This window comes from Oppia nitens, unplaced genomic scaffold (assembly GCF_028296485.1).
Source record: "Oppia nitens isolate AA-2021 unplaced genomic scaffold, nextdenovo-longstitch-racon4-pilon3 scaffold5_pilon_pilon_pilon, whole genome shotgun sequence".
NCBI lineage: Eukaryota > Metazoa > Arthropoda > Arachnida > Sarcoptiformes > Oppiidae > Oppia > Oppia nitens.
The window spans coordinates 6166588-6453809 of record NW_026533243.1 but is presented as its reverse complement, the minus strand read 5'-3'; the positions used below and the strand labels follow the sequence as shown (position 1 = coordinate 6453809).

Sequence of the window (287222 nt, the reverse complement as noted above, 5' to 3'; positions counted from 1 at the left end):
ATAGTGTTTTTCGGCGTTTTTCGGGATTTTCTCAAAAAATACAAAAAATCGGGAAAAATAATAGGCGTTAATTTCATTCAAAATGTTGCCATATTTCTATAAATATTAAATTCCCGACGATTTAATGAATAATAAAGTTTCGGGAATTCCCGAAGAAACATAGCTCTAGTTATTACTAATAACTAAACTCTCTATATTTCAATACTATATATAAAATGACAAAATAAACAAAATCGAGAACTAATCACGAATTCCTGAAAGGAATACGTATATGCATTCTATAAGTCGGTCTGTCGGTCTGTCCCACGAGGACATAGGTTCGAATCCACGTTCAGCTACACATTTTTTTGTGATTTTTTTTWATTTTTTCTTTATTTTTTTATTTTTTAAGTTTATTTTTCAGAAAAATAAACAAAATGGTGTCCAATAATTAATAAAAAAAATTTTTTTTTAATTTTTTTTTAATTTTTTTAAAAATTTTTTTCAGTTTATTTTATTAGGAACATAGAGAAAATAGTGTCAAAAACTTTTTTTTTTATTTTTTCTTTTTTAAGTTAAGGAATTCGTATGGAAATGCTTTTGAAGCATTCTCAACTGGTTTTTTAAATGAAAATTAAATTAAAAATTTATATTTTTCTTAAAACACAAAATATATTTATAATTATAATAAGTTTAGTATTTAACTATTTTTTAGTTTTTGACATTTAGTTTTTATATTAATGTTATAGTTATTTATTTATTTTTAAATAAAACTTTTTTATTTAGGTTAAACTTTTAAAAAATTAATTTTTAAAAAATAAACTAACTTTTATATTATTCATATTAAATAATGAATTTCTATAGAAATTTATTAAATTTTAGAATTATGCAGAATATGCTAAATATAGTAAAAATTTATTTAAAAAATATAATCATATCTCATATCACATGATATGGTATTTTTACTAATAGATATTTATTGTTTTCACGAACTCCTGAAAGAATTCTAATTTAATTTTTAATTCGGATTAGGAGTTCGTATGGAAATGCTTTCTAGCATTCTCAACTGGTTTTTATATATACAGGTATTAATATATTTTGAAAATTTCTGATATATTGATTGTCTAATAATTACTATTTATGTTATGTTTGATTAGTATTACAAGTAATGGTGGATATGGTGTATGAATTTGGGAGAGTATTCGGTTAGACAGGTATTCCAATCATTAGTTTATAATCATTGACATAATATAGTTGACTATTATCTACTATTATATATTTTTACAATTAATCAAAAAATGACCAAGTACAATAATGTTGATTATAATATGATCTATAATTATGCCCTTGATCATTTTAAAATCATTTTTAAATCATTTTTAAATCATTTTTAAATCATTTTTAAATCATTTTTAAATTCAATGTATGGTTTATCACATATTTTAATATAAACTAATGATTGGAATACCTGTTTAACCGAATACTATCCCAAATGCAAACCCATATAATATATATACCATTACTTATAAAACTGTGTTTTCATTCGATTGAAAACAAATCGCAAATCCAATCAAAAGATGACATTTAACTGATGTGTCATTCAATCAATGGTTGACTTAGTGTTCAATAAGTCATACATTGATTTGATTTGAAATTAATTGGTTTTGTTATCATTTAATGAGACAATCATTGTTTCCATACATTTTGTCACTCAATATATTCATATAAATATATTTTAATTGATTTATCGATTATTATTTAATTGTGTTTTACAGTGAAGTCGACATTTGGGAGTAAATTAATGACACGATTAGTGATATATTAAATACAAATCAGAAATAACTGTAAATAAGTTTTTGAGTTGTATTTAGAATTAAGTGAATTGTTTGACAAAAATGGGACCAAAAGTGAGACACAAATTAAGGAATAAATATATCAATCATTTAATCAAACATAAAGTCAAACAACAAATCAACAAAAGAGTTGTCACCAAAAGCTGGTCCACAAACAAACTGTTGACTCGAAACACATATTATGATAAAATCAGTTATCCGTTGGCTTCCACTGGTCAGCGACCAGTCAATTGTGATCATCGGATCAATTATTACAAGACAATGACAATTGAAGAGAAGATAATTCGGATGTTTGGACATCAAAAGCGATGTCCAAACAGATATGAGAGGTCACAGTCTGGCCATTGCGGTCATGATTTCGGTAATAAACAAACAAATGATTACTGTTTTAAACAAAACAACACATCGACGACCACTCAAAACAATAATATATTTGATTTTTCGCTTAACAATGACCTCAACAACAATAACAAAGAAAAATGTCAAGACTTGCCATTTGATTCATTTCTGGAAAACATTAGTTATAAATCCAAACTCTTTGATAACTCGTTTACAGAATCATCTGTTCCAATGACTAGCCATCCGAAGAGTTACAGTAAATTGAATGATAATAACTCAATGAGTATGGAGTATGTGATGACCACAAGTGATGACCAATTTTACAATAATTATAATCGAGTTATAGTTAATGCAATGGATTTGTATGCTTTGGAGCGCAAAAAGTTGGCTAAAAAGTGTCAGTTTTTCGGTGAAGATATACTTCAAATGCTTTGTCATTATTTCAGTCGTTTGGTTGTCACCAATGGATCACCTCTTAATAAGAACTGGATTTTGAATGGCATTACTTTGAGACAAGAAAATTATAGCCAATTTGATAATCATTTAAAACTACTTTAAAATTATTATTATTATTATTATTATTATTATTATTATTATTATTATTACTGTAAAGTTTTGTAATTACAATATTATAATAATTTTATGTAAACATATTTATTATGTATTATAATTAAATTTTTTATAATATAATAATTTATTTTAATTTAATAATTTTAATGAATTTAATAATAAAATATTTGTAAAAAGTTGTCTATAATTGGCGGCAAAACAGTTAAACTGAGTTATTGTGAGCTGTGATTGGCTATTGATGTCAGTGTCGGACACGAGATATACACATACAGTGACGTCAACACTATTGTCATTCACTGTCTGATCCAGTGATCAATTGATTGAATCCTTTTAAATATATATTTAACTTATTGTATACTAATTCAACTTCTGTGCCAATTATTCACACAATTGATTCATTGATCTAAATATCATAACTTTATTGCACAACAATTACAACAATATGTCACTAAATCTCCGTAAACACGACCACACTATGGATGGCAGTGATTGGGATCTATCAATGCTATCACTGAAAGAAGCGCCGGTCGATGATCTTCAACGAAACCCGAAGGCCAGACGCGTTGATTTGTCCAACAATTCACTCGTAAGACTACCGGTAAGTGATTTGTGATGACATCATCATTTGAACACCACTTTTGCAAATTACTAAAAGATATTTCATTTGTTTGTTTCGTTGCCAACACTTAGGATTCGTTTACATCTTTGACACATTTGGTTGTCTTAGACTTAAGCAAAAACCAATTGCGAGAATTACCGCAACGTTTCGGTGATCTCAACAAATTGGTTCGTTTGGATCTATACTCTAACCAATTGCGGACATTGCCATTGAGTTTCATCCAACTGTCCAAACTTAAGTGGTTAGACTTAAAGGGCAATCCATTGGATCAAAATCTGGCCAAATTTGCCGGAGATTGTGCTAATCAAAGACAATGTGAGTTATGTGCTGTCAATTGTCTTAAATTCGTGAAGAATGAAAATATCAGGACTGAGAAGGAAAATAATGAAAGACAGAAACTATTACAAGAAAAACAAGAATTGGAGAGACGTTTGGAAGAGAAGAATAGAAAAGAAAAAGAGAAGAGAAAGGCTAAAAATGCGAGAAGAAGTGCTCGAAAAGTACAACAGTTGACCGATAATAACAGTGAAGATAATGATGAGGCTTATGATGATCACAACAACAGTGATCTTCATAGTAAAAGAACTGATTCAAAGAGATCCATGTCTTTTATTAACAATTTATTTGGATTTATATTATTTTTGCTTAAATTTTTCATAAGTCTTTCAGTTGTTGTTTTTATGCTATTTATTATGATATCTTTAGGTTTATATCTACAAAATGGACACAAATTGCATACTTTCGATGATATCCTAACAGCTACTGTTGATGGCATCAAATTAGCTCAAAATTATGAACAATTCATGAAAGAGACGACAACTCTTGTTATAAATATAGTCAATAATTTGAAACAATTATATAGACAAATGTTTACACAAGTAATTAATGGAAACCAAAGTTGAGAAACAAAAATATTAATATAAATAAATTGTATTTTAAAATACATTGTTTGTATCTTTAAATGATTTATTTAATTTTGTACTATTGATTATTTTGCAAATTTTGGTAAACAATAATGTATTTTATAAGTCAATTATTATTAAATGAAAGAAAATTTGAATTTAATTTTAAATTATGAGAATAACAAAAATTTCGGTACAATTGATAAACTGAGTAATTTATATTTATTTTTATAGTATTGAAGTATATTTTTATAGCAAAGTTATAAGATATATGATATACCGTAATACAAAATATTTACCGTATTTTGTTATTTAAGATAATAGAAAAATCAATTTCAGTAAATTATATTTATTAATAGTAAATTGTTGTAATACAGTATTTAATTACTGGTTTTACTAAAAACAACCTATTAATAAAATAAAATAAATAAATTTTAATATATAATTTAAAATTACAAATGATATACTGTACTACCAATTTAATTATATATATAATATTGTTATTTATATTTATTGCTTATTTTAGTATATTGTGTTAATCTATAATATAATATAATAGAGTTTATATTTATACTGAAATACAAGTAATTTTTACAACAAACTACAGAATTTTTGAATTTTTATGATAATATTAGACAAAAACATTTTGAAATAGTTTTAAACTTTGAAATTAAACATTTTTAGAAATTATTATTAGATGTTATGTTTAAAGTGTACACTTAGTAATTAAAAACTATTTTTAAGCATATAATAAATATTATTAGAAAATAATTTATTTTTACATTAAATTTTTTAACTTTTTATTTCTTAATGTAATATTATTTATTTAAAAAAAATTATTTTTATTTTATAATAATTATATATAGTGTTGGCAAAAAAGAGAAATTTATAAAATAATAGAGAAATTTCTAGAAAGTTTCTAAAAGAAATTTCTATCTATGGGATCCCCATTTTAATTTTGTTATCTCTATATTTGCTATCATATAACAATACATTACCGTAAATATTATTATTAGTATTTTAATTATTAATTAGAGTAAAAAATTAATTAATTAAACTACAGTATGATATATATAATAAAATAATGATACAATTTTACAAAATTAATTAAATGTTTAAATAATTAAATTAATCACATTTGTATAGTACTGTACTATACTGTATAGTATAATATTATATCTATAATATTACAATAACTATAAATATGGGGATCCCATAGTATAACAGTAAAGTTAAATTTCTATAGAATTTTATTCCTGAGAAATTTTCTAGAAACTTTCTCRGGGAAATTTATTAGAAACTTTCTATTTGCCCATCTCTAATTATATAATGATAATAATAATTAAAAAGTTAAATTTTTAAGATAAACAATTTGTTATATAATTAAAGTTTGTTTTTATATTTTTAAAAGCTATGTATTAAAGAATTAAATGCAATACTTTATTCATTAAAATTAAAACGAGAATTTAGTGAAACGAGAATTGTTAACATTTAAATAAAATATCATAATATTATATACAATGTACTGTATATTATTGTTATTAATAAAAAGTATTTTAAATGAATACAAATTTTACTATTGCATGCAAGCAATCAATTATTCATAAAATATAGACATTTATTATATTTAATATATAATTTTATTCAATTAAACCTTACAAAACACATTTTGCAACATTATATATATTATTTTGTATATTAGTAGTTTATACAATAAATATAAATTATATAATATGACATAATTAGTTACACTATCGTTAAAGAAATTTAATTTAAAAATAAATTTAATGTTTATTAAAATTATTTTTTGGAGAAATTTGATGTTATTTTTTTAATTATAATTTATATTAAATATAATTTATTTCAATTAGTTTTATATTTTAAAGTCCATGTTTCACAGTTAACTTCACATCAAAATTTTGTTTAAAATATTATATTTTATTATATATATACTGTACCGGTATATACTTAATTTTATTACATAGATATTATATTGCGGATTATTGTTAGTTATGAAATAAGATTTAATGGAAAAACATTATTTTGTAATCTTATATTATAAAAGAAAAATTCTTTAATCATTTACATCATTAGTTAAACCGTTGATCTGAGTCTCAAATTTTAATCATTAAATTTGAGAATTTAAAGAATATTCTGTATTCATTAGTTTCTACACAATATATCTAAAAATATTTCCAAACATTTAGGTTATAATCCAAAAGATGGTTTTGACTTCAAGCCTTTCCTAAATATAAGACCTGTTTTTATCGATTAGAAGATGGGATATCAAAAAATCAATGTCTGGACGGAGCGCATGACTGAAAGGATAGTTAGGAAAACACGAGATTTGCCCAAAAAATTTTATTTGTTGTCTGACATCTAAGTCACTGTTTAGACCTCTGAGAACCAATTCTGTGACGACAAGAATATTCTGTTTATTTAAGAGTTGGTGACAACCAAAAAGTGTAATACATGTCAATGTGTGTAACTATATATTTATTTATAATAACTTAAAACATGAGGGAACGCGTGTCCTTAACATTAGTAGTTCGTCTTTAATAAAAAGTTTGATTTTTAAATCAAAAATCTTAATCTATATGTGTTTTTTGATGCATTTTCTCAAGTGTCCACTGTATGTGCGATCCATTGAATAGTAAACTGTAAACTGTAATAAATAAGCATAAAATACATTGATTTACCAAAAGTCAATTCAACAACAAATATATATATATATATATATATATATATATATATACAGTATATATATTGCATCAATGGCTTAATCTATTTGACGGCTACTAAATACACGACTGTCCTTATCTTGTCATCCAATTCTTCTATATATAAACTGTTGAAAAATAAATATATAAATTTTACTGTCTATAAAGTTATTGTAATCCCTCAATAAACCATTTTTGTGAACATATTTGTCACATTTTGTTATAATAGAAAAATAATAAGAAATATTTGTCTTTATAGTAAACATTTAACATATTATTATTGATAATAATTGAAATCCAAAAATAATAAAAATTTAATAATAAATAACAAAAATATATTTAAACTTCTGTCGATTATTCTTCAAATATCTATATTTGTTAACAAAACATAAATAATGGCAAGTTTTCCATCAGTTGTTGATTTAAATGTCGGTGGCGTTACGTACACGACCTCATTGTCCACATTGACAGCCGAACCGAACTCACTTATTGCGGATTTATTTACCAATAAACATACCATTGGAAAGGACTCTCAAGTATGTCATAAAATCACAATTTATATTAAAATCAATATGAAATATGTATCCTATCATCAAATATATATAACAATCAATTGTTAGTACAGTATATCAATGATATATAAACATTTTAAAAACCTAAATTCAAATCTTTATTTTAAAAATACGATAGCATTCAATTAAGTGGTAATTATAAAGTATATTATAATATTATATTTAAAATTTTGCTTATATTCACCTGAATTTTGTTCAACTATTGATTGACATTGAATTTTTCAAACTATAATTTTAAGTGCGATTTTTAATCAATTTGACAAAAATGTTTTTTATTTATTAATATTTACTATATTAATATTAATAAATCTACTATACTATACGTAATATACAATAAACACACAATCATCCACTCATTCATTCATACCAACAATTATATATAAATGTGAAATACTTTCAAATAATATATTGAAACATATCATTAATTTTCATTATAATGTTACTATCCTGTAGTATATTATATAAAATACTATTATTAAAAATACATTAAATTTTCACTTGAGATATTCATTTTGTATCTTATTTAATATTCTATAATAAAAATTTATACTTTAAATCTATTTTTATTAAAATTACTGATAGTATAATAAAAATACATTTATAATAAAAAATAAGAATAAATTAATTGATTTTCTAATTAGATTTTCTTACATTAATTTTTTTAAATTTATATTTAGAACAAACAAATAAAAAATATTTATTTTTATTAAATAATTTGTTGATAAATTAATTTCATACTATAGATATAGTATTGAATTAATAATTTAATAAAATGATTATTTGTTATTTTATTTTAAAAAATGATACATTTAATTTAATTTACAAAATAGAGATATAGCTTGTATTTAATATAATGTAAGCTTTAATTGTGTTTATTATAATAAATTCAATAATGTTATTAGATTTCTATTTTGAAAACTCAATTATTATAAAATTACTGATATTTTTCTTTTATATTATATCTTAATTTTTATTGATTTTATATATCGTGACCTCAGATACAATATAGATATTCATACATTCAGTATATTGTCTATAATATAATATTAGAGACACAGATGTGACTCAAAACCATCTTAAATGCCGACACATGAATGCAATGTATGTCTCAAATAAAAGCAATACTTAAAACACTCGATTAAATTAACGCCTTTTGATTGTTAAGCATTTAATTACATATATATCATAATATCAGACTTTACGGATAACACAGTAAACTGTAATTTATTGATTAAACTTTCAAAATGTATAAATTGTGAGTATTTTCTGTTTTGTTTTGCAAAACATTTTATTCCGAACAAAGAATTGAATGTAATTCAGAGTAATCTTAAAGATTAGACTTTAATTAAAGAAGTCTTCACTAAAAGTAAATTCAAGTATTAATAATAGCTATTTTCAAAAAACATTTCTATATAACAGTTATGTATTGTTTTAGTTAAAGGATTTATAAGTTATTGTCTTATCAAAGCTCATAACAATATGTGTAATGTATTCTTCACTTTTTAAACATTAGATATACATATTGTATATAATTTTTGAAATTTTTTTCTAAATTTAGAATTTACTACATCTATACATAAAATTTATATAATATATTAGACAATATATAATATACTTTACAATATAACCCATCATTTTTAATGCTTATATAAACGTAATATTTTGATTGTATTAAAAAAAATTATGTAAGGATCAATATTTAGCACTGAAAACTATGATATAAATATTAACAATAAGTTAATTAAAAATTACTATCAAACACACCCATTATTATTTATTATTATTATTTAAGTTCAAATAACACTACACAAATAAAATAAATTACTTTAGACACACTAAAATAAAACTCACTCAAATAAATATATAATTTGTATATTAATATATTAAAAAGTAGTTGTTAAGTATAAATTTTTATATTATTTACTGTATTTACTAATTTTAAATATATTTATAGAAAAAACATAATGTACTATTAATWTATTAAAAACATAATACAGTAATATAAAACTATTTAACATACTATAACAAATAAGACTATAACAATGTTACATCAGTTATGTGATCATAAAAATGTTATATCAATACAATATATTTACTGTAATATTATATAGAAGATACAATACTACAGTACATATGGTATAATAAAAACAATTTTGACGATCCATTAATCAAATTTGATCAAAGCTGTTGGCATAGAAATTGCAATAATATTATATCCTATATTAAAGTCATAGATAATGTTCAATTAAATTATACAATACACTACTTTTTCTATACTATATTAAATATTGTTCAAAGTAATAAATTATTTATTAATTATAGAAAAAAATAATTAGTAAAAATTTGTAATAATCATTTATTTGAAATTTAAAAAATATTAATATACAGTTATTTATAAAAAATAAATTATTTCTAAACTGAAAAATTTAAAATGATTTAATCAACTTTACAATATTTGCAATTTTGTATTTACCTATCTCAGCATTATTCAAATTGTTATCAATCAAGTTTTGCATAACTACTACATTGAGTGAAACATTAAAAATGCAACAAATTGTATAGAATTGTAGGTTAAAGAATCGTTGATATAAACAGTAAAACATTATTACCATAAATAAGATTTTATTGTTTAGTATGAACTGTACGTTAAAATGCTTGACAGTTGAAAAAATTCAATAAAAATTGATTACTTAACACATTTCTTGACAATTGCTTAACAATTTAGTAAATTCTGTGATAAATTACATTTATATACAGTATAATTGTAATAAATTGTTTTAGTCTATAATATACTGTATAATGAAATAAGTCGAGTGATTCATAGTATACTATACCTACTATTCCTGTGCCACTATAGGGCCGTTACTTTATCGATAGAGATGGCCAACTGTTTCGCTTTATACTCGATTACTTAAGAACCAAAAAGATTGTATTACCCGATGTTTTTGCTGAACGGGAACGCCTACGAACTGAAGCTGAATATTATAGATTGACTGATTTGGTGTCACAGTTGGCTACAAATAAACGACTGTCTCTAACACCATACCAATCAACAGCTACACCACCGCCAGTGTCTCCCAGTTATGGCACCAATTGTTACATAACAGTAGGATATCGCGGCTCATTTGCCTTCGGGAGAGATGGTATGGCATCTGATGTCAAGTTCCGTAAATTGACACGAATACTGGTTTCGGGAAAAGTATTAATTTGTAGAGAAATTTTTGGTGAGACTCTTAACGAATCCCGAGACCCAGATCACGGCCAAGACGATCGATATACGGCCCGATATTTCCTAAAACACTTATCACTAGAATCGGCTTTCGATAGCTTACAAGAGGCCGGCTTTCGTATGGTTGGATCGTGTGGTTCGGGCACTTCATGCGGTAGTGGAGAACCATTAAAACCAGGAATGGATTCAGAAGAGAACCGTTGGAATCATTACAACGAGTTTGTCTTCTGTCGGCCTTAAGGTTGTTTTGGACAACAATTCAGTCCATCAATACATCAAATATTTAATTAATTCAATTTATTTTAGAAAACGCTATTTAACTTATTATTGTTTAATAAATATAAGTTTAATTATTAAATTTATGAAAAATATTATTAATTAAGTTAAAAAGTTAAGATATTTAAATTGTAAATTTATTTCTTATATAATATTTTTAAGTTATAAAATTACAAAAACGTGTTTATTTGTTAATAAAACTTAGAAAAATTGATTAATTATAACAAAGAAAATATATTAAATTTTTAATACTATAAATATATACTCTTAGGAAAAATAAACTTTAATTTCTATAAAATACTAAATGTTTGGCTAAAAATGTTGACTAGAATTTTGATGAATGGSTCCAAAAATTGGTACAAAACCGGTGAAACGTATATAATAGTAATTAATTAAAAATATTATTTATTAGATTTTATTTAATACGATTATAATCAAGTAATTATGGGCTGTGATGAATAAAATCTATGTAACAAAATTATTTACTTATATTGCATGAGGAAGCTATGAGATAATAAAATTAATTATTTTTAATTATTGTTTACATAATCTTATTGATTACTGCAATTTTTATTTTTACTATAATTTAATAAAATAAATTTAACTGTGTTTTTATTACAACATTTAAAATTTATTTTCTATGTATTTTATAAAATATATTTGAAAATACTGTATTATAATATTATTATAATAGATTTGCTTATCACTGCCCGTAATTATTTAATTTTTGATTGTTTTTCAAAATTTAGTATAACATTTAATTTATATCAAATACATAAAAATAATTTAACTCTTAATTATTAAAATAAAACTTCTCAAATAACATTACATTTGTTTGCCATTTATTTTGCCAAAAAATGCTATTTATTAGTCTAGAAATAAAACTAAAATAAGACATATAATTGAAAACACTATTTGTTTTAATAGTCATTTGCTTATATTATTGCCTTTGAAATGTAATCAAAGATTTTTGTTTTAACTGTAAATAAATATACTGTTGAATATAATTACAATCATTTAATTTCATTTGAATGAAATTCAAATCAAATATTGATTTTATATATCAATTCAAGAAAAAAAATGTTTTCTATTATATAAACTTCAGTTAAACAACAATATATTGATTGATAAATTAAAAATATATATATATTTGGTTAGTCATACACTTTGCGTGACCTAAAGGTTCCCATTGATTGTATGACAACAAGAAGATTATAATTTCTTAACTGATTTCCCTTTCTTTCCGTTTTTTTAAATAACAGATTTAAAAACTTTTTTTATATTTAGACACCAAATCGATATATTGTATATATATTACTTTGAAAACATTCAAAAACATATATAAAAAACTGAAATTAAATAAGTAAAAAATAAAATAACTGGAAATGCAATTAATGTTGAAAAATTTATACTAACTATAGGAATATTTAAAGAAGATTTCCTATTAATTTCCACATATATATATTGCTTGACAACAAATTAATATTAATTAAGTCAAAAGCGTGTTTGAAAACAATTATATTAATTAAAAAAATAGTCGAGAAATTTAATTTTCTAGAATTTAAAAATTTATTGAAATACTTTAATATAATTTGATAGTACAGTACTTGTATTATATTTGTGACATCATTTCATTTGCTATCAAACATTTATTATATATACTCTATATTTATAGATTTACAGTAAAACACAAGCATTCAAATGAATAGATTTATCTATAAATCAAAAAATCTAATTTCGTGAAGATTTTATCAATTAACAACATTAATGACATTAATTATAACACATATATTGATGTTTTACACAAGTTGTTTGATATCAAATAATACAAATTACAAAAAACATTTAGTTTCTATACTATAATATATTTAACAAATATTTTATTATTATTAATAATAATATAATAAATTAAATAATACAGTTTATTATTAGACATATTTGTGTACAATTTTTTATTGTTCACTTTATAATTGAATCTCAACTTTAATGTCTTTCATCTAAAATTTTATTATTATCATAACAATAAAAATAACAAATAACACGTTGTTTATAATGTAATAATATAATATAATTTAATAACTTTTAGAGAGATACACATTTTAAATATACAATGCACATATAATCTATTTAAAATAATAATAATAATTTTCAAGTAACTATAAATTAATTACAAAGTATAAAAATATATAATACAATGATATTTAATGTACACATTTGAAACACATAATTAATTATTGTGACTAATATTAATAATATTAATAGTAAAATTGACAAAATATTAAAAATAATTAACAAACATAAAAAATAATTTTATGATAATTAATCTCTAGTTAATAATAATTATTATATATAACTGAGAAAGGATTGTTCACACAGGGGTTCATATCGTATAAGTTGGGGCTGCGATATGCTGTGTGAAAATGACATTTCTCATTATACACTTATTATATATATTTATTTATTCACATTTATATTATTATTATTATTATTATTCAATTTTTATTTTACATATAGTTTAATAATTAATTGCTTTTAGAAGCTTAATCATACTATTCATCAAAAAAATGTTAAAAACAAATGTAATGTTATTTTTGAAAACTGAATGAATGCGCGAATGTGTTTGTAATGAATAAACTAAAGGCATTTCTAAAGGAAAATAAATTAATTTTGAGAAACATTTATATAAAACAAAAACAAAAAGTTTTATGTTTGTTGAGAGTCTTTTTAGTTTTGCTGTACTTTAATATATTAATGAAGCTATGAATGAGTGAAAACACGTAATTGTAATATACATACAAAATACAATGTTATGAATATTTAAATTCACTTTTATTATTGATTTAATTTCTAGTCATATACTATTTAAAGGTTTAATTGTTATAACAATGTTAATAATAATAATACTAATAAGCAATTGTTTTCATGATCTATAAATGTATATAATATGAATACTTTAATATTATAGCAATTTCTACAATTATGTGAAATTATGGTATTATATATAATGAATGGCGAAAGCCTTGTTCAACATATAAACATAATGAGAGGCTATATTGTGATCATATTTACTGTCAATAATTAGTTGTTGTCACGGATTAGTTCAACTAAATTATTATTATATGTTAACACATTTAAACATTTGTGTAAAGTTACAAAACTTTACTATTATATTTTTTTTGTTTATTTAATTTAACATTGATTATATTTGTTATTACTGATAATTACTTGAAAGTTATAATTTAGACATTAACATATATGATTAAATGAATCAAATTGTAATAATTTTAAACAGTATAATAATATAATTGAAATATTTAATATTGTTATTATAAAATATAAAAATAATATGAGTTTCACATAAGCATATATAAATATATGAGCTTAAATTATTAAATATAATGAGCAAATTTGGTAAATAAAATAACTACATTTATAATTATAATAAAACTATAAACACTATTTAATTAATTAATTATAATTGCTATATAAATTATCATATTATATATTTAATTACAATAATAATATATTAAAAATTAATACTATATTATGTAAATAATAAAATTATAAATTGAATGAATTTTAATGTTTTATTATTTATGGCTTTATTATTTGTAAAAATTGTAGTAAATTTTAAGAAAATAAAAATATTTAAAACTTATTATTAATTTTGTTAATTATTATACAAAATATAGAATAAATTGCTAATGTGTAACTCAATAAGTAGTGTAGTTTACTATTGGACTATATATGCCGGGTTCAAATCCCAACTAAAATCAACTTTAGTGTCTTTAACGAGTATTCTTAAGATCTGACCTAACATAAGGCCTGACCGACCAAATCGACGCCTCATCGACCTATTGGCGGAAAAAATGATATTTTCAATACAAACTGCTTATATGCCATATATTATAATAGATAATAGTAATATTGATATTTTATATACACTTTGCTTTAATTTTATTAAATTAGTTAATTACAGTTTACTATAAAATTTTATACTAAACACGCCATAAAAGTTTATGTTTACATTATATTTGTTAGTACTTTTTAATATATTCAGTTAAATTAAATATTAAATTATAATAAGATAATTTTTTATGATTTTTATTTAGTTTAATATTAAGTTAAAAGTCATTTATACTAATTAAGATTTAATTAAATTATATAAAATTATCTAAATTTATATTTAAAAAATTCAAGATATWTATATATTGTTACTCAGTTATGGTTTATTATTATTAGCTATAAAATTACATTTATTAGATGTACCGCTAATTTTGATCTGTCTATGTTTAGACAACTCATAAAAAATGAATTATTGATTAATTTCATTGTAGTTTATTAAATGATAAGTCATGTGAATAATATGAAACATAAGGCGCTTATATTTTTTTGTCCAAAAAATTAAAGCTATTTTTGTAGAAATCAAAAATAAATTTAATTAAAATCATATTGTAGTGTACAGTACACTACATTAATATAAGTTTATAGCAATATAATAATGTCTGCAATTTTAGTTAAATTAAATATACGTTTTGTAAATTAAACCAATATTACAGTAGTGTATAACTAGTAGCAAATCGCTGACAAAACAAACAAACAAAAAACGAGTTTTATTTGCAGTAAAAATCCAATGGTTTTATCACATATTAAACGACAAATCAATGGTTGATCACTAAAGACATCATTTTCTCGTTGCAAATAAAATCCAATCTTTTTTATAATTAAAAGCTTTAATAAATATAATTTCAATATACAATTCTTGAAACTGTTAATCATTTTAATTAATAACATAAAATTGGTTTAAATGATAATTATTTTTTAATTAAAATAAAAAAATGATACGAAATTTATAAGAAATATAAGATTATTTGTTAGTATAAAAATAACAATATATTGATTTAATCGACTTTGCAAAATGAAAATCTGAATATTATGTCATTTTTTGTAGAAATTTAAAAGAAGTTTATTAGAAATATTTGTTTCAATTTTTTGATTCAATGCAATCTTTATAAAGAAAATTAATTGAAAATCAGTGATGAATAAGCAATCAATTAACAAACAATTTATAGGAAGAAATTAGATTTGAAAACAACTAAAAATATGGTCCGATTAATGCCAATAAAATACAACAACACTACTGGAAACTGTCATTTGAAACCATCACTAAAAATAAATGGCTTTTCATTTAAAGTGTGATTATCGTTGGTTTGGTCGGTCAGCAGTAAATAAAGTAATGTTTTTGCAATATATTAAATGACATTAAATGACATTAAATGACATGTCTCACTTTTTTTGTTACTTACATTGTTTATATAGTATAGTACATATCAAATCTTAAAATTAATTAATTAATTAAAACAAATATTAGCCCAATTATATGAAAAGATCTAATAACAGTGTTTTTAATATCAAAATTACATGTTTAATAATACCGTAAGTTTTTATAATATATATTTGATATTTATTAATATTTTGCTATTTCTAAATTAATTTTGTTTAGATATTTGACATTTGGTAAGTATTTTTTTAAAAATATTGTCAAAATATTTGCAACAAATCAATGAATTTGATAGCATTATTGATTTTTTTTGCCGTTATAGCACTTATTTTGTGGTCAAATAAAAAACTTCAAATATACTCAATTCAATGGTAATATTGTGTTTACTTAAATTTTATGTATAATATAATTTTTGCTATATATTTTAAAATTTAAATTTTTTTTCCTTTTTAGCAAAACTTCAATTTTATTTTTTGCATTTCAATATTTTAAGACTAAATAAAATTTACATTTAAATAAACATTTTATATTCAGACATAAATTGAAAAATATATTTTTATATAAGCAATAAAATATTGTATTTTGTATATTTTAATATTATTTTATATAACATTTATTATATCATAAAACAAATAAAATATATTTTCTTTACTTTTATAAATATTAAATAAAATTATTGACACATTCCTATACATCTAACTTTTCAAAATTAAGATATATTACTATATACAGTACTGTATTAAATAATTATAAGTTTATTGATAAGTTATACGATAACATTGTAGTAATTTTATAATTTAATTAAAGATTATATAAATTAAATGCCATAAATAATAGTATAATATAACATTTTTATAATAATAAACTAAAAATTTACAAGTTTTGTATAAATTTTATCTATTAATATAAACTAATTAATAATTTCAAAATATATTATTGTATCTATATATTATTATACTGTATTATGTTTTTAGTATTAAAAATAATGACAATTTAATATTTAGTTTACAACATTATTTTGCTTCAATTTATTTGGTTTATTTTATATAAATCAAACGAGATATTATGTGTAAATTAATAATTATAAAATTTATAAAATATTAAAATTATTACAATGTTATATCAACTTTCCGCAAGTTTTCCTGGTCTAGAGTGGGGGGAGAACAGAAGGGGGGAGGGGTCAACTGACAAAAATCTCAAAGATATTTAAATTTACCTTAAGTTTTAAAAATTAAAAAAATAGTTTAGCATTAATAATGATAAATTTAGAAATAATTAAAAACTACATTAATTTATATAGTATTTTCATTATTATTATTATTATTATTAAATCATACTCTACTTAAAATAAGATTAATCATTTAAAATAAATAGTTCATTTTTAACTTTTAATGTAAATATTTATCATAAAATATAAATAATAAACTTTATATTAACGAAATTTAACTGTTTAAATTTATTTTTATTGAATAACTCAACTCGATTAAGTTATATTAAGATGAAAAATAAATTAACATTAAATTTATAAATTTTTAGTTTTTTATCTGAAAAACATTAATATTCAGAGTATAATTTACTATTATTATATTAATTATCTTAAAATAATATTTTACCAATAATATAAGTTTTTTTATACATATAGTTTATTTTAAAGATTTTTTACACATTTTTATTAAACTATTCTTTTGATGCAAAACATTAGAAAACGTTAGAAAAACATTAAAAATATTAAGTTAATAAATAAAAATTTGAAAAAACTTTGCACCTTTGGCACCGAAATTTTAGGGAGTGGCAGTTTGTCAACGTTTTTAAGCAACAATTTTTCAAATTTTCGTCTAAAATCTTAGTCTCTGGGGGTAAGCCGGCCTAACCCCCAGATCGCAACCCTGATATTATATTATGTATAAGCAATTAGAAAATATATATTTTTGTTATTTTATTAGTTTTATTATTGAGTGAAATATTATAGCTATGAAATCAAATAATATTTTATTATTATAAATACCTTATTTATGATATACTGAATATTGAATTATTAACTAAAATGTATTTTAAGTATCAATCGATAATCTAAAGCATAGAATCACAAGAAATGGATTATTTTCCAAAATATTATATCAAATAAATCCAAAGAAAAATATATATAAAAAACTAAATCCTATATTAAGTTTTAATTTTATCCGACATTTGATTTAGTAATGTTGTAAATTAATGCTCTTAAATAAAACTAAATTTTCATTAATAATAAATATTAGAGAATTATACGTTTGTTTTTTATTTGTTAAGACAACTAATATAATGGAGTATTAGACAAGATTTGTATTACTTTTGCTATTTTATAACATTTGATTATATCTATTATATTATTTTTAAAATTATTATAATGTAATTTAACAAATTATATGTTTATATACAGTACATAATATTTGCCTCATATAATATTTTATTTATGAGAATAGTTGTATTTCATAAGTTTAATCAAACATTCAATTTTTGTGAAAATTTTTGTCACGAATTTTAGTTATTATTTAAGAGTATGATTTGTTTCACATAATACTGTATTATTTAATTGACAAACATTTTATTGTTTATTGCTATAATAGCTTACACGTAATAAACAAAATAATATATAATAAATTGTTAATAGGATTTACTTAACATAGAGTTGGCATAAAAAGAGAAATTTATAAAATATTTGAGAAATGTGTAGAAAGTTTCCAAAAGAAATTTCTGGTTATGGGATCTCTTATGTTAAGTTTATTTTCTCAATAATTGTTATTTTGTAACATTACATATAATTATTACTAATAACTAAAGATTAAAATTAATGTCCAAATTAATAAAATTAAATTTAAAATTTAGTAAAATTAATTATAAATTATTGAATTATATTAATTTTATATCTAAGGATTCTATTTGTATAGTAATGCAGTTTATATTATATCAATAATACAGTAGTTATAATAAATATTGGAATCCCATAGTATGCTAATATATTAAATAGAAAATTATTACGAGAAAATTAGAAATTTCTAATTTTCCATCTCTAACTACAATATACAGTAATGATAATAAATATCAATTGTATTTATAAATTAAATAAAAGTCACAGATTACAAAATATTAACTAAATTGATGATTATAACGATAATATTAATAACTATAATACTGTATACACATAAACACTAATACCAATAAAACTAACCCAAAGTAACTATTTATATTAAACCAGTTTATTATATATTACTGTATATTAATATTTTGAAGACATAATGTAATACAATGACCATTAGTTACATAACATAGAAGTAAGAAAACTATTTTTTTTAGAAATCTCTAATAAAATAAATTTGAAATATTGGAAATAATCCAAAAATATAATTAAAAATTTATGTAATATTAAAAATATATTTTTTAATAATAAATAAATAAATGTCATTACAAATACATTATTAAATTTATAAAAATAATTTGTTTTAGAAACTAAATTTCTTAGTTTATAATTTGAATTTTTATATTAATATACTGTATTATTAATTTAATTAAAAACTATTATCTATTTTATCTATAAGTTATTTGCTTAAACATTTGCAATATATCATAAAAATTAAACCAATCTATTAATTTAATGAAATCTATTAGTTATATATTTTACATGAAATATACAAATTATAACATTCTCTCTCCTTTTAACTACTGAACTAATTTACGAAATGACAAAAATCAAAAATAATATAAAGTTATTACAACAACAATACATAATATTAATAATACAGTATTACGATACACATTAATAATAAATAATAAAAATAATGTAAGTATTTTAATTTCAAAGTATTGTATTGTATTTTATTATTTAATAATTATTGATAATTTACTTTTATATAATTTATATACAAGTTTTGTGAAAATAATTAATCATCAATTAAGTTAAATAATGAACATTTCAAATAATAATTTCCCAAAGATTTAAGTTTGGTATCAAATCTTTATATATAAACTGAAGTTCATATTTAAAACCAAAACTGTGTTGATATTATTAATAATAATTATTATTATTAAAAAATTATTTAAGTTGAATTTGATTATTATAAAAGTCATAACAGTTTGTTAAAAATAAATATCTATATTTTAGATTCTATAGCTTTAAAAAAACATTATTTTTACTTTAATAGCAAAACTGCGGTATTTTACAGTAACACATATTTTTAATCCATTTGAAAACAGATTTGTCGTTAAGATAATTATATATATATATTATAAAAACTTATTTTACTATATATTTCTTAGTACATAAATCATGATAACATCTCATGTATGCATAAAACTGGTGACAAAAATAATTGTTTTTAATATTTATTACATTTAGCCATTACATTATACCTAAGATTTAGCCAACATTTTATTACCCAAGTATTGCATCAAAATTTTGTATTAAAATAGATGATCGTTTGGTAGTCTATTAACGTCCAATCAATATATAGTACAAAATATACAGTATATACTGATATTAATATATATAATAAAAAACAACAGTTTTGTTTTGTAAAGAATGAAAAATTGATTTTCAAAAATAAAAAATCTACAAAAATACAGTAAGCCATAAAATATTGTCAAAATTTTTTTATACAATATTTATGAAAAATTGAAACATCAAACATAAAAATCTCATTAAAATAAAAAATCTATAAATAAAATTTAAAGTTTTTTTTAGTAAATATTTAACACAAATATTGTAACATTAAATTACTGTAAATAAAATATTCAAAAATGGTCTAAACTTAAATTAATTTTCTAGATTAGTACTTAATGTGTTATATATAATAAATTTAAAAAAGTATTCAGGTATACTTTCAAATTTATTTGTTTTAAAAATTATTTAAGATTTTTTACATAATTATCTCATTATATTTTATTAAATTATATAACTTTACTAATAATAATATTTGAACAAAATAAAGAAAACCTTTTATTTACATTTTTAAAAAGATATAATTTGTTATATATTTAGAAAAGTAAAAAATATATTTTATATTAACAATTATAATAAATAACTATAAAAATATAAATATCACAATTTAAGTACATCTTACATAAATTTGATAAAATTTACAAAATTATCCACTATTAGTAATATTATACATTACTGTATTAAATGTTCAAAAATCGTGACATACATTATATTAATATTTTGTAGTCATCTTTAACAATATATTTTTCTTATAATTCAACGCTATATTTCATCAAAATTAGTTTTGAAAATGTCTTATTTTATATAAATTTATTTAATAATAAAAATAATAATATAATACAGTATAAACTAAGGATTTATAAATACAAGCAAAAATTCAATTTTGTTATTTTGCTGTTTATACAAAATGACATAAATTTTGATATTGTTTAGACTCTAAACTTTAGAGTATTCAAATATATGTAGTATTTATATATTAAAAAATAAGAAATCTTATTTTATGTAAAAATAATATTCATAAATAAGGTATATATTTATATACAAATGTATATAATATTAGAATCGTTGGTATATTTTAACAACAAAAATGAATAAAATATTTGGTTAAGTATTAAATGACCAAAAAGTAATACAATATGTTTTATATATTTTATGGTCATTACTACAAAAAAAACAATTTTTGTGTGTATATCCTATGGTATGATTGTGTTGTACTGTATATGTATTTTTATATACTTTATGGGTTATATACAGTACTACTGTATATGTTTTGTTATAAATGTTGTATTAGTTTTGTTTGCGTTGAATGAGAAGCACTTTCTACTATTGAATTGATATTTTTGGATATTTGTTATATGACATCGTGTTTGCTGACAAATGCACGGTTTATACAATATATATATATATATATATATCAAAATTGTTAAATTGTTTAACAATATTAATTCCGGTCTACAGATGAGTAAACAAATTTTCTGTAAAATTAAATCAAATATATAAAGAATTTAAATCAAATTTTTTTTTATTTAATTTATTTTAAAAATACAAATATTTAATTAGATTATTTGTTTTATATAATTCAATTATATTAAATTTAAATAACTAATTTTATTAAAATAATTATTATTTTTAAATATAATTATTTTATTAGCTTTTGAATAATGTTATCAAATAATAAATTTAAATAATTTATTGTCCAAAGTTATCAATTGTTTACATTATATTAAACAGATTAAAATAATTATACACAATTTATAGTATTGTATTTACAATTTTTAAATATATATATATATATATATACTGTATATTAATATATTGAATTTTTTAATACAATAGCTATATTATACATTAGTTAATATTGTTATAATGCATCTAATAAATGCACATTTAATTATAGTTTAACTTTTTTAGCTTCAATTATTTTTTTTAATGAAATGTAACAATAAAGAGAATAAAATGGTGAAAATTAAAAAATGAATTATTTTTTTATTGCAAAATTTTAAAACTACATTATTAAAAGCGATTGTAATTTACTATAAAATTTATATATTAGCAAATATTGAGCAAAATTTGTCATACTTTTTGGGTATTTATATGGTATTTGCCATATTTGGAGGGATCTTATTAGGGAACTTCCCTCCATTGAAAAGTTTCCCGAACTCTATATATTATATACTGTAAATATATAATTTAAATAAAATTTTAATCAACAATTTGGTTTACTATATTATGCAAAATCAAAGAAATTGTTTCTTATTTGAATATAAAATACATTAAATATTATACTATATATTAAAACAACAAACTTTAAAAATATAATAAATTAAGTTTTCCAAACATTAATTAAAACTACAAATGATGTTTGCAAAATAATAAAAGGATAAATAAAAATATTTTATAACTTGCATTCATTGAATCTATTAATATTTTTCAGTATAATTTTAAAAATACTTAATTTATTAAACATAAATAAAAATTGTGACAAATTAAACCAAAATCAACTTATTAAACATAATTTACTGCATTAAACTACAAAAATATTTTGTTATTGAAAAGTATATTTAATATTATTGTTTAGTTTATGAAAGCATCCATCACTTGATTGTCAAATCAATAAATATTATGTTTTATGATATGTTGTCTTTGCTTCTCTTTTTTCTGTCTCTCTCTTTCCTCTATTTGGATCAATATTTTATATCTATAAAAAAGAGTATATAATCATTGAAGTGATGCCAAACACATTTATATAATAATAATAATAATAATAATAATAATAATAATAATAACATAAAAAAGAATTTATTTTTTTAACTAAAACTTTGTATGTATACATTGTTTATGCTTTATTGTGTTTCATAACTATTGATTTTATCTATAAAAACAGTATATAAATTAAATATATACGATATACTCATATTTCAACTATAGATGAGAAAAAAATAATTCCAAAAATTTCTTGAAATTTTCTGAGAGTAATTTTTGTCCATTGGATGACCAAATCAATTTTTAATTTGATTTATTAATTTTATAATATTTTATACAAAATTAACATAAAGTTTCTATTAATTTTCTTATAATAAATTCCAATAATTATTAATCATTAAATTAAATAACTTAAGTTATTCTATAATGATATAAATGATATAATGTTATCTCAATATTTTTTGTAAAATTTATTTCAATTTTAATTTTGTGTAATCACATTCATTGACTTCAAAATACACTAAATTAAAAAATAAAAATTTTACTAAAACTAACATTTTTTAATTATATCTTTAAATATTATTCATATACAGTATATTGTGATTTTATTTGTAGTGTTATTAATACATTAATCATATTATTAATAATAAAAAATTAAATTCATAATATATGGGAATCCAATAGTAAATATTAATATAAAGTAAAATTTTTATACATATAACTTATTTTTTTTAAATTCTACGAAAATATTTTATTTACTTATCTATAATTTTATCACAACTAAAGATTACTTTATATTATGAAGTTTAGAAAATGTATTCTTAAATTCAATTATAATTTTTACATTAATATCAAAATAGTGGGTTAAATATCTACGCTATTCATAAAATCGTATGTTTTGACAAAACAACTATATATACAATAAATCTCTTTTTATTATAAAATCTATAAATTTAATATAACTTTTTAAATAAAAAAAATAATAAAATTTATTTTTATTATATATTGTAAAACTAAATAAATAAAAAAATAAATATTACAAATGCTTTATTTTAAAACATTAATTAAGTTTATTATTTTAAATAGTTATTTAAAGTATTTTTTATAAACTCAGTTTTTAATTTAATTATTTTATACACATAAGTATTTGTTTGTATGATTTTAATAAATTTTCAATTATTAAATCGTTTAGATTATTAAAATGTTTTGTTTATAATAATTTTTTAATAAAAATAACTTTAATATCATTTAAGTACTGTTTCGATGTTAGTCATTATCATTAATGTAGATTATTTTGAATATATAATTTAAGAAAAAAATGTTATATTATAATGATTTTTGTGTCTCAAAGGTTTTTATGTAATAATGCATAAAAAAGTAATTTTTGCAATTCATTTAAAAAATATACTTTATATGTATATTTTATTTCTATTTTTATATACAATTCATATAATATCTGTTGAAAAATATTCTTTCGGCAAATAAATTGAATTACAAATCAAAATTCAAAGTTATTTTTGTATAACTTGAGTACATATTTTTGGTACATTTATAATAAAAATATATACATTTTTTTACTAAGACAAGTGAGTATCTATATATTAAGCCAAACAAAAATAAAGCATTAAATTACAATAAAAGTAAAATTTTTTGAAAGAATATTTATATATTTTATTTGATAATATAGAGACTGATTGAAATTCAAATGAGATTTTTATACAGTTTTGCAATTTATTAAATTCCATAATAAATTATTATATGGATATACATTAAAATATAGGCACAAAATCACAGTTCACTGATATGTTATGTTTAACTCAACAATAACTCTTAAAATAAATAGTCAACAAAATCAATAATAAAATGAATGCCTAAAATATACTTATATGTGTGCCGTATATGTGAACCACTTCTGTAAGTATATCGAGAGAGAAATCAAAATATAATATCAAATAAAAAAACTTTTAAAAATCTCAAAATATATAAGAAAACTAAAAATGTATAAATATATAGCAAACGATAGCATATAAAAAATTATGAATCGTGTTTTATGTTATTTTATTTGTATTAACTTATACATATATATATATATATATATATATATATATATATATATATATTACTTATATTTCTATTCACTCATTTATTTATCACATTATATAATAGGTAGTCTCATTGATGCTAATAATAAATAACATATTTTTCAATTTATAATATAATTGTAATTATGTTATTTTGTATTTTAAGCATGTAACATTTATATAAATAATTATTTTATATATTTAAGTCACATTCAAATAGTTTGTAGTAATCAATCAAAACATTTTTAATACTAATACTTAATCTCTTATTTAAATCTATAATATTTATACCGTATAAACAATACAATTATGTACAGTCAGTATAAATTGTTGTATAAATTGTTTAAGTAAAACATTGATTATTTAAAAAAAATATAATGTATATAAATAATATACATGCAATATTAAATTTATAAATTTCTATATAAATAACTAAATTATAAAATGTCAGATCTGTTTTTATTTAAGTTATAAAAATATTTATTAATTATAAATAGATTAATAATAGAAAAGATTTTTAATTCTATATTAATATAAAATACAATAAATATTGCAAATGAATTCATTTTAATCATTTTAATATAATTTCTTTAATAAATAATGTAATTAATTAAAATTATCATATAATTTACCAAGTTAATTTCTAGTTCGATATTATAGCAAAAGATCATTAATATTATTTCAAAAATACAAGTGAAGTATTCAATAAAAAAAGTTGTTTTCAAATATAAGTAAAATATGTAATCATCAAACAAAATGTTAGAAATGTCGCCAAAAGGGGTTTTTACTTATCTTAAAGTAGAAAATATTTTTATTGTAATAGTTTTGTAACGTTTGGCGGATTTTATTTGATTTCAAAGTTGACTTTTTTAGCAAATTCTTTATAAAAATCATGACATGAATTGATTATCAAAAATACTTTGTTTACTATTCACAAAATGTGTTGCAAACATATACTGTATTTTAAAAACCAAATTTATTATATACTGTTTTGTAACTTTAAACAAACATTAAATTGAATTAAATTATTTATGCAAACCATATCATTTACATGCAAACACTTGGCTTTTAAAACTTAAATAATATAATTTTCTTAATGTTTTCTCTAAATATATTTTTATCAAATCCATTAAAAACAGCAATTTTTTTATAGACATTACTCTGTAGTACATAGTCTGTACTATTTACTAATACTGTATATTTTCATTAGTCTCTTATATAAAGTATTTATTTTGTAATTTTGAAAACAAAGTTATATTATAAATCTTTATTAATTTAAAACTATTACTTTTAAATACAATTTAAAACAGAGAAATACAAATAAAAACAACATTTTGACTAATTTACATTACTATACGGTATTTAAAGTACTTTATATAATAAGGGTATTATGGCTGCAATCGATTAAACAGATGTATAATAATTTTATGTTATAAAATTTTGTTTAAATTAAATAATCAACAAAAACATTTACAAGTTATTATTATTATTATTTTATGCTAAATAATTAATATTATTTTATCGTTTACAGTATCATGTTTTAACATAACAGATATTTTTACAGTCATTATTTTGATTAATTTACATCATTTACATCAACAAAATAAAATCAATAGTTTGCTTACTATAAAAATCACATTTTTATTTACCATTATATAAATTATTTAAATTAATTCAAATAAAAAAAAGATTTATAATATTTTTATTGATAAATTTATCTGAATAGATTTTAATTTTGTTTATTAATAATTTATAATAAAACTAAAATAAAACTTATCATGTTTATTTAATAAACTCTTTCAAAAAAAACTTCATTATTTATTATTTTAATTTATATAATAGTAATTTTTATGAGTTAAGGCAAGTGTGGTTAAAGATAAAATTTTATATTTTAAACAAAAATATTATTTTTTTGATTTAAAAATGTTTTAATATTATTTCTGATAAAATAATTATTTATTGCAAATTCGGATCAAATTCTTATCAAAGAAAAACTGCCAAAAAAATATCCACAAAATTAATATAATAAATAGAGATTCAATATTTTGGAAAATTATTTTTTAAATATAAATCAAATTATTATACAAAATATACTTTATTTAAACTTATATTGAAATTTTTGGTTTGGTTTTATAAATAAACAATAATAAAAATAATGTAGAAATCAATGATAAAATACATATCTTTTTAATTGATTCCCTTTCACTACAATTTCTAATACATATGGCATTTGAATTACAATAAAGTTTATTTTAAATGAAAAGATTAACAGTTTTATGGGATACACATAAATAAATTAAAAAAGATATAAAACTCATTAAAGCCATAAAATTGTTTCTAATAAATAATTTAAACATTTATTTTGGTTGACCTTTCAATCATATCTATGTATTGACTGACTATCTATGGCTAAGTTTTTCTGTTTTTTAAATTTAATGTCTTATAGTTTAAACATAAACTTAAATTGTATGACAAAAAATACAACATTAGGACAAAGATTTTTTAATTTTTTGGACAATTTAAGAAGTATTTGAGTTTTAATATTAACAGTAAAAATAAAATAATTAGTATTACGTTAATATTTATCTAAATATAACATTATTTTAATGATAATATGTAACTAAAAAATTAAAAATGATTTCTTTGTTCAAAAAAGTAATTATATTAAAATTAGAATATTAATTTAAAATAATTAATATAATAATTGATTATAATGTATATTTATATTATTTTAGTTTTTTCATTTAAAAGAAAGAATTATTTTTTAAAATCTAATTTTAATTTAAGAAAATAATTTGAAAATTTAAGGAATTTATTGGGAATATTTTCATATTATCCTGGGAATTTCCTCCAATTTACATTTTTCGGGAATTTTTTCTTGATTCCCCTGTATTTTGAAATTTAAAAAAATTGTCGATTAAAAATGCAAGAAAAAGTATACCCCACCCTATACTCCCCCGAGATTTTTTTTATATTACCCCACTCTATATCTCTATTTATTTAACCCTTATATATATAACATAACATTTTATTCATCTAAAACTATTGCGTTTTATAAATTACCGGTTATTTTTTATTTTCTTAAAATAGTTTCATATGTAATGTTAACATTTTTAGCAATAAAACTAAAAAAAACAATATATAAATTTTAATTTTAAAATTTAATGTTTTTTATAACTATGTTATTACATTAAATAAAAAGAAAGCAAATTATATTTAAAATTTAAATAACAATTGTATTTAATTCAAGTATAATTTAAATATAAATTATTATAATAATTACATGAATTATAAAACTTATTTGAAAGTAAATTGGATTATTTTTTTTTTTTTTGTTAAATCTCCGATATGTTCACTCAATAAGTATAATACTATACTGTATGTTAACATTAATAAAATGGACAAAAAAGTAGATATTGTTTTAAATGTATTTGACATTTAAATATATTTTTATCAAGACATTAATCTTTACTCTAAAATAACAAACAAATCTTTATTTATTGCAATTATGTATTAAAATTATTTTAAATTAATATTAATAATAATAAATATTTTGTTAGTTAAATAATTGTATTGTGATTTAATTTAAAAACATTTTATTTATTTAATGTTTCTAAAAATAAATTATGACAATATTTTATGACATTATTTTATTTAATGCTATAAAATATATTTTGCTTATTAAAAATTGTTGTAATATTCCTATTGTATTGCACTCATAAATACTGAATACTTATATTTAGAGTTCGATCAACATTCCCATGGAAGGGAAGTTTCCTAAAAAAAATCTCTCCAATTTTCTCGGAAAATATTTTATTTTCCCTCCTTTTATGGTTATAAAGAAAAAATACTTTTTATAATATTTAATACTTTTTATAATATTTAATACTTTTTATAATATTTAATACTTTAAATATTATAGTAAGCAAAATTTAAATATTTTGCAAAAATATTGAAATATTTAAAAATAAATTTCAACTTATAAAATTAGTTAGTTATTAGATTAAAAATATAGTTATTAGACTATTTATCTATACAACTTAAAATATAGTTTAAGATATTTATTTTTTAAACATTATCATAAAATGTGTTGTTTAGATTTTTATAGGTGATAGTACAAGGAATTAGATTCCCTATGAATTCCCAGGAAACAGGGAACATAAGGAACCTTTAAAAATAAAAAGTGTGAAGGAATATAATCTAACCCTACTTATATTAAATACTAAATATTTTACATTTGATTTAGTAAATATTTAAACCAATTATTACTGAAAACATAATTAAATTATATAAAATGGACGAAATATTAGTAAAATTAAATATTTTTTAGAATAAATATTTCAATATTTTTAATAAATAATTAATAAATAATTATAAATTAATTCATAGATGTTGTTTATGCCTTATAGTATGTATAATATATAAGTTATATAATTAGGATGATTTTGATCGATAAATACATAATTAAATGCATATATATTATTATAAAAAATTTTATATATGTTTGTTATGTATATTTACAGTCTCTGATGTCTATTTCATCAAATAATAATAATAATACTAAAATTTATATTAAATTTATTATGTATTCCTAAATTAAAAAGATGAAAAATTAGCATAAATAAATCAATAATAAAACCAGTTGAGAATTCTAAGACTAGCATTGCCAGATAAACTAATAATCAAATTTTTTTTAAATTTTATAATTAATTCTATTGGTTTACTTAATTTATCACAAAATCACATAATAAAAAAATTAAAGTAAATCTTTAAGCTTATGATGTATTAGTTTTTTAATGTATTATATTTAAATAGTCACGAAAACATGTTTTACTTATGTATTATTTATAATATTTCTGTAAGTTATTTGTATTTTAATATTTTTTAATATTTATTTTTAATGAGTTCCGAAATGATGTTTTTGTAAAATGCAATAAATAAAAGAAAATAATTTTTTAGTTTTTTTTATAAAGTAAATAAACTAAAATTGCAATCCGTTTCGCCCACTCTTATGCTATTATATGAATGAATTTCAACATAATTTCACACAAACATTGTTTTCTATGTTTACATTTAGTTTATATTTTAATAAATGAATTCATTTCATACAATCTTTTGAAGTATTTATTATAACATACAAATCATATGATACTATATTATATATGATTCATATAATATATTTGTTACGCATTGCAATATTATAGAAATATCATATAATACTAACAATTGTTTTCAATCTTCTCATATATTTAATCTAAAATATATTTTAAAAAATATTATATAACAACAATACTTTTACATTTTAAATTATAAATATATATATATATATGTAATACAGTATAATATATATATAATTAAGTGAAATTAAAGCATCTATATTTTTTTAACTTCATTTTTATTTAAATTTTATATAATATTTTCAAAATTTAACTATTAAAATAATTGCACTAATATACAATACATATAAAAATTCTAAAAAGTACAAATAAAAAATTATATATAAATATTTTATTGAAATTATATCTTAATGATTGACATTCAATATGATAAACATGCGATGGTTACTTTCCAAAATATAATTTTTTTCAAATAAAAATTAAATATATATTAAATGTCAAATGAGTCTAAATATTTGAATAAATAAGTGTTTTTAATTGTAAAGTTCTAAAATTTTTAATTTAATAATATTGTTATTCAATAATTTCCATAATATTATATTATATTTATGCATTAAGTAGATGTTTATATATTGTTTTATACAATGTATACATATATAATATTATATATAAAGTATATTTATATTCAGTATAAATTGTAAATAAGTATATTTAATATAAAAATTTTTGTTTTTAAAATAAATAATAAAAATAATTATATAATAAATTTTAAAAATTTATGAATATATTCAAAGTTATGATTAAAATAAATATAATTAAAAAAAATAATTAGAATAGTTTTAATTAAATATTTATTAAAATTGACTTTTAATATGAGAATTTTAAATAAAAATAATAAGAAAACCATCTGCAAAATTTTATTGATTTTTAATTTAAAAAACTATTATTAACTTTAAGTGACTTAACGTATCAAAAGGGATATTAAAAATGAAAATTGATTCAAACATTTTATGAAAATAATCCTTTCAATCATTAAACTTAAATATTTTTAATATTTATAACTTATAAGATTAGGCATTATTTAAACATATAGTTATTTAAATTATTCATTAGGCGTGATTCACATATTACGTTCGCAATTTTTAAGAAATCTAGACCCCTCCCTCMCCTATGTTCGCAATTGTTCGCATGTAATCATTTAAAAAAATTACGTTCGCATGTCCCTAACCGCTACCCCCCTCACCACAAGAAATAAAATATCTAAATGCGAACGTTCTTAAARTCTCTACCMCTCCCCTCCCCCTCGTTGGCAAAAGTTCGCTTTGGCTAACCCCCCCTCAAGTGCGAACGTAATATGTGAACAACGCCTTACTTTTTTTTGCTTTCACTTAGTGTCTGCAAGTAGAGCCTTAAAATTTCTGCAAAAAAATTTCTACATTTCTACATATAAAGATTAACAAATAAATTTTGTCGGTTTAAAAAATTTTATTAAAATAAAAAACTATTATAATTTACAAGTAAAAACATTTCTAAATTACTATCAAGAAATGTACGATTATCTCGATGAATATTATGAAATATTGAAAATGACCTTTCACAGTCAACATTAGTTAGTGATACAAACTTATTTTCAATATTCATTGTATTTTCTTTAAAATATTTAATACTAGGATTTTTTTTAAGAGAACTTTGAAGTTTTTTTAAATAATCAGATGTTAATGTAGATTCCAATTCATTAATGACGTCTATTTGCTGTTTAATTGTCAATATGTAATTTTTTTACAAATGTGTTCAAATGATGAAACACTCTGTAATTGACTTTTTAATTTRGGATTAATAAYCAATTCTTGCAATTCATTTATTATTTTATTTGACATTTTWATCAAATCTAATGATTTAATAAAATTACAAATKATTTCAAAATTAGTATTATAATATACACAAGTGTTGATCCAACTATTCCATCGAGTTATTACGCTTTTTGGAGGTAAACTTAAATTGCACTTAGACTTAAATAAGTCGATTCTTTTTGGAGAATTTTTAAAATATTTGTTCATTTTAGATACAAATGTATCAACTAATAAATGATTTTCTCTCACTTTTTCACAGACTCTAAATAAACAATGTGCTAAACAAGTCACATGCATAGCATTTGGAAGCATATGTTTACTATCTTTCATCGCTTTTATCATTGCGCTTCCCTGATCAGTAACACATAAGTAAACATTTTCAAAGACACTTGTATTTGGCCATATGTTGTTAAGTGCCGATTTGAGTGCATTTATTACGCCAACTGATGATTTATCATTAATATATTGCATAGAAATTAAAATTGGTTTATTGTAATTACCATTAATTACACTAACCAACACATTCATAACAGATCTGTTATACCGATCAACAGTTTCATCAAAATATACAGCTACCTTATTGTTGATAATAATCTCTTTTATTGTAGAAAAAAGTTTATTATAAACTTTTTCAACGTAATTGTATCTGAAAGTGTTCGGAGAAGGGATGGTATACTTAGTGTATTCAAACAAAAATTGTTTCAATTCCACACAATTCAACTTTTCCAGTGGTATGTCTGCAGCCATGAATGCAAAAGTGAGCCGAAGAAGAAACAAAGTGTGATCAGTTGATGGTTTGTCGTTGTTTTCCGTCATTATTTTATTCAAATTTTCAGTCGATTTTCTTTTTTTACTGTTTACCTCAGTATGTTTACCACTTTTTATATGTCTGTCAATTGTTTGGCGTGCTGTCCGATGAGTAATATTTTCAAAATAATAACAACATTTATTACATTTTAACTTTTCATTTGTTATCGAAAAGTTGTTGTCTTCACTCACAATTTTATCAATAATTAACTTTAATTTATTTTCATCACTAATTTTAYTRCTTAAAATWGATGCCATTGTTATCCAAATTTGAACTGAAAATGTTACCACAAAAAATAAATTATAACAATATTTAACACAACAAACATCAAAACACACTGAACAGATAATTATTATTTCAAATATTTTTACAAAATTTTTAATATTTATTATCATGTGATATATCATATCACAATAAATTTGTTAAATTATTTACTTTTACACTATCACATGTTATACCTTAACCGCATGTACTTATTTGTTTATCCTTATTTTTGTTTATTTTAGGGATTAAAAAAGATTAATATGTAGAAATTTTAATAGCTTATCTGCAAGACATGCCTTCTCTTTAATAAACTATTGATTGGAATTTAAGAAAATTTAATCTAAAAAAGAGGTATAACTAAAAGCAAAATGTTTTTATCGATTCAATCTATATATATATATATAATTTATTAAATTTAGTTATAAACACTTTCTAAAATAATTCAATATTATCAACATTTTTATTATAATTCATAGGCTTTCAATCTAATAAAGAAAAAACTAAAACATCAAATTTCATGATAAAATCAATTTTTCCAATTTTAATTATACACAATATTTTAAAAATAAAGTGTGAATGAAAAACATAAGTAGTACTAAAATAATACACTATATATTAAACCGCATTTATTAAGTTTGAATAAAACAATTTTTATACAGTTAGACGTTCAACACTAATGTTTAGTTTAGTTGTTTTTATGAGTAATTTCCGGTTATAAAAATTAAGTTAAACTCAAAGCAATAGTCATAACTTAAATAAAGTTAGAGATAATATTTTTTTGAAAAATCCATTTAAGAGCTCATTAACAACGATAAGCAAACATAAAAATAAGTCACTTCTGAAAGATAATGAATTTACTTTTCATTTCATTTTATTGTTAAGCCAACAGACAAACTGAGATAATGAGCACTCAATGAGTATTAAAACAACAAAAATCAAAACATTTTCCAGAGGTTTGCCATTCAATGAATAATTAAAAACAATTGAATTTATTCTTTGCAATGTATAATGTATTTAAATTGTTTATATAAAAATAAAATGTATTTTTGTTTTCAATTTGTTTAACTAAAACATATCACTAAATTTTTTTAGATATACTGTTAAACATTTGTATGCACTTTGAATGGTTGACTCCTACTAGAGATTTGTGAAACAAATACAAGACATGACTTGAATTAGAAATATATTTTATACAAAATACAAATAGACTTAAAAAAGAAAACACTTATAATCAATAAATTTTAAGAAAATTTTTATATCAAAACAAAATTTAATTAATTATTTTATAATTAATTTTTAAAAATAGTTATCAAAAATTCGTAGTAATAAAATTTAAAAGCAATGTTAGCTAATATTATAATTTTATAATAAATTATATATTTTGTTTTTTATTTTTAGTGACTAATGTATACTAAAATTTATTTCAGAAATAAATAAAATTATTTATTAAATTAGTAAAATTTGTGTATAATTTAATCAGTTTTAATTACAAATTTGTAATAATAATTTATAATATTGTTTTTTAATTTGTATTATATTAATATTTATGTGTATGACTCTAACAATTCAATTCAATTTTAGATATTTAATTAAAGGATAGTATTTATTTGTTAAAGTTATTTCCAAATGTATGCTAGAAATTGATAACAATTAGTGTACAGTATTTGTGTTTTGAAACAAACATAACATTTATCTGGATTTCATAGCTATAAATAATTATGATTCAGTAAATTATCTAAATTGTTGATAATGTAATTGAATTACTTTTCAGTGTATTTACTCTTAATTTATTATTTTAAGTTCAGAGATAAGTCCATAGGTTTTCATATTTATTCATTGCAAGGACAGGTATGTAATGTTATGGACAGTCATTTTAATGGGTCCCTATATTGACTGTTCAAATCTATGGAACTGTAAAAGATAATGTTAGAAACATAATGACCATAATATTACATTTGAAGCAATTCATTGATAGCTAACAAAACTTTTTATACATAAAGTAAGTCCAATGGCTAACTCTATACTGTATAGCGATATAACTGTATATAAAGTATATATCATTTCAAATAATGATAAGCAGTGCGGAATCAAAAATGTCATAACCATAGCAACACTTATAAGAAATGTAATACAAGTTTATAAATAATTGCGGCTAATATTGGGTTCAAAAAATAAAGATGAATACCAGTGCCGCACATATACTCTATGTCTATGATATGATACCACACAACAGGAATGTCATACAATAACTATACACTTACTCATTGAAAACAATATTACTACTGTAACTCATTTGATTAACTAATATTATACAGTATGTCAACTCATCAACTATACTCTGAATACTTAAAATTTAATTTAGTGTTATTAAATTTACACTTAAAATCATCTATGTCAATTTGTCAAATAAATTCAAAAAACTAACATTACACAAAATTATAAACAAGTAATTAAATAGCGGTCTTATATTAATGCTATCGTATTTTTCAAAAATAAAACAACAATATTATTAAAATTATATTTCAAAATTAATATAAATTATTTATGCTTGAATATTTACTCAAAATATGATTTAAAAGATTGCTATACTGTATTGTATTTTCTATTTGTCTCTATATTTATAATATATATATATATTAATATATTGTTATTTCTAGTATTAATATTAAATAAGTTATAAAAAAAAGTTTTATACTTTATTACTGATAAATATATTTTAAAAAGTATTTGTTTTATTTGGCATAAAATTTTGTGAATTTAATAATATGAAATTTAAAGTATTGTAGATTTTTAAATGACATTCAAAATGCTAAATATAATTCAATCATTTTAACAAATGTATATTAGTTTTATTGAAAATGTTCAAAAAATAAACTATAATACGTCTATAATATGTTAATAAACACCTTTATAAAATTTCATGTCATAAGTTTAAACATTTTCAAATTGCGCTAATAATTTTAGTTTGACCTAGATAAAAGATTTTTTAACTCATATTTTACTGCTGATAATTATAATATAAAGATATTTTTTAATTATAATACTTTAATAATATTATTGTTTTAAAAGTTTGAAGAATATCAATATTTATATATATATATATATTGTACCGTATAATATACAGTATATTGAAACTATTGATCAAAATAATAAAATTTTGTTGAAAATCCTAAATGTAGTAAAAAATGATTTTTGTAAGTATTTGGCAAAATAGATATGACATTATGTTTGTTGGACTTATGTTTAGATTGGTTCACAAAAAGTCATTTTTTACAAAAGAATGTTAGGATTTAAAGCCCATTCTTGTCGGCAATCAATTCAATCAAATAAATATTTGGTCTCTTATTTGTTAGGAGTGTGTGTGTGTGTGTGTGTGTGTGTGTGTGTGTGTGTGTGTGTGTGTGTGTGTGTGTGTGTGTGTGTATCTATGTCTGTATGTATGTATGTATGTATGTATGTATGTATGTATGTATGTATGTATGTATGTATGTATGTATGTATGTATGTATGTATGTATGTATGTATGTATGTATGTATGTATGTATGTATGTATGTATGTATGTATTTATGTGTGTATGTATGTATGTAATGTGTGTGTGTGTGTATGTATGTATGTATGTGTGTGTGTGTGTGTGTGTGTGTGTGTGTATGTATGTAATGTGTGTGTGTATGTATGTATTTATGTGTGTATGTATGTATGTAATGTGTGTGTGTGTGTGTATTTATGTGTGTATGTAATGTGTGTGTGTGTGTGTGTGTGTGTGTGTGTGTATTTATGTGTGTATGTGTGTATGTATGTATGTATGTAATGTGTGTGTGTGTGTATTTATGTGTGTATGTGTGTATGTAATGTGTGTGTGTGTGTGTATGTATGTATGTATGTATGTATGTATGTATGTATGTATGTATGTATGTATGTATGTATGTATGTATGTATGTAATGTGTGTATGTATGTATTTATGTGTGTATGTATGTATGTAATGTGTGTGTGTGTGTGTGTGTGTGTGTGTGTGTGTGTGTGTGTATGTATGTATGTATGTATTTATGTGTGTGTGTGTGTGTGTGTATGTATGTATGTATGTATTTATGTGTGTGTGTTTATGTGAGAAAGATAGAGAGAAAACACTATTATAATAGACTTTCCTATAATAAATACACAAAGAATTACATAAATAGGAAAGTTTTTCTAAATATATTTTGACTAAAAGCAAAACTTTAATGAATTGAAAGCCGTTGTCTGACTAATAAAGTTTATATTATATTAAAAGGTTTCAATAAATAGTTTTTCTAAACTAACATTTGTTTGTCAGTGTTTTTGTTGAAAGGCATAAGATTTTTAATACACGAGAGAGAGAACCTCATAAAATAAAGTAGTTTTTAACTATTTTAACCATTATTTTATATAAGTGTCTAATATATAGTCTTATATCTGACCGAATCCTTTAATAAATTATTTTATAATCGATTGACGCATTCATTCACTATTTTATTTATAATAATAGGCAATCAATCAATTTATATATTGTATAGTATTTTTTTTTGTATTCCAATCGACATTTTTGTGACTTTTATTTATTCAATTTGTTGTAATAATAATTATTATTATAATGTAATATTTATGTAATCTATCTTCAAGTATATATATATATATATATATATATATATATATATAAGTATATTATGTATAATATTTACAAAAATATATTTTATTTAAAAGAATTTGAAATATTATTTTTGCTTAAATAACGTATTTATAATAATTATTTATATGATCTGAGACTCATGAGTAGCCATTTAAATATTTTGCTTAAATTATAGACATTTGGTTTTAGATTTTTGTGACACCCTATAAATCTATAAATCTATAAATTATAAGAAATATTCCCACAATTGTAATACACTTACCACTAATAATAGATCATTTTAAGGGAGTAATAAATCATAGAAAAAAATAAATTTATTTTCTCATAATAAATTCATATCATTTATAAATTATAATTGAAGTTATTATTATTTTACAGTATTATTATTATAATTATATTAAAATTATTATGTCATTTCCAGATTTGTTTCCCTTTTTATATTAATACATGTCTATAAAGTGCTTTTTTGATTATTTTTTCCTATATTACTATATTATGTAATATAATATCGATTTCAATTTAGCTTACTATTTATAAATTACTAAATAGTTATCAGTTTCCTATATTTTATGATATAAATGATTTATAGATTTTGATTTTTACTAAATGTCAGTGAAAATTATTATAATTAGTTTTGACTCAATTTCAATAACAATAAATCCTATAAATGCGTAACAATTGAGTGAAATGTGTATATATTGGACGTCATAGTCAATGACAGACTTAAATGAAGGAAATGAATCGCAAAATATTTTATGAACATTAAGATAGAGATCAAAGTAAATGATAAGTGACAGCAAATTACTGTTTGAGTGCATATAAAGTTCAGTTCATAAGTATAGATGAGTTAATCGACCGATTATTGCTTATTAACTTTTTTATATTTAATGTACACATACTGTATATACAGTAATATAAACTTATTAATAGATACAGTAGTTACTGATTTATATATTTTTGTCTAATCAATTTTTTATGCTTATAATAAATTTATCACTTATTGTAATATTATTTTTATATAGTAATTTCAATGTGAAAATATCAACCATAAAATATAATAGTGTTGATTCATTTTTATTTTTGAGTCAACAAATTTTATTAAAATTTAATTATCACATAAAATATCTATATAGATATTATTGTGAAACTTTTATTGGTTTACAATTTTATGATCCAATAAACTCCAAAATGCTAAACAAAAATACTATTTATGGATATATTTGTTTGGTATTATATAATACATTATGTGACTACTAGTATCAAAAGTGTTCAATACTACTGTCAAGTAGTAAAAGTAGTAGTAGTTGTAGTAGTAGTAGTAGTAGTAGTAGTAGTAGTAGTAGTAGTAGTAGTAGTAGTAGTAGTAGTATAATATAATATTAAATATAATATGATAATATACAGTATTTTTAAAATATAATACCGCATACTGTATGATAAATATTTGTCTAATAAATTATATACATAAATAACTGTGAAAACTCACTTTATTTTAATGGCTGTTTCTTTTAGGGATTATATATATATATATRTTTTTATCAATAATAGCATTGGATCTAAATTAAGATCATTTATGAAAGTGATAATCATATCCTTTAACATTTGGAAAGTAACTGAAATTTGATGACCAACTAACTATACAGTATATACTGTAATATACTATGAATGATATAAATTTATATTGTATAGCAATGTTGGTTCCAAATATCAATTTAACATATAATATATAATCGATAATATAATAAACCATTTCATAACTCTAAATCAATATTATTTGAACAAACATATAATTAACGCTCTAAAACATTGTAGAATTTATATAGTAATAGATTTATAGATCTAAAGTTATAGATATTGTATTATGTATAGTACAATATATTATTTATATTACTAACAATTGTAAGTTTAATTTTCAATATAATAAAATATATTATATATTATATTTTGTGTATAAGATATTCAATATATAACGTAATACAACAAATAGTTTAACAAAATTTAATTAAGTGTTTCATAAAATAAACAAATAAATAATATTTTTCTCTATTCAATAAAATCAAACATTAATGGTATTACGTTTGAAGTAAAAAATTTATTAATAATGAAAAATTAATTTTATAGTAATTTAATATATTTGATAATATTATACTAACCATGAGTTGTGCACAATAATTATACTAAAAAACAAAATCAAACAACAATTAGTAATAATTAAACAACGATTAGTAATTATTACTAAATTTAATTGCTAATTGGTGTTTGATTTTGTTTTTTAGTATATTTCTTAAAATTTTCTAAATTTTATTTCTTTTTTTACAAAATTAATAAATATTTTAATTTAGTTAATTACACTAAAATAATATAATAAATATTAATTTAAAATTGTTGTACAAATATATATTATATAATAGATATCCATTTGTTTATAATATAATATATACCTTATATTACAAAATGTATTATCAATATATTTGTTATCTTTAAACTAATTATAATAACTTTAATGCTATACATGCTATAATACTTCATTAATATCATTGTCACAAAAAATATAAGCGAAATATTAATTGCTAATAACCATTAGTTTGTTGAAAATATAATCATATACTTCATAAAAATTTTGTTAAAAGACAAGAGCATTGAGAGTAGGAATATTCAAATTATAAGTTTGAATAGAAATTTAAAATGTAAAACATTTATATCATTATAATATCAAATAATATTTCTGTAGCATCGACGGTAAAATATTAAAAATTAAGATTTAAAAATATTTACAGGCTTTTATAATTGAATATTAATTTTAATTTAATTTACACAATATAAATATTTTTAAAAAAAACATTTGTATAAGTATATAAATCTAAAAACAGATCTTTAATATTCTATGTCATTCAAAAGTTATAGTAGTTTTAAAAAATTTACATTTTTTTTCATTTTTATCTCTTCCCGTTACACTATAAACAAAATTTTTATATCATTACTACTCTTTGCTTAAAATAATATGTGAATTTGGCTGAAGTCGGTGATAATATTTTGTAAATTTTCTGATACCCGCTTAAGTCCTTTAAATAACGATTAATTATTTCATATGTCATAGTAATTATTTCACATTTTAAAATAACTAAAATTAATTAATATTTAATATACTTTATAAAAAGTTAATTAAAGCTTAATAGATGTATCAATCTTTCAATTTAAATGCTATTATTTTTTAGTTGTCACTTGCATTTGATTGAGATATAGAAAAAAATAACAAAATTATATAATTTTATTTGTGTTATTATTGATTTTGAAAAAATAATATATTTAATAATATATTTTTAATAAAATAAAATAAAAATTAATCAAATTATTTCAAAATAAGTTTATAATTAAAATTAATAAAATAGATTTATAAATTATAAAATATATAATATAGACTATATATATATATATATATATATAATTCAGTGTATGTTGTTTTATAATTACCATGAAATATAAAAATAAATATTTTATTTTAATATATTTCATTTCTAAAAAGACTTGTTTTTATATTTCAAACAATAATCATAATAAATGTGTTAAATATAAAAATCAATATTTTGGTCAAACTTTATGTTTAAAATTGTAAGATATTTTTTGGAAGATAAAAATTTATTATAACTGTCATAATCTAACATAACTTACTATAAGATATTACTTTTAAGTGTATGATAAGGATAATAATAATAATAATAATAATAGAAAAATATTATTTTAAATTAAATATATTATAAAACTTTATAAAATTTTGCTAAATTTAATTACAATTTTATGTTTTTCAATATTTTATCACTTATACTATATGTTATTATATATTTTTAAGAAATAATAAAATATTTATGTAATCTAAAATTTAATAAAAATTAATTCTTTATTATGATATAATTTTTAACTCTAAAATTTATTAATATTTTCATTTATTTCTTCAATATTTAATATTTTTATTTGTTAAAATAAAATAATTGTATATAATTTTTTAAACGATAAATTTTATCTAAAGAAAATGTAAGTTTAACTTACTTATGAAAACAATTATTTAGTTTAATTTTTGACATTAATGTTTTTATGCTAAACTAGAAACTTCAACACAATTGAACTTATTGTTAAAATTTATAACTTATAAATATACAAATGAAATTTAATGATATATTAAAAATATATTAAAGTATAGAATATATACATTAATTATTTTATTCTAAAATGCTTTATTAATTCTATTTAATTTTATTTAAAATAAATAAAATTTGATATATATATATATATATATTTTAATTTATAATTATATTAGAATTGATTTCATTTCAGTATTATTTAATAACAGTTTTATTAAATTATATTTATTTAAATAAACAAGTACAGTACAAATATAAATTAAAATAGTATATAATAGTAACAAATATATATTAAATTAAATATAAAATAATGGTATATATTTAAATCATAAATTATTAAAAATAAAGACAAAAAAAATATTTATTAGTAAATAGTATAATTCAAATATTAAAAGTCAAATATTAAAAGTCAAATATTAAAAACCAGTCATATTTTATATTTCTAATAACAAGTTTGTAAAAACTCAATAATGAATATCACTGTCAAACACCTGCCATTATAACAGAGGAATATATAATAAGTATTGATATAAAGGGCAACAGTTTAGCAGTTTAAATGTGTTTAAATAATAAATGTTATAACTTTAACAAATCAAATGTGATTACAACTAAAATATATTTGTGACATACATTTGATGATAATATTATTGTGTATATGTGTAGTACAACGTGTGTATAGTACAGTATTAATACTAAGAATTGCTATTTTCATCGACAAAATGACTCGTGAAAAGTAATGCATTTGTTATGAGGTCCTCACAAAAAATAACAACAAAAACAACGACAATAAAGTAATCAATAGTGTTTGGGCTTAATATTTGATGTTATAATATACATGTAGTTTAAGAGGTTTGCATTGAGTCCGGCAAACATTGTCTTAAGCAATAAATTAATGGTTACCGCCTTAACACAGCCCAAGACATTTGGTAAAATCAATATTCATTATCTTTGATATTCATTGATAGACTAATTGCTTGAAATGACATACAATATGTTATATGTGTTTTCATTAATTCTTCTTATTTACACAACTTATCTCATATCTATAGTGTCTATACTTGAGGCCTACTTTTTTAGTAGTCATTTATAGTAATTAGCAATTGAGTCCAAACCATTACAACAATTGCGACAATTCAGATAACGTCTCTGAGTGCCATTCATTATTACTTTCCATATAAACAACAATTATCATAATTGCATACCTTATATACAGTATATACTGGATATTAGTTGTATTCTTAGGATTTACATTCAAAACCCTATTCATGTTTACACAGAATATTCTTTATGTGTTATAAATGATTGCACACATACTGTACACTACATTGAAAATCGATAAGTTATTCAAGCCATGTATAGTATAATATACTAAATATAATATATACAATACAAATACATACACATCTGAATATCTGATTCATCAAAGATATACTAATTGTGACAAAACAACTATCAAAAAAATTAACTCAAATTCAATTAGTTAAATATATTTATTTATAGATTATTGTAGATTAATCTAAGATTGACTATAGAAAAGAGATTTACTGTAATTTGAATCTAAAACTTAAAACACTTATTCATTATAACTATTGAAATGAAGGCATACCTTAAGATATTTGATCTTTTATGTCAAATGTTGATATAAATAGCAAAAAAACTTCAGATATGATGTTCACTAACATTAGTTGCTAACCATATACTGTATAATATAGTGATCTAACAGAGCGGACGACTCAACATATAATATGAGTGTTCAACACATCGATTATATTTCCTTACATTCCTAAGAATTTGTGACAAATTTCATTGAATATGGGATTAACTATTATAAACATAAAAAATATTAGTATTTTTATTATAGTTTTATTACATACAGTAGATATTGTCGTTATATTTTTATAAAAATAATAATAATATTACATTCTATTTACAACATTAATTTACTTTCATTTTAATTGTTATTTCTAATTTAATAATGTAATAACCAAATAATTAATTTAAAAACTAAATTTTAAATTATTAAATATAAAATTATTTAATATATCTGTATATATTTTTTACTCAACATAACTATTTTAATATTAAAATCAAACATTAAGTTTTATTATCACTAAATATTATAGTTAAAATAGCATTTTTTATATTTAGTGTTAGTAATAGATATTAAGATCTAGTCCTACACTTACAGTATGTATACATTTTGATCGTTAGCCCTATTGGTAGTGACTCTAAGATTGATATTTTTTATTATTTGAAATTTGTATTATTGTTAGTATATTGTATCTTAAATTATGTGTTAAAAAGAAATCCCAATATTTAAAAAAAAGATTGAAAGGAAAGAAAAGTTCAATTGAACACAAAAAAACATTTGATATACAAAAATATAGATTATTTTCTATATTTATTAGAATTTACATTTGTATTTACATTTAAAAAATAAATTTAAAAATTAAATAACTGTCACAAAACATTTTTTATTATTAGAGAATACAGAATATAGTTTTTGTTAGAAACATAAAAACTGTAATTTCAGTAATAATATATCACATCAATTGTCAAGAATGCCTTTTTTGAGACATTAATTAGTGATAATAACAATAAATTTTAAATATTTGCTGACATATGGTATAGATATTGTGTATGGATTTAACATTGGTTTATATGAAAACAGAGTGAATGAAACAATTAGATTTGAAAAAAATATATATTTGTCTATATTTATAGTCTTATAAACTATTATATAATATTAAATTTATATGACATTACATTTCTTTAATAATAGTATCTTGTGATTAGATTTGAACTATGGGTATAACAATTCAATTGCAAATACATTATCGCTATTTCATTGTATATTTTTATTTATTGTATTTGTATTTTTCAAAAAAAATAATTAATTAATTTTCATGTTATTTGATATTTAAAATATAGCATTTGAATGTTAAAGTGTATTCAATTTAATACTATAAAATAATTGTAAAATTGTCCAAAAGTTGATGAAATATCGGTTTATGCATTTTGATTATTACAAAATATATAGCTTATAAGCGATTATTTTGTATACTAAAATAATAAATAATGTTATTGAGTAAAAATATGTGTTTATCACACAATTGAATTGCCTTTAAGCAAATTTTCAAATTATTGTCACAGAAAATGCAATTTTGGTGGTCTTCTCAACGTTACGTGAATATAATGTACAGTATGTGTGAGTAATGGCTTTCAAATACAGTACATCATTCATATAATGTTATACTTTTTTCTCTTACAACTCATCCCAATCCACCCATTTCTACATAAATATATTTTATATTACATATTACTGCTCATCTCTCTCTATCTCTTTTTACTCTTACTTAGAGAGAGAGAGAGAGAGAGAGAGAGAGAGAGAGAGAGATTATTTAATGCATTATATACTATATAGTATATACTGTAGAGTACATCATATCGTATAATATACGGTACAATTCTGTATAATATTTAGTTTTATACGATATTCCATACAAACACTTATATAATAAAAAAATTAATAAATTTTTTTTATCCTACTTAGCCATCGATCTATTTATTTAATATTATAAATATAATTATTTATTTAATACATTTATTCTATTTAAATAAATATTTACAGATATCTCATACACTATGAATTGTGTCATATTTTTATGTGTCACAACACTTATAAAAATTATTTAAAAAATTTTAAGACTGATCTTTTAATTCAATTATTTTTTTAAAGTGTCAGTTGAAAATTATTAATTAATTTTGTTAAGTATTATATGTATAAAGTAATTACTTAAATTTAAAATAAAAATTATATTATTTATAGATTATATATATATATAAATTATATTTATATACAGTTATTTTCAAATTGATAAACAAAATTTTTGTGTTTCTATTTAAAATGTAAATGAACTAGGTCAAAATATTTTTTAACTCTTATGATTTTTTTTAAATTACTTTTGCTGTAAGTAAGTATAGTTATGCAATAGCATAATATTTGAATAAAGTTTTGATATAAAAATTAATTAAATTTGTTATTTATTTATTAATTAATTATTTTTAACAATTTTTTAATGTTAATTAAATTTGTTCTAATCATGTATGACTTTATTTTTATTTAAATAATTTTTATACAACATTTATTAGTTAATTATATACTTATTGAATTGTTATTAAATAATTTCTAAATATTATGTTTTCAAATAAATGTTTAATATATATATATACTGCATAAATTAACTATTAAATAATGTAACAAAAACATTTCAATAAATTTTATTGCATAAAAATATATATATAATAATAAATCAATGGTATTATATTGAAAGAGTACATACAGACTATTGTCAAATAGATAGGCTAAAAGTAAATTGTGTTTAAATCTTATTATTTATTAACACATGTTAACTATTGTTATGTTAATTTTAATCAAAGTGTACACTCAAAACTAACTTAATTATCTAAACTTATCAATAAAAAACATTTACTAAAAATGTTTGTTTGTAGAAAGTATACATCAATCAGGTAATGATGTTCATTAGGGTATAATTAGGTTAACAATTTTGTTTTTAATCTCTTTAATGTTAAAGTCTCTCTCTCTTTCTCTTTTTCTCTCTTTCTTTCTTTCTTTCTTTCTCTTACTTTATCCCTTTTTCTTTATATTAAATAATTGTAATTTTGTTTATATCTATACACATGTTTATTATTGTGTGTAAATTAAAAGTAAAAAATATAACTTTTTTAATGTTTTATATTAATATAAATATTAAAAGTAAAGTGACTAAAGAAATATTAACTTATACAAAATTTGTTATTTTTCTAAAGTATACTACAAATTGTGTGATTTTATGAAATGCAGGGAAAACCATGTTTTATTGAAAGATAAATTCAATTTATTTAACTAATATCAAAAGTATACTAAATTATACTATAAATAGCAGCAGAATAGATGTAATAAACATTAAATTATAAGATATTATATTACATTAGAAAATGTTGAATACATTGTCCTGTTTTTAATGATATAAACTTTTATTGTATTTGTATTAAACAGTAGTTTTATTGCTATTCAGTTCTATATTTATAATATTATAGTTATTTTCAATGCCTGTGATTAATGAATAATAAAATATATATTCACTACTTTGTCTGAACATTAAATAATGTAATTAACTTTTATATTCACAACTATATTATACAAAATTCAGTAAATTTGTGAATTATAAATAAATATTTTAATAAATAAGTAGATTCAATTATAATTTGTTTGTTATGTGTTTAATCTATTAAATGTCAAGTTAGCAAATAGTTTTTATTATTATTTTATTATAATAAAATTATTTATTATAATAATTTATATTTTTAAAATTATAATATCAATAAATATAAACAATATTCAATATAGTTTACTGTAAACGTATATATATAAATAGCATTGTAATAGTAATAATAATTAAGAAATATTATTCATATAAATTATTTTAAATTTAAATATTTTGCGTTTCTAACATCTTAGTTTTTTAAACATTAATTGTATTAATTTTATTATCATAATTTAAATAAAATTTTAAGAAATATTATTTCAAAGATTATTGCTAATTGAGCATTAACTCAAAAGTGCAATTATCTTAAAAATATAACACAATATGAGATTAAATATATTTATTTGTATGACTAGAGAATATTATTTCATATATGCTTAATGTATACAATATTTTTAATGGACAAATATATATATAAAATTTACATTGTATTAATATATTGTGTATTTTATAATAAAATGTCAAAGTTTACAATAAGCATATCATTATAGTAATACAATCAAAATAAATTATAAATAGTATTTTTGAACTAAAACTGTTATGGTTTGTACAAAAATCTTAAATTATAGGAATTAAAATATTAATTTATAGCTGTAAAGACATCAAAATTTTAATCAACACTTAATGTACTTAAAATATTATAAAAGATATAAATTTATTCCGAAAAAATATTACAAAATATTTCCATTAATATTATAAAATAATGTAATTATTTAAATTTTTATAAAATAAATTGATTAATCATCTAATATTAATTACTGTAGTTTCTTTTTGTTATGATAGAAAATTTTCTTTAATAATTTAGTATAAAATTATTTAAAAAACACTTTACGTAACATTTTTTTTAAATGACAGTACAATTGAATTATAGAAAATATCACTTTTTACATAAAATTTATCATCACATTTGCAATATTATATTGTAGTATAATATATTAATATCATTTTTCATTGTTACTAATTTTAGTTCACGAAATAGCATTAGCAATGAATGTATGCTTTTAAGGATATCATAATAAAAGCTATTAAGACTATCGTGTGTTTGTCTGATCTCATTATCTGAATTTCTTTTATAACACATATAATGTTGAAAATATTATTTTTAAACAGAAACTTTGTTAATGAAATATTTAATTTATATAAAATACATATTGAATTTGTTATTAATTAATTAATTTCACAAAATTACTATTGTTTTATATTTTTTATCAAATCTATTTTATTAAGATTTTATAAATTATTATAAACACACAGTAAAGTACAGTAAATACTTTATATAATTTATTATTAATAATTATTATTATTATTAAAAATCAAAAACTAATTTGTTTTATATCAAATATATATATAATATATAAATAAAAACAATAATATTTAGCAAATATAAATTTATATTAACTTATAATTAAACATATTATGTTAACAAATAAATCTTATAATGTTTCTAATTGTAATAGTTTATTAAAATAAAATTTTTCTATATTTATTATACTTATTTATACTCATTTTAATTATCGTAAAATATAATTTAATAAAAGTAATTAATAAATATAAATAAATATAAATAACAAATGTTTAAAATATTTAATTTGTATAATTTATTTTCATATACCTTCTCATTTAAAACCATGATTAGTCCAAAACGATTATTTGTTTTATAAATTATAATATGGATAATCATAACATACTTTTTTACACTATAATCATTAAATTAAAAATTTCTGTTTAATACTTAATATATTTATAATATTTTGTATTCATTTTGTATTACAATCTAAAACCTATAACTTTAAACATTAGTTTATATTTCTTTATTACTGTACTTTGCATTACATTATATCATATATAAAACAAAATCTTTTCGTTGATTAATGAATAAAATCATACCAACGATGTCTTGTGAATACATTTGGGAATACTTACTGTATTTTATTATTTAACTGATAAGTACAGTCTATTTCTGTTTAACTGTCAATTCACTCTACTATTTGCTACTACAGTATACAGACTGTAGTCTATTCTATAATATATTGATATCAAAAAAAGTTTCGTTGAAATATCTATTTTCATCAATAATTAATTTATCAAAAAAAAGGTAATTAATTAAGCAATATTTTTATTTCAATTCATTTCGTGTATTAATTAATTAATTTCAAAATATTTTTAATTATATGTATAATGTATAATGTATTAAGAATACATTATTATAACAATACATTGATATACATTAATTTATATCAATACTATAATTCATCAATAGTTGTCACTCATTTAAATATGTTTTTATAACAATAAAAGGCAAACATTTATTGATAGAAATGTAGTCTAACCAGAAATAAATTGAAATATTATAAATACATGTTATAGCGATAATTAGAGACTCATATTAAGGAAAAGTAATTTTATTTTTTGAAATTATATATTTTATGTAAGTTATATAATAAGATATAATTAATATATAAAGTTAAAATTTTATAATATTTTTGTAATTACAGTAATACAAAAAATATTTGTTATTAATTTTAAAAATGATTTACATACAAAACTCGAATGTATTATTATGGTATATTATATCAAAATTTAATTTAAATACAGTTTATTAAACTATTTTAATTTTTTATTATATTATTAAAATACTGTACAATATTCTACATAAATTCATGTAAATAATTTTATGATAGATAATTGTATAATAAAATTTGTTTTCATAAAAAAATCTCTTAAAATTTTAAAATTGAATTTAAAAAACATAGCTTTTCTCTAAAATGATATATTTAAAATCAAATTACAATTAATAATTATTTTATATTAATATGATATCATATTTTTAAAATTCATTAATATTTTTTATAAAGTGTAACATAAAGTAAACATTATTAATATAGAGTATAATTAAATATCCAGTAAATAATTATTTCTTGCTATAACGTACATAATGTATACTAATATATATTATATAGATTTGATATATTTATATAAATATAGTATTTTCAAAATATAATTAATTTATCATATGCAGTAATATAAATGTTTTATGATTATAATATAAAATATTTATTACCTAATATGATATATTTTTATTAGTTATTTGCATCAATTACTATTTATCTACTGCTGTATTATTTGGAGTAAATTAATAATTAAATAATTGATTAATTAATTATCAATGTTATGAATAATAAATGTTATGATTGTATATTAGATTTGTAAAGTGGTATTGAAATAACAATTTTGTGTTTATTATTAAAAATTATTACGTAGTCATAAAAAACACAAAAATATCACATTTACATATTAATTAAGAAAAATAATTTACAATTAATAAGAGAATAAAAGACTAAGTTATTTTTAATAAATTTAAGCCAGCTAATTAATTTACAAATAATATGTATTGTTATTTATCAATATTAATAAATATATTATTTAACAAACAAAAAAACATAAATAAAATCTAAATAAGTATATGTATACTAATTTATGTAAATTTTAATTAATTGACAATCTTAAATTTATTAATATATAGTATATATATATATATATATATAACATGATTAAATATTTGACATTTAACTAGATTAATTATTATATTTGTTATGTTGCATATAAATTTTAAGATTACGCTAATTAATGAATTATTAATACAACAAAATTATTATATTATAAAATGTAGTATTAATACAATATTGCATTTATTTTTTGAACTGTAAATTTACTTTTTAAAAATGTAACGTTATATATGTGAGATATAGAAATTTGACATCAATTGTTGCCATAAATATTGGTATTAATACAAAATAATGTATAATATACAGTAAAAAATACATACATTTACATTACAAAATATAAAATACAATATACAGTATAATATACCCCATAATCTAATATTATTTATTAAATTAATATTAATATTACCGGTCATCTATGCTATTAGTTATATATGTATGGCTTATATGTTGACATCAATACAGTGATTATAATCATATAAATTGTTTATTAGATAACATTGATGTCTCAAATAACAAGTATTTCCTATTAATTTATATTAATATTATGTTATGTTTACTAATAACTGACTTTTATTGGACTTTGTTTTGAATTATTTTTTATTATTTGTATTCAAAGTTATTATTATTTAGACTATTATTTTTTGTAACAAATATAATATAACGTAATATTAATCAAAAAAAAAAGTATTAATAATAATAATAATAATAATAATAATAATAATAATAAAAGCATTGATAAGTATGTGAAGTGATTAACGAATATCTGAATCACTATAGAGATAGTGATATCACTCATGAGTTTCAATCAAATAAACGGTAAATATTTGAGTCATTATTTTGTCAATTAATTAATATTTGAATATTCATGTCATCAATGACTTTATAATCAGCCAATTGGTCCATAAATTATCATTTTTGACAACAATAAGCCATACATACACTCATACTGTTGATGACCGCTATTGATCGGTCAGTCAGTGATCCGATTGACGCACACAATGGCAGACAAGAGACCATTTTTTAAGAAGTTGACCAAAATATTTAGCACCGCCACCGATGGTGCCAATCATGCGGTGACCACCAGTTTAGACACACACCGGGAACAGATTGACTCATCGGCCGCATTGGACTCATTCAGAGCTCATTGGTCTCAAGCGTACGAATGTATGTCTAATAAAATATTGAATGAAGTGACGGCCGATGACATCACATCAGTGGTCAATCATATCGACCAAATGCTGACACTATTACTTCAGGAGAATGACTTCTTGTCAATGAATACCCGATCCAAACATACAACTGATCCGACATCACATATAATGAGTCCACTGTTGGACTACTTGTTAATTGAATCAATTCTGGAGAAAGTGTTGAACTGGTCTGAAATGTGCGGCGCGTGGACTCAAGTGATGGCTTTGGAACAGTTGAAGGTCTATGAGATGCTCATCAGTCAGATCTGTCACAATTCAACACTATTTCAACGGCCACTTATTCGTCCACTTTTAGGTCTATTGTCGAGATTTGTGGACAAGAACTGTCACATCGAAGTTGAAAAAAGACTTGTCGTACTTCTCAACACTATATTTGTATCTTTGAGTCAAAATATGAATCTTTTGGATTTGTTTTTCTTGAATGAACCCATCATTTCTAGTCATCCCGAAACTAAATTCCTAGTATTCTCACTACTCATACCGTTTGTTCATAGAGATGGACCCGTTGGCCAACAGGCCAGAGATTCAATGCTCTTATGTATGGCATTTAGTCGAAAAAACGAGTCGTTAGGCAGATATGTAGCCGAAGAAACTGATTTTTGTCCCGTTTTGGCCACCGGTTTGAGCGGTTTGTATTCATCGCTACCTCGAAGACTATTGATGCAGTCAATAGCATCAAGTGATTGGCATCAGATCACTATTGAAGACATTCAACAGAATCCTGAATTGGAAGTGTTTCTCAATTCATTAGAGTTTTGCAACGCTGTCGCACAAATAGCCCCTCCAATCATACAAAACCAATTGTTAGACTATTTTTATAATGGTTTTCTGGTACCTGTCATCGCACCCGCATTACATCAGGTATAGTGTTTAACAATTTATTTGTGTCTTAATTATAAATGTAAATATTTGTATCCAAAATATATTTATAATTTATTGAGTTTATCATAGCAAATGAAGAGCAATTTAATTATATAAAAGTTTATATACTGTAGTATATGTTTTATGTGTCTAATTTGTGGCTTAAAATTTTCTCTTCAAATGTGTTGCTATCAAATAGGAAGTGGTTGGCGTTCCCATTATAGTGTTGGAGCACTTATCCCGATATTGGGTTTGTATTTAAATGCTTTTTAAATGTACAGTACTTTTATCGCATGTTTTGCATGATTTGCACGTCTCTTATATCTCAACACATATTTCATGGTTTTATGGTCTCACTAATGCACTCACAACTTGTTGTTATATATTATTGATAATTAAAGCATTTGTTTAACCAATTGTTTTTGTGGATAAAACTAATTTTGTTATTAACATAAGTTATGTTGTAATGTTTATATAAAAAATAATTTTAATGTTAATGAATAACTTTAATAATAATTCATTAACACTACTGGTACTAATTATTTAATCATTTTTAAATTTAATTTATTAACATAATGCTGTATAATATATATATAAGATAACATTATATGATATTAATATAAACTACATTACAGAACACTGTGGAGGAAATAATAGCGACGACCGCGTACTTTGATCTCTTAATTCGTACCATTTCTGAACCAAATCTTTTGAAAGTAATATTGAAATTCATTTGCACCGAGAAATATGAGGAACAGCTTATTATCAATACATTAATTACAAGAATCAGTGCTCACTCTAAGGTAATAACTGTTTAATAATTTATTAAACTTTAACTAATTTTATTTTTTATTGATACTGAAGTTGTGTTTACTGACTTTGGCTGTGTTTCGGTCATTAATGGATTTGAATTGCGAGGACGTATTAATTGAATTAATTTTTAAGTATTGCAAACCTATATTTAATGATTGTTATATTATTATTTGAGAGACTGATTGTTATGAAATGATATTTTGTAGATATTTAAAGATTGGAAAGCATGTGATCGGCGGTATTGAACATCAAAAGAGACGAATAAATGATACAAACTTTTTGAACGATTCGGCCAAACGATTCCTATTATTAGTTCCCATATGTTGTCAATCATTGCAAGAAAAATACAACGAAAACACTAAAAACGATAATTTTATTCATGTGGACAACAATTTAGATTTAATATCACAAAATAGCTCACAAATAGATAATTACGATCAAAGATCAACCCATGAAATGCAATATATATTTAATTATGTCGATTATTTGAACGAATCGCATAATATCATATCCAAATGTTTAAGAGCCACCCGGTGCTGGACATGTCGTTACGAAGCACGTAGTTATAAAAATGCTAATTCCTTATTAAATAATAATAATAATAATGTAAATAATTGCAATACAAACAATATTAGTGCCAACAATTGTATAACAAATAATAATAATATTAATGATACAAACTTTAGCCATTATGTGCCTAATTCTGACTCAAATGACAACCAATCAGACAATGAAGATACTGAAGAGTATTTATCACCAATTGGTCCATTTCTGCAAAGTTTAATGTCTCGATTAGAAGCCTTCTGCGAGAACGATGTTTACACTAATCTACAGATCACGGGTTTGGTATCCCGTTTGGCGGTATTTCCGCTGCCATTACTTCGTTCACTTCTTTTGAATCCATCGCTGATATTCCATAAAGATGTCAAATCATTATTGTCTCTATTGAACGAATTGCGTAAAAAATTAGACATTTTGTCCCAAGAATTGCCTAATTTTGATCAATTGATGCGAAGTGGTCGACAGTTTTTGTACTCWCGWGAAACACGAATTTTAAACAGAAAGCAAAGTTTTAATCAACATTTTGATAAACAAATCCCATATAATTCAAGACCCAATCGAAGCAATAGTATTAATAGTTTGTCTTCCATTAGATCAGATGTTGGAGGAGAAGGTATAGAAAAAGTATTGATTTTTTGAATACTAATCCTATTATTTTATCAAATGTAAAGTTCTTAAGAAAGGATTTAAAAACTTTAAAGACTTATTTCGTTCAACACCTAAAATGATGCGAAGAAGTACAACAACTCAAGGTATTTGCCAACAAACCCCTCCAACGATACTTGAATCAGTTTCTGGAGGACAGGGATATAGGTATGAATTTTTAAATATTAATAATTGTTAATTAACTTAACGTTTGTTATAAAATAAAAATTAGATATTTTAAACCGATTGAGTCAACGGATCAGGGATTAGATGCCAATGAGATTGAAGAGACAGAAAGGATAGAAAAGATTGTTTTAGCAGTCATTGTCTTTGAAGAGTTTGTCCGCGAATTATCTGCCATTTGTTGTGAACACTATATTCTTGACTCATTAGAGTCGATATCGGTTTGTGAATGAGAGTCAAGAGGTCTCTCAAAATGATATTTCTATTATATGTGCCAATCATCACATCATTGTCTTATAATTCACACAGAATTTTATTTGTTATTATTTTTGTTGCTTTTTAGTGATTGACTATTTTAAAAATGATAAATGGCTCAAAAAATTATGAAAAGATAGTATTTATTGATTATATGTATCATTTATTTAGCACAAAACGTTTGAAAGTATTAAGTATCGTTTAACCGGTAATTTGCTGTTTTTTATGATTAAATTGTTTAACAAAACAAACAAACAATTAGATCAATGAACAAACTGTTGGAACAAACGTCTATAAATGTATTAAAATTATTTGTGATTATTATTAATAATTTATTGAATATTATATAGACTAGAGAAAGGATAAAATTATTTGTTGTTTTTAAAAGAAATCTATTAAATATTTTATTACTCTATAAATGTGCAATTAATTCATAATAATATTAAATAGTTAAACCAATATTTTGCACCCAACACTTGCATGTCGATATTATTACAGTAAATTTATATTTATCATTGCATTTCAATGTATATCAATTTGCCGTTCAATTAAGTGATAAAATTTGATTCAATTTACACAATGAAAAATTTTTGATGAAATATTTTAATAATTTTTTTTTTAAATATTCGTTAAAAGTAACATTTGTTTACAATATCAGTACAGATAATCATAAACTATTTAAATTCATTTTAAATAAGTACTTAACATTTGCAATGAACGATATATATATATATTTTTTTTAATTTCCACAATGGGATACTGTATTAACCAAAATTATACACAATGTCACTAATGATAATTATATTACCGGTACTATTTTATTTGTCCAAATAGTTGTCCAAATATATTTAATAAAATTATTTATAACAATCGGTAAATATTTATAAAATGCCTAAAATAAATATTAATTTAATAACGACATGTAGCTGTTATCGCCAAAATATATAAATAACTAAATTTTATTATCAAAATTATAATTATATTAATATGACTTAATTTTTTTGTAAACATATTTAATAAAGATTTATTAAAGATGACATATAAAACATTATTGACTAAATAAATCTAATAATAATATTATCAAACATTTTATAAACTGAGCAAATGTTGATTTGCAGTCAATAACTTATTATTATTATTATTACAATCATTTGGTTCATCACTGGTATCACTATTTTTAAGATAAGTACTGAAAACAATACCAATAAACAAAATCCAACCGATTTGTGTGTTTTGTTTGAATTTATGCCAACAATCTTCACGATCGTTGATATTGAGTGTCAGTATTTGGCGAAACAAATTCATTGCCGTAACACTAACTGCCGTATAGTATGGCCAACACTGACCAGTATTTAGTCCGGTAATGACAAGACTAGAGCACATGAGTGCGGAAAATCCGGTCAACCATTTGTTTGTATTGTCGCCAAACTTAATAGCGGTTGACTTAATGCCAACCATAAGGTCATCGGCTTTGTCTTGATGTGCATATATTGTGTCATATATTAATGTCCAGCAAATGCCAGCCGTATATAATGGCAGTACAGCTGACCAATCAATGATGCCGTTAGTGACCACAGACCAGCCTAGAAGTGCTCCCCAATTGAAAGTCATGCCTAACACCAGTTGTGGCCAATGAGTGAATCGTTTAAATAATGGATAAATTGTTACCAAACTTAGAGAAGAGGCGCCCAAAATAATGCTGTTTATGTCAAACTGTAATAATATAAGAAATCCAGTGCCGGACAGTCCACACAAAAGCATAACCGCATCGGTAGTACTCAATTGATTACTGGCCAGCGGTCGGTCTTTGGTTCGCTGAACACGTCTATCAAAATCTTTATCCCAAAGATCATTGACTACACAACCGGCACCTCTCATAACAACTGCTCCCAAACCAAACAATGATAAAGTGGTCAGAGATGGTAGTTGTGTGGCGGATGTGGCCAACGATACGCTCCAAAATCCCGGCCACATCAGTAGCCACGCACCCGATGGTCGATCTAATCGCATGAGTCGTGCAAATGGTTGAACAGTCGTCGGCAACGATGAGACACATGTTTCGGCAATTGTCTTGTGTTTTGATAATACATTTGTCACTGAAATATATCGTTCAATATTCTTGTGGAAACACATCTCATGCGATGATAATAATAATAAACGTCTCGTTTGTCTTATGGCTAACAATAAGTTGACATTCATTTCAATACAACTTTTAATAATAACTTTCAATAATCATCTCATTTGGTAATCACTTACAGTATATAACATAACATTATGTCATTAAATAATAATTATTTCAATTCAATCAAACTTTGCATTACATATAATTTAGTTATTAATTATCAATGAATGAAAAAATCAATTATTAGTTACTATTATATAAAACATGTATTAAATTTAATTTAATATGAATTTTACGGTTATATTCAAACACATGGATTGTTTTGATTTTATTGCATTTACACATCAATTACGATAATAATGTAAATAAAAACAAATCTTTAAATATAACTTCAATTATTCAATACTGAAATAATTATCAGTAGATTTAAAATATCAACAAAAATTCAACTATTTTTTCATAATTTGTATAAACATTAAGTTTTAAAAACAAAACAAATTTTGCTTAAATCAGTGAAGCCTTTATTCAAATTCACTATTTGACTTGTATTGTGAATAACACAAAAATATAAGAAAATATATATACAAATAGCAATTTTAAGGTATGTTATAAATATTTTTAAGTCTAAAATTAACGAAAAACAATATTTTAAATATAATAATAAAAATTATTTAAGAATCATATAAAGTATACAACAGATACACATAAAATTAAATTATACAAAGAAATCATTCATTCATTTGAGGTATTAAACATTATTATTATTATTATTATTACTTTAATTGTGTTGTTATAAAACAAAGTTATTTATAATAAAAGAGAAAAAATGATTAATAATAACATGAAAAATAATTTTGATTGGAATGTGGATTCAAAATAAATCCATTTGAGAGTCGATACAAATTACAAAGTTTACGAAACAAATTTAGTTTTGAGTTAAATATATGTAAATTAACGAAAAATCATTTTTTAGTAATTAATTTAAATTATTCAAAAAATTAAAGAAACCAAATAAATCTATTTATAATACAAAACATAATTTATAGTTAACTTAAATCCTATAAATGCATCAATTCTTTGAGCAATCGATTAAATTGACGGGAAGTTTCTTTTTTCTTGTCTTCATTTGAGTCGAACGGATCTCATACTTGTATCTCTTGTTTGGTTGACTTTTAGCGGCAACAATGAGGGCATCAATGGTAGCATTTGTCACTTTGTTGCAGTTCAACAAATAGATAGAACTTAGTGTTGGACACGACTGGATCAGTGATATCACAGAATCATCACTGATATTCTCGAAAGACTTCAGTGAAAGCACTTCAAGACGTGGAAACTGATTAAAGCATTCAATCATTGAATCGGTCGCCGACTGAAGCGGTGCGTCCTTAGCGTGAAAATAAAATTTTTCTAAATTTGGACAAAATTGAGGCAATTTTCTAAGTGAGTAATCGGTTAATGTATTGAAATCTTTAATCGTTTCGTAGCGAATAAATAAATATTTCAAACGATTACATCCCGTCATTATTTTAATCATTTCAGTGTCCGTTAAATTAAATGAATTGCAATCAAATACTAAGTCCGTTAGATTAGTCAGTAAACCAAACATTCCGTATTTAATATTTCCTTCTAAATAAACAACAAAAATATATATAAATTTCAAAAAACTCAATAATAATAATCAGTTCTCATAATTACTCGATGGTATTGAATAGCGAAGTGTTTGAAGTAAAGGTAAGTCATTGCAAATTAACTTCAAAATGTTGTCCTGACTGTAGAGTTCATTATAGGCGCAAATATTCAATTCAGTTATGAATTTTCCACTTCCATTAGTCAGAGATCTTAAGCAATCCATAAGTGGCTATTAAAACATCAAATTAATATAATAATTACTATTAGTTAGTTAAATAATAACCATTTATCTATAATATTAATACTAAATAAACAAAAACTTACCGGAGTTTTGTCGTTAGTATTCAATGAAAGTGTTTTAAAGTTTTTGGTTAACTTTCCCAACGAAATGCCAGTCACTTCGTGGCAGAAACTAATCGATAATTTTTCAATTTTCTTACATCCAGTTATCACATGATTAATGCCAACTTCTGTAACATTACCGCAGCCACAAATGTCCAATTCTCGGAGATCGGGACAACTTGTGGCCAGTTTAGACATTTCCCTATCACCGACCCGTGCTATCAATAAAAATAATAATTAGTTATTATAATAATTATTTTTTTTAAATAAAATAAATAATATTTACAATTATATAAATTAAGATTAGTTTTAGTGTAAAATCCAGGCATTTTGAACACTTGAAGATTTGGACACTTCTTGATAACACTACTACACACTGCTTTGGTCAGCATTTGATCACCTGATTGTCAAATAATAAAAAACAATTACATCAGAAAATCTGGTATTCAATCAATTGAAACAATCAATTATATTACTATTTTCGCCAAAAGTTGATCCAACAGTAAATAACTTTTGGGCTCTTAATAGTCTGAAAACCAATTGTTCAAATCGTAAGCTCACTGATTGAAACCAAACAAAAATTAAAGACATTAAAGATGTGATTAGTAAACAAAAACAAAACAAACCTCTTTGAAGCGCTAATTTGTCATGAATTGTGGTTAACTTATCAAAGATTTCGAGCAGACAATCATCGGGCAAGTGATTGATGGTCAGAGTACTGGCCTTTTCACCACTTCTTCGACCAGATTTGTTATTGTTTTGAGCGCCTCTTCGGCGCAAATTATACGACTTATTCGGCATTTTTGTAAACTTATGGATCACTAAAGTCTGACTCATATTAGATTCATTCAAATCGGATAACTCTTCACAGTTTTGACCATTTATTAACTGATTGTCATTTAAGTTCACGTCTTTGTCTTCACGTTTAAGGCGTTTGGCTTTTGATCTCAAGTCATACTGATATCGGCGACAATCGCCACCCGATTGCCGACTACTACGCAATCGTTTGGCCATTTAATAGACACTTATGATATGGTTTGCCAAACAACTAATGGATGATAATTAGTAAATCCTATCAATGGTTAAAATGATGAAAAAGTTGGCATCAAATCAATCACTCAATTAATCAAATGCTTTGTGTGTTTGTATTGAAAGTCATTAAAGCAATCGTTTGATAAACATTTCAATGCATTAAAAGGCAAAACCATTGCATTTAACACTCAATTAATGGCTTAAAGCAATACATATGTAGAGGACCTCTGACTAGAGGTCAACACCAGTGCAATACAATAGACAGTGAAAGCACTGACACTTCAATAGGCATTGATTGGGATTTCCCCCAAACTTTCAAAGTTTTTTATATATATTTAATTTTAATTACAATTAATTAACAATTTGTTGATTATATTTATCATTAATAAAATGTATTACATTTCAAAATTTGTTAACCACTTTATATGTGTTTAATATTTACAGTATTAGTAAACAGTCATATCATTAAATTAGATATGATTTTGTCATTTTAATCGCTATCTAAAAGTTTTATACTGTTTTATAAGTTATATTTATATTACTGTAATATTGTAGTTAATAAACATAAATCCAATATTAAATTTCAATTTATATAATTTTAAAATATTTTTTTTTATTTTGTTCAGTGAAATATTTCTAATTATATCTTAATGTAAGAGTAATTTTATAAATCTACAAAATATTTTTAACAAATATCAAATTTTCATTAAATTATTTTTAAATCATTATATTTTAATTTAATTGTGAAAGTATTTAATTTAGCAAATAATTAATATATTATATCAATTGTATTGAGCACTGTTGGATAGGGAACAGTAGAGAACAGTAGGAATGACTCAATTATTTATTTGAATATTAATTATAAATTTATCAGTAGGTCATCCTTTAGATTACATTTAATGTCCTCTTTATTATCTAATATTTGAACAGATATTCATTAATTATTTTGTTTGTCTATAAATAAACTATTTTAATGAATTTAGTTTTTATCGATAAAATAATATGTTTTAATAGAGTATAACATCATTTGTAAGTATCTCTCATCAGAGTTAACTCCAATTTAATTGAAACAATGAATGTCTTAAGCACTTTGTTAATAATAGTTGTCATATTGTTGGGTCAAATGTTGTCGACCACAGGTAATCCCAGTCCCGATCAGAAATTTATTCAAGATTTTGAAAAATTTATGGATGCGTTTTGTGGTAAATTTGATTATTATTATTATTAGTGATTATGTATGAATTGGTTTTAAAAATTAAAATATTTTAATATTCAATTGATTTTCAAAAGTAACTCAAGACATCCCATCGGAGATATTGAAAAAACTTGACGAATGCGATGCCATAGTCTTCTCGAAAGAAGGAAAACTAATGGAAAACGAGTGTATGATTGAAAGTTCGCCCAAAGGATCCACTGTTAATGATAGACGAAGATTGTGGTGCTCTGACCAACAATACTATCAAAAGACACGAAACTGTTACGCAAAGAAATTGGAGGCAAAACACAAAAAGGATGGCAATGTTGGCGAACAGATATCCGAAGAACAGCTCAGGAATGATACCCTAAGAGCTATGGTTTGTATTTGTATTGGTTTTTATAAAAAATAAAGTATTTAAATGTTAATCATTTATCTCTACTATTTATAAGGAATGCCGTAAACGTGTCTTCAAGTTTTGAGAAGTTTATTAAAATTTTACAAAAATTATATTTCTTTTAAAGTATTCAATTTAAAACATGATTTGCACATAAATTCTTTCAATAATTTATTAAATTTATATATGTTTAGTAAAAAAAGTTGAATAAACTTGTATTGTGTATCCGTATGAACACCTGTTTGATAGATACTATATCGTAATGAATATTATATTTTATTAACTATTAAATGTGTGTCATTTGCTTTTATTTTTATGCCAATTAATAATTTAACTGCGTTTACATACTATTAACATAATTAATTAATATTTGTATTTAAATTAAAACTTTTGTTTAATAGTTTTTGAAATTGTGGTCTAAATTAAAGCTCATAAATTAATTGTAATTTGTATGACAATTCATATAAATTTACTTTATATTTATTTGCTATTATTAAAAAACAATAAGTCATTATAATTATATTAAAATATTTAAAAGTTTATATATATGATATATTTATAGTTTATTAATAATACTATATTTCTAAATTTATTTGAATAGTTATATATTAATACAAACTAAAACCAATATTGTATTAATAGCTGTAATATTAATATAAGTTTATTGGTGAACAAGCAGTGGATCTATTGATTGTTTAATTTGATTCACAGGAGATTCAATAAAATAAATTTTATATTAATTACATTATATATTAATAACAAAAGTCGGCCCTATTTTGTGGTTGTTTTCACCACAAATAATGGACACAAGTTTGACAACATTTGAAACCAAATAAATTGCCATAAATTAAATCAAATTTTTGTTTCAATGGTAAGTGTTTTTTACAACAGTTGATAACATTATCTTATACTTTAAAGTAATTATAGTTTTAGCAAAATAATGTTATAAATCTTATGATTATTTTATAATTTATTACATTACAGTATAATAATAATAATACTCAAAAACTATAGCAAATGTGTTGTTTCATCACAGAGTTTGCAAATGATAAGCATTTCCTGTGTTTTAAAGACAATTGTCATTAATATAATAATAATTGTAATGAAATGCAATATAAATGTGAATAAACCACTTAATTAACAATTTGGGCCAACATTTAGTAGCATCCGATGCAAAGGTAGGCACGAGTGTAGTCCTAACCCTATGTTATGTTATGTTTAAACTTTAAAGAGCTGTTGTGTCGATGGTATGCCTGAGTTTCAGATGTGTTATAATAATAATATAAATTTAAAAACATTTATAACTTATATCCCAGTGCTGTGTATATGACGTCATTGGGTTCAAGAATTTACTGCAAAATCAATACAAAAATATATTTAACAAATGCTTAACATTTGTTGCCATTTATTGACACATATATTGTGTTTACACAACACTATTGGTTGCAAACAATCAAATCAAGTGTTAATATTAGCGGTAAATCAGTCGCCAAAGTGGTGACCACTCGTCAGTCGTCATCGCAGTTGTGCTACTAATTGGTTACCATAAATGGTGACAAACTGTGCACTGTTTTGCATCGCAACCACAGATCTTATGATATTATCATAAATATATGTTTAAAGAGACAAAACTGTGATGAAGTTGTTGTGGTAGTGATCACAATCACATCCACGACGACAGGTGGCCACCAATCGACACATGATTGTTATGCAGACAAATGAAATGCTGATCTATAGTTGACCTATAGGTGACCTATAGGTGATCTTGAAATAACTGGTAACTACTATCACAGTGTTGGCCACAATGTCGTGTCGCCGTCTTTACGAGTCGTGTGTGTCGATTGTCTCGAAGATTGATTTCATTGTTTATGAATCCAATTCACTCAAGTGTTTGCCAACAAATGTATTATTTGATGTCTTGTATTACATGTCATTGAATGGCAATTATTACTATTTGGAGAACTATTTCATTGATTTAGATATCATTTATCGATTTATCACTGAAATCAAAGCCAAAAGAAATTCATTGCATTATATGTTTCAAAGTCTTATGGATTTTGATCTCAATATTGGCACCAAAATTGTCAATAAATGGAAATATGTGGCACAACATCATGTGGTTAAAGACATTAATAATATCACTGCGAACTCTTCCAGTAGTTTAAAGAGTCTAAATAGTGAAGCAATCGACAGATGGACGGCCAGTAAATTTGGTCTCTGTTTCGCCACATTTCTTAAGGAGAGCGGTTGGTATGAATTGAGTAGAGATGTCTTGGAACAGACTATCTGTTTATATGAAGACGAAGAAGTGGGAAAAGAAGATAAAATATTTGATATAATATTTGAATGCAAATGGAAATTGTTATCAGTTTTGAACTCTTTTTGTAATTTTGAAGAAGCGATGGAACAAAAGGATGAAATACTTGAATTAATCAATTATTTTGAACTCTTCAGTGATTCAAAACGATTCAATATATCTCAGGTTTACACAGAGTTTGCACAGTTATTCTTCTTCCAGAGCTATTACGATGAGTCATACCAGTGGGCCGTTCGGGCCATTGAAAACTTGTCGCCACAAACACCCGTCCAAACTGTAATAGATGTCTACAGACAGGCGGCCAAAACAGCGGTCGTGAAGAGAGACTTTAAAAGGGCTGAAACACTCATAAATCAAGCGATGATTTTATGCAAAGAGACATTTGGTGTGAATGAAGAAAATACTAAGTATTCAATTGGTGTGATTCACCTGAAACTCGCCGACGTCTTCCTCGACTACGGCTTTTATTTGCTAAATGTTGATCTCATCAGTCATTCGGTAAAATTATATGAAATGGCTCTCGAAATACGCGAATACATATTTGGCTTAAATGATAATAGCGTTACAAATCTCTTGATTGCCATAACTCATGAAGAATTAGGTTACGCTTCATATGTCCACGAATACAGTAGTGGCAACTTCTTAAGCGCCAGTTTTCACGCTAACAAAGCTATGGCTATTGTTACACAATTAGTGCCAACAAATCATTTATTACTGGCATCTGCTAAACGAGTGAAGGCATTAATTCTTGAAGAGATAGCCATTGATCATCACGACAAAGACGAAGAGTGTCGTATGTTGGCTCAGTCACGGGAACTGCATTTGTCAGCTCTCGATATGGCCAGAAGTGCTTTCGGTGAGATTAATGTACAAACAGCCAAACATTATGGAAATTTGGGCCGACTTTACCAATCAATGAAACGGTATAAAGACGCTGAAGAAATGCACTTAAAGGCCATCCAAATCAAAGAGAAACTTTTGGGTCCCGAGGATTATGAAGTGGCCCTATCTTTAGGTCATTTGGCATCACTTTATAATTACGATATGGAACACTACCTAAAGGCTGAAAAATTATACTTAAGATCAATTGAAATCGGAGTCAAACTGTTTGGTCACGGATACAGTGGTCTTGAATATGATTACCGCGGTTTATGTCGAGTTTACTCTAAACTACAAAATGGAGGCGAATTACACAAATATATGCGATTACTTAATCAATGGAGAGATTTACGCGAAGACATCACTCGAGCGGTTCACGAGTCGCCACCAATTAAAGATCTCAACAAAATGAAGAGATTATCACCCGATATGGTCATCGCTATCATCGAAAAACAAATGACCACTTGATTGAAGCCTTAATTGTTATTCATAAAAATAGGTCTTTATTTTGAATTTAATATTAATATTACATAATTATATTATCAAAAATTTAGATTTAGGTGTATAAATACGTACAGTAAATATACATATATACAGTAAATTATATTGTATGTATATATATATTATATAACTTATATACAGTATATAAATATATAAACTTTAATGTTATTTTTTGGACCGCTTTTGGTCAATTCATAATTTTTAAAACAAAACAAATTTTAAGTATTATATTTTATGTTTTAGCCTAATATAGTATTGTTTAAACATTTTTGTTTGTTAATTCTCAATCACATCATCAATAATTAAATATATTTTTAAAAATATTATATATTTATAGTTGTAAATATTTTTTGTAATTATATATATCAATATATTATAAGGCATCTGAAATTCATTGATTTTCGGTATAAATTCGGTAAAGAATTGCTTAAAAAATTGCTAAACATAGCATTCGGTCAAATCATTTTCATTATGAAACTTAATCTTCTTTCGCGGCGATTCTTCTGTCTTTTTAAGAGATTTATTTGGTGTTTGCATCGGCTCTTTAAAGATAACAGTTTTGGACATAATTTTAGGTATCGTTGGATTATTTGTCATCTGTTTAATAGTATATTTATCGAGAACTTGTCTTAATTTATTTGACCACAATTTAAAATTGTTGGCGTCTTTAGCTTGAAGTGTATAAGTGATGTCGCGTTGAGAGGAATAAACACGAAAGACAAAAGATTTGTTTGGATTTACCGGTCCATTGAGTGTACGATTTAAAGTATTGCCCATTTTTACAGCTGCTCCCGAATCACACTGCAGTTCGCCGATTAGTATGGGTTGTCGGTAGAGGACAAAAGCACCGGAATCGTTGTTATGTCTCGTCAGTACAAAACATGTATCAAATAAAATACATAAAACTTTTGTTCCCCGAGAGTTACGTAACGTTCCGCTGCATATAATAGCTTTGGCTTCAATTAGACATACGTTTGAGTCACAGCTTCGGTCGAAATCGATTTTGTCGACAAACACTTTGCATTCTTCTTCACCCATTCGGTAGTCGACTTGTGATATAATTTTCTCCATTAAATTGACGGCACATTCAATAGCTTTGTAATCAAAACTTGTTTCTGAAGTATACTTTTTTATGGCTCTTAAAAGCAGAGGATATTTAACTAATCGATTTCGAGGAACGTCTAAAAATGCCCACAAATCAAGTCTTCGGCTAAATGGAGACTCAAGACATCGTTGAAGAAAATCATTCATTCGCTTATCGCACTTAATCTTCATTTCAAGTATTTGTTTCGCTGCCCTTTGATTTGAACAATAATTCTCATAAACTTCCAGTTTTGGTGTCCAATCCATTAGAACTTTACCGACTGATCCAAAGATACCATTTTTATCTCGAATCGCTTCTAAGTTCTGGACGAGTGAAGAGTGCACTGAATGTAAAGCATGCAAATCACCGAATATCTGAAAAGCCTCGGATTCATCAATAATTGCCAAATGAATTAAAGAGTTTTGATACGTGGCCTCAATTAGTCCCAAATCGTAACACATATCCATTTCTCCCGAAAATAATTCAAAGATAGCTTCTTGTCGTTTATATTCACAAGAACTGAAGGCCTCTTTAAATTTGGTCACCACTTCTTGTGGTATACTTTCTATCCATAATTTGGATGATTGTCTACAAAACATACGACTATTACTGTTTTCATTTCGTGAAATCGGTGTCGAAATGATGCGATTAGTGATCGGTAATGATTTCTTACAAACAATTTGTGGCGAAGATATTGAGGGTCGGATGCGTTCACAGTTGCTGTCATTGTTAACCTCTTTTCTGTTTCTCTGTTTGTTTTTGGCCTCCAATTCATTGTTGAGATTTTTTGGCGACAAAACCGATGACTTATTTCGTGTCAATTTAGTTGTCGTCAAAAATCGTCTCATTTTCTTCAGCGACGAACTCTTCAATGATGACAACGAAAATGTCGACGAAATCGATATATTTGTTAAACTAATAAAAGAGCTCTGATTTAAGTCATGACGGCTTCGGTGATGTCCTTTAAGACCAATCTATCGGTGGATCAAATGCGGTGATAATTAATTAATCAATTAAATAATTTGTTATTTTAAAAAACGTTTTCACTTACCATTGATTTAAATCTCAAACTATTGTTTGAATCATTCATTTCTTTAATTATCAATTTTTATTATCATTTAATGTAAATAAATATTATATAAATTTGTTTAAAAATGTAATTAAATTATCAAAAAATCAAATAAAAACTTTAAACTATAAATAAACACTAAAACTATTAATAATGTTATCTCTTATTCATATCACACAAACACACCATTGATTCAAATATTTGTTTCAATGCTTTTTTAAATATTTGAAATCCCATTGAAAGCCAATCACTGGTTGAAACACTATTGAGAGTCAATCCTATTGGACATACATATCACACACCCGTCTCCACAGTAGCGCACTGTCAGCTAAATAGACATTATATAACTGGTTAGACAACACGTATAGGTATATCATATTATACTGTACTGTATTAACATGTATTCATTATATGGCCTCAACATTGAATTATCATTTTAGCTATACTTCAATTGACAGTAGTTTTTTAATCAACAATTTTTATTATTTTATCATTAATTATACACTTTATATTGTATCAGTTATATCATTATAAGTATATATATTGTAATTTTTTCTCAAAATTTATTATCGTTTAAACTCAAGTCTATTGAGAATCACTTTTTAAAAATAATATTTGCTATTAATTAAAGTATTGTTAACTCATTTTTTAAAAATTAAGTAATACTACACTATTATATTATTTATTTCTAAAAATTATAGGTAAAAGTTATTACCAAAAAAAAAGGTTATAATTTATATATACTGTATATATCAGGATTAAGCAAAGTATTGGATATTGGTTGGGATAAAAATTTTATTAAATAATTCAATTTAAATGTGTTATAAAAACACAATAACACTTAATTAACAATTATTAGTTAAATTTTTAATTTTTGTTTGAAAAAATATTTTGGTGTCGAATGCGATGATATTTTAGGAGGGGTTAGTTTCTCATCGTTTTTAATTACAATTTTTCATATTTGGTCAAAAAGACTGAGAAGGGGTAAAATCACTAAATCTTTGTCTTAGGGGGTATTTTTGTTATACCCCCCTTTGCTTAATCCTGATATATATATAATAAATATTTTATTAAAATAGTCTTAAATGTATATTATAAGCATTTAATAATAATATATATTACTTTATCTCTAAATTTAGGATCTAATAATTATTTAACCTTTTAATTGTATTTAAAATTGATTTATTAAATATTAATATAAAGCAATGAATGGCATTGGTTTTAGACTTATCTTAATACAGAAATATCTATACTTTAACAAACAAATACTGTGTAAAATGTAATTTAAGGAAATGTGTAAAAATACAATAATTAACAATACAATTATATTATTAATTTGTTTGAATAATTTAATATAATAAGATTATATCATTTAAACAAAAGCTATAATGTAAAAAATATTGTGTGCTAATTTTCATAATTTTATTTATTTATTGATTAAGTATAATTGATTGAGAATGATAAAGTAAGGTATTGTATAAATAATTAAAGTAAATACTGTATATAGTGTTAACTCAAAAAACAATTTTATATATACTGTTTAGGATTTTAAATGTTTAATATTTAGTAATACCTGTATGCATTATAGATAAATTCTAGTATAATTAAAATTAATTTTTCATATTAAAAAAATAATTCAAAATAAACATATTAAATAAAAAACAATGCAATAATATACAGTATAATTGATAAAATTTAAGCTTTTAAATAAAAAATTTGTTGTAACAAACTAAATATTTCACAAATAAATTCCCAAACACGCGAATAACATTGTATTACGATATCAGTATCAAAATCAATGATTACATATGAAATTATTTACATTAATTACTGTATATTTCAAGTAAACAATAGGTTAATGATATCAGTTTTTTCGGACTCGTGACTGAATTCTCCCACAAATTGATTATCACTTAATTAAACAAATATTGATTTCTTTAATAAACTCTTATTTAAAAATCTTATTAAATGACTTTACAGTACAATTGTTACTTAATTTTTGTAAGTGTTATTATATTAATTGCACATTTAATTGTTATTACTTAATAACTTTGATCTAATAATCAAAAAAGTAAATTTTCTATTGTTTTCTTATACTATTAATAATAGTAAATATTATTATTAATAACATCACTACCATTTGGCAAATGATTATTGTTATCTAAATTAAATATTAGTCTGGGCTCTGCTGGGGATAATTATGTGTAAAAATATAATGATTAATATAGTTAATTAATAATAAACATTTTAACTAATAATTTTTTAAACAAATATTAGTATTATAATAAGTTATTTTCTAAACAATTTTAGCAATAATAATAATATTAAAACTTGATAATAAAGTTTATTTGCTATGAAAAGTCCTTTTAGTACCTATTAAATCATTTTTACAAAAAAAAGTTTAAAAGGATTGATTAAATAACATTAAGGAATAAATAGAAATTTGACAGAAAATTGTTATCACATATCAATTACATTTTCAATTCAAAAGTCAAGTGAGTCTTTAACTTTAAATTTATTTATTATATGATACGGTATATTAACTTATTAATTACTCAACACTTTAAGCGTGCCGTCAGTCTATTGGAGAAAATGTCAATTATTTTTTAAGCGTGCGATCAAAGTTTATAGTTAATGGCGTTAATTAATTAATTAAAATAAATTAATATAAAAATATTTAATATATACATTTATATTAACGTTTATATTAACAATAAGAATAAATGTAGTTTTTGAATAATATGAATTGTGTAAAAATAATTTAATTATTTAAAACTATTTAAGGCTATAATATCATTTATGTATACAATGCTTAAAATAGAGGCGTATTTAATACTGTATCTACCAATTTAATTTAGATAAGTTGATACATTGCAAGTTTAATATACAACATTGTAAAAGTTTCCGAAATTATTATTATTATATTAATTATTGGGACAAAATAATATTAATTATTTAAGTAACAAATTTCTTGTAAATTATTATTAAAAAATACTGCACTTTAGATTTTATATATAAAATTAGATTTATTATAAATTATAAGAATTAATCAATTTCATGGATTTTTAAATATATAATAAGAATATAGATAATTAGTTTGATGTCATATTATAGTAAGTGTTTACTTTATATACAATAATTATTAACACAATATAATTCATGAGTACAATATCTTGTCAGATGACCAACAAATCTTAAGATAAAAATTATATATAAATATATCAATTTTAAAATTAACTATTTAATTAGTTTAATTTTCATAACTATTTTTATATATTATAATCGCAGTAAAAATTATATTTTAGTTTGTGAATAAAATTTTTAATAAAATTTACATCAATAATTATTGAAGTACATAAATAATTGATTTAAGTAAGTATTTGAATAAATTATGTTAAATTATTAAGTTTTATGATGTCTTCAAAATAGATTAATAATAAAATTGTTAATTAATCATAGTTTTGGCCGACAATGTGTTACAATAGTAGTCATTGTTGCACTTAGTCGACAATAAACTATTTAAATGAAAATTTAAAAATAATTTATTTGTTTTTATTATTCGATATAATATAATTAAATACATGTTAATACATGCATTTTAAGTTTTAAGTTTAAAATTAATTTCCATTAAATTCAAATCGTGAATATATAAATCATTTATTATAATATTACAAATAAATCATTATTTTGTTATTTTAAATTCTTGATTTATGATATAAATTAACTTAATTATTATTAGAATTTTAATAATATATTTAAATCTATTGATCTATTGAAATAAAATATGCTTTTAAAATAACAAATATAGAAATAATTATAATTTTTAATGTACTTTTAAACGTGCTGTCTGTTTTAAACGATAATTATAATAGATTAGCATTAATACTGTATTGTAATAAGTATAGTAAATAAAATCTAATAAACATTAGTAATAATATCTATATTATTACTTAATTACATTACAGTATTATCTAAAGCAATATTATTTATTTAGAATAACTCTGTTATTGCAATATTATATGTAATTAAAAGGTAAAAAATATTCTTTAATTAAGTTATTAGTTATTGTTTTGATAACTAAAGTAAATATTTTGTTATATATTTATTCCGAATTTTAATGGGAAGTCCGTAATGAATGAAATACTATTTACACATAATTCTATACATAATATTTATATTTTTTCAAAAATAAAATATTTATCACATTAGCTTTTTAGATTATTTATTTCAAATTTATCAAATTAAAAATATTTATACTAACAATTGTTGTTATATATTATATATTTTTATTTATTGTTATAATTTGTAAAAAATATTATAATTTTTCATGTTTATGCAATTTTATTATATTGTAATTTTCATTGGAATTGCATAAAAATGTTTATTTAATAGTATATAAATTTATATATACGGTATAACAGTAATTATATAATTTTATATATTGTATATGTTATATGGTATATTATATTTAAGCCAATAGAAGTTAATAATAAATATATAATAATTATTTTATAGAAAAAGAATTGGTTATATATAATGATTAAAACCAAGGCTATAAAACATGTGAATGTAATTGAATTTTGCTATCATTTTTAAAAATCTTCAATTAATATTTGTTTTGTAATTTTATATTATAACACCAGTGTATTCAGTATCATATAATAATCGATAAATTTTTTTATATATAAATAAATGTGAAATTTATTGTCAAATAAAAGTGATATAAAAATTAATTTCAAATACATTACTATTAGAACTCTTGAAAAATGCAAAACTCTGACGAAGTAAATGAAAGATCAAAGAATTATGTCAACCGTTTGACTGATGATTCCAGTGATGGAAGTGTAAGAAGTGATGAAACAATTAGCGATTCTTCAGCAAAAGTGAGTCATCTTTCGTGGAAAACAAAGATATTCTTCAGTTTTGGTCACATATACAATGACTTGTGTGCATCCATTTGGTTCTCCTATACCCTCATCTTTTTTCAATTGCAATTCAATGGAACAATAGCTAGCATTTTGATATTGTTAGGACAGGTAGCCGATGCAGTGGCCACACCGTTTGTTGGGTAATATATTTTAATTAATTTTTGTTTTATCAAAATTAAAAATTAATATTAATTATTATTTACAGTTTCCAATCGGACCGAAGCAATACCAACAGTTTATTATGTAAATACGGTAAACGCAAAACATGGCATTTATTGGGAACAATCCTTGTGTCGGCTTCATTCCCATTTGTATGTATAGTTTTTATTGTATTTATTAATTATATAATAATAATTATTATTATTATTTAGATTTTTAATAAATGTCTTAATTGTGAGGATTCATCACAAACATCCAAAATAATATATTATAGCGTTTTCATTGTTATGTTTCAATTTGGTTGGGTATGTTTTATTATTACAATAATGATAAAAAAATAATATTAATGCAATTATTAAAATTGTTTAATTAGGCGGCAGTTCAAGTGGGACACGTATCACTAATAACTGATTTGAGTCCCAGTACTAACGCAAGAGTATCTTTAAATGCTTATAGGTATGTAATTTAATTAATTTAATTTTTCAATAATAATTTAATATTATATTAATGATCATTAAAATTATTATTAAAGACAAGCAGCGACAGTGGCTTCGTCTATATTAGTCTATCTGATCACTTGGTTTATATTAAGACAAAGAGGATCATCAACTTTAGGCAAAAAAGATTCCGATGTTTTTACGGTAAATAATAAAATTATTTAATATTTTATACATAAATAATAATAATGTTATTTTATATAAACAGCTTTTGGCTTATATAGTATGCGGAATAGGAGTTGTATTTTCAATATTATTTCACATATTTGTCAAAGAAGTTGATAACTCGTGTTCATCTGGATCTCCAAATTCATCACTTTATGGCTCATCAGATGATTTAGTGGATAATAATACTTACCGAAAGAGATCCGATTCCGATTCATCCATTAAAAAAGATAGTAAAGATATTTATAAAAGTGATAGTAATAAAAATGACGACATTTTCAAGATCTCCGGTGATAATCCTGAGTTGGGAACCACTGCTTGCAATCGCCAATACAAGTGGAGTGATTGGCTTAAAAATATAAACTTTTATAAAGTGGTTTGTAATCATTTATTATTTTATATATTATTCTGTTTTATAAATAATTGTATTTAAATTCAATTATTATAGGCATATATTTATATGGTTTCGCGATTATTTGTAAATCTTACACAAGTTTATACACCACTATTTCTTCAAAAAACACTATATTTGCCAAAGGTATGCAAAAAATATTATCAATTTCAAACTCTCTATAATTAATCAAATAAACAACAATTTGTTTATAGGATAGTATAGCTATTATACCATTTGTGACATATATTAGTGGATTTATATTTTCATTTGCGTCGAAATTCATTTCAGCCAAAACTGGACCAAAAGTAAGTCAATGTCTATTAAATTTCAATTATATTTGTAATTATTTTTTTCTAAGTATTTATTAAATATTTGTAATCACACTGTAATTACATATATATAATCTTATATATAGTTTATTGTTATTGAAAAAATACTGTTTTACGTGTAATCACTCCTATCATTACTAATTAATTAATCTCATAACACTTGATGACACTATCATATGATGTCTCCTACCTGTGTTTGATTAACTAAAAAAATAATGTAATATTGTGTTCATTACTCAACAATATTACTGATATTTTTATTTAATTTTCAAGTGATTTCATGTGAAAACTTGAATAAGTTTTATATAAATTAATTAAATTTGTTTTATTTTCAGATACTGTTGGCGTTGGGCTGTGTTTTTGGATTTGGGTCTTGTTTTTGGAATAACTTCGGTTCCATTGAAAACGATTCATTCAAGACATGGCAGGTGTATGGGGCGACCCTACTCTTTGGTATTGGCGGCACAACTATGCTTATCGCTAGTCTTGCCCTTACATCGGATCTCATTGGAGGCAACACTGTATGTCTATTATATAATCAATATTAAGCTTTTGAATTAATACTGAAATTATTATTAATCAACAATTTCAGTGCAATTCGATAACTAAATACCCAAATACTAACTATAAATATATTTATGTATTTCATGTATAGATGAGTTCAGCCTTTGTTTTCGGTACAATGAGTTTCTTTGACAAAGTGCTCAATGGATCAGTTGTAGTGATTTTGGAGCAAATAAATCCAAATAAAAATATGAATGACGATAACGATGACAAAAAACATACATCTATTTTGTTTTACCAAAATATTGTTGTATATGTTTCCGGTGCCACAACTATACTCACACTTTTGGGTATTATTCCTCTAATAAAAACAAAGTTTGCAAATAATGTTAAAAATAATAAAAACAATAATAATATTTCTCATAAAAAAATTATTGATGAAAAATGTAATGAAAAACCAATAGTTGAAACAATTAAGTATTAATTTATTATTTTTGTTGTTGTAAATATTTGTAAATTTAATGTAAATAGCAATTTAGATTATAATATTAAAACTTTGTGTAAATAATATACACTATTTATTAAATTATTTATACTTTTTTGTTAAACTTTGTATTTGATAATATAATATTTATTAATTTAAAGGCATGGCTAAATGTAATCATAGTTTTAATAAAAATTGTTTTAATAATAGCATAAAACTATTTATTATATTATAGTTAATAGTTTTGCAAACTATAAATGCAACGTTTGCTAAAAGGTTATTTCAATCATAATATACATGAATAATATATTAATATAAAATTATCACATTTGGTAAAATATTTATAAATAATATGAATAAAAAAATAAGTGCATGTTTTAACATATAATGTTAATTTAATTAACAATATAGACAATAGATATGTTACATATTTATACAGTATAAATGAGATCAAAATAAGAAAAATAAAACCATTTAATGATTGTCTATTATTTTAATGATTTTTATCATCTATTATTAATAGTTTATTATAAATATAATGAAATAAATATTTTTAATGTTTTAGAGATACAGTATTATAATTTAAAAATAATTTACATTTATATAATTAAATAAGCATAATGTTAAACTTAGCAAGGTAGTAATTCATCTAAAGTATAGCTCCAAATAGTGCGCCCGTCCTGACAGAGAGGTTGGCCTAAAATTTTGTCTCTCAGTAAGTGCTTGTTTTGGACAATCCATTGAAAACGACAGTTACATATCAGGGGGTTATAACTGACAACAATAGTATTGGCATATTCTGAGTTCAATAGTAACGGAGCAAATATGCTATCATCCAAATATGTAAATAAATTATCTGATAATATCAGAAAAAGTGGTCGATTTATGTAATGTAATGATCGGATGGCAAGACTTGTGTCCGACAAGTTGTTTGAGTGAAGATTTATGACAATTCTTTGACTCGACGGTTGTTTTATAGCGAACGCCAGGTCTGAGATCTTACGGATTCGGTTACGACTGAAGTCAAGGAAACACAGAGAGTGAAGTGTGAAGAAGGAACAGCTGTCGATATGAGTGATCTCATTGTTATTTAATATAATTTGTTTGAGGAAAGGCTGTTCAGTTCGCGAGAAAGCATTCTTTGGTATCCTATCGTAATTGGTGTCAGTTATAGACAACACTTCCAGTCGTATAAATCGGTTTAGTATTGGTAACGGATCTCTTCGGTTATAATTAACTAATGATTTGTGACCTTTAAGTATAAAATGTCTGTTCATGCGATATGAACTCCAAAAGATATACGGATCAAAGTTTTCAATGGGATTATCCACTATTGAAATGCTGCGAAATTTTAATCCTTTGAATAATTTTATTTCATAAAAATATAGATTTTTCACTGAAGTCTGCGATATATTCAATTTGCAAAAAGTCTTGGACACCATTGAACCGTTAAGATATGTATTGAGTCGTGTAAAGGCTCGCATCACATCCATGTCGTTGATATGCTGACCGTTGCAACTAATGGTCAGATCGTATCTCTTGGCCGGTTGTGATGAACACACGCACGGGTAAAAAAAGTCGGTCGCCGGACAAAAGGCATTAATTACTATTAGTTGTAGTGATGAACATATTATAACAACTATTAAATAGTTTGTAATTTCTATAAATACATATTAAAAATACTTTTTTAAGTTTAATATAATTATATTAAAATAAAATAACTTACTCGTAATGTTTGTAATGTAGATCATTGTCGGAAGTTTAAGTTAAAGATATTTATCACTTACTTTCGGCAGTGATTTTATGCACTAATAAAAGTAATCATAAAATTAGTTTTACATTAATATTTATATAACATTTAATTTTGTCAACTCATTGTAATATTGATTGCATTTATAAAATTTTATTATAATTCAAAAAACAAAACAAAATTGTTATTAAAAAATAAAAAGAAAATCAAAACTATTCCGAGAATTACGTAATCGGATATTAGACTGAATAATATGTAATGTGTTTTATTTCATTAAACTATTTAAACATTGAGTTATAATAATTTATTACACATTGTTTTACTGCATTTTTAAATCAATCAATACATTTGAAATTCCTAATATAGTATTAACATAAACGATATTTAAAAAAGTTGTGATATACAGTATATTCATTGAATGTTTAATAAAAATTTGATTCTCACTTTACAATAGCAAAAATTTTAATGTTTTGCCAATAAATTGTTTTAATGTTTTTAAATTATGATTATAATTTTTGTAAAATTATAGTCATTTATTTTTTAAATAATATAATTACTATCATTTATTTACAATTAATTTTTGAATGGATCACCTATGACTTTCAATCTAAATTTACAATAATTGAGTAAATAAAAATATACAAAATATAAAAAAACTACAATATACGGTATATATAAGTAATACAGTATATATATATCTTATTTAGATCATTAAATTTTAATGCTTTAATATTAACTATAAAAGCATTTATATTATTTGAACACCAATTTGCGACAATTTAATTTACTATTATATAAATATTAATAAAAATTGCTTAAATTAAGATTAAATAAATTACTATCTAATAATGATTGTTTTGATTTATTATTATTAATATCTAAAGTTAAGATAAAGTTAAGAAAGATTATTTACACTTACATATCATATGATAAATGTTGAATATATTTGTGAACCAAATGCTGTATTACTTGTGTGTAAATCATTGCGTCAATGAATGCATCAGTTTTGGCAAACGTTTAGTTTATTCATAAGTTTTGTATAACTGAAGGGACAGTTGGGAGCAGATGTGGTGTCCAAATGATGAATGTTTTGTCCATTGACTCAGAAATTCAATAAAAGAGTGACCTATAGGTTAAATGGGTGACACCTATTCATACTATACTTTGTCACTCTTTCTCTATTAAAATAATTAAAAAGCAGTCAATTAAATGTTAAATTCATTGACGAGTTTCTAAAGTTATAGACTTATAAGCGACAGAATATATAGTCTGATACACGAATCATATTTAATAATAATGTTATTTGAAAGCAAAGTTACCCCCAATAACAGTGCAAACAGTATACAGTATATTACAATTGGGATCCAATCAAACATCCCATACATATCCCAATCATGACTACAGTAAATCAATTTTCAGTTCATCCAAATTTATCAATACACAGTTAAATGGTTATTATTATAAGTGCAACAATATATTATATCTTATTTTTTATATAAATATTATAACATTTTTATAAATCATCAATAAATATGTAAACTCATTATTAATGATCGGTATTTGTAACGTATGTATAAAATCAATCACTAAACGAGTGCTAAATTTGTTTTGTGTTAATTTAGTTTAACTCTCAAAATGTCACATTTTGGTCACAATTTTTTTTCTGGCAAACTTTTGCTAAAATAAAGTAAATACTAAAATTTAAGTCTAATGTATCTTTAATACAGTATTTATTTTGGCAAAATATTAACTAAAATCATTTAAATAAAATTTTGTTTTAAAAATAAACAATATTAATCTCCAGCTAATATATAACAAGACTTCACATTTGTACCTTATTTTTATTGATTATTTAACTCATATTACAAAATTAACATTTTGTTGTAAAAATAATATTTTCACTAATAACTTAGTATATATTTTAAACTATGCACTTAATATATGATAGTATTTTGTTATATAATTTCTTGATAAAGTAGTTTTAATTGGTTTGAATTATTAGTTTTTTATTATAGCATTTTAATTAATTTTTGTATTTAAAATTTTTGTATTGCAATATATCTAAACAATAATGTTAACTGTCATGGTAACATTACTTTTATTATAAGATATTATTTGATAAATAAGTATTTTGTTGTCAATAATGAAAACAACAATTGAAATATTAGTTAAGGTGTGAAAAATGGATCAAAATAAGCTTAAATGTGTCCGATATTCACTTATTTTATTTAATATAGCATTTATGGTAATATACTGTATTTTAGCGTTTATTTAATATTTATTTATGAATTATCGGTAAAATAATAAATTATTAATTAATCAATATATTTGTTAATAAATATAAATAGGTATTCGGTTTAATGATAGCCATATTTAGTATATATGGTCTCAAATGCAATGAACGCCTATTAAGTCTGTTATATGATATGAGTCCTGAAATCAGAACCGTTAAGAAATGTTTTGTAATAACGGGTTCACTGGTTATCATAAATGCCATCTTTGGTCTGACGGCTATCTTCAAGAAAAAATTCAGTATTTTAATAGCCGTATGTCTCATAAATTATTATTATTATATAATACTGACAATTAATTATTATTACAGTTTTGCTTTATATTAATCGGATTATTTGTGTTCACTTTATTTTCTATAATAATGGGAACTATTTGTCATCGAAATGTATTTAAAGAGTTTATAAAATCATTGGAAATGTAATTTATTTGCATTAATATTATTTTTATATAAAATGCTTGTATAGATCACTAACTTAAGCCCTACAATAGCATCGACAAGATTTTCACATATGATGACTGAATACCAGTGGAACGGTATGAATAACAGGACGGGAGAGTTGGTCGATGAGATACAAATTGAGTTCAATTGTTGCGGTTCTTTCAATGGGTCTCACAGTTGGGAACTATTGAGACCTACCGGCACCCCTCTGGGCTCATATCCATTATCCTGTTGTTTAGATGATATAAAGTATGACTCGCAAAATGAATGGTGCGATGAAGAACAGGTTCATAATCAGGTAATCTTATTAAACATAGCATTGAAATAACATTAGATTTTAAAAGCATGAAAATTAAATTTGTTTTTTTTTTCAATAATATTTAGGAGTCGTGTATAGACTCGACTGAAGAGTCCATTATAAAAGTGTCAAATAGTCTTCAGATAATAATTGACATAACCATCGAAGCAGCGGTCGTTCAATTACTTTGTATTGTTTGCATATTTTTGCTTAGATCTAAACCAATCGATAGACAGATTTCTATAAATTGAGTTAATTTTAAGTTCATTTATAATTAATTATTTCTGACAATTCTAATTGAAATCATTATAATATACTTTTTATTATTAATTAATCATTTTTAGTAACAAATGTTTTTAAAATAATATTTTGTAAATCATATATATTGATTGTAATGTACCAGTATCAATTTATAAAATTAAGTAAACATATTATATACAGTAAATACAGTAATAATATATCAATTTCAATGCAATGTTTAATTTACTGTCTGATAATGTACAAATTTGGCAAATCAGGATGATGAAAATAAAAAAATTATTATTAATTATAATGTTGTTTATCAATTGATTGTCATTTGAAAATATTGATAGATAAACATCTGCTAAATAAAGAGTTTATAAAAAATTATGTGCAAATAATCACTATAACTATAAATATGATTCAATAACTGATTTTTTTAGTATTTGCTTTAATCTGAAAAGCAAATCATTTTATTTATTTTTTTCCGACAAAATGTTCAATAAAATTGTTTTATTACTTTCATTTGCATTAACGGTAAGTCATCTCATGATAGTCAGTGAGACAGACAAACAATTCAATATAATAACTCATAAAAAATAAATATTGATTTTTAAAATGTCAAATATAAGGTGACTTTTAGTCAAAACTTTAACCGCGATTATGTTGGGGTTGCCTTTTCGCCCTATACTAAGCACTGGGTGGGCAAAACACTTCCGTATTGGAACTCATATTCACTTCAGGATATAAAAGATATGCTAAATGTAGTGAACGGCCGGTTTAGGAGTATAGCGACATATGGTATGGGAGTTGCCCCGTATAATGTCAACAATAGATGGGATCAGACAGACTCAAACTGTTTGGTCGCACGTGCGGCCGCTTCCATCAATAGCGATAAAAAACAAAACGCGTTACGTGTGGCTCAAGGTATTAACCAAAATGAAGACCAAAATATCCAGAACAAGGAGATTGATAATGCATTTTCAGCCGCACAGGTATTGTATACTCTCTAATGTATACTTAATATACTATACTTTATTTCCCCTATTATAATGTAATAAATAAAAACTATAATTTAATTTATCATAAATCAAATATAATATTAAATAATTTGTATTATAAGGACGCGAATGGTATTTATGGAAACACTGTTTGGGGCCTAATCTTTACTAATGAATATTTTACAAATGAATTGACTGGAAATCGTATATTAAATTTGATTAAAAGCCATAAGAATAGAGCAAAACAAATGAATCTAAAGGTTGGAACTCGTATTCATGTTTGCGGTCTTATCCTTAATAGCGGTTCAATGCGCGACATATTAGCAAACATTATAAGAGAGTCTGATTTTATTATGTGTAACGTCTATCCCGACGCTAGTGTTGTGAACGCCGGAACTCAAAAATCTGTTGAAGCCGTCGGCAATGCTTTTAACAGTTATGTCAAGAAGTTTAAAGAAGTCAATCCAAACATTGATGTCATGATTGGTGAGACGGGTTGGCCATCACAGGGAATCAGCTTTAATAAGTCACCAAATAATGTACAAAATCTAAAAAACTATTGGACACAAATGGGTGATTGGGCCGCAAGAAACAAGGTTTTGGTACACATGTTTGAGGCCATTGATGAGCCCTGGAAGTCAAGTCAAACATCTACTGATATGACTTCTCCGAGTGGACCCAATGGTGGTGAAGGACATTATGGGTGGTGGCAACGTATTGATCAGGGAGGTGCTCCTAAATATACAGAAAAATAAATTGAATTATTTTTATTTCAAGTATTAAATAATGAACTTACAATACAATAATAGTTTTTTATAAATAAATTTTAATAACTTGTTTATTATGCAATCTATAGTATTATAGTAAATATACAATATATCTACAAATTAATATATTATACATATTTTAATTGTATTCTAAATGAAATTATAAATATTAATATATGTTTATAGAGTTAATATTTTAAGGAAAAATAATTTTTGATTACAATTAATGAATTTTCATTATTAAATATTTACTTTAATCTAACTAATTGGTATTAAAAATAAATGCAAATTTAATTTGTAAAGAAATAGATAATTTATTATTATTATTATTTATTAATCAGATATGTTTAGGTTATCATTACTATACGGGATTTAAAATTCCTCAAATGAGGTCTCGAACCTACAGTAGATTATAATTGATTAAATTTGTATTATTTCACACAATTATAGTTCACTAACAATTAATAGTAATTATTTTATTATATTGATTTTGAGAGTCGTTATTATTTATATCAAAATGACATTAATTTTATCTTAAATAAATTGTTTGCAAAATAAATTTATTAACTATAGTATAAAGTATAAAATTAATTTAATTATACTTTATAATTAATAATTTTTACCATTTTTATTATTGTTTTATTTATAAATCATAAAAATGGAATTCTATTTATAACATCAATTAATTTTATTATAATTAAAATTAATTAGCTAGAACAATTCAAATATTGTATTAAAACAGTCAATATTTTCTCATAAAATAATACAGAATATTAATATTTGTATAATACTATAATAACCACAATTAAGTAATGAGTAGGTTATGGCTATTTAGCAGTCGATAACATCTGGATTTCATCAAATTACTCCTTTAAACAGATTTTTTTTAACCAAATTAAAATAAATTGTCGTTAAAAACGAAGAGAAATGGATCCACTCCTAAAATTTTGGCGCCGAAGGAGTGGATTCTTTAAAAAAAATTTAGTTAATAAATGTTAATTAATTGTTATTATGTTTTAACAATTTATTTAAATTAAATTATTAAGTAAAAATAAGTAAAATTACATATAAAAATACATTAAAATATAGAAACTAAAATATTAAAGATTTTTGTTTTGAAAAAATTAATTATATTAAAAGTAAAATATTATTTTAAAATAATAATAATAGAATATACATTATATTATAATATTTTCCATTTTACCCCACCCTATACCACCCCAAGATCCAAAACCTTGCTTAACAATAATCAATTTTTTATATTATCAATATTGTATAACAAAGTTTTTATTTATTTATGTTTTTATTATTTACATATTATATTAATAGTGTTAATTCAGATTATTTTATTATAAACAAAATCTAGTGTTTCATTAATCTGTAAGAAAATATTGAAATTAATTTCACACAACAATATACACTTCTATAGATGTCAATAGACTTGCAATAGTAGTGACTTTTTATGCTATTATTACATAATTAATAATTCAATACTTTTGTTAACAATATAAATATCTTCTACTGTAATACAGAATGATTTTAACAATAGTTTATAGTATTTCTTGTTATGAGATTGTATACAATTTTCTATAGTAATTATCAACAATTTTTTATCACATATAATATTTTATAAAAAATTATTTGTTGACTCATCATTACTGTTGTTTTCTTGTTAATATGTAATACCAATGATTAGGATTTGATTATAATTTTATGACAATATTAAAATATATTTAATAAATTTAATTTTGTCGTAAATATAAATTTTCTATTATTTCTGTTTGAACACTCATTTGCATCGTTTTTCTAATAATTAATTGCTTTGTAATATCTAATATTTAGTTTTTAATTTCCATACATTTATTAATTTCTAAATATTAGTTTTATATAAAAATTGTGTTATTGACTCTTATTATAATCGCTATATTTTGATGTTAGGAAAGGCACTGCAAATTAAGCATTTAATATCAAATGTTTAGTTCATTCAATTGTATAGTTTAGATGAACTTTGTATTCAATGTAAAAATAAGTTTATTTTTGAGAAACAATTATTTGCTTGAATATAACACAAAATATTTTGACGACAAAACATGCGATAACATAATAATAGTGCAAATTTTGATGAATAAAGTCACTATAAACTAAATGTACTCATACTATATAATATTCAATTTTCATTATGATAATCTCTGTGCAAAGTGTTTGATTTTAGGATTAAATTAAATTGATTGTTATTTGAAAAATTTTACTTTAAATTAAGTTACAAATAATATATATATATTTATTTATTATATTTATATCTAAAGCGTCTCTAAAGTGAAAATCTAGTTCAATGTGTCAAACCATTTGTTTGTCTTATATTTAGCTGTTCATCAAATAACGAGAACGTGTTTAATAACACTTAAAGAGTTTAGTTAATAGTCTATTATAATAAATAGACTTAAAGTTTATTATGTGTTTGCTTTTCAATTTGTGATATTTTAGGGGATATATTATAGTAGAAACAATTGAAGCCCATTTACCACTCCATTAGAGTTGATTTGCAACCTTAACAACACAACTAATTGTCATTACAAGCAAATATAGTGATATAAATAGATATAACTTTTAAAATGATTGAATACCCGGCAAATACTGTGTTTCTCTAACCTTCATATATTTCAAGATATCTGTCGACAACAATAGCAGTAGTATCAGTGTATACTACAGATACAAATTGCTTATGTATGATATTTGCACATCCCTTTCCAAGCATTTCATATATTGCCAATAATTACCATATACTGTATATTAATAATATTGAATAATCTATTGTTTCTAAATAATAGAAATTAATTAAAATTACTGCATATGTTTGAGTGTCACTAAGTTCACAGTCAAAAAAAACTGCGATAAAAAGTTTTAAAAATATGATTTCAGTTATAAGTTATAATAATAACTAAGCAAAAGATAAGATAATTTTTATTTCAATTTTACTATAATATCAGTAATAATACTCATATAATTTAAGTGTCTATATATTAATATATAGTAATATTCAAACATAAAATTTGATTTGAATTACAACTGAACTGTAATATGTTTTAAAAATATAAAATTTCATTTTTGTTGCTTTTTTAAACTTCAAAAATATTGTGTATTTTGTGACACAACTAACTGATCCGACAAAGAATGAGTAATATAATACATAAGTTTCGGTCGTCGACACCACCAACGATAACAGTGACCAGCGAGAGCTCGGGTGGCGATAAAAAGGAGAGTAAGTTTAAGAAGTTTAGACAACATTTTCATAGATCTTCTCTTGGATTGAATGAGAAGACAAATCTATCGAAAAAGAGGTCGGCGTCGACATCAGCCCTCACACAAATCAATAGCCAATCCAATGAAAATGTCTTCGCTATCCATAGAAAGCGTACTTCAGTTGTCTCGACGATGACAACTGTTAGTCAAAGTAGTAGTTATAACAGTGAGGAAAGTGATGAACCAACAGAACTGCCAACTATTAGGTCGACATCACAGCCAACACCAAACAGGACACAGATGTCAGCTAAAGAGTTGATTGAAATTATGATAACCAATCTTCAGATATTAGAGCGAAAGAATGAGTTCCTTACTAAAGAAGTAAACCATTTAAGTGAAGAAAAACTCAAAATTGAATCGGATTTGAGTTCAACTAAAGTAGAGCTTAACTTATTTAAGAATCGTTTGAATCAAATCGAAACAATAGCTGATGAGTGGCACTGTTCGCTCTGTTTGGACAACAAAATCAAAATCATGACAACTAAAAGAGTCATTATGTCKACAATCTGTGGTCACCTGTTTTGTTCACTATGTGCTCAAAGTTTTATTAACTCAAGCCGTCCCTCAAAGTACTGTCCAATATGTCATAAACTATTTAAAGATAATCAACAAAATTTTCATCAAATTTTCTTATGATTTTTATTGTATTTTAAGAAAAGTATTTTTTATATAATTTAATATTATTATTACTATTACTAAATGACTTAGTCATGTAAAACTTTTTTTTACAAACTTTATCAAAACTATCTTTAATTATCTTAATTTGATTACTATAATATTTGTTTGTTTTTTAATTGACACTAATTATACACAATTATAACCTTTATTACTTATGAAAAACTTTTCAATTGTAACAAAATATGCAAACAATGTATTATATGCTATTTGTATTGTACTGTATAACAGCATAAATCATAGCATTACAGAAATTTTGCGTAACATTAGACAAGTTTTTTTCAGTGAAATATGAATAAAAGATTTGTCTTCAAAAAAAATCTTTATTATTGTATTTATTAACAAAAAAGACATGAATTGAGTTTTTTACAGGAACTGGTGTTACACTTTTGATACATTTAGCATTAATAGTATTTATGCATATCGTAGCCTACATTTTGTTTTGAAACATTATTTCAATTATTTCATATTATTTGGTGTCGTATCATATGATATAATATAAGTTGTGTCGCGCCGTTAGCAGCATATGCTGTCCCAAACAACTGATATATTAAAACTGTTCAAACAATAAGAGCTTATCACTGGTTGAATAGGAATATTAAAGATAATAACTGTTTGCTCTGATGTTTTGAAACCTACACTCAATTTGTTTTGTAAGTAATTGTTTAACTTTCTCTCTTTCGCTCCGATATTATCCTATCGTTTCATTGATAAGACAGTTCTCAATACATCCACGCAATGAATACTTTAATTTCATATTTATTATTAAACACTACTTTTATATACTTTTATACATATATTTATTTTATGTATAATATTTTTAGACTCATTATTCATTAGTGAGTAGTACTTAAAAATAAAATTTCATTAAAAATATTATATTAATAATAAATATTTATAGTTTAGTAAACTATTTATATATCAAATGTCAATACATTTAATAATTTAAAGCAATGAATCGTTTTATGAAAAGTCTGTCTCACAGCTCATTCCGTCGAAGTGTATCTCAAAACGATATGATCGACACCTCCTTATATTATGAGAAGACCAGTCCATTGATTAATACTGAGACCCGACCGCCAAACATACCGCCTCCACCACCACCTAAACCGCCTCCACGGAGAAGACGCACGACTACTATATTTTATTGTCAGACAAATACAGAGTCCGATAATAATGATTCAAACTCTAACCGAATGACCAGACTAGCCAAGAGACCTCCTGTTCCGCCTCCTATTCCTCCTAGAAGTGTGTCATTAGATGAATACAACATAAATAAACAGACAAATGTCAAAAATCAGTTAAGTGTTGATATAAATACTAATAAGGATTATAATAGTAGTAATAAAAGCGTAAATACATGTATTTCAACTAATAATAACAACAATTATAATACTAATTCAAATAAAGTTAATGACAGTACAGGAGATAATTTATTTTCAAATGAAGAACTCATTCAAAACTTGACACAAAATCTGAAAGTTATGGAAGAACTCAATTCTTCGGTAAGAAATGAGCTCAAGAAGTGTCGCGAAGAGAATTCCCTTATGTTTAATGAATTGGCGGCCATTCGTATAGAAAGGGATCAGTTGTTTGAGACGTGCAAAGAGTTGGATCGGCTTAAAGACAATGAATGGACGTGTAGTATATGTCTGGACGATAGATATATGATTTTGTCGACTCACCGACAAATTGTGACCACATTTTGTGGACATCTCTTTTGCAACGAATGTCTAAATATGGCATTAAGTGCTGAAAATGTTTGTCCCACTTGTCGTGAATCCATAATATCAAAAAATTGTGCATTTCATTATTTATACTTTTAATTTTATTTACCTTAATTATATAATAGATTTTATATACCGTAATATTATAATATAATAGAATAAACGATTATTTTGTAAATATGAAATAATTTTCATAAATTTTGATAAATATTTAAATAAAAATAAGGCAAAAGTTTATATAATAATATAGTATTATTGGTCATCAGACACTTCCCGTGTAGCACCGGTATCATCGTCCTATCAAAACAAATGGTAGATTAAATTAATATCATTAAAAAGTTAATTGTAATTTTATTTTATAAACAAATTTAAGACAATTTACATTTTTCAGTAACCAATCTCTTAACAGTGCTTTAGCCACACGTAAAGTACTCTCAATAAAATGTTGGACATCGTCTTAAGTATTATATAGATATCATTTGTATATTTAAATCAAATTAAATGATTGATAATATAATACATATATATATATATATATATATATATATATAATGAAAATTTGATAAATATAATGAAATACCCGACACTTTTCCTAACTCTTTGGACACTTTGTGCATAAGCTCGCCATCGGAACTGACCTCAGCTTTCGTCACAAAAAACTGATCGGTGTTTGAATTTTGTAGTCTTGAAAATATTTCATTTGCATAAACTTGTGGCGATATCACAACAATTGTGATACAGATAATTGTAATATACATTGATTTCATTTTCAATTGATGGACACTTGTCACGAATTATGTATACACTATGTATCATATTTTGTAGTGATCTTGACTTTTAAATATTAAATATTTTTATTTTTTGTTTTGTTTAGTTTAGTTTTTGTTAATATTTTGTTTGTACAGAATAATACATTTTGGATAATAATAGCATTTATTGAATTCAAAAAATAAATATTGTGTTTATAATATCAATAGTTTATTTTACATATATCTATTCAAGATTTTAAAAACTATTATTTCCAACACTATAAGCTTTTGTTGAAATGAAATCAATGCAAACATTGATTAAATAATAATTTTAAACACTTATTTACATTTAAATATTTTAAATAACAAAAATAGGCACCACACCGTTTGTAATTATTACTGTCACTATTATATAAATTAAATAAGTATTGCATGATATTATTATTTAACTCATACATACATACATACATACATTTTACATACATAATTAATACATCATACATACATACATACATACATACATACATACATACATACATACATACATACATACATACACCACTTTTAATAATCCTTACACAACCTAACCCAACATCAGATTATATTCACACCCTACCTAACATACATACATACATACACACACACACACACACACACACACACACCCATTAAGCCAAACYTAATCTTAACAATTGCTAAACTAAATAGTTTAAAGTTAATTATCAAATTATTAACAAGTTTTTTATTTRTCATAATGTAGTTACTGTTGTGAWWAATTAAACTAATATTACTGTTAAGCTAAACTGAATTTAACCATAAATAAGCATAACATWGAATTTTAGTTTTTTATTAGCTAAAATATTACAATTTAAATTATAATTTATATATATATTATATAAATCTATTAACAAATCATTGTTTTGTTATAATTTGTGCTAATTTTGATTTATATATTTTTGTCTTTCGTCTCAATAAAGTGATATACATTTGTAGAGCTCTTAGACTGAAGAATCGATACAAATGAAGAATAAATRACAAACCAAATGATAGGTAACCAAACTCTTTAGTAATCATATCAATCATTATAACTCTTAACAGAAGAGATAAATCAAATAACAATAATATTTTAAACCATTTGAACCAATAGTTCCAAATGCGAACACTTCCTCTTCCTATAAGACTATATTCGACTTCAGAAGCGACAGAAATTGAAACCACAATAAGTAGTGATAAATACATAAATGAAAACCAGTTTTCATTTTCATATTTAAATATTTGAAATATTATAAGAAAGATTGAAATCAATGAGATTATCATCAAATTAGCTGATAATAGTAAGACTATGCCATACAATGACTCTTTTGATTTATTGTTCATCACTTTATTTTCATCAGATTTGTTCACAATTTCATCATTTGATTCTTGAAAACTATCGATTGAAGCCATAATTTGGTTTATATTTGAAGGACTCGATGGCATCAATTGTTTGATATGATTGGTGTCTAAGAGATACCATTTAAGTTTTGGTCCCTCATTAGGATTGTAAATAWAATTAAATAAAGTGACAAATGTTTGAACAMATAATGTCTTTATAGTGATATCTTTCTCTTCATTAGACATGAGTTTGTTTTAAAAATACGTTACGAGTCTTTAATTTACAAATAATTTTTTATTTATGTTTTACATTAATCTCGTGACAAATCTATAACTAAATAAAATTTATTAATTCATGAAATCAATGGTCAATATCGATATCCATCGAGTGATTACACAGTTGGTACGGCATTTGCAGATAAATCAATGGCTGCCACCTCTCGGGCCACCACAACTCCGACACCAAAGAAGACCCAACTCTTGACTATTTGCCTGATATTCAAAAAATATTGAAGATATTAGGTCTTTGAAATGTAAGACAATTCATGTCCAAAACAATACCATTTGAATGGATCCAAGTATAAAGACTTGACATTATATAGCCATCCTTTGCTCTGTGGCCGACGCACTGGTATGTTATCACCAAATGGCATATCTTATGGTCAATGAGTTGCCACTGATGTGTGAAGTGTGGATCAAATATGTGATGTTATCGGCGATCAAATGGCAATCAAGTGATGCAAAACATGTGAACTAAATGTTCACTAATAATGTCATTCAATGGTAACCAATGAATACAACCCTTAATGCTATCAATCAATGCATTTAATGTTTGCAAAGACAGAGACGTTAAGTATTGTTGTATTTGTTTTCACAAATTGTTTACTATTTTTTCGTAAACTTTTTTAGATATCTTTTTAAAATTGATTAAAGAAATTAAATTAATAAAACAATTGTTGAGATAATAACATTACCACTGATGGCATCTGTTTTATCACCAAATCAGTCAACAGGGCCTAAAGGGTTGGGTAATAAAAAAGCTTTAAAACAAATAATTTTGCGATAAAATTTTGACAACATTTGTGTCCATTATTTAGGAGATCCCGAGGACAAGACATTAAGGAAAGTGGAAGAAGAAGTGTTAATTCCGAAGATAATGCGAGACTTGGCTAAGAAGGAGAAGTGTACCGAATTTGTCAAAGGTTTCATGTCTTTACATCAATTGCTGACTTTTGTTTTGATCAGTTGTTTGCTTTCATTTTGTCGACCAATGATTAGCTTTTGAAGAATGTTGTAAAAAGAGTTCACTGTTGATGGTTGTCAAGTGTCGCACAGAAAATACAAGACTCAAGAATTGTCTCAGCGATTGGTATAATAATGAAGACTTCAGACATCACTGTCAGGAGATATACTTAAATGAGAGGTCAGAATATAGACGAACTGGTGTTAAATCAAAGACAAAGAGGATGTCTTAAATAAATCATTTTTTCAGACGTATTAAAATTAGGATTAAATTAGTTTTTATTAATAAAAGTAAATAATTTAATTATAAACTTTTATAGTCATTAATACAATTGATTTTATAAATAATATATAGATAATTAGTAAAAACTAAGTTTTAAAGTTAATCGCAATCCATTTGATGATCATTTGGTGACGAATCGCTTAAAAGATTTTGCCACAGAGTCTTGGATGGAGAGTAACTCATTTTATAAGAACCAAACATATGGTCGCTGTCATCGCTGGTATTGAAACGATTTAACCTATCGTTTGTGTCTTTCACTGAGTTATCGCAAGAATTGATAGAATGTTTACAATAATCTTGAAGTCTTGTCATTGATTTTGGACAAACATAAGATCCGCTGTGCAAAACATCTTCAGGATATTTGAGTCGATCATCACTGGAGTCGACATTCTGTGCGGTGTAACCAATCTGGTAATGTCGGGCTAACGACAAAAAGTTAGACTCAATCTCCCGGTGACAGACAGCCAATGGATTTAATTTGCATTTAATTATTCGCTGAAAATTCATTGCTTTAACTCTTCTGAGACTAAGATTATCCAAATCTGAATGAATTGAACAGAAAGTGTCAAATAATATCTGACATATTATATAAAATATAGTATCTTCAGTTGTCAATTGATCAACTGATCTATCATTTTGTTCAATATATTTATGTAACCAAACGGTACACATATTCATGAATGTCATCACTGTATCGATGGCCACAAAGTTTGCATTTTTCAATAAAGAACTCATGAAATACAAACATTTCTCACGGATATCGAGTGACACTTCATTATTATGTCCCAAATCCCAAAGATAATCAATAAATTGATCAAAAAACTGATTGGAAAGATAACACAAATAAAGCCAYACGTATTGTAAATGATTACAAGAGACCATTTGCAAGATATCTTGAGGAAACAACAACTTAATTATATCAAATAGTTCTTCATTTTCATCTTTAGTATTATTGGTTACTTTATTTTCGATAAAATCAAATAATATTTGTAATGTATTGTCTAAAACAGTTGTCTGTATTGATTTCATGGCAGTATTGCAGTCATCAATAATGAAGACGTCTTCAGTTATTTTGTTTTTATCAGAAGTGACCGCAATATCCATTTCAATGATCTTCTCAAAGATCAAAGACAACAATTTATGTTTATATTTGGCTGTTATATAGTCATAGACTTTAAAAACATTATAAACAAAACATTGAAATGAATGGACACAAGAAATGTGTGACAAAAAGGGAAACTTGCGGTCAATACATCTCAAGAACGTGTGTTCAAACTTTGCGATCTTTATGTGTGATAAAAGTGAATGCATTTCATCAAACATTGTTAACTCTTGCGGTTGTATTTGTGTCTCGTCTTTGAATTTTGACAATCCGTTAAACTTCTGTAAAACAATAGTCTCAAGAAGTTGTGGACATTTGAATGGTTTCAAATTGATTGCTTCGGATATCACGTGGAAGTACTTGGCGTATACTTCTTTGTCATCAATGGTCCAAACATTTAATTCTTGTAACAATTTGTCGATTAACTTATCGCATGTCTGCCATCGGACCAAATCAGTGGCCAATTGTGACAACAGTTGTACCAAATCGTGACATTTGTCTGCAAAACATTTATTAAGAAGTAAATGATTGACCAAAACATTAAAAGACTTTTCTCTCTCCGATTTGTCACTAATGGCCAGCAGTTCACTCAAATCGGTGACCACTTTGGCCTCATTTGGCCGATTAGTMACCGATTTGTTACGCTTTATTGCACTCATAGTATCGACAAATGACTCAAAATGTGATTATTTTTATTAATATTTACATTAGTTTTGAAAACACGTTGTGTTTATGTTTGCAGACAAATGTTTGCTTTCATTRAAATCTTTAAAAAAAATATCAATTGTTTTACACAAAAAACGTCTCAATATTGGGTTAACAGAGTTATTGTTCCCTTTATAATACATTTTACTGTTTATTAAATTTAAATTATAATACAGTATTAATACAGTACTGTACAGTAGTATTCAGTTATTTTTTGTCAATTTACTCAATAATTTATTTCATTAAATGAAAAAATATTTGATTCATTAAAGCATTAAATATAATTTATAACTTTTGAAAAAATAATATAACAATAACTATAACAAAATATAAATAAATCCAAATTTCATATTTTCATTTAAAAATTATTTATTTATTTAACTTGTTTTAAATTAATTATTTAATTGAAATTGAWTRTACATAATAAAAATAATAATAATTGTTTATATACTACTTTATTAAAAAACTATCCAGATCATTACATTGTATTACTAATGAGTTATCTAAATATAGAGTAGGAAATTGTTTTATTTTTAGATATCAAAATATATAATCTAATAATTATTATACATTTATGCAATTTATAGCTTAGAATATTACAAATTTTTTATATTATGTCAAAACCTATAATATAAGCATTGATTTGATGCTATAATGCAAATAATAATAATAATAATAATAATACGGACAAAATGATTTGCCTCATGTTTATGTATTCAAACTAAATAACTATATTTTWAACATATTTTTAACTCAAACATGTATTGCCTCAATAAATGTTGTTTTGTTACAAATTATAGTCAATAAAATGAAATGAATAGCAAAAAAATAATATTCAAATCAATCATCAAAAATAAAAAGATAGGCAATGTTTGAGAGATACTATTATTAGGTCAGACAATGTTGTATAAAGTTATGCCGTTTTTTGATGGAGAGAGAGAGGGAATAGACAGACATAGGTATGACTTGGGTATGACTTATGTATGAGTGGAGTCCTCAGTGGACGTATGTGTGTGAGAGAGAGCCATCACTTTCCATGTTTTGTCTCAATAGCTATGATTAGTCCACTTTTGCCACACAACACAACACAACACAATAAGAATCTAAAAAAACTTTTCTCTGAAACAATTTGTGGGCCAAAACTTAAGGTTTAGTGAATTCACTATTTCAAGGATAAACTAATCTGAAAGCTTCTCTCTCTCTCTCTCTCTCTCTCTCTCACACACACACACACACACACACACACACACACACACACACACWCACTCACTCACTATCCCTCTCTTAATATATATGTGAGGCCTAATGATTTACAGCTATTCATTACAACTATTAGGTATAGGACTGATGGCATGGCATCCCTACTATAATTGTTCAGTACATACATACAGCTAATGCCCTAAAGAAATAGATTCAGTGATTTAGGCCTCACAAACAAAAAGCATTGATTGTGTATAGAAAATAGCAGTTATTTTTGAAGCCCACTATAAAACTCATTAAACAGATATTTTAGTTGTTTAGACATACAGTGCTTACAAGTGCTGGAGTGAGAGTATATAGTCGGCAGTGACTCTGAGACCCGGAGTTTCACTTTTGCCTCCAATTCATCCGTAAAACAGCCAATCGTACCCCTGGTGTCACTACTATGGCTTCAATACATACTTTTTCCTATAGTCTTTGACAGCACTAAATCAAATTACTACAAATAAATACAGTACTAAATAGTGAGACCAACTCTCACTAATTTCATTCAATATTATAAATTTTGTCTTTTAATAATACTCACAATTATTGTTATAAGTACTAAATACTAAATGCGAAATATTTAAATAAACATCGAAATATATAATTTTATACATTAAAATTTTCCCAAATTATTAGATAATTGATAACATAATAATATAAACATTTTCAATATGTTGTAAACTATTTCTTATTGGCAATAAGATATATAATTTTAATACATACATGTAATAGATAAATACATTTTAATTACAATATTATAAATTATAGATTAATTTTATATATTCCACTGTTATATAATTTAAATATTTTACATTTATTATTCTGTAATTATTTAAGTGTGTAATATTGATACTAGAATATAAAAAATTAGAATAAATAAAATAAATGTGAAAACAYAATGATGTGGTCACACTAGTTATACGTCATAACATAGCAGACCTGTAACTTATACTTTCATCAGCACTGGAGTCCAAACGTTATAATATTGTGAACATTAGTTGCCTTTCAAATAACTTCACAGCATTTTCTACTATAACTGAGATTCAATTTTCTCTATAATTGTTTCTATAATATAATGCATTAAAAGCATTGAAAATTAGTTATATTGTAGTGAATGACTTAAATAAAGTGTAATTCTTAACAAATTGTTTGATTGACTTCTTTGTGAATATTTATCATGAATTTTAATAAATTTGTCGGTAAGTCATTAAATCTTTTAATTTCTAATAATTATTTTTCAACTATTGTTATATATAAAAAATATATTTGTTAAATGTTAAATTTTATATAAGTTTTATATACATTATATGCATTGAAAGTATTTATTATTATTTTTAGTTTAATTTACAATAAGTTATATATATTCATGGATTATAACTTATATTATAAAATTTTTTAATGTTTTGTATGAAACTTTATTTGATAAAAATATAATTTTCACTGGAAATGAATATTTAATTTTTTGATATAATATTATAATCACTATAAAAATATTTCCACAAAATGCAGACAAAAGTCCAAAAATCATTGAACTTATATAACATTAATTATAGGCATTGATGATGATATATAAATAAGTGCTTCAAATATAATATCCATATTTACTTATTAAAATCGGTTCAATTTTGTTATTTGTTTTATTATTATATAGAATTCATAGTTTATTTGCACTTATATTGTACGGTATGTATGGTTTGGGCGCAGACAACAAACAGTGTGCCGWTCACTACACCGGTGTCCGCAAACACCGACACTATAACCCAATCTAATACACAAACGCCCAAAACATTGATATCACACGAAACGACTAATTATAAAAGTAAATAATTTTTTTATAATTATATCTATAGATCTGACAATTTTATAAATGAAATTCAATATATTTATTTTTTGCTAAAATATACAATATATATATAGATGTTGATGAAGTGACAACAACATTAGGTTCAATAATAACCACTATTAAGGGTATTACCGATACTAACCAACCATTAGACACACAGACAACTATTCAACATTTAACAGAAAATTCAAAAGATAGCTCCGGAACTACTATTCCTCCGAATCCCACAACTYTATTGATAAGTAGTATAGGAATATCTAATACACAGACAGTAAGCAGTAGTGTCGTTCCACATACCGGTTCACCCCATGAAGTCCCATCACTTGCAACACAAATGTCATCACAAATAACAAATCCAACGACTATTAGCCCAAATATAATCAATGAAATAAGTTCTAAAAAAATAAGTGAAATGACAGCCCAGTCGGGGATTAATGACAAAACCACAACTTTATCAACAAATGTAATACAAGAAACTCAAACCACGACTTTGAAACTGACAAATGATGTGAATATAATGACAACAACAGCGGTACCATTAATTACCAGTCAAACTGTTGAACAAAAGTCGTCTGCGGCCACACAAACCACTATCGATGTGGTTAATCAAGAAGCAAGTTTGGGAACAACTCAGGAACCGATTAGATCGTCAACACTAATATCAGAATCAAAGTCAACACTAATTCCAATACATTCCGATATTACAGAATCTTCAGTTAAAACCACTTTATTTAGTACAACTCTTACAAATGGTGATAAACAATACATTCCTCCACTCAATCATTCACAAGACATTCAAACACAAACCACGAGTCCATTGACAGAAACAACAACAGAGACTCGATATTTGAATGCAACTGATATTCATAGTATTCCTCCTAATATACAAACAGAATCTCAAACACCAACTCATGGAAACCAATTGATTACTACAACTGAAGCACAAACTAGTAGTCCTATAATATCAGAAACACATCAAACAATACAAACAACAACAACAGCGCAACCAATTGAGACATTAAGAACCTTAGAATCGGTAACCAGAGATCACACGGACGACAATAAAGAGCCGAACATAACACCCGGTTTTATTGAAAACTTTAATTCAAGCGATGAGACAAAACCGGTTCAGACTTCAGATATGGCAGTTGAGGTGACAAGCGTTAAGACAATAGAAACTACTGATGAAACACAAAATATACAAAGTAGTAGTGAATCTACTAAAACATTTGACGATACACTGACCCAACCGCACGATTCAAATACTATTGAAACGGCAAAGACTAACTCACAACCATTAGTTCACGACTTGACTACAACTCATAATATGAGACCTATAACTACAAGCATTCCCTTTGAATCAAATGTCAATCCAATTAAAGTTATTTTACCAAACATTAAAAGCATGAATTACATCAATAAAGAAGATATGGTTAACACAGTGACCATCACTTTTATCGCCAAATCTGTTGAGGTCTGTCCTAATTAATCGTAAATAAGAAATGCTTTCTATATTTTGCACAACTTTTTTATTTTATTTTTTCAATAGATTTTCCGTTTTATAACAATATTAGACTTAAAGTTCCGTAACTTTACGTGCGATTGTATCGATTCCGAGAGGAATTGGTGTCAAATCGATAATATTATATATGTCTCGCCATCACCTCTTGTAATGAACAACCATTTGATTATCAGTTTTTTTGTTAACGACTCAAAAGACAAGGATTGTAATAATAATTTTTTTTATTATATTAATGTCTATACTTATTAACAATTTTGTATTTTAGTAAATAAGTATCACGTATTCAAAGGTCCATTAATTGTTGAGTCGCTCAAGAACTCAACCAAAACATTGGAACAATTGGTAACTTTTAAACAATTTGATTGATATGAATTAAATTGTAAATATTATGATAATAGATGGGATTGGAGGTACAGAGTCTTCAAACAAATATGGGAACAATTGTKGTGAAGCCGTTGGAGTCGGACAGTCACCGATTGGCCAAATTTGAGTTATTGGTGTTCATCTTTACTATAGTTATGTTCATTTGTACGGTATTGCTATGTCTGGCCATAATCTGTTCGTGTGCTAAACGAAAGAGCGTTGATATGAATCAGGTATTGGTTTTTGCTTAATGTTTCACAACTTGTTGTCTCAAACTGTTTGATTTCGTATTGAATTACCAGAAATGCATGACTTTTATTGATAGCTTTTTATACAAGAGTTGACACCTGATATATATGTTGTTTATTGGTCTACAACTCATTGATTTTAGTATTCAATTACAGATACAACTTTCTAACGCTTTTCGACGACAAACCACGACTAACCTCAATGGCTTTGACTTGAATTCCGCTTCTAATATATTGAGAGACGAATTACACGCCAAACGTAACCACAATGTGATAAACCTGGAGGAAGGCTGGGTTACACCCATTGATAATTGTTTGGATAATGAAAAAAATAATGCTAAATATGATTCACTCCAGGACACCAAATTGTAAATTATTGCATCAAATTATTATATTATTATTATAATGTTTAATTAATGTTTCTATTATTATTAATTATTATTTTAGTATTATTTACTTTATTATTCACATTACTAATTCTATTATAATTATTGAATATTATTTTTATGAATTATGATTTATTTTATATGTTGAGACCAATATTATATAACGAATGCCTAATTTAATCGCATTTTTGTGATTTATAGTTACAATAATATAACGATTATTAATAATTATATGAATTTGTATATAGCAGTGTTTTATCAATAAATTGTTTTTTTAAATCAAACTATTTATCCAATTATTTATATTTTTATAGTATAATAATTTTGAATGCCTATAAAGTAATTATCGATACTTTAATACTTTAAGTTATAGTCTATAACTTTAATACTGTAAGTTTAATATATAAATTAAACTGCATATATTTTTAAAATGCAATAAATTTTACTATTCTAGTATTTCATAGTATTTACTATTTAAGTTTAAATGATAAAATTAATTTCAAAACACCTCATATAAGATATCACATATCATAGCATTCCAGACCCACTCCCTCTATATGGGTCTCGACAGCACTATTAGCTTTTGGGAAAACCTTATAAGTTATAGACTATAATTTATAAATGACAAATGCAATTATTCATTTATTAATGTTGTTTCTAATTCACGCACCTGGAGGTAATGGTATTGCAGGAATGAGAATGGCATACAAATGTTATCAATAAAAAAATAGTGTCCCAGTTTAGTTTTCTAACATAAATTTTAAGAGATTTTTATATTTTACAATTAGTGTTACAAAAACAATGAAATAAATCAATGAAAATTAATAAAATAAAAACATTTTCTATTAATAATTATATTATAATCTATAAATATATGATTAAATTAAATTGTTTAGCAAATACAATATGAATATCAAACTAATAATTTAAATAAAAATCAAATATWATAAAAATATCACAAATTTAGATCTTTTTCAATCCAAGAGTTTTCTTTATTGATTCGTTGCAATTCTTCATCAGTCAAATCACATTTAATACCCCAAAGTTGACCAACTTCTTCGGGTGATTTACCTTTGATCTGATTAGCGGCCACTTTGCAGGCAATTCGTAATAATCCTGTAGTCATTGCAATATTAATAATATTAATATTTAGACATATATTATGAATCTATAGTTACTGTAATTGTTATAATTAATTATAAATTGTATTATAAATTTAGAAATAGAGATAAAAATAATTTAGTATTAATTTAAATGATATAAATGTAGCACTTTATGAAAACTATGAATACATACTATGAATGATATGTTAAACTACAGTAAATTATAATTTAATATTTTATAGTCTTTCTGAAGTAAAGTTAGAAAAAAATGAAAATTTCTTTTATCTGTTTGTCTGTCTGTCCTTCAACTAAGCGAAACGGTCTATAAATTGTCAAATATAGCAAACTATTGAATGACATCATTACCATTAATGTTAAGATAATTGGCTGCCACTAACAGATCAAACAATAGGTCCCGATCGATGTCAAAGTATTTGTTCTCCCAATCGGTCATCTCTTCAGTTGTTTTAGCGCAGGTGTCGTCTTCATCTGTATTGTCATTGATGTCGATTGGGTCGTCCCAATGGTAATCAATCCATTCAATCACTTTATCCAAAGTAGCGGCAGTTATGTTGTTGACTGATATGGATGTGCTGTGGTCTTCAGTAGACTCCATCATATCTTCAATAAAGAGATTATAATGAATATTAAATCAATGGTAAGACTCAATTGGATACCTTTCAAAGTAATAGACAGTTTGATCCTTTGGATATCAACCGTCCGAATGTAACCATCGCTTGTCTTCAACTTAATGGTCGACATAATTGGCGCCCAAATCAGTGATTGAAATATRATTTACTGCAAGACATCCAAAGACTCAATCAATGTATGGTTTAGTCATTTATGACGACAATAGAGGTCAGAGTCGGCTCTCAAACACGTGTTGTCAGTGAATGTCAACAATTGATTRCTTCATATAATAAATAACAATTTAGCGGCACTTAAGAAGTGGTCAACAATGAGGATAATTGCGTTAATAAGTGGCGGAAAAGACTCGACATATTCAATGTGTTTGTGCAAACAAAATGGTCACGAATTGGTCGGTTTAGCCAATTTGGTCCCGAAATCGGCTAAAGAAGAGGACTCATATATGTATCAAACGGTTGGACACGAGTTCATCGACTTATACGCTGAAGCCATGGATTTACCACTATTTCGACGAGAAATTAGCGGAAAACCTGTGATAACTGAAATGGATTACAACAAACATAACGGCGATGAAGTGGAAGACCTGTTTGAACTGTTATCTGAAATCCAAAAGACTTTACSATTTGATGGCATATCAGTCGGTGCCATAATGTCGACGTATCAGAAGGTGAGGGTTGAAAACGTATGTCAACGACTTAACATCGAGATGTTGGCACCGATTTGGGCTAAAGAGCAGACATCACTACTCAAAGATATGATTAATTACAATATGAATGCAATACTCGTCAAAGTGGCGGTTCTCGGCTTAGAGGCCAAGCATTTGGCCAAATCTATCGATGAAATGCTTCCTATTCTTGAAGAACTCAACAAAAAGTATGGCATCAATGTCTGTGGCGAAGGAGGAGAATACGAGACAATCACTTTGGATTGTCCTCTCTTTAAGAAAACAATTGTTTTGTAAGTGTTTTATCATTTAATTTTGATATAAAATAATAAATCTTTTTTATTATTATTTTGATTTAAGAGATGAATATGAGATTATCACCCACTCTGACGATGCCATTGTTTCGGTTACGTATTTAAGACCAACTAAAATGCATTTAAAGGACAAGACATGATCTTAATTTTTTTTGCATGAATATTGCATATAATATCACACAATGATTGGCAAATATTTAATATTTTATGTTTTAAATAGTATGTATCAAAGGGTAGGATAAATTGGATTTTATTATAAGTTTGTATTCAATTTTATTGTAATTAAATCAATTAACACTAATATATTTTATATTTCAAAATATTACAAAACTACCCCAAAAAATTTCAAAAAAGTCAATTTTACCATGTTAATATTTTAATGGCAATTTAAAAATTATTAATTTCAAGAGAGTGTGTATTGAATTGTATCGTAATTTTGATTAAATTTACCGTAATATTTATATTGCGTACAAAACACACATTTGATGTAAATGTAGTACATGAACATACAGGTATATACCGGTACATTAGCATACATATACATTATGATATACACATATAAATCATGGTCAACCATTTTATACTTTGACACATTTCATTGAATTTTATTTTATATACAATAGAATATTTATTTAATGATGATTTCAACTAAAAAATAAATATATAATTTAATGAATGAATTTTACAATAAATTAGTTTATGGGAAAATAAAATCTCTATAATTTTTTTATAAAGAGATTCTATGATTATTAATTTTTATATAAAATTTATACTAAAAATAACTTTTATAAAACATTTTTAAAAACATGAATCAATCGCCGACATCTGAATCCTTGTCTCCTATAGAAAACAGTATTAAAAAAGCAATGGCTAGAAGTGCCGTTCCTAACAAATCACCCAATGCTGTCAAATAGGGTATGGCTGAATTATCTGCAATCATTTTATTCAAATTGGAGTTATTCATTAATAAAAACATATGTTCAATAATATAAGTATACAATAAATACTATATATATTATGTATATAAAGCACACATACCCGGGTCGACAGCCTTTTTCCACATATAGAGAATCATTGTGTGAGCAAAATATAATAAAAGTATGACTTGTAGTAATGCCGCCAATAAATAAACGACTAGAAAATGAAAGGTAATGGATGTGTGTCCGGCCTGAAGAAACCTAATGCCATACGTGAAGATTATGTGACCCGGAATTACCATTAATATTAGTACGCGAGCTGTACGCGCGTGAATGCCTATAATTAAATAAATATGTGTATCATTTTTAGATAAAATTACGGTAATAAAAATATGCTGATATTGAAAAAAATCACAACTTAATATCAAATTATATTTATATAAGTTATCGTTTGACATGAAATGATAAGTAAATTGTAAAGTTTGCATAAAAATAAGTTGATATCTATTAGAAAATTTCTAATATATTTATCAGTAATAAAAGTGAACTCACTTTTTCCAAAGAAAGCTGAACAGGGATTAAAACAAAGTTTTGCATCACTTTTAGGTAAAATTCCTAACTTTGAATTCTTATGCAAATGAGTTGATATCCTACTGGCCTAACCGTACAATAAAATTACAAATAATTATCAATAAACATATTAAAATTTAACATTATCTATCACATACTTGTACGGCAACTAAATTTCCACCAACGCCTATATTAATGATATACAACTGTTTGATTAATTTTGCGTTAAAAATAACTATAATTAGATTTACCATTAATTACAGGTTGAAAGACTGCAATGCCTTTAAATCGTGAAACAGCAAAGTCTAAAATGCAACCACCAATACTAATCAATGAGATAAATATGTATTTTTTAAACAATATTAATATTAAACTAACAGACCTGGATATAGCCATTGCACTGATAACTGGTGTCCAACCATTATATAGGACTTCATTGGTATATTTATTTTTATTGGCGTAATAACACCAAACGGGAATCAATAAAAGAAATACAACAATAATGGCAACACAAAGCCAGGAACTCGTCTCTAAGATATGTAATATTTTTATCAGTAAAATAACATTAACTAATGTTTATATAATCCGTATCATTACCAACAGTATAGTACAACATATCACTAAATTTGGCCAAAAGAGCTAAAGTTATCAGATCTCCTAAAGATGCAGCTATAGGTGTGGCCACATTGTCTAATTAATAATACCGAGTAATGTAAAATATCATCGAAATGTCTTCATMTCAATAAAAAATTTAATAATTACCGGGATTTATGCGGCATTTGTGTGATACAATTACTACAACTATCATTAATAATCCTAATATCAATAAATAATATTAATATTAATTAAAAATTGTTCAAAATTAACACAATATAAATAAACCCAAATGAATACCTAAAATAAAACTGGCGATACTGGCTGTCAATAGACTTGAGGCACATAACAGTAGAGCGTGAGAAAAGTTGAAGTCTCCTTCGGGTAACCAATCCATGGTTATGGCAAATATGGCGGCCAAGAAGGCTACGATTGTCGCCTGACACTAACCATTGTTATACATATATATCATTAACAATACTACATAAGTCGGTACTTTAAATCAAATATATACCTGAATTAATGCTATATTTCCCGACGCGATTTGCCACTGTTCGCGACCCGTTTCTATGTGGCCTAAGTTGGCCTGAGTTGATAAACGTGAGGCCAAAGTCATCTCAAGATTTCCCTTAAGACCCAACAGCGCCGGTACCAAAATAAACACTTCAGATACTTGTTTGAATACATCCCAGTGCTATAAACAGTACATTAATAGGTTTACTATCATTAAAATAATGTTTATAAAACAGATATATTTTATATAAACAAAGCGATACATTCAATATGTTTAGCTAATTATCACTCCATATATAGGCTTATAGTATATAATTGTATTAAAAATGTAATTATTTGTCAATACCTGCACGTAATCCAAGACAAGTCCGGCACCAACTGTACCGAAACCGGCGATAAGAAATGGTACAAAAACTTGAAAATACAGTGATATAATCCCTTCTTCGTAAACAATTTGATGGTCTGAATGGTCATCAGAGTCGTCGGTCAACAGATACTCAGATTTATATGATTTTCTCTTCAATCGACTCTTCTTTTTATTAACCAAATCCAGAAGCGGTTTCTTATCGCTGTTGATGAATGATGTCATCATTTCATCGTTTTGTTGGTCACTATCGCTATCTGAATGTCGATGAAGACTATTATTATGTCTTAAAGCATTATTTTTGCTGAACTTAATAACATCTTCACTATAGATGAGTTCAATAAGTTCTTGTCTGTCATTAGTGGCAAACTTGGATCTGACGGCTTTGTCATCAGTTTGTTTATCACTGTCGAGTTCATCCCCACTGTGATCGTCGTCATCACTCATATGGTCGTCCATTGGTTGATAATCGGTGTGATTATCGGTGTTTCGGGACATCATATGATGGGAAGTCGTGTCTCTCTTAGTGTTAATTGCTATCAATCTGTTTCTCAAATGCTTTTCACTCATATTTTACAAACGCTTCAAAAAGCGCTTACATTAACACTATTAATGATTTGATAAAATTGTTAATTAATTGCTAACAATGCATATACTCTATAGATGTCTGTATATGTGATATAAAAACATTTAAAATATTTTTTTATTTCAAAAAATGTTAGAAATAAATGCAATTATTATTATAATATAATATAATATATGATAACTACAGGTATATAAAAACCGTGTGTTGTTTTAGTTACTCCTTTAGTGTTGGCTTTTCCGACAAACAGTCAATCATTTATTTATGTATAAAATCCTATAATTTTTTTTATTTATTACTTAACACTAATCTTAAGCATTGACACCAAATATTAGTGATAACACACAGTAATTATATATCAAATAAATAAAATAATTTTATAATCAATTATAAAATAAATAAAAATTATTTCATTATAATGTTATTAAACAAATGATTGCATTGAATGTCACAACAATTTAATCACCACTTTCTCAATACATCCCATATATTGATATTTGTTTGGCATTTCTATGACAACCCTTAGTATACATACTTAGAGCACATGTTGTGTGCATTGAAATTGTTTTGTGATTTAAATTTTATTATCAAAACATTGTTTACATTTGTTTTGCATTTGATTTGTTAAATATAATTACCGCTGAAGACAATGAGTGAACCACCGATCAAAGTCAACACAGATCTACTAAAATGTGAAAATGATTTCTTCACCAAAAGCAATGACATTACAAATACATTGTTGATCACCAAAAGTGCTAAAAGAGATGCCATTCAATGTCCACAAAGACAGACATTGAAAACAGAAAGATTGGCATCAAATGGTAAATAAAGTAATATATAAATATTTATCATATAATTGATTTGATTTTCATTGATATTATTAGTGTTAAATCGTGCCAAAGATTTTTTAGAAAAGACAAAACTAACGGCTAATAAAGATATCCAACAAACTTGCGATTTGGTTACTGATGATGATATCACCGATGAAAGTGTCGTTAATGACAGTCATCCAGCAGTTGAACTCAATTTTGTTTTATTTAAAAATAACGATAACTTAGTTAACGACGAAGAGTCCAGTGATGATAATAGCAGTGAAGACTCTGAAGATGATAGCGATAGTACTGATAGTAGTGATAATGAAAGCAATTTAAATAAAAATAAATCTTAGTTTATATTTTTCAATAATGTTTTGATTTGATATATAATTGAATGAATGAAATTTAGTTTATGAAATATATTTTTGTTTATTTTGTATAATTTATAAACATTTATTTTTATTTATTGATTAACAAAAAAATTTTATTATAATAAATAAAAATGACAAATAATATAAAAGAGTCAATWAAAACATTAATTTGTTAATCAATAATTAAGATTAATATATTTCATTAACGACGAAATTATTATTTGTTTGACAGACATCCATCCATTTGATGACATTTTGTGACAAACAAATCACTGAATAATTAATGAAAAAGATGTTAATTATATCATATGATATGTTAAACTAAATAATATAATTTAATACTTTATTTACTCACTTTTTGTGCGACTTTTTGGGCAAACTTTCCAATAATATGACAAATACCACCAAAATTAGCCAAAACAATACACATATGACATGAAAATTGATAGTAAATCCGATATCAATATCTTTGTCTTCATTGACATTCGTTAAATAACTTGCAATACATTTATAATACATTTGACAATTAATGTCTTTTCGTGTTTTAATTTATAGGTAATTCACTTTTTATTTCAATTAATTAATTTTTATGAAGTAATTGTTAAACAGTCAAAACTTTAAATATCAAAAACAATTTTATTATTTAGTTTTTATTTACTGATTACTTAATAATAAAATTATTGTAAAGTTCAATGAAAATACTCACATAAATATAAATATAGATATAAATCACAGATTTTAAAAAATTATCTCAACTTATATATATATTAAATATATTATAAACAAATATTTTTTATTTTTTCTACTATATCACGGAATTTTTATTYTAAGAAATCAAATAAATTAAAATTATCGTTAAATTACATATTTTATTAACTTTTAATATTAAAATCTAAATTATTTACGTATTATTACAATTATATTAAATATCTAAATGTAAAAGTGATTAATCATTTGTGTAGTTATTTTCCACATTTTTGCAAAATATTTGTTGTTTTCTTAATATAAATATTTATTATAAAAAYATTTATATACTGTATTATAGAGTCTTACTGTATATTAATATAATATAGACAATAGTTAAGTGGATTCGATCCAATTCACACATTATTGCATATAATTAAATGCATGAATTAAATACATTATAATACAGTAATAATATATAACTGTAAATATTGTATTACCGGTTGTAATAGTATTATATAAATTGACCTTGGATTTAGTTTCCTTATTAAATCAATATTTAATATAATATTTTTATTAAATATAATTAAAATCAAATGTTAAAACAATAATCGTTAAACTGCAAAAATATAGCTATATTTTTATTATAATTCAAACTTGTTTTATTATACACCTTAATGTGTATGGTATGAGAATGAGCTCATATTAAATATATGAGTATATCATATATAAAAATAAGCAATAATTTACAAAATTTTATATCACCTATAAATAACTTTTTAAATCGTTATCAACTTTTAGTAAACTTTAGCTTAATTTTTGACTAAAATTTATTTAAGTGAAAAAATATATAAAATTAGTAAAGCAATTGTGTAAAAATTAAGATAAATAAATCATAGTTAAGATAAATAGTGACTACAAAAAATTAACGTTTATATGATTTGTCATAAAACAAATATTTTTTTAAGTTGCTGATAATAAACGTTGTAATTAATTTGAAATTAAAAACAAATTTTTTATAATTTAATTAATTGATGTATTAACTTTGTAATATACAAATTTAAGTATATTTAATTACTACAAATAATTGACATTTTATTAAGTGACAAATTTAAAAAGTCAAAAAATTAAAATTTAATATAAAAATTAATTTTTACCACTTAGATTTTATTAGAGATATTTTTAAATATTATATTAGTATAAATTATTTTTATAAATATGTATATAAATTTATATATTGAGTTTTACAAAAAAAAAATTAATTAAATAGAGTTAATCTAAAATAGTATTGTCAGAACAAACTTTTAAAATATTTTATTTTTATGTCTGAAGTGTTTATTTTTCTCACATCATATCTCAAACCTATTATTTATTAATTATAAAATATGTTTATTTGTCAACTATTTTGATAATGTTATTGAAGAAAGAACATTACTTTTTTAAAAATAATAATAATAACTACTTATTTCAGAATCTAAAATTAAAATTTACAAAAAATAGTTATAATTTATAGACATATAAAAATTACTCTTATAATAGTTTTTAATTAATTTGTTATGTTATATAACTTATAGTAATATATTATATTGAGTTGACTCAACTAAAATTTTATTTTAAATTTAAAGAAATTTTGGACTAACTATAATAGAATAAAAAATTATAATCTAGCACATATTTGCAAATATTATATTACATTTATTTGAAATTTTTATTATCTATACAATTTTAAATAAAAATGTAAAAATTGTGAAAAAACAAACAAATTATATAAATAAATTATATTTAGATATGTATTCAGTTTTACTGATTTCATTAAAATATAGAGTTTATTGTTCATTATCTGTTGATTTATTTTGTTACTTAATTTGCACTTAATATATAATTTTAAAAATATAAGCAAATATAAGCGTATAAATAAAAAATAAAAGTGATAAAATAAATCTTTATTTATTGAAATATATATTGAAATAATGATATTTATCCAGGTGATTCTAATGTACATACAGATGCATCTAGTGAATAACATTAAGCTAAATAAATTGACATTTATATATAAAATATATAATTCAAATTAATTAGTATATTTTATTTATAATTTGAATATCTATTAGAATTAGAATTTTAAATATTATGATAAAAATTTCAAATAATAATACATTCAATAATAATAGTTGTGTATTAAATTAAATTAATTTAAAACTACAGTAATTTATGAATTGATTTAATAAATAATACTAATATATACTAAATTGATAATAAATATTATGGATTGCGAATCAATTATTGAAAAAGTTGGTTCATTTGGTTTATATCAAAAAATGTTAGGTCTCTTCTTGTGTCTAATGATTGCACCATTTTTTGCATTCAATGATTTGACACAATTCTTACTATTCTTGGAACCAAATCATTCATGTATTGACCGAACCGAAGAAATTCATGTCTATTATAATATTATTTGGTTTACAACATCTGATCAACAAATCTCAAAACAATGTGAACTTATAGACAAATCTGGAAATAAGACTAATTGTATTTATGGCCATCAATACAACTATTCACACATTTATCCGACAATCGTTTCTGAGGTTATTTCAAAATATTAAATTAAAAAACTTTATATTAATTAAAGATATATATTTTTTAATTACAAATAATTAGAATAACTGGGTTTGTGAGGACAGTTGGAAATTGTATTTCGTTCATACAATATACTGGWCCGGATCACTGATTGGGGTATACGTTATCGGCAGTATATCTGATAGGTTAGCTATTTTTAATAATAATATAATATATATATACTGTATAAATAAATCTTATATAATATTTGATTTGAATAATAGCTACGGGAGAGTACCAGCCATAGGAGTTTGTCATCTAATTAGTGCAATTGCCGGAACCGCTACAATATTTTTCTCCCACAGTTTTATTGTTTTACTCATTTCCCGAGCATTCATGGGTTTTGTAGTATTATCTCAGGGAATGTTTGCCGTAGTGTTGGTCATGGAGTTCGTGGGAATCGATGGCCGTATGATTATATCGACTCTGTTTTTGTTTAGTTATTCAATAACGGCTACCATTCTTCCGTGGATTGCATACTATATCCATAACTGGAGAATATTAAGCGTTATTACATCCGTTCCCCTCTTTATTATACCAATCATATGTTTGTAAGCATTTATTTTCAAATTAATTACTTTTCAAAGTATAAAATTTTATGGAAAAATAATTAATTGTTTTTATATTTAAAAAAATAAGATTTATTCCCGAATCTGTTCGTTGGCTTATTTCCAAAGGCGAGCACTCAAAGGCTGAAAAGATAATCAAAAGAATATCATTAATAAATAAAAAGACAATAACTGATGAGGAAATTAATATGAAAAATATTAAAGTAGACGAAACTAAAAATCAATCGTTGTTTCAATTGTTTTATTATAAAAGACTTTTGAAAATATTTATTTTGACAAATATTTTATGGTAAGCTTACATAATACTGTATAGTTTATAAAATAATCAAAAGTTATTTTAATATTATTATTTTAATGACCAAAAGGGCGCTACAAAATATCGGTTATACGGGTGGCAACATATACGCGGCCAATGTCTCTAACAGTCCTTTCATTATGTTATCGGTAAATTCGGCACTGGATGTGATCGCAACCTTTTTCTCCAACAAATTTTCCAATACTTATGGCCGAAAAATCACTACAATTGTCAGTTGTTTTTTGGCTGGAATTTCATATATATCGGCAGCTTTTATACCATTTCGTATGTATTTATTAAATTGTTGCCAAAAACTGCAACCAATTGTCATTAAATTTTCACTATATTTTAGATTTGTATAAAATTCAATTGGCTGTCCTGTTAGTCGGCAGACTTACCTTCACGTGTGGATATAATGTACAATACATATATGCAGCTGAAGTCTATCCAACTGTAGTCAGAAGCAGAGCACTGGCTGTTCGTTTGGCTGTAGGATCTATCGGTAACTTAATTAGTCCACAGATTGTAGAGCTGGCAATATTTGGAAAACAAATACCACTATTTTTATTTGGATTTTGCGCTTTTATGGCTTCCGCTTTAATGACACAATTACCCGAAACTTTGGACAAACCATTACCMGAGACTTTAGAAAATGGCAATAGTCTTGGAAAGAAAATAAATGCAAGAAGACGGTCAACATTTATAGCGGTATGTATGGCACCGGTAGAGATACCACTTAATGTTGGCGATGATAATCATCTCAATGTCAATACTTCCACTGTTGACAACATTCAACTGAGACATTATCCCAAATTAAATAATAAACAGTTGACTAAACTTTAAATCATATTAAAAATTGTGAAAAWTTTTTATCAAAACTTCTAATCAGTTAAAAATATCTTTATTTACACAAAATATTGAACTAAATAAACATTTTAAAAAACAATTAGACGAGTAGTACAGCATTAATACAACCATCATTTTCGGGATTATTGGTCACCTGAGCGTATTTACCCCAAACCACTTTACCTGATTGGGTAACTAAACCCAATTCACTGATATTCACTTCAATAACTGTTCCTTTAGTGATAACACCGAGCGATGTATACATCGGTGAACTCGGATTCTTCTTAACGCCGATTATCGGCAAATGAAAGGTAGCTTTCAGTTCTGGATGTGTTACGTGTGCCGTCTTAAACCGTAAGGCCATCGGACGTATAAATCGTTCAAACTTTGGTGGCTTTCGAGTGAATCCTTCGCCGACGTAACACACTTTAGTAACCATTCGTTTCCATGATTTCTTCTTTCGTTTACCAGTATTAATGGCTCTACAAAAACATAATTACCGGTAATTAATAACTTCAGTAATGAGTTATTATCTCAAAAACACCACTCATTGGTGTCATACCTGAAAACCTCCATTTCTGAGATGGCCTTAACCTTAGGTATGGGAACATCCCATTTACCGGCTTTTTCTTTACGTTTCTGTTTAATCATATTTGACAGCACTTTAGCGCGAGTTTGAGTCTCTCTGTCCAACAGATAGTGCGGAACGGCTCCATCGGTAACCTCTTTGTCGGCYTTTTTCTTAGTATTTTTCTCTTCGTGTGCTTTCAATGTTTTCTTCATTTGAATCTTTTCATTAAACCTCTGTTTGTTATACAGTTTGGCTTTAATTCCTCTTAACTTCTTGGCCTTTGCCGACACTTCCCGCACACTTCGGGCCTCTTTCTTGCGTTTTCTCTCCTCATAGTCAAGCCGTCGGCCGTACCGCTTGTTGAAGAGCTCGATGTGCTCGTTCTGCGGCATTGTATGACACTATCACCACAATTGGATCCAAATGATCGACTAAATAGTGATATAACAACAAATGGTCAGAAAATCACGTCAAACAACAAAACGTGGTTTTTATGGATCACATGACTCATGCGTTCACTCATTAAATACTATATTATTATAGTATTAGTGAGACATCTATTGAGTGACAAAAACTAATAATTTTTTATTAACTTTATTATCAGTTTTTAACAATAATTAGTAAATAATTTTTAATAAATATAAAATCAATAATTAAAAAGCAATGAAATTGAAAATAAATAGTATTTTATATATTTTTATATTATATTAATGTTTAAAAATTTGTATAAAGTTATGCAMAAACAAATAGTTTTAAATCCTAATATTTAATCTATTGATTTCTAATTTAAGTTAATTAAATGACATAAATATTTTCTAAAATAGATAACACACTGTTAACCGCACAAGTCATACGAATWTCAATAATAATATAATAAATATATTYAAATAAATTTATATCTTATATATAATTATAAGTTTTTATAMCTCGAGGTAAACAAACCTTATAATTGATAACAAGTTGTTTGTTGTTTACAGAATTAATAAAATWTWAAACATTAGATATAATTAAAATGATTATCAAGGTCTATTTCTAAATTTTATATTTAATTGTCAGTTTGTTAACATTTCTATCATTACTAATACTCTATTCTATATAAAACTAATTMTTAATTATACTGTATTTAATATATTAGTTATTTTACATTAGAAAATCTGAAACAACTAAATAWCATTTGAATTGATTTGAAAATTTTATTTATACTGACAAACAAATTAAGATACAAACATATTGTTTTTTAAAAATAAAAATTGTATTATTATAAAAAATTGTCTTGACTATTTATTTATAATTTTATAATASAACTTTTTATTGGTAAATATTTATAGTTAATATCAATTTCATACTAATGTTTTTACAAATTTCTAAGTTATCATCTGAAAAATAGGTTAATATGTTTTTTGATAATGAATAACATTTGGTTTTAAACATTGCTATATATAACTTCATATAATTTCAATATAAATAAACATATGTTAAGTACAGTACATATTTTTAATGATTAATATAATAAATAAAAATAAACTTCAAAAATCAAATGTTAATCAATGTATAAACATTTGATTGATAGCTGTGTTTSCATTTTTTTGTTGTTGAAAATTTGCAAAGTTTTCAATATTATATTTTAGAAATTGTATCAAATGTTTTATAAAATTGTTAAAATTTTATACACATTTTGTATGTTTAAATTAAAACATTTCTAAATTATAAAAATAATTAATTATAAACACATTCTATAATATATATATTCAAAATAAGTATAACTATTATTTCATATTACTTATACTGTATATATATATATTGTTTAAAAAAATCAAATATATAATTATAAATTAAAAAAATTTATTATATACTGTATATACACATATGTAAAATTATAATAAACATATTTTTCTAAACGTCATTCAAAAAATTGTTTGGAAAAGAGCTCTCTCTTAACAAATGAGGAAATTATATTCAATAAAACTAATTATAATTATTAATAACTAATCCCTGTTTATGAAGTTATGGTTACACACAATGCATAGGGATATTGAAGACAAATTAGGTACGACTTTTCACAGAGTAGTTTGCAATGAAAATTATTGTTTAAAAAATATAATAATTTTAATGTTTAAGTCAATTAAAGACAATAATTTTTTCAATCAAGTTTTATAATAATAATAATATTTCACAAAAAAATAAAAATTATTGGTATTAATAAGTATTGTAAATAGATTTTAATTATGAATTTATATAGTWTTAATATAAGTTTTTCAACTTAATTTTTTTTATAAAAAGTATTCATGAAATTTCAATGAATATATTTGCAACTAAATTAATAGCTAATAACATTAGAGAATTAAACATAAATTTTAAACAACATTATTATCAAACAGATTGATCAATATATAATAAAAATAATATAAAAACCTAAGATTACAAATAATAACAATAAAAATATATGATATATAAAATTGCATTAGATTAATAATAAAAGTAAATTACTGTATTTTAATTGTTATTAATTAAATAAAGTGAAATACAATGCATTTAGTAAATTAGCAGTAGCACAAATAGACTAATTTATATTAAATTAAAATAATCATATAATAATAATTTTTGTATTAGTAATAAATAGGAGAGAATATTAAAAATTAAGTTAATATCATTAAAAAAAACTATTAAAACTAAAATATACATTATGTATAGTTAACTAAATTGACGTTAATTCATGCGCAATCATAATATATAAGAGGACTGTTATTTCAAATAGCAGTCAATGTATTATAATATTATAATAATATTATAGAGTACTTACAAAACTAAGCTAAGGCTACGAAAACCAACAAATATGTGTAACTAAAACAACATTTGCTATTGAATTTTGAAACATTAAATAAATAAATAGTTGTTTTGTTATTATTATTTTAATGTTAAAAGTAAATGAATTGAGTTTTTGTATATTTTATATATAAAAACTTTCAAGTGATATATCAGAGCCAGTAATGCATAACTAGTTTACAAGTGATGATCACAACTATAATAAATGATTTATTTTAAGCGACACTTGAATATAATTTTATTGGATTTTTTTGCATACATGTAGTGTACAGTATTATACAATTAGTTTTCTTTAATAAATATATATACAGTACTGAACAGTAGTTTTTTTTAGTTTAATTTTGATTATTTCAATGCAATTATTTTATGTGTTATTAGTTGTGATTAAATGTGATTTTTTATTATTTCATTAGTAATTCATTTGTTTTTTGTTGTTATGTTTTTGTTATTTTAATTTATTGTTGTTTTTGTTATTTTTAATTAAATTTGACGACAAATAGTATTACTGATAGTAATATATAACACCAGTTATGACAACACATAGCAGTATATGACAGCAAATGTKTTGTTGTTATGCTTTGAAATAAGTATTAAATTAAGTGATAATTTAATACAAATAATGTATTAAATGGTATAAAATTAGTGACCAAATGGTTGGCCAACTAATGGATTAGTGCCTTCACTGATGTCTTATTTGTTGTATGATTTGGTGACACAAGTGGTCCCATAATTATAGTGCAAACAAACCAACTGTTGATCATCTTTTCACTGATTACACGACCAGCAAGTGGTCAGTGATATAATCTGTGGTTAAAATGTGCGAAAACAGCGCATCTTTTCTCCACATCGGAGATATGGTCTCTCTGTTTGCTGAGGGAACTGTTTCGGGATTCCTGTCCACACTCGGGTGAGTTATAGTGGCCAATGATAACCGATTATAGATAGTATTAAACTATTGTTTATATACTATATATGATATGTTGACAGTTTGGTTGACGACCGATGTGTGGTTCAGCCCAACGCTGGCGACCCATCAGATCCTCCCAAGAAGTTTAGAGGTTTTTTACTCATTTTTTCTTTACATATTATTATCATATGTTTTAGCAAAACTTATTTAACATATATTTTACTTTCAAAAGACTGTCTTTTCAAGATGTGTCCAATGAATAGATACTCAGCTCAGAAGCAGTTCTGGAAAGCGGCCAAACAGTCCAACAATCAGACTAACAGAAGTGATGCCTTATTGCTCAAGAAGTTACACGTAAATCATAATTATTAGTATTAAACCAATTGATTGATTAATTGATTTGTTTGTCTGTCTGTTTGTCTGACTGATAGCACGCCGCAGAACTAGAGAAGAAACAGAATGAAACCGAAAACAAGAAATCACTCGGAAGTATCATTCAATACGGAGGTGTCATTCAATTATTGCATCTCAAGAGTAATAAGTATCTGACAGTTAATAAGCGATTGCCGGCACTCTTGGAGAAGAACTCGATGAGAGTCTATTTGGACAGCAATGGTAATGAGGGTTCTTGGTTTTATATCGTGCCTTTCTATAAGCTCAGGGCTACTGTAAGGACGTCTACTTAATTTTCAATAGCCATTTGTTTTAATAGTTTTACAAAACAGGGCGATAATGTTGTGGTCGGTGACAAAGTTGTGTTAACACCGGTAAATGCGGGACAACCACTTCACGCCAGTAATTATGAACTGCCAGACAATATCGGCTGTAAGGAAGTAAATGCTGTTAATTGCAATACATGTTGGAAAATATGCCTATTTATGGACTATAAAGAAAACATTGACGATGTCCTCAAAGGTATGTCTATTTTTCTCACATTAATTTTAATGGTCTATAAATCATAAAAACTTGTGATAAATGTTATATTAAAATAAGTTTAAATAGTTTTTTATGTATTTTTATTCTGTATTTGTTTATCAGTCAAATAATAAGTCTATTTATATGTTATTTCAACTAAAGATTAATCTATAATTATAATACTTATTAAATAAGATAATGTATTAATGAATATACAGTATATTTGACACTATTTGAGGCAACTATCAGTTATATAATACATATGATAATTGCTTTAAAATGAAAATAGATTGTATTTTAGTTATTTATTATGTTATACTTTATTAGTTATACACAATTTTATTAAACTAGTATTTAACTATCATTAGTTTATCATATTATGATATTGTATTATACAACATAAAAATGCATTACATAGTTAACTTAATTTTTGCATTTAAAACTACTGGTAGATCAAAATTCCTGTCATAAATAGTATATTTTTTGTGTACATTTTATTAATAATTTATATACATACAGTATATTATTATATTAATAAATTTTACATAATACAAATATAAAAATAATTTATAATGTTTTGTATAAACAATATTTATTAAAATTATAATAAAATTTTGAGTTTAGTCGTTATTTCAACACATTTGTGTATATTATTTGCAGCATTTGAAGGCTTGATGAAAGTATTTGATTATTTCAATGATTTATTGATTTGTATCATATGTTTTATGATTTGTTTACTAAATATACATACATTGTATAAATTTTTAATGTATGCTTTAATTGTTTTTGAATATCAAATGTTACTTAAATTTAATATACAATTTACAGACTGTATATAAGTGTTATGCATTAAAATTTATTATTTTAAAATAAAAATTTCAAATTTATGTCATTAAAATACATTAAGAATTTTAAATATTAAATCTAAAAAATTAGATATTTGAAATCCTCTGTTACATAGGCTATGTATCAAATTTCACATATTTTTTGATGATTAAAATACACATTATACTGTACTATACTGTAGATTAAAATTTTGATAAATTTATTTAACTTTGTGTTAATTGAAGTTTCAAGTTATGATAAAATAATTTATAAAATTATCCAATTTTTAAAGCTTAACTTAATTTTCATGCTATAAAAGTAATGTAATTGTTTTGGTAAATATTTTTATGGCATTAATCAATTTAATATGCATTTGTTAAGTGAAAAATTGTTATTATAGCGGATGTTATGATAGCAACATATTTATTGATAAAATAATATTTAATGAATTTACCAAAAAATTTCAAAATTTTAAAGTATTTACTTTTCATAAACAAATAATAATTTTTATGCGATGAATATTTTTAATTAAAGTTACGGTAAAATAATAATTTTTAATTTTTTTATATGCAAGCAATTTAAATTTATTTGGTTTATACTAACTATTCATTCATTATTATTTTTTGATTAGCGTTTGATTGATTTTTAAGGTTATAACTAACATAATTCAAATTTATAGATAAAAATTATATCAAAATTAAACACGTTTTGTTTCTTTTACTTCATATATAATACTATATTTATATTGCATTTTTAATTTATATATATAAATATTTTTGCATAATACTGTATAATATACAGTATATGATACGAATATTAAAATATATTATTTACTGTTACTATAAATATAAATACAAATAAAAAGCAAATGAATAAATTATAAATATTTAATATATACTATAATATACTGTACTGTATATACATATTACCGGCGATTGTATTTGAAATCAGGTGGTGATGTGGTTCGTCTATTTCACGCCGAACAGGAAAAGTTCCTAACAATGGATGAATACAAGAAAAAGCAATACGTGTTTCTCAGGACGACTGCACGTGCGGCCGCCACATCTGCCACTTCATCAAAGGCTTTGTGGGAAATAGAAGTGGTTCAACACGACCCGTGCAAAGGTGGTGCCGGACATTGGAACTCATTGTTTAGATTTAGACACTTAGCCACCGGTCAATATTTAGCCGCAGAGATCGATGAAGAAACAACACCTGATCTTATGAGAAATAAACTAAGAGGTGTAGCAGACAATCATGTCTTTCAATTGGTTTCAGTGCCTCACAGCTATGACATCGCCAGTATATTTGAGTTGGACTTAACCACTCTTACCCGACACGACGATCTGGTGCCTCAAAACTCTTATGTCAGACTTAAACACATTTGTACCAACACTTGGGTTCACAGCACTAACATTCCTATCGATAAAGAAAATGAAAGGCCGGTTATGTCTAAAGTTGGTTGTGCTCTGATTCGAGAGGATAAAGAGGCATTTGCTTTGGTTCCGGTATCACCCGTTGAGGTACGAGACCTGGACTTTGCTAACGATGCGTGCAAAGTGTTGACTAAAATAGCGATACAATTAGAGAAAAAGCAAATCACACAAAATGAGCGCAAACTCGTTACACAATTGTTAATTGAAATCATTTACTTTATTACTGATCTGGAGAACGACCCAAAACGTGTCGATCCTTTTGAATTGGTTCCGACAACTACTAATCGCGAGCGACAAAAGCTTTTGCGAGAACAGAATATTCTGAAGCACTTGTTTAAGATACTTCAGGCACCGTTCACTTGCATCGATGGCGGAGAACCGATGCTTCACATGGAGGAGCTCAGCGACACACGATATGCGCCGTACAAACAGATTTGTCGGCTATGCTATCGTGTACTTCGACTCTCACAACATGATTACCGCAAAAATCAAGAATATATTGCAAACTGGTTTGGATTTATGCAAAAACAAATCGGTTACGATGTCTTGGCTGAAGACACTATCACTGCATTATTACATAGCAATAGAAAACTATTGGAACAACACATCACCGCTAATGAAATCGAGACATTTGTTTCATTGGTACGCAAGAACCGAGAGTCAAGATTCTTAGATTATTTGTCTGATTTGTGTATTTCCAAGAAAGTGGCGATTCCTATAACACAGGAACTGATTTGTAAAACAGTTTTATCGCCAAAAAATAGTGATATTCTCATTGAAACGCGTTTAGTGAGGACTCAGGTCGAAGTGGATTATGAAATAGAGGGCGAATCCGAACCATTTGTTACCACAGAAGAAGAAGAGGATATTGTTCTTCTATGGGATAACTCGACTAAATCTAAATCAATTCGTGAGTTAGCAAAAGGTATTACCTCTGGATGTGCTGAAGATCAAAACATTTTGGATTATTATAGACATCAATTAGATTTGTTTAGTAATATGTGTTTAGATCGACAATATTTAGCCATTAATAATTTATCGTCACATTTGGACATCGATTTAATACATAAGTGTATGTCAGACGAAAGTCTTCCGTTTGATTTAAGGGCTTCATTTTGTCGACTATTGCTTCATATGCACGTTGATCGTGACCCTCAGGAACAGATAACTCCTGTAAAATATGCCAGACTTTGGTCTGAGATTCCTCGAAAGTTGTCGATTGAAGACTACGATACAAACAAACAACAAGATATGTCGGCTAAAGAGGCCGTTAAGAAAAAATTTGCTGCAATTATAACATTTGTTGAGGAATACCTGTGCAATGTTGTGAGCCATGTCTGGTCATTTGCCGATCGCGAGCAAAACAAGTTGACCTTTGAAGTGGTCAAACTTGCCCGAGAGCTCATCTATTTTGGTTTCTATAATTTTTGCGATTTATTACGATTGACTAAAACATTGCTTAATATACTCGACTGTACAACTGAACCATCCATTAAAAAGATGGTCACCGAAGCTGTSAATCTTAAAGATACTCCAATGAAATCAATCGGTGATATTAGTAATGTTATGACAAATCTTATTCTAAACAGAGATAAATTGAAAACAATTAAAACCAATCAAACTGTCAAAAGTGATGTTTCAATAACAGGAAATCTGAGTGTATCTCCAGAAGTTAGTTGTGAAATGGATACTAATGTGATGGACACTAAATTGAAGATTATAGAGATTTTGCAGTTTATTTTAAACGTTAGACTTGACTACAGAATAACGGGTTTATTGACTATATTTAAGAAAGAGATTGAGGCGAGTCATGAAAATGATGAATCAATTGATAAATTCAATGTTTTGGACGATACGGTTAATATTGGAGAAAAGGGTATCGATTTGGCACATATCGGACAACAGGCAGAACTGATATTTGGTGGCGAAAATAATGACGACATTGATTTAGACGGTAACGGTGGCTGCACTTTCTTGAGAGTACTTCTTCACCTAACAATGCATGAATATCCACCACTTGTGAGCGGTTCACTTCATCTACTGTTTCGACATTTCTCTCAGCGTCAAGAAGTACTTCAATCATTTAAACAAGTTCAATTACTAGTATCAACCAGTGATGTCGAAAACTATAAGCAAATTAAATTAGATTTGGATCAGTTCAGACTATTAGTTGAAAAATCAGAGCTTTGGGTTTATAAATCCAAAGCAATGGATGAAGAATCTGGAAGTGTTGGAAAAACAAAATCAATTAAAGGTTCTGATGGCGATCCCGATGAACACGACACCAATAAAACAGTTCCCGATCATCTGTTTAGAAGTAACTCTTCGTCACCAATTGGATTAGAATCTGGTTTTCAAACAATCAATATTTCACATTCAAAAAACTATAAGACGATTCGGGAAATATTGCTTCGGTTGACCAAACTTTGTGTTCAGGAGAGCACTGGACTTAAAAATGAAGTGAAAGCCCGTAAACACGAGCAACGGTTGTTGAGGAATATGGGCGCACATATTGTTGTACTTGAATTGTTAAGAATACCCTACGACAAGAAGGATGACATTAAGATGAATGAAGTGATGCGTTTGGCTCATGAGTTTCTCCAACACTTCTGTCTAAGCAATACTCCTAATCAGACAATACTGGAGAAGCATTTAGAGCTCTTCATGACTCCCAATTTGGTTGACGCCCGCACTATGTGTGCCATATATCGCGACAATTTTACTCTTTGCAATGAAATCAATGAACGAGTTATTCAACATTTTGTTCAGTGTATTGTCACTCACGGCCGACACGTCCAATATCTTAAATTTTTGCAAACTATTGTTAAAGCCGAGGGACAAGTGGTTAGAAAGTGTCAGAATATGGTTATGCAAGAGTTGGTCAATGCTGGCGAAGATGTATTAGTCTTTTATAACGATAAAACTAGTTTTAATCATTTGATTGAAATGATGAGAAGTGAACGAAATCGTTTGGATGAGTCCGGCCATCTTCAGTATCACATAAATCTGGTTAAACTGTTGGCCTGTTGTACGGAAGGCAAGAATGCCTTTACCGAAGTTAAATGTCATTCATTGCTCTCATTGGATGACATTATTCTTGTTGTCGAACATCCAGATTGTATCGCCGAAGTAAAGGAGGCGTACATAAACTTTTTGACCCATTGTTTCATTGATACCGAAATGGAAATGAAAGAGATCTATGCGTCGAACCATATTTGGACACTTCTGGAAAACTTTTTAGTCGATATGGCGACGGTATGTAACGCCACACACGACCGAAATCACGCCAACTTTGCACTCGAAACATATGTCACGCATTCAATCATGAATTTGGTCACAACTTTCTTTAATTCGCCATTTAGTGATCAGAGTTCAAGTGTTCAGGTATTTCATTAATATTTATTTTTTTAAAAATATAAATCCTTTGATATGACATATTAAGAAAATTAATTTTCTAGTAAACGAAATGCTTATTTAGAAAAACTTTAGTTTATTTGCACTAAAAATTTTTGCTTTTATCCCATTTTCATTTGGTTTTGGTATTTGGTTGATAAACATTTTAAAAATTGGTTGAATTTCCAATTTGCATGCATTTCCCGATTATACTCTTAACTTTACCGAAATCCAGAAGCACTTATCCACCAAAAATAGTGCCGCAAAACCTCAAAGAATAGATTTAACTGATGTAAGACTAATCMGAATACATTTGTATCAATAATAATGTTTTTTTTTGTTATTTACATCTTTTGACTTAAAAATAATTGGTTGTCTAACAGACTCATCAACCAGTGTTTGTACGCGTACTTCAAGGAGCTTTCCGACTGAGTACCAGCACTTGGCTATCATTACCGCAACGGATGAACGTTGAGATGTGCATTAAGTCATTGATGGAAATATCGAAGACTCGAGGAATTGCCATTCCGACAGAACTGGAAACACAAGTGACACAAATGTTTCAAAAACAGAATTTATTATCTAAACACACGAGAGTCTGGTTGTCCGCTGCTCGCACCGGCACTTCTAGTAGAAAACCTCCGACACTGGACATCATTCAGACGACATCACAGTCCAACTTTAGAAATGATCGTTCAATAATTGAAGGTTTTCAAGATATTGTATCACTTTTGGAGGAACAATTAAGACCATTAGTTTTGGCAGAATTGTCTGTGTTTGTTGATGTCCTCTACAAACCAGAAATGCTGTTCCCACCGAACACAGAAGCGCGGCGTATGTGTGAAAACGGAGGATTTATTAGTCGACTTATTAAACATACCGAAAGATTAATGGAAGAAAAAGAGGAAAAACTTTGTGTTAAAGTATTACAAACACTGAAAGAAATGTTGGCAATTGATCCGGACTATGAAGAAAGGGTGAGATTTTATGTATATTTAATTTAAATTGAGATCAAATCAATTGATTAGAATTAAAGCTATAAAAATCCAATACAAAAATCCATATATAATATAAAATAATATACTCTCCCCTAATATATTAACGGTAAAGGCTTTACTCGACCTTTTGTTAACCGAAAAGGAAATCTTGAATAGAGAACGGGTAAGACATTTGCAAATTTTATAATGATATACAAGTATTGACACAATTTATTTTTGAGTATAATTTACACAAACGTTTGCATCCCTTTATATATTGTTTTTATTTTCTATTGATTGTTATTTTGGTTTGATTTTTGCACATTTGATTTGATTTATTTATCGATTTGACGTTTGATTTGTCACTTAAGTTTTGTTTATATCTTATTGAAATTATTATTATTTAAATAATATTATATAAATTAAGTTAAATTTTAAATATAATATATTTATAAATGATTTGTTAGGGCGAAGCATTGCGTAAAGTTTTGTTGGATAGATATTTGTCGAGAAGTGATATAAACAAAATGGCAAATAAAGCGGACTCTAATAAAAGTCTAACAAAAATAACAAAAATAGTAAAGTCGACGACACAGTACGGACCGGGAGCTATACTATTACCCAGAGCTCAGATGACATTAGCTGAAGTACAGTGCCATTTGGACAAAGAGGGCTGTAGTAATCTTGTCATTGAATTAATTATGATAAATCCGAGTCATAACATATTTGTCGAGTGTGTCGAACTGGGTATAGCCCTCCTTGAAGGCGGTAATTCAACCATTCAAAAGTCCATTTACCAGAAGCTGACCACTGAGACAGCGGCTACTGAAAAATTTTTCAAAGTTTTTTATGATAAGATAAAGTTTGCTCAGCACGAGATCAAGTCTACTATTAATGTCAGTTCAAGTGATCAAAACAGAGTCAATAGGGATGACGACAACAGTAACGATAAGAATGAAAATAACAATCCTTATGGAAGAAAGGATACGCTGAGGAATAGTCGTTCGCACAATGGATTTGTTATGACCGATGAGCTCAAACAGCAGCTCATGGATGCAGCAAATGTCACTTCAAAAGCATATCAACACATTAATAGTTTGAGTTATACTCCATCCACTCCATTGATAAATAATTCGTCATTTGGTGATAGTTATGAAAGAGATTCGGTTAGTTCTGCTAATGGTTTTGTTCCTCTTGAAGACGTTTACTTAGTTTATGGCACCGAAAGGCGTGAGTCTAAAAGTAAAACAAATGAAGCCCGTCTTCCCTCAGAAATAACAGTTATGCAACAAATCTTAAGATTTTTGCAACTGTTGTGCGAAAACCATAACTCTGAGCTACAGAATTATTTAAGACATCAAAACAGTAAAAATAATTTCAATCTAATATCAGAAACACTTATGTTTTTGGATAGACTGTGTGGTTCAACAACTGGTGGATTAGGTTTGTTAGGACTCTATATCAATGAACATAATGTAACACTTGTTAACCAAACATTGGAGACATTAACCGAGTACTGTCAGGGCCCGTGTCATGAAAATCAAAATTGTATTGCAATGCATGAGTCCAATGGCATCGATATTATAATAGCACTGATTCTTAACGATATAAACCCATTRGGAAAGAAACGAATGGATCTGGTCTTAGAGCTTAAGAATAATGCATCGAAATTATTGTTAGCTATTATGGAAAGTAGAGCCGACTCTGAAAATGCCGAAAGAATTTTATTTAATATGATTCCCAAACAGTTGGTTGAAGTGACCTGTAATGCCTTTCATCAAATTGAAGACATCAGTGATGAAATCGATAGCTTTTCGGATATCGATGATAATGATGATGTGGTTAACCCTAAAGAAGTGGGTCATAATATATACATTTTGTGCCATCAATTGGCGCAACACAACAAAGATTTAGCGTCACTTCTCAAGAATTCTGGTGACACTGACATTGAAGTGAATTTAAAAATGAAAGATTCGCTCAGTTATTATCAATCACATACCGCACAGATTGAGGTAATAATTAGATTGATTTGAATGGATGGATGGATTCATTTTGTTATTAATTTGTTTTTTTTTATTAAATCAGATCGTAAGACATGACCGAACTATGGAACAGATAGTGTTTCCAGTGCCACAAATTTGTGAATTCTTGACCCGTGAGTCCAAAATGAAAACATATCACTCGGCAGAAAGGGATGAACAGGGAAGCAAAGTGTCCGACTTTTTTGAGCGAACAGACGATCTTTTCAATGAAATGAAATGGCAAAAGAAGTTGAGAGGTATTACTTGTTAATTGAATTGTTTATTAAAATGTTTTATTGAAAAATTGATATCTTTTTCATACACTTTAGCTCAGCCACTGTTGTTTTGGGTGTCCCGACACATGTCAATGTGGAACTCTATGTCATTTAATTTAGTCGTTTTAATCAATATTATTATAGCTTTCTTCTATCCTTTTCCCGCACAAACCGGTAACTAATATTGCGTTAAACTCTTTAAAAATTAAAATGATTTAATTAAATATTTTTAAATATTATAGAATTGGATTCTCGATTATCAGCGATAATTTGGGTAATTATGTTGATATCTTTGTCGACTGTATTAACAATGTCTGGAAGGGTCGGTATTCGTGTTTTGGGCGCATCATTCATATTACGATTAATATACAGTATAGGCATTCGTCCGACACTTTTCTTGTTGGGCTTAACTAATGTGATCGTCACTACTGTCCATTTGATCTCAATTATGGGAAATCACGGAACCTTTAATAAAGAAATTAAACATATTTTAATAGACAAAGAATTTCTTTATCACATCAGTTATCTTATCTTCTGTATTGTTGGTCTTGTTGTTCATCCATTGATTTATAGTATATTAGTGAGTATTTAAAGTTGATTAACCGGTACTAATGTTTTTAAATTTATAATAAATCAATTTTTATTCAATTATTAAACCAATAGCTTTTAAACGTTGTCTATCAAGAAGAAACACTTAGAAATGTAATAAAATCAGTGACAAGAAATGGTCGATCCATTATTTTAACAGCAATTTTAGCATTAGTTTTAGTTTATTTATTTTCAATCGTCGGTTATATGTTTTTTAGTAACGACTTTCTTATGGAAGTCGACTCTTCTTATATTTCCAAACATAAAAATAACGAATTATCAGAATTGAATTTAGAAGAAAATAACTATTGTTTTGATAATAATTCAAGTATTGGATGCAATAACACAACGAATCAAACGGACGCCAATCTAAAGAATTCAAGTATTTTACTCGATTTGATTAACAAAACCAATGACTCAGAAAATATCGAAATTACTGAAGAATTATACGAAGAAACGGTGAAAGAGAGAGTCTGTGATTCACTGATAATGTGTATCATAACGACCCTAAATCAGGGCATCAGAAATGGCGGCGGAATCGGCGATGTCTTGCGTTCTCCGAGTTCTATGGAACCGCTGTTTGTCGCCCGAGTTATCTACGATTTGCTCTTCTTTTTCGTTGTCATTATTATTGATCTTAACTTAATATTTGGTGTAATTATTGATACATTTGCTGATCTTAGAAGTGAAAAACAACACAAGGATGAGATTCTTAGGAATACATGTTTTATTTGCGGTAAATTTGCTTAATTTCATCAATTGTTGAACTACTGGTTAATTATCTAATTTTATATATAGGATTGGAAAGATCTGCTTTCGACAACAAGAGTGTCTCATTTGAAGAGCACATCCGATGCGAACATAATATGTGGCATTATCTCTATTTTATAGTATTAGTCAAAGTAAAAAATCCGACTGAATTTACGGGACCAGAGAGCTATGTGGCCACTATGATCAAGGTTTGCATATTCATCAGTATATTAATGATTAATTAATTAATACTCATTATTGATAGCAACGTAACTTGGATTGGTTTCCACGGATGAGAGCCATGTCTTTAGCAGCCAATGATAGCGAGTCCGAGCAAAATGAGGTCCGAGTATTGCAATCTCAACTCGAAAACACTAATAAAGTTATCTCAATATTAAGCCAACAATTGTATGAACTTAAAGATCAGGTAATTATGGTTTAAATTATTAAAAAAATAATAACTAATTAATTCAATTGTATTCATCAGATGACTGAACAACGAAAACAACAGCAACGAAGAGGCCTATTGAGCACTAGTGGCCCAATACCTGTCACTTAATTATTTTTTATATCATTTATTTTAGAATTAGTTTTTTTAAATATTTATCAAAATAGGGTTTTTATTATCTAATTTAATTACTTTTAATCATGCAATTTGTTATAACTATTGCCATAATTTGACTTAATATTTGATCAAAAAAAATCAAAAAGATCCTTATATTTTGTGCCTTAAATTGGTTATTGTATTATATTTTATTACCGGTAATCGAGAGATACTTTTAATATTTTTATTGATGAATTTTGTTATCATTTTGACATTTATTTATTTTTGTTTTAACGCCAAATGGATGTTTTATATTTGTTACTATATTTTATTAGATTTATGATTATTTATATTTAAGCGCAATTTTATGTCATTTTAACGTCAGAATTAAGCATTTAATAGCACTTTAAAATGACAATTAACTGTTAAATTAAGCAATGAATGGATTATTTTTATGATGAAAGTCCAGTTACTGGTCATAATAGTGTTATTCAATTTATCACGAAAACAAATAAATATTTTATATGTATTTTTAATAAAAATTTCTTAAATTTAGTACAAAAAAATAAATTTTAAGTAAAGAGCCGTTGATTTTTCATTAATTTGAAGATTCGCAACAATTATATGAATACAATAAACTACACTCGAGTTTCATTTAAATTTACAATAAATTACAATTTACTATAATTACATAATTTGCTTTTCTCAACCCTTATAATAAATATTTTCACATTTGGGATAAAAATCGGCAACAGATATGTAATATCTATATATATATACAGATATCAATAATTTCAACAATTTTTAAAAAAATTTAATTTAAATAATTTGTTATTGCATTTTGCTTTTTTTGTTTGTGCAATATTTTGGGAATTATTACTCAATTAATATTTTTTTATAAAAACAAAATTCTGATATTAATTTAAAACATATAATTTATAATAATTAACAAGATATCTATGGAATCATTCAAATATTAATTAACTATTAATTATTAATTACAATGTGGTGTCCATTACTTAAAAGGCTTGAGTTTTGTGTAAAACAATTGACTTCTGTTTTCGATTTTTTCGACTTTTTCGATGTGTTATTACTATTCTTAGTGATTGTTGTCTTTGGCTTAACGTAAGTATAACTGTTAGCACTATTACTRTTACCGTTGCTATTGTTGACAATAAAAGCATCGGTAAAACTATAGGGATCACCAGTCACTGTCTCGGTAGCCATTGTAGCTACTGATGGCGATTCTGCTTTTATCACTGGAATCGGTTCACAATCGATAGAAGTCCTTAATTTTTTATTGGCAGAAAAGCTTTGATTATTAGTACGAACTGGACTTTTGACGGATATTTGAGTGGTTGGTGTTTGAGACACATTTGATGTACACTTTTGTTGTCTGTTCACTAACTTTGACACAATTAGAGGGGTATTGAAAGTTGCCCTCAAATTAGCTAAAGTCAAGTCACAATTTCGGCTAATGAGTCTTATGCCATCACTTTTACGAATATTGTAGTTACAAACTGCCGCCGGTTTCGGATGAATTGGCATTTTGGGAATGCCGTCCAAACCATTCATTTCAATTTGATCCAGTCGTAGATGACATTTTGATGGCTTCGGRTGTTGTGATTTACGACTCAAATAATTTATATTAGAAGACACCAATGTTGTCGTAGGATGTGATAACAAACTATTTTTATTAGAACTTATGTTTGTGTCAATTAATTGAGAATCACTTAAAAACGTCCGACCAGTTGATTGATAATTGTTTTTATCACTAATATACTGATTCTGATCGTCTTTGAGCTGATTTGAGACTTTTAACAGTTGTTGTTGTCTTTGAACTGACTTTTTTGTGGGCTTTACGTCAATGCCTTGTGCTCTGAGCGCTGCTTCTTTGGCCTCTCGATGTTCGGTGAGTAACATATCAAAACTTTTGCTCCGACCGGTAACTGCTCGCCGAAGAGTTAGTGAATGAGTCTTACAGGTAAGGCTACGAGTGCAGGGTTTTTCGGCTTCTGGAGGACAGACACCACAGTGTTTGTTTGGATCATACTCTCGGTCTTTACACGGAAGTAATTTCCTTTGGCTGGTGTTCTTTTTGTAAGACTTCTTTTTTGGCGCCACTGTTACCACAGGAGCTGCTGTTTCCAGATCGGGCATTGACTCATATTTGTTATTTATATTGATTTCTGGTAAACTAATAGTCACCGAGTTTTTGTCGGCACTAACAAATCCAAGAGAATATCCCGGTCCCGGACCAGTCGGTTCGGGAAGTAATGTGTCCAAAGTTGTACTCATGTTTGGCGACAATAAATTAATTAGTTTTGAGTTATTTTTTAAGTCAATGTTTACACTTTTGTTCATCACTTCATTACTATTTACACAATTCTTGTCGACCACACTATTGTCGAGAAGAAATCGTTTGATATCATTAGAGTCTAACAACACTTTAACATCACTTTTACAAACACTTCTCACTAAATCCTTATTATAAATTTTGTCACTATTTTTACTTTTGTTGATCACATTATTAATGTTATTGTTGATCATATCGATGCTGTTTTTGGTGTCATTGTTGTCAGTGTTGCCATTCACTAATGCTTGTGTCTTAATGTCCGCAATGGCTGTCCTCTCCAGAGATGATGAAATTGATGACAATGTAGTGGTTGTTGAGTTCTTTGTACTATTTGTCTGAATTTTCAATGAATTGTTGTTCAACTGATTGGATGTTTGTTTACAAAATGAATGCCTTAGTTCTATAATTAATTCAATTAACACATCATTACAATTAAAATAAATCAAATCAATAATTATGTGAATTGCAAACCAATGTGTCTCTGAAGAGCTTGAGGTTTGATAACTTGTTTACAGAACTCGCAGACAACCAAATAAAATTGATCCCAAGCGGGACAGATACCAAACAGTGACATATCTAATATAACAAATTAATCATCAATAGTATCACCGAAACAGATCCCAATTAATACCTTCTCTTCGTAATTTCATTGTCTCTGTATTTCCTCTGTGTATGTCTTCTTCGTCTTCAGCTGTGATAAATACAAATAATTAATCACTCAATTAAATAAAATTAATTTATATTTTGATAGAAACTAATAAAAACTAAATTAAAATTGAAATATAAATTAATATTGTCTTAAATTGTGAACAGATATCACATGTGATGTCAAATGAGTGACAAAAACAAAGTTTTGTTTTGCTTTTGTTTATCAAAACATCACTCAATGAATGAGTAGATAAATGAATGAAAAATCAATTAAAATATTAATAAATTGTATTAAATCGTTGGCAAACTTACTGTCCTCGCCATCAGCGGTCACATTGTCATCGATGGTGTGCCATAACTGTCCCATTCTTAGGACAGGACTCTTGTTGTCAGAGGTATTGGTCGCCATTTTTCACGCAATTCACAGTCACTTTAAATTGAATGACCTTTTATTGAATACCTATTAAACCTCATCTAAATATCTCTTGACTGATCCAATGGCCCGAAGTGGGCGTCCAGTGGTCTTGTATTAAGTGATCGTTGATTGTCTTCAACGTCCAGTTTATCTCAAATCCATTAATTGATTGTTTAGTGTATTAAAAGTCAATTGCTTTCTATGCGGCCATAAGTCAGTCAATGTTTGGATTAATACACTGTTTATTATGTCATGTGTTGTGTGTGTTGTCTGACTCTCACAAAACAAGTCAAACACAACTAACACACTAATACACAGCACCGGTATGTGACGCCAGTACTACCAATGCTAACCTATGAGCTATTAGACTACAGCACAGACACCCTCTCATGTCTATCCAAAGTATATCACAGAAAAAACCTATTTTTTATGTTTAAACTTATTATTCTTGAGTTTTCAAACTCATATTCATTGCCAATATATATACAGTATGTGACCACTGATACATACATTGTATCAATTGTGACCCCATTTATATCATATCATATCTATAGTATAATTGATATGATATCAATATCACGTATCAATTAATTTCAATATTAATTATTAAAATTAATTTATAAAAATAAATTATCAATAAAATTATACATTTCATAATAATTGGTAAACTTATATCACAATATCTGATAATATTGTTGTATAAAATACATTGAATTATTACTGTTTACATTACTTGTAATATATCGTTATATTTTTAATGTTAACGAAATATTCCCAATTGATAGTCATATCTATGGAAAATAACTATAGTATAACTTTAATCTTTAAAAACTATTAAAGTTTAAAATAAATTATAACTTTTAATCAGAATAGAAAATTAATTTAAAATAGTTTATTAACTTTAACATTATTAAAAAATATTAATAATAAAATTAGGTTAAATTTAATTTTATAACAATTTTAGCAAATAATAATATGRCACTTTAATTATTTGATGAATCATATAAAGTATTGTATATAAATTATAAAAAATTACCGTAAATGTGAAAATTAAAAAAAAATCTATTATAACTTTTGCAATATACAAATTGTTGATAAATTATAATATTAATATATTAAGTGCAAAATTGTTTATATTTATAAAAATATAACATATCATTTTATTTTTAATTAATTCAAATTACATAATAAACTAAATGATTTACTAATTTTTTTTATTCCTTTTCCAAGTTTTAAAAAAAATAGATACATAAATATTAAACAATTCTATCAATGTAATTTTAATAAATATTTTTTCATCAATATTATGTCTATATAATATATTGTTAATTTTTGTATCAGTTTTTACATATAATTAACTARAGATAATAGATAATACTGATAAAGTGTATATATATATATATACGGTATATTACCGGTAATATATAGGAAAAATGTTTGAGTAAATTAAGCAAATCATTAAATAATTGTTCAAATTTATTAAAATAAATTTAATATAATATTAATTTAAGAATATAATTATTTTATGATAAAATAGAGAATAATATAAAAACAAGTAATTCATAACATTATTATTAAAACTATAATAAATGATTTGTCGGCGAATCGACTCTTTTGACATCAATTCTGACGATAAGACAATTTCTAATAGAGTTGTCGTTATGTTTGTCACAACATTTGATATCAAATGAGTTCCAATGAAAATCACCTAATTTTGAGTGACATTTGTGGCAATATATTGATCCACTCATACTGTTAGACAAATATTGTGTCATCCAATCTATTGGTTCCACATATAGTGACTGACACTCAAAGTCTGACAATACGTTGTGTTTATCTGAATCATTGGACAACTTCTTGATTACATTGATATCACTAAACAAATATTCTCTACATTTCCTGCATTTAAATGCTTTACTAATTCTTTGACTTGAATTACAAGTAATCATTAAATTTTGTGTTTTTCTCAAATAGTTATCTAATGATTGACAAAGATTTAGATCATCACTAATATTGTGTCCAATAGATCTAAACCACGGCTGAGTTTTAATCATTTGATACTTCAAGTGCTCTATTAAGAAGTGTCTGTATTCACCATTCATTGGATCTAATTTTAAACCCATTTTCTCAAACAGTTTTAATTGTCTTAAGAATCCATAATTTGGTTCAACAATTGATCTCTTCTTTATGACCAAAGCCATCGCTTTATCAAAAGATATATTATTTTTAATCATCAGATATGAGATAACAATTGTGGCACTTCTTGAAACTCCAGCCACACAATGAACCAAAACTTTGTGACCATTTGACASACCGTCGCAAATGAATTGATAGCATTCATTAAAATGAGAAATTAGGTCCTCTTTGGGATTATCCGCTGCTTTGATGAACATATAAGTGATATCTTTGTGGCGCCCATTGTCAGCCAAAGGCACCAAATCGATGGTCAAAATGCGTCCGATTTTAAGATTTTGGACGGCATTCATGTCAATGGCCGTCAAGTATGAGGACAAATAGACATTATGATCCACTTTCGACGCCTCTTTGTATGAATATTCATCATTTGAATCCATTGATATATGTCGTCATCGATGGTAACAATCAATGAAARTAGTGTTTAAATTGTATGAAATGTTTTGTTTTGATATCTCTTATGATATGTCATATGATATCCAATGCATTGAATGACTCATTCATTGCATCACTTGATGTCACTATTCATTCAAAATTAACAAAACTTTTTCACTATATATTAGTGACTATAATAATATTTGAAACTTATTTTAGTTATAGTTTTATTATTTACTCATTATTTTAGTTAATAAGACATTAAAAGCTATAAAATATTATTATAATAAAGAGATACAACTGTTATATAAATTGTTTAAATACTTTAATAAAACAAATGTATTGCATATAAAATAATGATTAATTAGAGATAACATTTTAGTACTACAGTACAGTATTATATAAAACAATTGTAATTTTATAAATGTATTGATATTAGAGTTTGTTATCCAATAAAACTTTTGATCCGATTATGTGTTTAACAAGACTTCCGTTTCGATAAACTTTGACCTCTCGTTCAGTATTTGGCTTAACATTTGCCTCAATCTTGACCTTTTGATCAGTAGTTTCGATGAAAATCACTTCTTGGGCACCAATATTACAATCAAGAGTATCATTGACCACAATATGAATGCCAATCATATCAATGTTAATGACATTTTCAAATCTATGATGACTAGTACTTGACATTTCATGTATCACTTATTAATTCATAATCACTTTGGACTGTATTTTAATAATTTTTTTCTCCAATTATCAGTTTGAATAATATTTATGACATTCAATTCACGTGAATATATCAATTATTAATATTTTTTTTCTTGTATACTATAGATAGTCCTATAACATACAGGTATTGTACAATATATATTGTGCTAATATCGTCAAAATTTTATCAAATATTATTATTATATCGGTATATGTATAACGAGACAACAATAAATGATATATAAATTTATATAAATAACAAATATTGTTTGATAACAACTACAGTATTTAATATAATTGATGTAAAATTGGATTAAATTCTAACAATTATAATATAAATATCAATAACTTTATGATAAGAAATTTGGATCAAATGATTGCTGACTAAACCACTTTTTCCTCGAATTTGGCCGAATATCTGGCAAAAAGTTTAGTTGTTTTGTCGATTCAATTGAAGACATGATTCGCTTTTTACTGGATTGCAATGTATTTAAATTCAATGCAGACTTTGTTAATGAATTTCTTCGCAATTTCTTCATTGGCAACAAATCATTATTTGATTCATTTTTTTGGTGATTTATTTTAAGTTCAACTAAGTTTGTCTCATCTTCTTGAGCTTTATTTGGCACCAGATTTGTCGTCTTGTCGTTAGTTTTAATAACATTTTTGAATTTATGATTCTTCTGCCAAACGGGTCTTTTATTGATTAATTTATTCTTATTTTGTACATCTTTTGTGTCGTCATAATCTTTATTTCTATTTACAAGACGTGGTCGATGTGTATTTGCTGAAGAGGTAGAATCGGTTGACAAGTTTTCATACGATTTGGACTTTGCTTTATGTTTGTCTTTAGTAATTAATTTCAAWTCATTTAACAAATGGAGTAACAATTGGACATCAGTTTGTGTCCCACATTCAGAATATTGAGACGAAGAGTCAATAGTCTCTGTTTGTGCCGATATATCTCTAGTTCTTGTTTGTGGTTTGACTTCTGCCACAACAGATGTCTGTATATCGGAATCTCTGTCAATCAAAAAGTTTCTCTTTCTGATGATTGGTTCTGTTCTGCCGATGGCCTCAACGACAGCCTCACGTTTTTTCTCTGACAAAAGTCTTTTCTCTTCCATTAAATTTCTTTCCATTTCATAATCTTTTCTCATTTTGATTCTTTGTTCTTCAATTCGTTTTTCAAGTAGTTGTTCCTCTCGTCTAATCTTTTGTTGTTCTTTGATTTTTAATCGTTGTTTTTCTTCATACTGAAGAGCCAAAGCTTTTCTGTACTCTAAAGTCTTGAGTTTTTTCTGTTGCAATTCATTCCAATCAAATTCCGAGTCATTAACTTTGGCATAACGTCTGTGATTGTGGTCACTGTTAGTCATTGCCGAATCATTTCTTAGTTCATCTACTTTAGAGATATCACTCATTGCTGAAGAAAGTACTCTATTATTAACAATATTATTGTCGTTTAATAATACAAGTGATGAGGTTCTGGGTAACTGATTATCACTTCTTTGAGTTTTATTTGATATCCATTCACTTCTAGACATAATGTCTTCCTTATCGTTATCCCAATTAAGACAATCACTTAATAAGTGTTCTTCATTTACATTATTATCAATAAATCTGTTGGTATTTATTGTGTGATCACTGATAACATTATTTCTCGTCTCTGAACTGTTTGTTGTGCCTATTATTTTCACATAAGATTTTTAAATAAATTGTAATAATATGTTATATAATAGGATTAAACAAAAATACCTCCGATTTGAGTGATGAGCTCTAGTATAGCATGTAATTGACTTCTGGTCAAAGTTACCGTTTCGGACTTATTTTGACGAAACATTACTTTTTTATAAATAATAATTTATACAATCATTAAGTGTTTGAACATAGCATTAGCTTTTAACAGTAAATTGGCGCATAAATCATCAAATAAATCATAAATAATAAAATATCATATAATTTAAAATAATGTATGAATTGTTTGCGTGTATTTAAATAGCTATATAAATGTTAAAACTGCTTAAATATTGATTGAATTTCAATTTTGTATACAATTGTGTCTCCATAGAGAAAGTGCTTTTTTCATACAATTATGTTATTACAATACAGTACTAATATTTTATTATGTTTTTTACTATTTATTATAAAAGGTCATTGCGCTGACTTGTTTTATAATTAACTTAAAACTACAATTGCATCCAATGTTAATTAGGTTTCCCGTAGTTTAATGGTAAGTATATAATGATTCTTAATATTTATTTAATTCCATATTTTAAAAACATTTCATATATGTCTATAAAACTATTAGTATTTATTTTATCTAGAATTTTAATTGTATTAACAGTTATCACAAAATTTTATAAAGAATTATTAATATAGAATTTTGACGTTATATTACATTAGTTAAAAAAAATATAAATTCAATTTTTCAATACTAAAATTTATATTTTAATTAATTTACATTAATTTATAAAAATTATTAATAATATCGAAAAATATATTTAAAAATATTTATTGTTTTATTATTAATACAGTAGTAATTTATAATACAAAATATATCATAGAATAATAAATATTATTTGTTTAATATTATATTTTGATTATTAATTATTAAAATACTATACTATAGTTTTTATAACTTAATTATAACTTTTTACTTGTATTATATATATTGGTCTAAACTCTAGACTCTAGAGGACAAGTATAATAAATTGAGTAATTTTGAATTAAATACTATACTATTTTTACTATAATAGATGACTATTTTTATTAAAAATAATATTCATAGAGCAACAAAAATCCTACAATAGACTTAAAATCATTGATTTTTGGATAATTAATTTTGTATTTATATTTAATTAAAATTATACTATATATATAAGATTAGGTTATAAACTTATAATGATTAGTTAGAATAATGATAAGATTTTTAAACTTTAATTTTTAGAACTTTATAGAAATTGATAAAAATGTCAAATTATTTTTTATACAAAATACAAACTATTCTAACCTATGATAAACTGATGATAATATTAATATAATATTATTASAAATAAAACATTATAAAAGGTATTCGTTAAGCGCTGAAACAGTCATTTGACAAATACATGTCTTGTTAATAACAAGTTGTTATAAATTGTTATAATTTTTTTTATAAATTATTTTAATAAAGACATCAAAATAATGTTAGATTTGAATTTAGATTATGATTTGCTTGACTATGAAGAAGACGATGAACTGCTTTCCAATGAAGAGTTGCTTAACGATAAGGACTTCTTGGATGACAAGAAACCTGATATTAAAGATAAGACCGAAATAATGATAAAAACTCAAAAGAGTTTTCGTGATTTTCTTCTTAAACAAGAACTGTTGAGAGCCATCAGTGACGCCGGTTTTGAGAGTCCTTCTGAAGTACAAAATGAATGTATACCTCAAGCCATTATGGGTGTCGACATCTTATGTCAGGCCAAGTCGGGAATGGGAAAGACGTGTGTATTTGTTTTGTCAACTCTACAGCAATTGGACATCAAATGTAAGAAGATTTCTGTTTTGGTTTTGGTTCACACAAGAGAGTTGGCGTTTCAGATATCCAAAGAATACGAACGGTTTGCTAAATATCTTAAAGCAAATGTCGCCGTTTTTATTGGTGGTATTCCTCAGAGAATAGACGAACAAGTTCTTCAATATAACCGACCGCATGTAGCCGTGGCCACACTGGTCGGCTCAAAGGCCTAATCAGAGAAGGGATTATTGATTTGAGTCAAGTCAGGCATCTCGTAATCGATGAATTTGATAAAATGCTTCAACAAAGAGGTTTAAAAAATTGAAACTAAATTCAAACAAACAATTTAAAAAATATAACTCAATTTTATAGATCTCTTGGAGGATATAATTTTTATCGATAAAAGAATTCCAAGAAATCGGCAAATAATGATGTTTAGCGCAACAATGACTGAACAAAACAGACGACTGGCCATAAAACTTATGGATAATCCACTGGAAGTGATTATTGGCGACGACTCTAAGCTATCTCTTCATGGATTACAACAATTTTATGTGGAATTACCAGAGAGAGAGAAACTGCGAAAACTAAACGACATTTTGAGTAATCTGGAGTATAAACAGGCCATCGTTTTTGTCAATACAATTCAAAGATGTAAAGCACTTAACGATGTTTTACTAAAACTAAATTTTTCGGTAATAAATATTCACAGCGCTATGTCTCAAGAGGAACGACTAAATACCTATCAGATAATCAAATCATACAAAAGGCGTGTATTAATTGCCACAAAATTGTTTGACCGCGGAATCGACTTCGAAAGGGTCGATGTGGTCATCAACTATGATATGCCCGATAATAGCGATATTTATCTGCACGCTGTGGGTCGGGCCGGAAGATTCGGGACTAAAGGAGTGGCCATTTCATTGATTTCAGGCTATGCCGCAGATATTGTTAGACAACAGGTACAAACTAGATTTGATATCAAACTTGAACCGTTACCCGACACTATTGTTATTTAAAAATTTACTTTTTTAATGTTATTTGTTATAAATTTTACAAGTTTTCTTAGTTTTATAATTTTATACTGTTTTATAACATTTTTATATATTACTTGATTAAGATTTACTGATTTAATAAAGACTTACATATAAATTCATATTTATTCAGATCTCAAGTTATTTTTTATTTAAATATTCATAAATAATACAACTTATAAATACAGTAAAATATTATGATAAAGATTAAAAGATAAATAACTTTAAAAACAATTATAAATACAATCACATTCTATTATGTAAATTACAATAAAATGATATGAAAAAATAGTGATATTTTATGCTAAAATATTAGAAAAATTAAATATAATTATATTTTTGTGATACTTTGGTTATTATCATCTGTAATATTATTACTCTCAATATCTCCGTTAGTTATCTTTGGTTTTTCATTGTACGGCCCGTCATAACAGGACTTTTCTAAAGTATTGTCACTTTTCGTATCATTTGACGGAACTTTATCAGTGRTTTCCTCTTTATTCTTAAAGTATTGATATATTTTGACGCCCAGGTAGACAAACCAAAGAGGCTGACCAGTTATTAATAACTGTGCAATACATGGAACACTGGCAATGTCGGAATCGGGCTGTTCTAGTGATAGTAATAACAATATGAAAGCAATGCTACCATTTTGATAGGCGGTTTCAATAGAAATGGCCACTATTTGTGAACTTTTCATACGAAAAATTGTTGATATGATTGCACCTAAACTATAGCCAATAATAGCTACCAAAGCACCTGCAAATACAATAGGCCACGTGAACATAACAAATATATGATTATAAATGATAACACTGCCCAGTATGCCAAATGTCACTACAACTATAGTAAACGGTTTAATGATTTTGTGTGATATTTTAGCCCAATTTGGTCGGTAATGTTTAATCAGTAATCCGATAACCATTGGAAACGTAAGCATTATTAGTGATGTCATCAAATTAAAGTACGGGATTTTGATGTTTCCGGGAAATAACGTGCGGCCCAATGTAAATAACCAGAATGGCATCATTACTATTCAAATAATTTAATTTTTTAATAAATTATTTACTTATTTTGACAATTTTATATATAAGATCAATAAATTGTCTAATATGTAGGTCACATATTTCCTAAATAACTACTGTATTATACTTTATATATATATTGTATATTAAAAACTCAAATTAATCCAATATTTCTAAACCTAGTATAAAAATTTAATACAATAATAATACTGAGCCAATTTACTATTAATTTTAATATAATTTAATATTTATTTTTAATATAGACTGTCACATAAAGTCAATTAACGTGACAAACAATTTGCATATAAATTATATTAAACTAAATGATGATATTAATTTAACAAAAAAATCAATAAACTAGAAAAATAACAAATTGACTGCTCTAAAATTGTAATAACTAATTTTAACATTTTTATTTAGCTCTATTTGTTTTGATGTAAAATTCAAATTGGTTATTTATCTTTATTGTTAAATATTTTTATTAATATTAATAATTATTCTTCGATATAATTATTTTTATAAACGATATCTAATGTATTTTTGCAAATTTTTTAATGCATGACATTTTATATATTAAAAATTATATGTTGTACTAAACAAATAAAATAAAAAGACATTTACAAAATGATAAATTAAAGTACAAATCATACCTAAGGCGGCAATAGTACTGATGAAAGTCATAGTAATGCTTAGATTGACGTCTCCATTGAACAGTAGTGTCCAAAAATTGCTGGAGTTTCCTCCCGGTGAACATCCCAATGTAAATAACCCCAAACGCAAGTTTATGTCATCACTAAATATAAGCCATCCTATTAGGTATGAGCCCTATGATATTATATAACAATTAGTGAAACAAGTGTTATTTATAGAAATTTGTTAATTGAAAATAAATTACTAAATATTAATGAATTCAATTTCAATTGAATATCACTCAACCAAATTGATTAAAATTGTTTATACAACCAAATGTTAATTACTTATACAAGTATATAATATATTGAATATTTATTATAATTACTTAATGTTTATTGAGGTTTTCAAGGTTTTAGGGTAACATTTGAAGTCACGGTAAATATAATATGAAAAAGAAATTAGTTATTACAAGTTGTGCTAAATATTTAGTATTTAATGTTATTAAATGTACTGTATTTTTAATGTAAATTTAATGTCACACTATTTGATTATTTAATAAGTAGTTTGCCCATTAAGTTGTGTACTTTTTTTTATTATAATAAACTTTATTAAAATTTTTTAATGTGATAGTAATAAAACTATATAATTCTTTAAAAATTGAATATCAAAATAGCAATAATGCATATAATGTGTATTTATGGCACATTTGTGGTAAAATTGTGTCATTGGGTTTGAATAATTTAATAGAGATGTAACAAATTGTTTTTATTTATGAGCACATAAAGTGATAAAATTGTTTATTAAGTATATTATAGTAAATTATTATTTATTCAAAAGTTATCTTAATTGATGTTTATCCAATATATATACTGTATATATATATAATTTATTTAAAGTATGTTATATAAATATGTAATTAAGTTATTAGACTTAAATTAGCATTTTTTWATTATTTATAATAAATATATACTTATAAATTATTAGCTTATTCTATTATATTAAAATGGTTAATATTAATGTTTATTAATTATATTCAACATTATATTTTATTATAACATATTTTTTATTGTATCATATTATAGTCTGCAGTTTACTCTAAACCATAAGAGACCTTTTAATTCAAGTCAAATAACAACAATAGACGTTTTGAAGTCATATAAAACTAATTTACAAAATTATAAAATATTATAGTATACAGTATTAATGGCAATATTATAGTATATTTTAAATTAAGCTCAAATTTATGATAGAGTAAATAATTTTATTAATTTATTATTATAGTGTTTAAAATTATTATTTTAAATAATTAAAGAGAAAGCTTTCAAATAATTAATTTTATTTATAGCTAAATATTGTTTTCAGCTAATCATTTAAAAAATTAAATTTAGCACAATTTTATCATAAGAGTCTATTAAGTCTAATAAAATTAATTTACATAATACTATATAATATCATTATAGATTTAAATAGGAAATTGAATATTATATATACATTATTGATATAAATTATTATTATTGTGGGAATATTTATGCATATTAAGTAAAAATTGATTGATTAAGTGATTGTCAGATCATTGATTGTTTGCTTTCTAGATTTAACGTTAAACTTATAGATAATCAAAATAAAATTCAAAAAATATCTGAATGAAAGATATGAGAAACATATTGTAGTATTGATGGCATAGTTTAGACACAAACCGCTTGTATTGTCCCAAACAATCCATCTTTTTTTGCTTGTATTTCACATACATTTCACTACAAGTTTCCCTCACAAAAGTGAGCCCTAAATTGAAGGTTCAATTTCAACAAACAGTTCAAAATAAGTGATGCTCTGTCTATGCATCTGATAGTGAATGTATGTGTGTATTGACGGTATAGTTGAACAGCTGTCGACCCATTATTTATTGCATAAGGTGTGTATGTAATCAAATAATAAGCTAACATACAGTTAAATCATAATCTCAAATCTATTGCAAATTTGGTATTAATGGTGTGTATATACAACTGTTTTCTCGGACAGACATCTATTTATTTATACAATAGCCGACTATTATAGCTATACAGTGCTCTATATTGTAAACAACATGTAAGCTAACATATAGGGTAGCTCTTAAAATAAGTTGTTTATCAGAAATAATTTAATGGATTATATCAAATAAATTTTTATTTGTCACATGAGTTGAACTAATTGTCAAATATATATATTTGTCCAAAATGTACTAAAATTGAAATTTACAATAAATAAAATTATTTGTACGAAAAAGACCTTCATTATACTTAATTTACGATTATATAGACTATAATTAGTGAGCTAAATATTAAGTTAAATTAATAATATTTTTTATCTAAAACTAGATTATAATCATACAGTTTATGTGAAATCTTAAAATATTATATTAACGTTATTTCAAACAACTATAATATCTTTTTAAATTATTTTAGATTGTGAACAATAATTAATTAATTTAATAATCAATAAGATTATAATATATACATATAGTGTATATATAATAATAATATATATATTGAATTAATATTATAACAAAAATATAACTTACTAATGGCATTATAGAGAATTGACAAACAAATCCAATGATAGGTCCAATGGGTGTCTTAAGAGTCTGTTTGACGACATTGAGGTCAAGATGACAGCCCATATTAATATAATTGATTGTAACCATTATAACTATAATGACACCAAACAATGCATCATAAATTGAAGTCTTTCGGATAACACTGACTGAAAAGTCATCCAAAGTGTCGACCAAAGTGTCATTTTTCAGTACATGAAAAGTGATGTTAGAGTAACCCAGAAATAAGGCTTTTATCTTCAATTGTGAACTGAAAATCGGCTCACTTTCCGTTAGTTTAAAGTCATATGTATTGTGATCGACAAACTCGATAACCTGCCGGTGCTTTTGCGAGAACTGTACCAAATCCAAGACTAGCTTATAGTCATCAGTGGTTTTGTTAAAGTCTACATCTGTTGTGGCAGCGATTGTAAACGATATGTTTTGAGAGTCCCATTGTTTAAGTCCACGAATGAGTGGCGGATCAAATGTGATGGACAACTGGTGACCAAATATGATCACAGTTTCAAATGTTATCAAAGTAAACACAATTTTCAAGCAATGCATTATTTACACTAAATTAATAAATAAATTTATTTTTATAAATTTATATATATATTATGATATTAGCCGGGTAAATATTGTTAAAGCACTGGCATATAAAAAATATATTAAAAAATTGTTCCCAAACTTGTATTAATAAAGAAAAGTGACAAATGTTTTTTATTTGCAGCAATTCATCACATAATATATATCACAAATATTCACAACATTGGAGACGACGACGGCATTGAAATTTTTATCATCAATTTAAACAAACTATAATTGAAGGACTTTTTCCCTATTCATGTATTCAATAGTACAGAACATTTCATTAAAAAATTTTCAGCGATTTATAATTGTTTAAAATCACTGTTCAGTACCCATACATTATAAGCACAGGGAGTACAAGAGTTAAACATTAAATGATAAAAATAATAAAATAAATAAAAATAAATAAAAATATATAAATAATATGCCAGTCAAACAACGTATCGATAAATAAGCAAACTTTCAGTACAACCGATAGGTTAGTGCATCAGTACTTCCACGTCAATGCTCCCTATCCTCTAAAATATTGGAAAAAAGGATTACATCTTTAGTTATTGGGACCACCAATATGTTAGGCTAATTGACTCCGGGCTCTGTTTGATCACAATAACGAATAATTAGTAAAAATTAATGTCAAATAATGCTTTAATACTGTGAAAAACCAGTTAACTGTAATAGATTGCCGAAAAACTTGTTTCAATACTTGAATACAGTGTATTTAAGTAAAGTATTTATAACTGTGTAGTGGATACCGAAGCGCTCAACTAAATTATTCAATATAAATAACTTACTGTGCGTTTTCTAACATCTCTCTAAAATGAACTCATATTTTRAACACATAAGATATTTCTAATTACATTCATTGGTGAGTATATTATCATTATTTGCATTGTTTATTCAATATATTAATATACCGGTAATATATTATATATTTTCATACTGTGTGTTGTATTAGTACTATTGTACTATACTTTTTTTATACTAAACAAAAATATTTATTATTTGAAAATAACCTTGGAATCATTTTATACATAATTTTATAGTGGATGCATTCATAAATACATCGATTATTATTATAGTTATAATGAAATTTCAAAATAAATAAACTAAACAAAAAATACACAATATATTTGACAATTAAATAATAACACAAAAATATAATTATAGTTCTCTTGAAATTTATATGAATTTTCCAGATTTCTTTCTATATAAATATAAAAATAAATTAAACTTCTATTTAAAGTCATTTAAAGTTCATTCAACTCAACGACAAATCATGAAATAAGTTATATTTTCAAAAGCAAACACACATTAATAGTTCCGAAAAAAAAACTTTTTGTCAAATACTACAAAAACACCAGAATTTGACATTTGACTTGACTTTTCATCTAATAAAAGAAAATAAATCTCTCTCTCTCTCTCTCTCTCTCTTTCTGYACTTTCTCTCTTTCACTCACTCACTCACTCTCTCACTCACTCGCTAAACGAGAAATCCTAGCAAAAGTGTTTTATAATATAAGTTGTGATAAAAATAAACCCATCCATCACTGACTGGTATTAAACAAATCAGTCGAGAGATTAAAGTTTAACCACAAAAACTTGTTTTGGAGACACGGAATTGTAACAGAATTTAATTTTTGTTAATTTTAATATAGTATTTAATATATAATTATAAACTTCAATTACCAATTAGTTTTGAATCTCTTGAACGGTATAATATATTTTATGTTTATGATTTAATTTGATAAGTAATTATCAAAAATATATAATTTATTATTATTAGAATATTATAATCCATATTTAAATTTATTAATAAATACAATAATTTTCAATAGTTTTTAGGTTAATTATTATTATAACAATTTATATATTAAGGAAAACAACCAATAATAGTAAATATATGACTATTATTTATTTTTGTTGTTGTTTCTTTGAAACAATTAAATAATAAAATTGGTAGAGTATTTTGAAACATATTTAACGAGTATATTGTATTAATATATTAGAAAATTTTTGTATTTATTATCATTACTATTATTTTATTATTATTATTATAATCGCCATTCATGTACCATATCTAATGATTATTAATAAAATGATGTTTTATATTTTATGTACAGAATTGTATTGTATTAAATATAACGTTAGTTTGAAAATTATTTTACCGTCTACGGTATGTACATGTATAATATACAGTAATTATATTAAATAATATTATGCATATATTGTAAATTTATAATAAATATTATTGACTAAATATTTTTTTCCATAAATATTTATATTAAACCTTTAATAAAAATAATCATTAAATATATTCTGCAATCATAATAAAACTTTTTTCAGATATCTGTACAAATAAAGTGTTTATATGTTTTAAAAGTGCTGACAAACTTTTAGTTTTTTAAGACTAAAATATATTTAATGATAATTTTATAGCTAATGTCTGGTCACATAACATTCACAACAATTTATATTAATTATTTTAATAATCAAAATTTATTACTTGTAAATAAAAACAATAATATTTTTATCTGTTTTTGTTGAAGAGTTTGGACTACTTAGAGATATTATTGGAAAAGCACTAAAAAGTTACAATTTGTTACTATATTGTTATAATATTATTACAGTATAATTACAATATTTGTTTCAATTGCATTTATCATACTTTTAACTTTTATGTAGCCATAACTGAACCACAAAAATATATCCGTTTGACTTTAGAAACGGATATTTATATTACTGTATATTGTATAAGATTTGTAAGTTTTGTTAAATAAATTGGGATATTATTTGATTCCTAATTATAAGTTATGTGGTCAACAATTAGTTATAAAATTATAATTGTTATATTTCAGAATAGTTAGTTTGCGGTCACTTTATATATACTCTATATATTTAAAATATTACATAATATAATTTGTTTTATACATATATTTACTATAATATAMGTTCAATTAATTAAGTCTTGCTTATCATATCATCAAATAGTCATGTTGTGTGTCGACTCATATGACGAGTATATATAAGCTGTTCATTGGATGTGTGTTTGATGTCAATTAAATCCACATATCAGTGACAGATTAGCTATTAATACTGCAAAATATAGCATCAAATTCCCACATTTTGTACCAAAAGCAGCACTTTTTCCTAAAATTTTGAAATGTATTCAACATAGAAAAAATAATAAGAAAAATTATAATTAGTTAATGTTTTATATATTCATACATAATTAAGATCTAACACTTAGAAAAAAAAATATTATTAAAAAAGTGTAATTTAATGAAATGTAGTGAAAGTCACGTCTTAATCGACACTTTAACTACTAATTAAAGTGAATGGTTTACATTGTATTACATTAATTAAATGATACACTAAATAACTAATTAATAGTAATATTGCATGATATAATTGTGGTGAACTTAAAATAAATACAACAAAATAAATAAATAAATTCATTAAAGAAATTAATTTTATCTCATTTTTGGCAATAACTGCCAGATTTTTTTTAAGTAAAAATGTATTTAATATTCATTAAAACTTTTAATCTAAAATAAAATTGAGTAAAACTAAATTAAAAAATAAATAAAAATTGAATAAAACAAATAATATTAGATTATTTTTCTTGAACTGCATTTAATTAATTGTTGCAAATATATACAGCAAAACAAAAAACTAAAMCAAAAAAAATTATGTAAAACTTATAAACCTTTTGAACCAATAAATGTAATCCTGTTTTCAACGGTTGCATTGATGGGTGAATTGTGTCTAATATAGTTGTCTAACATATTTGTGACACTTAAATGTTGTGCTATTTGAATGTTTCGGTCGTTTTGGTCTAATTTGATACTTTGAGGCAACAAAACATCATAAAACTTGGTGTCATTTAGTGGACTGTAATAATCATCTGAACATTTGGTGCATTTGACGGAAATATCAATAATGGTTTCATTAATTGGTTTTGAGAGATCATAAATAACTTTAATGCCCGACACTTGAAGTAAGTCCTTCTCTCTGGTGATATAATGAGACAATAATTGTTTGATTGTCTTTCCCTCTAAAATAAACATTTGTATATTGAGATCCTTGGCGTCAAACATGTTGTCTAAACTAATTTTTGTAATAAAGTACTCTTTATTTTGTATATCATTTGAAGTTTTGACGTTTCCGATTGAGTTTGAAATGCTTTCACTATTAAACAATGCGATGACATCTCTATTGTTAGCCATTGTTTGTCTAACCAAATCATTTTCGTTGGTCTTAATTATTGAATTGATATAACTATCGTTTATACCATTGTATTTGAATCGATAGTCTACCATAGAGTCAGTTATCATATTACCGATATTACACTCGCGATCCCAACAGTCCCGTGCATCGAGATATACGACTGTAGTGCCGATGAATAGCGAGCGCTGGTAGCTATCGACCAACTGTTCCGTTTTGTGGTCTATTCAATAATATAATACAAATTAAATTATATATTTGACATCATTTTTTTCATTCACATCCCTCTCTCTCTCTCTCTCTCTCTCTCTCTCTCCTTTTATTCAGTTAATAATACTTAACAAAACATTTTGGTTACATAATATTGTATAATATTATACAATATATGAGCAATTTTTTGTTAAATAAGTTTACCAAAATGTATACACAAGAGCATAACTATTGTGTCTTAATAAATAAAACACTACAAAATGAAAACTGCATTTTATTTAGAAAATGTCGAAATTTTTGATTTATTTTATTATCTGTAAATTCTTTTGTGTTATAATACTGTACAGTATATGCTATTCTATGACATTGAAACCAGTTTTAAACTAAAAAACAATTAATTGTCAAATAAATTATAGGAGTTATCCAATAAATAGAGTAAAGAATAATCTCTAAGATTGGTATTACATATACTATAATATTATTTATATAACTAAGTTATTTCTAAAACAGGGCTACAAAATGTTTAAAATAAATAAAATTTATGTAAGCAGTGATTGCTTGGTATGACTTCAATTGAATTCATTTTGAATGCACCCTTAATTTATCCAAATACAATAAATTAAATAATGGCAAACCAGGTGTATAATAATTGACTACATAATAATATTTAGATATAAAAAAGCTAAATAAGGTAAAAATATTTTTAAAAACCTAATTAATTAAATTGAAGTTCAGTGGTCATTGTTCAGTATTTTTTTATCATATGTTGTATATAATATTATTGACTGCTATTATCTATTTTATATAAAACGACACATTTTGACATTCATCTCGTTTTTATTTTTTAATATAAAAAGTGCATTCAATTCAACAATCAATTGCTCTTTTTTATGCACAACTGGTTGTCAAATAGCCAACAGCTGCCCCTTCACTACAATAGGGGCTTATCATTAAATTGTGAGCTCTCCACCAGTTTTGTGGCTTTTCACACACATACTGTATATATACACACACTATCGGTGCGATCACCGATATGAGGAAAAGTGAGAGAAAATTTTATATAATAATTGTGCGAAACTTATAGAAACGTTTAAATGCCTGTATGTGTGGTTTGACAAGAATATTAATAATATAATTATCTGTTTGTAATTTTTCAAAGTTAGGTTTCAATACATTCATAATTTATAATAGATATTATTATACCGGTATTTATATAATATGTATAATTGTATTATAAGTTATATGAGTTTTGATTGCCAAAAAAAGATAGATTATTCTTTAAATAGAAAATACAGTTTTATTTTAAATAAGTAATGAATGAATGAATGAATGAACATAAATATTATAAAATATAAAATGAACTAAAAAAGTATAACTAAATAAATTACATTTTAAACGATTTAATACTATCTAATGAGATGATCTTTAGAGACATTGAATGCCAGACTATAAGTTCAAATTATTTAAGATTATAGTGTCTCAAGAATTTTCATTTTCTAGTCTCAAGTCTTTAATTAAATTAAAAGTTTCTAATTTTAAACGATTTGTATTAACAATAAAATTGATGTCATGAAACATACCACGAGTATTGTCATCTGAGTCGAGATGGATTAGAGAGCCTTCACTTGACTTTATGAACCCTCGGTTGTCAAATACGACAGATATTTTGCCGATCGATCTCCCGAATGGATCAGCGGTCACAACAATTTTATTGCCGGTGATGTCGTTAACTTCTAGATCGGGATACGAACGAGCCCTTCGTTGTGCTAAAACTGACAGATTTTTGGATAAGCCATAGCTTCCGACTACGAGATCCACATTTGGCACATAATTGAGAATATCTTTGAATAGTCTTTCATCGCCACTACCGGCGGCTATAATAATATTAATTCCTTCTTTTCGGAGATTTTCACTTTCATCTATCAAACATCTAATCGGATCACGAATTTTAATAAAATCCATTCCTTGTCCTACTTTATCGGAAACTCCTCTTTTAGTGGATACTGTAGTCAACTCTCCTGGATTTTGAACAAATCCGATAACTCCGATACGTTTTCGGCTACTCATTATTTTGGTGGACGGCCGGACTGCCGAATAATAGTTGGGCACATATTTGGTATCGACGTCCACATTGCAGGACACGATTCGGGAAAAGTGTGAGACATCGCTAATGAATTGTGTCATATTATCAAAAGCTTCGCGAGAATCACGAAAATAGTCAACATTTGTGTCATACAAATCATAATCACTTAATCCAAGACTTATGACATCAAACTGCATAACATTTAAGAAATCTGTGATAACTCTTGAGCCAAACTGTTTATACCAAATGCCGCCCAAATTGTTGCCCGCATTGATCCACAAAAGAAAACCCTTAGATCTCCATTCGTTTATCTAATTTTTAATTAAAACCATTAATTATTATTGAATAGAAAATATTTTTTAATTGTTTTATAATATATCATTGTATTTCAAAAGACCAGATAATCGTGTTTTTATGCAATCAAATGCAAGCAATTTGAAGGATTAATCTTATATAACAAACAATAATAAAATGACTGTAATTAACAAAAGTTCATTCAATAGAAGACTATAATTAAAGTATTGTTTTTCTACATAATTGCTGGCAATAAAAGCAATGTTAAGCATCGTTGTTAGATTAAACTAATTTTATTTTTGTAAATTAAATAAATCATTTACTGTATGAATTACTTGCTAACTAAATATACGACAAAAACAACTATTAATGAATAGCATCGAAATAAATTGAATCAAAATAAGAGAAAACTATGTGATGAAGTAATATATCAAATGTTTTATATAAATGTTTTGTAATCATGCAATCAAAAACAATCATTGTTTTTATAAAAAATGAACATTTGGATTATATGATTTATAGATAGGAAATCGATTGACTATTAGCTATTTTTGTTTGTTTGTAAGTCAATCAATGAGTTATACGTTGAATGATAATAAATTTTTATTTGATCTCATAATACAATGACAACTACTTTGATGGCGTCAATGGGAAAAATACTGCTTAAGTAATGGAGACTTAGTTATGTTAAGCAAAGAATTTATCGATTTTTCAATTTTATTCTTCACTTATTCACAACTAAACAATGACTTAAGTTTTTGGTGTTGTTATGTAAGTACCAGTGCTTATTGCTTATTATATTTTGGTGGGATTAGTCATTTTAATACGATATTTAATACAACACCGGGATTTGTAATACTCAAGGATTTATGGGATTATAACAGAAAAAAATTAATTTAAATTTTCAATGTCATCAAAAATAGTATTAATATTTATTCAAATTATAACTATTTATAGAATTAATGTCAAAATGAATAATATTTATTTCAAATGTTTTATATAATTTTAATATAATATGTAATTAATTGATTTTATTATTTGATGTCTTCTTGGTGTTTGAGTATTCATTAATAAATATTTGACATTTAAATTAATATTAAATAAGGAAGCAATCGTTTAAAATAAATTATATTGAAATATAATTTATTTCTTATATTTACTTATAAGTATCTAAAGTCATAAGTTATAACTAATTTCATCTCAAATACTTGTGAAAGTTGTTTTTTAAGTATACATAAAAATAATGTTTTAACTAAACTTTTAATTAATACAATCATACAGTAAATTGCTTGAATTTATTTATCTGTTCATTATTTAATTATCATAATATTATTATATTGTTTATATTGTAATTATTGTGTTCACAAAAGTTATAACTAAAACAACATAATTTAAATAAACAATATATCAGTTTTGATTGATAATCTAAAACACATTTACAAACACATAGACACAAACACACAAATATTTACTTATTTTTAAGAATATAATCATATTTATACGGTTAATATAAACACCAAAAATTAAGCAAATTTTTATAAATATCATGAACATCCGCTTATATTTAAATTAAATTTATTCTTAAAAATAATGGCAATATATATAAGGAATATATGGGTTTACTAAATATGTGTTAAAATGTAAATAAAAATCTATAAATTAAGCGATAAATAAAACAATTTTTAAGCATCAGATGAGAGAGAGAGAGTGAGATATTGTGGTAATACCTTTGCGACTATTTTAGGCGCTCCTCCTTTGCATTGCTTGGGAAGTGTATTGATGTCACAAACACTGTTATCCCTCTGAATGCCGGCAAATGCACTGAAGAGATCGTTTGAATGAATTATTGTTAGCGTATAGTCATTGGATGTGTCGATGCCATCCACTAGTAAATCACAATAAACGCTAATATAATATAACACCAGCAATAAAATTGTGGACTTCATTATAGTTTTACATCAATTATTTATTATATAACCAAAATAATAGTAATTCATAGCTATTCTTATATTTTTATTTAACATCAAATGTCAATAATAATAATAATAATAGCTATGAGAGGAGTGCATAGTTAATATTGAATGGGATGTTATCTCTGACAGAGTTATACAATTTTGTTGAGACATTTGTTTGGAAAGTTAGTAAAATATAACTCTCCGTAAGCTTTCGGAACATTGGATGTAAATTTGAAGAGTTTGTGAGGAAAATGAGATAAAATTGAAAAATAAATGCAATTGAAGGTCACTTTCACAGCAAATGAATTTTTTCTTTCAGTTGTATGACTTTTGTCTGTGAATTACCACTGAATGTCTATATATCTGTGTTTCATTCAATGGTAACGATTGGCATACAGTTATAACATCACATAAACTGTTTGAACTGCTTTTGCACAGCACTACTGCTCACTCCTGTCTGTGCTCTGAACTTCTCAAGCGTTGAGCATTCAGTCGGCTTCTGCTCGACGACGACGAGAAAGCACTGGTATCCCAATCCCAACACAACCAGCAAAACATTAGCCCATATTTGTTGTCTATGTTGTTGGTTGTGATGTATGTTAACTGTTGTGTTGAATGTTGAGTAGTAGTGCAGCACTAACTACTCAAACAGCTTCACTATATATGCCTCAAACGCCGCTCCCCTACACCTCAACAGAGATTCTCCTTTTGGCTGCTTCTACACCAACCAAACCAAACCAATCCAATGCAATGCAATCATTACTTAAAACATTTAGAAAGCTATCGGCTCCGGAACTGGTCAGTCATATAATGGCTATCTCTCTCACAATCACGAGTCACTTAAAATATAAATAATTGTTTATAGCATTAAAAGTTAATTTATGATAACCTAATGGCAAATGGAAAGGGCATTAAAATGTATATAAAAATGTTAGATTGCATTGCATTTCACTATTGAGTGACATTCCTCAATGGTATACAACCATATTATTAGCATTTATTTTTATCATTGTTTTTATTTTGTATAAAACAAATTCAAACAAAACAACAAAACAAATTGAGTTAAGTATTAACTCAGACATGAGTTTAACATAAATTTACGTCAAAAATCTATAAATTTTGTTGTAATACAAAAAGCGTTTAGTATAACGAGAGTTGACCTAAAATCGGGCATTAAATGTATCGTTAAGTCTATAATATTACAGCATTGGACCAATAATTTAATAAAAACTAAAAAATATGTCCCTCTCATGTTGAAACTGAAACGCTAATCTTATAATAATAATAATAATAATAATAATAATGATAAAAATAAAATAATTTATTGCTGTTTTTTGTTTGAAAAGTTGTATACTAAAAAATTAGGACCTCACAAATTTTGGTGTACATATTATTAGATTTACATACAAAATATATATTTATTTTTTATTATCGTATGAGTATAAAACATTATAAGTTGTATTGTAAATACATAGTAAAAGCACACAATTAAATTAGTATAATAATATATTGATTATCCAAACAAATGAGCGTATAAAGTATTGAAGAAAAATTGTTAATTATATATACATAATGTATATAAAATTATATAAAAACTTTTTGTTTTTCTCTTAAATAATTTAATCTTAAATTTGATGTATTTTGTAATTTTTTGAATATAAAATTCCTAAATAGGAAAAAAGCGTTTTGATTAATTATAAAATAAGTCAAAATATGCAAAAATGTTTGCTAAAAATATTTTAAGGAAGAGTTAGGTTAGGGTGGATTGAAATACCAGTGCTCTCATACTATATTAAATGCATCTCATTTTATAAATATGGGACTTGACTTAACTTTTTTCATAATGAATTTTGAGTGGGATTTTTACTTTTAGCAGTCAATTATATGATAGACACGCCAATGAACGATGTTTTGTTTATTATTAAGAAACACAACAAAAAGCATTTTATTATTATTATTATTAGATTCTTAGTTCATGTAATAATTATAATAATTATTATTTAATAAAGCAATTATTAAATTAGGGAATTTCTTAACGAGCACTGTTAGCAAACAAACTAAATGAGTCATACCATTGGCCAACCAAACCATACTAACTATATCATACCCATACCATACCATACTATACTAAACCATATGCTTAAGCGTTGATGCTGTCGAAGAATTTTTGCTATAAATTTGTCTCATTTTTCATTTAACAGTCCAATGAATTTACAGTACATTTCAACGGTTAAACTATAATTTTATTACAATTTTTTTTTTATATACAGAAGTTAGATATTTATAGTAATTTTAGTGATGTCGTAGTCTTTCAAATGGTTTTATTTATTGCTTCTGTCATTTGTTATTACAGTAGCGATAGTCGGCAATGATTTGTTCAAATAAATATAATTTTATAATATACTATATATAAATTATAAATCAATTTTAATGTTATTTTATATTGAATTACATAGTATTATAACACATCATGTTATAAACAATTTGATACACAATATTCTTAGAGTAAACAAACATATATTTAAGATTTAACTACAGTATAAAAATATCTATTTTATAAATTTCTATAATTAAATAAAATATTTAAGAAATTAAAAATTATTCAAAGTGTTTACATTGTTTTACAAATATAAATAATATATAAATATATCAAAGTGTGTCAATATTTAAGCTTTTTGGCAAAATTTCTAGTAATAATGTATTTTATTTTCATACAAAACAACTGTTCATTTTTATTGTTCATTTAATTATAATACAAATTAAGTGCCAAATGTTGATTTTTTAAAAATAAAAATTATATATAAAAATTTTTAATTCACTAAATTTGAATAAATTACTAATTATTCGATAAATAGTAGTAAAAATATGTTAATTATGTATTAAAAAGATTTTAGTGATAAAACTGACTAACAAATCGCTACATAATTGAATAGTTCATAGTGTAGTATATTAAATACAATCAATTGGATTCATTGATGAAACTCAAAAAGGCATAATAATGTACACATAAGGAAAATCGTTGTTATGGGGAATCACATATCAAACCAACTTATAGTATACAGTATACGTAGATATAATATATAATTGTTAGCAAATCAATAGCAACTCATAATCGGTGGCATTCATATCGGTTCCCGTGTGTTGTTGAGCTACTTATGTTAAAATTGACGCAAAACTGGAACTACCATTTGATGAGCTAAACTATCATAAGTTGTGGGGAAACGGCTCTTTCAAATGGGACGGAGGCTTACGGTAAGACATATTCAATGTGTGAGTGCCTTATGTGTCTTTTGGAGGGGTTTTTCGCAAACATTTTCCAAATTGTTTAAAAACGGCTGTCAAGTGAGGAATCATCGCTTCAAAGGTTATACAAGTAGGGGACTATTGAGTAGGACTTACCAGTGCTGGGAGAGACCATCGTATTCTTTGAACTACAATAATGCTTAAAAATATAGTCAAAGCAAAAACCAAATAAAAACACTAACAAAAAAAAGACATGAAGTTCTTCACTCATGTATTTTTGACATAAAATGCAATCGAGAGCTCACTTCAAGCTTAAGACTCAACCATTCAAATATCTGTCAAAAGGATATCCTCTTTACTATACATTTTCACATTACATAAAAATATAAAAATATCTATAATATCTTTTAAAAATTTCAGTCATATTAGGCTATGTTTATGTTATCCATATATCGCTAGACCTCTGGCGACTACAATATTTTAGTTCAATGATGGACTCGTTTTTTAACACCAAATATATTATGTATTTAAGTGTGTCTTTAAGTCTCTTTTTCTTATAATAAAAGCAATAGAAAAACTTCAATAACATTAAGAAATTTATGGCTTAAAATGGTTTTAAAAGTAAAAAGCAATATATTGTAGTATACCGTATATCTAATACAGTATAATGATTGCAATCTAATGTTGGAAAACATATTTTTCACACAAACTATAATATTATTGATAATACAATATTGTTATTACATTTTACTTCTATGGGAAATGCATTTATCATCATTTTTTATTAGTAAAATAAAATTATTTGCAAATTAAAATTTTGCTTTTCAATGAAAACTTTTAAAATGAAATTAAACGAACCATAAAATATTTTTTGTTTGATAACATAATTCATTGCATATAAATAAATTAAAATAAATTTTAAAATTATTATTTCACATAGTATTGTGAAACTTGCAATACTAATCATTTAAAAAGACAAATTACATAATAAAAATCAAAAAACATTTTATTTTATTTTAAGCAATTTATTGTCAAAATAAAAAATAATTTAAATTCAATAAACAATGAATTATTACAGTAATCATTTATATAGCTGTAAAATGTATAAATAGTTATAATGAAATTGAAGTCAAAAAAAACAAAAAAGTGGAATCAATTATAAAATTTTTAAAATAAAATTAGTTCAATATTAATAAACTGAATATTGATGACAATTATTCAATATTAAACCAAACAGTGATATGACATTAGTCTATAAATATATGTTATTTAAGTATAAATAGTGTTAATCTTCGACCTCTTGTTCAAACCAGTCGTCATTGTCTTCATCATCGGCTTCAATGAATTGTCTTATCTGTTGGTCGTAACGCCTAATGAAGTCAATGGCTTCATCTGACCAAAGTGTGCCATCATTTTCTGCATTTTCTTGAATTGTATTGATATCAATGTCTTCAAGAGTTGTGGCTCTAATATTAGCCAAAAGTTCATCCATTTCCGCTTCGAGATCAGTGACCTCAGACTGTTTATAGTACGGGTTGTCGGCCACCACTCGTCTACAGTTAGGACACGAAAAACTTTTGCTTAACCATTGAGTCATACATTTGTGGTGATAATAGTGACCACAAATTAATTGTATAATTGTTTCATTTGCTTCAATGGCCTCTAAACAGAATATACAGTCATCGATGTACTTATTGTTGTCACCAAAAACTTTGACCACTGATATGCTCTTCGAGACATTGATCTGCGCTTTATTATCCTTAGACTTATCTTTCATCTGATTTGTGGCCAACGATGGTTCGCTTGAAGACAATTTCAAAGGCATGTTTAACTTAATGTGTCAGTTGTTCACCAATGGGTCATATGATGTGAATCATTTGATTTTCAACTATCTGTAAGTTTTTACCACAAAAAAACTATTTCTATAGATTTTATTTAATTAAAATTATTATCAACTTTAGTAATTTTTAATAAAAATTTAGTAAAATGATTAAATTTTCATTTTATTAATATATATACTTTATAAGTACATTATTAGTAATAATTTATTAATACAAAATAAACTCTTACTTTATTATAAAAACTTTTTGACTCAATTTGATGTCGCTATGAATTATAATGATTTATGTCTAATTCAATATTATTATCTATGAATTTAATTATTTTAAACAAACATTTTAAGATATATCAAGCTTTTTTAAATACTGTATAAAGTTAAATAAAATAAGCTATAATAAGCATTTAAAATCATTTAGGTAAGTATATACAAAATTATGTACATATATACCTTTAGTATATTATAATAATATCATTATAAGTTATAATACTTGTATTAATGAATTCACACTTTTATTTATATAGTAAATGCTCAATGTACTTTAAATATTTGCAATAATAAATTGTATGGTAAAAATGGCATATTAATTATTTTTACAAATGCAGTTTACATAAAAATTTAATATAAATGTTTATACATTAGTTAATTGTTATAATGTTTTCAAATAGTTATATTATAATATTTATCTTATAATTATTGTAGAAATTGTTTATTATTGTTTATATGAATTTATCATTTACCAAACAATATATCAAAATTATATAAAGCGTCGATAATTTTATGTTAAGACAATAATACGATAATTGATATAATTTGATAATATTATAATAATAGTGATGTTAATATAAAATTGAAATAATCAAATATTTTAATTGAGATAATAAACACACGTTTAAACTTTATTTGTATAAAATTACATTTTCCTAATTTTCAGTAAAAGTTGTAAAAAGTTTAGAGTTGAAAAAATATCTAATAATAAGTTACAATATAAGAAAATGGCAATCAATATATCATCATAATTCATAAACTAGTATTAATATAATCAGTATTAGACATTATAGTATATTATCGTATGTCTAAAAATATATATTTACATTTGACTCATGTATGTAATAATATTGTAACCTGTATTGTATAATAAATACAGTATTATAAATGTTAAGTTTACGCAAATTTAAACCAAACTAAAAATGTACCCCAAAAATCTATAAAGTTTTACAATATTATTAGTTTTATAGTTTGTTTCAAATTGCTAATATACAAATTTTCAAATAAAATAACTAACTAAATAAATAAATTTATCTGATTGTTTAATTAATTTAACTTAATAATTATTTAATTTAACTAAAAAATTGTATTACATTATTTTTCTTAGCAATATTTATTCAACATTTTTTTATTAAACATATTTTATTAAACTAATTAAAAACAAAACAAAAAATATTTTTCATTATTTTTTAAATAAAAGTATAAATGATTATTATATTCTATAACTTTTTACAAATGAGTTAAAATAAGGATAATATTAATTAAATACAAATTATAATATATTAATAATATATAGTCTGTAATATAGACAATTGTTTTTTTAAACACTTTATAAAAATTGATAAATAAATTAATTTCAAACATTATTTTAATTGTGATTTATTTTTATTTGAATAGTGTTGAGAGTCTCAACTTAAGAGCATATTTAAAAATATGTTGAAAAATGGAGGGAATTTATTATTAGGTAATACAATATTAGCAATAAATGCCATCTAATAGTGAGTTCGCTATAATACAAGACTAGTGGAGAAAAAAGTCTTGATTTTCCACTTTTTCTAAAGTCTTATCAGAGGTTTGTATCGTTTTTTCAATGAAATCATAGACTTTATTCTCAGGCATTCAATTGGTTGCAAATATATTGACTTAAAGGGACAGTTGTTTTACAGTACGAGTAGTCAATCACAAGACATCACAACTGTTTGCATAGCGTTTGCTAAACGAATGATGAAATGTTGGATACATTTGATTGAAGACTTCAATAGACATACCATTGACTCAAAAGTATTATTTCATGTGATTTCACATTTCATGTCTTGATTTTGATAATTAATTTAATGGATTGTAAGTAATTTATATTATTTTAATGTTAATTTGAATGACAATTACTATTTTTTGATGACAATGACAGCCAAAGAACAAGAGGCCAACTCTAGTGACTCACAAGAAGTGGTCAACAATGATGAGAAAGACGCTAATACTTGGTTCAAGTAAGTGATGATTTCATTTGGTATATCAGTTCTCGGTTTTGCGCTTTTATTGATATATTTATTTGTTTGAGTAGTTTCGGTAACCGACAACCAGAACAGGGATCAGAATTTGCAGTATTGAATATACACGAAGATTCACTTGATTACGACACGACGCACAAGAACTTTGGTAAATGTCTTATTTTAAACCACGAATTCTTTGTTGACAATCGATGTCCGCAACGAAAAGGCAGTACTGCTGATGCAAACTCTTTGTTTCAATGTTTTTCATCGATTGGTTTTGATGTTAAAATGAAGACTGATCTCAATAGCGAACAAATCTTTCAATACATATCTTCAGGTATTAAGTGTTTGACTATATATTTGGTCATAAGATTGATATTATTAATACAATTATTGCCAATCAAATGATTGATGAACTTAGTGGCCAAAGAAGATCATTCGGATAACGACTGTTTTATTTGTTGTATATTAACTCACGGATACAATGACTTACTTTGGGCTTACGATCAGATGTATTCATTGGACACTATTCTTAGTTTCTTCACCGGAGATAACTGTCTATCATTAGCTGGAAAACCGAAAATATTTATAATTCAAGTATATTATTAAATATTATAAAAGCTATGAATTAAATTAAACTAAATAATTGTTTTAATTGTACTAAAGGCTTGTCGAGGCATTGAGTATGACAACGGTGTGTCCATCAGAGTGCCGACAGTTGGTAGAGATGTCTGTGACAGCGGATGTTTCAACAAAACAGTTAAAATACCAGTTTATGCCGATTTCCTAATTGCTTACTCTTCAATGTCCGGGTAATTTGAATGTCCGATGTGTCAGACATTTATAGATTAATAATTATTATCTATATTTAATATAAAGATTTTATTCGTGGAGAAACCAATTGGATGGCAGTTGGTTTGTCAGTCATTTGACTGATATTATCAAACGATATCATCCAATGTGTGACTTACTGTCAATGTTGACAATAATAAACCAAAGGATTGCTTATAAGTGCGCCTCCAGATGTGCGGACAATCGGTTTAACGATAAGAAACAAGTTTCATGTGTTTCACATACACTTACCAGAAGAATATTCTTCAGCCCTAAAGATGTGGTTCAAACTTCTTTATAAAGACTAACAATTGCCGTAATTATAAAATTTTAAATATCATGAAAATGTATTAATCGAAGTCAAAGATTTTATTATTATTTTTTAATCATACAATAAAGTTAACATATTTTGCATTTAAACTTTAATTACATTTTTATTATCGATAATTTGATTTGAAAATGATTTATATATAAATATATATTAGAAAAAATCATTTAAATGAAATCATTTGATATCTAATTTGATGCATCAATAGCATCAAAATCATCAATGTCCTTTTGACTTAAGTGATAGACAATGCTTGCCCCATAAGCATCGCCTAAAACATTGATAACCGTACGAAACCTGTCTATTAACCAATCGATTACATAAATGAGTGCCGCATCCTATTTATTTATTTTTAAACCCCAATAGCAAAAAAATAGTGACAAAATTACAGTAAATATCATTTTATTTTAATATATACCGTCTCTGGAAGGCCTACAGCGTTGAGCACAATAACCATTGTTACCAATCCGGCCTATTATTAGGCATTTAATAAAATTGATTGTTGGTATTATTTTGTTAATGTATTGATAAAATTAATACATGAATTGGTACTCTTATACTAATAATTTCAAACCTGAGGTATACCGGCGGCACCAATACTAGCAGCGGTAGCCGTTACAGCTATAACTATAATTTGAACGAAATCCAACTCAAGTCCTCTATATTGTGCTATAAAAATAGCGGCCACGGCTTCATAGAGTGCCGTTCCGTCCATATTAATGGTTGCACCGACTGGTATACAGAATCTAACGACACGTTTATCATACTTAAGATTTTCTTCTAAACATTGAAATGTAACCTTAAATAAAAAAAAGTTAATTAGAGTTTCATTAACTGTTTAGACAAAACATATATAAATACAGGCATTGTTGCGGTTGAAGATCCCGTACCAAAAGCTGTCATAAGAGCGGCCAACATTTGGGTTATAATTTTATATGGATTTTTACGAACTAATATTAAATAAGTTGCCGGTAATACAAAAATACTGTGAATAGCGAGTCCAACCATCACTGTTAATGTATACCACCCAACACTGCCTAACAGTTGTGATAAATCTTTAACATTAAGAATTTGTGGTAAAACCAAAAAAATGACGGCCAGTGGTGTTATTTTAATAACAACAACTGTCAGAGTCATCATTGCATTATTGAATGATTTGAAAAAATCAGCCAATACTTTGCCCTCTTCTTTCATATGACCAATAATTACACCCAAAACAACTGCAAACACAACGACTCCCAGAATATTCATATTATCTGTCTTTTTTGAACCGACATCCCATTCCTCGATAGCAATATCACTACCATCAGTACCATTAGGTGGAGTGAGGTTAGTGCTAAAAGATCTAAAGCACGCCTCCACTATGTTATCGGGAAATAAATTTCTGTCAAATTTTAAAATAAATTAAAATTTTTGATTATATATTTATTTAATGAATACCTAATTAGATCCAGTATTGTATCCATAGTTGTCAGTTTGACTTTATTAGATTTGTCATTAGGTTTGTCATTAAGATCCATATCGACTCTAGAGCCGGGTTTTATAGTGACCACAAGTATTATACCTAAAATGATGGCTAATATAGTTGATGTTATATAATATGCAACACATCTGATGCCAATCTTTCCAAATAGTTTAGTGTCGATATCACTCATAGCATAGACCAAACTCGTAAAAATCAGGGGTAAAACTAAACCTTTAAGTACACGAAGAAATAGTTCACCAATAAATCCAATGTATTTAATCGACCGGTTATTCCAATCGGGATTATTATCTCTCAATAAAATACCGATAACCACTGCTATGATAACACTGATTAATGTAGAAATGGCCAAAATATTTTCGGAAATTATACGTAATATTTTGCTATAAATTGATTGTTTGGTTTCATATTTATTGCTTAATAACCCATAACTGACGGATAATCCAAAAAAACTGGTAATTAAGTGACAAATTAGACTAACACTGCTGTCATTGAAATCAATGCTCAGACACGACAGTATCATAATTATTAACAAACATATCGATGATATTAAAGATGATATCAATGTTGAAATAAAATTTATTAAATATTTTAATGATATTAACTGCAACATCAGGAACTGTGTGATAACAACCATCCGGATAACCATTAAAGCTATAGTAAAGTGAGTTTTGAATCTTTCTTTTGAATCATTGTTGATGTAATCCACTTCTTTGACTAAATGGACAATTGAATCAATTATTGATAGCAAAAGAAAAATGTTGTAAACAAATCCAATAAGTCCTGTCCCGGACTTATCACTCTTATTATTGGTATTACTATTTGCCGGTATATTCCCATTGTTTGTCATTGTATTTAATATTTAATAAAAATTATTTCAAATTATTATAAAATAATTTTTTTAAATAAATCTTATTTTAAAATAATTGATACATTATAAATTTTTATGAGTAAATAAACAAATTTGCTTTTAATTAATAAAATGGTTACAAAATTAATATGTAGTAATTTATACACTTTATTAATATAGTAAAAGAAACAATTTTAACAATTATGAAACATTTATAGCACATACTATTTCTATGTTTTATTTAAAAAATTCATTTAAGTACAATAAAATAGATGTTTATCATTATAAACATTATAAGCATTTTTAGTAATACAATTAAAAATGAACAATTAGAGATTTCTAATAAATTTCCTGAGAAAATTTCTAGTAAATATATCAACTTTATTGTTATTATAATATTATTATTATTATTGGTTATTCATATATTAATATATTTATATTATAGAATAAACATAATTTATATAACTTGTATAATATTTAATTATTCGTATACCGATATTATTAATGTAAATTGGATCCCAATATATACTGTATTGTATTATAAATTAAAGAAATAAAACAATTTCTGATACAATGACTTCCCGATTGAGGTGTCACTACTGAGACATACATTATTGGTAGCGCTTTTCCATCAAAGGACTGGTGTAGACAAAGACAAGAGTTCGGTGTGAAAGGATTGGTAAAGACCTTATGACAGATGACCAGTACATCGCAGAGTCAATAGATTTAAACTCTTAAAAAATAATCATAAAAGTCACGTCTATTTACTAATTGAACCAACAGTTAGCTATATTCTGATGTCTGATTTAACTTAATGTTATTAAAAATATTATCAAATACTTAATGAAACAATAATACAAAAAATTTTTTAATAAAACAAACTTTTTAAATATGTAACAAAAACTAATTAAATAATGCAATAATACTACCGTAATAATAATGTTTACTAATTATTAATGATATCTAATTATTATGAATAATTATAGTATATTAAAGACTAATAGAAATATATATTATAATACAGTATTATATACTACATTGTATACATATCTATTGTATATACAGTACCGTATATAGAAATAAAAAAAATAAATAGAAACATTTTTAGAAACTTTCTATTTTAAAAGTTTTCCTTTTGTACGCGATATAATAATAATAATTATTATTATTTAGTGATATAGAAATTAATATTTATATTGTGAATTAGTTTTTAATTGCTTAAAAAGTTTAAATTTAAAATATTCAATATATCAAATAAGTTCATATAATTGCATATTTTAAATTAACTTAATTTACATACACACTAACTAAAATCATAAAAATAGCTATTACTTCTAGTTATTTTTTTTGTTGATATTAACTATTGATAAAAGCATAATTTATATAACTTAATATTTAAATTATGTATAACATAAATAACTATTTTACGATAAATAATTAATAATTAACAAGATTTTTACTAATTTAAAAAAATTAATTTTACAGTCATTTGAAATAAAAATATGATTTGGAAAAGTGATTTTTTTCATGTTTCAATGAATATTAAATAAATTATAATGATTTTTAAATTATCATTTTTATATACTATATAATATTATAATATTAATTTGCAGTTACAGTAATTAAAATAACAAAATTTATTTTTGTATTATAAATCATCAAAATTTCAATTATATTAAATTAATAAAAATAAATAATTATCATAGACTGTTATTACTGTACTATTTTCGACTTTTGGAAGTTTTCATTATCTAAAATGAGTTTAATTATAAATTAAACAATGCTTTAGTTTATTGTATTTACTGTAGTATTTATTTTTAAATCAATTAATTATACAGTATTTAAATAATTTCATTCAATACTCTACAGTGTTACTAAATAATATTAGTTTTTTTTTACTTTATTTAGTATACTATATATAGTACATACTGTATTGTATATATCAATATAATGTTTATTTAAAATGTTTATAAATATGTGCCAAAAAGTAGTATAATATTGTATTATGAACTTTTATATTTTATCAATTTTTTTTTGATATAATATTCTCTATAATAAATTTTATTACATTATAAAATAATTAATAATATTGTTTTATATTGTTATAAATATATATGATAATAAATGTATAGAATCTTAATTTTTGTCATTGCAATTTGCTTTATCATTATCATTAAGATTTTTTTTATAACTTATAATTAAAATTGAAACTTTTAACTAATATTTAGTTTGCTCGCTTTTATTATAAATTTATAGCAATAATATTTATATAACTWAATAGAAACATAAAATATGTTAACTTCATTTTCATTTGAAATTAATAGATTAACTAAATAATGTAATAAATTTATTGCTACTAATTAATTAATAACATTTGACTATCATTCACAATAAAATGAGACATAAAAAATTTCTTTACTATTTAATTATTAATTACATTATTAGATTTACATTTTAAACAAATTTTATTATAACATATAAAGTAAATTCTGTAGAAATTTATTAAAATAAAAATTTGAACTGAAATTTAATACAGTATAAGAAAATATTATTAAAATAACATTTGATAATTATATTAGAATAAAATAAGCATAATATGTATAATTTGTTATTAAATATTTAATTATAGTTCATATGTGTATATCTGTTGATCACTGTTTTTATGAGTTTTTGTTGTACACGGAGATGACTTAACCGATGAATTAGTCATTTCAAGATATGTCGGCTCTGAAACAGGTAGTCTCCAGTAATCATTACTTGACTGAATTTGAACATTTGAAGGCATTACCACATAATCGTTATTTGGGTCATAATAAGGATCAGCATATCTAACCTCTCCATCTCCACCTTCACCGACCACATCATATGTATCATACAATTGTTTCGGCGGAAACTCGATGTCATCGTACGGGTCATACCTTTCACTATCAGTTCGGGTCTGATTCGCGATCTGTCGAGTGATTCGACTCTTCAGTTTCTTTGAATAGATGTAAAACAATACTCCCGTCAAACATATGATTAGTATAAGTGCAACGAATAATATTGTGATTAGTATCCAAACTATTATATAATTTTAAAATTTTATATTTAATTACATTCAGTAAATTAAATCATAGAATGAATTTCTAAAATGATTGACTCTTATAAACAGATTGCAAACTCTTAATAAAATATTTAATTTATAATTATTTTTTAATAAAGACTTTATAATAAAAACTAATGTTAAAGTTAGCATTTGATTATACGAGTCAATAATATTTATATTATATAATTATATAAAAACCTGAAAATTTCGATGATTTGTTGGGATCTAAACTTAATAATAAATATATTACAATATATTATTTAATATCATATAAATTATAATACCGTAGCAATAGATATCACTTCCACTCCATTGTCCAGTCTTAAGACAAATTCGTTTTTCTTTACCAACCAATACATCAGAACTGGGATATTTGCAGCCGAAATTGATATCAGTATTTTCAATGGCATAATATTGGGTGTCATTGAAAAAATACAGGCCATCCAGTGATGTGATAATAGTGTCATTAGATTCACTACCTATATATGTGTTGTTCAGAGAACATGGCTTACGAGGAATGCATTCCGGATAACTACCGCTCCATTTCATATCATTTATGCATTTAAGACTATGGATTGCAGTCTCCGGTAGATTTGCATTAGAAACGGAAACATATAAATATTTATCATTTCTACAACCAATTGTATAATCTCTGAACTGAACATTAAATCTTGAGTATTGACTGATAAATATCTCCGGTTCCCCACAAAGTGGTTCCTCTTCACTGCCGTAAGACTTACCCAAAAACACTGCAATTAACTCATGCGGTATATCCAGTGATGACTGTGTTTTCATAACCATATAATCGCCGGGATTTTCAATATCCCGTTTGTACGCCTCTTCAGATATGGTGTCACAAATAAAGTCACTTTCGATTTTAAGTCCATTTTCTCTCCATTTATCTCCGTTTTGATTTGTGAGCTGACATTGTCTATCATGACTTACAAACATCGTTACATTGAATATAAAACTATCCTTAAGATGTTGAGGTAGAAGAGTATAGTTAATAAAATTGAAGTTAATTCGTACAAACAGTTTCATCTCTGGACCCGTAAACCTAAAACTCCATTTATATTTTTTCGTATCATTTACCCGAAGTCTGGCTTTTTTGAATCGATTTGATGTAAAAACATTTGGATATTTCCAGGATCTGTTGTTGATAACCATATCCAAGTACTCAAACTTTAGCACTGGTCTGTCGGGATCTGTTATATCCTCTAGTTTTGAATCTTTCATAAGTATATTAGTTATAAAATCACCTAAAAATTTAACGATAACCACATTATGATCACATACTGAATGATATTATATTTAAATAACTAAAATCTAGTATTACCACATCGGGGCACTTCCCCAGTCCAACGGCCTCTTTCACACTTTCTGGTTCTAATGGGTGCCACAAAGTCAGTGCACTGGTAGCTAACTTCTTCTCCCTCATCGTATTGTAATTTGTTGTCCGGTTCCAGTTTGGCCCGGTATGGCTTTCCCGGGTAACCACATTTGCCATTTAATTGACAACATATTGGATTAATTATATAAATAATTGTTAACAAAATTGAATAAAACAAAACTCTATTTTTACAATACATTTGTTTTTATTATATTTTATTTACATTTTAATAGATAAACAGTAAATAAGTTTATTTTATTTTTAAATTAAAATAGGATCATTTGGATTAATATTTAATATATAAATTGTTTTAATTTTTGATAAAAACAAACGGAAATACAATTACAAGCGGAAAATTGTAAAAGACATTCATCTATGTCCTCAATTAATGTTAATTATACAGACGTTTTGCACAATTTTTATCGGAAATTTAACATTTATTACATCATAACAAATAAATAACAATATTGTCCGACAAATTCATTGTCACAATAAATTATATTATTTTATATTAGTATTGTTGTTAAAAACTAACAATTATGAAAAGATTCTATAAGAAAATTAATTAATACAAAAATTTAATTAAATTAGTAAAATAATTAAAATTAATAAAACTAATTGATATAAAATAATTGAAACTTTTTCAAATTGCACAAAACAAACTATTTATGTATTAAATTGATATTACTTATAAAATATTAATTCTAAAATTATTGGATTGTATTATAAGATTAAAACTATTTAATCTTGAATTTAAATACAGTACTATTTAGTACTATAAAAATATTGTTTTATAGACTATTCTTATAATACTCTATTTCCTGTTTAAACTAATAATATTAATAAACTAATAAATATTTTAAACTACAGTTAATCTAAATAATATAAATTAAGTTTATTCAAATTATCCCTTTGAAACATTTATTATGTCAATTATTTTATATATTATTAATATAAAATTACTTTTATACCTTAAAATATAATCACAATATTAATTATAGACATAAAAATTGAGTTTAACTAAAATGGTTTCACAAAAATCTTTCATTTGTTTAATTTTAATTAACTTTATATCATCATCGTTGGCTACAATATCAATTGGTAAATATATTTTAAAATATAATTTAATTATATTATTAATATTATTAACATAATTATGACCATTACATACATATAGTGGATCAGATGTTAAGGATATTTGAAAGAAATAGTGAAGTCCGAGCCAATTATCCGATGAGAAGTAAAACATTTGGTAGTCTTATAATGAGAGGAATTCAATCAAAACGATGTCCAGACTATCTCTGTTTGGATTGTGTGCCCGGATTTTGTCGGCTAAGCACAGCTACACATCAGACACAAAATCTAGTTGTTCCCAATCGGACACCAAATATTACAATTCAACAATTATCTAATCTTAATGACAATATTAACAACAATATCACTAATCAATCATTTGATAGACAGAGTAATACAGTCAATGATTTCAACCGAACAGTTGCTACTGAAAGGCCAATCAGTTTCAATGATGTATTGGATTTAGAAAATATGATAAATAGACCCAATAGTCGACTTACTAATAATACATTGGATTTTTCAAATATTAACACATTTTCAAATATCTCATGTGTCTGTATGTGGCTTTAAATAAATTCATAATAATTTCACAATTTTATATTTATTTACACAAAAAATATTATCAAATAGGCTTTTAAATTTAACAAATTTTATAGCTTAAGCATGATGATTTAAAATTATTAATAAATAATATATAATATTGCTATTTAAACTAAATACAATATACTGTATGTCAATTATTTAGTATTATCAATTGTAATAATCGATAAAAAATTTTAATAAAATTGTATGTCTACAGAATATTCAAAAATAAAATAAATGAGTAATCATTACATTAATTTATGTAAAATTACAAAAATAGAAGTAATTGCCAAATAAAGAAAATGATAAACTAATCAATTGAACGTTACGTTTGTGACAAATCATTTAAAGTGAAAGTTTCGTGTATTTTTCGATGACTTTCGAGTGACTCTAACTTAAAAAAGCTTTGATGACAACCAGGAAATCCACATTCAGTCGACACAATCTTTCCATGAGTTCGCACGTGTTTTCTCCACTCGACTTTGTTATCAAAAATCTCTCGACATTGTGGCCAATCACAAGAGTACTTAGACTGGACTCGGTTGGCGTGCACTTCATGTTCATGTTGTGTGAGTTCTCTTTTTGTGGTAAATTCTTTGCTACAATCAGCCCATTCGCATTGAAACAAAGAGCCGTAATTGGCGGCACTGTCCGTATCGGGAATTTGGCCTTTATGTTGATGTTTGTGATCACTTAGTTTCCATTTAAGATCAAAACTTTCGCCGCAATCGGGAAAATCGCACAAAAACTGTTTGTGTTCGCTGTGTGTAAATGAATGGCGGACTAAACGATACTCTTTAGCAAACATTTTACCACATGTTTGACACTCAAATGTACCGTCAGATGAAGTCTTCAGTTTATCGGATTCATATTCATATTCAAATAGATCATCGATTTTCGGTTTTATAGGTCGACCACGAGATCTTCTCACGGTTTTCGGCTCCTCTGAAATTGTCTTCGGAGCAGTTGTTAGCTTTGGTGGTCGACCTCTTCCACGACTGACTTTTTTGTATTTACCTTTTCGGGGATTTTTGTTAGTTTTTTGAGGTTTTGTTAACTTTTGTAATTTTTCTTTCGGCTCGAAATCATCATCTGATGAATGGTCAACAAAAACATTGGATTTAACACTTTTATTGTCGTCATCACTCATTTCAATTGAAATATTATTGTCATTGTTGTCCTCATATTCTGCAAAAAGATTAGACCGATTTGATTGATTGTTTTGATCCAAAGTTCGCGATTTAATTGTTGATTGCAATGACAAGAGTTTACTTTTGGTTATCTCTAATTGTCGTCTTTTAATACACAACTCGTTTTGTACTAATTGTAACAATTTGTCAAAATTAATGACTTTATTCAGTGATGTCTCGAAATGAGATAATGTCTGCCATTCGGGAGTAAAGTAAGCATTAATACGCGGAAGACTTTGACGCAACTTATGGGCGATAAATAAGATTAACAGAGCTATGACTCCGGTGTCGCGATCAACGTCTTCATCACTATAGTCATCAACAATATCTCCATTTATTTTAGCATTTGTTTGGTCATCAGTTCCCGTATCGGATGGTAATTCTTCCTCAGCCTTGACTGTCATGTCTTGGGGTCGACACAAACGTGTTATCAATTCTTGATTGTAGTACTCCTTCAGCCATGTCTTAATTGAATGAATGGTTTTACTATTAGTTGTATTTCTCTTTAAGACAATCGCAGATTGATTGCAAAGAGTTGTCTCAATCAGTGATGTAATGGCAACCAAACGCAAGAAGACAACTGAATCGCTATTCAATTGCAACAAAAGTGGAGATTTGGCCACAATTTTGTTGATCAGAGTTATAATAGCATTGTTGTGCTCTTCAGTTAAGGTAATGTCATCTAAATTCATGGTCTAATCCGTTGAGATAATGATCACAACATTTGACAATCAATTGATGGCTAAAGACTTTATTATAACTTAAATACAATTTAGACTATAATATAGTGTTTACATAACAATACTGTCATTCAAATCAAACACCAATAAGAGCTGTATTTATCAAATCGTATGTAAACTTTACGTGTATTACAAAACTTTATTTTTGAATATTTCTGCTAATAATTTGATACTTCATTAAAAAAAATATATTATTTTTTGAAACTTTTTTTTTAAAAATACATTATCGATGAAAATTGTTATTTAATTGTCATATTTATGAAAATTTTATGTTTAATATCAATTTTTTGCAATATTTTCCTATTAATTTCCTATGATGTACAGTATATTTTTCCTAAATAATATAATAACTAACATTTACTCTATATTTAAATTTATGTCATTAATATAATTATAGTAATTTATATTAATTTTGTTTTAGTATTATATAAATTTATAGTAGAATATGTATTATTAATGAAACTATTGTTATTGTCATTTAATTAAAATGATGAGCCAATCAAACAATGTAATCAATATAAGCATAATTTATTATAAAAATTTTGCGCAAAATTCATATCAATTAAGTTTATATCATGTAATAAATACATTGTTTATAACTATTGAATTAAACTAATAGACAAAATGGTATTTGCTATTTAAATACATAAGTTTTTGATTATATTAAACAATTTCATATAAAAGTAATTAAAATCATTTGCAATTTTAAAATATCAGTTTTCTATATAATTTAATCTTTTTTCTATAATAAATAAAGTTTATGAAAATCTTAATTCAATTCAAAGTTTTAACAATTGATTTATTTTATAATGAGTTTATGTAAAAATATAAATCATCAATTTTATAAATATATTTCTTAACTATTATATTAAAATTAGAGGCCAATAGAGTTATAATAAAAGTGATGACATTTTATTGTATATTAAGTACAATGAATATAACATTAATTAAAACTTTTTTAATAAAATAGTAACCAATTACTGGTCTTTTAGTCCGTGTTTGTGGTAATAACGAGATCTTAATTTTAATAGATGTTTGAATGCGAAATACGAGTTATAATTTGGTCCCAATATTGTACTGATACTATCCTGAAGAAAACCCAATAGTTTGTGCGCGTAGTGTCCATACGTGCGACTCTCGACGCCAACTGTCTTCATGGCTTCATTCACATACGCAACGGCCGTCGGACATGAAAAAGATGGTCTCATTGCTGACATATTGGTCGACACAAATCCCGGTAAAACACTTTGAATTATAATACCTTTGTCTTTGTATTCATAGTGAAGACTTCTCGATAGATAATCACAATAGACTTTAGACGCCGAATATATAGCCAAAAGTGGTACTGGATTTGTAGCAGAAAGAGACGATAAATTAATGATTATTCCGCGGCCGCGACCAACCATTTGTGGCAAAACCATTGAAATCATTTTAGTCATCGATACGACATTACAATTGATTATCGATTGAATAAATTCTTTAATATTCTCTATTTTCGAAAAGTATTCGCCAGTCTTAGAGCTCATCCCGACATTATTAACCAACACATCTATCACTTGCAATGAATCCAACTCTCGGCTAATTTGTTGATAAATATTATCTTTGGTGAAGTCAACGGCCAGTATCTTAATTTGTTTGCATTTCAAGTTAGTCATCAATAGTTGTGATTTAACTTTTTGTAGTTTGTCTTCATTTCTGCTAATTATAAGAAGACAATAACCCATTTGTGCCAATCTATTGGCGTACTCCAGACCAATGCCATCGGTGGCTGTTTTAATAATATATGTCAACTTTTAATTGTAAATTCATTATAAGATATGGCATTTTTATGGATCAAACCTCCAGTAATGACAGCCCAAGTGTTGTGGTCCGGCTTCCAGACGACACCCAAACCCAAAGTATTGGCCAGAAATGAGGTGTAAATACCTTTCAATAGTTTATAACAATAATAGACTGCTATTAGAAAGCAAACACTTTTGCCAATTATCTCATAAATATTGAATTCAGTCATCGCTTCAAATGGATATCATATCACAGACTTTTTTCACAAACTTATACATTGATTATGAGGTGACAGTCATGGATGAGCTCCGGGAGAGATCAGTTGACCTAAGCTTACATTATTAGGCTTTTCATAGACGTGTCATATGGTATACCAATAGGTGACGACTCGTGCCGTACCATACAGTATACCTGTACTGTACTGTACTGTACTGTACTGTATATGAATGCATTGCATATTAATTATATACAACTATTGATTGACAGCTGACCTATACTTTCAACATTTGTATTAATTTATTACACTTTTAGTTACAATTAAACAAACAATTGAATCATTGATTAGAGTATATATTGTTTAGTCGTATATAAAGTTTAATCAAATAAGCAATCAATGAGTGAAATGATATTATTTTTAAATTGAAATTCAAGTGTTTTTTGTATTTTTCACACTTTGTGTTGATTTTTGCAGTCAAACACGTGTTTTGTATTTTGAATTAAAACTTGTGATTAAAACACTTATCTTTAGTGACAAACGATATGACGACTAATGAAGCGATCGGTAATATGTTTGGTCTGTTTGGTTGCGATGATCAGCCATCAGATAAAACCTTTGATGGATATAATGGTACTGAAGAAGTGACACAATCTAATATTTGTGTGCAACTGATGCCTGACAACCATAAAAAGGCGACTGAAGAGGCCATCGATGATAACAAATGTGTTATCTGTAGTAACATTACAATTAAATACCGGTGTCCTAAATGCCAATTAAAGACCTGTTCATTGATTTGCTGTAAATCACATAAGAGTCGCTTCAACTGCGATGGTATTAGAGATAAGACGCCTTACATCAAGATATCTGAGTTTACACAACAAGACTTTCTCTCCGGTTTGTCACCGATTATTTGATTTCAATATAATAATATTATTAATTTTAATTATCACAAACTCTTAATTTAATGCATTTTATTAAACAATTAGACTATTTCTTTCTGGAAGACGTCGACCAAACACTTGACAACAATTGTCGTCAAAGACGTGCTATCATTAACTCCAAACAAATTATGCCAAAAGTATAACCCAATTGTTCTCTTAATTAATACACAATTAATCATTTAATTTAAACCTTCATTCAGTGGTTACAAAAGTTATCAAAAGAGGCTCGAAATAGAGGAACCAATTTGAAGATAATGCCGGGAGGTTTCACACGACGCAAACAAAATACCACTTGTTTTATGTATAACGACAATACCATCAATTGGGACATTGAGCTCAAGTTTATCCACGCAATCGATTCAAAGGACTTGAAAAATTTGGACCAATTATTAGCTGAAGATTTGGTTATATCTCACTCTGAATTTTCGTGTACTGAACGTCGTATAAATGAAAATACTTCTCTATCGACAATATTAACCAAATATATCGGTGATAATGATCTGATTGACAATTACGACAAAAATCGCAAATTAATGTTATATCGGATGTTAGGTTTGGATGGCATATCTGTTTTGTTTCGCAAAGAAAAGTGTGGTTTAAAAAATAATAAGTATTATGAAATAGATTTGAATAAATCAATTAAAGATAATCTTTTCCGACGACTAGTCATCGAGTTTCCCACATTTTTGGTCATTTTAAATAAGTTTAAATATTTATTTGATATATGCGATGATAAACATTAAAATTGAGTTTACTATGAATTTATAACAATTATTATATTTGTATTTTTATATAAATAAAATTATTAATTACTCGAATCGAGTTGTTTGAGCCACGAATAGTCTTCATCGATAAATTCATTCAATTCTTCATTTAAGTCATCAACAGTCATATATTTGACATCACTTTCTCTTTCATTTGTATCCAAATTTGTAGAATTTGACTGATTGTCACTTTGATTATCATAAGATAGAGCTAATGAAGGCTTAATGTCAAAATCTGAAGGAGTTTTAAAATATCTTTCATCTTTGATGTCTTGTTTAACATCTTTACATTTATTTAAAGCCGTCAAAAATGTTTTACTTAATATATCAATTGGTGGCAATACATGTGAGGGCACATTAAAAAACATATCGTTAACTAATTTACTGAGTTTTAAATTAGTTTTAAAATAACTGTCAAACTCGTCATTCTTAAGAGTCTCTTTTCTCTCCTTTTTATTCATAAGCATCGCAGCAATTGGTGACAAATAGTCATCCGTTTGCCAACTCATTACTTGTGTACTCATTTGCGAACGTCTTTCAGATAAAACAAATAATTCTTGGGAACTATTCATACAATAAAATTGTGTCTTCTCTAATGTCGGCTTCTTATTGTCTAATAAAACATTGTTTGGCATTTCATCTGTAAAAACAGTTGCGATAATTGATTGTTGGCTTTGACTCAAATCAACCGTTGCAATGACATCATCGGAATCAATGGACATAAATTGGATTATCCTATTGGTAGTCACCGCCAGTTTATTCTCCCATTGATTGAAGTCAATACAAACAATCCGTTCATACAATTGATATTTCCATAAAACTATTGAAAATAAAATCAATTAACAAAACTATTTTAATGTTTAAAGATCTATTGAAGACATACCACTTAAATCTAATAGATTCCATACTTTAATCTCCGTCTGTCGGCCTTCAATCAAAAAATGACTTTTGTTTTGTCGACCAAATTCAACAAATATTATTGTGGATTCATTTTTGTCTTCAACTGACAACTTAGTCATAAACCGAAGAACTAATTTGTCACAAATATCCCAAAGTGTCACATAATTATCATAAACAACAGCAAGTAGTGATGAATCGGCTGACCAGTTGGCCAGAGTTGGTATAGATATACTGTTAAGATTCCCTACTTTAAAGCAGTTCCACCATTCTTTGTCGTCGTCTTTAACTAAATTCCAAACTTTAAATTCTTTGTCTTTACTCGTCGATACCATTGATTGAGAATTTGATGCAAATTTTAAACAGTTTACAATTGATTTGTGCGGCAAATGAATGGTTGTATTTAAGATATAATTTTTTAATGTTTCTTTAATTTGCCAAAACTTTAGCCGTATTTCAGGTAAAGTCTCGAAGTCGTCACGCATTTCAAGAGTCGAAAGCCATAAGCCGTCATCACTGACAGCCGCTTTGGTCAGTTCTGTCGGGAATACAGTCACTTCATCGGTATTAGAAATCAAATTTTGATTGACAACATCTAAATGAAACAATTGTCTTTGAATGTGTGGACTGAAGAACTGTAAGTGTCCTGTTCTAGAGTTCAAAGTAATGGCTTTCATCTTCGAGTTCCACAACAAACCAGTAGTTAAACCACAATCCTTTCCAGTGGCTAACGTCATGCCTTCAATCACACATTTAATACCTTTCATCTGTGAATCCAATAACTGAATCGTATTATCTTCATGAGTGATGGCAATTAGTTGTCTATTGTAATCAATGGTAACATATTTGATACTCATTCCAAGTCTCGGCAAAAAATTCTTTTGTCCAAAATTAGTACCCGTTATATCCCAACGGATAAGAGTCATCTCTGCTCCGCCCGAATAAAGTGCTGAACCCTCAGCCGAGAAGCATAGGTCGGGCACTCGGAACTGATGCCAATGCATAATAGATCGAGAAGGATAATTGCTGTCAGCAAAGTCAGCCCAAATGGTTATACGACCGATTGTATCACCGGTAGCTATGATCGGCTCAGTTGGATGACTGACAACACAAGTGAACTGTTTGTCATCATTTGTCAAATGTCTCCGCAATTTCAGTGACTTTTTGACCGGAAAATCGCTTACATAAAGAATATTCTTATCTATTGTTACACAATATTGAGGCGAATTCATAGGACAAAAGGTCACAGAATTAGTTCCCGGAGTTACATAAATAGCGTTTCCAAAAACCATCTTTTGTTGGACATTATTCTTCGGGCAATAAAACAGTTGACAATTACTTTGTAGTGTCTGTTCATCGGTGTGAACGCGCAGAAAATATATATAGTTTGACACCATTTTGGCCCAAATTATCTTATCAGTGGTTAAATCAATTGATAAATTTATATCATTCACTCTATGGTTTTCATTCAGATTCCAGATTATCACTAAACCGTCACTCGATATGACTACCAATTCATCAGAATTAGTGTCCACCAAATGTATTGATATTATGTTGCATTCGTGTCCCAAGTCGTGTGATGTCAGATAAGCTCCCGTTTCGACTACATATCGGCGCAATTGGTTTCCCGAAGCGACCAACAAATACTTCGAGTCATTAGTGAAAACCGGCTTCCGATCGACCAGATTGTGGCCACCGATCTTAACAAGCAAATCGCTACGAGTGTCATAACTACTGGTCTGACCATCGGCTGGTGTGGCCATCACTGACACAAACTATTATTAAATTTGTTATAAAGTTATCTTCAAATTCAATGATTTCCAGACATCATGTTATGTGAAGACTGTATTAACACGTGTTTTGTGTTGTGTTTAGTATTAAATACATTATTCATATATAAAGTCAAGTCATTAACAGTTAAAACCGTTTATAAGATAAACCAACTTTTGTTACTATTTAATATAGTAAACGCTATGTATTTTCTACACTAAAAAAGTAATGCAAATTTGTGGCAAAATTTATTGTTTAAAAACTTAATGTTTTGTTATTAATAAAACAGTTTTTTGATTAAATGAAACAAATAATTGTTTTTGACATCACTTACCACAAGACATCTTATAAAGACATTTGTGTTGAATATTATCACTAAATATGAACACAAGTGGTACTCATTTGGTGCTTATTATTGACTTCAGTGGCAACAGTCGACTACTGACTGATTCATCAATTTATTATCAATGGTTAGACTCAGTAATATCCTTCTGTAACAGTCATCTATTAATGTCTTCACTGAACAACTTGACTGTCATCGGAAGCAACTCTTTTGAGAACAAAGTATTATATCCGATGAATGAGATCAATGGACAAGTGGTCGATACAAGAAAGATGTCTAATGAAGGACAGTATGAAGTTTTTCATCGAGTCGTTCAAACCGTTAAATTCAATGTGAAGACAATGACTGAAACGGTCAGAGATTTATCACAAAGTGGTGCCCATAGTATCAGTTCATCACCACTGATGAGTGGCGCCATTGCTATGGCTTTGTGTCACATAAATCGTTTTAAAGATGACTACAAGTGCTCGAGGATTGTTATAATGAGCTCAACCAGTGATGAGAGCAACTCTTATGCCTCTCAATACATGAATTTCATGAACTGTTTCTTCGCCGCACAGAAGATGTCCGTAACGATTGACGCCTGTATTGCTGGCGATGACAGCTATAGTCAAACGACATCTTTACTACAACAGGGATGTGATCTGACAGATGGCACATACCTTAAAGTGCCAAACATTGCCTCATTCCTCGAGTATCTACTTTGGTGTCTACTGCCCGACGCCGAGACTCGCACTAAATTGGTATTACCTGTACGTCAAAAGGTTTCCCATTCAGCCGCTTGTTTTTGTCACCGAAATATTATAGACACGGGATTTGTATGTTCCGTATGTTTGTCTATATTTTGCACATTCAGTCCTATTTGCTCGACATGTCATACGATCTTCAAATTGGGACCAATTCCTCAACAGTTCAATAAATCCAAAAAGAAATTGAAAGTCAAATAATGATTATGTATTTTAGAAATTGTAATAAGAGATACAATTACCGTATTTTTTAAAATTTATTTAATGTATTATACTTTAATGAATTTGATTTTTTTTTTACAATCTAATGTTTACAATATTTAATTATAAAAATTTTTTTAGTATTCGAAATAATAAGTTAATTATAAATTAATAGAAAATGAATTATTAAAAAATATATAAATTTATATAAAAATTTTACAATTACTGTATATAAATTTACGTTTATGTAGTTTTAACATATAGGTCATTGATTTATTTCAAATTATATATAATAAAATTATTAAAAATGATTTCTATTATATAAATACTGTATAATGTTTGTATTTTTATTCAATTTTATTTGATTATTATTTGATTCAATTAATAATTACTAATTATAATTAGATTAACACAATTACTTTGAATTAAAGAAAAATTATTATTAAATAAAAAAGTTTTGCTTAAAAAATTCTCGTGAAATACAATAATGTTAAGCATTAGAGACTGTATTTCAATTGGTTTTGAATTGTTTGACAAACTGTTACATCGATTCGTGAATTCTATCGATTCGTCAGTTATTTGTCTCTAATTTTGTCACTTTTTTAAATCTTAATTTGAAGTCTTTTCCACTTTTAATTAAATTATAACTTAATTAATATTTTTTCGCTATAATATCAATAAATTTGAGACCAATTATCTCAAGACTTAGTCGTCAGCAATGTTTCGAATGACGCGTTTAGCCGTTAATTGTGGCTTTCGGTATGTTTTTTATCAAATAAAACATTGAATCAAATTTCAGTTATTTCTCATTTATCGATAATTTGGCGCAAATATCTGTAATTAATCAATAAATTGTTAAAATATATTAACCACACATTTTAATACAGAGTTTCAACAATTGTTGGCATTTCTGCTTTGATCGGTACGGGTGTACATCACAAGAAAAAGCACATAAATGAATGGTTAACTGGCCTTCAATTAAACACCAATTGGTCCGTTAGAACTGTTTATCTACAGCCACCCCAAGCCGCTGGAGGAGAAGCAGTGAGAACTGTTAAAAATGTGGTCTCCGAGTCATTTCCTTCTATGGTTTCTGTCCGTCAGTTTCTACCAATGGATGGAAATGCACCAAAAGTTACATTATCGACGAGTTCTGGATTCATAATTGAATATATGAATAAAAAATGTATTGTAACGACTGCACGGGCGGTCGGAAACGCTAAACAGGTTAGAGTCAAGTTTACTGAAATTGGAAACCATGCGGGACAGGGAACTACTGACGATGGCAAACCTGCTGGAGCGGGAAGTGCAGGCGAATCCACTTTTTGTAACGTAGATTATAGGGATCCGGTTAGCGATATTGCATTTATTGATGTGCCGGATGCATTAAAAAAGTATACAGGATTAAGATTTGCTGATCTTAATGATAAACTCCGTGCGGGAGATCCAGTGGTTATCGCTGGTCACGCATGGGATTATAAAACTGTCAATAGAGGTGTCGTCAGTTGGCCAAACCGTCTGGGCTCTGATATCACAAAAATTGGCAAAAAGTATGACTTTATTGATAACAAAACCGAATACATTCAGCACACGGCCTCCTTTGCCATCGATGACTACGGCGGACCCCTCATGAATATGAAATCATCGGTTATCGGAATGTATTTCTATTTGCAACTCATCGACAACATTGTCATGTACTTTGCTATTCCCCACAACAAGATTATAGGTTTGTATTAGTGAAACACATTTTGATTTTGATTAATTATTTTTTTTTGATTGTCTCAATTATAGAAGTAATGAGGGAAGCCTACAAATTGCCAATCACTGAATCTAAGGCAGAGGGAGGCGTTCCAATGGAAGAGCAGTCACCTTTTCAATTGCCAAAATCACGACCACCACCTCAATGGCCACCACAATCACCTATAGGTCCACACAAATAACTCACCGATCAATCAATCAATTAACTGATCAGTCGTTTCTCAAACTCTCTATTTATTTATTTTATTAATTTATAATTTGATTTATTTTACGTATTATTTGATTTAATACTTTTTTCAGTTAATTCATGAAATATCTATCTTTAAAACTTTTTATTTTATTGTCTAAATTTTATAATTGTTTTAACTTATATTAGCATAAGTTTTATTGTTATTTTTTGTAACAAATTATTTTATTACACTATTTGTTAACTCTTTGTAATATTTTAGAGATATTTTTTATTTTATTTAATATTCACACAAATTTATTATATCTATATTTTTAATTTATTTCTTAATTTTCAATAAAAAATAATTAACACAAATAAATTTAATAAATACCGAAACTATTTGATTACATTATTGAAATCAGATTTTATCATATATTTATCATGTCATATATATGTCATATAATGACACAATACTGAAGTTATTATTTATTAATATTGTGATTAATATGTAATAATTTCAGTTGTATTTATAATAATTATATTGTAAATTAGATTTTTTTGCATTATTTTTTATTATTAATTTTGTTTGACTTTATAAATATTAAATAAATTTAATAGAAAAAAAGTTTTTAATAATAGTAATATTAATTTTATTGTCAAAATACTCTGGTATTAAACCAAATCTTTTAACAAATCTGTTTCAATGGCATCCACTGTTGAATTAGTTATTTTTATTACCATTTTTTGATATGATATGTCTATTTGAGGACAAAAGTCACTAATTAATAATAATAATCATAAAAAATTATAACAAATGAGAAATATATACTATGTTATCAAATAACACTTTCAATATATTATCGTCGATGTTATTAATATATCTTAAAATATCAATCTTGCGTTGAAAGGATTGAGTATCGACTGTATAATCATAGAGTTGGTCTTCAATTTTTTTATAATAATTTTTATATTTAATTAATAGTAAATTAATAGTAAATATTACAAACTTGACATATTTTTAGAAATAGCGTGCTTAATAATTATTATTATTAATTAAAAAAATCAAATTAATTTATTACAATCAGAAATTAAATAATAAGATAACCGTTATAAATCATTAAAAAATCATTTTTAAAATAAGTAAATCATACAAACAATGGATCAGTTGGATCAAGCAATTCAGAAATGGAAAAGTCGTCATTCAGATGTAATCTTGATATTTGTCTAATTGGTTAATTGTGGTCACATTCATTACATTTTAGTATATATATCTTGTTTAGGGTGGAAATGGATCTCTCGAAGGTTTGGATCAATTGAAAGAACAGGAACGACTACTTGCTTTCACTCAACAAATGGCAGCTCTCAATGGTTTATAACGATTAGTAAATTTATGTCATATCTATTTATAAAATACTTATGCTTTCAGACGGAATTATATATGCGGCTCGAGGTCCGGGTGCGGCATATTTTAATCTCAATTCAGTGACCACTTTTGTCCGAGCGTTGGCTGAAAATTTGAAATCAAGTAAAGCTTTATTTGGATACAATACACCAGTTTCTGGATTTGATTTACCACAGTGTGCTATAGCCTGTGCTATCAATAGTGGAACTGAAGGTCGATTTCTTGATGAACCCGTATGTCTCTCATATCTGTCATATGTTGTGTCGACTTTCAAGTACTCATTTGGTGTCTATTTAGACTACATTGATCCTCAATACTAGTACAATACACAATATTATCGTAATTTTTAAAGTAAATCAATTATAAATAATTTTTTATCATTTTTTTCAGTCAAATTATTGTTATCAATAATGAGGGGTGTATAGCAAGTTATCAATTTATGCAAACAATCAATTATTTGAATAAAGGTTATGGTATGGATGTGCCAATACCGGTGCCCAATAACTTGATGGACGGTCATCGGATTCCATTAGATGAAATGGAAATATATACAAAAGCGTACTGCAAGGCACTGAAAAAAACCAAATTACCCGTCGGGGATGAAATCATATCAGCGTCGGCTCTCACATTCGTCCACTCGGCCCACAATGGGTCGACCGGTAAGATATTTAACGAATTGGTCACTGAATTTGGTTTCAAGAGATTCACATTCATCGACACTGATCTCATTGGTGATTCAAATCACATATTTCGGACACAGACTGCAACTTTATTGGTATTATATTATATAGTTTTTTTTGTTATTGTTAGATATTTAGATACATTTGTAGTAAAATTAATTAATTATAAAACAAATAACTTAACCAACCTTAAGCTAATACCAACTTAACCCCAATCGAGCTATTGTTAACCAAATGTTTATATCATATTAATTAAAATCATATTTTATAAATATTATTTAATAAAAGTCCCAAAGAGTTACTGAATTTATGACCGATCCAGCAATTGGACCAAACATTATATTAGTCCACAATTCAGACGGCACTCGAGTTTTGCTGTTAGAGAAGAAACCTGATGGACAATACATAGAGTTTAGTGACTTTGAGGTATCTGTCCTATTGGTTTGGTGGTCACTATTGATGTACAAAAATCAAAAGATGTATCGAAAACACAGTCCATCGAAATATCGTCGAAATCAATACAATTTTGATCAGCCGGCCCGAGTCACTGTCACTTACAACCAATTCATTGAACCAATTAAAGAGATGTGTTCAGTAGAAAACCAAATTTTAATGGTTTGTATTGTTTTTTAGTAAATATTAAATTTAAATATAAAAATTATTGTCAATTAAAGCAATCACACTCACCGGCTATGTTTGGAGAAGAACTGATCAATTTGATCCAAAGGAGAGTTCAATACAGACAAGCCGTCAGCAATATAAAGTCTGTTGAAAATTTACCAGAAAATCTACAAAATGTTGAGCTTCCGGTGCCGTTACTCATTGCATTGGCTGAGTATCGATTGATGTGTGACCCGGAAATCATTCACGTTTGGGATGCCGTCGGTGCGGCCCTACATCTCTCACAAATGGCTGTATATCTCTATGCATTCAATCGCATCACTCTATTGCAACATTTGGATGCAATTAGTGCCGCATTTCCATCGATCCATCGAAGACGGACAACACGTCGTTAGCAAAGTTTCAAACATTTATATCAAAGTCATGTCATCTCAGTATTTGTAGTTATTATTTGTTTTCAAAAATTTCAATAAAGTTATTATTTTTAACAGAAAACTATAATATAATACAATTATTACAATTGTTTTGCAAATTAAAAAATACTAATGATTTATAATATTCAAGAAATCAGATAACTTTTAAATAATACATAAAAAGTTTATTTTATATAATATTTAATATTCAATGTTTATTATAAATTAAATTATTGTAGTAAAATGCATAATAATTATTAACAAATAGAAATACATGTATTTAACTTAATTTCATAAATTAGTGATTATTTATATTACTGTAATAATAATAATGTAATATATTGTTCAATAATTGTATTAAACTGAACCGTAATGTTGAACCGAGTCGTTGACAATTAAAGATGCTTTTTGTCTCTCATTTGTGTCATCACAATCATCGACACTGATTGTTGATGAGTGGCTTCTGTATGTTATGGATGAGTCTAATGATTGGCCACAATAGCAGTCACTTTCATCTATTAGTTCAACGACAGTATTCTTGTGTGTCGATTGCCATTCTTTAAACTCCAATCGGAAGACATAGATAGCAATAATACAAGAGATGGCAAATAATAGTGAAAACATAATTATTAAAACCAGTTGTATGTATCGTATAATGGAAGTGATTTGACCTTCAGATATGACAAACTGAATGCATCCCATGTTAATCAAGTAGAAGAAGATTGACATCAATATTATTGTCGACAATATTTTGGATGACATATCTTCAGTCTCACGAATCCATTGGCTAAAAGTTTTGCCGTATTGAGTGATAGATATGTGTTTATATTGCTGTTGACAGACATCGCAGATCTCTTTAGTATCTGAATGTCTTTCAATGATCCATCGCTCAAGACATTCAAAGTGTGTATATTTTTGAGACCCGGAACAAACACACGGAGAGATTAGGTCTGACAGATAGGCTGTTCGCCAACAGATACGACATTTTCCAGTGTTAGTCGTCGACTCCATCGACTCTTCCAGCAAACTGGTTGTCTCTGTAGTCGAGACACTCATTGTATTTTTTTGACACCAATTGTTGTCAATTTATTTAAATAATATTTTAATTTTATTATTATTATTGTTATAATTTCAATATAACAAACAATTTTTATTTCTTAGTATTCATTTTTTTAATCACATTTTAGTTTCCATAGAAATTACAAAAAAATTTATTTAATTACTTACAATAGTTATCGCAATAATTGGTTTTTTAAATTATTTGTTTTCATTTTTATTAATAATAATATTATTATACTCAAATAATAAAAATAATGTAATATAATTTTTATAGTAATTGTAACTTAAATAATAAAATAATAATATCACAAATTAAATATAAACAATATAATAAAATCATGGATCATTAGATAGTATATAATATACTACAGTATATAAATTTAATTCATTTATATTTTTATGAAATTAAAAATAAATAATTTAATCAAATGATAATTTACTGATACTATAGTTATTTATATAATGACTAAATATGTTATATACGATTTACATAACGTACATAAATTGATAGTACAGTACAAACGATATTATATTTAATATAAATTCAATTTTGTTGATTAATTATTATACGATATATAGCATATAAAATTAATATATTATTAATTAGATTAATTAATTAATTACTAATTATTTGTATGTTGTTGTTGAAAAATATTTTTTTAAACTTTAATGAGTGAACACATAAATTAGTCATTTATTTTATTTTAACAAAACAAGTTAGTGACTAATATATAATATATACATATAATAATATATATATATAAATAAGTTAATTTGACAAAACTAAATGTTTTTAAATGATAACAATTTCAAGGCTGAAAACCAATAGTTGATTAACTATTGGACAACATATATATATAACATTTCATAATTTATAATAAACATAAATTTCATATTACCGGTACGTTATAACAGTAATGCAAATAAATGCATATCTAAAAGTAAGATTTATTTAAAAACATTTTACCAATTATTTTAGGATTTATAAGTTATGACATTTTATTGGTATTAATTTTTTGGTCAATCTTTTGGCAATTTTACGCTGAGATCAGCCATAATATATGAACTAACTGTCCATACAATTGTGCTTAGATCAAGAAAATAAGGGTCAATTGCAGTGATAGTATCGGCACTGGTATGTGAGTAGTGCCAGTACTTGCTGTTGTCATTGAGTAGTCCCGAAGCCGGAACACCGGCACTAATGAACTCATTGGCGTCACTCTGTGTCAAGTCATAGCTCTTTCCTATTACTAGTTCTGTAGCATTAATTGTTTGCAACAATTGAAGGATTTCGTTGACAATACACTGAGCTCTAGTGTTATGACCGGAAAATGTCAGTCCATAAGGTTTGAATGCACCGAAGTCTGTGTTCATCACTAAACTTACATTTTCCAGCACTTCCTTATGTCTCTGAAAATATTATTTTATGTTATTATTTGAATTATTAAATTCTAATATAAAACTAATTTCAAACCTCTATATAGGCTTTAGATCCAAACTTTCCTAATTCTGTTCCCACAAATAAAACCATACGCAATGTCCTCTTAGGCTTTAAATTTAATTTATTGAGAAGTGCCAGTGTTCTCCAACACATGAATACCCCGGCACCGTCATCAATGGCTCCTTGTCCGACATCCCAACTATCTAAGTGAGCGCTAACAATGACGGCTTCGTTAGGATATTGAGTGCCCACGAGTTCCGCAATTAAATTTCTCGATTGTTTGATGCCATGAAAATTAGACTCCAGATGAAGACTGATCACCACTTTGACATCTCTATTGCTAATTCTGGTTAATAATTCTGCGTCTTCGGTGGTAATACTGGCGGCTGGTATTTGATGCTCCTTTGAATGGTAGCGAATGACACCGGCATATGGAGAGTATATGGCATTCTTGGCGTATGACTTGAACAATACGGCTAACCCTCCGGCTTCAGCCACCGTACGAGTGATATCTAACTTAAATTTAACATAAGAGCCATTGACATGATTTATGTTGATTAATGATATTTTGTTTGTCAATAATGTTTTTGAAATGTCATTCAACTGATCCACAGAATTGATAACAACCACTTGACCAGTGATCCCTTTTTCAGGTGTACTGACACTGCCAGCCAAACCCAAAATAGATAGCTTTTGATATCTGGGTTGAATCATACGACACCATTCAAGACCACGACTCCAATTTGGCACCAATACATCTTCAGTATAAACATTGTCCAACTTTTCATTTTCCAGTTTATCAATCAAATAGTTCGTCGAGTTTTCCAATGCTTCAGAACCAGTCAGTCGACCACCAAATGTATCAACAAATTCAGCCAATTCTTCATATGTTTTATTTCTTTCATTTGTATTCAGCAGTAAATCTATAATACTGTTAACAATCGGTGACTTTAACTGGATTTCAGGTTTTAAAACATTTACAAATTCAAAATCCTCATTACATTTATCACTATTAAATAGATGTATGCGTTGCCCAAAGCATTGCAATGTTATGGCAGCTGTTATCAGAAAAATTGTTATCAAAAAATTATACCACAGTTTTGTCATATTATTTATATAAATTAACAATATATTTATTAAAAATTATTTAAAGTTTTGGCAATTTATAAATAAACATTAAAACATTGTCAAAAATAAAATACACAACTTTTACTAAAAATCCTATACATTATATGGACTGTAAATGTATTAACTATTATAGTTATTCAGTATAATTATATCTTTTATAAACCAATGACTGTAAAGGTAAAAGTTAATTATTAGTTTTAATTACATTGTGCTCTCAATTTGTTAGCGGAACTGATATTTTAGACAATTATCTGATTTCAATAATAAGACCCCAATGTTATGCATACCCCAAATATGTGCCATTTTTTGATAGGTACACATTGTCAATGTTATTTTATCATTGATATACTGGTATAATTTATAATAACAAACATTAATTATTTGACTTATTATTTATATATGAATTTAAATTTGCATTTAATTTATGCATTTAATTTGTAATGTAATTTATAATTTTATTTACTCGTCACATAAAATAATTTTTTGATTAATTTTTAATTTAGAAATTTATGTATACATTAAAATAACATAAAAAATATTTGATATGACATAAAAAATATTATACTTAAAAACTTGTAAATATACATAAAATTTATATACATATAAACTGTTTAAATACATATAAATTGATACTAAATTAATTGTAAACTAAATCTAGTTTTAAAAATAAATTTATCTAAATAATGTATTTGTATGATATTTTAATGTACCGGTAATATATTTTTGACAAGTAATGGTCACTTAAATAAATTACCTTTTTTATATGAGAGGTCAAATCATATTATAGTAGATTTATTTGTGTTAAAATACAGGTCATAATAATTTGTTTGACATTAATTATAAATTAATTACAAATCTCTTAAATGCCATATATTATAGTAAAGTTAAATTTTGTATTATACACATTTTGTATTGTTAAACTAATATTCAATGAGGCTAATTGTTTAAAATTTTATAATCCATGTCAAATTTTATTAAAACATCAAAAATATTTATTTATTTATATAATAATTTATATTTATTATGAGATTATATCAACATTATCAGTAAAAACTATTTAATGAAGATTAATTTATTTTATGTTAAAAAATATTAATTTTATGATATGTTATAAATTTAATATTCAAATTAATTTTATAGTTTTAATGTTATGATAGGAAATTTAAAATGTAAATATATATGATAAATAAATGAATATAAATATATTTTAACATAAACATAATATTAAATATATACTTATTGAATAAAATAGGATATTAGATTCAAAGATAATAATAAAATATTTAAAAATATTTATAAATTATTTTAAAATCCTTTTCAGAAATTTGTGAAGTATTGGGATCATCGTTGGGTTGAAGTCCAGAACCGGCGTTGTTGTTGTTGTTGTTGTTATTATTATTATTGTTTGTTAGATCGGAATTATCTGATGATTGACTCTTGAGATTGTCACCAGAATTCTTGACATTTGTCTTCAAGTTGTTTGCCATTTCCATTCCTCTTCGCAATAATTTTCTCATTCCTTCAAAAATACTACTAAAAGGATTTGATTGACATTCACTTTTAGCAATCACTGATATGATAACCAAAATTATAATTGAAATATTTGTTGTTTTCATTTTGAAATATATATACTGTATATATATACGTGTTTTATAGTTTAACACAATTCACTTATTTGTAAAAAGAGAATAAAGTCTAAAATATTTTGCAAATCAATTTTATATTGAATTTTTAAACACACAAAAAATGATATATTATAAACATTGTTAGTATAAATTATACTGTATAAGAAAATGTTAGAATTTGAATGGCATTGACATTGAATTTGATTATTTTTTTGATAGATTTATTATAAGCAGCTGTCCAAATGTAATACTTTTGGTAAATAAAAATATTATTTAAAATGTTATTTAAAATGTTATTTATATAAATGTTTATACGTAACAGATAGACAATTGAAATGAAATATAAAGAAACGTTTTTAGGGTTATTGTTTACTTTATAAAATGTATTGAATTTAAAAAAATGATATTTTATTGATATATTATAAACAATTAGTAAAATTTGAAAACAAACATTAAAATACCGGTATTTATTTATATAATAAATTCTATAATGAATTTTTAAATAAATCACTAAAAATATCTCAATGTAGTTATAATATATACTAATAATTCTATGATACATAAAACATTTTCTTAACTAATTATAATTTATTATTTAGACATGTATTGAGTTGTAGTGACATTGCTTTATGTGTTAATTTGCAAATTAATTTGACATCTGATCACAAAATATAATAAAAAATACTATCAAAAATAAGTTCTAAAAATTATTCAATAATACAGTATTATATTAGATAATAATATTTTATGTTAAATCTATTTTTCACAATCTTTTAAATCCAAAAATATAGCAAATATTTAGTTTAAATTTATTGCTAAAATAAACAATTTATAACTTTTGAATACAACTTATTGAATAAAAGCAAAATAAATATTTATATTAAAATGAAAATCATATGCCTTTTAAGCAAAGAAAGAAAATCAATAAAAGAAATGCAAATTCTATATATAATAATACATTCATTTCAATCAATTCAATACAAATGTAATATCACTTCACAATAGACAGAATCAGAAGGTTTAGTATAAATTCTTGTCTATTGTCGGCATAAATGCCATGAAGTGTAAGAACAGCTCATAAAATGCATTAATGACTGTATAAGTGCTAATTGTTTGATAGTTTTTCACACTTCATATAACAAAACAATTTTCAATGTAATCATGATTTCTCTCAATATAAATGATTTTATTTTCTACAGTACTTTATTGTTAAACAATATTTTGTCTCTAAATTATCCAGGGTTAAACAAGGTTTTCAATTTTAAAGGGGGTAATGGGTGTGTAGTACACAGTCTGTACAATAAAAAAAATATTGAAAGGAACAAAAACTTTTATGCAATTTTAAAACAACAATTTTTCAAAATATTTCAAAATTTATGGAAGATACAATTGAAATTTCCCTATAAATTTTCAAAAAATTCACAGGAAAATCTTCAATAATTAAATTACAACTTTAGTCAGATGTTTTTAAAAAATTTAAATGATGTTATATTTAGTTTAATATTAACTTTATTTAATATTATTTATATATTCAATTTAATAATTTAATCCAAATGAACTATAAAATTATAAACAAATTTAATCAGCAATTTTCTTGTAAAATTTTAATTTTGTAAAAATATGCAAAAATGAGGATGTCAATGTTTACACACTTTTAGTTTATTTTATTTTCAATTTTGATTTAAAAAAAAAAATCTGTGGGATTTTATTAAAAATTTTGATACAATTACTCTGCTCTCTCTCTCTCTCTCTCTCTCTCTCTCTCTCTCTCTCTCTCTCTCTCTCTCTATCCATTGCTTAACCCCAAAATTAACATATTATAATAATTATATTAATGAAGCATTTTATATGCGATGCAATTGCATATAATATTCAATAAATATGTATCAAAACTTATTTATACTATTCATTCTTAATATTTTTTTACATAAAAGTTTATTATTAACTTTATAAATAATATTTTTGTATTTTAATTTATGATAACATAAAACAATAAAATACAATAAATTGATTTATAGTTTTTAATTAAATTAAGTTATTAATATCTATTTTTGTTAATTTAGACACAAAAGTTTAAATAATGTTATTTCATTATGATATCTATAATATATAGTCATTAATAGATTAGGATCTGTTTCGTTGGCTGATGTGATGGTGTGCTGTTAACCACACAAACCATATCGATATGACAAACCAATTCACTAGTATTGTCATATTAAGTGTTTTCAATTTAAAGTAAGTTTTTTACTTAAATTATTTAATATAACTCTAATTTCATTATATTATAGTTAGGATATTGGATTATTAAATAAATTCAATTAACTACAGTTATCTATGAATATGCATTTATACCTTAGAGTTATAATTTATAATTATTTGCAATAACATTTTGAGAAACAATAATGGCATTGAAATGTATATTATTAATGTCAATAACATTATCAAAAACAATGTAATTAACAACAAATTTATGTAAATTATTTATTAATCGATAAATTTTTTAATTTAAAAAATAATTAGTTAGGGTAAACAAATTATAATTACATACTGTAAATAAAAAACAAGTTATAAATAAAAATAATTTTATTATCAATAATTAAGAGCAAAATCACATAGAAAATTATAGGATATATTATATATACTGTATATGTATTCCCAATTATACCCTTAAACAATATATTCCTATTACAACAATAATTATATTGTTTTTTATTATAAATAATTTGACAAAAAAAAATCTTGAGTTAAATTGGTTATAACTTTAATGTTAATCAATAAATAAGCCATAGATTGTGGGATTTTAGATGTTGGATCAATAGTGTATTTAATAAATTTACTATTTATAATAAAACTCATTTACATTATGTACAAAATTAATGCATAATCCTTTATAATAAAAATAATGCGATTAATAAAATAAAGTAACACAATATTGACTTTTTTTGTTCAAATATTACAATACAATATGTTTTAATATAATACATGTATTATAATATAGTGAGTGTATAGTGTTTAGAAACTTATAAAATAATAAGTGTGTGGCAATCAATTGACTGTTTCAATTGAATGGCAATACAAACAAAACATTTATCGTTTTTTTGTAATATAAATAAATTTCACTTTAAAAACAATAAATAATTTATGCAAACCAATAAATTTTGAATCAATAGTTTTGATATAAATTCATTATAAATTAAAATTTAATTCCGCGTACAATCTTTTAGATAAATTTCACAATCATTATAGTTTAGTTTAATTTATAAATTTCATTGACTTTTAATAAAATGTAAAGATATTTAATAAGCATAAATAAGTGTTTTAAATTTAATAAAAGTTGCATTGGATTTAAAGGCATTTTTAAATATAACAATAGGATCGATACTGGGATCATATTTGTCTCAAATTTTCAAATAAATTATATTTATGTAAAAATTTACAATAAAATATTGCAGTGTTTTTAAAAATATAGGCATAATTTAACTAATTTAATATAATTACCCCATTTTTATTCTGTATGAAATCTATGTACCTCTTCTTAACTTATTTTACTGATCCTCTCATAACAAATAGTTTGGTTGTAATGTATTATTAGATTATACTGTACTTAAATATAAAAGTAAACAGGGCAAATTTGCTAAAAATAACTGTTTAATGTTTATCAAATCAACTTGTTTTCAATTTATACGCTTTTAGCTGTCAATTATATGGTTTGTATTATTTTATTTGATTCCCATTGAGTTTATTATGAGTGCTATTATAGTATTGGTTTGGTTTGGCGTAGGAGTTGTTTATGATTTATAATAATTTTGAGTGAAATGTTTATAAATATTAGTCTAAAAAGTTTATCTTATTTTAAATTATCCTATAATTTATAAATATACTTATAACTTATATATCTATGTCAATACAGTATAACAATAACAACTATTTAAGCTAAACATATATTAATAATTTATAAAAATTCAATACAAAACTTTATATAACTTTTTTAATATGCAATTTGATTAAAACATTTAAATATATATTAGAATAAAAGTCTCAAAAAAATAAACTAATTAATAGCTAATTTTTAATTGTATTTAAGTAATTATTAGGCAGTTTACAGGAATTGTCAAATACGATGATAATATACTATAGCTTTTAAATTAGTGAATGTTTATTAAGCTTATTGACGAAAAAGTGGTAAATCTGTCAGTGAATTAATGATTAAAATTGATAAGAAAAATAAAATTAGACAATGAAAGTGATGATGACTAATGGATTTGTGGTAACAAATTGCTGATCAATATATTTATACATATAAATAGTAATGGCCTCTAAAAAAGTCCGCAATCTTTCAAATTATTTTTGATGATAACATCAGTGACGGCGTCGAAGACAAACTGTATGTTATTAGTATCGGTGGCACACGTGAAGTGAGTGTATATTTCTTTGGTGTCTTTCCTTTTGTTAAGGTTTTCAAACTTCATCTGAATATAAGCTGCGGCCTCTTCATAGGTGTTGTTTCCCAAGTATTCGGGAAAACATATGGTTAGTGGCGATCGGCGGATCTTCTCTTCAAACAAGTCTTTTTTATTGAGAAATAATATAATAGATGTGTCGATAAACCACTTGTTATTGCAGATCGAGTCAAACAATTTCATACTTTCAATCATACGGTTCACTTCCTCGTCTTCGGCTAAGACCAGGTCATATCCAGAGAGAGCCACACAAAATATAATGGCAGTCACGCCTTCAAAACAGTGGATCCATTTCTTTCGTTCGCTTCGTTGTCCGCCGACGTCAAACATTTTGAAATGTAAACCTTTGAATGAAAAGTGTGTTTCAACAATACCAGTGGTCTTGACTCGTGTCCGCAGTACGTCCTGCTGAGTGGGCACGTAGTTGGGCTCCGCAATCCTGTCCAATGAGTTAAGATAATACTGCGCCGAGTCGTTCAATTGATATTCACGCGATCGGGTAAAACACTGTTGGACTCCCGGGTCGTACCACAAGCGCTTCATCACCTGACAGAGTTCTGGTGTGAGTTCGCCCTCAATGGACGCACCAACCATTGTGAAGAACTTTCGGGCCGACTCGTGACACGACGGATCCTTGAAGTCAATCTTTAACTGACTCATGGCTTTGATAATAGCCATCAAACTTTGAATGGTGTTTGAGTGAACCACTGGTTTATATTGAAGACATTCATCTTTTGTATAACCAGATTCATGGATAATCCTCATTTGTTTGACAATAGTACTCTTTCCCGACTCTCCCGCACCCAATAGTAACAGTTTGACCTCACGGGAGGCCTTTTCCTGGTCGGCCCTTAAGATGCTATCAATCTTTTTACTTCTCTCGATGGCCTCCTTATCACTGGTACTGACAGCGCAACCCATTGTCGGACACCTCTTGTTATTTACTTTAGGTTTGAATCGATGTTTTAGTCACTAATATAATGTAAATGTCATACAATTGTTACTGTTATGAGTAAAACAATAATTGTCATCAAAATTGTCGATAAATGAGGAAATTAGTCATAAATTTATTTGCAATGTTTCACAAAACAAAATTTAATATAAAAAATCGTTAGTAATATAAATGCATTAATAATGCATTTACAGTAATATTAACACAAAATGCAAACAACTTTTTGATGTCTTAAGTGATAATCAATTGAAAGTTGAGTTAAATTCAAATTTAAATTATTTTTTCATAAATCAGTTAATTGTAAGACATTTGGCGCCAAAAGGTATAACCGTTTCATACAAAGCATTGACAGCATTGATAGCATTGATAGCACACACAAACACATACACAATGCCAGAGCACTGTTAGCTTACAATAAGTACTGGTAATTGTGTTCACTGTTTGTTTGATTTGTTGTTATCGTAACAATTGATGGACTGATAAAACATTGCATTCAATGTAATGTTAAATATTATGAAACAATGATATTAGTAGACCATCGATGAAATTAATGGATCAGTTGTCTTTAGCCCTGTGCTAACCGGGATTTACCGATTAATATGGAGGGTTAGGGCTGTATTCAAGTGATGTTAGCTTATGGTGTGCTTTAGGTATTGAACTGCAAATACAGTCAGTCAGTGGTTGCCTTTGGATAACAAGTTTGAAGCACTCATTCAAACAGTGATAGAGAGGCTGTGTTTGTGTCTCAGAGACAGACATACAGCCAAAGCACAGGCAGACCACTGAAACCACTCCCCTATTGACTCCCTGTTGCTCTTAGAGACTGACTGTTGCTTCGGTGTCTTTGAATCCCTGTGCTCTCTAAACATTAATACTTATATTGTATGATCTGTTGATCTCAATAATATACTGTAGTTTTTATAATTTATATTATATATAGTTATATAATATAAGATAACTTATATTTCAATATATCCATTGATTATAATCCTATTTGTCATATACTGTATACTGTCTATTAATACCTGTTTTTCTAATTTTGCTAATTTATTAATTGATCTTAAAGTCATATATCAATGTAATGTTTACGCAAGTATTATCTTAAGCTAAAACTTTAAAGTATGTTATGGTTATTGTAATAATAAAGTCAAAGCTTTTATACAGTATTAATATATTGTAGAAAATAATAAGTTATCATTCATTCATAATCATTGTAGTAAACTCAACAAATTGATACAATATTTTCAGTATCATTCATAATATCGATAAAACTATTGAAATAAATTATATCATATAATAATAATAATAATATTAAAAGTGATATTAATATGCCTTTCCCTTCATCTGAATATCTGAATACCTGTTCCGCTTTGTACTCTACATGTACTGTACAGTCTGTACTACTGTATTATAGTTACAGTATTTAGTACATACTGTAATATCCTATCGATTTTTATATACGGTAGTTAAAGTGAAACCTTAAAAGTTTAATAATAATTGTAACAATTATTTATTCCTATTTAAATCCATTATTTTAATGCAATTTATACAGATTGAATGCCCTGTATTTTTTCAAGGAGGGGTAGTTCGAGCACTAGTAGTTAAATGTAATTAACTTTTTTTTTTAAAAAAAAACATCGATCATTAGCTTTGGTAAAAATCAGAATTATAGACACTATTAGTTTTAAAAGTATCGTATTTGCTATGATATGCCGGTGCTGTTAAGGATCCGACATTCCTTGCATTACACATCATATCCTTTATTAATATTAAAACCTCTCTAAACAGTATCATATCTATTCATTCAGGTTTCAGCAATTTCAATGTGTATTAAACTTCAAAACTATATAAATTTACAGTATATGTTACTAACATAATAAACCAGAATAACTACTAGTTTTAGACATAACATCCTATATTATACCGTATACTGTATTACCTGTTTTTGTGAAAAATTCTAGACATTTTTATTACTATTTTATAAAAATTAAATAAAATATATCTTTATTTTAATAGTCACAGACTTGAACTGAAATCGTATAAAAATAATTTTATTTTTAGATTCCTTTTTTTGTACAACAAAAAAATCAATAACATATAAAAATAGTGACAAATATATCTAAAAGTATAGTAACTCATGTGTTAAACCGATATTCTGTATACTAATAATAGCGATTCATTAAACCCAATATGGATTTGTATTAAAGAATATTCCTATAATCTTATTGAATAATTTACATTAATAATATAATTATTTATTGATGTTATTTATTATTATTTTTTATAATAATAACCATCATAAATAATAATAGAAAGGGAATATACAGTATTAACTGTAGCACATGCCTACCACCACAACCACCAACACTATTATATATTAGTCATTCTACAGGTTATTATTAGCCAACTATTATCATTTTACTTGACTAATCAATAATTTTGGTATTGCACTAAATTTATTATTTTAGTACATTAGTACTACTACTAAAGATAAAAATAAAGTAATTTAATTTAAGTTAATATAATACTCAATATTTTATATATTTATTATATTGACACTGTTATGAAAACAATACAAAATATAAAGTATTTATTTTTCTATTATTCCAATATTTTTTGTTAGTTATTGTTTAAATAAAATTTGTAAACAAAAATTGATGACATGAAAAAATTTGTAAAAAAATATTTGTCTATTTATTTACAATAAATTTCAAAATTACACTTAAATTGTATATTTTTTAACAAACAATATTTCAAATTACATATTTTAATCTAAATGATAAAATAACATATCGGTAATATATATGAAAATACATATAAATAAAAAATTAACAATTGTTTTTAATTAATAATTTAAAGTTAAAACATTATAAATTGTGCATAAAATGCTAAAATATTTTACAATTTATTATTATTATTATTATAATCAGTTCATTTGAGATAACACTTTCATATCACTAATGGTTACGAACACTGAGTGTATGTCGTCACTGAATTACCCGTCCTTTTAGTTACGGTATGACATCTCTGTCCGTGACCTCCACTCGACTGAAATGAATTCATACGAATGTCACCGAAATGATGGTCACCACCAAAAAATGAATCGCCGTTTCCAAATGTTTCGGCACTTTGATGACCAAAGAAGTTACCGAATGAGCCGAACTCATCGCTATCAAAGTCATCAAAGAGGTCATCAAAATTGAAGCCAAAGTGTGAATGAGAATGTGATTGTTGGTGATGAGCAAAATGGTCGTTAAAATGTTGGTCATTGTGATGACCGTATGAATGAGAGTGGAAGTGCTGATCAAAATCCTTGAAAAAATCGTTGAAATTAAACTGTTGTCCACTGTTACCGAATTGTGATCCGTCCTCATCACCAAACTTGTCATATCGTCGGCGTTTGTCGGCATCGGACAGCACTTCATAAGCTTTTGCGATTTCGCGGAACTTGTCTTCGGCGTCTTTGGCCTTATTCTTGTCCGGATGATATTTCACGGCCAACTTGCGGAACGCCTTCTTGATGTCCCTTTCAGACGCATCTCGAGAGACGCCTAACAATTGGTAATAGTCTTTGGCCGACAACACACCATCCAAATGATCACAGATGATGGCTATCACCATAAATACGGATATATTCGTTACATTCATATTCATCTTCATTTGTGACAGTTATTGCTTCTTATGAATCAATCAATCAATCAATCAATTGATTTGACAATTGTTTGGTTGATGTCTTCAAATGTCTTCAAACGGTTAAACAGTTTTGTAATAAACAATAAATGAATTAAATTTAATCAAACAATTAGTCATTCATTTATCATATGTTTAACTAAAATAACAGTTAATAAAGTAATGCAATCGTATATAAAACACATTACGACACGACTCGCAATCCTATTGGCTCTTAAAATATAACGTTAAATATATTATAAATATATAACAATAACAGTTCATCAATAATGACAACAAATTCTATTCATTATTATAACCCTTTAAATTAAAAATCTATTGAAAAAATCATATTTCAATGTTTACTCCTGTAATAAATAGATTGACGTAATTTGTTTACTATATATTTAAGACAACTGTAATTCAATATTTAGTGTAAAGTTGTGAATGAATTAAAGTTTTGTCAGTATTTACACTGAATTTTGGTTTAAAATGTGTTATATTTTTAGGGATTTCAATGACAACCAAAACATATGACGAAAATAAAGAGTAAAAGCAAGTGATTGACAAAAATACAACATTTGTTGTGATTTTCAGTTATATTTACAGACAAAACAATTAAACTGTTTTGTTATGTCTTATCATTTGATGACAACAACAGACACTGTTATTAACAGTTGAAACTATGGCTGAAGATATGATTCTTCCACTTCTTGGCTATAATGGTGACGACGAAGAGGACGATACAACCGATAGCGAAGGTATGACACAAATGATTTCTCTCTGATCTCATCTGAAGACTTGTTTAACTTAATTTTTGGTTGTTTTTAGATGGCATTGACAATGATATGGATTTGGACAACGAAAACGATGGCAATAAATCTAACCGACAGAGAGTAGTATACGACACAACACTTCCGTCTCAACACAATTATTTAGGCCAAGACTTGAACGAACTGTCCGGTCGGGTAATGTTGGATGAGATCGTGAATATACCCCTTCTGTCACTTCAAAATGTAGTGTTAGTACCGTCACAGACATTGCCACTACAGTTACATCACCCGACAATTGTATCGATGATCAGAAAAGTGATTGAAGGTCAGCGCACAGTTGGTATTGTGGCGTCTTATGAACCGACTCTGGGAACCACTGCTGAAATCAGAAGCTATGCTGACGAAGATGATGGCGAAGGATTGCCTACTTTTAAACTCAAAGCTGAAGGAAGACAACGATTTAGAGTTATAAATACATGGCGTCAGGACGGAGTCATTATGGGAAAGGCATGTCTTAAACAAACTTCTATATTCACAATATATATATATAAATATATATAATTGATTTAAAATATCAAATATCAGGTAAAAATATTACCAGAATATGAGTTAACAAACCCATTGCGTATCAAAAACCAGTCACCAAATGGACCGACACTTGCTATGTGTTCCCGATGGCCAAAATGGGTATATGAACTCTATGACGCAAACCTATTGATGGATAAAATCAAAGTATATTTAAAGAACTGGTCATTTAATGGCGGACAAAGTCAAGCACCACTCAAACCATGTGAGTTCTCCTATTGGATTGCAGCTAATCTACCACTCGATGATCAACAAAGATGTCAACTCTTGAATATCGATAGTTCAATACAAAGGCTGAGATTTGAATTAAGTCTACTACAGAAGTATTCATATTTGTGTTGCTCTGAATGCAAGACAAAAATCTGTGAAAAAGATGATGTGATTGTTATGTCAAGTAATGGTCCGCAGGGAACGTATGTCAACTCACACGGGGCTGTGCATGAAATGATGACTGTTTCAAAAGCTTCAAATTTATCATTATATGGCCGACCCTCTACCGAAAGCTCATGGTTTCCCGGGTATGATATCATATTATAAATTATTTTGACTATTTTATAATAATTATATCTGCGAAATAGTTATGCATGGACAATATGTCGGTGCTCTAGATGTCATAGTCATATGGGATGGAGGTTTACTTGTGTAGACAAAAATTCAAGACCCGATACTTTTTGGGGTCTGTGTCGGGCATCGTTAGAACCCGGACTCAAAATAGATGACGAACTCCCGTGGAAACCCGTACTTTAATTGTCTTTTAGTGGATAATTAATTCTCAATAAATTATTGGTACTTTTAATATATCGGTACTGTTATCTCACTAATGAATAATTTAACGTAAAACATTAAATGTGTATTTATATGTATAATAATGTTTTTAAAATGTATAATATTATAACAAAGATGTTTAAAAATATTCGTAAAGTACTCGTTTTATTTTTAAATAAACATTAAAATAGTATATCATATGACAACTTACCCAAAGGTTAAGTATAATGTTTTAAATTATATATTTTCTTATTTATATTACGGTAATGTATAAAAACCCCATATAAGGAGTACTAAAAAATATAAAAATTAAGATAAAATTGGTATTTATTTTATTAAAAAAGTATTTCTTAATGTTGTAACATAGAAATTATCTGCAAATGCAAAGTGAATGTACTGTATAATGTGTATGTATTGTCATATCGTAATTAAATCTAATTTAAAATAAACACATTTAAACTACAGTATTGTAGTTAATTAATGTTTGTAATGATTTAATACACATCTATTATTTTTAAACTAGTAATATCGTTATTAAACACTTAAAAATATGAACCAGCTGTTTTAAAAATATGGCTAAAATGATATGAATTGAAATTATACAGTAATAAAAAAATAAAACAACCATTTAAATACTGGTAGTATTGTTATGTTAGAAATTTAAAACTTACGGTAACTAAATTATATATACAGTATATAAAGTTTTACAGTTTTATTTTGGTATTTAGTTCTCTTTAATACTAATTTTTATTATATATATATATAAATTTATATAATGTTTGGTATAAATAAATATGATAATATAATATACATTACAGTTATAGGGAAACATGATAATACAGTAATAATTCATACGGTAATTATAATAAAATATATCATTATATAATCTTAAATATAAAATCAAAAGTTAATTTATGATTATTATTATAGTAAATGCAATCAAGTGAAGAGTCCGTCTTCGTCTAGACATTGCTCGATGTGTTGCCGTAAGACCTGAAACCTTTCAAAATGGTGCCAACATTTAGGACAGGTATAGAATTTCGATGCCTATCATAATAACAACAATCAATTTTTTGTCATTTAATTAATTTATTGTAAATAATTTTACTGTTAGTATTTAATCAATAGTAAGTATTTGATAATTAGTAATTAGTTACCAAAAATAGGAAACAATGTGAGTCCCGTCACCACAAATACTAAATTCCTAATAATACTGGTAAACAATAGTCGTAAAAGCTATCGACTATTGCTTTTAATAGTAAATAAATTGGTTTCAAAACTCACAGACCTTCCCGAATGTCTATGTCTTCGGTGATGTTTTCCTACCGTTAACTCCTCAGTTGTTGCTCTTATGTCCAAAGTTGGTGATCCCTTATCCAATCTCTCCTCCAATTCACTGATAGTTAGCTTAAGTTTGTCGACTTCAATCTCCAGTTCGACAACTTCTTTAACAGCCGCCATTTTGGCCATTTCTTCCAGTTTAAAGTCACGCTCGAAGAGTTGTAATTGTGATTCCATTGCTGGCAATACTTCAAGTTTAGTGATCGACTCTTTCAATTGTGTTTTCAAAGCATTAATTTCTTCAGTCATGGAATCAATCTTCATCTGTGACTCAACAACTTGTGCGCTCATCTCTTGTGATTTAATTTCAGAGTTTATATCCAACTTCTCATATTTGGCCAATTGTTCGCATCTGGATTTAAGTGAATCCACTTGTGTTGTCAACTCTTCAATTAGTATTGATTTATCCAAACCTTCCGTCACTTTACATATTAGTTGTTTGTTCTCTTCTTTCAATTGATTGTTTTCATCAATCATTTGCTTCAGCGTCTCATTCAATCGTTTGTGATCTTCAATAATCTCATTATTTTTATGTTGTCTTTCTTGTATATTCTTGATCTGTTCTTTCATAAAATGGTTATTCTTATCAATTTCTACCTTTAGTTTGTCATTTTCGTCTCTCAATTCTTTGAAAGTAATCTCCAAACTATTGGTCAAAACAGTGTCCAAAGAAATGTTACAGTTCTTGATATTGTCTTCAATACGACTCAAGTTGTCTGCCATTGATTTTAAGGACGCATTTCTCTCTTCAACAAAGTTGTCGTTTTCAATATTTTGATTGTCATTCAAGTCTTCAATTTGACTATAGTCTGGCAGACTGTTCACAATAGAGACCATACGTCTTGTGTCCAAATTGTTGATCAGATGGCTCTCACCTGTTGTCGACCGACTTATTTGTAAAGCGTTTGACACATCATTCAAATGCAAACTATGGCCTAACTGTGGATCAGTTGTTTGATCATCAGGTATGGCCACAATCGACTCACATGTGTTAACCATTTCAAATGAATCCATATTATCATCACTACTGTTGGTATTCATTGTCGCCATTCATACAAATCTTATTTTGATTTTGCGATTATCACAAAAAATATTTATAAATAACAACAAAGTTTAAGTGTCTTTGTCTACAAATCAAGTGATAAACTAATTAAATAAATGTATTACAAATCAATTCAATAAATATATACAAAAACTTTAACAATATTTATGAATCACTAATGACTTGAATCTGAAGACATGTCATACAAACTGAAGGCAAACATCCAATGATTCATACATTTTATACAATCATAACATTTATTAATAACTTTTGATTTAAACCCAAATATTAGAATCTTTACAATAAAAACGTTTCAATGGTTTGTCAACTGATTGTATTCATTACAATGTATTTCAATGATTACGACTTCAAAAATAGTGTTCAATTGAGACGTTATTGACTAATGGTTTGATGTATTGCAATGAATGATGCAATTATTGTAATGACATTAAAGCAGTTTGTTTTGCCTTAAGATATGAGAAATTAATACAAGAAAAAAATGATAACATTTCCTTATTATTGTAAAATTTATTTAAAATTAAAAAAAAATAATTTTAACAAATTATTTACATTTTATATAAATATATTAGGTATTCATAAATGAGATTTATATTGATTTAATTGGACAATATTTTTGCATCATTAAAAATTTATTATAAATAAAGTTTTAATATAAACATTATTTATCAGCAAATGAAAAGATAAATTATTAGTGATTGCAAAATATCGTATAAATATATTAATATTAATATACGTGTATTATATTAATTTGTTGTTTAGTTTCTAAAGTGATATATTAACTAAATTGCAAAAAATTGATATATAATGAGTTAAACTATTATTTCGTATAAAAATGAAAATAATTTGGAAACCCTAGTTTTGATAGCATTTAAAAAAATAAATATTTACTTTAATATAATTTTATTGGATCATTAATTATATTTAAGCCATTAAGGTATTAATAAATTATTGTTTTTATAAAAAGCACTAAAATGATTGTTTTATTAAATTCAATAATAAATAAATATGTTTTGGTGTTTGTGGGCGAAACACGTGAATATAAAAATTAATGTTAAAAATGTTTGAAAACTTTTATTTTTAACTCTCAATTATGTATTTGAATCAAAGATGTGGCAAAAGCGCTGCCAATAAATACAAAAACATTTATGAAAYTATGATATGACATAAACCTAAACCTCTTTTTAATACTAAAGCTATTAAACCATTGAAACCAAAAATAACTCATCTCTAGTCAAACTGCATTACGATATAATCAGCTATTTGTTGAATAAAAATACACAATTTTAGTTTATTTTTTAACTTATGTTTTAGAAATAGTGTGTCAAATAAGTAGTCACCAGAATATTCTAATAAAACAGTTTTAAAAAATTGTATATTTTATTGTTATTTCATTTTTATAGAGTATGTATATTTGATTAATTTGATTAATTGTATGAAAAAATTTCATGATTACTAAATTAGTAATAACTAGTGTCTGATATTATTTGATTGACTCATAGTATTCATTACATCACACCATCATATTTGAGGACTATATTAGTAATTAAAACCAATAATAATTAATGTAAGCGATAAGGTATGTTTCGGACGTGGATGTGTGATACCATATAAATTATATTTATCATTTATTTATATATAATTTTTAAAAAATATAATTTTTAAATTTCTAATTATATTAAATATCAATTTAAATTACTATTTATAATTTAAATATAACGATAAAATTTAATATGATATTCAATATATTGTATACATTTAATTGTTTAATATTTATTAAAACATTTTGTCAAAATTTAATATATAGTATACAGTAGTGTATGTATATATGATATCTCATATCCCGTACCAAATATCTCTGATAGCTTTGTTAGACTTAATGACTAAAAGACAGTGTATTAGTGCTGATTCTGGTGTGATATTAGTCTCTGAAATCATTATTGGATACAATTTATTACTATTTTTGTAATTACAAAGTTTTCTCAATTAAAGTAAAGTAATTTTTTCTCACAATAATATCATTAATCTAATTAACAATTTTTGATATTTAATTTATATATTACTCATAATTATGATTATAGAAAATTTAAATATTTGAAGCAAAATGACGTTAATAGGACCTCAAGTAGACTTAATATTGACAACATTAAGTATATGTTTGGTGATGTCTGTTTTTGCACTCATAATCTTTATGGCAATGTATGTCTATTATACCAAACGTGATAAACAGATTGCCCGACAAACACAACAATTCAATTCATCCATTAAAAGACAATTGTCTATAACATCACCGCGGATTCAAGTTGTTTAATAAAGTATTATCATAACAATAATGTTAGTAAAAGTTATTATAATTAATTAAATATAATATCATATATATATAAATCTTAAGTTTTAATGCTTCGACACCTTTTAAAAATCTATTTATTATCTATTTTATATTTACATTTACAAACATATAAATTTAACAGCAATACGTTTAATAATAGGTAAAACTATAATAATAGTCAAAATATTTTATTTTTAAAGCCATCCACTACTTAATAAGTTTAGTGATTATATTCTATAGATTGTAATTTGTTTTTAAATTTGTTTTGAATAAATAATTTATTTTAATATTTTTAGTGTACATTTTTGTATAGATTGATCATTATATAAGTAGTGACTATTAATTTGAAATAAATAATTAAGACTATTATTAAGTTTAATATTTGACTTAATAAATGTAAATTTCAGCAATAAATTATTGTCATTATTGATAATAAAATTAATATTTAGTTTATAGAATATACACATTTAAAAACAATTAATGAATTTATTAAATAAATGATTTTGCATTGGATAAGGAACTTTAAAAAACATTGAAAACATAAATATAAAATGTAAAACAAACAACATTGAAACAATAATTTGCTTAAAATATATGATAAAAATATGCAATAAAATTGGTCTTAAATCTTAAAAATAGTTTTAAGTTTATAAGAGTTTTGTAAAATTCTTGGCGAAGTCTCGATCACCCGAACCAACAAATTGTCGATATATTGCTCCAAATCATTGATCTGTTCGTTCAGACCTAATATTGTCAACTGTTGAGATTCAATCAATTGGATCAACTCCTGTGTAATAATAGATTAGTCAATAATATTAAAAACATTAATTATTTACAGTAACAATATTGAAAAAAAATTATAGGAAACTGCTTATTCAATATGTTGTTATTATTACAATTATAGTAATTAAAATACTAAATTATTATTCAATAGATTATAATTAAAACAAAACTTACTACCAATACAAAATATTAAAAATTATTATAATTAATTTAATTAAATTTAAATAAAAATAAAAATAAAATAAAAATAAAAATAAATGTAGAAAAATTCCTAATATTTTATTATTTATATTACCTGTAAGATATTTACTAAAAATCTATCAATAATTACCTCTTTGTTAAGATTATCATATTTTTGGTGATAATCTGTTTTAGTCTGTTTCCTATTGATTAGTGATTCAAAAGATGAGTACATGGAGTCAGGACTCGCTTGAGTGACCCTCTTGTCCAACGAAACGGTCGATGGTTTTGGTAGCACATCATTGATATCAATTGTATGCCGTCTGTCAACTATAGGTGAGAACCAAATGTTAGTCAAATAATTTGAAACAATTACTAATAAAAGTAAATCACATACAAGAAGACTAATGATAATAATAAAACAAATAATTTAGTAAAACTTTTCATACTTTTTTGAAGGGCTGCTATGAGTTTCTCGCGATTATTATTATAATATGTTTGCCTTAAGGGTATGTCATTATTTTCAACAGTAGTCACTGAAGAAGACATTGTTTTATTATTATTATTATTATTATTAATGCTTTTGTCAATAATATTGTTTTGGTGTCCATCCGATTGAGACGATAGGGAGCTATGATGTGACACAAGTGTCAGTGACCTATCCCTTCCCTTAATACCAGACTTTGACACCGGTTTACTGTAATTTGAGCTCAAAATGTTGATATTATTAGAACTGAAAGCTTTCTTAAGAGTTCCCTTAAGAGGTTTCCACGGATTTGACTTCGATTCTGAAGATATATTCTTTGTTTGACTCTTACTATTAATACAATTATCGTCTACAACGATATGACTACCATTTATAACAATCTCGTCATTATTGCATTGATTGTGATGATTGACTTCATTTATTTTGTCGACATTTGAATCAAAACTATTGTTTTCATTAATAAGATTTACATTATTTTTTATTTCAATTACAATCTTATTTTCATTGCTATTCTTCAATATGTTTCGCATTTCTTCCTGACTTTGGCTCATCTCTTCTTTGATCACATCATTAGATCTTTCGCTATGACCAGTGAAGTCACTATTAAATCCACTGCTGTCTCCCAATGACTCTTCCTCTTCAACTTTATATTCTTCTTGTGTCTTATCTAAGGATTCATGTTTTTTCAAGAACTTATCGACTAATGATTTGCGTCTTGAGTTAAAGGCATCTAATTTGAATGATATGCTTCTTGTGGCCACTTTTGGCATTTTATTTACATTGTCAGCCATCGACAGTTTTCGTCCTTTGGTCTCATGTTTGTCAAAATGATTTTTGCGATCATCACTTGAACTACCTTTGAGAGCACCTCTGATGTCTAGTAAGCTGTGGTGTACTAAACTATGTCTCTTCTTATACTTATTTGTCACAAAGTTGTTCTTCACGATGAATGTCAATCGGACTTCAATTTCTCCGCGAAATTTTGTCGTCTTTTTCTGTGATCTGCCCTCGAGTTCATACCAACGACTTTTTGGTCGCTCATAAATATCAAAATCTTTTAGCGGAACTAATGTTTGTCCCAGAAATTCATCGGCCAAACCAAATAAATTTCGGTGAAAGACAATCAATTTTATGACATCTGTTTCTTTATTTTCAATTTCGCTGTCATTTAAAAAAAATATAAAATATTTTTAATTAATTTTTAAAATTGTAAGTAAATTAAAATTCAATTTATATGAAATGTTTTGGTTATAAAAATGTTTATGAAATTAATGCATTAAATTTATTTAAAGTTATGTATGTTTTGTAAAAAATTAAAACTTATAAGTACTGTACTGTACTGTATGTATAATTTCTATTATAATTTTATGTAATGATACTGTAAATAGTGATCCTATTATTTATGACCTAATTTATGTCATTTAATATTATCAAACAATATTCAATATATACAGTGTATACCAAATTAAATAATGTTAAAATACTGTAAACATAACAATATTTTAATTTCTATTATTTGTACGGTAATCAAATTCATTATTATTTTTATTAAATACTGTATTTGTATAAAATTTTTATTTTTGTAATAAAATACAAATAAGTCATTAAATACAGTACTACTCCTTAAAAAATACTTTTATAAATTAATTAATTTGTAAAATTAAAACTAACTTATTTAACAAATAATTAATTTAAAATTATTATATAAGATCGTTGAAATATAATAATATTTTTCATTAACATTAATAAAAATTCAGTTTATGTACTAAATTTATATATTTATAAAGTATAAACATAACTGTATATTTTTGTATAATATAATACTGTACAGTATAACATTATAAATACATATTACTTATACTAATATAACTACTGTAGTATTTATACGTTATATTAAATGCATTGCTTATAAGTTGACTATTGTATTATTATTTATATAAATTAAATATTTATATAAATATTGTGTTTGTCTTATCAAAAAAATATTTTTTATTTTATGTGAATATAAATACAATATTTAACAATAATATCGACACAAATGTGATATATTTGTTTAAGATTTATATGTATATATTTATTCTGGAGTTATATATCAAAAATTCTAAATTTCTATTTTTTTTAATATAAATTAATAACTAAACAATTACTAAACTATTAAAGAAATTGAGTCTATTTTGAACCAAAAAAGTTATGGCCGGGATTTGTAACGAGATATTAATTATTAATTTGTAAACTTATTTTATAAAAAATTACTTCAATAATTATGATATTGTTAATAAAAAATAAGTATTATATAATCATAGTTTATTGAATTATGAATCAAATACTTATATTATTTGGACAATTATTTTAGATTCAATAAACTATAGTAATGATTGCTATTTAATAAATTATTAAATAATAAATGTCAATATAATGATTTGAAATAAATTTTAACATTAATTAGCAATCAATTTAATTCTAGGAAACGTCAAGATATTATATATTAAATGTAATTCTACTTAATATAAAATACTCTATTTTATAGTTAATGTAATAATAATTATAAATAATAGTATATTATATTGAAAATGTGATTAAAAACAAAATGAGTGGTCAAATACAGGTCACACTCCTCGTGCCAAATGGGATCAGTTGTCTGCTCTTTAACCGATGTCTGAAACTTTTCCTTTCCATTCTGTATAATAACATATGCATCACTTGTACCTGAAATTACATTTTCCAATAATTACTTTTTAATATAGCATTAGTTTTAAACAAAACAAAAAATAAAAAGTTGAATAATCACTTTAAATAAATTATTATTATTATTCTCTCTCTCTCTCTCTCKCTCTCTCTCTCTCTCTCTCTCTCTCTCTCTCTCTCTCTCCTAATAGTCTGAGTTAACATCAACATAAATATAGCAAAACGGTTGATAAACACGAAAGCAAAACTTTTAAAATAACTAACAAATACATTAACTGTAAAGATATATATCGATAATATAGTGCAAACATAGAGGAAGTGTTCAGCTATTGTGAGCTAACAAACAATTAGTAATGATTTGCGGATCTCATTCATTGTTAATGTAAAGGGAAATGATTTTATGCCTGTTTTAACAAAGTTTTGCTATTTATAAAAATATATATAATTTTTAAACTATAAGTTAATAAATATATTATAAATATATAAAATAGAATTCACTAAAACTTTTTAATATTTTTATTTAACTTTAATAGTATTATGAAAATTATATATTAATAATTGCTTGTTTTTAACCACAATATTATTATAATTTAAACAAATACCGTATCATATAGTGGTATATAATTTATTTATAAATAATAATATAATTATATTAATATTTTATTAAATAAAAGTATTTAATACCATTCCTGCCTTTGGCGATCACATTGCGAGCTCTTTGAACTGTAAAATAAATTATAAAATATTATAATATAAAATATGTAAATAAATTTATAATGTAATAATATAAGTATTTATAAATTTATAACTAACATATTTTGAAAATTTCATTTAAAAATAATATACACAAAAAATAGTTATTAATACTATAAAAATACAATAGTAATTCAGAATTATTTTTAAAACACAATTTATAATTTAGATCATTATAATTATAAAATAGTTTATTGGAATTTATCATGTTCATAAATATTTAAAAATTTATTTTAATTTTTATTAAATGCTTTGTTTTAAATAAAAATAATAATACATTTTAACAAATGACAATATTAATAATATACTACCATTAAATGATATCATTTTTCTATTCAATTGTTTAATCTTAATTAACAAAAATGCTTTAAAAAATCTATAAATTTTATTTAATAGTATATTATAGTAATTACGACTATTAAGTCATTTACAATTTAGTTTACGTAAACATCTTAATATGAAATTCGTGTTCAAATAAATATAAATTTACACTTAAATTCAAAATAATAAAGTTTTAGAATAAATACAATTAATTAAATCAAATTTCGTTTATATTTTTATATTATAAAATTTAAATACATATTGAATATAATAAAACAAATTATTAAATTAATTATTTATGAATATAGTTTTTGTAAAATATAAAAGTTTAAAGTTGTATTTTATATATAAATCATTTATCAAATTGTAAATTTAAAAAAATGGGATTTTATGACAAAACAATTAACAGACAATATCTTAATTCAGTTATGGACTTGTGATTTATATAGATTAAACCATATTTTATAGATTAAAATGACCAATAATTGCAAAGTTATATGATTAGCCAGATAATAGCACCCGACCACTTATAAGCGGTCGGGTGCTATTATTTGGCTAACCTTAAAATTAAATTAAAAAATAATCAAATATAAAATTATATATAATATTTCCATTGGTCATTTTTATATATAAAATATGGTTTATTAGATATTCAAATAAATGACCAGTCGACAGTCTGATATTAAGATAGAGCCCAATTAACATTAAGAGTAAAATACTTTATTAAAATGTTTTATTAAAAACGTAAATATACAGAATGTGTATATACGTTAATATTTAAAATATGATATTAATTATAAATTAAAAAAAGTTAATTTATGATATTTTTCAAGATTTTATACATTTGTATCATAAAGTATACATTAAATCATGAATTGTGAATTAAAAAATACATCTTTGAATTTTCTTACAGATTCACTAATCATTAATATATTTCTAATACTGTATTATCATTTAAACATAAAATATAACGTTATATTAATTAGACTTTAATATTAATAATAAAACAATTAAACGCTTATTTAACAATTTAGTGAAAATTATTATTTATTTTAGCCTTAAAAGTTATAGTATTAATCTATATTTATTAAAATATAAATTATTAATACATGTATAAACATTTTATTGTATTAATGATATATTATAAATTATCATTACTAAATCTACAGTAATAATCTGTATTTATAACTATCAATTTAAATACTGTAACATTTAAATATTTATTTTTAAAAATACAGAATTAACATTTAAATTACTTTAAAATGTTTTAAATACCATCCATACACTAAACCCAATGTTTTAACCTTATTATTTTCATATGTGACGATACTATTGAATATAATTTCAATGTATTTATTCGTAAATCATAACAATTTAAATTGCATAAAATTGATTTTTTATAACATAACTGAATCATGCAATGTAAGCAAAATTTAATTGTGTATTAAATAATAATAGCAAATAAGTTATGATTGAATGACTCTTTGACGACACTATCAAATAGTTAGTGAATTGTTACATAAAATTAAGTGAAACAACTTATTTTAACTTTTAAAATAAAAATAATAAAGTGATATTTTGATCAGATTTGAGGTCAATAATGATATATACAAAAAACAACAAATAAAAAATAGATGTAAAAATGATTTGTAAATCAAATGAAAATAATGGTTTCATTTTAAGAAAATTGAAAAAAGCATGTTATATATAGATATTTAAATATTGAAATCTCATTATTTAAAAAATATATTATTTTTTAAATTTAGTGCTCAATATAAAATTGATTTTTATTACACGATCTGACAGTCATTGCCATACAAAAAATAAATTAATTCAACTAAAATTATGTTGTAATTTATAATACATATTAATAAATTACTTAAAATAACTATCCGTATTATTTAGTAATATAAATTGTAATAAAATGTTATTATTTTATAAAATAAATGTGTCATTTTTGAAATTATAAGGTTATTATAATAATGTACGGAAAGCTACTAATGCATACCAAAAAAATAATTGTATGGTTTTATTTCCTAAACAATTTATATATAAAATAAAAAAATTTAATTTATTTGTTTACTAAAAATAAGCATTTACTGTACTTTGCATAATACTCTAGATATAGAGTATATGATTAAAAAAGATTTTTATCATTTTTTTTAAATTATACAAAAATAAGTATAAAATTTAGTTGTTTATAAGCAATATTTGCAATTAATTTAATATTGTCAAAAAAATTGCATAACATTTAATACAAATCTTTATATATTGTATATAAAAATTTTTTTAATGAAAAAACAATTAAGTCTAGCGTAAGAAATAAGTCAACATTTATAGTAAATTACATGAACTATGCCGGTAATTTTAAACTAAATAAAATTCATTAACTTTGCAACAATTATTATTATACTAAAATATTATACACAAAGTATATTTTGATACATTAAATGATTTATTTTTTAAGCTCTTTAGATATTTTTGTTTAAATTTTCTATAATTAAACTGTTAACCGATATTTCATATAAAATTTTAAGTGATTAATGTCATCAAATAAATTGTGTAATAATTTAGAATATTTATAAAGTCATAAAATTTTAATTAAAATTTTTAATAGTATTCATATACGGTATAATAAAACCATTAAATTATGATATAATTTTATATTAAATATTATCAATATACAGTTAAAAATTATTTGTTTAAAATATAAGCATTTACAATAAAACAGAAATGGTTAATACAACAAGTTTTGGTGTGTTTTGTAAACAAACTTTCAATAATAAAAATTTCAAATGCTATTCAACTAAGTGGTAAAAAGTAAAATTTATAAATTAATATTAATAAACAAACAATTGCAATTGTGTTTTTAGTTATTATTATTATTATTATTTTATTAAAAAAAATACTCTATTCTATTATTGACAATCAATATATACTACATTATAATAAAATATAATAAAAATAATTGACTTCATATGTCATGTTATTCAAATATGTTTGTTATCTATTACTATAATCTCTGTGAAAAAACATGATTTTATTCATTAAAAATATATACTCTTTTCCTATGGTATGGATGGGTCGTTGCACCAGAAGCTCATTGTTTGCCAAACACTCTGTATGAATAGCAACTAATTGTTGGATATTTTAGTAGTCTATGTCTATTAGGTTTTCCTTATAGGCCAACAATCAAAAAACATTTATTGAAATCCATATACAAGTATTGTCTCTTATATATAAAATGTAATGAAAACATATATTCAGTGAGACTGTTATGTGTCTCTCAAGACATTATCAAAAGATGTTTTTAAAATAGATATTTGCGTTTTGTGTTTGATATTATAGGGAAGTCAAACATTAGATATATGATATACAGCACACTTCAAATTGTTTTCACAGTTATAAATGAACAAAACTAAACATTTTTTTATAAATATAAAAAATATTGTTATTATTTAGTTATTACAGTATATGAATTGTATTTATTATAATTAGTAATTTACTTAATATTATCATCAAAATAATATAACTAATGTACTTATAGTCTAAATAAATAAAGTTATTTTAAGTAATTTTGTATTATTAAACTAATCTAGTTATAAGTTAATATAAATATTTTTATAATATTAAATATATTATATTACGTTATAATTCTACAAGAATTTATATTTATTTTATATATAAATAATAATATTCTATTAATAACAATTTAAATATATGTAATTACTTATAAACTATACAATATGACAGTATTATTATTATAATTATTATATAAATTATATTAACTAAAGATTGAATAAGTTATGTCAAGGTGTTGTCACTATTTATCAATAAAACAATGATAATAATAGTATTTTAAGTAAACGATTTGATCAAAACAAATAATTTAGTGATTTATTACTTAATTGTAACACATTTTAGTTGTAATAATTAATTTTCAAAATTTTATGTTTTATATAATTTACATCAAATGACATTGAAGTTTGAGAAATTTAAAGAACAATTAGTTATTATCAGTAAAATTTGATTTTATCCGATAATAAGTACATTTTTTGTTAATTTTTTAAAGTAATTTATTAAATAACTAAAAGAAAAAATACCTGGAAGCAAATTAAAAATATAGATAATTATATTGATTGTAAATAAAAAAAGAATTAAAAATAACTTTAGATATTTAATTAAAAATATATTGATATATCTAACCACATTACAAGGTTTATATTGTTAAATTAAAAATATATATTATCGACAATAAATAAACTGATTGAATTACAAATAAATCAGATAATAATATATTTGACAATTTACAAATTGTTAATCAGATGTTATTTAATGTATATAAATAATAAATGTTTTAATAAACCTTGAAATATTTTTTTAATTAAAAATTAATATTATCAAACTATTAAATAAATGTGAGATTACATTAATTGCTACTAAAGAAACAAAAAAAAACGATTCATATATTATACAAAAATACAAACTTCAAGTTTATTATCACTTGTTTTATGAATAGATAATTAACTTTATAATAAAATGAATATATAATTAAGTTAATAATAATGAATATTATATATTAATGTCTTACCCACAATCTGGACGTGTGTTGGACTCCACATATTCACTCAATTATATTCAACACAGATATTCATATAACAAAATTTTTTAAAAATATCAATATAATATAAAACCAAAAAACAGATAACAAATAAAATATATATGAGATATTCACAGCACAGTCCTAGTTTACAAAGTGTAGCTCAGAGACCATAATAGTGGACTCAACTCCGAAATTTAATGCCACTATTTTTGTTGCATTGAATTAGACTATTATTCATCTATATATATATAACAATAGTATAATGTATATGTGAGATAAAACAGTCAATATGTTTGACACTTAATGTCAAAAATTTTTATAGTGAATATAGAGTAAAGGAATGCATATAAAAAAACTATTAAAAAATATTTTTCACTCAAAAAACAACTATTATTTAATACATTTTATGCGATATAAATAATAATAATAATGCCATTTATTGATAGCATATAAATCATGTAATAGAGTTGAAACATATGAATAGGAAAAAAGTGTTGCACTTTATAGCTGACACTAGAATAGCGCCGGTGGTTATGATATGACAGTCAACAACTCCACACAAACACCGGGATATGTTATTTTGAAACTCAACGCAAAATTTTTTTATAGTCAAACTTTATTTTTTGCACACAAAAAAAACTTTTGAAACAGTGAGACGACTACTACTACTAATAATAACTGTAATGAACATTGAATTGTAACTCAACTCAAACTTTATAATTATAATAATAGTAGTGTTGTAAACCTCTCTTAACTCATGATATAGTGACTACTGAGTGACGGAATATTACTGTTGAATACCAGTCCTCCGTAACATTTATGAGCTGTGGCTGTAATATGTTGTTTGGTTTAGTCTAACATTCAGTCAGATGTGAAATTTAAAAGCATATTGTAGTATACATTAAATAATAATAATAATAATATAATTATATTATATTATTCAAAAGTAAGAATAATTTATAAATATGTATTTAAAAAATATTTATTTAATTTAAATAATAAACAATATTTGAACAGGATACAATTTGCAAATAACTATATTGAGAAAACAACTTATACCCATGTTTATTTAATAATTTAATATTATTATAGTTTTTACTAAAATTAAATAGTTTTCAATTATACAGTAGTATAATAATACTGTTGTATTTTTCAACACACATATACGGTATACATGCTGTATATGATATATAAAATATGGATTTGAATAATATGGTACTGTATATAATATATATCATATGTAATTTATAATATTAAAATTTATAATTAAACTGCAAATGCATTAAACGCGTATTGCTAGTAGTTTTCAAATAATTATTATGTGTATCTTGTCGTATGGTTTTACTATTTTATATTTTTGTTTTACTTTTGCTGAAAAATTATAGTATTGTTTGAAATTTAATTTTTATAGTCATGTAATTAGCGGTAATATCTGATAAATACGGGAAAACGTAATGTTTTTTATTTTTGCCTTCAAAAAAATTATTTCAATGTATACTTAAAGGTATAGGCAGTCACCTTAATGGGTACAGTATATTATATTATATTATATATGTATTTGTAAATTGCGATGACATACATCTGAATTAAATAAAAAATGACTATTATATTATAATTACAATAACTATTACACCTGTAATTACAATATGATTATGAATTTATTAATATAAAGAATAGCTGATTAAATACAATATTATACATAATTTTTTATATACAGTCATTCATGTATTTTATTTATGAAAGCATTCAAAACAAATATAAATAAATAGTTTTGTTTTGAAAATCTCGACATAAATGTTTTGTATTATGTGAATAAAATATTAAAACATTAAAAATATCAAAATTGTTATAAAACATTTGAAAAAGTAACATGATAGTTTATTAAATTTTAACGCAATTTAAAAAAAAATTGGTAACATTATTTTGTCAATAAAATTTATTGCCAGAAAAAAGTAGATTTAGAAAAATCATATCATTTGAATGCAACTAATAATTATAATATTTTCATTCAATTAATTAAACCGAAGGTCGTGTCCATTGAATTAATTGCAGTCATTTAATACATTTTGTTAAACATAGGTTTGTTAGTTCAGCTTTTATAGCATTTATCGTCCTATTAAAACCATAAATAAATTTTAGTATTTACTTATAATGATAAATATGAAAATTTATTTAAGAACACATGATATTTAAAAATAGATAATTGTTTTTTTAAAATAAATATAAATACAATAAAATTAATTAATTAAATATTAATATATTGTTTTATAAATTATAAATTATATTATAATTTTTTACATATAATAGTACTTTTTAATCAAGTTTGTTATGTACCTTAATTATTGAATATTATTTTTATAATAAATTTATATGTATTTTTTTGTACTTTTAATGTATTGATATAATATTGGCTTCTTTAGCCATTGAGTAAAATATAGAGCTAGAGTTTGCCAATAGATTGTTAGGACTGTCAAACTCAGCTACCGATCCCTTATCCATAACCAGTACTCTGTCGTAATCTATGATTGTATTCAATCGGTGGGCAATCGTTACAATAGTTGACGACTCAAACTCCTTTCTAATTGTTTCTTGAATCAAACTATCAGTTTCCATATCAATGGCTATTAATAATTCAAATAATATTATCAATAATTTATGACTTAATGATTGTTATACCGGCTGTCGCCTCATCCAAGACTAGGATCTTAGTCCTCCTCAACAAAGCTCTCGCCAAACAAACCAATTGTTTTTGTCCGACACTTAAGTTTTCTCCTCCTTCTGATATCTGATAACTTAATCCTTTATCCAAACTGTCGACAAAAGTCTTGAGATGTGCCGACTCTAATGCTCTCCAAATTTCATTATCAGAGTATTGATTAAATGGATCCAAATTGAGACGTAATGTTCCGGTAAAAAGTGCGGGATCTTGAGGTATGATTGTAATCCTTGATCTCAAGTCATATAAACCTAATTTTCTGATATCAACGTTATCTATGAAAATGGTTCCCTCGACCGGTTCAATGAGTCGAAACAGGGCTAAAGTTAGTGATGATTTGCCGGCACCCGTGCGGCCAACTATTCCTATCTTTTCTTTGTGTTTTATTTTAATACAAATTTTGTTGAGTACCATATCTAAGCCATCACGATATTTGGTACTATAGTTACTAAAAACAATATTACCATTTTCTGGCCAATTATTTTCAAGTTTTGCATATTCATTGAACCACTCGGCCTATAAATTTAAAATATTAATAAATTCACAAAAAATAATTTATTTGTTTATTAATTATACCTCAATCGGTGTCTCTGTATATTCAATACTTCTTTCAATTGAAACAATATTGCTCTCCATTTCAGTGGCCGATCGGACAAACATTCCTAAAATTCCGGTTAAATTAAGTGAATAACTGATAGCCAGTCCCGCAATACCAGGACTAAGATTATGTCGTGATATGACTGCAAACAATGTAGACATCAATACAATACAATAGCCTAAAAACTCTAGTCTTATTGATAGCCAACGCGAGGCCGTAAAACTTGAATAATAACAGATATGGTTGTCGTCGACCCGTCGGTTGGACTCTTGTATGAACTTTTCTGTCACTCCGTACGCCCTAATACTTGACGATCCGTTGACTGTTTCGCTGAAATGACTATAAATTGGCGATCGAGTGATTGAATCAATTCGTTTCAATTGTCGAGAAGTAGGGATAAAAAACTGTTGAATCAAATAATAGATGACTGATATCGGAAAGACAACTGCGAGCACTAGTGGTGTCTCTAAACTAATCATAACAAATGTCACAATTATCCTAAAAAATTGCAATATAGTCATCCTTAGGTTAAACACGAGGGACACATCAGCCGTGTCCAGGTCTCGGCTGAAACGATTCATAATACGACCGTTTGGTGTCGTATCTAAAAAAAATAAAATATATATTATTTATAATATTAAAACAAATAATTATATTTATAAATATAAATAATTTATAATAACTAACCGAAAAAGTGCATTGGTGCTTTTATGATACGCTTCAGCATTATATTATGCAATAATTTGGATGCATTAATACAGCCAAGACTTACGGATATATTTGCAATCAAATTAAAAACTGCGTCTAATATCCCGATACCGGCGTAAACTCCAAGTCTTATATTTCTTAAGTTTGTATTATTATAATTACTTGAATTTAGCGCATCGTTAGACCACTCATTGAGCCAAAGACCTGCCAATACTTGTGATACATTTGAGATTATTGATGATATGATAATAACAGCGCTAAACGCATAACCAATTAATTTAATATAATTTTTATAGACTTGTAATTTAACTGATCCCGTCTCTGCCTTTTCATTGTCAATCAAACAACCAATTTTTGATTTTGAGTTAATTTGAATACTTTCCTCTTGTTTGCCATATTTACTACTTTTTACACTTAAAATACTCGACGACTTTCTTGTTATTAATCTTCTGGTATTATTCAGTGAATTAGTAGAACCGCTAATGGATTGTCTGATTGATTCCTCAATAGACGAGTCTATCAATGGTTGCATTTGTTGTTTCAATTTTTTAATTACAGTTTTGTCTTCGTTTTCAGGATCAGAGTCAGACTCTTGCATCAAATATTCTGTAATAAATTCAGCAAAATATCCATTTTTGGCAATTAATTCATCAAAAGTTCCGCATTCAGAAATAGTTCCGTTTTTTAAGACAACAATTTGGTCCACTTGTGGTAATATTGAGATGCGATGTGTCACCAAAATTCTTATTTTATTTTTTAACATACCTTTCGGACCGATAGCTTTATTAAACAAATGTCGACCAACATGTGTGTCAACAGCACTGTAATTAAGTTTAATATTTTTGTTGATATTTTTAATACTTATAATTAATATAATTTATAATTTCATTAAATAATTGGACGCTTACCTCAATGGATCGTCCAATAAATAGATGTCAGCGTTAGAATAGAGAGCTCTGGCTAACGAAACCCGTTGTTTCTGACCGCCCGACAAATTGATACCTTTTTCTCCGATTTCAGTCATATCTCCGGCCATCAGAACTTTCAGATCATTTGTCAAATCACAGGATTCAAGAACTTTATTATAAAACCTTTCGTTAACTGTTTCGTTGAACAGAATATTCTGTTTAATTGTTTTATTCTGAATCCAAGCCTCTTGTGATACATAAGCAATTTTTCCACTGACACCGACAGTTCCCTTAAGGATTTCCATTTCGCCTAAAATTGCTGAAAGTAATGATGATTTTCCAGCGCCTACCTGTCCCACAATAGCAACTAATTGCTTGGGTTTAACAAATAATGATAGATCTTTAAGAAGTGGTGAACAATCCTTACTCCAGGAAAATGTGGCGCTATTTATAATTATCGGTATATTTGCGTTATTTTCTCTAAAAACTGAATTTTCATCGATTTCATCGGCATTCAAAAAATCATCGATTCTGTTAAGTGATACCAAATACTATTGATAAATAAAATACATTTGAAAAAGTGATAAAAATTTACAGTTATAAATAACATACTAATGCACTCATTGAAAGTAATACAGGAATGTATCCTAAAGGTAGTCCTATAATTTATAATTAAAATATAACATCAAAAATTATTCATGGTCAATTTATATTATTTAATACTCATTAGATTGAAGAGTGATAGTGAGACAAATGCTTTATTTGGATTTAAGATATTATCGGGCGATATAAACACATAAGTGCCAAAACTAACTAATCCAACCTATAAATTAATATAATATAAACTTTAATGACTTGCACATCAAAAACATAAACAAGGTAACTAACAAAAAAATGAGCTGATACAAATGAGAATGTAATAGCACCCTGGTAAATGGCTGCTTTATTAAGTGATTTCACTTCATTTTCCCTGATTTTCAATAACCGGTCCATAAAAGACTGTTCCCAAGCATACAATTTGAGAACTTTAATGCCATTCAATATTTCACTCATAAGTTTTACTCTTTGATCTTTGAATTTCATTTGTTGTGATTGAAAACTGCGGACAATATTAGCCATATAAGAGTTAAATGGCAATAATATGACGAGAAATGCAAGTCCAGCGAGTGTTGCGATTCCCAACTGTTGCCACAATAGTATCAGTACTATAGTGATCTGCAGAGGCGCTGACCAGACAAAGTTGACCATCAAAAAGAAGTCAATAACTCGTTGACAATCAACAGACATTAGGTTTACAATCTCTCCGGAAGTGAAGCTCTTTCGTCCACAACTCGATAGCTTAAGAGTCTATTGCATAATAAGTTAATACCGTATTAATTAAATTAACTAATTATACATTATATGATTAGTCAAAAACCTTATTATAAATAACTGAGATAATAGTGGCCCTTATTCTCATTGCAAGCAAATTGTTTTGATACTCATATTGATTGTTAAGTATGGATTCAATCATAAGCGCCACAAACATTATTAGTGCATAGAAATACCCCCTCCAATAGGGTTCAGTATTATTGGGATTCATAAATGATAAAAGACTATCCAATACTAATGGACTGATAAATACTAGACTACTGGCCATCAGTTTGATGAGACTGACGAAAAACATTTGCAACCAAAATGTCTTCAAAAGCGGACCAATTAGTTTGATATGGTTTTTAGTTTTACTTTTCATCTCATTTTCAAACAGTTTCTTTTTATTCAGCAATGGTAACCAAATTTTGTTGAATTTGTTAATAATATAATTACTCAAATTATGAACATCGAGATCCCAGAGATCATTGGTCGTCAATGTCCTGTTGCGGCCCTTTATAACCATACTATTGAACCAATTAAATGTCATTTGAGATATAAATGATACATATTTTTCGGGACTTGTTTTCTAAAATAATTTAATAAAATGATTAATATTATATATTTAAATATATTTTGTTACTATTAAATATAATACTTTTTGTATTGTGTTTAAGTTTTCATATGAGTAGTTTGAAAAACACGATAATATAAATTGTGTCAAAATTATTGGATACGAAAGTATTTTAATTATAAATTTAGTTTCACTTAAGAATAAAACGCTTTTATCCTAAAAAAATATAAGAAATAATACATTAAAATTTATAATAAGTTCAAAATGATACTTACATTGTCTGTGAAAATGAGAGTAATTATAGTTCTGTAGTTAAAAGTGGTGCCAATTGTTAAAAGTAACCAAAATATGAATACCGCTGCCGATGAATGATAACTATATTTGTGATGAACTTGTAAGCGATGTATGAAATAAATCTTTAAATAAGATTTAAAATGTTTAATTAACTTATGATATAATAAATAATAAATTTCATACAAATGTGATAGACTTGACAAATGGCGAAATGAAGTCAATTAATGATGCATTAGATTCTTGTGAATCGCCAGTAAAATTGGAAACAAATTCAATTACATTTAATACAAACAAAATGAATGCTAAAAACTAAAATATTTAATTATGATTAATATTTTGCATATTTTAAAGATTGTATTAATTTATAATATTATACAATTTTAAGCGATTCGATGAAATCCCATGAATATATAGTTTTGTAGTATTTATTACTTATAAATAGTGATTCACTCAATGATAACATCCAGAATATGAGACACGGAATCCAAATGAGAACCGACTCTTCAAAACAAATGGTAAAATCGGGAAATGTTTGGGTATTCCATGATATGTCCCAATCCTTTCAAATTATTTAATAATAAATTATATTTTATTTAAATTATATTATATTTTAAATTATATTTTAAAATTACCCAAAAGTTATTACAGCAAAATGGTATCATTGTTTACAATACAAAATTGTCCAGAAATCACAATATTGTTGAAAATAACTTTCATATAAAATAATTATAATAATAATGTTATGATTTATTTTAATAAAATTATAAATATAAAATTAAATTGATTAAAAAAAATTATGAATAAAAAATTAACATATAAAATCAAACAGTGTTTTGTTAAGTGATATACATTGTGTACATAAGTGAATTTAATAAAAGTAAAATACAGTATTATAAATATATTACTGTATTATAGTTTAGAAAATTTATATTGTAAATTACAATTTGTAATACAAACATTATCTATTAATAATAAATAAGATAATACACATAAAGTTGTTAGTTATTATATTATATATCATTTTAAGACAACCTTTCAATGTTAAACAAATTTGATTTTGACATTACATATAACTATTAATAAAAGCTTAAAAATTACTAAAACTCAAAATTTAATCTATTTTCATATAATTATTTTATAAAAGTTTGGATGTTATAAATTAAAATAAACTTATGATCATATTTATGATCAATGTAAACATATTTGATAACTATTGTTCACATGTAAAACAATTATATTCATAAGTGTTTTAATCACATAAACTTAAGTTTGAATACTAAATAAAATTATGATCAAATTTATTAAATATTAAAATTAGAAATAACTGATTTGATTAAACATAAGCACCATATGTACACTTTTGTGTTAATATATGTATAATTTAATGAAACCAATATACAGTATTTATAAGATAAACTATAAATGCAAAGTACTCTAACAATTGTTTTATCAAAATAAATAATTTTAAAAACCTTATCTTTAAATAGACAAAGCATGCAATCATTTGTCTGAATAATGAAAATTAAAAGTTTATTTGTATTGGAGAGAGTCTTAAACAGCGGCGCCGATGACGACAGCGGCGATGCTTTTAATTTCAATTATCTGGTCATCAATGGTTTTAAGAGTGACCAATGGCAATGTAGATAATTTTACACTAAATAAGATTGTAATTGGTCATTTTTAAAAATTAATTTCATGATTGGGCAGATAATTCCAGTCGACTATCATTTTTACAATTTTTTAACAGTCGACTGTATATTATATGGCCAATCATGCAATTAATTAAAAAATGACCAATTACAATCTTATTTAGTTTAAAATTATCTACAACATTGCCCTTGGTCACTTTTAAAACCATTGTTGACCAGATAATTGAAATTAAAAGCATCGCCGCTGTCGTCGTCGGCGCCGCTGTTTAAGACTCTCTCTTTATATTGTCAAATAAATTATTGAATTTAATATATATTTAATACAGTAAATTATACAGTAGTTAACTACATTCAATGTAATTGTATTGTAGAGCTAGCTGTAGTGCAATACAATTAAATATTTTTTTTGTTTATTTATAATCATAATTAATTATTGTTAATGTTTGTCATGGTTAATTTAATGCAATAATATAACCATATATGCCATTATTGGTAGACAAATAAATTATAAAAAAGGTTTAGGAATTATTAAAAAGGTTAAATTGGGTTAAAAGTTATTGAAAATGTTAATTAATTAAAACAATAAATTTTCTAATAATAATTAAAACTACTCATAAAAATTAATAATTTTTTATTTAACTTAATAATTATTTAAATTGTTTATATATAAAAAAAAGTTATTTCTAAAAAATTAATTTAAAGTTATGAATCATATTAACTACAATGATAAATAAAAAAATATTTAAATATATCATATTATATATTACATAAAAATTAGGATACAAGGTTTGCTTCTTTAGCCATTGAGTAAAATATAGAGCTAGTGTTTGCTAATAGATTGTTAGGACTGTCAAACTCAGCTACCGATCCCTTATCCATAACCAGTACTCTGTCGTAATCWATGATTGTATTCAATCGGTGGGCAATCGTTACAATAGTTGACGACTCAAACTCCTTTCTAATTGTTTCTTGAATCAAGTCATCCGTTTCCATATCAATAGCTATTAATAATTCAAATAATATTATCAATAATTTATGACTTAATAATGACTTAATGATTGTTATACCGGCTGTCGCCTCATCCAAGACTAGGATCTTAGTCCTCCTCAACAAAGCTCTCGCCAAACAAACCAATTGTTTTTGTCCGACACTTAAGTTTTCTCCTCCTTCTGATATCTGATAACTTAATCCTTTATCCAAACTGTCGACAAAAGTCTTGAGATGTGCCGACTCTAATGCTCTCCAAATTTCATTATCAGAGTATTGATTAAATGGATCCAAATTGAGACGTAATGTTCCGGTAAAAAGTGCGGGATCTTGAGGTATGATTGTAATCCTTGATCTCAAGTCATATAAACCTAATTTTCTGATATCAACGTTATCTATGAAAATGGTTCCCTCGACCGGTTCAATGAGTCGAAACAGGGCTAAAGTTAGTGATGATTTGCCGGCACCCGTGCGGCCAACTATTCCAACTTTTTCTCCCGAATTGATATCCAATACAATCTTTCTTAATACTAAATCCAAACCATCCCGATATCGTGTGCTATAATTATTGAAATGTATTTCTCCCTTTTCCGGCCAATTTATATTAGGTTTTGTCACTTCATTATACCAATCGGCCTACAAATATACAGTATATCATATCAATTAACAAAATTATAGTAAATATATTATTTAAATTAAAAAATCTATACTTCGGTTGGCGTTTCTGTATATTCAAGACACCTCTCAACGGAAACAATATTAGTTTCGAGATCAGTGGCCGATCGGACAAACATTCCTAAAATGGATGTTATATTTAATGAATAACTAATGGCCAGACCGGCCAATCCAGGACTTAACGAATGTCTGGCCAATACAGCAAATACTGCCGCAATAAATACAATACAATAGCCTAAAAACTCGAGTCTAATAGCGAGCCAACGCGAGGCCGTAAAACTCGGATAATAACAAATGTGATTATCGTCGACCCGTCCGTTGAACTCTTGTATAAACTTTTCTGTCACTCCGTAGGCCCTAATACTTGACGATCCGTTTACTGTTTCGCTGAAATGATTATAAATTGGTGATCGAGTGGTTGAGTCGATTCGTTTTAATTGACGGGAACTGGAGATATAAATGCGTTGAATCATATAATATACGACAGCCAGCGGTAATATAGCCACTAAAACAATAGGTGTTTCCAAACTTATCATAGAAAAGGCTACAATTGTTCTGAAAAACTGCATTATCATCATTCGTAAGTTAAATAATAAAGACATGTCTGCGGTATCAATGTCTTTGGAGAAACGATTCAATATTCTTCCAATTGGTGTCGTGTCTGTATATAATATCATATCTTAATTAAAATTATATATATTATATATATATGTATTAATGAGATACCAACCAAAGAAAGACATGGGCGCTCTTATGATGCGTTTAATCATATCGTTGTGCATAATCTTTGCGGCCCTAATACAGGCCAAATTTAGACTAATACTGGCCGTCAACGAGAAAAAAGCTTCGACGAAACCGAAGGCTCCGTAAACACCTAACCGTAAATCCCGGAGACCGTAATTACCCCTTGTTTTGGGATCGAGTGAATCATTAGACCACTCACTCAACCAAAGACCGGATAATACTTGTGCGACATTGGAGGCGATAAATGAAAATATAATACCCGAACATAAAACAAATCCAATTGTTTTCATATACTTTTTGTAGACATCGATTTTAACGGATCCCGTTTCGCTGGACTCAGATTCAATCAGACGTCCCATTCGATTGGGTCGGCCTTTGTTTTCTTCTTTTATGGTTTCAGGTCTATCTGAAGATGACTTTCCGTGACTACTTATACGACTCGTTGATCTATAATATGAYTTTTTCTTTGAATAATCACTTGTTTCGGACGGTTGGGTCAATGATTCGGTATACGAAAGATTTCTCTCAAGAATTGGCTTAACTTTTTCAGCGATCTCTTCAATGAGTTGTACATCATCTTCATGTATGTCATCATCTTTCTGTTCCACTATATATTCGGCCACAAAATTAGCAAAATCTCCTTTATTTGATACCAATTCATCAAAAGTTCCAATTTCTGAAATTGTTCCCTCATTGAGAACAATGATTTGGTCGACAAATGGCAACATTGATACTCTATGTGTGACCAAAATGCGTGTCTTATTACTGAGTATACCTTTGGGACCAATTACTCTGTCAAACAAATGTCGACCTACATGTGCGTCCACAGCACTATTGATTAGTAATAAAAAAATAGTTATAAAAAATAATATAATTAATTAATTATTATAACTTATATACCTGAGCGGGTCGTCTAATAAATAGATGTCTGCATTTGCATATACAGCTCTGGCTAACGATACTCTCTGTTTTTGACCGCCCGATAAATTAATGCCTTTCTCTCCTATTTCAGTCATGTCTCCGGCGGCCAATACTTTCATATCTGCCTCCAGAGCACAGGCCTCGAGAACCCGATTATAATTCATTTCATTGTAATGTTTGGCAAACAGAATATTCTGTCTGAGCGTCTCATTTTGAATCCATGCCTGTTGTGGTACRTAAGCGATACTACCCTTTGTATTAACAGTTCCCTTCAATTTCTCCATATCACCCAATATTGCTGACAATAGCGATGACTTCCCAGACCCTACCTGTCCCACTACAGCTACAAGTTTTTTGTTTGTCGCGCGTAAATTAATATTTCTTAGCACAGGATTATCGCCTTTAGCCCAACTGAAGACACCATTCTCGATGATCACCGGATATTTCACTTCCGATTTATGGGTTATAGCTTTTAARTCAATTTCGTCGGCATTCAAGTATTTGTCAATTCTGTTAATCGAAACTAAAAACTAAATAAAGATTTATTTTGTTAACAAACACTTAAAACTATTGTATGTTACATAAAAAAGTAGACATACCATTGCACCCATTGATAATATTAAAGGTAAATATCCCAAAGGTATTCCTAAAAAATAAGGCAATTTTAAATGAGTTTTATTAATAAAAAATCAAAACTTACTGATTATGTTAAAGAGAGACAACGACACAAATGCTTTATTAGCGTCCAATATATTGTCGTCGGATATGAGCACAAATGCGGCAAAACTGAACAAACCGACCTGTTTTTAGACAATTGAAAAATTAATAATAATATAAAGTTAATTATCTTTATCTTTATATATCAATACTTACAAAAAATGGCGCCGAACTAAATACGAAAACCATGGCTGCGTTCAGATAAGCTAATGATTTCAATGCAATACACTCTTTCTTCCGGAAGTTCATCACCAGATCYCTGAACGATGTCTCCCATGCGTACAGTTTTAATACTTTAATGCCGTTTAGTATTTCATTCATCAGTTTCACTCTTTTATCTTTTTCCTTCATAATCGACGTTTGAACGAACCTCATCTTTGTGGTGATGTAGGCATTGAATGGCACTAAAACCAACATTAGTCCAATACCTGCCAGTGTGGCCACACCTAACTGTTGCCATAATAAAACTAATCCCAAAATGATCTGAAATGGTGCCGACCAGAGATGGTTAACCATATTTACAAACTCAACAATACGTTGTGAGTCCACTGACATTAAATTAACGATCTCACCGGTGGTAAAGTCTTTACGTCCAGAGCTCGACAGTTTCAAACTCTACAATATTAAAGTTAAATCATTTATTAATACATTTATTAAATTATTTTGTTATTTAGTCAACCTTTTTATAAATAGTCGATATAACACATGATCTGATTCTCATACTAATGGCATTAATCCTATACTCRTATTGACTATTAAGAAGTGATTCAAACATCGGTGATATCAACATAAGTGTAGCGTACAGATAGCCCCTCCATTCGGGTTCAGTACTATTTGGTGCCATAAAATTTATCAACAAATCCAAAACCATTGGATTTACAAATGTCAGAGAACTGGCCACCAATCGGATCAATGCCGCTAATAGCATCCCCGGCCAAAATGTCTTAATAATAGTGTTCAAAATGCTTATCTCAGTGATGATGGCCTCTCCCGGTGCTGCCCTTTGTATGGCATTATCTTTAGCCTTTTCAAAGGCCGGATTCCATATTTTATCAAAGATTCTCAAAATATAATTTGTTTGGTTTTTATGGGATAGAGACCACATGTCGGTAGTGTTGAGCGGCTTTTTATATCCTTTAAATATCATTGAATTGAACCACCAAAATGTCAATCGAGATAAAGACGATGCAGATTCCTTCGGACACTTATTCTTTACATTCAAATAATATATTTATTAAATATAAAAAATTTGTTAATTAAAAATGTTTTAAAGTAATTACCGGATCTCTTTTGGCAAAAATATCGACATAAGAGATGTCAGAAAAACATGAAAATAATAATTGAATCAAAACTATGGGGTAATACAAAATTGTAGCCATAAATCTATATGAATCTAATAATCCGCTAAAGTATTTCTAATTATKTGTAAATTAAATAGAAATATATTAATTAATTTAAAAATTTTATAATGAAAAATATAATTAAATTTTATACTTCATTTTGAAGACTATGAATAGTTGTCCGGTAAGTAAATGTGGACCCAATTGACAATACAAACCAAAATATAAAGATAACACTCGATGAATGGATACCATGTTTTCGATGTAAACGATTTAAAATTACGACATAAATCTGTAGAAAATTATTTTGTTGACAAAACAGTTTAAGTGATTCTCAGTTTTATATTATTTAAATACATACAAATGTAAGGGACTTAATGACTGGTGTGACAAAGTGTACGGTAAACACAAAATAATCATTATTTAAGTATTTGACTGTWGAAACAATTAATTCAAACAAACTTATAGCTAATAAAACCAATGATAATATCTATATAAAGTATTGAATAAAATTAGAAAATGGATTTTATTATTACTTTATTATTTATTTTATTTTATTTTATTATTTGAATCATTATATGATAATTGACTTACAATTTTAGTAATTGATAATACAGTATATGGATTGGGTTTTCTATTGTTATCGAAATAGATTTTATATAAATCAATGAATGACAGAATCCATAATAAGAGACACGGAATCCATACAAGAATTGTCTCTTCAAAACAATAAGTAAATTCCGGTAATGAATGGGAATTCCAGGAAAGATCCCAATCCTTTGGATAAATTTATTTACAAATATTTTTTTAACTAATCTGATTATATTGAKATAAAWTAAATTAAATATATTATAATAATTTTACCCAAAAATGTGAGCCACAAAAATTTTCCATATATAATATATTAATTGATTTGATATTTTGCTTAATTCAAATGTAATGTAGAAAATGTTGTTTCACAATTAAAAAACAAACAAATAAACAAATATTAAATTCACTTTATTTTTTGGTTTGTATAAATTTTGTACCAAAAATATAACATTGTATATATTTATTTAAAAAATGCAAATACATTGCGTACATTGTGTTCAAGTACTCAATTATGTTCAATACAATAACTTATAATAGTTTTAATTTTAGTTTAAAATCACTATTTTAATGTAAATATCATTTATGAGTTCAAATTAAGTGCATTAATAATGCAAACAATATTTACTGATTATTAAGTTAAAAACAAGAAAACAAATAATTRATTTTATAAACTTAAATCATRAAAATAGTTTAACAAATTATAATATCATTTAAATATTATATTTAGTAATAGTCTATAAAGATTATTTTAGTATTTTACTTGTTATATACAGTATATATACACTGTACTGTACAGTAGTTTAAAATATATATAAACAAAAATAATGAATCCTAATTTATTTTTAATATATTATATTTATAAAAAATACTATTGTTATTGCAATAAATAATCACAATATAAGTAAATATTAATAATTTATGATAAGTAATATTAAATACAGTATTTTTAGATTAATAACTAAAACATTATTTATTTGAACTTTTTTACCTAATAATAGTTTACTAATTTAAAAAAAAATCTTGTAAATATATATATATATATATATATATATTATGATACAATGTTGAATGTCTATTAATTATTTGCTATATATTCACAATTTATTATTGATATCATAAGTGGATATTGTATGCTAAGTATTTGCAGACAGGTTTTGATGATATGAAAAGGCAATAACTTTATATTTTAAGGTATATATTGATACTACAGATAAAAATTTATGAAACACAAAATTATCTAAAATCATCTTCAATTGAATAATAAGTTAATTTAATAAATTTCATTAGAAACTTATTTTATTAATACAAGCTTACAAGTACTTTGAATATATTAATTAAATTAAGCTATTTTTAATTTTTTTWAAATGTCAGTAAAATAAAAAAATAAATCTATATCTTTCAAATAATAAACCGCCAATTTTACTAATAACACAAATTTTATTTAATTAAATAGTCTAAACAAATAAGACATTAATCTTTTCTAATATATAAATTGTAATATATTTTATAAACATTAATACATCTTCTATTAAACAATAAAATTAATAYTATATTATTATTTAACAAAATGTATTATTATTTTATTAAATTCTAGTCATTTTCTAGATATTTTAATTGATTATTTTAATTTTAAAAACCTCTTTTAATTGCCATTTTTTTATTTATTTACTTAATTTAAAAAAATAATTTTATTTATGTATATGTAATTATTAAATAATGCTAAATAAAGTACAATAATTATTTTAATCTAAAATAATTAAGAAAATTTTCCAAACTTAGTGATAAAGCAATTAATATAACGTTAGTGTAATGAATACTAGAGATTAGATATTGTTTAAACTGTAATATTTATGAACTTTGAAATAAAGTTTTTGTTATTATATTGTATTAAATCTGATAAATTAATTTAATACAATAATAAATCATTAAACACTTTGTCTTATTATTTTATAATAATAATGAATAAAAAAATTAGTGCAATTATTGCAAATCTTAAAAAATATAATATAATTTAACCATATAAAACTTATTTTAATCAATGGACAATTTTTGGTAACATTAAATTAGAATTTAGAAATAAACAATAAAAACAGTTTTTAAATTAAATATATATATAATTTAAATTATTGACAATCTTTAATTAAATATTAAGATAAACTAATTTATATAYTGTATTATAATGCAAAATATATAATGATGCTTTATGTCTACAATTAAATTAATAGATAATATAAGTTCACACATACATGTAATTAAAAATAATTAAAAAAAATATATAAGAAATAATATTATAATAATGTTTGTTCACAAATACAACAATTAAGTTTTAATTATTTGTAAAGACATAGATTTTACTTGATTTTTGACATTATTGTCTCGTTATATATAATTTTTTATTTAAAGTAAAGAACATCCGATTAATTCATAACAATTTATAACAAAAGCATTACAAAGACGCGTGAATTTTCAAAATAATAGATTAAAAATACTGTAAAATATAATATAAAAAAATAATAACCGATTCATAAAAGCAAAACATTAAACAGAATACACATATAAATTATGATTTAAGATTAAGTTTCCCAACCATTTGATATCAAATACTATATAACAGTATCTGAATAATTGAAAATCGTTTGTGAAATCTGTAATTAAGTAAGTTATGGAAAATAGCGACAAATTGGAGTCACCGGAAGGGAAGATCATTGATAAGTCCAACTGGAAGATCGGCCGATTCATTACAGGAGGTACTGTACTGTCTTTATATAATGACTGTAACTATAAAACAATACAATATCTCAATCTTTAGGTTCATACGGACGCCTCCATTTGGGTCGTAACACAAAAACAGGTAAAGAGGCGGCCATCAAACTAGAGGCCCGATCGAGTCCTACACCGACACTGCCGCTGGAGTTTTCATTTTATAAGATACTCAAGCAATCCAAAGGTGTGCCCAAAATCTATTACTTCGGAAAGTGTGACATTTGGAGCGCTCTTGTTATGGATCTGTTGGGTCCGAGTCTTAAAGATGTATTTGAAAAGTGCGACAAGTTTTCGATTCGGACGACTACCCAATTAGCCATTCAATTGATAGGTATTCTTGAAGATTTTCACGGACACCGACTCGTCTATCGGGATACTAAACCAGAAAACTTTTTATTGGGACCGACCGGTTCAGACACTTATAATGTCGTCCATATTATTGATTTTGGTTTATGTAAAGAATATAAAGATGAGAACACCGGTCAACACATACCGATGGCAACAGGAAAGCCGTGGACGGGAACAGTGCGGTACATGTCTATCAATAATCATATGAATAGAGAACAGAGCCGTCGAGTATGTAAACTATCAATTGATTTGTTTAGTATTAACAACTGTTTGATTCAATTGTAGGATGACTTGGAGTCCATGGCCTATATGTTGGTGTTTCTACACAAGGGTGAGCTTCCGTGGCAAGGCATACAAGTGTCAGACATTAGCGAGAGATACCGAAAAATTGGTGAAATCAAACATCGCATCAAACCGTCCGAACTGTGCGCCGAAATGCCCGAAGAGTACGAAAAATTTGTCCGATTAGTACGTAATCTTAGCTTTGAAGAAGAGCCTAATTATAAGGCTTATATCAATATGTTTACCAAAGTTTTGACAAAAATGGGAAATAATTTCAATGAAAAAATTTATGACTGGGATCGCAATCACAAACTCAAACCATCTAACAAAAAATAAGACCAACAAAACAATTAAATATATACTAAACAATATACTCTTAATTTATTAGTTATACAACATTTAATATACAGTTATAGTTAACAAATGTATTAAATATGAATTTATTTCAGTATATCATTGCATTTGTTTCAAATTTATTAATTATTAATAAGTTATTAAATTTTAGAGAATTGGCAGATTTTGTATCTAAATTTTAGTTAAATGTTATACAGTAATTGTCATAATTAAAGTGTCATAAAATAGTTGAAATTTATTTATTAAAAACTAGTTAGATCTCCACGTTATAAAATGTGTATCAATAGTTAACACGTGCAACATTTACGTGCTTACAGTTTATTATAAAAAAGTAGATTTTATTTAATTATTATTTATTTAATAAATTAAATTATTAATAATCGCGCGACACATTAAAAGTAATTGTTTGCGTCACACAAATTTGCTACAAACATTGAACAAATTATATAGTAGTATAGATTATTAATATAATAAAGTATATACTGTACATATCAATATAATATTTAAAAATAATAATAATAAATATATTAAATGTAATTCATTGTTTAATATATTTAATAATATATTTATTATAACTAAATTATTTATCGAACGTGAAAATAATTTTGAATTAAAAAAAATTTAATTCAAACAAATTTGTATCAAAATATCAGTTAAATATAAATCAAAGTATATTCAAAGTAATTATATAAATATGTGTCTGTTTTGCAAAAAATTGTTTGGATTTAAAACAACTAACAAAAAGAAGACACAGAAGACTAAAGAGATAAAACAATCGGCACTTTTGTTGGCCAACTCGTCGTCTGTTTCGGACAAGTCATCCAATGAAGATACAGAAGACATCATTAATGATGACTTCAATAAACTTATTAATTCTGAATATAAGTTTACATCAGATGTCGAATACAACAGCAAAATACCTAATGATGACCATAGGATCAGACTTAAGCAAAGAGGTTATGAAATTAATTCAATGAATGCCATCGAAAAGGGAACCTTTTCACAAATCTTTGCTATTACTGAACAGTCAACTAAAATCAAATGTGTTGTTAAAGTATTTCAATATAAAGAATTGGCTCAAAGTGATGGTCTTTATCGGGAATTCACTAAAGAAATGATTAAAATAATAAAAATTTTTAAATCACAAAACATGAATCATCATCTGATCCAATACTACAGACACTTTATGTACGACAAAAAAGATATTTACATAATTATGGAGCAGTCAACCGGTGATAATCTTCAAACACGACTCAACAAATGCAAAGACAAGGGTTTCACTGAATCGCAAACCTGGAAATACTTCAAACAGATCGCTGAGGCCATCAATTATTTACATACACAGAGTATAGCCCACAGAAATCTTAAATTAGACAATGTTTTGGTGTTCAAAGCAAAGGATGGACAGGAAGTGTTGAAAGTAAGCGATTACTCTACTAATCGTATGTACAGAAAAACAGCTAAAACAGTGGTTTATAAAAGAGACGCAAAAAGTGTTATATATATGTCGCCACAGATTTTGATCTTTTATACCAAACATTTGGAACAGAAATATAAAAAGTCTGACATTAAAGATATCAATCCATTTGATCCAATGAAAGGTGATATTTGGGCTCTTGGCATATGTCTGTATTGTATGCTAATTAAATCGCCCCCTTATGGCATACCTCCTAAAACCAATGGTTTGACCAAACAAGACGCGGTAAAAGAGAAAAGCAAATTTGTAAAAGACTGTCTCAACCAAATCAAATCAGATCTATTGATACCTAAACAAGTCGAGTGGAAATTCAGTTATAACTGCAGAGATTTACTCAATGAAATGCTTGATAAAAATGTTCAAAAACGGATCAACCATTTCGGTGTTATCAAACATCAATGGACCCAAAAAGGTGACCAAATTATCACCAATAAAACTAAGAAATGATTTCAAATCAGACAATCAATCTATTATATAGTTAAATGATTTTTGTTTTATTTTCTAAAAATTTTTAATGATTATAACATTACTTTAAAAATATCAATCAATAAAAAATGTGTTCAAAAAAATTGAATTTACAAATGGCTGTTGAATTGATATTTACAATATTTTTTGTTATAATAAATGATATAAATTTATCAAATTAAATAAATTCAAATTTCTTATATTAACATTAATTATCATAAAATAGATATATTAATGTCTAAATGCTCTAAACATATAAGAGTTAACTTTTTGTGATATTGTGTAATATATTCTAAATTTTTAAAATAATGTGTCAATAAATTAAATATTTGTTCAAAATAGCTAAATCGTTTGATAATAATAATAATAATTGAGTATAATTTATAATACAAAAATATGATAAATACTATAAAAATCATTTGTTGATGTTTTTCAATGATAGATGCGTTTACATAATAGCAAAGACTAATACTTTTTGTTTGTTTGTTTGTTTGATTGAAACATATAAGAGATTTCTATAATTATTGATAAATTATTTTTAAATTAAAAAGTCATGAGTCATGACCTTAAATGACATCAATTAACTATTAAACACTTTATATAATACTTTAAAGTTTGATAATAATATCTGGATTATCAATAAATTGTTTTATGAAATGTTTGTCTAATGTTTATCTTTAATATCTTTAATATCTTCATCTTTTCCATTACTATCGATGAATGTCTGCTCTTCTAAATTGATTTCAACTCCGTTGCCATTTGTTGTCTGGAAATATAAGTGTTATTAGAAAAATAAAATTAAAATCATTAATATAATGATATTATAAATTAAAAATAATAGACATTTCAGATAATGTGTAAATGCATTTAATCTTCATTACACACATTCATTATATCTTTATAACATTTATAATACAACATAGAGATACAATCAAACATAAAAACATTAATCATTTGATTCATGCATTGAAAACAATAATTAAAAAAATAAAATAACAAAATGTAACAAAAAATTTAAAAAATCATTCAAATTCAATCAAATATGCTTTAAATAATAATTGATTTTCAAACAAATATTAAATTAAAAAAATTAACATTACATATCATTAATGAAAACATATAAGTCTGCAAAATAATAACCTATTAATTAGTGATTATGTATGATATATCATATATATATAAATGACAAATAAAATTGAGTATTAAAAGTCAAACTTGTGGTGTGTATTACAGAGTTGTTATCAACTTTTTCTGTAAGTAAAGAAAAAAATAAAAAAACACGTGAAAAATAAATATCAATTAAAGCCGTTATTATCAAGTTTTACGGGAATTTCGACACTAATATTAATGGGAAAAATGCTTTTGCATTATCAATACATTTATTGCTTAATACATTAAAAAATTAACGACAAAAAACTTGTCAATAAATTATTATTATTTGATAAAATCTTTGATAAACTTTTTGTGACTAAAGCTAAAATGATTGCACGATATATTTAATATAAACTTTTTTTTTAAGGATAACATTTTGTTGAGCTGATTGTCATTTGTTCAAACAGTGGTAACTTTGACGCCTTTTTGGTCAGTTGTTTGGTATAATACCTTAGTCTCGGCTCCCTTTTGGTTGGGATCCTGTTGTTGACCATTAAGTGCTTCATAAGTTAGACCAGCATTTCTATCCTTAGTTCGCCTGCGATTAACCCAAAACGTGATCTGTCGTGACCTCAACACAAACATATAACAACAGAAAGCCAGTAAAATGATGGCAATTATGGCCACAAACAACACGATTATAACCCAAACCAGAATATCAGCGGTCGAGTGCTGAGGACTCAGTCCACACTCGTCATCAAACTTGAAAAAGTCATCCACTATTAGTAGCGGACCATTGCATGGCTATTATGTTATAAAAAGACAACAATAAATATATAGTAAATAAATATATTTTTAAATAATTTGATTAATTCAATAAACAATACCTCATTTCCATATACGGAACAAATATAAAAGTCTTTGCCTTTAAACATATAAAGTACGGCGTCTTCAATGATTGAAGCGGTCTTAATAAAGTTAGCCGAGTCTAGTGGTCCCTCAATGCCTGAGAAGGAGACGGGCAAACTCAGGTGACGGACCTCTTCCCACACCCCTTCTTGACATTTCAGTGATGTATAAGAGTTGCCTATTTTTCAATCAAATATTAACTTTTATGTTATTTATATTACATTAAACTACAATATATGGCAAACCTTGAAATATGACAACGATATCATTCAAATAGCCAAACGCATCGATAGGTTGGGACCAGTTTATGGATTTGGCGGCACTCAACACATCCACATCTTCTAATGAATGACTAACTGTCCACTTCTCGTCCTCGTATGTATTAACTGTTATACTGTTATTTTCAATGTCCTGTGATTACAATTAAGGCATGAATTATATTTAAATAGTAGTAGTAGTGAATGGCATRTGTTTAATGAAACTTTAGATTTTATCTTATATTCTTATCTAATATAACAAACAAAAATCTTTATTATTAAGCTATAAGTTATGCCTAATTCGTGATTAAATTCATGCGAAAACAAGAATTTATTTCGAGATATTTTCATTGTATTTAAAGTTTGTTTAGTTTATAAAACATTTTAATCGATTTTTATAATAATGGATACGAAAAATAAACTTAATTTGCATTTTTGTGTTTCACACAAGTTTTGTTAGTATTTGATAAACAATCTTCAAGTTTGTGATAATGTAAATGTAAATTATGAATCCTTTTATATATTATATAGAGATCATGAAAAAAATACAAAAATAAAACTTTTATTCAATTGCTATTAAATTGTTTATTCAATTCATAAGTTTGCTATTTTACTTATATATTTGAGTCTAATTTCTTGCCCTATCATAGCATTACTAATAACCAAAAAGATTTTAAAGAAATAATACACAAATTGGCATAAAATATACTTTTATAAGACATGTTGTAATATTATAAATATTATAAAATCAAATTAATAAACATATGGTGTGTTTGTGTGCAATTGAGGGTCATTTCGGCTCAAATCGTGACACAAACCCTCTCTTAATATATATTAGTAATAAAATAAAATATTCATATATTTTAAAAGTTAATTTTGTGTCGAGTTTTATGTAATACTTATTATATTTATGTTGATTAGATCTGATAAAATATGTTTTTAATAATTTTAATTTTTATTTGATTTATAAACAGGTTGTTGGATTAAATTAACTAATGATAAAATATGTAAAATAATTTAGTTTCACAGATAAATTAGTCTAAATAAATAATTGATAAATATCTTAATTGTAACCATTAAATAAAATGTTGACATTTATGAAACAATAATTATTATACATTAAATCATATTTTGCTATCAAATTAAAAATAATAAAAATTAATTAAAAGATTGATTACAACAGTAAATAATTTCTTGGAGTATTTAAATAACTATAAAATTAATTGAATATTATTACAAAATTACAATTTTCAATTAAATAGATATAAATCTATATATTGAGGCAAAAAATAATTTATATTAATTTATAAAAATTTTTAGGTCATAACTTGAGTGTCCAATTAAACAGTGTGTTTAAGACAGTAATTGTAATATAATTGCTGACAATATAAGCGTTAAATTGTTTTCCAATTCGCACACAATTCTGTAATTTCATGACTAACTTCATTGCATTTTAATAACAAGTTATCATTGAAATTATGATTTCATTCAATATTTTCTTTCAAATATTGTTTTCAATGTGTTTACAGGTATTACAGGTATTGAAAAATTCCATGAAATGAGTCACTCATATATATATATGAATAACAAAAAAATTATATAAAAACAAAAAATAATAATAATATATCAAAGTTTAATATAACTAAAAATTGAGTATTATTTTGAAATATGATAACAAAAACAAAATAAAGCAAAATTTTATTATTATTATTATTATATTAAATTGAATTGAATAGTACAGTATTTATAACACTTATTGACAATTAAATTTTATTTATATAAAAAATTTTGCAATACATAAATTCAGACCTAAATTTTTATTTAATTATATTCAATAAGCAAATAAATATTTGAATTAAATGGGAAGTTATGCATATATATTTTAAAAAATAAAATATTGGACAGGAAATTAATTTATTTCAATTAAATTGTGTAATAATTTTATATTTAAATATTGTATGAATTTACAGTATTTATATATCTTATTAAAAAGTATAATTATTACTAATAGTATAATGAAATTWCTTAAAGTAAATTACAAAACAATAAATATTTTATGAGATCATTGAATTTAGTAATAACTGTCTAAAATGAATAAAATMTATTTATAATTCATTTAAGTTATCATATATTAGTTAATTAATGATAGCTATAAGTTATCCAAAATTCAGACATTTGTCATTTTCTCATGATTTATGCCAACAAATGGTGTAATTAAATATTCACTATTATTGATATTATTATAAGTTATTTTAAATTTTTTTATAAACAAATGAATACTGTAGTAAATAATAAATAATGAAAAATCTTTAATATAAAATGTAGTATTATATAAATTTGAGATAAATATAAGATTTTAAGCAATGAAAAATAGTTATTTATATTAAGAACTATTTTTCAGAAAAATCTATTTGTAAAGATATATAAGTTTTTTTGTGTATCCATTAAATAGTTATCTAAAATAAATTAAAAGATTCTTTTAGTTATTTTTCAAATTTGCTATTTTTTAAAAAATTACTTATAAATGATTTTTATCTAAAACTTTAGTTCAAAGGAGTTGTTTGACAAACAATTTGTTGTGCAATCAAAAGACACGGAAGCAGTCATTTCTGTCTTGAATGCCTTTTATTTACTATTATATACCAAATGAGTTACTTATAATATTTATATATATATGTATTGATATATAAAACAGTTATTATTAACTCGAGATATTGATGACGATATCAATTATAAAGCTAAACCCTTATATGTTTTTAAATAAAAACATTCATTTATAACATTAAATCCATTAATATAATAGAAATTTATTTTGTTTAGTGGTTTGTATATCATATTATATAATAATTCTATAAATAAATAATGTTTTTTTGTTCAATAGTATTATTGTTGTAATAACTACTAGTAGTAAAAAAATATTTAACAATTTGTAATGTGAATCACGATTTGAACAAATGGTTTGTACACTAAATGATAAAAATATAAAAATCAATACATTTTTAATACCTGTATAAAAACTGTTTTATTTTCTGGTACTTAATATGCAATGTGGATATATTATAATTATTAATATTATAGTTTTATGTAATTATTGTGTGTTAATGACACTGTCTTATGAAAGTAAAACATATTTTTTTATTAACATATTTTTTATATTTATTTGAAATGACATATCATAGTACAGTCAGTCTAATTAAAAATTAATAACAAAACTGTGTTTAGCGGACTGTTGAAGAAAAATATCTGTATTTTTAAATTATTCCGACACTGAAAAAATCAATTTCAGATACTCTGTAATCGTAGATATAATTAATAAAATTTAATCTTTTGCCTCATTTAACACAAACACTGTATTTTTCGGTTTAAAAAATATTGGAAATTATTTTATAGCAACATTTTTTTTTAATTTAAGTAAAAAAACTTTTTTCCCGRAAAATCTTGATTATGTGTGTATGTGTGTGTGTGTGTGTGTGTGTGTGTGTGTGTGTGTGTGTGTGTGTGTGTGTGTGTGTGTGTGTGTGTGTGAGAGAGAGAGAGAGAGAGAGAGAGAGAGAGAGAGAGAGAGAGAGAGAGAGAGAGAGAGAGAGAGAGAGAGAGAGAGAGAGATGAATATCCAAGAATTGATAAAATTTAATTGAATTTCATTTATTTTATTTTATCATTTTTTTAAATGACTAAATATTTTTAAACACATATATCATTAGTTTATTTTTATAAAATTAATGTACAAATGAGTCAAAAATTAAATATAAATATGGAAGCAATAAATTATTATTGTAATCAAGCGCTTCATCCATAATTCATGCAATAGTTATACTATGATCTCAAGTATATCATCAAAATGTGATAATTAGTGGGAAATCTAAGCCAAAAAAACTAATGCAAAGCCAATGGCAACGCCTTTATATTTAGTTCATAATTATCACAAAATAACTTAACTTAGTTTTCAATATTTCTAAACTACTATATATTATATTTATTACTTGCGGCTTACAATTATTTCTGAGCAAAATATTTTTTATATATACAATACWATAAATTTTTAATAAATAATTTATATTAAACTATTTTTCTTAAATCTCATATTTTCAGTCAATTCTTATTCTAAAAATATAAATACTTTTTAAAAATAGTTGATTGTAGTCGTCATAAAAAATCATGACATTAAACAATATTTATTATAAATCAAACCAATTAATAGAGAATATAACATAAGGAGTGACTGTTTACAGCYTTTTCTTTATTGAAGACAAACTTTTTTCAAAACACTTTTTAAAATGATTTTCTTTTTTTACATATATATAACCAAATGTCAAACTGTCTCTCAATATATTATTTGATTCAATGATAGTCTGTTGTAATTTTGTTATTTTTTATTAGTTTAATAGACATTTGCCAGAAGTTTAGTGTGTGTTTTGATGTATAAATGAAAAACATTTTTGCACTACAGTATAGTATTGGTGTGTATTATGTAGGGATGATACTGTATTATACACTTTATAAAGATATACAGTACTTTATATACAATAGTAATTTTGGCACAACGTTTTTTGAGAGGCGTGTATATAATATAATGTATATATTTGCTTATTAGTCAATTTAAATAATCTTTTATAAATCAATTAAATGATTAATAAATTAATTTATAGCACTCTTTAAAAAAAACTATTAAAATACAGTATTTACTGGATATTTATTTCTCACTCTAAACACTTGTGACAACAATTTATGACTACTTCCGATACGAGTTACTCTAAATTGACACTAAAACTGACTGTAGGAAAGATAGTGTATATATTAATATAAGTTAGCTTTTAATTATGGCTATTGTATAATAATTATATGACTTTTTTTAGCCAATAGACACGGTTGACAGTTCAATGAGTCACCCGTAATGACAATCCTTATGTACAGAATATTAATAATATATAAATATAAAAAACAAATTAAACAATAGAAATAAAATTATCAATTTAATTATCATTTTTAAAGTAATTTTGATCTCTAAAATTCAAAATTTTTTGAGTGAAATAAAATTTTATATTTTATCATGATTAAAATATACTAAACAATATAAATATTATCGTTAAACTATATCTTAAATTTCGTATTAGTTTTTTGTTGGAATTTTAATCAGTGATATTTGAGACAAAATTTAAAAAACAAAAATTTTATATGCTTTAAATTATGTCTAAAATATTTTTGTCGATTAACAATATAATACAAAAAAATAAATTTTAAAAATTTATACAAAATGTTGGTTTGATTGAAGTCTATTGTAAGTAAATTTTTAGATTGTATTGTGTTTTATATAGTATTAGGAAGTAGTAAATTATTATAAAATACTAAAAATAATAAAAAACAATAAAATGAAACACAATTGTCATACTATTTTCATAAATAGAAAACAATTAAAGCTTATAATTATATGAAAAAGAAAAATTATGAGATAAAAATAAAAGATATAATTAAAAAATAATTTTTATAATAATATTTTTAAAAATAAATTACTTGAGTGAAGAAAATAAGTTGTTCTCTAATTTGGTGACACTTTTTGTTGCGTTTGTCTGCTTTGATCTTCAAATTGATGACCGCATCGACAGTCGACACATCGGTTAATAGATTACTAATTTTGATGGCATTGTCGTGAACGGGYCTCTCGTGTGATTTGAGTATCCAATATTGATGACCACTGGCCACAAATAATGACCCATTGGTTAGATTCATAATAGCATCGATACTATCGATTGTATAATTACAGTGAGGCTTAATGTCATGATGTGATGTCTGACCGGTCGACAAACAATCAACACTTAGATCACGAGATATCAATGAGTATATTATTAATAGTTTTAAAATTAATAATAAATTAAATTTTATTAAATTTGTGAATAACATTATGTGATATTATTTAATTTGATTATCAATTTATTTAAAAAATCACAAAAAACTAAACTTTTCAAACTTTAGTTTTATATTTTTCATAAAAACCATTTATTTAATAATATTTATATTAATTCAAATGCTTTTAGTTTAAAAAACTTTTAAAATAATGAAATAAAATACTGACTATTATTTTTAGCAAAACTTTCAATTAAATCACCACTAAATAGAAATCATTAAATAAAATAATTATTATAAATGAAAACTAAGTTAAATAAAGTTTAAATATTTTTGAAAAATATTTGTTTAGTGAAAAAACGAGGAATACATATCACTATGTGATATAGCACTGGGAGGCAGAGGTACACTACCATCAAAAACAATGAGACACTGACAGCACCGATGAGATGGTGATACAACAAACACACTGTCATATAATATAAAAATTTGTAGAGAAGTGACACCAATGAGGATAAACTCAAATATATCCTTCACTTCGCTGTAATTATTAATGCGGTGTTGAATCAACTCTCAGGCTTTCTATCTCTCCCTCTCTCTCTAACTACTATTCMAGTTGACTACCAGTGCTATTATGGCAGTGCAACACAACGTTGCCAATGGCGTTACCAACACAAGGACACACCAACACAACTGATTCAATACACACACACCAGAGCTCTAAGAGTAAAAAGATAGGCAAAGGAACACTGATTTCAATACAAGAATTATATATATGTTTGTGAATATACAGTACTAGTCTTTTCAAGACTATAAATATACTTTATATATACGATATATAGCATACCTTTCCCGCTATAGTTACCGACTGTTGTTAAGCCATGTTTTGCAGGTTTTGCTTTTGCAAGAGAACCGGGCAATCGATTAATTCATTTTTATGGCTTATATATTATTTGTATGACTACTCTCTACTTCCAGTGTCTAATAAACTCAACGTTTCTTTTAGTTATAGATATATTGTTTGAGAAAACATATTCCTCTCGACTTAAATATGAATAATTTGCTTTCAGATTCTCTTCCAGCTATCTGTTTGTACAACCGTTTAAATGGTTGTCCTCTTATACCTATATATATATATAATATTTATAAGTTGGATGTATTGTCGGTTTGGAGACCATTATTAATAATTACTGTCATATACCGACACACACACAGCACYACATATTGAGTGGAAAGTTGTGTTGTTGTTGACTGACACGACTGGTTGTTCACAAAACTTTTTTGTAGTTACAATTGAAATAACATTTTTTGGGTCAACCATTGATGTTATTCCTGTAATATTATTGTTGGCGAACCTGTGTTTAGATAATGGTTTGGGTCTTAGCTAAACAGCTAACATAATAATAATGGCAAAAATGCATGAAATATCTGAATTTTCCTTTAAATTACACATACATTACATTAGTTTACATTCACATAGAAAACCATAAAACGAGTGACAAAAATATTTATTTTTATTCAATTAAAAATATATATAACTTATGTAATGAATTTGTTACATTTTTTGAAAACTAATTTATTTAAACAAATTATATCTCAAAGTTATAATATAAAAATTTTATTTTTATTTGTAGTTGTCACAAAATATTTGCTTTAAGATAAATTTAATAAAATAAAATTTATTCATAAATTTTATTTTTATGTTATGTAAGAATATTATATAAATATATATCTTATTACACTAAAAAACAATTATAACTGCATTAAGTTTGTCAAACGATAATAATAAACTGTATTTAGCTTAATGTTGTTTCACTTGAAATGATGACTACTGTAATATCATAGTTGTTATGTAAAAGTATAGAAATATTAGACAACGATAGAGATTGCGATAGATTAGTGACTGAAGTATGAGATAAATATGCGAAAAATATTTGGCAAAACCCTTAGAGGACAGGCAGTTATATATATTGTACATACTCTACTACAATGTGTGTGTGTGTGTGTGTGTGTGTGTGTGAGTGTGCACTCCTAACAATATGTCCTAAATTTAAATTTATAATTTGCTAATTTTAACTATTATACCGTATTATGATTATTACAGTTTTAGCTTAAGCCAAAATACAACTTAAAATAGTTAGTCGAAGTTAAAGTTATAGTTAGAGAAACAACTTTTAAAACTATAAAATATGCAAAAGTCATTACAAAAAGAGATTGTTGTTTATATACAAGTGTTCACTGAAACACTATTTCAGGAACTGTAGRCCAAAAAAGKATTGTTGAAACTGAAAGGTTATGACCTTTTTATTAGCCACAGAGGGTCTGTAAAAACATTTTTGCATTTATATGATACTCTGGTGATAAACGTCGACATTTATATTACTGTTTATTTTGTTTGTTTGTTTCAAACACACTTATAGCCAATAATCAAGTGTTAATGTTGTTTTAAAACTGACAATTGTTGGTTATATAGACATTAATACAGTATTTATTTTTATGACAATCATATTTTTCAAATAAACTGTTTATCAAACTAATCAAAACATTAGCCATTATTTTTAATTAACATTAAAATATCGTTTTAAAATGTAAAGTAAAGCCATTTTCTATTAAAATATAACTAAAAATTTTATGTTATTTCTGGAGCTCCAGCTCTTCATTAAATTTTATTATTTTTATTTTATAGCAAATATAAACATCAAAGTAATTAAAAGTAATCAAAATTAATGAAGAAAAATGTTTGGGGTTTCAATAATTGAGTCTTTAATCAAATAAAATCTAATTTTTATAGTTAAACATTACATACCAAACCACGCCATACATTAGACATCTATCTATTGACGCTTACAATGGTTTAGCCTTACATTTAATATGGTGATCAAATCAGTTAAATTCACCTAGACAATATTAAAATATTTGTAAAAAAATCAATATAAAAATTATAATTTGTTTAGATTATTGTCGATTTGTATTATTAAATCAAGTCATTTAGTTATAATAAATAAAATAAAATTTAATTAAGTAAGAAATATTAATAATATTCAAAAAATATATAATTTGATATTTGGACACTATATACACAATATATGTCTACATATTTTTATCATAAAAAAGTTATATTCAATAAATTTAACTCAAAAACGAAAGTTAGTTACTCTTTATCTTAACCTTGAATGCAATGCATCACTGGATTCTTGCCTTAAGTCATATAAAGCTCTCTCTCTCTCTCTCTCTCTCTCTCTCTCTCTTTCTCTYTCTCTCTCTCTCTCTCTYTCTCTYTCTCTCTCTCTCTGCTCTCTACTATAATGTATAATATTATATCATCTCTCATGTGAGTCATATATGCAATAATGAGAAAAATAATATTCAACAGGAGTTTAAAACTGATGATAAATTACCCCTAATTTTATATTATATAATACCGTTTAAGTAAAATAAAACTCATTATATATATATATTTTTTAAAAAATTGAATATTTAATTTTAATTTATTATAAATTTTGATTTTTATAATTTAATTGTGACAATAAAAATAGTTTGTTTTAATTCTCATTATTCTTATTTTAATCTTAACTAAATATAATTATTTTGTTTTTCTATTAATTAAAATATTAATCTTAAAAATTATAGTTTAATTATCGATGAATATTTAAATATCAAATTATGTATAATTAAAATATTTTTACATTTGTATTGTATTGTAATTTATTCATATTTATATTTAAAGATTTAATTATAAATTTATATAAAAAAATTATAACTGATATATATTGAAATTAATTATTTAAAATACTATAATAATCAAACTAAATTATTTTTATTATTTATTATTAATGTTATTGAATGCCATATAACCTCTATTAGTGGGCTCTGTATTGACACTAATAATATCATTGAAATCGTTGAGTGAATTTAGCCGAAGTCCAGTCCGACCATTGTTTTCAATATTTGTTTCACATTTACTYTTACATTGTATATAAACTGTTAGTATTGCCAAACACAATGAAATTGTCAAACAAACTTCAATTGCAATAACCATTTCATCTAAAAGTTTTCATCTAATGTTATTATTTTTTGCTAAATATTTTATAATTATTTAAAAATTAATTAATTACTGAAGTTTTTATCACTTGTGTTGCCCTTGAATGAAGTCATCTGTGGTTTTATTGTTGTTGTTGTTGATGTTATTGTTATAATTTTTGATATATTATTAGACTGTCCTTCTGATAGATTTGTTTCTTTACTTTGAGACACAAAACCAGATCTCAATTCAAGATCACGTTTCACCAGATTTTTATAGTGTTTAGCTATCATTGCAATGTGTTTTGACGATATTTCATGCGATGAGACTGAGAAAATAGTTTACAATAAATAAACAATTTTAAAGAATATAATACTAAATGTAATCATTATAATAGTTTTTACTACTATAAAGTTATAAGAAATGCTATAAAATAAAGCCCTAAAATAAGACAGATTTACAATATTATCAATACATTTAAAAATTTAGTTAATACAATAATTTGGTTTTATATATTAATGAAAACATATTAGTATTCATAAGAAAAATAGTAATTTTATAAACATATCTAACTTATGTTATTTCACAACTAAAGTACAGTATATAACTTTATCCATAGCTATCATAAAGATATTATTTTTCGCTTTGTTTTAATATCCATAATTAAAGTTAGATTTTTTGTCAAAATACACTATAATTAAAAGTGTATTTTCTTACTAATATTACTGTATTTTACATCAATTGAATTACTAGTCAAAGAAAGAAATAGAGAGAGAGAGAGGGAGGGAGAGAGAGAGAGAGAGAGAGAGTCACATAAAGGATGAGTTGACCTCAACTGAAAATTCTTATGGTTGTTGTTATTGTAAAAGCAGTTGGTTTTGTTAATATAAGGGTGGGTGCAAAGTGCAGGCATAAGACAGCTAATGTTGCTCACAGGGCCTCACAATTCAACCAAATATCCAGGCACTGAGCTATTTACTCATAAAAGCAATATCCATATACACAGTCATCCATTACCTGACCCCTGCCAGACATTGGTATGAAAGAGACAATAACCACACATTTTTATACCAAAATACTGGTATAGTATGGTCTGTAAGGTGTTGGCCGTCTATCACTCATTCAATGTTTTTAAAAAAAATTATCAGAAATATATAACCAAAGTCTATGTTAATATCAATATAATAAGCATTTCCTTAAAACTAAACAAAGTTATGCTAATACTTAATGGTCCATAAATACAATGAAATGCAATTGACTTTGTAATTGACAATCAAATACTGAAATTATTATTCAAATGCTATATTTTTACAATAATTATGCGTTTACTTGAAATTTTTTTTATCACTGAAGCAAATAATAAACGAGAAAAATAGTCGAGACTTTTGTTAAGTATTAGTCAATTAAGTAGTGATAGTAAATAAAAAATACAATTCTTTAGCCATAATATTATATGTAATAAAGTATTGTATAAAGTATAGAATGGTATAAAGTTTTTATCAACAATACTATTATTTTATGTTTAAACTAAAACAATAATTATATATTATTTGTAAACAATTTTATTTTATAATTATTATTTTGATAAATAAGAATATTAATTGCAATATTAGTGACTGTAATTGGAATATCAAACTACTGACACTTGAATAATAAAACTAAAATATAGTCCCAATTGTGGGCCCAAACTGTGTATATTAGTAATAACTTTAGCAAACATTAATCAAAATACTTGTTATATCCCAATATAAATTATATTCAATATTTACCTGTTGTTTCACTGGTTATTAATGATTGTAATATTAAAAACAAAGTAATCGCCGGTAGTTTCATATTTTTGGCACAAACTCTCATTAAAATATACTATTGAATTGATGTAAAAATTTCATTAATAGAAAGAAAATAAATAATAACAATAACAAAAAAGAGTTGTTTTAGTTGTCTGTAAATTATAGACTATAATGTTTGCTATATTTTTTTGCGTGATTTCAATCAAAATCAGAGTAGGCGTTATCATTAGAAAATCATTTTATGTATCAATAATACAATGTATTTAATAACTTTGAATATACTGTACATAGTTTATGATACTGTATTATGACTAACTACTCTACTTTGTTAGTTTATTTAGCAATTTTTAGTTTAATATTAAATACTGTATTTGACAGATAAAACAAAATTGTAATTTAGTCAATATTTAGTCAATTAAATATCACTTCTTATAAATAATCCTATATATATATATATATATATATATATATATATATATGTAAAATGTAAAGTCAGATATATTTTTTTATATTTTCAAAGAAAATAAATATATTTAATATAAAAATGTTAATTTTAATAGATATAATCTATCAGAAAATGAAAACACATTATATTAAAGTATAATAATTGTAATTTAGTAAAATAATTGTTAAGATAATATAATTATTAAGTTTCAAACTCAATAAGATTTATATATATACCATATTATTAACATATACTTTATAACTCAAATGCGATTTAATAAAAAGAAAGTTTAAATTTTTTTTAATATACTATATTTCAATTTTATATACAATCATTAAACTTAGTTATACTTAAAAATTTCCGTATTATAGTTAATAGAAATAGTATTGTATATTAAATGAAAAATATAAACAATTTAGTTTAACAAAAAAATTATTAACCTGTATGTTATATCACTTTATAATATACTATTATTATGATTATGTAAAATAAAGTTATCTATTATTATACAACAGGTTTACATCGATTTATTTTACAAACTTTTCTTTTTATATCATTTTTATAGAAATACTTTATAATGTATTTTAAAAATATGATAACTGGCGCCACATGTTGGTTGTCATTCAAACATTAATTGACTGATAAGTTATTCTAATAATGTATAYTTAATTTATGTAAAATAATTAATTTAGATCAATATTTTAGATTAATTGTATTTAAATGCATATTTGAAATAAAAGTTTTAAAATATTTCATTTATATTATATATGATTTTTGTAAAATATGATTTTAAAATTATAGTTAAAACTTACTAAAATTATTAAATCATATACAATAATTGACTATTTATTAGATAAAAAATCAATTCTATTTCATAATTTTTAATCTTTTTAAATATTTTTAATTAATACTTATGTATATTTATTAATTCTAAACATTAATGAATATATTATTTTTTATTATTAATTCAAATATTCTATAGTTTTATATTTATAACAACTAAGAAACATCAAACTTTAGACCTTATACTTGTATATATAATATTTTATAAATTAGTATAAAAAAGATAGTTTAGATGGAGATAATAAAAATTCCTATATCTTTCAATACCTGTACACTGTTACATATTTAGTCTATTAAATAATTTTGCATAATATAACTACAGTATAGGGTATATACAATACAGTACTAAAAATTTGCAATAATAATAATTTATCATAATTGCAATTAAGCAATATTAGATTGGATTGGATAGAATGCATATTTAAAAAAAAATGTTTAGAAATCTTAAAGATAAATACTCGGCAACAAAATCTTAAAYAATTAGTTATCTTTATTTTTAATAACGTTAAGATCCTGTTGAATTTGTTATTTCATAAATTAGTTATTTTTAATAAATTAATTATTAATATATTATTTTTTAATATTCTATTTAGACTATAATTATCGTATACTATATATAGTATATGTTATTTTTATAATAATTAGTTAAATGTTATTCAATATTTTTATGCAATCGTATTTTGTTTGCTAATATTGATTTGAATATCAAATTGTTATAAAACATAAAAAGTACCGGTATTATTCATGTACAGTACTCCTATAGGAAATGTTGTATAAAAAATTGTAGCAATAAAATAGTAAAATAAGAGACGTGTTAACCATAAAAGTAAACTGTTTTAGTAACACTAATATCTTTTTTTTATGTCTGTATCTATGGAAAGGGCTTTTATTCAACCTATTATAATATAACAGTGATTACGATATTGACTATTATATTAAAAAATAACAGCAATCGGAGATTCATTTTGTTTCACAATTGTTTTGAAACTTATTATTATAATATGAGATAATACTGAAAAATATATAATTTGATTAAACATCAGTTCCATTGTTATATTTTAAAAGTAAATAATATTTTAGGGCGTTTATACATAGTTTATGAAATTTCAATAATAAATATAATTTATTTAAAAAATTAATTTACAATATTTTGTTGGTGTCTATTATTAATTTACTGTAAATATTATAATGGGTCAGTAAATCAATATTTTAATTGAATGTTTTGACGTTAATGAATATCATTATATTTAATAGAGAATCAGCAACAGTGGACACCCGCACAAACAGGACCGGCGCCCCCTTATTCAGCACCGAACCAACCCGGTTGGGCTCCACCTGGAGGTCAACAGGCCTATGTTCCTCAACAAGGATATGCAATGCCCGGCACAGTCCTAATACAGCAGGTATTTAAAAATATTTACTTTTATTAGCGTAATATTATTAATTGATTTATATATTAAGCAACCCGCTCCGCAAACTGTTGTAATCATGGGTATGTCATATAATGCATAAATTTTAAATTATATTTAATGTTTGAACTTTTATAATAGGTGGTTGTCCCACATGTAGAGTCGGACACTTGGATGATGAGTTTACATGTCTGGGTGAGTGTCCAATTTTATTTTTATTTATTTTCATTAGCTTAATAATTATCGTAATAAATTTTTAAATTAATTATAATATAGATTATAATTTCAATTTAGATAAATGAGATTAAGATAAATTAAATTGTCTATTATTAAGCACTTTATTAATCTAATGTCTAATATATACAATATTAATTATAACTATTAAAATTTATTGTTAATTTATAAATATATTATACATATATTAGTTATGTTAACATATAATAACTATTACATGTATTACAATTAATATTGAAAGATTGTATTATTTAAAAAAATATTTATCTTATCAACAATTATTAAAATTTAATATAAAATCATGAATACTGAAAATGCGTCATAAAATAATAAATTTAATTAAAGTTTAAATTAAAATTAATTAAATAAATAAATTTGTATTTCAGGTATATTTTGCTGTATTTTATTCTTTCCTTTGGGTTTGGTTAGTATATAAGATATAGTTTTAATTTATTAAAATAATTACAATTAATTATTATTTATTTAATTAAATAGATTTGTTTGTTTACAATGCGTGAGAAACGTTGTACTAATTGTGGTGCCACTTTTTAATATTATTATTATTATTATTATTATTATTATTATTATTATTATTATTATTATTATTATTATTATTATTATTATTATTATTATTATACTCTATTGAATTGCATTGCAATTAAATTGAATAGTTTATTAAAAATGTGATACAAATTTAAAATTTTATTTATAAATATGTGGCTTCAAATCAAAATTTGTGTATATTAAATTTAATTGATGGTACTATACATGAATAAGCTAGTTTATCACTAGTTTATTAAACAATCAAATTTGTCTTTATATCTATATAAAGTACTATATCTTAAATTTAATTTTTAATTAATCATAAATATTTTAATTTTAGCTTAAATTATATAATTATGTTTATATTTTACATTTAAATAATTTTTTTAATTTGACTATTATAATTTAATTAAATATTGAATGCAAAACTACTGTACAGTATTTGTGTACTTTTAAAGAATTTATCTTAAAATTCAATTAATATTATTAGTTAATAATTTAATTAAATTATTCTTTTTCTATATACTATATAACACTTTCTAAAAAATTGTAAAATCACTATTGAAATCATTGCGAAAGCAATACATTATATTGTAAATTATAATTATCTCAAAACAATTTTATTAAAATATATTAAAAATTCCTAACTTTTCCAACACATAATTAATAAAAAATTTCCACAAAAATATAAATATTTCTAAGCACTTGAATAAAATTTATTTCTTTTAAACTTTCATTTATTAAGTCTTATTAAAAGACATTAGAAAAACCTGGTTTTGTGACAACATTTTTAAACTCATTGTTTGATTAAAAATAAAGTATTAAAAAATATTTCGTATAAAATAATACGAACTATATTTTGAAGATTTCTCAAAAAAACTTGTTAAAAGAAATCTTTAAAAATTTACTTTTTGCAAAACATTACAACACTATTCTGTAAATTTAGTACTATATATGTAGTAAAGTGCATACAATGTTTACAATTGAGGATTTATTTTATGTTAATTACTTTTAAACATAACAGTTGTATGAATATCAGGGTTACAAAAATATAAGGTTTTGAATTTTGGCTTTGGATAATACAGTATAATTCAATGTATTGCTTGTATAATACAATTTTTAAAACTAATATATTGTAATGAATCGTTAGTTTGTGGGCCGAGTGTACTGTTGAGTCGATTCATTAATAATAATGATGTGTTTGTGTTTAATGCTTTTGATACTAAGTGGCGCTAAATTTTGTTTGTATGCAAAATTGGTCATGTATTATACATTGTACTGTACTATGTATTATATAAACATTTTGTTTCTTCCAACACTGAAGGATATTAATATTGATTTTGATTTTCGTCAATATTTTATTTATTAAAGAAACTGTTTGTTTAAATTATTTAATAAGAAAATCTATTAATGCTTTTTTGCAACCAATGTTTTATTAATATTAATACCAATGTTTTATTAATACCAATGTATTATACCATTAAAAATCAAAATCAAATTTATCTACAAATTAGTTTCAATTTAAGAAAACAAYATTTATATACATTATGTATTAATATTTTTAATTTCTAATATTAAGTCTTAAAATTAACTAAATAAATAGCATGACTCTTATAAATACATTTAATATATAATAATATGTTATTAATGTTATTAATCATATAAATTATAAATGTTTCGAAACAATATTCTGAAAACAATTTAATTAAAACATTGAATTATTWTATAATAATTATTTTATATCTTTTCCACAATAAAATTTAATTTACAATATCATTGACAATATTATTTGAATTGAATCACGTATTTAATTGTTTATGAAGTTTGACATAAATATCTATTAAACAAAAAACATATTAAAATTTCTCGACAATTGTATCATTTTGTTGATATATATAATATATTTAAGTCTAAACTAATTCAAAGCGGTTTTGTTTACTTTTATGTTAAATGCAAATTTTAACTATTATTTTTAGCCTTCAAATTAATTTAATTCATAAATAAGTTATAAACTGATATTAATATATAAATAAATAAAAATTTGTATAAATAATATATTTTGACATTAGTTAACTAAAATATCATTTAATTTATTTCAATAAATGATATTTACTATTTTTTGAAATGCTTTAGTTTTAATTAATGTTTTCATTATAAACTGATACAATAAAAAACATTATTATTTATTTTGAAATATTTGTCAACAACATTGAAATTAATATTGGATTACAAATTTAGTTTAATATTACATTACAAACATAAGTTTCTATCATATGGTCTATTAATTCAAATAATTAATTATTGTTTTTCGCAAAAATCTAAGTCTGTTTTCATTTATTTTTATATTAATTGTGAAATCTTGTTGATTGCATGGATAGAGTCTTAAAACAGTGGCGGAAGACAACTATTTATAATTATTTATTCAATCAGAGACACAAAACTAATTGCGTTTAATCACATTTTATGTGTTGTCAAAAAATTATTGTGAAAAATCTGTTATTGTAACTTTATTTTTTAATTAATAATATAATTACAGTAGTTGCCCAGTTAGTTGCCATCAGTTGTTAAAAATATCAATGATAATCTGATGAACTATTGATATATATATATATATATATATATATATATATATATATATATATATATATAYTGGGAGGTTACAATATATATATAATACAGTATATATATAATAAATTTAAAGCTATACATCTACAATAYTATTCAATTTRACATTAAATAAAAYTTTTGTTAAAATTTTGGACCTAATTAATARCATCGCCGCCAATGTTTGAGACTATGCTATTGAMAACATTGATATCGCAAAYCACATATATTGTGAAATACTWAATATGCTATTATATTTTTATCTAATAAACATCAATATATTTTCAAAAATAATTTAGTTTCAAATGTTTTAGATTACAATTATTAATTAAAATTCAGTGTAGTTTATCTTCAATACATAGACCATCTTTATATGAAATTATAATAATATTTCAATATATTATAATTTATAAAATGATTTACTTTGAGAAATAAAAATTAATTATAGAATTTAATTTTAAAAATTTCAATTTTCTCTACATTTTTGTTGCCTAATTGGCAAACATTCAAAACATTTGTTTGTAGATATATGTCATCAAAGTTCACCGGTTAGGCAACAAAAATTGAAATAAAGGAAATTAAGAATTTTAAATAAAATTCTGTAATTTTTTGTATTTTATTTATTTTGTAATCAACTTGTGATCAAATGTGACTTATTTTTTATTGCCAATAAAACCTTAAATAACTATATTATTGCATAATAATAGATAATACAAATATTATTAATATTTAATTTATTTTAACAATTATTTTTTATTTATTATKGTATTAAAATATAATTTGTTCTTGTTTAAATAATAAAAATTTCATTTTTGAAATAAATGACTGTTAATTTTATTAAGCTTTTATTAAGCCATAATTAATTCTCCAATTTTGATATAATTTAATTATCTTAAATATAAAATTACATATATTTTGATAATAATATTCATATTCATTATTAGTACTACTAATTTAGTAGTCAAAGATAGTAAATAAAATCAAATAAAATTATTTGCAAACAATGATTTTTATTATTAGACTTACTGTAAAGTCATTCACATAATCAATACATCTAAATACTGTATAAAGCAATTAAATAAAATCATTTAATTTATTATAGGATGTTTCACATGAATAGCTATTTTTAATAAATAGTGTTTTTCATAACGTTTTATACAAGTTATGAAAAGTTCATTAATACCTGATAAGCAAAAGTTTAATTGTAATCACTAGACCTACAGTTACTGAGAGTCCATAACTCATGGCTTTTATGTTTTGTTAACTAATCAAAGCAGTTATGAAGACAATGAACTGATAGAAAACATTATACAGAATATTCAGTATTTTTGTTTACATTTATTTTTTTATTAAAAGTCACGAAAAATATAAATTATGTTATTTTTGAATCTATTATATTTTTTACTCACTTAACGGTTGTTACTTACGGTTACTATTATTAATATTATCACTGTTTTTAAAGCAAACATTTCTAGATTTAGTAAAATATTGACAATTGATAAAAAATATAACTAATTTATTAGGAATAACACCTGGAAATAACATTTGACAAATAAGTTTATCAATATAAATTATTATTTCCTTATTATTCAAGTGATTATTGTTTGACCATTAAAAATATACTGTAAATACTGCAGCAATTTTAAAATTCATTGTAATAAAACTTATAACATGATTATTAATAAAATTTAATTACCTGTATAAGTATATTTGAATATATAAATTTGAATAAATGCCAACAAATAAATGAAACGTTTTGTTTTAAAATCAAACTTTTAATGTTATTTTATATAATGATTACAAAGTTTTCCTTAACAAACATTAATAAAAATAAAGACTTGAATTCTTGTCTCTAATCTAAAAGTCTACCAAAATATCAAATCATATGATAATAAGTTATTAGTAAAAAAGGCTTTTATTATTATATTATTATATTATATATAGAAATAATAAATATGTTTATTAAACGAGATTCTTATTATATTGTTTGTCGTTTTATTGCATTAGTAAAAATGTGCGACTCATGTATAATAATAATATATAATACTGTATTATTGAATTTTGAAATACACTAAACAATAATATATTAAATTAATTAATGTTAAAATTATCTTAGTTATTTTTTATTGTATTAATTTTGCTGCAATATTATTTTTACAATATCATTACAACTATGGTTAAAATAATAATATGTAGTTTTTGAAACTTACTCTATCTTAATGAGTACATGTACTGTACGAAAAAATATGAAAAAATTACTAAAATATTTTATTTACTACATTATTTTAAAATAAATTAAAACTAAATTTTAAAAATATAAATTATCATTGCAATCATAAACATTTAAATAAACATTATATGAAATTTTTTAAGTTAACAATAACGCAGTAATAGTTTTAATTATTGTTAACAATAAAATTATATGTTGTTTACAACAAATCATATCTAAATAGTTATGTAATTATATTTATTATAAAAATTGTTGATAACTTGAGTAAAGATACAAAAATGAATACAATAAAATATTTTTTAATAATATAAATATAAATGATTTGTTTTAATTTCATCAATATTATGTCACAATTGTTAAATAATATTTTGAAAATATATAGCATTTATGAAAACATTTAAGGTAAATGTTATAAATGGAAATAAATATGTTTTTATAAATAGCCCAACTTTAGCAAAATATTTACATTAAATTTATGCGATATATATATAAATAAACAAATATACAAAAAATCAGAAAATTTCGATCACTAGAGCTAGAGATCGAGGTATAGATAATATATTAATATTTAAACAATAATATATTATAATATTTACTAATTATATTACGGTATCATTAAATAACAAATTATGTTTATCTGTAAATTAAAAATAATACATAAAATGAAATTAAAATTTAAAAAATCCCAATAATTAGTATCAAATGACTTGATGTGAAACCAGTGGACAATAAGTTCAATACCTGTTGGCAATAGTGCAGTAGGAATAACTGTAAAGACTGGGCATAGTTGTCAGGTAGACATAATTGGTACGGGAGGTGTCATAATTGGATTTATTGACATTACATATGGATGTCCTCTTTAGCCAATTTCCACTCTTTTTCGGATATTTAGGATTATATATACATGTATTGAGATGTTGTTTGAGATCAGAGTATTTAATTGATGCAAAACATCCGTTGGATCTGAAGTTGCACTTAACCTTTAGCTGATTGATCTCTTTCTTGATTAGTTTGGGCGCCTGTTTGAGCACATATTTGGATATCTTTCGTCGATCGTGTGGACAGGTAGGTTGTTGTCCACACTTTTCTATCCATTTGTGTATACAATGGGCACAGAATATGTGTTTGCAGGTCGCTATCTGAATGGGCTGGTCGTACACTTCCAGGCATATCGAGCACCGGAGGTCATCGCTTACATCCTCATTAAATATCTCCAAATCGATACCCATTTTTTACATAACTTTTTAAAAAATCGATTTATACCAAACTTTACTTATATTCAAAATAAATTATATATATATTGTCAATATTATTGACTTTTAATAGCACTTATGCAATAAAATTAACAAAAAATATATGACTTTTTATATATACAGTATATTTATGTATAAATCAAATGATTTCTAAGACAAACGTTGAGTTTTAATAATAATAATAATAATAATATATATTAAAATATATTATGATATATATCTGCAATATATTTATTTAATATATTTTTAAATATTGTATTATAAATCAAAATATCACACTCTTATGCTAAATGTTTTTAGTTATACACTGTTTATATATATACATAAAGAGAGAGAGAGAGAGAGAGAGAGAGAGAGAGAGAGAGAGAGAGAGAGAGAGAGTAAGTGAGACAAGCGATGAGTTTGACTTTTTGTATACATCAAGACTAACAACACGTTTACTATAAATGTAATGGTATTAACATTATTAAGCAATTGGTATATAAATACTCGACTGTTGTATGTGTTTAGCTGTAAACTAGAGTTAAGTTATTATTATTTTCATTTGAAAACACCATCAAAACAATTCAATGACATTTACACGCATACACTGTGTAATCAATAGTTTAATCTCTCACTATATTTACCAAAACAGTTATACCGTATTTAATATTATATGTATTTTTAGCGAATTAGATAAAAATTATATATTAAATGTTGTGTCCGATAGCATACATAAAGTCAACGATAATAAACTCAATTTTAGTTTAATTAATATTAATTGCTTAGTATTTCACTTTTATTAATATACTGTATAAATACATTTTAATATATATAATATAATATATTTATACAATTGATTTAATTAATTTACGCTTAAATACATCCTAATATTTTCTAAATTAAATATTTAAATAAACAATACTTACAAACACTTTATTGTTTAACAGAATTTGTTATATTTGTCTAATAATAGAAATGATAAAAATTGAAGAAATGCATAAACAATAACATAAAATATATTTATTTCATAACTTTGTTCAAAACATTATTTAACAATTGTTAATAACAATAGTATATTATTAAACAATATATGTCTGATATTAATTGCTGAATTTATACGTTATAAAAGTTTTTTTTATTAAATAATGATTGACAATGATTAACAATTATTAGATTGTAAAAACAATAATTTCAGAAAAAAATATCATAAAAGTATATACATTTTCTCATTAAAAAATTTATTTGTATTAAAAGTTTTAATTAGAGTGACCAACAATGATTTTTTTATATATAATTGAATTTATCCATATTAGGCCATATTATTTTACGAAAAAATATTATGATAAAATTATACATATACATTATTATATTATTTAATTGAGAAGTATATTATTTTTATCAAATTTGGTAATCATTATAAACATTTATCTGATAAAATTAACACCTCTTATGATTTATACTTTCATTATAACAGTGTCCGTTAAATATATATATATAATTTATATTGGGTAAATTTTCCAATTTTTAAAAATAATTGATAAATGTTTTATAATATCATATAAATGTTATTACAAAAAAACCTAATAAATAAAATATTTTGAAACTTCTGTTATATTAGTACTATATTAAAATAAAAAATAATTATAAATACATGTACTGAATAAGCTTAAAAATAAATTTATTTTAGAATATAAACAATATTTTATGTCAAACATAGTTTTGTTAAAAGTTTATTGGATTTTTAAGGCAAAAATATCTATATAATAACATTTTTAACATTTATAAATTTTAATTAATATGAAAATAAACAATTTTTTGTATAATTACGTCAATAATGTCATCAAATTCTATAACATTTATCTCTAATATCTCATCTTTTTTTATAGCATTTGCTGGAAATCGCAACTTTTTACTTAAAATTATTTTTAAAATAAAAATGATTATATAATTTAATTACTATACCATTATATTTAGTTTTTTAAGTTTACACTATTGATATATTTTTGTAGTATACATGTGTTTTGTCTACAAGTATTATAAATAATCTACTGAATATTTAATATAAATTATATTATATTATTACTTTTTACAACTTAATAATATATTACTAATACTTTCTATAAATAATATTCATTTAATTTAATTTCAGATTAACTAATTACTTAAATTGGATAATTTATATAATAAACACTTAACTATTAGATCTTATTAATAATATAAATAAGTTGGGCAAATAGAAATTTCTATTAAATAAAATTATAGATAAATTCGATAGAAATTAATTTTATTATTATACTATAAAAACTATATTTTAGCACTTTTTAGCAATTTTTGTAATTTTATTTTCATAAATCTATTTTATTCTTAGTTTAATGTAATAAATATATAATTTTTTACTTAGACTATTAATTAAAATATCAATGAAAATATTTAGTTATTATTTGTGATTATAATGCATTGTTAAAAGATAACAAATATTGAGTAAACAAAATTAACATGAATATCCCATAGACAGAAATTTATTTTAGAAACATTCTAGAAAGTTCTCTATTATTTTAGAAATATATCTTTTTTACCAACTCTAAATATAGGTGACTAAATAAATTTTAATTTAATTTATTAATTATTGTTTAGAAATTAATTGCAAAATATAAGTCATTCATTTAAGCAAATTATTATTACACGTATTTCATTAATTATCAAAAATATTGCACAAATAAATACTTTTAGTTAATATTTCAACTTAATTATCATACTGTATATAAATTGATAGATAAAAATAATTAAAATATTTACTTTTATATTAACGATATTTAAGTAGCATTTTATCAATTTAATAATAGAATTTTGTTAAAGTATAAATTTTATTTATTTTTGATATAATAAACTTAATATTTCTATAATTATAATTATGTCAATTGTATATACAGTTGTCAATTCATTGATATATTTATATTTCAGTTAAAATAATTATTAAATTGTATTTTTCGAATTATAAAAAACTTGTAAAACTAAATAACATTAGTAAAAATTAGATACTGTAAATATATATTTTATTTTTAATGTAAATGCAAACTGTGATAAAATATATAATGTATTATAAAACTTTAATATAACATTAAAATATAATAAGAAAATTAATATTTTATAAAATTATATTTATGTTTATATTTAAACTGTGAAAACTAGACCATAATTTGTGTCCATAATTACTGTAGTAGCTATTATCCATTAATCTAACAAATTTTTCTATAATAATTATAATGRAATATCATATCAATCTTTTTATAATTAAATTAATGTAAAATAATTGCAATTATTRTTAATAACTTAATAAATAATTATTGTTATTATTTGTCTAATATTTGACAGTTGTTTTATTAAATGACAGAAACTTARAGTAATTTTCGTAGTTTGAGATAAATAATGTYGAAAACTGAAATCATAGTTTAAAATAGTATATCTAATCAATTAATAATTATATTTTAATATTACTAATTTTAAATTTACTTAATTGACATAATACTGTAGTTATAAAATCTGCTTTGTTAATAAATAGGTTTAATAATAATAWTTACTGATGAATTTTTAATAAATATTTTTTTAAAGCTTCATATGTTTATCTATTTTTACATAAATTAAAACAAATTATTAAATTAAAATATTGTTTTTCTGATGAAATATATACYAAACATTGCAAACTTGATGTTCATTATTCAAAATTAAGGATCAGTCATAATGTAAGTACACTTAAATAAATCAAAATTCTTGTCAAACAAGTCTACTAAACATAAGGTTTATTAACTCATCAATACATTTAAATTGCATTTATTTGACCAAAAATACCTCTCATTTTGAAATAATGTATTTTGTGTATAATTTAAAAATATTATTTTATATAAATATTAGAATTGCACCAAACATTATGATTATTTCTTTTAAACAATTTAATGAAACAGATATAAATAATTTTTTCAATAAATTTTTAAAATAAAACTTTCAATTTGTGATTATATATTAAATTTTTTAAATATATAATATCTCAACCTATATTGATAAAATTAGTTTTTTATTGTTTTCTAATCGATTGTGATAATTAATATTATTTTTAATTAAATCAATTTATTTGTGAATCAATGCCAAAAACCTATTAACAATTTARTGSAAATTTCGACGGCTTTTAAGGTAAATACAAAAATTAAGTTTATGTTAAATTTTTTTATCTTAAAATATATGAAAATTTAATTTTTTACATTYTTAGCTATAGTAATATTCTGCATTATTKCAAAATGAGATTCACATAAATCTCCTTTAAATTTATTTAAATTAAATACAAAATATGATAAAATTTTAAAATAGTATACATGATTTTTTTWTAAAAAAAGTAAGGTTACTCATAATAAATTAATTATTAATGATTTGACTGAATATTTTCTACTAAAATATTTCTATTATTAAAGTAATATAAAGTCATTATTTTATTTTTAATTGATTTAAAATATTTTTGCCATATAATCATATAGTTTAAAACTAAATTTTTTTAAAGTTTATTAATTTAAATAATATTTTAGTTATTAAAGTGCAAATTTAAAGTCCTATCTATAAAATTGCAAATAAAAAAGATTGTTACATTTTTAAAAATAAATCAATTATGTAAAACAAGATTAAAATATTATTATAATAAGTTATATATCATTTTTATATTAAAACAATATTAACTGATTTATCAAATAAAATAAATGCATTAAAAAATTTTGTACTTATTTTCAAAAATAAAATTCTAGAGATTTTTATATTTTCTATCAGATTATATTTGATAAAAATTTTACTGTTTATATCTTAAATAGTTATATACGCTTTCATAAAAAAAATCTTATAAATAGTAAAATAAAACTTTAAAATAAATTATCCATTATTAAAAAATTGTTTTTAAAATATTAATGCTTAAAAAGCATAGTTTTATAGTCAAAATTTGTTTCAAGAAGTAATAACACCAATTGATAGACACATCGACAATGGTATCAATCGACGATCTGTTCCGAGTCATTCATATTCTCTCCGATGTCCTCCATAACGGACAGTCGTTTTTTCATACGCGGTGTCAACGGAGGGATACAATTTCGGGGAATCAGAAAAGTGGACAAATTAAACAAATCGACAAACACTTTGTACCGATCACTTAGTGTTGAGCGCAGGTAATGATAACCGGATGAACCACCGGTGCCGAACTGGTGGGCACCGATCATGCGGAGCACCATTTCTACGTGATTGTCTAGTTATATATATATATATATAAACATATAGATAAAAGGTTAGTAATATATTTTTACTTATAATTATACTGTGAATGTTTTTTATGCAAAGTAATGTGTAAAATGATGCAAATTTAAGATAAGAAATAAACCAGTTTTATGGCAATATATTAATTAAAAACAACACTACGTCTACCAAAATCATTATATAGTAAATGCTATTTTAACTGTCAGACTGATTGGCGGATATTTAGTGTTAATGTTTTGGTTTTAGCAACAAAAACAACATTTAATAAATTTCTTAATCGAAAGGATATGAAATCATTTTTACTAATGATTTCATCAGATTTTCTTAACCACTAATAACAACTATTAAATTATTCCGGTATTTATAATATCACGTCAAACCTTTATTTTGCCTAAAATTACATTAMTGTATATCTAAAAATTGAAAGTCTAGTCTATAATAGTCAGCAAAAAAATTATATCTATAAATTTGATGACTAATTTATAAATTCTAACAATCGATAATTATCTAATTTAATAATTAAAAAACTCAAACTTCTTGTTTAATGACTAATAAAATTGCTGTGGGATTGGGTTTATTATTATTTTAGTTTTTTTGTTAAGTAAAATAATTATATGATGAAATAATTAATGATACTTACACCGCCATTTAGTTATAAGAGAGTCAATATCCATGAGAAGCATAAGTATGTGAAAGGGTTGGTTGAATCGGGGTTCGTCCCGATAGAGTGAGACCATGAGTGCCCCCTGAAGTGCTTTATGTGTGAACCGACGGTCGCCTCTGGCCATCAAAGCATTATGTTTATTGACATCAAATATAGAGTCAAATAATTCAGATTTTCGTTTCCAGTCATCCAATAGCAAAGTTTTCTGTTGTTCATCAGTTTCCTTGTCTGCTTCCGTCCGGTTTCTCTCCAGAAGTTCCATTACAACAGTCTTATATTTTTCCCAGAAGTTGAACTCATTTTTCTCGAGTCCCGGTGTCCTCTCGAGCCACTGTTGGAGAAGTTCACACAGAGAGGGCTCCTGTTCTGAGAGTCGGATTAAATCAATGACTTTTGGGTTCTCGAAGATCTTGAGATAATGAGATTTGCCGTAATTGGTTCGCAATTCATTCTTAACGCCCAATTTGTTTTCAATAAGCCTGAATTGGACGCTTTGGAAACCCGAAGCCGGCGACAAAAAATTACGAAACTCCATGAAATCTAATGGTGTCATAGTCTCTAGTATTGTCACCTGATCTACCAGAAGCTGTTCCCATTAGATAAGAAATGAAACAAACAAACAAAATATTGATTGTTTATTTGTAATATTAAATATTTGTTTATTGATATAACCTTAAGTATGAGTACAACCCGATTGAGTCGGGATGTGATGATAAGCATATTTGCCTCATCCACGTCCTGTTAATATATATTCAATATATAAACAATATTATAAACAATGTTATAAAGTATTTAGACATTTTCCATAATTACTTTTCGATATGATATCAAATTTATTGAAAATAAAATATTTATTAGTCATATATTAGAACTGTTAGTATTGAGACAAAGACTCCCTAAGACTTGGGAGTTGAAGACAAGGACAGGGAGGACAGTGGGGGCAAAAACATTCACTTACGCTCACCCGTCGGTTCATAATAAGTCGTACGGAATCAATCTCATGAATGATTTGTTTGAACCATAACTCGTAGGCCTGGTGTGTAATTATGAAGAGATGCTCGTCGTGTACCTCATTGTTGGTCTGTGCTGTTACCGGTTCCTGACATGACAACAGTCTATCCACCTGTCAGTCCATCATTTTCACAAAAATATATACATTAGATAACAGTTTAATAATATTGACAAAATGAAAATTTGATTATATGTCGATTAACTTGTTTTATCTATTAAAAAATATATGTATTTACAAAATCACTGTATACTGTAATGTATTTTTTTGTAATTAATTCAATTATATACTCTATCATTAAAGCAATGATTTGATTTTTAACTAAGTGTTAAAAATTAAAAAATGCTAATAAGTTAGAGATAATTGTTGACATATATCACCGCCAATATTGCCAAATCATTGAATCTAATAATTCAAGATAATAACAATATACAAGAAAATTATTATCCATTTTTCCAAATGTAAAGGAAAATATGTCAAATTATTGATTATTTTGTGAAAAATATTATTTACTTTGTAAACAATAATCATAAGACACTTTAGAAAATATACTCAATTAAGTAATAAAAAAAGTTTAAAATATTTACCAAATATCAAAATATTATTGTAAGAAATTACATATTTATTATTTTTTGTCAATTTAATAAATAATTAATGATTTAATAATATGGACTCACGTGGAGGTACTCGCCATACAACATACCACCCTTGGGTATGACTCGTGACGCGCTGGCACTCAAATCCATATTGAAGTTACTGTCAATACCATTGGTTTGTACAGAATCGCTGGAAAATACCATTTTATTTGACATTATTAGTGATATATTAAATTTATAATACAATGATAAACATAAATAGCATGTTGTTTAAAATAATTATTTGCTGAGATTGATAATATAGAGTTAAAAGCCAATCAATAAATTAATAGCACAATTATCACAAAAACTAATTTGAAAACTAAGTAAACAAAAAAAAGATCATCAGTTAGTGTCATAATTTCTTAATAAAAAACACATTAATTATAAGTTAATTTACTATCGCAAGCACTGCAACAAATTGTGTTGCTTAGAGCTAAAAGTTTTATTAGAAAACTTAAAAAACTTTTTTAGATAATATTAAACATTTGGCACAAATAATCTAAACAAAAAATGTATTGAGAAAATTGACAAATGGTAAGTTATAATCAATTTTTTCAAATATATTATGAATATCAATATCAATACTTGTGGTATTATACAGTACTATATGATTACTTAAATTATGATATTATTAAATAACAATTTGATATTTTTTGGTAATTCAAGTAATGTTTGATTGTCTATTTGTTTTACTTTTTAAAAAAATTAAACAAGTGTAATTTTACATATTTTTTATAAGATGCAGTTTACATTTATTTTAAATAAATTGTTATTGAAAATCTAAAAACAATTTATATAATTATTTAGTATTCTTATAGATTCAAAATTCATATCAAATGCTAATTGAAACAAAAATATATACAATATTAAAATGTATTGTACAGTATATGTAAGTCAATTAGTTTGTTTGTTTACACATATAAAGTTGTTTAAACAACAACAACAAAATCTACAGTACATGTGCCAAACTATCAAAATTATAAGTAATTAGTTAAATACAAAATTTAAACAAATATACAAAAATACAGTACATAAAGCTTATTTAAAAAATTTGTCAGTAAAGGACCCTTACTAWGGTTAAAGGAGTTTTGTTAAAGTTTGAAAACTTTAGAAATATTATGATATATTAATTTTGAGGACTTACCTCATGTTATTTGATGAACAGTCCATTTTTCAAGTGATGAATATAGTTTGTCAGAGTCGATAGCAAAGTGACAAAAATCAAGGTTTTACTCAAATACCACTTATATATGGTTAATACCGATCACTACCACTTTGGAGGGTGACTTCACTTAATATAAACTCGGATATCATATATATATAGTGTTTTTATAATAATAAATAAAAAAATTATATAATTACAATTAATGCAATTTGTAATCTTATTTTCATCAGATATTTATAACGTAAGCACCGGGACATCACCATACATATGATAGCTTATATAACATATGTATTGAAGTTTATACAATAATTAAAAATTCACTTTAAATTAATTAATATATTTGAAAACAAATGATTGGATATTAAAAGCACTGGTGTAGTAGGCATTCAATACAATTCATACCGTATATACAGTACATGTTTGTATAGTATGTTAGAGTTTATTGAAAACTGTGTTCAATTGAATCAATGTATTGGCACAACCAATCGTATCCGTTCAATACATATGATATTATACAGCATTAGTACTGTAGATACGAAACTATAAACACTTGTAGCACTTGTAATAAGCACCTGTACACAGATATTAAGTGCACAAAATTATATATATAACATGCCAAATGACATTGGTTAATTTACTAACACTTTCATTTTACTAGTAAATAGTAAGTTTAGTTTTTTTAATAATGATCTCCGATTGACATTAACATTGATTTAAATTTGAAAAACTGGTGGTATTCATGTACTACTATCTACTACAGTATGAATAGTATTAACAAAACGACCAAGGTCATTTTTGCATTACACATACCAATCAATACCTGGCAATCAATGACTATGGGGTCCATTAAAATAACTTAAATCACTTATATTTGTAACCCAATATCAAGTCATTTATAACCAATAACTTTGGCTCCAATAGTATTATTGTCTCCAGGAGTACATCGACGCTAATATAACTATACATTTGGTAATACCGTATTAGAGACTAAAATTATAAAGTCGAATAAATCACGTGATTATATATTTCTAATATAATTGGTTATGTGTTGTCATTCACGTCATTAATTAGGTCTAAACCCGACACATATAATAGACTACAGTATATATATGTCGGGTTTAGACCTAATATACATTAGTTTTTAGTTGATTATTATTATACATAAGTAGACTCATCAATGTAAACCAGGATATGATATTATCCCAAATTTTATACAGTATCATTTTCTCAATGTTTACTATCATTTTAAATTTATTTTAACCATTAAAACTTTATTATTATAATTATCCCATTGGATAAAGTAACTTTATATTTGCTAACAATACAATTTTATTGATAAACAATAGTTTGAATAGTAATTGAAACTAAATTACATTTAGTTTGCAAAACTCGTTCAATGTCGGTATAGTCAGTACAGTGTTTTAAAAAATTACATTAAATAGTAAAATATTTTAGTTAACCAACAAATTTAATTTCTATTAATTAGATAATTATGTATAATTGATATTAAATTAGCATTTACTGTACAATACGTATATTTTGTTGAATAAAACTTTGAATCTTTAGTATAACTGTTCAATTTGTTTGACTCATATTTCTGATAATTTGTGATTATAGTTATGAAACTATATATTGAAAACATATAAACTGTGCGATAAATACTGTAAATGATATGCCAATCATTAATTAAGCGGTAATTATAATATTATTAAATTATTTTTAATAATTCAATTATTACAGTATCAGTGATGCTATCAATTGGTGACATCTATTGCTTATACACAGAGATATGACATGACATAACAATAATGGTTATAATATTATTGTAATATCCATGATATGTCACTATCACTAAATTAGGTCCACATCTAATCATCGACTAGTCCTTACTCTACATACAAGTTATAGTAATCAGTTAAGTGATGTCTGACTTGTTGTACAAATATATGATGGCATTAGGTTTGGTATCACTGTTACACTCGGCCTACTCCGCGGCCCAACACCGAAGTTATGTGCGATTAGTTGAACAGGAGTTCACAGGATTGCCACAAGACATTGTCGTCCAGTGTTTGGTTAGTCTATTGGTCACTATTGCGGCCATCGTTGTACTCAACACAAGAAATATGCGTGAAATTCGCGCTTTGGATGACCTCAAAGACAAAACGGTTGACTCCATCAACAATAGACCCAACTTTTATATGTTTAACCACAGAGGAAGGCTTATTAGATAATACTCTTATAATTTTATATATGCTATGATATGACTTATAGTTTAGTATTAAGAYAATAGTTTAAATTGAATTTAAATTATTAATTTGTAGTCATTATCCAAATGTTTGACTGTTTTGTAATACAATTGACCACAAACTAAGTGTATCGTCACAACTGTCACTCACATGGATTGTCACCAATCAATTGATTTAATGTATTCAAGATTGTAGTCAATTGACACTCATTTCAAAATGATTTGTTAATTTGTGATCTCATTTCTTAATTAAAAATCTCATTTTATTATTTACACAATTATTTTGATAAATCATTACTAAATATAAATCTATTATTTTTTTAATGTAATAATAACTATAATATAGAGAAAAACTATTGAAATCAAACAATTAGTCGTGTTTTCTTCGGTCAAAAGGGTCTGACCAGACCCGCATCCCTCCCGGCTGTATGTCATCTATTTTAATTGCGGCTCTATTTTTGGATTGTTGTGTCTCTATATAAGACAATTATACAATTTAATAACAATATCATCATGGTCATTTAGGATATACGATTAATTATAATTTAAATTTAATGATATTAATAATTACTGTAATAATCTATGTGTTGTCGGGGGTATAAAAATACGGCATACATAGTGGCACCGACTGCGGCCACAAACGATCCGACCAGTAGTCCGTATCGGACACGTGTCATATATACTACAGTCATATCTTTATTGACAACTAATTCACTTACATATGATTACCCGGTATTCATAAATTGACAATTGATTTGAATATTCAATCAAATATATTATCAAATATTATTAAATTTATAATACATTCAATTACTTTCAATAATACTATTACTTATACAAGTGTAGTGTCAATGTATGTCTTGTATGTATTACTGTAATATAATACTAGAAAAGCATTTAATGGGTAACTAAAGTATTAATCAAAATATTACATTATATGTGAGTATAATATGTTAAATATGTGTATAGTGTGTCCATCTATTGAATACTTATCTGAATGTCGATCAAAATAAACACAAAATGTGTTGCGTTTGAAACTCATTATACAATATATATATATAGTATATATTTATATCATTAATACAAGCAATAGGTGTTCACTCAATGAATATATAGGTTTGCGTTATATTGTAATGATATGTGCAGTGAATGTATAGTCAATTCGATTGATTCGATCGACACATTCAATACATAAATACATAAATTCATGTGTTTTGTTGTTTTCTATGCATTGATTGTGAGTTAACTGTCAATAGAATACTGGAAATGATTGACAAAAATCAATGATTACGTGATTCGACACTAAATGTTGTATATATTGGACACACATTCCATTGATTTTGACATTCGATTAATTATTTCATTGATTTGAGTCAAACATTTCAATCAAAGTGTTGTCAAACAAACAATTGATTGATTGATTGATTAATTAATTACCACTTGTTTTGACAATCAGTGGTGCTATGGGTCAGACCCTCTCAGAGCCGGTCACAGCAAAAGAGACGACCAGTTGTGCCAACGATGACTACGTGGTGGGCGCCTCCTGTATGCAGGGGTGGCGGATAAGTATGTTTTTACATGATTTTGAATTATATTATGTATTAAATAATATCTAATGTATTGTCTTATAATGTCTTGTAATGTCTTGTAATGTCTTGTAATGTATAGACATGGAGGACGCACACACCCATATCCTTCAGTGTCCCGATGACCGGTCGGCTTCGTTTTTTGCCGTATACGATGGTCACGGGGGCGCCAAAGTGGCCCAATATGCGGCCAAACATTTACACCGCAAGGTATGCACACATCCTGTCTATTATAAGGGTCTGTATGAAGAAGCCATCCAAATGTCATTCCTCGAGTTGGACTCAGATATGCTTAACGACGATCAGATGCGCGACGAGTTGGCCGGAACTACAGCTATCATATGTCTCATCAAAGATAGTAAAGTGTTTTGTGTATGTATTAAGACTTTTGTTATCATTATATATACTATACATGTGTTTGAGATATTTGTTTGTTTTAATACCCCATATAATATAATTTATTACTATATTTTCTAATATATCAATATATATATACATAATAATATAAAAACAAATATTRTGTATTTATAAATATATATATATATATATACTTATTTACTATAATTATGTCATTATTTTTTATAACGACTTATTTATAGATACATTACTATATAAATTGTTTTTGTGACCAATATTTGATTTATGATTTTTTCAAATTTATTTATTTGTATTTACCGTTATATCGTATACTTTTTGAAGTACTTTAGAGATATTTATATTTTTATCGAAAATTTTTTATAAATGAGTTATAAAATAGGTATATAATTTTTGTAATATTAAATTCAAAAATTTGTTTGTCGACATTATATAGGTTTTAAATGATATATTATATTATATTTTACATAAAATTGTTTTTTAAGTACGTTATTACTAATACAACTTCATTATTGCACTTCAATTTTATTATCATTGAATTACACGTACTTTTACTTAACTACATATAAGCTTTTGAATTATTTTTATTAATAATTTAATAATAGATTCAAAGACTATTTATTATTGAGTAAATTGTTATTTAAATGTCACGGTTAGGACATAAGTACATTATGTTGAATCTACTATACTATCGATCTATTTTACATAAGTTTATATAAGTTATTGAAAACTTACTTTAGATTTATTTCACTTATTTTGTTATACAGGTATATATTTTGATTGATTTGTATTAATTTTAGTACATTTTTGACATTTATAATACTTTTTTATTATAATTTTACTTTAATGACTATAAAATGGTTTTATCATTACAATCTATTTTTAATATTTATTGTTTCATTATTTCCTTGATTTTACAATTTATTGCATTCTATTTATTTTAATTAATTTTATTATATGAAGTTATTGTAGTTTTAAATTTAACAAACAATGATATGATTAGCATTAATGCTATATTATTAGTTAGTCTCAATAACAGTAAATAAATATGATTTCATAATAAATTTAATGATAATAAGTACGTTATAAAATAAATACTTACGAAATGTGTTTATTAAGAAAATAAAGGAAATAATGAAATATTTAAAATAATTTATTGTCAATAATTATATGATTAAAATTATAGGGAAATGTTGGCGATTCTCGAGCTGTGGCCTCATATGGCGGTCGAGTCGATCCCTTATCAATAGATCACAAACCTTGCAATGAACTCGAGTCCAAACGTATCTGTGCTGCGGGCGGTTGGGTTGAGTTTAATCGAGTGAATGGAAATCTAGCGCTTTCTCGGGCTTTGGGAGACTTTGTCTTTAAGAGAAATGACAAGAAGTCAGCTCAGGAACAAATAGTTACCGCATATCCCGATGTTCAGGTCAGGGATGTGACCGATGATCTCGAGTTTATTATCATAGCTTGTGATGGCATTTGGGATGTTATGACCAATGAAGAAGTGATTTCTTTTATTCGTATAAGAATTGCCGCTAAAATGGAGCCACAATTGGTTTGGATTAAAATTTTAAAGTTTCTATATTTCAAGAGTTTAATTAAATTATTTATATAATTAGATTTGTGAGGAATTAATGACCCGTTGTTTAGCACCTGACTGTCAAATGGGTGGTTTGGGCTGCGATAATATGACTGTAGTTTTGATTACTTTACTTCACGGCAAGACCTATGAAGAATTGGCCGATAGGTGTGCCATACAATATGGCACTCGTAATGATAAATCATTGTATTCACAGTCAAGTTCGTCGACTACTTCATCCATTTCTTCAGATGACGACGAACTCAACACTAATGGAGAAAACGGTGAGAAGAGTGTCAATGAATGTAATGATATGAACACAAATGAATCGAAAAGCAATGAAATATTTGCTAAACTAAGCACTACTTCAGTCAATGACAGTCTAACCGTTGCGTGATTTGTCGKTACAAACATTTCTATAACAAACTCATCTATTATTATCGTATTCTTCATTTTTTTAGGATAAGCTGAAAGCAAACAATTGATAATAAAATATGGTATAAGTTTTTGATAAATAAAATATATCATAATTTGTATAACTTTTTCTTATTGTTAATAATTTATAAATGAATTTCATTTAAAATTGATTATTATTGTCAATGCATACGAATTTAATGCAAGTTATTAAAAGATTTTGTAATGATAGAGCTTTTTTCTAGAGATTAAGTAGTCTATTATCATTATTTGATTACTTATTGCCATTTTTATACTGTTTATATCATTTCAAAACTTTTGTGATTTTCATCGATTTAATACATATTTAAACAGTGTTTATAATAATAACTTTCTAAATTGAAACCAAAATTGTTCACATTATTAAATAGCTTGAAATGTATTTAAATATTAACTGTTTGCTAAATGTTATATAAATTTAATTACCATTAAAAAACTATTGTAGATATTATGTCTTATTATAAGTTGCCGTAATATTTCTTTGTCAAATAGTTTACTGTAAAGTAATAACTAACAAACAATCTATTCAATAATTTATAAATTTAATATCGATTTTTTTTATTTATTATTTACATTTAATATTATTATTATGACCATGTTAATGCATAATATTGTAATACACATTTTTATTAAATAACTAGTCATTCAAAGTAAATTTAATTATATAAAGATTCATCAAATATACTAAAATATGACAAAATTGTTTGCAATAAACGAGAATTCATCAAAAGTTTGTTATTTGTCTTTTATTAAGCAAATTAAGTGTAGAGAGAAATAAAACGTTATAATAATAAAAATGAGTTCATTGTTTTATATTGTCTTTAATGTAAACAAAGTGTTGATTATTTATATAAGAAATTTTGTTACAAATATATAAGTTTTAAACATCATTATATTCATATTGATTAAAACAACTAAAATTTAAAAAATACTAATCTAGTTGTTTATCAAAAAACGTCTTTAATTGTTGATTTGAATAAAAATAAAAAATTTAAGCAAAAAAATTTAATCGTCCGCGACAGGACTCGAACCTGCAATCTTCTGATTCGAAGTCAGACGCCTTATCCATTAGGCCACGCGGACTCGCATAGTGTTATATTATCAATAAATGAACCAGTTTAGCAATATATTGCATTTGACCAAGGTTACTTGTAAAACATGTATAAGTTATAGCATTATAAATAGACTGGCCTAATATTGCAATGTATGATGATTTGTATAAATAGTAAATGCTATAAATTTATTCAAATAATCAGACAATATGTCAAATAACTTATATCATACAATATTTTGCTTATCGTTTATTATTATTCGTTATTATATATCGTTTATATGTAATATAATACACTATACAAAAGTAAATCTCACTATTGGTATTAAAATAGTATTTTAAAATAAAACTAGTTGTTTGCAGATAATTAAATTAAATAATTTTAAGTAAAAACTTAATTTGATGTGAAAACGATTGATTGCACCCAATTTACTAGTATTGTAAATACAATTTGTAATTATAAAGTATTTTTCAACTAAAATTCATTTTTTAATAATTTACTTATTGTAATATTATATGATATAACTTATTTGACAGTATTATGCTACTGTATTTATTATATACAGTTTATTTTATTTTTATTTTCTTATATAATTACTAATTTTAATAGTAAATACTGTATAATGTATATTATACTACTATATATAATTTACAATAACATTATAATATGCTACATCAAATAATTTTATTTGAAAATGTACCCATAATAGTGATAGTGATAATTATACAGACATGAAAACATTAAAGAGTATATTTTAATTAAAATAAAATATAAATAATTTATGGAATTTATTTTTTTAATAGATAGTAATATTTATAATAGTAAAATCGATTATTTAAAACTAAATTTACAAATAAAACTCAACCAACTAATTTGTGGTAATAAATGGTAATATAATAACTATAATGGTTATAATAAATAAATAAGGGAAAAATTAAATTAATTATATTCAATATATAAAAAATATTATTTAACTATTTTAACACAATTTAAAATCATATTACAGTTATATCATATAACTTATATGTTTAAAATTAATTGTATAACTATTTTTTATATTCCCATAAATATTTGATTAAAAATATGGAAAAGAAAAATAACTAATTCTATGATAAAAATTGTTTTCAAATCATTTATCAATCGCTTGTAATAACTGTAACATTGCTGAGAAGCGCCTCATATTAACAGCGATTCTCTATGAAGTATTGATTCTGTGGTTAAATGTTTATATAAATTTGATGTCTTATAAACAAAGATATTAATATAATATTTGCATAAATATGATTATTATCTTAATTATGTCAATTAAGTAGAAATTAGTTATAACTAAATGGGTGTCAAATTGAGTGGCCACTCTGGACTTAACTTAAATCGTCAGTTCCTCTATATAGCCAAATGGGCACTTCTTGGTGCTGTCATTTGGATTATAACAATACTGATTCGTGAAGTCGAGTTTGTCCACAAAATTAATGGTAATTATTTAATAATTTATTAGTTTATGTTTTAATAATAATTTAACAGAACCTACAGCTTCGGCACCGAATGAAGATGAAGTATTAGTAGACATCAGTCAAACAGCAGATCTACTTTTCCCTCAAGATCTTAGTTTTACAATCAATGAGGGCATTAAAATAGGTGATAAAGTGCCAAATTGTGGTCTTCCCTTATCGTGTGACAGTAACCACTTTGCCGTACATTTATTCACCGGAAAAGATAATCAAATTTTTCCAAAATTATGTATTGACGGCCAATAGTAAGATATTGTTTAGTGAAATAACAATTACAGCAAACTGCAGACATTTTTATAAACAGATCTTATATCTTTAATATCTATAGTTTATTAGATAAAGGAGTCAATGGTTGCGGTCGAGGAATTAATTTGGTGGTCATTGATAACATCACCCGATCGATACTTAGAGTCTCCAATTTTGACACTTATGAAAAAAGTATTGAAATGTTTGATTCTTACAATTTCAACATTAAATATAATGATATGTTTCCTAAATTACTACATTAAATAGCTTCCCAACCGTTAGAAACATTACTTTTGACGCTAAGAGTTGGCGATATTATAATTATGATATCATTTGATGAGTCGACCGCTAAGTAAATCTCATAAATATAATAAATGTCTTATATTTTTAAGATTATTTATATTTCCTGATTTCTTAGATTATCAAAAGTTGCCCGACTTTTGATGCATCAATTGGGCAGTAATTGGGCCCAGAATTTGATATACAGAAGCAGTTGGTATATAATAACACAGAAAGGCATCAATGGATATACTCCTTATGAAAATGTAATTATATTTCAATTGTAAATGATTTCAAATTTGAATTTAAAATTGTGTGATCAGCTTAATCTGCCCAACACTGGTGGGTGGGCCGACTCACATGAAATCAAATTATGTGTTCCTCTTCAAAGTGAGTTGTATTTCCTGATATAATATATATAACTTAAATAATTCAAACTTTTCATATACGATATTTGTTATCATTTGATGATAGTTAATGGTATAGCCGTACAACCAGACCCTATACTCAATCGTAATCCCAAACGATTGAAATTTTGTAGTAAATATTCACAAGAATTTCCACTGTTTTGTGAGGGTTTGTTTTATTTGTTTTATTTATATTAATTTTTTAAAAACTTAAAATTGCTTAACATTTTGTTACTAATAATAGGTAATGTAGTGAATGATCCGCTAACTCCGGCCCGTATATTGAAATATTTGCCGATAAGCAATGAAATAGTGAGAACACCCATAATTGTGATAACGGGTCCAACATATTCACAAAACATATACTTATCGCTAACGTTGGAAACATTAATACGTCAGCCGGGAATCACATCAAGAAATGTAATCGTATTTTACGATAACGTTAATTGTCCACTAATTGCCGATTTGGCCGAAGTTTTTGATTTTATGTCAAATGATTTATCGGATTTTGGATCAGATTTGAATGAAATCTTAAGAACGACTGAACTATTATTTCCTGACTCCAAAGCATTTATTTTAATTGATATGAATACTATATTAGCGCCCGATTTCATCCCATTTATGGGACAATTAATGCCTTTTTTATTAGTTAGCGGTTCGGACATTGAGGCCATATCTGCGTGGAATGATAATGGTTTTGACAGTGTATCCAATGATACGAGTGGTATATATCGAGCCAATGGATCCAATTATATGCCCCGATTTGCCGCAATGTTTCGCCGGGGATTTGCATTCAATATAAGCTCTCCTTATTTGTGGTCATTTGGAGGCATTAATAATATCAATCATTCAAATATTATAATACCTGATGTCTCACGTGTTTTATACATAAATCAAGAGTTAAATTCTGTGTCGAATTTAATACAAGAGTTTTTATCGGATTTTATGACAAAAAAACGATCGATAAATATGTAATAAATTTATCTAAAATTTTGTTGTTTATTATATTTTACTTATCGTATATTTAAGTTATAAATATATTATTTTGTCATACAAACCCATTATAAATTATATTTTAATATAAAAAATATTTAGTATACTTTAGAAAAGTACTAATGTTTTCTTAAAACTTGTTTTTTATATATATTTTATAATTAGTGAAGAGGAAGTGTTGCTTAAAGTGTTTGAATTAGGAGATGGCCTACAATTTTATACACAAAGTATCGCACAAATGGTTAATAAAAGTATTGTGATTAACAATGTCAGCCATTTGTTAAAAATGATATCTTCTAGAGATAATAACTCAAAGTAATTAATATTTATTTTTAAAAAATATTTATCGGTAATAATTATATTCATCAATTATATTAATTGTTTTATTATTTAAACAATTTTTTTAGACAATTTTATGTCATATACTGTGATAATGAAGTCCAATGTAGACAATTGTGCGACGAGTTAGGTCTCGCAAATTGTTTGCCACATTTGATTATACCTAACATTGGAGGAGTTATAAAGTAAATATCGACTAATATTTTGTGCAAAGTTTCAATCAAAACTTTTTAAATATAAAATACAAATATTAACTTTTAATGTTTAACTTAATTATCTTGTTTTTTGATTGTAAAGGTTCTCTAAACGTATGGGTGACACAATTATTTTTATCAATACTTCTCACAAATAATAGATCAAACAAATAACAATCAAAGCAAACGCCAAATCAAAAAACATTTTTTTCAACAAAATCTGAGTCATAGAAAGTAAATTTTTTAGTTGTTTTAAGTATTATTTATATTATCTGTAAAATTACAGAATATTTTATAAGTTTGATATTAAGACCAAATTATATTAATTAAAATACTAAATTCACTTATAGTGTAAAATATTAATAAATAGATTATACAATAATATTATGTTATTTAATGTACTGTAGGGTATATTATTTGTATTTATTATTGATATATATTATACAATATTAAGTGATTAATCACTTTCTAGTATATTGTATTTTATTTAAATAGTTATTTACTAATTGTAAATGTAAAAATATAATAAGTTATAATAAGTTAATATCTTTAATTTTTAAAGAATGTTAAAAATTGTTGATTTTTTAATGAGTAATTAATCAATCTATGTGTTATTTGGCGGTTAATCTAATGTTTAAAAAATAAAATGATAACATTTTTAACAAATAATTTTATTGAACAAAATTGTTTATGTAAAGAATTATTAACTAAAAACATTTTGATAATAAATTTATTATCTTAAATAACTGTTAATTAGTAAAATAATATTTATGCCAAATAAGAGCTTAACTATCAATATATTGCATATCGATTAGTGTTGATATAAATTTACATGAAATTACTGTAATTAAGATATTATAGAAAGATTTCTTAAAAAATAAATTTCAATGTCAGTCAAGTTATTTTATTTTTGTTTGCACTTTTATTAGACAATTGTCTCTTAATTATAAATAATATTCAAATTATTTTTTAATATATCATTTGCATGCAATATTGTATAAATAATTTTAAACAGTAAATATTTATCAATATAAAAACTGTTATTATTTATTTGTAGTTTTGTATAATAATTAAAAAAAATTAATTTAAATACAATAATTATATTATTTTAATATTAAAAAAATATTTTAATAAATAATTGGGATTAATTTTGCTATATGTTTTGTAATTACTCGTATGTGTGGACCTCATATTTATCACTAATAAATGATTGATATGAAATGATTTTTTAAATATTTATTTAATAATCAATTTTGTTAGAATTTGATGTCTTGTTTTGTAATAATTTATCATTTTATTTGATATCTGATTAAATTTAGTCGTAAACTAATGCAATATATTTTTAATGACTTACTGATTCAATAGATGTACAAAATTTTAATGTTTATTCATATGTATATAATTAACAACAACTAACAAGTTATTAATAATGTGAGTTAATAAAACATGTCCTTGTTTATTTTTTAAATATTTAAAAAAAAAATTATATACAGTCTAACATTCTAACAATGTATTATAGAAATTGTATTTATATTTATTTATAAGTTAATATATATTATTCATCATTTAATAAATATAATATTTCTTCTATCTCTAACTTTATATAATTTAAATATAAAAATTGTAACAGTTTTTTGTTACAAATCATATATATATATAAATTTATATACAATATTGTATTTATAAAAATGAATGGCAATAATTGCGAGAAAAAGCTGGAAAATTGTGAAAATAATGATAAAGAAGAAGACGTGGATGTTATGTGTGGTTGGGGTGAATGGAGGCCACAGTGGTTACAGAGATTTGGAACTCCCGTTTGGTATATGGTTTTCTCAAACATATTGGGCATAATTCAGGGAGCAATGGGAATGTATGGCATCGGTGTTATGACTACCATTGAAAAGAGATTTGAATTAAACAGTAAACTCATGGGTTTGGTGATGATTGCCGACAATTTTAGTCCAATTATTTTTAGTCCCATAATTGGCTATTATGCCAGTCATGTTCACAGACCGCGATTGATAGCAATTGGTATGTTTGTTGTGGTCATCGCTTGCTATATGTCTGCAATGCCTTACTTTATATACGGACCGTCGTATCATTTACTGAGTGATCACTCAATGAAAAATAAGACAAATAAGATTGAATTTTGTGAATCAAATCGCGATATCAATTGTGACGACTTATCTACAAAATCCAATACAATTTATATTATAATTATATTTTTTATTTGCAATTTCCTCAATGGTGTGGGCAGTAATGCCTTTTATACGGCCGGCTTTACATATCTTGACGATAATGTAGAGAAGTCACAGTCGGCTATATTTTTGGGGATCACCTATACTGTCCGTATGCTCGGACCTCAATTAGGATACTTTTTGGCCGGATTTTGCCTCAAATATTGGGAAAATCCATTGTGTAAGTGTATTCAAATTGTTTATATACTGTATAAATTATTTCTAGTATACATACCATACTTACATAATTTATACTCAAAACAAATCATTTGTTTATAAATCAAATTTTTAAAATTATAACACACTGTCAATATTCAAAGTCTAAAAGTTGAGAAAAATATTAAGATTGAATCAATAATATTTATATTATTTATACCTTAATATAATAAACATTGAAAAACATTTAATTGATAATTTATTATTATTATTATTATTATTATTATTATTATTATTATAGATGAAGTAGATATATCAGCATCTGACCCCCGTTATGTGGGTGCGTGGTGGGTGGGCTTCTTAATTGTGGGCACAATATTACTGATATTTACGTTTCCGATGGCATTGTTTCCCAAAAGAATGCGCGGAATGACTGTCAAGGGAACAGAATCTGTGCCTAAAATTAAAGGTTTGTTATCTTTTATCTCTTATATTATTCCGTTCACGCATTTACTCCATTGAATGAAGGAATTGAAGAGAAAAACAAAATAATAAAAAATGAAAGAGAAATTAAAAACTTGAAATTGATTTTTGTTTTCTTATGTTTTGTTTTATTTCCTTTTTTGTTGTTTTGTTTTTATTTATAATTTTTTTATTATAAAACACAGAATTTCCTCAAAAGGCCGTAAAGTTATTAAAGAATCCAATTTTGATACTATTTATAATAACAGCTGTGCTGTCGCTCAACGCAGGAATCGGTTATTTTATTTTTAGACCAAAATATATAGAAAATCAATTCAGAAAGACATCGTCTGAGGCCAGTCTTATAACAGGTCAGTCAATAACAGTAGTTGTTATTGTTTTACTTTAATTGGTTATATTATTGCATACACGATATATAGGATCTGTTGGCACCATAACCGGTACATTTGGTATAATAGTTGGATCAATCATTATAAATAAATTCAAACCCAGACCTAAATATTTAGTCATTTATATGATTGCTCTAAACTACGTTTCCTCGGCCTCTATGTTTTCCATGTGGTTCATGGGATGCGATAATCCTATGATGGCTGAGACATCTCTTAGTAATAATAAGTTAAATTTGATGAGTCCATGCAATATGGACTGTCAGTGCTCTACCCGTACATTTGAGCCGGTATGCGATGCGGACGGTGTATCCAATTATTTTAGTCCGTGTCACGCGGGATGTTCGCACCAATTGGATGCAACGGATAGCTTAATTAGATTTGGTGGCTGTAAATGTGCCGGAAGTAATCAGACAGTGACCAAAGGTTATTGTAAATCTGATTGTTCGGCATTCTTGCCGTATCTCAGTATAGCCACCGTTGATGGTATGTTATCATCGACATCGAGAGTCGGCGACACTCTTATACTATTGAGAAGTGTTGAGCCCAAAGATAAGAGCTTTGCATTAGGACTGTTGGCCTCTATTCTCAATCTTTTCTGTAAGTCATTACTCTTTCTAATAATAATATTATCTTTTAGTTTAGTTTAATATTCACTGCACACACAACTTATACAATAAAGGAAATGACAAATGTTTTGTTTAAAAAACTTAATATTTTTATCAAATTTATTGAATAGTAAATAAATAGATAATTAAATATTTTGTTTTTAATTCAAACTACTATTATCGTCATTTGTTAGTATAGAAAAATTATAGTATTTGTTATAAAAGTTAATTTAATATAAATAGTGGAAAAATAGACAAATTAAATGTTAAGAATCGTTTTGAATTGTATTCACAGAAATTGTTTTAAAAGCACAAAAAAATAGAAATTTTGTTTTATCTAACAATTGAACTAAAATTGCAACTCATTTAAGCATTACATGCATTGAAGAGTTTTTTCCAAACGCTAAACAAACATAATTAAAGGTTAAAAACAATAATAGTTAATGTGTTTTATGGGATGAATTTGTTTCTACACATAGCCTTCATACCGGCGCCATTAGTGTTCGGCGCCCTAACCGACGCAGCGTGTGATGTATGGCAGCGGACGTGTGAACACACGGGTCAGTGTTGGCTCTATAACATCGATCGTTTCCGCCATTTACTGCACGGCACGACATTCAGCCTAATGTTCATCTCAACCATCATATCGACGGCAATCATATTATTCACGAATCGCATCAAAGATTTCTACGGCAATGACGATAATGAGGAGACCACTGATGAGATCGTCAATACAGCAAACAGTCTTGAATTGAAACCAACCGTTAATAATGTTGCAAATTGTGCACAAAATAATCATAAAAATGACAATTAAATAAATAAATAAACATTAAAGCTATTTATTTATTATTTTTTTATATTCATAAATCATATACAAAAATATTTTTTTGTGTATATTTAATAATTACCAAGCTCATATTTTAAGCCATTTGTTATGTAAATATTGACATTAATAGCTTAGAAAATTTTGTAATTTATAATTATGTTATAAATTGTAACTTTTTTATAACGTTAATAGAAAAATAAATTAAAAATTTCAACAATGCTTACATAAAATTGTTTAATACAGTATAATATATTAAATTTCAAATTTACATTTTATTTAAAATAACATTTAAACCACAAAAGGATTTGACAAATTGTTTAGTAAATGTGACGTTTTTAAAATAAATTAAACGATTTATTATTTATTTGACTTCTAAGATATGTTTAAAAAGTTATTTAAAAGTAAACCCAAAACTTGTATATCAAATAAAATGGCATTTCATTTATTGAATACATCAAAACCATTGAGTATTGAGAATCCAGTGTTTAATGAGAGGATAGAGATATCGGTTGGAAATAAAGAGATGGATGAGAATCGACAAAATGCCATTAAATATATTATCAGTCAATTTATTACACAAAACAAATGCATTTATCCGAAAACATTAGACAAGAAAACAGTTGATCTTATATTCAAATATCTTAAATCAGATCAGATAATTGAAATGATCGAAGACTTTAAGCTATTCACTCAAAACAATCCATCGATGATTGAATTGGACTGTTTTATTGATAATATTATCAGATTATTAAACATTATTTAAATAATAAAAATAATATATTTAGTAAATTAATAAATATATTATTTAAATTTAAAATTAACTTATTTTGAATTAATAAAAAGAATATTTATAATATTTAAATTATAATATATTAATTTATTATAAAACTAAAAAACAAAAATATCCAAAAATACTTATTTTGAGATGTAATCCGAATAAATTAAGTTTGAATAATTTTTCATAAATTATTATGAGATACTATGATATTATTAAAAGCAATAATTTGAAAAATGATTACCAATTACATGAATTAGCTTTCAAGTGAAGCATAAATAATATGACTATCAAATGTTTAGCTGAAACAATGTTTTGTATATTAGATTATAAAATGTATTGAATATAAAACAAAGTTAAGACATTGCATAAAACAAGATTATTATATATAAAATAACTTTTATTATATACTGTATAAATATATATACAGTATATTACCGGTATAGTATATATTTTTAACAATATTACAGAATTGTAGCCATAAATCGCAGTCAAAATAAATTACTAACAATTTGTGTGCCATAAACTCATTATTTAAAATTATCATTTAATCTATAATGTCTTCTTTCTTTCACTCACTCACTCACTCACTCACTCACTCACTCACTCACTCACTCACTCACTCACTCACTCACTCACTCACTCACTCTCAATCATACAATATTAATATACAGTATAATGTGAATAAAAAAATGTGAGTTAAGTCACGAAAATCTTTTATCAAGAAATGTTTTTTTTTAAACATAATATAAAACCAAATCGACAAATACTAATGAAGTAATTTTTTAAATAAAATATTATTTCAATTTTATTATTATTTTAATCTCAAGTATACTGTTATTAATAAAATGGTTATTTTATATTTTATGTAGTTAAGCAAATATTGTTTAAATAAATAGTTAATTTTGTTATATATTATTATTATATATTAATATTATTGTACTAAATATTGTTGTATAAATAGCATACAAATGCATTTCTAATAGTGTGCTATCATATCATTTAACAAAATCGTTGTTTCGTTTGTTTGTTTGTTAGTAAAACTCAGATTTATTATTAAAATATACATAAAATATATTTCTAAGAAATGACTTTTATTCGAGTATTGCTTTTGACAATAAAATTCTTGAATCGTTAATATAATACTAACATCTTTTAGAGTATTACTGAATATAAGTTAGATATTAAATATATATAATATATAGTATATTAAATACAATATTTATGCTAATTTTATTAAATACAGTTGAATAATTATTATGTTAATTATGTTAAAGATTATATATTTACAATTATTATTTAGTCACAAAATGAAAACCAAAATATTTTTTTTATCAATATTGAAATGAACCAAATCTATAGATCCAATGTTATTAATACTATACTTTGTTAAAATATAATAAAATTAATAATAACCAAATAATATAAATACAATAATATATTTCTGCATTTTAACACAAAATTAATATTTTCAAAATATTAAATAAATAAATATTTATTTGTAAACTCTAAAACAATAGTTTATGTTTCTCTAATAAAAAGTCTATATTTTTATATTTTTTTACACAAACACTATTTATAATCAAATTGATGTATATTTTTATCGACTTTAAAATACAATTCAATGATATATATATATATATATACAGTATATATGTATGTATAATAATATATTAGAATCAACTTTAATATATTTTAATATTTTTATGTTTTATTACATAAAATAAAAATAATGGAAAATTTGCTCTTATTTTTTGATGAACGCATAAAAAATCAATATTTGCTCGCATTTTAACTAAGAAATTCAATTCAATGAAACACAGACAATGAAACACTAAAAATTGTTAATAATAAATGATTTTTATTTTGTTAAAAGACAATAGTATAATAATAATACCTGAAAATGAAAATTATGTCAAAATATATACTTATTTTAATAACTGTTTTTGGAGTCGTTTTAATTTTCAGATCTCTTAATAATGTCGGACACAAATTGTATCAAAAATGTTTGTCTTGTTTTTTGCATTTTATTATATAATTAGATATAATTATTTGCATATCTGTATCATATACTGTATTATTATAGACACACATCAAGACATAATTAAATGGGAGCACGAATTAGCCGATTCAGACAATGCCGTCAATCATAAAGATCTCGATGACTATTGCCATACCATATGTCAATTGGATGAGTACTGCACCGGAACCACGAGTCTAACTAAGCCGGGATTGTGTCAGTGCAGTGATTGTAAAAATGATTCAATTCATATACATTTATAAATGTTTTGAACAAATTAATTGTAAAATTTTTATTTTAACAAATTTTCAAAGTCAATCAGTTTAATTAATATTTAAAGTTTGTTAAAAATAGATTTTTGTTGTTGTGTTTTTTTAAATCGTTAAAAATGTTTTGTTAAATAACAATATGTCTAAAATCAATATTGAAATAACTATTGTTAAAATCAAAGTCACTAACAATATGATATGTTATAATATTTGATTATAGTATATGTTTTATATGGTTATTAACTGTGGTTTTATTATAAAATATATTATAAATTA

General features: G+C 24.9%; 62 protein-coding genes, 1 non-coding gene and 1 pseudogene across 74 annotated transcripts; 31 read left to right on the top strand and 33 right to left on the bottom strand.

The window, feature by feature from the left end:
• Positions 1 to 1154: 1154 nt before the first annotated feature.
• On the top strand, positions 1155 to 2729 carry LOC128961663 (uncharacterized). Its single transcript, XM_054307922.1, has 2 exons — positions 1155 to 1193; positions 1755 to 2729. The coding sequence occupies exon 2, from the start codon at positions 1875 to 1877 to the stop codon at positions 2727 to 2729; it is 855 nt and encodes a 284-aa protein (XP_054163897.1). The 5' UTR covers positions 1155 to 1193; positions 1755 to 1874.
• A 261-nt stretch (positions 2730 to 2990) lies between these two features.
• On the top strand, positions 2991 to 4262 carry LOC128961662 (leucine-rich repeat-containing protein 59-like). The gene is made up of 2 exons (XM_054307920.1): positions 2991 to 3339; positions 3432 to 4262. The coding sequence occupies exons 1-2, from the start codon at positions 3184 to 3186 to the stop codon at positions 4260 to 4262; spliced, it is 987 nt and encodes a 328-aa protein (XP_054163895.1). The 5' UTR covers positions 2991 to 3183.
• A 3081-nt stretch (positions 4263 to 7343) lies between these two features.
• LOC128961968 (BTB/POZ domain-containing protein KCTD16-like) lies at positions 7344 to 11044 on the top strand. The gene is made up of 2 exons (XM_054308312.1): positions 7344 to 7518; positions 10412 to 11044. The coding sequence occupies exons 1-2, from the start codon at positions 7378 to 7380 to the stop codon at positions 11021 to 11023; spliced, it is 753 nt and encodes a 250-aa protein (XP_054164287.1). The 5' UTR covers positions 7344 to 7377; the 3' UTR covers positions 11024 to 11044.
• Positions 11045 to 51972: 40928 nt separating this feature from the next.
• LOC128961953 (FHIP family protein GJ17503-like) lies at positions 51973 to 55926 on the top strand. 3 transcript variants are annotated; one of them, XM_054308290.1, is made up of 8 exons: positions 51973 to 52063; positions 52138 to 53319; positions 53519 to 53569; positions 53955 to 54122; positions 54184 to 54263; positions 54339 to 55306; positions 55365 to 55506; positions 55571 to 55926. In XM_054308290.1, the coding sequence occupies exons 2-8, from the start codon at positions 52246 to 52248 to the stop codon at positions 55752 to 55754; spliced, it is 2667 nt and encodes an 888-aa protein (XP_054164265.1). In that variant the 5' UTR covers positions 51973 to 52063; positions 52138 to 52245; the 3' UTR covers positions 55755 to 55926. The 3 variants fall into 3 exon arrangements, with proteins under 3 accessions (XP_054164265.1, XP_054164267.1, XP_054164266.1); XM_054308292.1 differs by lacking the exon at positions 53519 to 53569 and having other exon boundaries at positions 55571 to 55925; XM_054308291.1 differs by lacking the exon at positions 51973 to 52063 and having other exon boundaries at positions 52080 to 53319.
• Positions 55927 to 56865: 939 nt separating this feature from the next.
• LOC128961661 (4-hydroxybenzoate polyprenyltransferase, mitochondrial-like) lies at positions 56866 to 58037 on the bottom strand. The gene has a single exon (XM_054307919.1). It carries the CDS (start codon positions 57973 to 57975, stop codon positions 56866 to 56868), a length of 1110 nt encoding a protein of 369 aa, XP_054163894.1. The 5' UTR covers positions 57976 to 58037.
• Positions 58038 to 58927: 890 nt separating this feature from the next.
• LOC128961049 (F-box/LRR-repeat protein 20-like) lies at positions 58928 to 61124 on the bottom strand. Its single transcript, XM_054307257.1, has 6 exons — positions 60496 to 61124; positions 60346 to 60429; positions 60156 to 60269; positions 59852 to 60087; positions 59594 to 59756; positions 58928 to 59524 (listed from the first exon to the last, which is right to left on the bottom strand). The coding sequence occupies exons 1-6, from the start codon at positions 60881 to 60883 to the stop codon at positions 58968 to 58970; spliced, it is 1542 nt and encodes a 513-aa protein (XP_054163232.1). The 5' UTR covers positions 60884 to 61124; the 3' UTR covers positions 58928 to 58967.
• Positions 61125 to 62077: 953 nt separating this feature from the next.
• LOC128961748 (uncharacterized) lies at positions 62078 to 62597 on the top strand. The gene is made up of 3 exons (XM_054308010.1): positions 62078 to 62103; positions 62192 to 62475; positions 62549 to 62597. Exons 1-3 carry the CDS (start codon positions 62088 to 62090, stop codon positions 62576 to 62578), a joined length of 330 nt encoding a protein of 109 aa, XP_054163985.1. The 5' UTR covers positions 62078 to 62087; the 3' UTR covers positions 62579 to 62597.
• A 1202-nt stretch (positions 62598 to 63799) lies between these two features.
• LOC128960928 (amyloid protein-binding protein 2-like) lies at positions 63800 to 66206 on the top strand. The gene has a single exon (XM_054307097.1). It carries the CDS (start codon positions 64298 to 64300, stop codon positions 66155 to 66157), a length of 1860 nt encoding a protein of 619 aa, XP_054163072.1. The 5' UTR covers positions 63800 to 64297; the 3' UTR covers positions 66158 to 66206.
• A 367-nt stretch (positions 66207 to 66573) lies between these two features.
• LOC128961033 (rho guanine nucleotide exchange factor 3-like) lies at positions 66574 to 68378 on the bottom strand. The gene is made up of 2 exons (XM_054307237.1): positions 68326 to 68378; positions 66574 to 68248 (listed from the first exon to the last, which is right to left on the bottom strand). Exons 1-2 carry the CDS (start codon positions 68362 to 68364, stop codon positions 66629 to 66631), a joined length of 1659 nt encoding a protein of 552 aa, XP_054163212.1. The 5' UTR covers positions 68365 to 68378; the 3' UTR covers positions 66574 to 66628.
• A 4680-nt stretch (positions 68379 to 73058) lies between these two features.
• LOC128961660 (major facilitator superfamily domain-containing protein 12-like) lies at positions 73059 to 75974 on the top strand. Its single transcript, XM_054307918.1, has 11 exons — positions 73059 to 73411; positions 73477 to 73582; positions 73643 to 73735; positions 73804 to 73886; positions 73963 to 74071; positions 74136 to 74468; positions 74541 to 74630; positions 74699 to 74791; positions 75151 to 75336; positions 75471 to 75694; positions 75965 to 75974. Exons 1-11 carry the CDS (start codon positions 73110 to 73112, stop codon positions 75972 to 75974), a joined length of 1629 nt encoding a protein of 542 aa, XP_054163893.1. The 5' UTR covers positions 73059 to 73109.
• A 458-nt stretch (positions 75975 to 76432) lies between these two features.
• LOC128961659 (uncharacterized) lies at positions 76433 to 77554 on the bottom strand. The gene is made up of 2 exons (XM_054307917.1): positions 77530 to 77554; positions 76433 to 77409 (listed from the first exon to the last, which is right to left on the bottom strand). Exons 1-2 carry the CDS (start codon positions 77552 to 77554, stop codon positions 76433 to 76435), a joined length of 1002 nt encoding a protein of 333 aa, XP_054163892.1.
• A 2144-nt stretch (positions 77555 to 79698) lies between these two features.
• On the top strand, positions 79699 to 80904 carry LOC128961335 (tetraspanin-8-like). Its single transcript, XM_054307563.1, has 5 exons — positions 79699 to 79798; positions 79902 to 80099; positions 80156 to 80230; positions 80310 to 80582; positions 80669 to 80904. Exons 1-5 carry the CDS (start codon positions 79736 to 79738, stop codon positions 80831 to 80833), a joined length of 774 nt encoding a protein of 257 aa, XP_054163538.1. The 5' UTR covers positions 79699 to 79735; the 3' UTR covers positions 80834 to 80904.
• A 338-nt stretch (positions 80905 to 81242) lies between these two features.
• On the top strand, positions 81243 to 82701 carry LOC128961070 (uncharacterized). Its single transcript, XM_054307280.1, has 3 exons — positions 81243 to 81359; positions 81455 to 81817; positions 81946 to 82701. Exons 1-3 carry the CDS (start codon positions 81318 to 81320, stop codon positions 82576 to 82578), a joined length of 1038 nt encoding a protein of 345 aa, XP_054163255.1. The 5' UTR covers positions 81243 to 81317; the 3' UTR covers positions 82579 to 82701.
• A 4792-nt stretch (positions 82702 to 87493) lies between these two features.
• On the top strand, positions 87494 to 88437 carry LOC128961327 (E3 ubiquitin-protein ligase RNF4-like). Its single transcript, XM_054307551.1, has one exon. The coding sequence runs from the start codon at positions 87519 to 87521 to the stop codon at positions 88389 to 88391; it is 873 nt and encodes a 290-aa protein (XP_054163526.1). The 5' UTR covers positions 87494 to 87518; the 3' UTR covers positions 88392 to 88437.
• Positions 88438 to 88498: 61 nt separating this feature from the next.
• Positions 88499 to 89100, bottom strand: LOC128961461 (uncharacterized). The gene is made up of 3 exons (XM_054307701.1): positions 88873 to 89100; positions 88675 to 88748; positions 88499 to 88589 (listed from the first exon to the last, which is right to left on the bottom strand). Exons 1-3 carry the CDS (start codon positions 89057 to 89059, stop codon positions 88545 to 88547), a joined length of 306 nt encoding a protein of 101 aa, XP_054163676.1. The 5' UTR covers positions 89060 to 89100; the 3' UTR covers positions 88499 to 88544.
• A 2229-nt stretch (positions 89101 to 91329) lies between these two features.
• On the top strand, positions 91330 to 91919 carry LOC128961268 (COX assembly mitochondrial protein homolog). Its single transcript, XM_054307486.1, has 3 exons — positions 91330 to 91443; positions 91513 to 91617; positions 91694 to 91919. Exons 1-3 carry the CDS (start codon positions 91395 to 91397, stop codon positions 91888 to 91890), a joined length of 351 nt encoding a protein of 116 aa, XP_054163461.1. The 5' UTR covers positions 91330 to 91394; the 3' UTR covers positions 91891 to 91919.
• A 120-nt stretch (positions 91920 to 92039) lies between these two features.
• On the bottom strand, positions 92040 to 93777 carry LOC128961658 (RNA polymerase I-specific transcription initiation factor RRN3-like). The gene has a single exon (XM_054307916.1). It carries the CDS (start codon positions 93699 to 93701, stop codon positions 92040 to 92042), a length of 1662 nt encoding a protein of 553 aa, XP_054163891.1. The 5' UTR covers positions 93702 to 93777.
• A 2217-nt stretch (positions 93778 to 95994) lies between these two features.
• LOC128961864 (mucin-2-like) lies at positions 95995 to 99382 on the top strand. 2 transcript variants are annotated; one of them, XM_054308168.1, is made up of 7 exons: positions 95995 to 96191; positions 96644 to 96811; positions 96910 to 98309; positions 98385 to 98562; positions 98623 to 98699; positions 98756 to 98953; positions 99125 to 99382. In XM_054308168.1, exons 1-7 carry the CDS (start codon positions 96170 to 96172, stop codon positions 99338 to 99340), a joined length of 2259 nt encoding a protein of 752 aa, XP_054164143.1. In that variant the 5' UTR covers positions 95995 to 96169; the 3' UTR covers positions 99341 to 99382. The 2 variants fall into 2 exon arrangements, with proteins under 2 accessions (XP_054164143.1, XP_054164144.1); XM_054308169.1 differs by having other exon boundaries at positions 99112 to 99195.
• Positions 99383 to 100309: 927 nt separating this feature from the next.
• Positions 100310 to 101219, bottom strand: LOC128961657 (uncharacterized). Its single transcript, XM_054307915.1, has 3 exons — positions 101135 to 101219; positions 100824 to 101078; positions 100310 to 100470 (listed from the first exon to the last, which is right to left on the bottom strand). Exons 1-3 carry the CDS (start codon positions 101217 to 101219, stop codon positions 100310 to 100312), a joined length of 501 nt encoding a protein of 166 aa, XP_054163890.1.
• LOC128961881 (diphthine--ammonia ligase-like) lies at positions 101163 to 102725 on the top strand. The gene is made up of 2 exons (XM_054308188.1): positions 101163 to 102062; positions 102130 to 102725. Exons 1-2 carry the CDS (start codon positions 101416 to 101418, stop codon positions 102221 to 102223), a joined length of 741 nt encoding a protein of 246 aa, XP_054164163.1. The 5' UTR covers positions 101163 to 101415; the 3' UTR covers positions 102224 to 102725.
• Positions 102726 to 102893: 168 nt separating this feature from the next.
• LOC128961866 (solute carrier family 41 member 1-like) lies at positions 102894 to 105712 on the bottom strand. Its single transcript, XM_054308171.1, has 11 exons — positions 105024 to 105712; positions 104679 to 104858; positions 104465 to 104609; positions 104333 to 104386; positions 104168 to 104260; positions 103953 to 104100; positions 103822 to 103895; positions 103729 to 103757; positions 103553 to 103658; positions 103122 to 103337; positions 102894 to 103013 (listed from the first exon to the last, which is right to left on the bottom strand). The coding sequence occupies exons 1-11, from the start codon at positions 105609 to 105611 to the stop codon at positions 102895 to 102897; spliced, it is 1752 nt and encodes a 583-aa protein (XP_054164146.1). The 5' UTR covers positions 105612 to 105712; the 3' UTR covers position 102894.
• Positions 105713 to 106090: 378 nt separating this feature from the next.
• Positions 106091 to 106820, top strand: LOC128961884 (uncharacterized). Its single transcript, XM_054308192.1, has 2 exons — positions 106091 to 106445; positions 106509 to 106820. The coding sequence occupies exons 1-2, from the start codon at positions 106274 to 106276 to the stop codon at positions 106790 to 106792; spliced, it is 456 nt and encodes a 151-aa protein (XP_054164167.1). The 5' UTR covers positions 106091 to 106273; the 3' UTR covers positions 106793 to 106820.
• A 2992-nt stretch (positions 106821 to 109812) lies between these two features.
• Positions 109813 to 111817, top strand: LOC128961656 (organic anion transporter 3-like). Its single transcript, XM_054307914.1, has 6 exons — positions 109813 to 110079; positions 110153 to 110256; positions 110335 to 110661; positions 110750 to 110917; positions 111045 to 111259; positions 111327 to 111817. The coding sequence occupies exons 1-6, from the start codon at positions 109813 to 109815 to the stop codon at positions 111815 to 111817; spliced, it is 1572 nt and encodes a 523-aa protein (XP_054163889.1).
• Positions 111818 to 111879: 62 nt separating this feature from the next.
• On the bottom strand, positions 111880 to 112926 carry LOC128961880 (ribosome biogenesis protein NSA2 homolog). The gene is made up of 2 exons (XM_054308187.1): positions 112383 to 112926; positions 111880 to 112302 (listed from the first exon to the last, which is right to left on the bottom strand). Exons 1-2 carry the CDS (start codon positions 112781 to 112783, stop codon positions 111921 to 111923), a joined length of 783 nt encoding a protein of 260 aa, XP_054164162.1. The 5' UTR covers positions 112784 to 112926; the 3' UTR covers positions 111880 to 111920.
• Positions 112927 to 115777: 2851 nt separating this feature from the next.
• Positions 115778 to 128312, top strand: LOC128961860 (inositol 1,4,5-trisphosphate receptor-like). Of its 4 annotated transcripts, XM_054308162.1 has the most exons (17): positions 115778 to 116121; positions 116202 to 116272; positions 116354 to 116475; positions 116553 to 116789; positions 116847 to 117036; positions 118813 to 122681; positions 122926 to 122982; positions 123074 to 123667; positions 123801 to 123851; positions 124135 to 125679; positions 125753 to 125945; positions 126018 to 126137; positions 126206 to 126543; positions 126627 to 127287; positions 127350 to 127510; positions 127567 to 127728; positions 127789 to 128312. In XM_054308162.1, exons 1-17 carry the CDS (start codon positions 116030 to 116032, stop codon positions 127858 to 127860), a joined length of 8535 nt encoding a protein of 2844 aa, XP_054164137.1. In that variant the 5' UTR covers positions 115778 to 116029; the 3' UTR covers positions 127861 to 128312. The 4 variants fall into 4 exon arrangements, with proteins under 4 accessions (XP_054164137.1, XP_054164139.1, XP_054164138.1 ...); XM_054308164.1 differs by lacking the exon at positions 122926 to 122982; XM_054308163.1 differs by lacking the exon at positions 123801 to 123851.
• A 447-nt stretch (positions 128313 to 128759) lies between these two features.
• On the bottom strand, positions 128760 to 131669 carry LOC128961865 (ataxin-7-like protein 1). The gene is made up of 4 exons (XM_054308170.1): positions 131162 to 131669; positions 130833 to 130892; positions 130673 to 130777; positions 128760 to 130601 (listed from the first exon to the last, which is right to left on the bottom strand). Exons 1-4 carry the CDS (start codon positions 131256 to 131258, stop codon positions 128833 to 128835), a joined length of 2031 nt encoding a protein of 676 aa, XP_054164145.1. The 5' UTR covers positions 131259 to 131669; the 3' UTR covers positions 128760 to 128832.
• Positions 131670 to 132844: 1175 nt separating this feature from the next.
• On the bottom strand, positions 132845 to 133982 carry LOC128961655 (dual specificity protein phosphatase MPK-4-like). Its single transcript, XM_054307912.1, has one exon. The coding sequence runs from the start codon at positions 133835 to 133837 to the stop codon at positions 132845 to 132847; it is 993 nt and encodes a 330-aa protein (XP_054163887.1). The 5' UTR covers positions 133838 to 133982.
• Positions 133983 to 134890: 908 nt separating this feature from the next.
• Positions 134891 to 136386, bottom strand: LOC128961870 (uncharacterized protein MAL13P1.304-like). Its single transcript, XM_054308176.1, has 2 exons — positions 136299 to 136386; positions 134891 to 136227 (listed from the first exon to the last, which is right to left on the bottom strand). The coding sequence occupies exons 1-2, from the start codon at positions 136381 to 136383 to the stop codon at positions 134891 to 134893; spliced, it is 1422 nt and encodes a 473-aa protein (XP_054164151.1). The 5' UTR covers positions 136384 to 136386.
• Positions 136387 to 137617: 1231 nt separating this feature from the next.
• On the top strand, positions 137618 to 139199 carry LOC128961871 (spliceosome RNA helicase DDX39B-like; annotated as a pseudogene).
• A 211-nt stretch (positions 139200 to 139410) lies between these two features.
• On the bottom strand, positions 139411 to 143877 carry LOC128961654 (hepatic sodium/bile acid cotransporter-like). The gene is made up of 3 exons (XM_054307911.1): positions 143295 to 143877; positions 140755 to 140929; positions 139411 to 140111 (listed from the first exon to the last, which is right to left on the bottom strand). Exons 1-3 carry the CDS (start codon positions 143871 to 143873, stop codon positions 139411 to 139413), a joined length of 1455 nt encoding a protein of 484 aa, XP_054163886.1. The 5' UTR covers positions 143874 to 143877.
• Positions 143878 to 146853: 2976 nt separating this feature from the next.
• Positions 146854 to 153221, bottom strand: LOC128961653 (snake venom 5'-nucleotidase-like). Its single transcript, XM_054307910.1, has 5 exons — positions 153115 to 153221; positions 152436 to 152613; positions 149912 to 150725; positions 147604 to 148344; positions 146854 to 147044 (listed from the first exon to the last, which is right to left on the bottom strand). Exons 1-5 carry the CDS (start codon positions 153219 to 153221, stop codon positions 146950 to 146952), a joined length of 1935 nt encoding a protein of 644 aa, XP_054163885.1. The 3' UTR covers positions 146854 to 146949.
• A 6377-nt stretch (positions 153222 to 159598) lies between these two features.
• On the top strand, positions 159599 to 161192 carry LOC128961878 (caspase-3-like). The gene is made up of 6 exons (XM_054308186.1): positions 159599 to 159852; positions 159920 to 159998; positions 160073 to 160338; positions 160423 to 160598; positions 160668 to 160813; positions 160881 to 161192. The coding sequence occupies exons 1-6, from the start codon at positions 159846 to 159848 to the stop codon at positions 161131 to 161133; spliced, it is 927 nt and encodes a 308-aa protein (XP_054164161.1). The 5' UTR covers positions 159599 to 159845; the 3' UTR covers positions 161134 to 161192.
• Positions 161193 to 161348: 156 nt separating this feature from the next.
• LOC128961652 (excitatory amino acid transporter 3-like) lies at positions 161349 to 163172 on the bottom strand. The gene is made up of 5 exons (XM_054307909.1): positions 162601 to 163172; positions 162022 to 162544; positions 161735 to 161959; positions 161579 to 161632; positions 161349 to 161498 (listed from the first exon to the last, which is right to left on the bottom strand). Exons 1-5 carry the CDS (start codon positions 163164 to 163166, stop codon positions 161349 to 161351), a joined length of 1518 nt encoding a protein of 505 aa, XP_054163884.1. The 5' UTR covers positions 163167 to 163172.
• Positions 163173 to 166116: 2944 nt separating this feature from the next.
• Positions 166117 to 169217, bottom strand: LOC128961651 (uncharacterized). Its single transcript, XM_054307908.1, has 5 exons — positions 169140 to 169217; positions 167915 to 168059; positions 166863 to 167837; positions 166777 to 166803; positions 166117 to 166553 (listed from the first exon to the last, which is right to left on the bottom strand). The coding sequence occupies exons 1-5, from the start codon at positions 169215 to 169217 to the stop codon at positions 166117 to 166119; spliced, it is 1662 nt and encodes a 553-aa protein (XP_054163883.1).
• Positions 169218 to 169915: 698 nt separating this feature from the next.
• On the bottom strand, positions 169916 to 171636 carry LOC128961868 (zinc finger and SCAN domain-containing protein 26-like). Its single transcript, XM_054308174.1, has one exon. It carries the CDS (start codon positions 171504 to 171506, stop codon positions 169950 to 169952), a length of 1557 nt encoding a protein of 518 aa, XP_054164149.1. The 5' UTR covers positions 171507 to 171636; the 3' UTR covers positions 169916 to 169949.
• An 802-nt stretch (positions 171637 to 172438) lies between these two features.
• On the bottom strand, positions 172439 to 173695 carry LOC128961877 (very-long-chain 3-oxoacyl-CoA reductase-like). Its single transcript, XM_054308185.1, has 2 exons — positions 173394 to 173695; positions 172439 to 173322 (listed from the first exon to the last, which is right to left on the bottom strand). The coding sequence occupies exons 1-2, from the start codon at positions 173563 to 173565 to the stop codon at positions 172532 to 172534; spliced, it is 963 nt and encodes a 320-aa protein (XP_054164160.1). The 5' UTR covers positions 173566 to 173695; the 3' UTR covers positions 172439 to 172531.
• Positions 173696 to 173846: 151 nt separating this feature from the next.
• On the top strand, positions 173847 to 175300 carry LOC128961876 (box C/D snoRNA protein 1-like). The gene is made up of 3 exons (XM_054308184.1): positions 173847 to 174447; positions 174540 to 174631; positions 174695 to 175300. Exons 1-3 carry the CDS (start codon positions 174096 to 174098, stop codon positions 175235 to 175237), a joined length of 987 nt encoding a protein of 328 aa, XP_054164159.1. The 5' UTR covers positions 173847 to 174095; the 3' UTR covers positions 175238 to 175300.
• Positions 175258 to 178071, bottom strand: LOC128961862 (WD repeat-containing protein 75-like). Its single transcript, XM_054308167.1, has 2 exons — positions 176142 to 178071; positions 175258 to 176078 (listed from the first exon to the last, which is right to left on the bottom strand). The coding sequence occupies exons 1-2, from the start codon at positions 177916 to 177918 to the stop codon at positions 175300 to 175302; spliced, it is 2556 nt and encodes an 851-aa protein (XP_054164142.1). The 5' UTR covers positions 177919 to 178071; the 3' UTR covers positions 175258 to 175299.
• A 142-nt stretch (positions 178072 to 178213) lies between these two features.
• On the top strand, positions 178214 to 179215 carry LOC128961650 (general transcription factor IIH subunit 3-like). The gene has a single exon (XM_054307907.1). It carries the CDS (start codon positions 178307 to 178309, stop codon positions 179213 to 179215), a length of 909 nt encoding a protein of 302 aa, XP_054163882.1. The 5' UTR covers positions 178214 to 178306.
• A 520-nt stretch (positions 179216 to 179735) lies between these two features.
• On the top strand, positions 179736 to 181252 carry LOC128961875 (uncharacterized serine protease syc0938_d-like). Its single transcript, XM_054308183.1, has 3 exons — positions 179736 to 179974; positions 180103 to 180941; positions 181007 to 181252. Exons 1-3 carry the CDS (start codon positions 179934 to 179936, stop codon positions 181153 to 181155), a joined length of 1029 nt encoding a protein of 342 aa, XP_054164158.1. The 5' UTR covers positions 179736 to 179933; the 3' UTR covers positions 181156 to 181252.
• Positions 181253 to 182223: 971 nt separating this feature from the next.
• On the top strand, positions 182224 to 184314 carry LOC128961869 (uncharacterized). The gene is made up of 6 exons (XM_054308175.1): positions 182224 to 182349; positions 182423 to 182510; positions 182569 to 182863; positions 182935 to 183319; positions 183513 to 183839; positions 183899 to 184314. The coding sequence occupies exons 1-6, from the start codon at positions 182299 to 182301 to the stop codon at positions 184238 to 184240; spliced, it is 1488 nt and encodes a 495-aa protein (XP_054164150.1). The 5' UTR covers positions 182224 to 182298; the 3' UTR covers positions 184241 to 184314.
• Positions 184315 to 184570: 256 nt separating this feature from the next.
• LOC128961882 (E3 ubiquitin-protein ligase MARCHF8-like) lies at positions 184571 to 185335 on the bottom strand. The gene has a single exon (XM_054308189.1). It carries the CDS (start codon positions 185312 to 185314, stop codon positions 184616 to 184618), a length of 699 nt encoding a protein of 232 aa, XP_054164164.1. The 5' UTR covers positions 185315 to 185335; the 3' UTR covers positions 184571 to 184615.
• Positions 185336 to 186337: 1002 nt separating this feature from the next.
• On the bottom strand, positions 186338 to 189403 carry LOC128961649 (carboxypeptidase Q-like). The gene is made up of 3 exons (XM_054307905.1): positions 189253 to 189403; positions 186792 to 187816; positions 186338 to 186727 (listed from the first exon to the last, which is right to left on the bottom strand). Exons 1-3 carry the CDS (start codon positions 189401 to 189403, stop codon positions 186338 to 186340), a joined length of 1566 nt encoding a protein of 521 aa, XP_054163880.1.
• A 4260-nt stretch (positions 189404 to 193663) lies between these two features.
• Positions 193664 to 195090, bottom strand: LOC128961874 (guanine nucleotide-binding protein G(i) subunit alpha-like). The gene has a single exon (XM_054308182.1). It carries the CDS (start codon positions 194890 to 194892, stop codon positions 193828 to 193830), a length of 1065 nt encoding a protein of 354 aa, XP_054164157.1. The 5' UTR covers positions 194893 to 195090; the 3' UTR covers positions 193664 to 193827.
• Positions 195091 to 197831: 2741 nt separating this feature from the next.
• Positions 197832 to 198770, bottom strand: LOC128961883 (dnaJ homolog subfamily B member 9-like). The gene has a single exon (XM_054308191.1). The coding sequence runs from the start codon at positions 198581 to 198583 to the stop codon at positions 197888 to 197890; it is 696 nt and encodes a 231-aa protein (XP_054164166.1). The 5' UTR covers positions 198584 to 198770; the 3' UTR covers positions 197832 to 197887.
• A 331-nt stretch (positions 198771 to 199101) lies between these two features.
• Positions 199102 to 200767, top strand: LOC128961873 (protein cereblon-like). Its single transcript, XM_054308181.1, has 4 exons — positions 199102 to 199353; positions 199424 to 199872; positions 199951 to 200468; positions 200529 to 200767. Exons 1-4 carry the CDS (start codon positions 199278 to 199280, stop codon positions 200695 to 200697), a joined length of 1212 nt encoding a protein of 403 aa, XP_054164156.1. The 5' UTR covers positions 199102 to 199277; the 3' UTR covers positions 200698 to 200767.
• A 777-nt stretch (positions 200768 to 201544) lies between these two features.
• Positions 201545 to 203320, bottom strand: LOC128961872 (NF-kappa-B essential modulator-like). Of its 3 annotated transcripts, none has more exons than XM_054308177.1 (2): positions 202000 to 203320; positions 201545 to 201762 (listed from the first exon to the last, which is right to left on the bottom strand). In XM_054308177.1, exons 1-2 carry the CDS (start codon positions 203104 to 203106, stop codon positions 201655 to 201657), a joined length of 1215 nt encoding a protein of 404 aa, XP_054164152.1. In that variant the 5' UTR covers positions 203107 to 203320; the 3' UTR covers positions 201545 to 201654. The 3 variants fall into 3 exon arrangements, with proteins under 3 accessions (XP_054164152.1, XP_054164153.1, XP_054164155.1); XM_054308178.1 differs by having other exon boundaries at positions 202004 to 203320; XM_054308180.1 differs by having other exon boundaries at positions 202042 to 203320.
• Positions 203321 to 205949: 2629 nt separating this feature from the next.
• LOC128961867 (rab11 family-interacting protein 1-like) lies at positions 205950 to 215491 on the bottom strand. Its single transcript, XM_054308173.1, has 6 exons — positions 215246 to 215491; positions 210265 to 210303; positions 209499 to 209601; positions 206858 to 208056; positions 206560 to 206738; positions 205950 to 206232 (listed from the first exon to the last, which is right to left on the bottom strand). Exons 1-6 carry the CDS (start codon positions 215274 to 215276, stop codon positions 206068 to 206070), a joined length of 1716 nt encoding a protein of 571 aa, XP_054164148.1. The 5' UTR covers positions 215277 to 215491; the 3' UTR covers positions 205950 to 206067.
• Positions 215492 to 217609: 2118 nt separating this feature from the next.
• Positions 217610 to 223100, bottom strand: LOC128961861 (multidrug resistance-associated protein 1-like). Its single transcript, XM_054308166.1, has 14 exons — positions 223038 to 223100; positions 222782 to 222964; positions 222589 to 222714; positions 222387 to 222527; positions 222196 to 222327; positions 221605 to 222126; positions 221076 to 221534; positions 220911 to 221010; positions 220800 to 220846; positions 220188 to 220738; positions 219259 to 220100; positions 218550 to 219175; positions 217934 to 218489; positions 217610 to 217878 (listed from the first exon to the last, which is right to left on the bottom strand). Exons 1-14 carry the CDS (start codon positions 223065 to 223067, stop codon positions 217646 to 217648), a joined length of 4548 nt encoding a protein of 1515 aa, XP_054164141.1. The 5' UTR covers positions 223068 to 223100; the 3' UTR covers positions 217610 to 217645.
• A 1728-nt stretch (positions 223101 to 224828) lies between these two features.
• LOC128961648 (multidrug resistance-associated protein 1-like) lies at positions 224829 to 230443 on the bottom strand. The gene is made up of 14 exons (XM_054307904.1): positions 230303 to 230443; positions 230033 to 230215; positions 229800 to 229928; positions 229593 to 229730; positions 229379 to 229513; positions 228778 to 229308; positions 228255 to 228713; positions 228082 to 228181; positions 227981 to 228027; positions 227361 to 227911; positions 226447 to 227291; positions 225752 to 226377; positions 225122 to 225677; positions 224829 to 225055 (listed from the first exon to the last, which is right to left on the bottom strand). The coding sequence occupies exons 1-14, from the start codon at positions 230330 to 230332 to the stop codon at positions 224829 to 224831; spliced, it is 4557 nt and encodes a 1518-aa protein (XP_054163879.1). The 5' UTR covers positions 230333 to 230443.
• A 2116-nt stretch (positions 230444 to 232559) lies between these two features.
• LOC128961283 (casein kinase I-like) lies at positions 232560 to 233787 on the top strand. Its single transcript, XM_054307500.1, has 3 exons — positions 232560 to 232776; positions 232839 to 233368; positions 233426 to 233787. Exons 1-3 carry the CDS (start codon positions 232692 to 232694, stop codon positions 233756 to 233758), a joined length of 948 nt encoding a protein of 315 aa, XP_054163475.1. The 5' UTR covers positions 232560 to 232691; the 3' UTR covers positions 233759 to 233787.
• Positions 233788 to 233856: 69 nt separating this feature from the next.
• LOC128961647 (testis-specific serine/threonine-protein kinase 4-like) lies at positions 233857 to 235700 on the top strand. The gene is made up of 3 exons (XM_054307903.1): positions 233857 to 233870; positions 233928 to 233943; positions 234522 to 235700. The coding sequence occupies exons 1-3, from the start codon at positions 233857 to 233859 to the stop codon at positions 235698 to 235700; spliced, it is 1209 nt and encodes a 402-aa protein (XP_054163878.1).
• A 682-nt stretch (positions 235701 to 236382) lies between these two features.
• LOC128961238 (uncharacterized) lies at positions 236383 to 243866 on the bottom strand. Its single transcript, XM_054307455.1, has 5 exons — positions 243488 to 243866; positions 237965 to 238130; positions 237698 to 237897; positions 237321 to 237614; positions 236383 to 236484 (listed from the first exon to the last, which is right to left on the bottom strand). The coding sequence occupies exons 1-5, from the start codon at positions 243701 to 243703 to the stop codon at positions 236383 to 236385; spliced, it is 978 nt and encodes a 325-aa protein (XP_054163430.1). The 5' UTR covers positions 243704 to 243866.
• Positions 243867 to 246663: 2797 nt separating this feature from the next.
• LOC128961340 (uncharacterized) lies at positions 246664 to 249896 on the bottom strand. 2 transcript variants are annotated; one of them, XM_054307569.1, is made up of 4 exons: positions 249608 to 249896; positions 247933 to 248166; positions 247673 to 247861; positions 246664 to 246714 (listed from the first exon to the last, which is right to left on the bottom strand). In XM_054307569.1, the coding sequence occupies exons 1-4, from the start codon at positions 249690 to 249692 to the stop codon at positions 246701 to 246703; spliced, it is 522 nt and encodes a 173-aa protein (XP_054163544.1). In that variant the 5' UTR covers positions 249693 to 249896; the 3' UTR covers positions 246664 to 246700. The 2 variants fall into 2 exon arrangements, with proteins under 2 accessions (XP_054163544.1, XP_054163543.1); XM_054307568.1 differs by lacking the exon at positions 246664 to 246714 and having other exon boundaries at positions 247559 to 247861.
• A 1938-nt stretch (positions 249897 to 251834) lies between these two features.
• LOC128961330 (brain protein I3-like) lies at positions 251835 to 253136 on the top strand. The gene is made up of 6 exons (XM_054307557.1): positions 251835 to 252108; positions 252171 to 252319; positions 252378 to 252408; positions 252467 to 252520; positions 252946 to 252983; positions 253055 to 253136. Exons 1-6 carry the CDS (start codon positions 252105 to 252107, stop codon positions 253109 to 253111), a joined length of 333 nt encoding a protein of 110 aa, XP_054163532.1. The 5' UTR covers positions 251835 to 252104; the 3' UTR covers positions 253112 to 253136.
• A 5534-nt stretch (positions 253137 to 258670) lies between these two features.
• On the bottom strand, positions 258671 to 259165 carry LOC128961646 (E3 ubiquitin-protein ligase NRDP1-like). The gene has a single exon (XM_054307902.1). It carries the CDS (start codon positions 259163 to 259165, stop codon positions 258671 to 258673), a length of 495 nt encoding a protein of 164 aa, XP_054163877.1.
• A 4867-nt stretch (positions 259166 to 264032) lies between these two features.
• On the bottom strand, positions 264033 to 268947 carry LOC128961808 (tryptophan 2,3-dioxygenase-like). Of its 3 annotated transcripts, none has more exons than XM_054308089.1 (7): positions 268125 to 268947; positions 267907 to 268053; positions 266802 to 266910; positions 266074 to 266238; positions 265788 to 265853; positions 265092 to 265701; positions 264033 to 264443 (listed from the first exon to the last, which is right to left on the bottom strand). In XM_054308089.1, the coding sequence occupies exons 2-7, from the start codon at positions 267930 to 267932 to the stop codon at positions 264193 to 264195; spliced, it is 1227 nt and encodes a 408-aa protein (XP_054164064.1). In that variant the 5' UTR covers positions 267933 to 268053; positions 268125 to 268947; the 3' UTR covers positions 264033 to 264192. The 3 variants fall into 3 exon arrangements, with proteins under 3 accessions (XP_054164064.1, XP_054164065.1, XP_054164066.1); XM_054308090.1 differs by having other exon boundaries at positions 267907 to 268048; XM_054308091.1 differs by having other exon boundaries at positions 266080 to 266238; positions 267907 to 268946.
• A 746-nt stretch (positions 268948 to 269693) lies between these two features.
• On the top strand, positions 269694 to 270158 carry LOC128961645 (ER membrane protein complex subunit 5-like). Its single transcript, XM_054307901.1, has one exon. It carries the CDS (start codon positions 269850 to 269852, stop codon positions 270156 to 270158), a length of 309 nt encoding a protein of 102 aa, XP_054163876.1. The 5' UTR covers positions 269694 to 269849.
• Positions 270159 to 270427: 269 nt separating this feature from the next.
• On the bottom strand, positions 270428 to 270952 carry LOC128961395 (small integral membrane protein 20-like). Its single transcript, XM_054307630.1, has 2 exons — positions 270744 to 270952; positions 270428 to 270646 (listed from the first exon to the last, which is right to left on the bottom strand). Exons 1-2 carry the CDS (start codon positions 270862 to 270864, stop codon positions 270543 to 270545), a joined length of 225 nt encoding a protein of 74 aa, XP_054163605.1. The 5' UTR covers positions 270865 to 270952; the 3' UTR covers positions 270428 to 270542.
• A 297-nt stretch (positions 270953 to 271249) lies between these two features.
• LOC128961803 (probable protein phosphatase 2C T23F11.1) lies at positions 271250 to 274193 on the top strand. The gene is made up of 5 exons (XM_054308079.1): positions 271250 to 271409; positions 271629 to 271738; positions 271841 to 272130; positions 273320 to 273691; positions 273756 to 274193. Exons 2-5 carry the CDS (start codon positions 271636 to 271638, stop codon positions 274110 to 274112), a joined length of 1122 nt encoding a protein of 373 aa, XP_054164054.1. The 5' UTR covers positions 271250 to 271409; positions 271629 to 271635; the 3' UTR covers positions 274113 to 274193.
• Positions 274194 to 275178: 985 nt separating this feature from the next.
• On the bottom strand, positions 275179 to 275251 carry Trnar-ucg (transfer RNA arginine (anticodon UCG)). The gene has a single exon. It is a non-coding gene; the product is annotated as a tRNA-Arg (tRNA).
• Positions 275252 to 276489: 1238 nt separating this feature from the next.
• Positions 276490 to 278491, top strand: LOC128961644 (protein O-linked-mannose beta-1,2-N-acetylglucosaminyltransferase 1-like; the record flags this gene model as incomplete). The annotated part of the gene is made up of 8 exons (XM_054307900.1): positions 276490 to 276692; positions 276742 to 276973; positions 277057 to 277166; positions 277242 to 277326; positions 277393 to 277519; positions 277577 to 277643; positions 277728 to 277829; positions 277905 to 278491. Coding segments are annotated over exons 1-8 (1452 nt in total), but the record flags the coding sequence as incomplete, so codon positions are not given.
• Positions 278492 to 278569: 78 nt separating this feature from the next.
• LOC128961804 (uncharacterized) lies at positions 278570 to 279407 on the top strand. The gene is made up of 4 exons (XM_054308080.1): positions 278570 to 278631; positions 278819 to 278968; positions 279061 to 279177; positions 279290 to 279407. Exons 1-4 carry the CDS (start codon positions 278606 to 278608, stop codon positions 279342 to 279344), a joined length of 348 nt encoding a protein of 115 aa, XP_054164055.1. The 5' UTR covers positions 278570 to 278605; the 3' UTR covers positions 279345 to 279407.
• A 1467-nt stretch (positions 279408 to 280874) lies between these two features.
• LOC128961643 (solute carrier organic anion transporter family member 74D-like) lies at positions 280875 to 283930 on the top strand. Its single transcript, XM_054307899.1, has 5 exons — positions 280875 to 281604; positions 281881 to 282048; positions 282248 to 282412; positions 282482 to 283048; positions 283536 to 283930. Exons 1-5 carry the CDS (start codon positions 280875 to 280877, stop codon positions 283868 to 283870), a joined length of 1965 nt encoding a protein of 654 aa, XP_054163874.1. The 3' UTR covers positions 283871 to 283930.
• Positions 283931 to 287222: the final 3292 nt, after the last annotated feature.

Excerpts from the sequence above, each read along its gene's own strand:
- LOC128961663 (XM_054307922.1), top strand. The coding sequence starts at position 1,875 with ATGGGACCAAAAGTGAGACACAAATTAAGGAATAAATATATCAATCAT.
- LOC128961662 (XM_054307920.1), top strand. The coding sequence starts at position 3,184 with ATGTCACTAAATCTCCGTAAACACGACCACACTATGGATGGCAGTGAT. Across the intron at positions 3,340-3,431 it reads ATTCACTCGTAAGACTACCG|GATTCGTTTACATCTTTGAC; the intron begins GTAAGTGATTTG and ends GCCAACACTTAG.
- LOC128961968 (XM_054308312.1), top strand. The coding sequence starts at position 7,378 with ATGGCAAGTTTTCCATCAGTTGTTGATTTAAATGTCGGTGGCGTTACG. Across the intron at positions 7,519-10,411 it reads CCATTGGAAAGGACTCTCAA|GGCCGTTACTTTATCGATAG; the intron begins GTATGTCATAAA and ends GTGCCACTATAG.
- LOC128961661 (XM_054307919.1), bottom strand. The coding sequence starts at position 57,975 with ATGAATGTCAACTTATTGTTAGCCATAAGACAAACGAGACGTTTATTA.
- LOC128961049 (XM_054307257.1), bottom strand. The coding sequence starts at position 60,883 with ATGGCCAAACGATTGCGTAGTAGTCGGCAATCGGGTGGCGATTGTCGC. Across the intron at positions 59,757-59,851 it reads ATACTAACGACAAAACTCCG|CCACTTATGGATTGCTTAAG; the intron begins GTAAGTTTTTGT and ends ATGTTTTAATAG. Across the intron at positions 59,525-59,593 it reads TCGCTATTCAATACCATCGA|AAGGAAATATTAAATACGGA; the intron begins GTAATTATGAGA and ends TTGTTTATTTAG.
- LOC128961748 (XM_054308010.1), top strand. Across the intron at positions 62,476-62,548 it reads ATGATACCCTAAGAGCTATG|GAATGCCGTAAACGTGTCTT; the intron begins GTTTGTATTTGT and ends ACTATTTATAAG.
- LOC128960928 (XM_054307097.1), top strand. The coding sequence starts at position 64,298 with ATGTCGTGTCGCCGTCTTTACGAGTCGTGTGTGTCGATTGTCTCGAAG.
- LOC128961033 (XM_054307237.1), bottom strand. The coding sequence starts at position 68,364 with ATGAATGATTCAAACAATAGTTTGAGATTTAAATCAATG. Across the intron at positions 68,249-68,325 it reads GTTTGAGATTTAAATCAATG|ATTGGTCTTAAAGGACATCA; the intron begins GTAAGTGAAAAC and ends ATCCACCGATAG.
- LOC128961660 (XM_054307918.1), top strand. The coding sequence starts at position 73,110 with ATGCAAAACTCTGACGAAGTAAATGAAAGATCAAAGAATTATGTCAAC. Across the intron at positions 73,583-73,642 it reads TGTCGGCTTCATTCCCATTT|ATTTTTAATAAATGTCTTAA; the intron begins GTATGTATAGTT and ends ATTATTATTTAG. Across the intron at positions 74,631-74,698 it reads AAACACTATATTTGCCAAAG|GATAGTATAGCTATTATACC; the intron begins GTATGCAAAAAA and ends ATTTGTTTATAG.
- LOC128961659 (XM_054307917.1), bottom strand. The coding sequence starts at position 77,554 with ATGATCTACATTACAAACATTACGA. Across the intron at positions 77,410-77,529 it reads CTACATTACAAACATTACGA|TAATTAATGCCTTTTGTCCG; the intron begins GTAAGTTATTTT and ends TACAACTAATAG.
- LOC128961335 (XM_054307563.1), top strand. The coding sequence starts at position 79,736 with ATGGATCAAAATAAGCTTAAATGTGTCCGATATTCACTTATTTTATTT. Across the intron at positions 79,799-79,901 it reads TATTTAATATAGCATTTATG|GTATTCGGTTTAATGATAGC; the intron begins GTAATATACTGT and ends AAATATAAATAG. Across the intron at positions 80,583-80,668 it reads AAGAACAGGTTCATAATCAG|GAGTCGTGTATAGACTCGAC; the intron begins GTAATCTTATTA and ends AATAATATTTAG.
- LOC128961070 (XM_054307280.1), top strand. The coding sequence starts at position 81,318 with ATGTTCAATAAAATTGTTTTATTACTTTCATTTGCATTAACG. Across the intron at positions 81,360-81,454 it reads TACTTTCATTTGCATTAACG|GTGACTTTTAGTCAAAACTT; the intron begins GTAAGTCATCTC and ends GTCAAATATAAG. Across the intron at positions 81,818-81,945 it reads ATGCATTTTCAGCCGCACAG|GACGCGAATGGTATTTATGG; the intron begins GTATTGTATACT and ends TTGTATTATAAG.
- LOC128961327 (XM_054307551.1), top strand. The coding sequence starts at position 87,519 with ATGAATCGTTTTATGAAAAGTCTGTCTCACAGCTCATTCCGTCGAAGT.
- LOC128961461 (XM_054307701.1), bottom strand. The coding sequence starts at position 89,059 with ATGAAATCAATGTATATTACAATTATCTGTATCACAATTGTTGTGATA. Across the intron at positions 88,749-88,872 it reads AGAGTTAGGAAAAGTGTCGG|ACGATGTCCAACATTTTATT; the intron begins GTATTTCATTAT and ends ATAATACTTAAG. Across the intron at positions 88,590-88,674 it reads GAGATTGGTTACTGAAAAAT|GACGATGATACCGGTGCTAC; the intron begins GTAAATTGTCTT and ends TTGTTTTGATAG.
- LOC128961268 (XM_054307486.1), top strand. The coding sequence starts at position 91,395 with ATGGCATCTGTTTTATCACCAAATCAGTCAACAGGGCCTAAAGGGTTG. Across the intron at positions 91,444-91,512 it reads AACAGGGCCTAAAGGGTTGG|GAGATCCCGAGGACAAGACA; the intron begins GTAATAAAAAAG and ends TCCATTATTTAG. Across the intron at positions 91,618-91,693 it reads GTGTACCGAATTTGTCAAAG|CTTTTGAAGAATGTTGTAAA; the intron begins GTTTCATGTCTT and ends ACCAATGATTAG.
- LOC128961657 (XM_054307915.1), bottom strand. The coding sequence starts at position 101,219 with ATGTCGACCATTAAGTTGAAGACAAGCGATGGTTACATTCGGACGGTT. Across the intron at positions 101,079-101,134 it reads ACTGTCTATTACTTTGAAAG|ATATGATGGAGTCTACTGAA; the intron begins GTATCCAATTGA and ends TCTTTATTGAAG. Across the intron at positions 100,471-100,823 it reads CAATTATCTTAACATTAATG|GATTATTACGAATTGCCTGC; the intron begins GTAATGATGTCA and ends CAATGACTACAG.
- LOC128961866 (XM_054308171.1), bottom strand. The coding sequence starts at position 105,611 with ATGAGTGAAAAGCATTTGAGAAACAGATTGATAGCAATTAACACTAAG. Across the intron at positions 103,896-103,952 it reads AGTGCAATGGCTATATCCAG|TATTGGTGGTTGCATTTTAG; the intron begins GTCTGTTAGTTT and ends CTCATTGATTAG. Across the intron at positions 103,659-103,728 it reads GAAATTTAGTTGCCGTACAA|GCCAGTAGGATATCAACTCA; the intron begins GTATGTGATAGA and ends TTGTACGGTTAG.
- LOC128961884 (XM_054308192.1), top strand. The coding sequence starts at position 106,274 with ATGAGTGAACCACCGATCAAAGTCAACACAGATCTACTAAAATGTGAA. Across the intron at positions 106,446-106,508 it reads AGAAAGATTGGCATCAAATG|TGTTAAATCGTGCCAAAGAT; the intron begins GTAAATAAAGTA and ends TGATATTATTAG.
- LOC128961653 (XM_054307910.1), bottom strand. The coding sequence starts at position 153,221 with ATGTTTTGCTGGTTGTGTTGGGATTGGGATACCAGTGCTTTCTCGTCG. Across the intron at positions 152,614-153,114 it reads AGTTCAGAGCACAGACAGGA|CGTTTATTGTGATTTACTAG; the intron begins GTGAGCAGTAGT and ends ATATTATATTAG. Across the intron at positions 148,345-149,911 it reads CTCAGATGACAATACTCGTG|ACCACAAAACGGAACAGTTG; the intron begins GTATGTTTCATG and ends ATTATTGAATAG.
- LOC128961878 (XM_054308186.1), top strand. Across the intron at positions 160,339-160,422 it reads CTTTCAATACATATCTTCAG|TGGCCAAAGAAGATCATTCG; the intron begins GTATTAAGTGTT and ends TGATGAACTTAG. Across the intron at positions 160,814-160,880 it reads GCTTACTCTTCAATGTCCGG|ATTTTATTCGTGGAGAAACC; the intron begins GTAATTTGAATG and ends TTTAATATAAAG.
- LOC128961652 (XM_054307909.1), bottom strand. The coding sequence starts at position 163,166 with ATGATACTGTCGTGTCTGAGCATTGATTTCAATGACAGCAGTGTTAGT. Across the intron at positions 162,545-162,600 it reads ACAATACTGGATCTAATTAG|AAATTTATTTCCCGATAACA; the intron begins GTATTCATTAAA and ends AAAATTTGACAG. Across the intron at positions 161,499-161,578 it reads CTGTAGGCCTTCCAGAGACG|GATGCGGCACTCATTTATGT; the intron begins GTATATATTAAA and ends ATAAATAAATAG.
- LOC128961651 (XM_054307908.1), bottom strand. The coding sequence starts at position 169,217 with ATGTTTTACTTCTCATCGGATAATTGGCTCGGACTTCACTATTTCTTT. Across the intron at positions 167,838-167,914 it reads TGGGGAAGTGCCCCGATGTG|GTGATTTTATAACTAATATA; the intron begins GTAATACTAGAT and ends TTAAATTTTTAG. Across the intron at positions 166,804-166,862 it reads AAGTGATATCTATTGCTACG|ATCCCAACAAATCATCGAAA; the intron begins GTATTATAATTT and ends TATTAAGTTTAG.
- LOC128961868 (XM_054308174.1), bottom strand. The coding sequence starts at position 171,506 with ATGAATTTAGATGACATTACCTTAACTGAAGAGCACAACAATGCTATT.
- LOC128961877 (XM_054308185.1), bottom strand. The coding sequence starts at position 173,565 with ATGACTGAATTCAATATTTATGAGATAATTGGCAAAAGTGTTTGCTTT. Across the intron at positions 173,323-173,393 it reads TTGGGCTGTCATTACTGGAG|CCACCGATGGCATTGGTCTG; the intron begins GTTTGATCCATA and ends TTATTAAAACAG.
- LOC128961876 (XM_054308184.1), top strand. The coding sequence starts at position 174,096 with ATGACGACTAATGAAGCGATCGGTAATATGTTTGGTCTGTTTGGTTGC. Across the intron at positions 174,448-174,539 it reads ACAACAAGACTTTCTCTCCG|ACTATTTCTTTCTGGAAGAC; the intron begins GTTTGTCACCGA and ends TTAAACAATTAG. Across the intron at positions 174,632-174,694 it reads CCAAACAAATTATGCCAAAA|TGGTTACAAAAGTTATCAAA; the intron begins GTATAACCCAAT and ends ACCTTCATTCAG.
- LOC128961862 (XM_054308167.1), bottom strand. The coding sequence starts at position 177,918 with ATGGCCACACCAGCCGATGGTCAGACCAGTAGTTATGACACTCGTAGC. Across the intron at positions 176,079-176,141 it reads GAATCTATTAGATTTAAGTG|TTTTATGGAAATATCAATTG; the intron begins GTATGTCTTCAA and ends TATTTTCAATAG.
- LOC128961650 (XM_054307907.1), top strand. The coding sequence starts at position 178,307 with ATGAACACAAGTGGTACTCATTTGGTGCTTATTATTGACTTCAGTGGC.
- LOC128961875 (XM_054308183.1), top strand. The coding sequence starts at position 179,934 with ATGTTTCGAATGACGCGTTTAGCCGTTAATTGTGGCTTTCG. Across the intron at positions 179,975-180,102 it reads GCCGTTAATTGTGGCTTTCG|AGTTTCAACAATTGTTGGCA; the intron begins GTATGTTTTTTA and ends ATTTTAATACAG. Across the intron at positions 180,942-181,006 it reads TCCCCACAACAAGATTATAG|AAGTAATGAGGGAAGCCTAC; the intron begins GTTTGTATTAGT and ends TCTCAATTATAG.
- LOC128961869 (XM_054308175.1), top strand. The coding sequence starts at position 182,299 with ATGGATCAGTTGGATCAAGCAATTCAGAAATGGAAAAGTCGTCATTCA. Across the intron at positions 182,511-182,568 it reads ACAAATGGCAGCTCTCAATG|ACGGAATTATATATGCGGCT; the intron begins GTTTATAACGAT and ends TTATGCTTTCAG. Across the intron at positions 182,864-182,934 it reads TACATTGATCCTCAATACTA|TCAAATTATTGTTATCAATA; the intron begins GTACAATACACA and ends CATTTTTTTCAG.
- LOC128961882 (XM_054308189.1), bottom strand. The coding sequence starts at position 185,314 with ATGAGTGTCTCGACTACAGAGACAACCAGTTTGCTGGAAGAGTCGATG.
- LOC128961649 (XM_054307905.1), bottom strand. The coding sequence starts at position 189,403 with ATGAGAAAATTATTGCGAAGAGGAATGGAAATGGCAAACAACTTGAAG. Across the intron at positions 187,817-189,252 it reads CAACAACAACAACAACGCCG|CTGCCATAACATTGCAATGC; the intron begins GTTCTGGACTTC and ends TTCTGATAACAG. Across the intron at positions 186,728-186,791 it reads GATCTAAAGCCTATATAGAG|AGACATAAGGAAGTGCTGGA; the intron begins GTTTGAAATTAG and ends TAATATTTTCAG.
- LOC128961874 (XM_054308182.1), bottom strand. The coding sequence starts at position 194,892 with ATGGGTTGCGCTGTCAGTACCAGTGATAAGGAGGCCATCGAGAGAAGT.
- LOC128961883 (XM_054308191.1), bottom strand. The coding sequence starts at position 198,583 with ATGAAGATGAATATGAATGTAACGAATATATCCGTATTTATGGTGATA.
- LOC128961873 (XM_054308181.1), top strand. The coding sequence starts at position 199,278 with ATGGCTGAAGATATGATTCTTCCACTTCTTGGCTATAATGGTGACGAC. Across the intron at positions 199,873-199,950 it reads ACGGAGTCATTATGGGAAAG|GTAAAAATATTACCAGAATA; the intron begins GCATGTCTTAAA and ends ATCAAATATCAG. Across the intron at positions 200,469-200,528 it reads GAAAGCTCATGGTTTCCCGG|TTATGCATGGACAATATGTC; the intron begins GTATGATATCAT and ends TCTGCGAAATAG.
- LOC128961872 (XM_054308177.1), bottom strand. The coding sequence starts at position 203,106 with ATGGCGACAATGAATACCAACAGTAGTGATGATAATATGGATTCATTT. Across the intron at positions 201,763-201,999 it reads ATAGACATTCGGGAAGGTCT|GCATCGAAATTCTATACCTG; the intron begins GTGAGTTTTGAA and ends TTATTATGATAG.
- LOC128961867 (XM_054308173.1), bottom strand. The coding sequence starts at position 215,276 with ATGTGGAGTCCAACACACGTCCAGATTGTGG. Across the intron at positions 206,739-206,857 it reads CATAGCAGCCCTTCAAAAAA|TTGACAGACGGCATACAATT; the intron begins GTATGAAAAGTT and ends TCTCACCTATAG. Across the intron at positions 206,233-206,559 it reads ATGATAATCTTAACAAAGAG|GAGTTGATCCAATTGATTGA; the intron begins GTAATTATTGAT and ends ATTATTACACAG.
- LOC128961861 (XM_054308166.1), bottom strand. The coding sequence starts at position 223,067 with ATGATACCATTTTGCTGTAATAACTTTTGG. Across the intron at positions 222,528-222,588 it reads TTGTCAAGTCTATCACATTT|ATTTATTTCATACATCGCTT; the intron begins GTATGAAATTTA and ends TCTTATTTAAAG. Across the intron at positions 220,847-220,910 it reads ATCACTCTTCAATCTAATGA|GACTACCTTTAGGATACATT; the intron begins GTATTAAATAAT and ends TATAAATTATAG.
- LOC128961283 (XM_054307500.1), top strand. The coding sequence starts at position 232,692 with ATGGAAAATAGCGACAAATTGGAGTCACCGGAAGGGAAGATCATTGAT. Across the intron at positions 232,777-232,838 it reads CGGCCGATTCATTACAGGAG|GTTCATACGGACGCCTCCAT; the intron begins GTACTGTACTGT and ends CTCAATCTTTAG. Across the intron at positions 233,369-233,425 it reads ATAGAGAACAGAGCCGTCGA|GATGACTTGGAGTCCATGGC; the intron begins GTATGTAAACTA and ends ATTCAATTGTAG.
- LOC128961330 (XM_054307557.1), top strand. Across the intron at positions 252,409-252,466 it reads GCAAACTGTTGTAATCATGG|GTGGTTGTCCCACATGTAGA; the intron begins GTATGTCATATA and ends CTTTTATAATAG. Across the intron at positions 252,521-252,945 it reads TGATGAGTTTACATGTCTGG|GTATATTTTGCTGTATTTTA; the intron begins GTGAGTGTCCAA and ends TTTGTATTTCAG.
- LOC128961646 (XM_054307902.1), bottom strand. The coding sequence starts at position 259,165 with ATGGGTATCGATTTGGAGATATTTAATGAGGATGTAAGCGATGACCTC.
- LOC128961808 (XM_054308089.1), bottom strand. The coding sequence starts at position 267,932 with ATGGACTGTTCATCAAATAACATGAG. Across the intron at positions 266,911-267,906 it reads TGTTCATCAAATAACATGAG|CGATTCTGTACAAACCAATG; the intron begins GTAAGTCCTCAA and ends GGTATTTTCCAG. Across the intron at positions 264,444-265,091 it reads TCTTATAACTAAATGGCGGT|ACAATCACGTAGAAATGGTG; the intron begins GTAAGTATCATT and ends ATATATAACTAG.
- LOC128961645 (XM_054307901.1), top strand. The coding sequence starts at position 269,850 with ATGTCTGACTTGTTGTACAAATATATGATGGCATTAGGTTTGGTATCA.
- LOC128961395 (XM_054307630.1), bottom strand. The coding sequence starts at position 270,864 with ATGACTGTAGTATATATGACACGTGTCCGATACGGACTACTGGTCGGA. Across the intron at positions 270,647-270,743 it reads ACAACACATAGATTATTACA|AGACACAACAATCCAAAAAT; the intron begins GTAATTATTAAT and ends TGTCTTATATAG.
- LOC128961803 (XM_054308079.1), top strand. The coding sequence starts at position 271,636 with ATGGGTCAGACCCTCTCAGAGCCGGTCACAGCAAAAGAGACGACCAGT. Across the intron at positions 271,739-271,840 it reads TATGCAGGGGTGGCGGATAA|ACATGGAGGACGCACACACC; the intron begins GTATGTTTTTAC and ends TGTAATGTATAG. Across the intron at positions 273,692-273,755 it reads CTAAAATGGAGCCACAATTG|ATTTGTGAGGAATTAATGAC; the intron begins GTTTGGATTAAA and ends TTATATAATTAG.
- LOC128961804 (XM_054308080.1), top strand. The coding sequence starts at position 278,606 with ATGACAAAAAAACGATCGATAAATAT. Across the intron at positions 278,632-278,818 it reads AAAAAACGATCGATAAATAT|TGAAGAGGAAGTGTTGCTTA; the intron begins GTAATAAATTTA and ends TTTTATAATTAG. Across the intron at positions 278,969-279,060 it reads TCTAGAGATAATAACTCAAA|ACAATTTTATGTCATATACT; the intron begins GTAATTAATATT and ends CAATTTTTTTAG.
- LOC128961643 (XM_054307899.1), top strand. The coding sequence starts at position 280,875 with ATGAATGGCAATAATTGCGAGAAAAAGCTGGAAAATTGTGAAAATAAT. Across the intron at positions 282,049-282,247 it reads ATCTGTGCCTAAAATTAAAG|AATTTCCTCAAAAGGCCGTA; the intron begins GTTTGTTATCTT and ends TATAAAACACAG. Across the intron at positions 282,413-282,481 it reads TGAGGCCAGTCTTATAACAG|GATCTGTTGGCACCATAACC; the intron begins GTCAGTCAATAA and ends CACGATATATAG.